At 41.8% G+C, this 270,258-nt stretch overlaps 2 protein-coding genes across 7 annotated transcripts; both read left to right on the top strand.

Moving 5' to 3' along the window:
- The first annotated feature begins 31,533 nt into the window (after positions 1–31,533).
- Positions 31,534–186,575, top strand: LOC128700542 (calcium-transporting ATPase sarcoplasmic/endoplasmic reticulum type). Of its 5 annotated transcripts, XM_053793804.2 has the most exons (12): positions 31,534–31,692; positions 77,361–77,539; positions 78,114–78,214; positions 116,029–116,133; positions 155,514–155,652; positions 157,657–157,799; positions 167,226–167,316; positions 169,462–171,508; positions 173,374–173,491; positions 177,642–177,759; positions 184,254–184,313; positions 185,592–185,750. In XM_053793804.2, the coding sequence occupies exons 2-11, from the start codon at positions 77,422–77,424 to the stop codon at positions 184,271–184,273; spliced, it is 3,000 nt and encodes a 999-aa protein (XP_053649779.1). In that variant the 5' UTR covers positions 31,534–31,692; positions 77,361–77,421; the 3' UTR covers positions 184,274–184,313; positions 185,592–185,750. The 5 variants fall into 5 exon arrangements, with proteins under 5 accessions (XP_053649779.1, XP_053649777.1, XP_053649778.1 ...); XM_053793802.2 differs by lacking the exons at positions 184,254–184,313; positions 185,592–185,750 and adding an exon at positions 185,837–186,575; XM_053793803.2 differs by lacking the exon at positions 184,254–184,313.
- A 17,864-nt stretch (positions 186,576–204,439) lies between these two features.
- LOC128700543 (calcium-transporting ATPase sarcoplasmic/endoplasmic reticulum type) lies at positions 204,440–238,733 on the top strand. 2 transcript variants are annotated; one of them, XM_053793806.2, is made up of 10 exons: positions 204,440–204,542; positions 209,184–209,313; positions 214,926–215,026; positions 218,028–218,132; positions 219,029–219,167; positions 220,854–220,996; positions 221,601–221,691; positions 222,265–224,311; positions 237,491–237,608; positions 238,114–238,733. In XM_053793806.2, exons 2-10 carry the CDS (start codon positions 209,196–209,198, stop codon positions 238,312–238,314), a joined length of 3,063 nt encoding a protein of 1,020 aa, XP_053649781.1. In that variant the 5' UTR covers positions 204,440–204,542; positions 209,184–209,195; the 3' UTR covers positions 238,315–238,733. The 2 variants fall into 2 exon arrangements, with proteins under 2 accessions (XP_053649781.1, XP_053649780.1); XM_053793805.2 differs by having other exon boundaries at positions 204,448–204,542; positions 209,148–209,313.
- The last annotated feature ends 31,525 nt before the right edge of the window (positions 238,734–270,258 follow it).

Genomic DNA, 270,258 nt, shown 5'->3' with positions numbered 1-270,258 from the left:
ATGTCCTCTCTTGAATGTCCTCTCTTGAATGTCCTCTCTTGAATGTCCTCTCTTGAATGTCCTCTCTTGAATGTCCTCTCTTGAATGTCCTCTCTTGAATGTCCTTTCTTGAGTGTCCTCTCTTGAATGTCCTCTCTTGAGTGTCCTTTCTTGAGTGTGGTCTCTCTTGAATGTCCTCTCTTGAGTGTCCTCTCTTGAATGTCCTCTCTTGAGTGTCCTCTCTTGAGTGTCCTCTCTTGAATGTCCTCTCTTGAGTGTCCTCTCTTGAGTGTCCTCTCTTGAATGTCCTCTCTTGAATGTCCTCTCTTGAATGTCCTCTCTTGAGTGTCCTCTCTTGAATGTCCTCTCTTGAGTGTCCTCTCTTGAGTGTCCTCTCTTGAATGTTCTCTCTTGAGTGTCCTCTCTTGAATGTCCTCTCTTGAGTGTCCTCTCTTGAATGTCCTCTCTTGAATGTCCTCTCTTGAGTGTCCTCTCTTGAATGTCCTCTCTTGAATGTCCTCTCTTGAATGTCCTCTCTTGAATGTCCTCTCTTGAGTGTCCTCTCTTGAATGTCCTCTCTTGAATGTCCTCTCTTGAGTGTCCTCTCTTGAGTGTCCTCTCTTGAATGTCCTCTCTTGAGTGTCCTCTCTTGAATGTCCTCTCTTGAATGTCCTCTCTTGAGTGTCCTCTTTTGAGTGTCCTCTCTTGAGTGTCCTCTTTTGAGTGTCCTCTCTTGAATGTCCTCTCTTGAGTGTCCTCTCTTGAATGTCCTCTCTTGAGTGTCCTCTTTTGAGTGTCCTCTCTTGAGTGTCCTCTTTTGAGTGTCCTCTCTTGAATGTCCTCTCTTGAATGTCCTCTCTTGAGTGTCCTCTCTTGAATGTCCTCTCTTGAATGTCCTCTCTTGAGTGTCCTCTTTTGAGTGTCCTCTCTTGAGTGTCCTCTTTTGAGTGTCCTCTCTTGAGTGTCCTCTTTTGAGTGTCCTCTCTTGAATGTCCTCTCTTGAGTGTCCTCTCTTGAATGTCCTCTCTTGAGTGTCCTCTTTTGAGTGTCCTCTCTTGAATGTCCTCTCTTGAGTGTCCTCTTTTGAGTGTCCTCTCTTGAATGTCCTCTCTTGAGTGTCCTCTTTTGAGTGTCCTCTCTTGAATGTCCTCTCTTGAGTGTCCTCTCTTGAGTGTCCTCTTTTGAGTGTCCTCTCTTGAATGTCCTCTCTTGAGTGTCCTCTTTTGAGTGTCCTCTCTTGAATGTCCTCTCTTGAGTGTCCTCTTTTGAGTGTCCTCTCTTGAGTGTCCTCTTTTGAGTGTCCTCTCTTGAGTGTCCTCTCTTGAGTGTTGCTTCTTGCCACCAGCTGCGGCCAGACAAGTGAGTCACGGAAATATCCATAAGATCAACACCGGAACACACTGTGTGTGTGTGTGTGTGTGTGTGTGTGTGTGTGTATATCTGTGTGTATGTGTGTGTGTGTGTGTGTGTGTGTGTGTGCGCGTGTGTGTGCGTGTGTGTGTGTGTGTGTGTGTACTCACTTAAGTGTGCTCACCTAATTGTGGTTGCAGGGGTCGAGACTCAGCTCCTGGCCCCGCCTCTTTACTGACCGCTGCTAGGTCCTCCCTCTCCCTGATCCACGAGCTTTATCATACCTCGTCTTAAAACTATGTATAGTTCCTGCCTCCACTACATCGCTTGCCAGACTATTCTACTTCCTAACTACTCTATAACTGAAGAAATACTTCCTAACATCCCTTTGACTCATCTGACTCTTCAGCTTCCAATTGTGACCCCTTGTTTCTGTGTCCCATCTCTGGAACATCCTGTCTCTGTCCACCTTGTCTATTCCACGCAGTATTTTGCATGTCGTTATCATGTCTTCCCTGACCCTCCTGTCCTCCAGTGTCGTCAGACCGATTTCCCTTAATTTTCTTCATAGGACATTCTCCTTAGCTCTGGAACTAGCCTTGTTGCAAACTTTCTCTAATTTCTTGACGTGTTTGACCAGGTGTGGGCTCCAAACTGGTGCTGCGTACTCCAGTATGGGCCTGACGTACACAGTGTATAAAGTCTTGAACGATTCCTTACTGAGGTACCGGAACGCTATTCTCAGGTTTGTCAAGCGCCCATATGCCGCAGCAGTTATCTGGCTAATGTGTGCTTCTGGCTGTGTACTCGGTATTATACTCACTCCTGGGTCTTTCTTCTTGAGTGAGGTTTGCAGCCTTTGGCCACCTAGCTTATACTCTGTCTGCGGTCTTCTTTGCCCTCCTCCGATCTTCATGACTTTACATTTGGCGGGGTTAAATTCTAGGAGCCAGTTGCTGGACCATACATCCAGCCTGTCCAGGTCTCTTTGTAGACCTGTCTGGTAAGCGTCTGATTTAATTCTTCTCATTAACTTCACATCATCTGCAAACAGGGATATTTCTGAGTCTATCCCTTCCGTCATGTCGTTCACATAAACCAAGAATAGCACTGGTCCCAGGACTGACCCCTGTGGGACCCTGCTCGTCACCGGCGCCCACTGTGATACCTCAGCACGGACCATGACTCGCTGTTGCCTCCCTGTTAGGTATTCTCTATTCCATTGCAGTGCCCTTCCTGTTATACGTGCCTATTCCTCTAGCTTCTGTACTAATCTCTTGTGAGGAACTGTGTCGAAGGCCTTCTTGCAGTCCAAGAAAATGCAATCAACCCACCCCTCCCTCTCATTTCTTACTTCAGTTATTATTTTATTATTATTATTATCACACTGGCCGATTCCCACCAAGGCAGGGTGGTCCGAAAAAGAAAAACTTTCACCATCATTCACTCCATCACTGTCTTGCCAGAAGGGTGCTTTACACTACAGTTTTTAAACTGCAACATTAACACCCCTCCTTCAGAGTGCAGGCACTGTACTTCCCATCTCCAGAACTCAAGTCCAGCCTGCCGGTTTCCCTGAACCCCTTCATAAATGTTACTTTGCTCACACTCCAACAGCACGTCAAGTATTAAAAACCATTCGTCTCCATTCACTCCTATCAAACACGCTCATGCATGCCTGCTGGAAGTCTAAGCCCCTCGCACGCAAAACCTCCTTCACCCCCTCCCTCCAACCTTTCCTAGGCCGACCCCTACCCCGCCTTCCTTCCACTACAGACTCTAGGTTTGTGACACAGGATTTGGCTTCCATGAATCCATGCTGGCTGTCGTTTATAATCTTGTTCCGCTCCAGGCGCTCCACCACTCTCCTCCTGATAATCTTTTCCAAGGCTTTGCATACTATACATGTCAGTGACTCTGGTCTATAATTTAGTGCTTCATTTGTGTCTCCCTTCTTAAAGATGGGGACTACATTTGCCTTCTTCCATACTTCAGGTAGTTGCCCAGTTTCAAGAGAAGTGTTGAAGATTTTGGTTAGTGGCACATGTAGTGTCCCTGCTCCCTCTCTAAGGACCCACGGAGAGATGTCCGGTCCCACCGCCTTTGAGGTATCAAGGTCAGTTAGGAGCTTCACCTCCTCCTCAGTTGTGTGTAATTCATCCAACACTTGTTGGTATATCCCTTGTTGATGTACCCCACTGTTTTGTCTTTCCAGTGTCCCTTCAGCCTCCACTGTAAATACTTCCTGAAATCTCATGCTGAGCTCCTCACATACCTCCTGGTCGTTTCTTGTGAGCTCCCCGCATTCTTTCCTCAGCCTGATTACCTGGTCCTTGACTATTGTCTTCCTCCTGATATGGCTGTAGAGTAGTTTCGGATCAGACTTGACTTTCGATGCTATGGCATTTTCATACTGCCTCTGCGCTTCCCTCCTTATCTGTGCATACTCGTTTCTTTTTCGTCAACTAATCTCTTTATTTTCCTGAGTCCTTTGCCTTCTGTACTTTTTCCATTCTCTAGATCACTTAGTTTTTGCCTCCCTGCACCTTTGGGTAAACCAAGGGCTCGTTCTGTCCTTCCTATTATTTATTTTACTCTTGGGAACAAACCTTTCCTCTGCCTCCTTGCATTTTGTTGTTACAAAGTCCACCATTTCGTTTATTGATTTTCCTACCAACTCCTGTTCCCACTGAACCTCCTGCAGGAAGGTCCTCATTCCTGTGTAATCCTAACTTTTATAGTCTAGCTTTTCCATTTCTACTCCTGTTACCCTCAACACTTTTAGCTCCACGATGTATTCAAAGTTCATAACTATGTGGTCACTAGCTCCATGGGGCCTTTCATAAGTGATGTGCTCAATGTCTGAGCTACTCAGGGTGAACACAAGGTCCAGTCTTGATGGCTCATCCTCCCCTCTCTCTCTGGTAGTGTCCCTAACATGTTGATGCATGAGATTTGCCAGCACCACATCCATCATCTTGGCTCTCCATGTTTCGGGATACCCATGTGGCTCCAGATTTTCCCAATCAATCTCCCTGTGATTGAAGTTGCCCATGACCAGTAACTTTGCTTTACTCGAGTGAGCCCTTCTTGCCACCTCAGCTAGACTGTGTGGTGTTGATCTGACGTGTTATTCTGTGAATGACTTGGTACACTTTCTCAAGGATTAGACAAAAGTAATATTCTACCAGACTTGTCTCACTCAACCAGCCTCGTGGTTGTCTCACTCAACCAGCCTCGTGGTTGTCTCACTCAGCCAGCCTCGTGGTTGTCTCACTCAACCAGCTTTGTGGTTGTCTCCTCAACCAGCTTCGTGGCTGTCTCACTCAAGCAGCTTCGTGGTTGTCTCACTCAACCAGTTTCGTGATTGTCTCCTCAACCAGCTTCGTGGCTGTCTCACTCAACCAGCTTCGTGGTTGTCTCACTCAACCAGCTTCGTGGTTGTCTCACTCAACTAGTTTCGTGGTTGTCCCACTCAACTAATTTCGTGGTTGTCTCACTCAACCAGCTTCCTGGTTGTCTCACTCAACTAGTTTCGTGGTTGTCTCACTCAACCAGCTTCGTGGTTCTCTCACTCAACCAGCTTCGTGGTTGTCTCACTCAACCAGTTTCGTGGTTGTCTCACTCAACCAGCTTCGTGGTTGTCTCACTCAACCAGTTTCGTGGTTGTCTCACTCAACCAGCTTCGTGGTTGTCTCACTCAACTAGTTTCGTGGTTGTCTCACTCAACCAGCTTCGTGGTTGTCTCACTCAACTAGTTTCGTGGTTGTCCCACTCAACCAGTTTCGTGGTTGTCTCACTCAACTAGTTTCGTGGTTGTCTCACTCAACCAACTTCGTGGTTGTCTCACTCAACTAGTTTCGTGGTTGTCCCACTCAACCAGCTTCGTGGTTGTCTCACTCAACCAGTTTCGTGGTTGTCCCACTCAACCAGTTTCGTGGTTGTCTCACTCAACCAGCTTCGTGGTTGTCTCACTCAACCAGCTTCGTGGTTGTCTCACTCAACCAGCTTCGTGGTTGTCCCACTCAACCAGCTTCGTAGTTGTCTTACTCAACCAGCTTCGAGACTGTCTCACTCAACCAGCTTCGTGGTTGTCTCACTCAACCAGCTTCGAGACTGTCTCACTCAACCAGCTTCGTGGTTGTCTCACTCAACCAGCTTCGTGGTTGTCTCACTCAACCAGCTTCGTGGTTGTCTCACTCAACTAGTTTCGTGGTTGTCTCACTCAACCAGTTTCGTGGTTGTCTCACTCAACTAGTTTCGTGGTTGTCTCACTCAACCAGCTTCGTGGTTGTCTCACTCAACCAGTTTCGTGGTTGTCTCACTCAACCAGCTTCGAGACTCTCTCACTCAACCAGCTTCGTGGTTGTCTCTGGTGAAGAGGTCATCTCACACACACTGCAAAAGTTACGTCAGAGAGCGTGCTGGGTTTAGCTTAGGTTTGTCAGGAAACAAGACAAGTGTTTCCTGACGCGGGTGTTACTGCTGGGTCTTGTCACAAACTCTGGTGGTCAGCACCCACTGTTATGTCTGCCTTGCACCCAACCTATCTCCACTGCTGCACAGTCTTGTTATAAAAGCATAATTCATTATTATTATTATTATTATTATTATTATTATTATTATTATTATTATTATTATTATTATACTCAAAAGGAAATGCTAAACCTACCAAGGTCACACAGTGCTGCTATATCAACATAAGAATGGAGGAGAACTGCAGAAAGCCTACTGGCCCATACGAAGCAGGTTATTGTTGTCCGTCCACAGGATGGCTATAGGTCGCACAATAAACTAGTCACTTCGGTGGCAAAATATAAATCTTATTGTTGTTGTTGTTTTGTGGTTGTATGGGCCTTACAACCGAAAATACAGGAAGCTTAAATGTTGTAATGGTTCACACAATCCCAGAGCAGTATAAGCTCCACGGTGGACAGCATCACAGGCAGTGAATGCTGCAAGGGGTTTATGCTGCCTCAGGCCCGTATGAACACTTCACGCGGCAACATAAGTAAGTAAGTAAGTATTGAGAAGCATGGCAAAGATTCAAAGAGCCTCAGGGCCAAATGAACCCTGCATCGGAGGCATTACAGGTTGTCAACAGTATAAGGGTTCACACAGTCTCAGGGCAACAAGAACCTTACAGCGGGGAAGGCATCGGACATCAGAGTGGCTCAGTACGACTAGTGGTTAATATTTCATGTTTTTTTCATATTCGTCAAGCAAGCCGGTGATTCTTTTGAAGATGTTTTTGTCAGAGGTATAAGATTACCCTGGGAGTCGTCACCTCTCCATCTCCTCACTCAAATCAAAGCCAGAAATTAAGAATCGCTGAAAACATAAATGAGAGATTTTGAGTGTTTGTTGAGGTGTCCCGGGTGGCGTATCGAGGGAGCTTAGTGTGGCTGACACTTAGGAGAGTTTAGTGATGCTCCTAGCCAAGGAAAACAAGGATGGGTAGATGAACTTTTGATGTGGGAGATTAGCTACCCTGAGACGGTGTGCTGTACAGTGTTTGATAACCTGGTGGTGTCTGGTCTTCAGTGTTTGTAGTTACAACAACATAACTATGTTAGTGGTGTCAGGTCTCCAATGTGTGCCTCCGGAGACGTGCTCGGTGTTATGGTCACCCCAAGATCTTTCCCCTTGAATCAGGTTTTCAGTCTTTGTCCGCCTATACTCTGTCTGCGGCCTTCTTCGCCCTTCCCCAATCTTCATGACTTTGCATTTGGCAGGGTTAAATTCGAGAAGCCAGTTGCTGGACCAGGTGTCCAGCCTGTCCAGGTCTCTTTGAAGTCCTGCCTGATCTTCATCTAATTTAATTCTTCTCATTAACTTCACATTATCTGCGAACAGGGACACTTCAGAGTCTATCCCTTCCAGCATGTCATTCACATATATCAAAAATAGCACTGGTCCTAGGACTTACCACTTTGGGACCCCGCTCGTCACAGGCGCCCACTGTGATACCTCATCACATTCCATGACTCGTTGTTGCCTTCCTGTCAGGTATTCTCTGATCCATTGCAGTGCCCTTCCTGTTGTTATACGCGCCTGGTCCTCCAGCTTCTGCACTAGTCTCCTGTGAGGAACCGTGTCGAAGGCCTTCCTGCAGTCCAGGAAAATGCAATCAACCCACCCTTCTCTCTCCTGTCTTACTTCTATTACCTTGTCATAAAACTTTAGAAGGTTTGTGACACAGGATTTTCCTTCCATGAATCCGTACTGGGTGTCGTTTATAATCTTGTTCCATTCCAGGTCTACAGTGTTTGTAGTTACAACAACTCAACTGTGCTGGTAGTGTCTGGTCTACAGTGTTTGTAGTTACAACAACTCAACTGTGCTGGTAGTGTCTGGTCTACAGTGTTTGTAGTTACAACAACTCAACTGTGCTGGTAGTGTCTGGTCTACAGTGTTTGTAGTTACAACAACTCAACTGTGCTGGTAGTGTCTGGTCTACAGTGTTTGTAGTTACAACAATTCAACTGTGCTGGTAGTGTCTGGTCTACAGTGTTTGTAGTTACAACAACTCAACTGTGCTGGTAGTGTCTGGTCTACAGTGTTTGTAGTTACAACAACTCAACTGTGCTGGTAGTGTCTGGTCTACAGTGTATTTAACTTGTCATATAATATTTGTAGTTTGGTAGTGTGTATTATACCAACATTTCACTCCAGAACTTTAACAGTGAAAAAATACTGGAATATCTTGGGAACACTTTCTCTGTTTTCATTCATTGTCAGTGTTCTTCCTGTTGCTGGTCAGTGTTCTTTCTGTTGATGACACGTGTTCTCTCTGTTGATGGCAGTAAATAAATCTTAATATTTTACTGTTAAAGATCTAATATGTAGTTATCATAGTTACTCTGTTTCTGCTATAACCCAAGGTTAGTGTGTGTGTGTGTGTGTGTGTGTGTGTGTGTGTGTGTGTGTGTGTGTGTGTGTGTGTGTGTGTGTGTGTGTGTGTGTGTGTGTGTGTGTGTGTGTGTGTGTGTGTGTGTGTGTAGTTACCAGTCAGTACATTAATATTAATAACTTAGCTCATTAATTATACAAGCTCTCATACCATACCAAAATGAATCATATTTTCGTCACCTTCAACTATTATATCAACTGGGTATAATATAGTCCCAAGTGTTACTCCTCAGAGAGGATACTCTGAGCCAGGTATACAACCCACACTACAGATTTACACCGCAGATTTAGCTCACGACAGGTAATAAGCTTCCCTGCCCCACTAAAAGCCTCTAACCACCCCTTGCTGTTGTCACAAACTCTCTTGTGTTTCCTTCTTTGCTGAAGTTTGTCTTGCTTCTATTAGCACTGTGTCCTCGGGTTTATTCTTAGTCGAATTAGGAAGGTCGTGGAGGGACGTGTATCCTCGAGTTTGTTCTTAGTCGAATTAGGAAGGTCGTGGAGGGACGTGTGTCCTCGGGTTTATTCTTAGTCGAATTAGGAAGGTCGTGGAGGGACGTGTGTCCTCGGGTTTATTCTTAGTCGAATTAGGAAGGTCGTGGAGGGACGTGTATCCTCGAGTTTATTCTTAGTCGAATTAGGAAGGTCGTAGAGGGACGTGTGTCCTCGGGTTTATTCTTAGTCGAATTAGGAAGGTCGTGGAGGGACGTGTGTCCTCGGGTTTATTCTTAGTCTAATTAGGAAGGTCGTGGAGGGACGTGTGTCCTCAGGTTTATTCTTAGTCGAATTAGGAAGGTCGTGGAGGGACGTGTGTCCTCGGGTTTATTCTTAGTCGAATTAGGAAAGTCCTGAAGAGACGTGTGTCCTCGGGTTTATTTTTAATCGAATTAGGAAGATCGTGGAGGGACAAAAAGAAGCATGAACATCGTTAAACGGTTTTAGTAGCGTCTGTGATCAGAGTGACGTTGGGATCAGTTCTCAGGTGGATAGAGTACCAGTCGTTGTAGAGGGATGCAGAGAGAGAGGAGATGGTGAGGGGGAAAACAGTGATTGCAGAAGTCTTTATTGATATAACGTTTCACCCACAAATTGGCTTTATCAATATTACAGAATTAATATAAATTCGTTATAAAGCATTCAGCGATGAATGACAAAATTAATACATAGCATTATAAATCTTCCTTATGAGGAAAGATTGAAGACTCTTAAATTACATTCAATTTTAGGACGAAGAATGAGGGGAGACATGATCGAAGTGTATAATTGGAAGATAGGTATTAATAAATGGGATATAAATAAGGTCTTGAGGATATCTCTCCAAGAGAGAACCCGCAATAATGGATTCAAATTAAATAAATTTAAATTTAGAAAGTATATAGGAAAGTATTGGTTTGGAAATAGGGTAGTTGATGCGTGAAACAGTTTGCCTAGTAGGGTTATTGAGGCTAAAACCTTGGGTGGCTTCAAATTTAGGTTGAATAAATACATGAGTGAGAGGGGTTGGATTTGAGTGAGACTTGCACAAGAGTAATAGAATTATCAAAGCTTGTTGCTTCGGTATCATTGAAAATTGGGTTGGACAAATATTCTGTTAGTGGGATGGATTGTGAAGGACTTGCCTAGTATGGACCAACAGGCCTGCTGCAGTGGAAATAAGTCACTCTGTCTGACTTTTTTGGGTTATCCTAGGTTCCCTACACATGTGCTGCTATGTATGATAATTCTATGTAACTGTATTTGTGTATACCTGAATAAACTTACTTACTTACTTACTATAAGCACTTGATAAAGTACTATATTGAAGAATTGAGACACTTGTGCAACACATGGGAATCTTTATTGAAGAAACGTTTCGCCACACAGTGGCTTCATCAGTCCAATACAAAGTAGAAATGGGTAAGGAGAGGAGGAGTTCGAGGTAATCAGTCCCTCAACCTGGAATCGATGTGTTCAGTCCATCACTCTTGTAGGAAGTGCAGCATAGGGCCAGAGAGGTGGCTTATATACGGCAGTGAGATGAGTTGATGCAGGAGAAGCCGGGATCACAGTGGGACCTGCGATTTTGTTGACTTGATTGAACTCTGTGTTAATTTCAACTGATTTTCTTTCAACAACAAGCTCTACAAACAAACCTACGGCATGGGAATGGGGTCCCCCATCAGTGCCGTCCTAGCCAACTTATACATGGAACACCTAGAGTCCGAACACTTCGCCAACATCATCCCTTCAAGCGTCACTTGGTTACGTTACGTGGACGATGTCCTCGTAATAACTCCCAAACGTTTTGATGTACGGGATCTTCAGGCAAGGCTCAACGCAGTTGAACCGGCGATCCAGTTTACACTGGAGTTTACCTGGACCTGGAGAGAGTTTTGGGGGTCAACGCCCCCGCGGCCCGATCTGTGACCAGGCCTCCTGGTGGATCAGCCCCTGATCAACCAGGCTGTTGCTGCTGGCTGCACGCAAACCAACGTACGAGCCACAGCCCGGCTGATCAGGAACTGACTTTAGGTGCTTGTCCAGTGGGCCAGCTTGAAGACTGCCAGGGGTCTGTTGGTAATCCCCCTTATGTGTGCTGGGAGGCAGTTGAACAGTCTCGGGCCCCTGACACTTATTGTATGGTCTCTTAACGTGCTAGTGACACCCCTGCTTTTCATTGGGGGGATGGTGCATCGTCTGCCAAGTCTTTTGCTTTCGTAGTGAGTGATTTTCGTGTGCAAGTTCGGTACTAGTCCCTCTAGGATTTTCCAGGTGTATATAATCATGTATCTCTCCCTCCTGCGTTCCAGGGAATACAGGTTTAGAAACCTCAAGCGATCCCAGTAATTGAGGTGTTTTATCTCCGTTATGCGCGCCGTGAAAGTTCTCTGTACATTTTCTAGGTCGGCAATTTCACCTGCCTTGAAAGGTGCTGTTAGTGTGCAGCAATATTCCAGCCTAGATAGAACAAGTGACTAGAGGAAGAGTCCAATGACAAGCTACCTTTCCCCGACGTCCTCATTCACAAAGTAGACAACAACCTAAGATTTCAAGTTTATCGGAAACCCACCAATAAAAATGATCTCACACACTTCTATTCCAGTCAAGATACCAAGACCAAAAGAGGCATCATCATCGGGTTTTTCCTCAGAGCATAATACCGAATTTGTAGTCCTGAGTTTCTTGACGAGGAATGTACATACATTCACCAAACCTTCACTGAGTTACATTTACCTTCCTTTTTCATCAAAGACTGCAAGAAAAGAACTTGTAGATGAATGGTTCAAAGAACCGACACGTTGTTAAATTAGACACATGTGCAACTCTTGGGTATCTTTATTGAGGAAACGTTTCGCCACACAGTGGCTTCATCAGTCCATACAAAGGACAAACTTGAAGAACAGGAGGAGAATGAGGTAATCAGTCCCTCAACCTTGAGTCGATGTGGTCAGTCCATCAATCTTGAATAGAATACGGCATATGAGCGGAGAAGGAGCTTATAAACCGTTGGTAGGAGAGGTGCAGCAGTCGTAGGTGGTGTCACATTTGTCCAATGTGGAAGTAGGTCGTTCCCAAGGGTTAGGCAAGCGAAGAATTCCCAAGTATTAAGATCCCAAGAAGTTGCAGTGTCTGACAGGATTGTAGATGAATGGTGTGGCGAAACGTTTCCTCAGTAAAGATACCCTGCACATGTGTCTATTTTAATAAGAAAAGAGCTCTTCAGATCATTAATTCTCCACGCACCAACACCACTCCCAACAAAGTGGAGTGGTGTTGCCAGGTTACACTGAACGTCTCAAAAGTACTTTCACAAGCTAACACCAGAGTCGCCATCGCTTCTAGCACTTCAATAAAGGATCTAACCAGGACAAAACCCAAGCACCACGAACCAGTCAATGCAGGGGTTTACACTATACCCTGTGGAGGCTGTGACAAGATTTATGTAGGTGAAACAGCGAGAAACCTCGACACCCGCCTCAATGAACACATTTATGCATGGTTTAGAAAGACACGTATGCAAACACTATGACATATTTATTAGAAAACGTTTCGGTCCTGGGACCTTGATCACTTCTAACATGTTAGAAGTGATCAAGGTCCCAGGACCGAAACGTTTTCTAATAAATATGTCATAGTGTTTGCTTACGTGTCTTTCTAAACGAACTTGTCGGTATTTATTACCAAGGTTTATACCACATTTACGCATGTAGGAACGATAACTTGAACAACGCCTGTGTACAACACCAAAATTCCACCAATCATCTCATGAAATTCAGGGACGCCCAATTAGTGATCAAAGAAACTAATTTCCGCAGACGCAAGTGCCTCGAATCAGCACTGATCGCTGTTTCGAATACAATTAAACAAAACAACGGCAGCTTCACCATCTCCGAAGTCTTAGCAAGAATCCTCCTGAAAACAGTAAACCCTGCCGTCACATAGTCTCTCCTGTTATACTACACAAAGCACATTACAGAGAGTGAACACTTAAAAAGGTCTTCTCTATCCAGTCTATATTTCTTCTACCTATTTTTATGTTACCCAAGTAATAGCTTTTATATCCTTTTACTCATGTAGGAATTAATTGCTCTACCATATTGTATTACTACTACTACTACTACTACTACTACTACTACTACTACTACCACTAGTGAACATCGAAATGGTACCCCACTAGTATTGCACCTCGCTCTGAGCCTTTATATACCCTCTGTGTCCATATACTGCTTGTATCGGCTTGATAAATCTCCTGGAGAGCGAAACGTTGCCACAATAAAATGTCACATTAGTTGCACTTGTGTCCTTTTACTTTACATACAGAAGCAGTAGAGATGTGAAGACGATGTAATCAGTCTTTGAAGACGTAGGTTTGAGGTTGTCAGTCCCTCAGTCTGGAGAAAAGTTCTGTTCATAGTCTGGAACAATGTGAAGAACAAGCGACGGTATACAAGTCTCCACACTGTCGCTTGATCTCCACATTGTTTCAGACTATGGAACAGAACTCTTCTCCAGGCTGAGGGACTGACTACCTCAAATCTACGTCTTCAAAGGTGATGGACTGATTACATCGCTTTCACATCTCTATTGGTTCTGCCTACTTTCTGTACTCGACTGAAGAAGCTTACGGTGTAGGCGAAACGTTTCGGAATAAAGATGCCTAAATGTTGTCTATGTGTCTTACTTACCGGTATCTTTACTGAGGAAACGTTTCGCCACGCAGTGGCTTCATCAGTCCTAAACAAAAAAGAATCCTGAAGATCAGAAGGAGTTTGAGGTAATCAGTCCCTCAGTCTGGAGTCGGAGTAATCAGTCCATCATTCTTATGTTCTTACAAGTTGTTCGCTTCTTGATCCAGCAAACGTTTCTTTTTCTTCTGGGGACTGTGGTTAGAACCCTTCCCCAGTAGCCAGGTGTGTCGTAAGACGTGATCAACACGACCAGAACCGCGGGTCAATTACTCTTGAGTATAATTACCAACAAGAAATTTAAGGAAACCTTGAAGGAGAGCTGAATGTGCATGACTGTTGTTCACATGTTAAAAAGAGAGTGAACCACTGGCCTGGAGTTTTACAACTCACCTACCGCGAGTTCAATCCCCACCCGTACCTTGGTTAGTGATGACTGTTAATGAGATTAAGACACATGTGCAACATCTGGGTATCTTTATTGTAGACGTTTCGCCATCCAGTGGCTTTATCAATACAAATTCTAGGACATAACTTGAAGACAGTAGAACTATGCACAGAAGATGAGGTAATCAGTCCCTCAACCTAGGAGTAGGTGCGAACAGCACCATAGTCGTGGAGATTCTGAAGCAGAAGAAAGGATCCTGGCGCTTATATAGTAACGTCAGGTGTAGCAGACGAGGGCATATTCACTGGTAGGCGGGATTCCCCAGTGGAAGTAGGTCCTTCCCAAAGAGATGGGTTAGTTGTAGTAGTAGTTGTCGTAGTCGTGAAGGTTATGTACATGTCCTCAGAATTAAGATTCCATGATGTAGCAGTGTCTGACAAGTTGTATACCATTCGTACACAACATGACTGTTAATGTTATCAAAGAAAAGAAGGTAGATGTCCTAGCAATGAGTGTAACAAAGGTGTTGGAGAGTCGAAATGGGAAGGAATAAGGTCAGTTATGTCTGAGGGGAAGAGTGTTACGATAATGTACAAAGTTGAGAATAGGGATGATGGGAATAAATTTAAACTACATATTATTTATTTACAATAAGATTGGGATGTAAGAAGTGGGTAATAATAAAAAGTTTTGATGTAATTGGCAATGAGAGGAGTACAGAGAGGATGCGGCTGTGAAGTGAATGCTCAGGGAAGTCTAAAACAAATATGAGTATAAGTGACAGTGTGATGCAGTTCAGATGGGCTTGTGAGGTCTCTAGGGAGACCTAATTATATGGTCACACCTGCCTTGGTTAATGTCGGGTAGTCACGCCCACGTCTGAGGTCTTTTGTTCTTGACGGCGTCAGACCTCGGCGCCAGGTCGTAACACGTGGTGCACACCCCATAGTGGAGGGGGTACTTTGACCACCATATAAGCCCAGGGAACAGCTGAGTAAGGAGGTTGTTGGTGACAGGTCCGCGGAGCGAGAGCTCTGGACAGCCGCGTGTGTAGTGGGCCACGCATTGGGAATCTCGGGTCAGCTGGTCGGTGAATTAAAAGTGAGTACTAGTCCGTGTTACTGATAACATCTACCTTTCCCCCTGGTAATAAGTCTCATAGATCAATTGTTATATTATGTAAATGTCCATCACGATATGTTGTATTCTAGCCCATTCATGATATTAAGTAAACTATAACCATAGTTCCCATTCTTATTTGTACTTCCATATGCTATTCCCTATTCTGTTAAGCACTGGGATAACACAGGAGACGTGTTCACTTGCTGGGATATCTCAGGCAGAGTGGGTAAAGGTCTCACAACAGCAAAGATTTTTAATTGAAAATTGGACACATGTGCAACATCTGGGTATCTTTAATGTAGACGTGTCGCCAACCAGTGGCTTTATTCAAATTCAAGGACATAATTTGAAGACAGTAGAACTATATACAAAAGATGAGGTAATCAGTCCCTCAGTCTTGGAGTTGGTGTGAAGATCGTCGTAGTCGGTGCTCTTCTTCGGTACTGTATACCATTCATGCACAAGATTTTAATTACCTCAATTTTCCCACTTCCTCATGAAAAATAGAAACATTTATCAGGACAAACTTCGGCTACTTTGAGGCGAAACCCCAAATGGGCGAAATGTCTCCAAATAAACGTCTCTGGTCTCGCATAAGTGCCTACGTTTTCACAGTTTAACATTGTTATTATTTCGTACTTGCATCATCCTAAAACTCTACTGTCCCTTTGTAAGCTACTGAGAGACGTTGTTTACGAAGGTGATACAGGAAAGGTGTAACTAACAACGAGGGAATAATTTACAGCTGCTTAGAAAAGCGGCTGGTAAGGAACGCGAGTTGATAGTGTTATATTCTCTACGAGAAACATAATTTCTGCCCATGTTGCCATGTGATGACACACTCAGTGGAGCTTTAACCTCGTATAATTGAGTTCTTACGTTGCTTTCTCTCTCCATTCTTTAAAAAGCTTTTTAGATTGCATTATGCTGTCATGAACAATGTGCGCTGGACAGATGGTGTTGGCTGGCAGGGTGTAGACAGGTGGTGATGGCTCACAGCAGTAGACAGGTGGTGCTTCGCAGTTGGTGGCTCGCATAGTAGACAGGTAGTGGTGGTGGTAGTGTGCCAGCTGCCTGCTCGTAGGCAAGGTGATTTTAAAGTCAAAACCTTACACCCAGGTAAGCATGTGTGGACACTAGACGTGTTGTGTCCCCCCTGTGGGCCACCTGTGGTCAGGGACCTTTCCCCCCTCCTCAGGTGCTAGTGTCTTCCTCGACACAACCACTATCACCACTAACACCGTTACTATGAGTTACAGAGTTTATATAACGGAGAGAAGAGTAGGTGATGTGTAGGTGACTAGTCCATTGCAGGTGACTGATACAGAGAAGATTAACTCAATGCAGACGATTGCTGCAAGAAAAAAGGGTGACTGGATCCAACAGGTCACTAGAGTAGAAGGCTGCACCTAGCATGTGCCAGTAGCTTTACCTCGGCGTTCCTCCACTCCTGTGTTCCTATGGTCTTATGTAGAGATGCTGATGTTTAATCTTGCGTCTCTCCTGGTGTTGTGGGAGTAACACATGTGTTAACAGTGTTGCTGTTTGGAAGCTTCTCTGGTCTTTTATTAGTTGTGATTATTAAAGCAGATTCTAAACACTCCTCTTCCTCCTCGATTCCCCGGCACGGGTCTTTTCCAGATGGGGACCCCGACCTTGGCTGCCTGTAATATTTTAACACCAGTGAATAACTAAAGTGTAGTGAACACTTGTCAATGTTCAATAATAACCCACATGGAGACAGAAACTCGGAGATTAATTGATCTGTATATTTTGACCCCCTTCTGGGATACTCGTTATCTTTGTTGGTTAGTTCCGCCATTACCCAATTCATAAGGTAGTTGTTGTCTTCTCCATGTATGAGTCAAGCGTTGTTGGTAATATATATGTTATAATCTGGTCAGTTGTTTTACAGTGGTAGAGGTTGCAACATGAATCTTGTTATCAGCTGTATTTAGAATTATGACGGATGGATAGGCACATTACAAATACAGTTTACGTTCATTACTGCTCTTTTTTGTAGTTCGTAAGTGTCAGTATATTTGCAGAGAACAAGACGAACCTCAGTATCTCTGAAGTTTGAAATAAGCTGATGTTAGGTGGTGACGACACAGACATCAGGTAGTGATGTTAGGTGGTGACGACATAGACATCAGGCAGTGATGTTAGGTGGTGACGACACAGACATCAGGTAGTGATGTTAGGTGGTGACGACACAGACATCAGGCAGTGATGTTAGGTGGTGACGACACAGACATCAGGTAGTGATGTTAGGTGGTGACGACACAGACATCAGGTAGTGATGTTAGGTGGTGACGACACAGACGTCAGGTAGTGATGTTAGGTGGTGACGACACAGACGTCAGGTAGTGATGTCACTCACCACTTGAGCACGTTGTATAAAGGGCTTATAAAACCGGCATGTTGATGATGCTACATTTCGGAATCTTTATTCTGGAACGTTTCGCCAAGAAGTGACTTTTTTTTAGTCCGGTGCAGAAAAAGGTGGAAGATGAGGAGTTTGAGGTAATCAGTCCCTCAGCCAGTATTTAGATAAAGGTAGGGAAGTTTTTATTGCATTTATGGATTTAGAAAAGGCATATGATAGAGTGGACAGAGGAGCAATGTGGCAGATGTTGCAAGTATATGGAATAGGTGGTAAGTTATTAAATGCTGTAAAGAGTTTTTATGGAATCGATGTTTTCAGTCCATCAATCTTGACAAAAATGCAGCGTAATCATTCATTAGGGTTTTACCGGTACTTCCGGCCCGGGTCTTCTCCAGATGGCGACCCGGCGTGCACCATATTCCCGGAGATGGAGCTTATATACTGCGTGGCGAAACGTTTCCAGGATCAAAATTCCGAAATGTTGCACAAGTGTCTCATTTATCAACACATAGTGTTGTGCAGATGAATGGTTCAGAGAACCGACAAGTTGATAAATTAGACACATGTGCAACTCTTAGGTATCTTTATTGAGGAAACGTTTCGCCACACAGTGGCTTCATCAGTCCATACAAAGGGGAATGGTGAAGAACAGGAGGGGTTTGAGATAATCAGTCCCTAAGCCTTGAGTCGATGTGGTCAGTCCATTAATCTGTCTGTCAGTCAGCTTTGTCTCGGTCCAGAAGAGAAGTTCTCCTTCAATACCATGTGTCGACATTTTAGCCTAGTTGATCAGACCCTGATCCATCGGGAGGCCTGGTCATGGACCGGGCCGCGGGGGCGTTGATCCCCGGAATAACCTCCAGGTAACCTCCAGGTAACCTCCAGGTGTCCTGTGTGCAACACTGTCGAAGACATTACTGAAGTTTATATCAACAAAACATTCACTTTATCAGGGTCCACTACTTTAAGAGGCACGTAAGTTGGGACAACTTACGTGCCCCTTAAGTACACTTTTTCGGGGGAAAGCGTTAAGCCCGTATGGGTCATACAGCACCTGGGTAATGAGAGGCAGTAAGATTTGATGCAAGGGAACAGAGGGCTGCCTTAACTCATTGGAACAAGAGCTCTTGATCGGTATCAGGAGTAAGAAATATAATACCCTCAACACTTCTGCCTTCCCTGCAGGACTCTTATCACTGACTCACCTCTTTCCCCTCGTTTCCCCTCCCTTCTTCTCACCACCTTCCCCTCCCCTCCCCCCACGGGCAGATAAAGCTGGGTGCAAGTCATCACTGGGGCAGAGTATTAAAGCCTTCAGCGCCTCCGTCAGTTTTTGCTGGCAGGTCTCCTATTTATGTCACTGTATAAGTAATTTTAATGTGTGGTTTATCATGTCTGTCTATAAACACACACACACATCATTCCTAACTCGCGTTTGATGCTTAATGAATGACTGTGTGTGTGTGTGTGTGTACTCACCTATTTGCTCACCTATTTGTGGTTGCAGGGGTCGAGTCATAGCTCCTGGCCCCGCCTCTTCACTGATTGCTACTAGGTCCTCTCTCTCCCTGCTACATGAGCTTTATCATACCTCGCCTTAAAACTATGTATGGTTCCCGCCTCCACTACTTCACTTTCTAGACTATTCCATGACTTGACTACTCTATGACTGAAGAAATACTTCCTAACATCCCTTCGATTCATCTGAGTCTTCAACTTCCAATTGTGACCTCTTGTGTCTGTGTCCCATCTCTGGAACATCCTGTCTTTGTCCACCTTGTCTATTCCGCGCAGTATTTTATATGTCGTTATCATGTCTCCCCTGACCCTCCTGGTCTCCAGTGTCGTCAGGCCGATTTCCCTCAACCTTTCTTCGTAGGACAATCCCCGTAGCTCTGGGACTAGTCTTGTTGCAAACCTTTGCACTTTCTCTAATTTCTTGACGTGCTTGACTAGGTGTGGATTCCAAACTGGTGCTGCATACTCCAGTATGGGCCTGACGTAAATGGTATACAGGGTCTTGAACGACTCCTTACTGAGGTATCGGAACGCTATCCGTAGGTTTGCCAGGCGCCCGTATGCTGCAGCAGTTATCTGATTTATGTGCGCCTCAGGAGATATGCTCGGTGTTATACTCACCCCCAGATCTTTTTCCTTGAGTGAGGTTTGCAGTCTTTGGCCATCTAAACTATATTGTGTCTGCGGTCTTCTTTGCCCTTCCCCAATCTTCATGACTTTGCATTTGGCAGGGTTAAACTCAAGGAGCCAGTTGCTGGACCAGGCTTGCAGCCTGTCCAGGTCTCTTTGTAGTCCTGCCTGATCCTCATCCGATTTGATTCTTCTCATTAACTTCACATCATCTGCAAACAAGGACACTTCTGAGTCTATCCCTTCCGTTATGTCGTTCACATATACCAAGAACAGCACAGGTCCTAGGACTGACCCCTGTGGAACCCCGCTTGTCACAAGCGCCCACTCTGACACCTCGTCACGTACCATGACTCGTTGTTGCCTCCCTGTCAGGTATTCTCTGATCCATTGCAGTGCCTTTCCTGTTATGTGTGCCTGATCTTCTATCTTTTTCAGTAACCTCTTGTGAGGAACTGTGTCGAAGGCCTTTTTGCAGTCCAAAAAAATGCAGTCGATCCACCCCTCTCTCTCTTGTCTTACTTCTGTCACCTTGTCATAAAACTCTAGTAGATTTGTGACACAGGATTTTCCTTCCCTGAAACCATGCTGGTTGTCAATTATACACTTGTTTCTTTCCAGGTGCTCCACCACTCTCCTCCTGATGATCTTCTCCATGACCTTGCATACTATACACGTTAGTGATACAGGTCTGTAGTTTAGTGCCTCATGTCTGTCTCCCTTTTTAAAAATTGGGACTACATTTGCCATCTTCCATACCTCAGGGAGTTGCCCAGTTTCAAATGATGTGTTGAAGATCTTTGTTAATGGCACACACAATATCTCTGCTCCCTCTTTAAGGACCCATGGAGAGATGTTGTCTGGTCCCACCGCCTTTGAGGTGTCAAGTTCGCATAGCAGCTTCTTCACTTCCTCCTTGGTTATATGTACCTCATCCAGCACTTGCTGGTGTACCCCCCTGTTCTGATTTCCTGGAGTCCTACTGGTTTCCACTGTAAATACTTCTTTAAATCTCGTGTTGAGCTCCTGACATACCTCTCGGTCGTTTCTTGTGAATTCCCCATCACCCTTCCTCAGTCTGATTACCTGGTCCTTGACTGTTGTTTTCCTCCTGATGTGGCTGTACAACAGCTTCGGGTCAGTCTTGACTTTCGATGCTATGTCATTTTCATATTGTCGCTGAGCCTCCCTTCTTATCTGTGCATATTCATTTCTGGCTCTTCGGCTAATCTCTTTATTTTCCTGAGTTCTCTGTCTTCTGTACCTTTTCCATTCTCTAGTACACCTAGTTTTTGCCTCCCTACACCTTTGGGTGAACCAAGGACTCGTTCTGTTCTTCCCATTATTTCTGTTTCCCTTGGGAACAAACCTCTCCTCTGCCTCCTTGCATTTTGTTGCCACATAGTCCATCATTTCTTGTACTGGTTTTCCTGTCAGTTCCCTCTCCCACTGAATGTTTTGAAGGAAGTTCCTCATGCCTGAGTAGTTCCCCCTTTTGTAGTTTGGTTTTTCCCATCCTATTCCTGCTACTCTCTCCACTTGGAGCTCAACTATGTAGTCGAAGCACAGAACCACATGATCACTAGCTCCCAGGGGCCTTTCATACAAGATATCCTCGATGTCTGAACTACTCAAGGTGAATACAAGGTCCAGTCTTGCTGGTTCATCTTCTCCTCTCTCTCTGGTAGTGTCTCTAACATGTTGATGCATGAGGTTTTCCAGTACTACATCCATCATCTTGGCTCTCCATGTTTCGGAACCCCCATGGGGCTCCAGGTTTTCCCAGTCAATCTCCTTGTGATTGAAATCACCCATAACTAGTAACTTTGCTCCCCCCACGTGTGCTCTCCTGGCCACCTCGGCTAGTGTGTCGACCATGGCTCTGTTGCTCTCATCGTATTCTTCTCTTGGTCTCCTGCAGTTCTGTGGTGGGTTGTACATTACTGCAATTATCACCTTATGTCCCTCAGACTGGATTGTTCCTACTAAGTAGTCCCTTTCACCCGTGCCATCCATTCCTTCCATTTTCTCAAAACCCCACTGGCTTTTAATGAGCAGTGCAACTCCTCCTCCCCCTCTCCTCCCTCTGTCTTTCCTGAAGATTTGATATCCGGGTGGAAAGATTGAATCTGTTATTATTCTGGTGAGTTTTGTTTCTGTCAGTGCTATTATGTCTGGGGATGTCTCCTTGATTCTTTCGTGCCACTCCTCATACTTATTTGTTATTCCATCTGCATTTGTATACCATACCTTCAACTTCTTTTCTAAGACTGTGGTCTGGGAGGTGTATTGGGGTTGGGGAAGTGGGAGACCTGATAAGGAACTATGGGTGGTTGCTGTGGGGGTGGAGTTTGTAATGTAGTGGGTGGGGGCATTGGATATGGCATGGGTGTTGTGGTTTAGAGTGTTTGGCTGCACTGGGGTTGACCTGGTTGGGAGGCTTCTATAGGAAGCTGTGAGGGAGGTTGTATTTGATCTTCCTGTGTCTGGGATCTCCTGTCTGTCTTCTCCATCCCCTCTCTTTCCTCCTTTCGCCTTTGTACCATCTCTCTCAGTTTCCGCCTTTCGTCTTGTGTTCTGTCGCGGTCGAGATACACCTTCCTGTATCCCGGCATGTCCCTTAATCGTGCTTTTTCCTGCAGTATCCTGATCCGAGTCGATTCTGCCTTGAAGGTCACTTTCACTGGCCGGTTTCTTTTTTTTACAAACCCCCCTATTCTCCGAAAATTTTCCAGCTGGGTCATGTCGTCTTCTCCGATTACTTTCATGATGCTTTCAATTGCTTTTTTTTCCCCTTGTTTTCTTGCTTCATATGTTTCCCCTTCAACTTCCTGTAGCCCATACACAAAGACTGACCTCACCCTTTCATTCTCCCACTGCATATCCCTGTGTATCCCCACATTCAATTTGATTTCCTCCATTGCAGCTTTCCTTTCTTCAGTTTCACTAGCTACTGTACATGGGCTCAGTGGCCTGTCATTTTCCCATCTCGGCTTTCCCTGGGCTCTGTTGTGGTCTTTTAGGGCCTCCACATATAGCTTAGCTCTTTCATTTACTACAGTCTCCACTGATAGAGCTTCTACATGCAGTTTTGCTCCTCCTTTCCCTACAGTCCCCTTATTTGTGGCTGAGGTAGCGGTCTCTGTTGTCAATCCCATAATGTTCTTTAGTTCTTTAGGCTGTTTCAGATTTTCCAGTTCCTCTTCTAAACTCTGTATCCTGGCCTCTGCTGCTTTGACTTTCACCTCCCACTTCCTGCTTTCCATGTCTATCCTCTCTTCCATTCTCATGCTAAGTTCTTCTAGTTTCTTTTCCCATTCTTGTTCCCTTTTTGTGAGCTCTGCTGCCCAATCTTCCTTTGCAGTTTCCTCCTCCTGTCCCTTGGGTTTTCTTGTTGCTCTCTGGCAACCCATTTTTGTTTTATCCTGATTGCCTCAGAGTGGGAAACCTATGTAATTCTGTATGTTAGGTTAGTATTGTATATGTCAGAGTGTGGGGGGGGGAGGTAGAGGAGAGTAGTGGGGAGGGGGAGTGGGAAGGAGAGTGAAGCAAGTGGGTAAGTGGGTGAGGGAAAGGTGGGGAGGGGGAGGGTGAAAGAGGGAGGGGAGGGATCAGGTGAAGGAGTGAGATGTCGGTGGGGGAGTGGGGGAGTATATGTGTGTCTGGCACTATGTGTGTGTGTGTGTGTGTTGTGTGTGTTGTGTGTGTGGGGAGGGGTGGGGGGGGTGGGGGGGTGTGTGGGTGGGTGTGTGGGTGGGTGTGTGTGGGTGTGTGGGTGTGTGTGGGTGTGTGTGGGTGTGTGTGTTTGTGTGTGTGGGTGTGTGTGGGTGTGTGTGGGGGTGTGTGTGTGGGTGTGGGTGGGTGTGTGGGTGTGTGTGGGTGTGTGGGTGTGTGGGTGTGGGTGTGTGTGGGGGTGTGTGGGTGGGTGTGTGGGTGTGTGGGTGTGTGGGTGTGTGGGTGGGTGTGTGGGTGGGTGTGTGGGTGGGTGGGTGTGGGTGGGTGGGTGTGTGGTTGGGTGTGTGGGTGGGTGTGTGGTTGGGTGTGTGGTTGGGTGTGTGGGTGGGTGTGTGTAGGTGTGTGTGGGTGTGTGGGTGTGTGTGGGTGTGTGTGGGTGTGTGTGGGTGTGTGTGGGTGTGTGTGGGTGTGTGTGGGTGTGTGTGGGTGTGTGGGTGTGTGTGGGTGTGTGTGGGTGTGTGTGGGTGTGTGTGGGTGTGTGTGGGTGTGTGTGGGTGTGTGTGGGTGTGTGTGTGTGTGTGTGGGTGTGTGGGTGTGTGGGTGTGCGTCGCACACTAGGCTACGCTACTCTTTTGAAGATTATAAAAAAAATTTTCACAATCAATTCCTTATTATATGCACTAATATATACTATATAATATTAATTGCGTACACTTGTGTTTGTGTGTGTGTGTGTTTACTAGCTTGTCGTTCTTTGAAAAAGAGGGGGGGGGGTTACGTTAACACTATTTGTTATTGTTGTTGGTTCACCGGTACTCTCCCGGCCCAGATCTCCGCACACTACGCTACTTTACTTTTTGAAGATTATAGGATTATTTTTTCTCACTCAATTCCTTATTATTATATACTAATGTTTATTATAACAATAATTACGGGTGCACACGTGTGTTTGTATGTGCGTACTTGTTTACTAGCTTGTCCCTCAGAAAAACGGGGGGGGGGGTTCACTAGGCTACACAACTTCTGGAGTTTACCTGGCGATATTTAGATAATTTACTAACCACTATCTATCTCCTGATACTGAAATAGGGAGAGAGAGATGGTACAGCATACAACCAGCAGGGCGAGACACTTGAGACTTTAGACACTAACCAAAATTAACCACAAATAGGCAAGTGACGTCGTCTGCACAACAATGGAGGTTCCTGCTGGTCGTCTATCAACTCCTTCAATTTTGTAACTCCTTCAGGAACTTTATCATGCATTCAAGTTTTTATTTTCTTTTTCTTTTAAGACTTGGTATTCCCTCTTTTTTCTTTAGTACAGTATTATGGTCATAACAAGTCTGATGATGTTAGCTACATTCACAACACCAACAGCTGGGAATTGACTAATTTTTCTTACTTTCAGTATTTACTTAATCACTCTTTTATGACCTTATCACTACACTGCTGCTATAATCAACCAACATATGTATTTGTTAATATTTCAGATCACACCGTTAACCCAATTAACTGTTTGGATATTTTGTGTCAACACTGCGGCCAGTAGCCTGATCACTGAGTGCTACCCTCCCTCACTCAAATTTCATTCAAATTTAAATTGTAAAATTCTTGATCCTATCACATTATTCGCACTCTTGAAAGCTATTACACTCTTGTAGGTATGTTCACTGATTCACTCACGTACGATGACCGCTAATAATATCTTAGGACAGCCACTAGAACGCTAAATCCTGGGAGCACTATTTAGCGATACTGCTTCACGTGTGTGTGTGTGTGTGTGTGTGTGTGTGTGTGTGTGTATGTGTGTGTGTGTGTGTGTGTGTATGTGTGTGTGTGTTTGCTCATCGAGCTGTGTTTGAAGGGGTCGAAACTCAGCTCCTGGCCCCCACCTCCTACACTACTCTGATCTGCATCTCTGATTACTGACATCTTGTGCCTTAAAACTGTGTATTAAGTTTGCCTCCTCCAAGTCAATCCACTTCTCAACCAGCCTGAGACCATACTTCCGTACATTTCTATGGTTCATCTGAGCCTTCAGCTTCCATGTCCCTTTGATCCTGGTCCTCTTAATTCACTCTGTCTCTATCCGCTCCATCAATTCTTCAGATTCTTATGGTATAATCATGTCTCTCTTTGTCCTCTTCATCAAGGTCGTCAGGTTTAATTCCTTCAACATCTCATTCGTCTCAGTTGTAGTACTAGTCAGGTTGCAAACCTTTGCACCTTCTGAATGACTAACCTAACATATGTCATATATAATGTTTTGAGAGTCTTTGTTCAACTTCGTTAATGCTATTCGGAGGTTTGTTACATCTGCACGAGCCGCTGACGTTATGAGGCTCATGTATGATTCTGGCCAAATGTTGAATGTTAATATTCACTCCCAGGTTCTCTTTCGTACCTGAGATTTGCAGGTTATGTCTGCACTCTGCACATACTGCTGCGCTGTGTTCGCTCTATACTCACGTTCTCTAAATTGCATGACCTTGTACTTGTTTAAGTTGAACTCTAGAACCCACCACACGACTCCACAACACTGTTCCAGACCAAGTCTCCTGGGTGATTCCCTGATTATCAAGGGTGTTAGCGCTAGCCACACGCAGTCTAGTGTATGCACCACACCACAAGTGATCAGGAACTGACTTCAGGAACTTATTAAGTATTATAGTTTAATTCTAGGCAGGTCTGGGACCGGGCCACGGGGGCGTTGACCCCCACGCAACAAACATCCTTCAGGTTATAACTTGAAGCCGCCTGTCATCCTCAGTGTGTGTCTGCCTTTTCCTTCCAAGCATTGTGTTACTGTTACGTTAGTAGAGTTCCATCGAAGTGTGTGATTCAAGATACAACTTTTTGAGGAGGCAGCCATCTTGTCTCCAGCGGTGTTGCCAATTCACCATCCTGCTACATTTTCCTCAAAGTGTCCAGATTCTGCAACGTTTCTGAAAACATCAGAAAACACACCCAGTGCTTGCTTCTAGTGCTGCACTGAGGCTGCAGTGCATGCAACCTCAGTGCAGATTGACATCAGTGACGTTTTCCCAGTGGAGTGGCACAGGAGGAGGCCAGGCCAAAGGTGCAAACAGCTGATCCACAGCTGACTGTTTACAGACAAACTTCTTGCTTGGATCCACATGTTTTATTGCTGACATGATCACATCATGACGTCTGCTTCTTGTGTGACATCACTTTGAGAGTTATGTGTTTGATTTGGTTAGTTAATGGGGGGTTAAAAGCCTATCGATTTAACGATGGTCGTTAAGTCTTCATGTACTACACGAGGCTCGTTACAGTTGCGGTTCACCTAAAATACTAATTGAAGTGAACTTTCAGTGTATATATACTGACAGATATGCACTTCTCAGTGTATGTATACTGATAGATACATACTTCTCACTGTATGTATACTGATAGACATATACTTCTCAGTGGATATACACTAAGATACATATACTTCTCAGTGTATATATACTGATAGACATACACTTCTCAGTGTATGTATACTGATAGACATACACTTCTCAGTGTATATATACTGATAGACATACACTTCTCAGTATATGTATACTGATAGACATACACTTCTCAGTGTATATATACTGATAGATATACACTTCTCAGTGTATATATACTGATAGATATACACTTCTCAGTGTATATGTACTGACAGACATACACTTCTCAGTGTATATATACTGATAGATATACACTTCTCAGTGTATATATACTGATAGATATACACTTCTCAGTGTATATATACTGATAGATATACACTTCTCAGTGTATATATACTGATAGATATACACTTCTCAGTGTATATATATACGCTGATAGGTATACATCTGAGAGAGACACATCTGTGTATATACACTGTCATCTATTTCCACTTTTCTTATTAATAAGAGAAAGAATATATTATAATTTATATTGCGTCCATTATATACAAACTTACGTTTAAATCAGCAATTAATTTAACAATAATAACATAATGTTTACAAAATAATTCAGATGAGAATTATCATATAGATTTACTAGAAGCTTCCAGTTACGGTAAAAAAATTATAACCAATTATTTTTAAGCCGGCGGAAGATCTCGGTCAGATGACCAAAAGCTCGGGTGGCGGGTCATCTGACTAATATCCTCCGCGTTAGGAAACACTTGTTCTCTTCCCTGACCAATTAAACAAGAATAGGCCTATATTCTTGTCGTAAGACGCCGGTCAGAAAGCATTTGTCCTGTTTTCTGACCAATTAAACAAGAATAGGCCTATAATCTTGTCGTAAGACGCCGGTCAGAAAGCATTTGTCCTGTTTTCTGACCAATGAAACATGAATAGGCCTATACTCGGGTCATCTGACTAATATCCTCCGCGTTAGGAAACACTTGTTCTCTTCCCTGACCAATTAAACAAGAATAGGCCTGTATTCTTGTCGTAAGACGCCGGTCAGAAAGCATTTGTCCTGTTTTCTGACCAATGAAACATGAATAGGCCTATACTCGGGTCAGGAAGAATTTCTCTTGTTTCTTGACAGATATAACAACATCAATACACTTATATATACACCTAGAAGTGTATTTCTCTCAGTGTATATATACTGAGAGTTTAAAAACATATTTTTTGTAGGTATTAATTAAAGTATTCTTGTCTAGTGGTGAGTAGGCTACGTGTGGCCTTGTTGACTATGGTGTAGTAGATAGATTTTAAACCCAGTTACCTAAACTTGTTCGTTGTTAATTATTTTTAAAATGATTTTCTAGCCCGGTTGATATTGCCAGCACTAAATTGTTTGGCTGGAAGATAGGTGGAGTCAGGTCAGGACCAGGAAGGTAGTGGTCAGGTCAGCACCAGGAAGGTAGTGGTCAGGTCAGCACCAGGAAGGTAGTGGTCAGGTCAGCACCAGGAAGGTAGTGGTCAGGTCAGCACCAGGAAGGTAGTGGTCAGGTCAGCACCAGGAAGGTAGTGGTCAGGTCAGCACCAGGAAGGTAGTGGTCAGGTCAGCACCAGGAAGGTAGTGGTCAGGTCAGCACCAGGAAGGTAGTGGTCAGGTCAGCACCAGGAAGGTAGTGGTCAGGTCAGCACCAGGAAGGTAGTGGTCAGGTCAGCACCAGGAAGGTAGTGGTCAGGTCAGGACCAGGAAGGTAGTGGTCAGGTCAGCACCAGGAAGGTAGTGGTCAGGTCAGCACCAGGAAGGTAGTGGTCAGGTCAGCACCAGGAAGGTAGTGGTCAGGTCAGCACCAGGAAGGTAGTGGTCAGGTCAGCACCAGGAAGGTAGTGGTCAGGTCAGGACCAGGAAGGTAGTGGTCAGGTCAGCACCAGGAAGGTAGTGGTCAGGTCAAGACCAGGAAGGTAGTGGTCAGGTCAAGACCAGGAAGGTAGTGGTCAGGTCATGATCAGGAAGGTAGTGGTCAGGTCAAGAGCAGGAAGGTAGTGGTCAGGTCATGATCAGGAAGGTAGTGGTCAGGTCAGCACCAGGAAGGTAGTGGTCAGGTCAGCACCAGGAAGGTAGTGGTCAGGTCAGGACCAGGAAGGTAGTGGCCATGTAAGGACCAAGAACGTAGTGGCCAGGTCAGGACCAGGAAGGTAGTGGTCAGGTTATGATCAGGAGAGCAGTGGTCAGATCAGGTCCAGGAAGGTAGTGGTCAGGTCATGATCAGGAAGGTAGTGGTCAGGTCAGGACCAGGAAGGTAGTGGTCAGGTCATGATCAGGAAAGTAGTGGTCAGGTCAGGACCAGGAAGGTAGTAGTCAGGTCATGGTCAGGAAGGTAGTGATCAGGTCAGGACCAGGAAGGTAGTGGTCAGATCAGAACCAAGAAGGTTGTGGTCAGGTCATGATCATTAAGGTAGTGGTCAGATCAGGACCAGGAAGGTAGTGGTCAGGTCAGGACCAGGAAGGTAATGGTCAGATCAGGACTAGAAGGTAGAGGTCAGGTCATGATCATGAAGGTAGTGGTCAGGTCATGATCATGAAGGTAGTGGTCAGGTCATGATCATGAAGGTAGTGGTCAGGTCATGATCAGGAAGGTAGTGGTCAGGTTAGGACCAGGAAGGTAGTGGTCAGGTCAGTACGAGGAAGGTGGTGGTCAGGTCATGATCAGGAAGGTAGTGGTTAGGTCAGGACCAGGAAGGTAGCGGTCAGGTCAGGACCAGGAGGTAGTGCTCAGGTCATGATCAGGAAGGTAGTGGTCAGGTCATGATCAGGAAGGTAGTGGTCAGGTCAGAACAAGAAAAATATTGGTCAGGTTAAGACTAGGAAGGTATTGGTCAGATCAAGACCAGAAAGGCAGTAGTCAGGTCGTTAGAAGTTACTGTTCCTTGTGCTGGAGTGGTCGTTAGAAGTTACTGTTCCTTGTGCTGGAGTGGTTGTTAGAAGTTGCTGTTCCTTGTGCTGGAGTGGTCGTTAGAAGCTACTGTTCCTTGTGCTGGAGTGGTCGTTAGAAGTTACTGTTCCTTGTGCTGGAGTGGTCGTTAGAAGTTACTGTTCCTTGTACTGGAGTGGTCGTTAAAAGTTACTGTTCCTTGTGCTGGAGTGGTCGTTAGAAGTTGCTGTTCCTTGTTCTGGAGTGGTCGTTAAAAGTTACTGTTCCTTGTGCTGGAGTGGTCGTTAGAAGTTACTGTTCCTTGTTCTGGAGTGGTCGTTAGAAGTTACTGTTCCTTGTACTGGAGTGGTCGTTAGAAGTTACTGTTCCTTGTACTGGAGTGGTCGTTAGAAGTTACTGTTCCTGTTTCTTGTGTGGGCGTTGGAAGTCACTGTTGTTGTGCTGTGTGGCCTCAGCTGCTACTGTTTCTGGTGATGGTGTGATAGTTACTAGTCACTGTTTCTGTTGCTGGTGTGGTCGTTAAAGCACACTTCCCGTTGCTGGTGTGGTCATTAAGGGACACTTCCTGCTGCTGGTGTGGTCGTTAAAGGACACTCCCTGTTGCTGGTGTGGTCATTAAAGGACACTTCCTATTGCTGGTGTGGTCGTTAAAGGACACTTCCTGTTGCTGGTGTGGTCGTTAAAGGACACTTCCTGTTGCTGGTGTGGTCGTTAAAGGACACTTCCTGTTGCTGGTGTGGTCGTTAAAGGACACTTCCCGTTGCTGGTGTGGTCGTTAAAGGACACTTACTGTTGCTGGTGTGGTCGTTAAATACCAGGCCCCTCAGTTTTGTTCTGTACCAGGATACCATTGTGTTGCAGTGTCTGACAGAGTGAACATCGAAATGGTATGAAACACCGACAAGTTGCTAGGTATTTTATACCATTTCGATGTTCACTCTGTCAGACACTGCAACACAATGGTATCTTGGTACAGACAAAACTACTTGGACAACTTCTAGTGAGAATGGATGGATTTGAGAGGGACCTGACCTCACAACGTCTACATTCTTACCTCTACTAGTGACCTACATCCCACCTGGTGGTATATAAGGCTCCATCCTGTCACTTCAACACCATATTGTTTCAGGCTATAGAACAATACTCTTCTCCAGACTGAGGGACTGACCACCTCAAAACTTCAGGGTGATGGACTGATTACATCGTCTTCACGTCTTCTGCTTCTATCAATTTTTCTCTACTCGACTAAAGAAGCCTACTGTGTAGGCGAAACGTTTCGAAATAAAGATACGGAACTGTTGCATATGTGTCTTACTTAACAACTTGTCGGTATTTTATACCATTTCGATGTTCACGATGAGTTAAAAGCATTGGCCTGTGTGTTTTAAAACTTACTTGCCATGGGTTCATATCTTTCCTGCTCATTCCCTGATTTGTTATGTTCTTCGTCCGCGAAATGCGATCAGTCAAACTGCAAAGATGGTTACATTTAATTAATGCATTCTCTTCGACAGTTGTTGAAAAGCTATCATGCAGTTCACGGTGGATTCTGGTACAGTTCTGAAAGTTGATAGTCATGGTGGATGCGGTGAAATAACTGTATCCACAGAGTAGCAGTTCCTGCCTGGTGATGCGACTTGTTAGTGCGCAGGCATGCAAGCAGCCTTAACCTTGAGTACGCTACACCAATGTGTGTCCGGAGGCACTGGTGCCAACTGGAAGGAATCACCTGCGAGGCCAGCGCGGGTTAGGTCATCAGTGCTATGCTGGGAGCAGCCAGGAGGGAAGGAAGGAAGAGAGTGAGACAGAGAGAGAGAGAGAGAGAGAGGGTAGTCTTGAGCAGGTGAATTTCTACTTCCCTCATTCTCCCCACTGACTGCTATGGGTGTGTTGCCCCGCTGAATGTGAAGTGTGTGTCGCCTGTGAGTAGGAGTGGAGTGAGGAGCAGGAGCCGAGAGCGCCGCGGTGATATGCTCATAGTTAGGGAAGCGTGGAAAGATTGCCATAGAGGGAGAGGGGCCGGGCATCGCCGGCTTTTGGCAGCTCCCCGAGCCGGCCCGCTGCCAGCATTTTCCGCCGCTAGAGGGCACAGCAGGCGCCCAAGGTTTTAAAAAGAACAGGGGTAGGCTTAGAGTTCTCACTTGTTCCTGGGCGGGACAGGGCAAGGCGGGCGTTCCTTTTCCTTTCTGTGTCTCTCTTTCCTGGGAGCCAGTCATTTTGGCCCAGGGTCGTGTCATTAGGTAAGTGAACAACAGCCACCTGGAATACATGAGTGCCTCTAATAATCCTGTAGCTACGTGTTTCTGAAAATCCGAATTTCGATACTCAAAATGTGCCTCTGACTCTTGGAAAAAAAACTAATCACGAAGCCTGCCTTATCGACGGAGTTCTGAGGTCGAACAAGTGTTGAAATGGTGAGAAGAGGGCGTGAGGAGGGCGCCCTGAGGTCACTAGATACCCATGGCCCTCCTGAGATATTCAGTGCCTCTTGATGCCACGGTAACACGCTCCTGTGCCTGTGAAGTGCCATAGTTCTGTGACGTGAGGAACATTCTCTCCGACAAATCCGTCAGTGTACCGCCACACAAGGATGTGACAATGGGATTATCTAATTTGTTCGTAAAGTAGCCAAGAGGGACTCGTTGAGCTGACTCCATGGCGCAGTGCTACCACTTTCTGACTCCTGAATACAGTGATTTTTTTTGTATTGTTCTGAGACTATTAATGAGGCTTTCAAAGATTATCGAGTGTGGGATGAGTGTTGGAGTAATCAAAAGGGGCGTTGGAGCTAGCTGGAGTGTGATAATGGTGGAGTGAAGGTGTTCTAGCACACACACACACACACACACACACACACACACACACACACACACACACACACACACACACACACACACACAAGTACGTATGCAAGTTATGACTGGTGTCAAAGTTTGTATGTTGTATTTTAATTTACACGACGATTGGAATCCAACTTGTGCAAATCAGTTCAAGAACAAACATAATTATCAGAGAACAGGTGTTAGGAAACAAGTGTGGGTATCACAGGTGTTAGGAGACAAGTGTGGGCATTACAGGTGTTAGCTGACAAGTGTGGGCATCACAGGTGTTAGGAGACAAGTGTGGGCATTACAGGTGTTAGCTGACAAGTGTGGGCATCACAGGTGTTAGGAGGCAAGTGTGGGCATTACAGGTGTTAGCTGACAAGTGTGGGCATCACAGGTGTTAGGAGACAAGTGTGGGCATTACAGGTGTTAGCTGACAAGTGTGGGCATCACAGGTGTTAGGAGGCAAGTGTGGGCATTACAGGTGTTAGCTGACAAGTGTGGGCATCACAGGTGTTAGGAGACAAGTGTGGGCATTACAGGTGTTAGGAGACAAGTGTGGGCATCACAGGTGTTAGGAGACAAGTGTGGGCATTACAGGTGTTAGCTGACAAGTGTAGGCATCACAGGTGTTAGGAGACAAATGTGGGCACCACAGGTGTTAGGTGACAAGTGGGAGCATCACAGGTGTTAGGTGACAGGTGTGAGCATCACAGGTGTTAGGAGACAAGTGTGGGCATCACAGGTGTTAGGTGACAAGTGTGGGCATCACAGGTGTTAACTGACAAGTGTGGGCATCACAGAAGTTAGGTGACAAGTGTGGGCATCACAGGTGTTAGGTGACAGGTGTGGGCATCACAGGTGTCAGGAGACAAGTGTGGGCATCACAGGTTAGGTGACAAGTGTGGGCATCACAGGTGTTACGTGACAAGTGTGGGCATCACAGGTGTTACGTGACAAGTGTGGGCATCACAGGAGTTAGGTGACAAATGTGGGCATCACAGGTGTTAGGAGACAAGTATGGGCATCACAGGTGTTAGGAGACAAGTGGGGGCATCACAGGTGTTAGGAGACAAGTGGGGGCATCACAGGTGTTAGCAGACAAGTGGGGCATCACAGGTGTTAGCAGACAAGTGTGGGCATCACAGGTGTTAGGAGACAAGTGTGGACATCACAGGTGTTAGCAAACAAGTGTGGGCATCTCAGATGTTAGCAGATAAGTGTGGGCATCACAGGTGTTAGGAGACAAGTGTGGGGCTTCACAGGTGTTAGGAGACAAGTGTGAACATCACAGGTGTTAACAGACTAGTGTGGGCATCACAGGTGTTAACAGACTAATGTGGGCATCACAGATGTTAGAAGATAAATGTGAACATCACAGGTGTTAGGACACAAATGTGGGTATCACAGATGTTAGGAGACATGTGTGTGAACATAACAGGTGTTTGCTGTCAAGTGTGGACGACATCACAGGTGTTAAGAGATAAGCGTGGGCATCACAGGTGTTAGCAGACAAATATGGACATCACAGGTGTTAGCAGACAAGTGTGGGCATCACAGGTGTTAGCAGAAAATTGTAGGCATCAAAGGTATTAGCAGACAAGTTTGGGCATCACAGGTGTTAGCAGAAAATTGTAGGCATCAAAGGTATTAGCAGACAAGTTTGGGCATCACAGGTGTTAGGTGACAAGAGTGGGCATCACAAGTGTTAGCTGGCAAGTGTTGGCATCACAGGTGTTAGCAGGCAAGTGTTAGCATCACAGGTGCTAGCTGACAAGTGTGGCCACCACAGGCGTTAGCAGACAAAGTGTGGGCATCATAGGTGTTAGGTGACAAGTGCGGGCATCATAGGTGTTAGGTGACAAGCGTGGGCATCACAGGTGCTAGCAGATAAGTGTGGGCGCCACAGGTGTTAGCAGACAAGTGTGAAAATCGCAGGTGTTAGGAGACAAGTGTGGGCATCACAGGTGTTAGCAGATGAGTGTAGGCATCACAGGTGATAGCAGACGAGTGTAGGCATCACAGATGTTAGGGGACAAGTGTGGGCATCACAGGTGTTAGCTGACAAGTGTGGGCATCACTGGTATTAGTTGACAAGTGTGGGCATCACAGGTGTTAGGAGACATTGTGGGTATCACAGGTGTTACCAGACAAATGTGGGCATCACAGGTGTTACCTGACATGTGTGGGCATCACAGGTGTTAGTAGACAGGTGTGGGCATCACAGGTGTTAGCTGACAGGTGTGGGCATCACAGGTGTTAACAGACAAGTGTGGCCATCAAAGGTGTTAGAAGACAACTACGGGCATCACAGGTGTTAGCTGACAAGTGTGGACATCACAGGTGTTAGGAGACAAGTGTGGGCATCACAGGTGTTAGCAGACAAGTGTGGGCATCACAGGTGTTAGCAGACAAGTGTGGGCATCACAGGTGTTAGCAGACAAGTGTGGGCATCACAGGTGTTAGCAGACAAGTGTGGGCATCACAGGTGTTAGCTGACAGGCGTTGGCATCACAGGTGTTAGCAGACAAGTGTGGGCATCAAAGGTGTTAGAAGACAACTACGGGCATCTCAGGTGTTAGCAGACAAGTGTGGGCATCACAGTTGTTAGCATACAATTATGGGCATCACAGTTGTTAGCTGACAAGTGTGGGCATCACAGGTGTTAGCTGACAAGTGTGGGCATCACAGGTGTTAGCAGACAAGTGTGGGCATCACAGGTGTTAGCAGACAAGTGTGGGCATCACAGGTGTTAGCTGACAATTATGGGCATCACAGGTGTTAGCCGACAAGTGTGGGCATCACAAGTGTTAGGTGGCAAGTGTGGGCATCACAGGTGTTAGCTGAATCACAAGTATTAGATGACAAGTGTAGGCATCACAGGTGTTAGCAGACAAGTGTGGGCATCACAGGTGTTAGCAGACAAGTGTGGGCATCACATGTGTTAGCAGACAAGTGTGAGCATCATAGGCGTTAAGTGACAAGTGTGGGCATCACAGGTGTTAGCAGACAAGTGTGGGCATCACAGGTTTTAGGTGACATGTGTGGGCATCACAGGTGTTAGAAGACAAGTGTGGGCATCACAGGTGTTAGATGACAAGTGTGGGCAGCACAGGTGTTAGCAGACAAGTGTGGGCATCACAGGTGTTAGGTGACAAGTATGGGCATCACAGGTGTTAGCAGACAAGTGTAGGCATCACAGGTGTTAGCAGACAAGTGTGGGCATCACAAGTGTTAGCTGACATGTGTAGGCATCACAGGTGTTAGCAGACAAGTGTAGTCATCACAGGTGTTAGCAGACAAGTGTGGGCATCACAAGTGTTAGCACAGAAGTGTAGTCATCAGAGGTGTTAGCAGACAAATGTGGGCATCACAGGTGTTAGGTGACAAGTGTGGGCGTCACAGGTGTTAGGTGACAAGTGTGGGCATCACAGGTGTTAGCAGACAAGTGTGGGCATCACAGGTGTTAGGTGACAAGTGTGGGCATCACAGGTGTTAGCAGACAAGTTTGGGCATCACAGGTGTTAGCAGACAAGTGTGGGCATCACAGGTGTTAGCAGACAAGTGTGGGCATCAAAGGTGTTAGCAGACAAGTGTGAGTATCACAGGTGTTAGCAGACAAGTGTGGGCATCACAGACGTTAGCAGACAAGTGTGGGCATCACAGTTGTTAGGAGACAAGTTTGGGCATCACAGGTGTTAGCAGACAAGTGTGTGCATCACAGGTGTTAGCAGACAAGTGTGGGCATCACAGTTGTTAGCAGACAAGTGTGGGTATCACAGGTGTTAAATGACAAGTGCCGGCATCACAGGTGTTAGAAGACAAGTGTGGGCATCACAGGTGTTAGGTGACAAATGTGGGCATCACAGGTGTTAGCAGACAAGTGTGGGCATCACAGGTGTTAGGAGACAAGAGTGGGTATCACAGGTGTTAGGTGACAAGTGTGGGCATAACAGGTGTTAGCAGACAAGTGTGGCTATCACAGGTGTTAGCAGACAAGTGTGGGCATCACAGGTGTTAGCAGACAAACGTGGGCATCACAGGTGTTAGCAGACAACTGTGGGCATCAGAGGTGTTAGGTGACAAGTGTGAACATCACAGGTGTTAACAGACAAGTGTGGGCATCACAGGTGTTAGGAGACAAGTGTGGAAATCACAGGTGTTAGCAGACAAGTGTGGGCATCACAGGTGTTAGCAGACAAGTGTGGGCATCACAGGTGTTAGCAGACAAGTGTGGGCATCACAAGTGTTAGGAGACATGTGTGAGCATCACAGGTGTTAGCAGACAAGTGTGGGCATCACAGGTGTTAGGAGACAAGTGTGGGTATCACAGGTGTTAACAGACAAGTGTGGGCATCACAGATGTTAGCAGACAAGTGTGAGCATCACAGGTGTTAGCAGACAAGTGTGAGCATCACAGGTGTTAGGAGACAAGTGTGGGCATCACAGGTGTTAGCAGACAAGTGTGAGCATCACAGGTGTTAGGGGACAAGCGTAAGCATCACTGGTGTTAGCAGACAAGTGTGAGCATCACAGGTGTTAGCAGACAAGTGTGAGCATCACAGGTGTTAGCAGACAAGTGTGGGCATCACAGGTGTTAGGAGACAAGTGTGGGCATCACAGGTGTTAGCAGACAAGTGTGGGCATCACAGGTGTTAGCAGACAAGTGTGAGCATCACAGGTGTTAGCAGACAAGTGTGAGCATCACAGGTGTTAGGAGACAAGCGTAAGCATCACTGGTGTTAGCAGACAAGTGTGAGCATCACAGGTGTTAGCAGACAAGTGTGGGCATCACAGGTGTTAGGAGACAAGTGTGGGCATCACAGGTGTTAGCAGACAAGTGTGGGCATCACAGGTGTTAGCAGACAAGTGTGAGCATCACAGGTGTTAGGGGACAAGCGTAAGCATCACTGGTGTTAGCAGACAAGTGTGAGCATCACAGGTGTTAGCAGACAAGTGTGAGCATCACAGGTGTTAGGAGACAAGCGTAAGCATCACTGGTGTTAGCAGACAAGTGTGAGCATCACAGGTGTTAGCAGACAAGTGTGGGCATCACAGGTGTTAGGAGACAAGTGTGGGCATCACAGGTGTTAGCAGACAAGTGTGGGGATCACAGGTGTTAGCAGACAAGTGTGAGCATCACAGGTGTTAGCAGACAAGTGTGAGCATCACAGGTGTTAGGAGACAAGTGTGGGCATCACAGGTGTTAGCAGACAAGTGTGAGCATCACAGATGTTAGGGGACAAGCGTAAGCATCACTGGTGTTAGCAGACAAGTGTGAGCATCACAGGTGTTAGCAGGCAATTGTGAGTATCGCAGGTGTTAGGAGACAAGTGTGGGTATCACAGGTTTTAGCAGACAAGTGTGGGTATCACAGGTGTTAGCAGACAAGTGTGGGTATCACAGGTGTTAGCAGACAAGTGTGGGTATCACAGGTGTTAGCAGACAAGTGTGGGTATCACAGGTGTTAGCAGACAAGTGTGGGTATCACAGGTGTTAGCAGACAAGTGTGGGTATCACAGGTACCTCAGAGAGGTTGAACCCTGGCAGTGTAGCAGCTCTTAGCTCGTACTTGTAATGAAGTAAAAAATACAATAGTTGAGGCCAGGAGCTAATACTCGACCCCAGCACGTCACCGGAGGCACATGTCAACCTGATAACTGCTGCACCATACGGGCTCCTGGCAAACCTGAGAATAGCGTTCCGATACCTAAGAAAGGAATCGTTCAAGACAGTGTACACTGTGTACGTCAGGCCCATACTGGAGTATGCAGCACCTGTTTGGAACCCACACCTGGTCAAGCACGTCAAGAAGTTAGAGAAAGTACAAAGGTTTGCAACAAGGCTAGTTCCAAAGCTCAGGGGAATGTCGTACGAGGAAAGGCTCAGGGAAATCGGACTGACGACACTGGAGGACAGGAGGGTCAGGGGGGACATGATAACGACGTACAAAATACTGTGTGGAATAGATAAGGTGGACAGAGACAGGATGTTCCAGAGAGGGGACCCAGAAACAAGAGGTCACAATTGGAAGCTGAAAACTCAGACGAGTCACAGGGACGTTAGGAAGTATTTCTTCACCCACAGAGTCGTCAGGAAGTGGACACACACACACACACACACACACACACACACACACACACACACACACACACACACACACACACACACACACACACACACACACACACGGCACCAGTTTGGAACCCACACCTAGCCAAGCACGTAAAGAAACTAGAGAAAGTGCAAAGGTTTGCAACAAGACTAGTCCCAGAGCTAAGAGGTATGTCCTACGAGGAGAGGTTAAGGGAAATCAACCTGACGACACTGGAGGACAGGAGAGATAGGGGGGACATGATAACGACATACAAAATACTGAGGGGAATTGACAAGGTGGACAAAGACAGGATGTTCCAGAGATTGGACACAGTAACAAGGGGACACAGTTGGAAGCTAAAGACACAGATGAATCACAGGGATGTTAGGAAGTATTTCTTCAGCCACAGAGTAGTCAGTAAGTGGAATAGTTTGGGAAGCGATGTAGTGGAGGCAGGATCCATACATAGCTTTAAGCAGAGGTATGATAAAGCTCACGGCTCGGGGAGAGTGACCTAGTAGCGATCAGTGAAGAGGCGGGGCCAGGAGCTCGGACTCGACCCCCGCAACCTCAACTAGGTGAGTACAACTAGGTGAGTACACACACACACACACACACACACACACACACACACACATACACATACACAGGGCAGTAACAAACTACAAAATGGCTTACTAAGAAACAAAGACAGAATAGAGGAAGCCAAAAAGAACAGAAAAGAAAAGAGAGAACTAAACACTTGTTAAAACATTGAATTAAACACACGTTAAAACAGAGAATTAGACACATGTTAAAACAAGGAATTAAACACACGCTAAAACAGAGAATTAGACACATGTTAAAACAAGGAATTAAACACACGCTAAAACAGAGAATTAGACACATGTTAAAACAAGGAATTAAACACACGCTAAAACAGAGAATTAGACACATGTTAAAACAAGGAATTAAACACACGCTAAAACAGAGAATTAGACACGTTAAAGCAAGGAATTAAACACACACTAAAACAGAGAATTAGACACTTTAAAACAAGGAATTAAACACACATTAAAACAGAGAATTAGACACATGTTAAAACAAGGAATTAAACACACGCTAAAACAGAGAATTAGACACGTTAAAGCAAGGAATTAAACACACACTAAAACAGAGAATTAGACACTTTAAAACAAGGAATTAAACACACATTAAAACAGAGAATTAGACACATGTTAAAACATGGAATTAAACACACGTTAAAACAGACTTAAACACACGTTAAAACAGACAATTAGAAACATGTTAAAACATGGAATTAAACACACGTTAAAACAGACTTAAGCACACGTTAAAACAGAGAATTAGACACATGTTAAAACATGGAATTAAACACACGTTAAAACAGAAAATTAGACACATGTTAAAACATGCAATTAAACACACGTTAAAACAGAGAATTAGACACATGGAATAAAACATACGTTAAAACAGAGAATTAGACACATGTTAAAACATGGAATTAAACACATGTTATAACAGAGAATTAGACACATGTTAAAACATGGAAATTAAACACTCGTTAAAACAGAGAATTAGACACATGTTAAAACAGGAAATTAAACACTCGTTAAAACAGAGAATTAGACATGTTAAAACATGGAAATTAAACACATGTTAAAACAGAAAATTAGACACATGTTAAAACAGAGAATTAGACACATGTTAAAACAGAGAATTAAACACAAGTTAAAACAGAGAATTAGACACATGTTATAATAGAGAATTAAACACACGTTAAAACAGAGAATTAAACACACGATGTTATAATATTGATACACTAACATAGATGAATTAATTACAAGAAGAAAAAACGTAACAGGGAATAAAAGTCACAATAACGAGACTGGAACAATATTGTAATAAGTCACAATAGCGAGACTGGAACAATATTGTAATAAGTCACAATAACGAGACTGGAACAATATTGTAATAAGTCACAATAACGAGACTGGAACAATATTGTAATAAGTCACAATAGCGAGACTGGAACAATATTGTAATAAGTCACAATAACGAGACTGGAACAATATTGTAATAAAAGTCACAATAACGAGACTGGAACAATATTGTAATAAAAGTCACAATAACGAGACTGGAACAATATTGTAATAAAAGTCACAATAACGAGACTGGAACAATATTGTAATAAAAGTCACAATAACGAGACTGGAACAATATTGTAATAAAAGTCACAATATCGAGACTGGAACAATATTGTAATAAAAGTCACAATAACGAGACTGGAACAATATTGTAATAAAAGTCACAATAACGAGACTGGAACAATATTGTAATAAAAGTCACAATAACGAGACTGGAACAATATTGTAATAAAAGTCACAATAACGAGACTGGAACAATATTGTAATAAAAGTCACAATAACGAGACTGGAACAATATTGTAATAAGTCACAATAGCGAGACTGGAACAATATTGTAATAAGTCACAATAACGAGACTGGAACAATATTGTAATAAAAGTCACAATAACGAGACTGGAACAATATTGTAATAAAAGTCACAATAACGAGACTGGAACAATATTGTAATAAGTCACAATAACGAGACTGGAACAATATTGTAATAAAAGTCACAATAACGAGACTGGAACAATATTGTAATAAAAGTCACAATATCGAGACTGGAACAATATTGTAATAAGTCACAATAACGAGACTGGAACAATATTGTAATAAGTCACAATATCGAGACTGGAACAATATTCTAAGTTTTTTAATATTTTTTAATTGAAAATAAACCATAAAACAACAAGTTTTCCAGGAGGTTTTTTGAATAAATGGTTTACTAAACCTCGTTTGGTTTATGAAAGTTTTGTACAAAATTTGGATATTTTTACTCTGGAAAAGTTTCGGCGGCCGTGACTTCTTCAGTCCCGTACAGAGAAAAGTGGAAGATGAAGATTTGTTTGAGGTAATCAGTCCCTCAACCTGGAGTCGATTTTAGTGGACTGAAGACATCGACTCCAGGTTGAGGGACTGATTACCTCAAACTCTTCCTCCTCAACTTCCATTTTTCGCTGCATTGGACTGAAGAAATCGCTGAATATATTTACCCAAATGTTGTAAATGTGTCTTAATTATAACAGGAGGTTTTACTGGACGGACACAAGTTAGTGTGAAGACACAGCTGATAAGAAGACGTTAGGTTAGGTTAGGTTAGGTAAGATTCCTCAGGAAGCAGAACAATTGTTTCCTGACTCGCTACTGGAACATCTGGTCATCTGAGCGAGGCCTTTCCCTGGCTTACCGCTCCACCCCTTGAAGAACTGATGTTACTATAGTCTACTGAAGGTACAAAGTCAATTTTTGGAGGAGCAAAATGGACAATATAACCTAAGGAGATTTAAACCCAAAGCGCGCGCGCACACACACACACACACACACACACACACACACACACACACACACACACACACACACACACACACACACACACACACACATACTCACACACAAGTACATATTTAATACATACAAGTCATGGTTTAGCAATACGTGGGGGAGATGAGACTTGACATGAGAGATATGAGACTGACATGAGAGACATAGACTGATGTGAGAGACATAAGACTGACATAAGAGACATAAGACTGACATGAGAGTCATAGACTGATATGAGAGACATAAGACTGACATGAGAGTCATAGACTGATATGAGAGACATAAGACTGACATGAGAATCATAGACTGACATAAGAGACATAAGACTGACATGAGAGACATAAGACTGACATAAGAGACATAAGACTGACATAAGAGACATAAGACAGACATGAGAGACATAAGACTGACATGAGAGAGATAAGACTGATATGAGAGACATAAGACTGATATGAGAGACATAAGACTGACATGAGAGACATAAGACTGACATGAGAGAGATAAGACTGATATGAGACACATAAGACTGACATGAGAGACATAAGACTGACATGAGAGACATAAGACTGACATGAGAGACATAAGACTGACATGAGAGACATAAGACTGACATGAGAGACATAAGACTGACATGAGAGACATAAGACTGACATGAGAGACATAAGACTGACATGAGAGACATAAGACTGACATGAGAGACATAAGACTGACATGAGAGACATAAGACTGACATGAGAGACATAAGACTGACATGAGAGAGATAAGACTGACATGAGAGACATAAGACTGACATGAGAGAGATAAGAATGACATGAGAGACATAAGACTGACATGAGAGAGATAAGACTGACATGAGAGACATAAGACTGACATGAGAGACATAAGACTGACATAAGAGACATAAGACTGACATGAGAGACATAAGACTGACATGAGAGAGATAAGACTGACATGAGAGATATAAGACTGACATGAGAGACATAAGACTGACATGAGAGACATAAGACTGACATGAGAGACATAAGACTGACATGAGAGACATAAGACTGACATGAGAGACATAAGACTGACATGAGAGAGATAAGACTGACATGAGAGACATAAGACTGACATGAGAGACATAAGACTGACATGAGAGACATAAGACTGACATGAGAGACATAAGACTGACATGAGAGACATAAGACTGACATGAGAGACATAAGACTGACATGAGAGACATAAGACTGACATGAGAGACATAAGACTGACATGAGAGACATAAGACTGACATGAGAGACATAAGACTGATATGAGAGACATAAGACTGACATGAGAGAGATAAGACTGACATGAGAGACATAAGACTGACATGAGAGAGATAAGAATGACATGAGAGACATAAGACTGACATGAGAGAGATAAGACTGACATGAGAGACATAAGACTGACATGAGAGACATAAGACTGACATAAGAGACATAAGACTGACATGAGAGACATAAGACTGACATGAGAGAGATAAGACTGACATGAGAGAGATAAGACTGACATGAGAGACATGAGACTGACATAAGAGACATAAGACTGACATAAGAGGCATAAGACTGACATGAGAGACATGAGACTGACATGATCAACATTATATTACATAAGATACTCACATAATTACATTACTGTAATTATATCTTTTAAGCAGAAGGTAACAAACAAGTCGAGTCATGAAGACGCAACTATAAACAAACGGTCAATAAATTCCCTAAATGTAATTACCTATTGTTAACACATGAACGTATATGTGTAAGTTGTAGACCTATGGAAGTAAACGCACCATTGTTATTATTAGACCTGGTATATACTAGAACAATACTAGACCTAGTATTTACACCTGGTGTTTACTACAAGAATATTAGAGATCTAGTACTTACTAGGAGACAGGAAGAATATATTAACTAATCTCAGTATATCTGGATAGAATGATTATTTTTCACTGGTCATAATGTATGATGGTCAATATTACTCAGAGGGGATCAACATGTACACAGTAACACTGGTCATAACGTATGATGGTCAATATTACTCAGGGGATCAACATGTACACAGTAACACTGGTCATAATGTATGATGGTCAATATTACTCAGGGGATCAACATGTACACAGTAACACTGGTCATAATGTATGATGGTCAATATTACTCAGGGGATCAACATGTACACAGTAACACTTGTCATAACGTATGGTGGTCAATATTACTCAGGGGATCAACATGTACACAGTAACACTTGTCATAACGTATGGTGGTCAATATTACTCAGGGGATCAACATGTACACAGTAACACTTGTCATAACGTATGGTGGTCAATATTACTCAGGGGATCAACATGTACACAGTAACACTGGTCATAACGTATGATGGTCAATATTACTCAGGGGATCAACATGTACACAGTAACACTGGTCATAATGTATGATGGTCAATATTACTCAGAGGGTCCAACATGTACACAGTAACACTGGTCATAACGTATGGTGGTCAATATTACTCAGGGGATCAACATGTACACAGTAACACTGGTCATAACGTATGGTGGTCAATATTACTCAGAGGGTCCAACATGTACACAGTAACACTGGTCATAACGTATGATGGTCAATATTACTCAGAGGGTCCAACATGTACACAGTAACACTGGTCATAACGTATGATGGTCAATATTACTCAGGGGATCAACATGTACACAGTAACACTGGTCATAACGTATGATGGTCAATATTACTCAGAGGGTCCAACATGTACACAGTAACACTGGTCATAACGTATGATGGTCAATATTACTCAGGGGGGATCAACATGTACACATTAACACTGGTCAACATTACTCAGGGGATCAACATGCACACAGTAACACTGGTCATAACGTATGGTGGTCAATATTACTCAGGGGATCAACATGTACACAGTAACACTGGTCATAACGTATGATGGTCAATATTACTCAGGGGGGATCAACATGTACACAGTAACACTGGTCATAACGTATGATGGTCAATATTATTCAGGGAGGATCAACATGTACACAGTAACACTGGTCATAACGTATGGTGGTCAATATTACTCAGGGGGGATCAACATGTACACAGTAACACTGGTCATAACGTATGGTGGTCAATATTACTCAGGGGATCAACATGTACACAGTAACACTGGTCAACATTACTCAGGGGATCAACATGTACACAGTAACACTGGTCAACATTACTCAGGGGATCAACATGTACACAGTAACACTGGTCATAACGTATGGTGGTCAATATTACTCAGGGGATCAACATGTACACAGTAACACTGGTCATAACGTATGGTGGTCAATATTACTCAGGGGATCAACATGTACACAGTAACACTGGTCATAACGTATGGTGGTCAATATTACTCAGGGGATCAACAGGTACACAGTAACACTGGTCATAACGTATGGTGGTCAATATTACTCAGGGGATCAACATGTACACAGTAACACTGGTCATAACGTATGGTGGTCAATATTACTCAGGGGATCAACATGTACACAGTAACACTGGTCATAACGTATGGTGGTCAATATTACTCAGGGGATCAACATGTACCCAGTAACACTAGTCATAACGTATGGTGGTCAATATTACTCAGGGGATCAACATGTACACAGTAACACTTGTCATAACGTATGGTGGTCAATATTACTCAGGGGATCAACATGTACACAGTAACACTAGTCATAATGTATGATGGTCAATATTACTCAGGGGATCAACATGTACCCAGTAACACTAGTCATAACGTATGGTGGTCAATATTACTCAGAGGGTCCAACATGTACACAGTAACACTAGTCATAACGTATGGTGGTCAATATTACTCAGGGGATCAACATGTACACAGTAACACTTGTCATAACGTATGGTGGTCAATATTACTCAGGGGATCAACATGTACACAGTAACACTTGTCATAACGTATGGTGGTCAATATTACTCAGGGGATCAACATGTACACAGTAACACTGGTCATAACGTATGGTGGTCAATATTACTCAGGGGATCAACATGTACACAGTAACACTGGTCATAACGTATGGTGGTCAATATTACTCAGGGGATCAACATGTACACAGTAACACTTGTCATAACGTATGGTGGTCAATATTACTCAGGGGATCAACATGTACACAGTAACACTTGTCATAACGTATGGTGGTCAATATTACTCAGGGGATCAACATGTACACAGTAACACTGGTCATAATGTATGGTGGTCAATATTACTCAGGGGATCAACATGTACACAGTAACACTTGTCATAACGTATGGTGGTCAATATTACTCAGGGGATCAACATGTACACAGTAACACTTGTCATAACGTATGGTGGTCAATATTACTCAGGGGATCAACATGTACACAGTAACACTTGTCATAACGTATGGTGGTCAATATTACTCAGGGGATCAACATGTACACAGTAACACTTGTCATAACGTATGGTGGTCAATATTACTCAGGGGATCAACATGTACACAGTAACACTGGTCATAATGTATGGTGGTCAATATTACTCAGGGGATCAACATGTACACAGTAACACTGGTCATAACGTATGGTGGTCAATATTACTCAGGGGATCAACATGTACACAGTAACACTGGTCATAATGTATGGTGGTCAATATTACTCAGGGGATCAACATGTACACAGTAACACTTGTCATAACGTATGGTGGTCAATATTACTCAGGGGATCAACATGTACACAGTAACACTGGTCATAACGTATGGTGGTCAATATTACTCAGAGGGTCCAACATGTACACAGTAACACTAGTCATAACGTATGGTGGTCAATATTACTCAGGGGATCAACATGTACACAGTAACACTTGTCATAACGTATGGTGGTCAATATTACTCAGGGGATCAACATGTACACAGTAACACTTGTCATAACGTATGGTGGTCAATATTACTCAGGGGATCAACATGTACACAGTAACACTGGTCATAATGTATGGTGGTCAATATTACTCAGAGGGGATCAACATGTACACAGTAACACTTGTCATAATGTATGGTGGTCAATATTACTCAGGGGATCAACATGTACACAGTAACACTGGTCATAACGTATGGTGGTCAATATTACTCAGGGGATCAACATGTACACAGTAACACTGGTCATAACGTATGGTGGTCAATATTACTCAGGGGATCAACATGTACACAGTAACACTGGTCATAACGTATGGTGGTCAATATTACTCAGGGGATCAACAGGTACACAGTAACACTGGACAAAATTACCACGATTATAAAACGGAAAAACACAATACATTAAGAGAGTATTTTAAGGGAACTAAATACGACATAACATCACAAGCAACAGATATGAACAATCTACATAGAGTGTTCTGCAACATATATAATAATGGAATCCAATGTTACATTCCAAAACAAAGTAATTGAGGTAAAAATAAAAGAAAATGGCTTAATGTGAGAAGCTCCAGAGCTTTGATCAAAAAAATTACTTTGAAGTTATATAGGAAGGTGAGAAGTGAGGAAATTATGCAAATTAACAAGGCAAGAATGGAAGAAGGAAGAGATTTTGAAAGAGAAAGTATTGCATGGTAGCAAGACTGAATCAGATTATTTATTCATGTTTGTTAAGAGTAAACTGTGTGTTAGACAATATGAAAAATGAAGAATAACGATTAACTGAAGTTGGGGAAATGTGTGAGGTATTAAATGTGTGAGGTATTAAATGTGTGAGGTATTAAATGTGTGAGGTATTAAATGTGTGAGGTATTAAATGTGTGAGGTATTAAATGTGTGAGGTATTAAATGTGTGAGGTATTAAATGTGTGAGGTATTAAATGTGTGAGGTATTAAATGTGTGAGGTATTAAATGTGTGAGGTATTAAATGTGTGAGGTATTAAATGTGTGAGGTATTAAATGTGTGAGGTATTAAATGTGTGGGGTATTAAATGTGTGAGGTAGTAAATGTGTGAGGTAGTAAATGTGTGAGGTATTAAATGTGTGAGGTATTAAATGTGTGAGGTATTAAATGTGTGAGGTATTAAATGTGTGAGGTATTAAATGTGTGAGGTATTAAATGTGTGAGGTATTAAATGTGTGAGGTATTAAATGTGTGAGGTATTAAATGTGTGAGGTATTAAATGTGTGAGGTATTAAATGTGTGGGGTATTAAATGTGTGAGGTATTAAATGTGTGAGGTATTAAATGTGTGAGGTATTAAATGTGTGAGGTATTAAATGTGTGAGGTATTAAATGTGTGAGGTATTAAATGTGTGAGGTATTAAATGTGTGAGGTATTAAATGTGTGAGGTATTAAATGTGTGAGGTATTAAATGTGTGAGGTATTAAATGTGTGAGGTATTAAATGTGTGATGTGTGGGGTATTAAATGTGTGAGGTATTAAATGTGTGAGGTATTAAATGTGTGAGGTATTAAATGTGTGAGGTATTAAATGTGTGAGGTATTAAATGTGTGAGGTATTAAATGTGTGAGGTATTAAATGTGTGAGGTATTAAATGTGTGAGGTATTAAATGTGTGAGGTATTAAATGTGTGAGGTATTAAATGTGTGAGGTATTAAATGTGTGAGGTATTAAATGTGTGAGGTATTAAATGTGTGAGGTATTAAATGTGTGAGGTATTAAATGTGTGAGGTATTAAATGTGTGAGGTATTAAATGTGTGAGGTATTAAATGTGTGAGGTATTAAATGTGTGAGGTATTAAATGTGTGAGGTATTAAATGTGTGAGGTATTAAATGTGTGGGGTATTAAATGTGTGGGGTATTAAATGTGTGAGGTATTAAATGTGTGAGGTATTAAATGTGTGAGGTATTAAATGTGTGGGGTATTAAATGTGTGAGGTATTAAATGTGTGGGGTATTAAATGTGTGAGGTATTAAATGTGTGAGGTATTAAATGTGTGAGGTATTAAATGTGTGGGGTATTAAATGTGTGGGGTATTAAATGTGTGGGGTATTAAATGTGTGAGGTATTAAATGTGTGGGGTATTAAATGTGTGAGGTATTAAATGTGTGGGGTATTAAATGTGTGAGGTATTAAATGTGTGGGGTATTAAATGTGTGGGGTATTAAATGTGTGGGGTATTAAATGTGTGAGGTATTAAATGTGTGAGGTATTAAATGTGTGGGGTATTAAATGTGTGGGGTATTAAATGTGTGGGGTATTAAATGTGTGGGGTATTAAATGTGTGGGGTATTAAATGTGTGAGGTATTAAATGTGTGAGGTATTAAATGTGTGGGGTATTAAATGTGTGGGGTATTAAATGTGTGAGGTATTAAATGTGTGGGGTATTAAATGTGTGGGGTATTAAATGTGTGAGGTATTAAATGTGTGGGGTATTAAATGTGTGGGGTATTAAATGTGTGGGGTATTAAATGTGTGGGGTATTAAATGTGTGGGGTATTAAATGTGTGGGGTATTAAATGTGTGGGGTATTAAATGTGTGGGGTATTAAATGTGTGAGGTATTAAATGTGTGGGGTATTAAATGTGTGAGGTATTAAATGTGTGAGGTATTAAATGTGTGGGGTATTAAATGTGTGGGGTATTAAATGTGTGGGGTATTAAATGTGTGGGGTATTAAATGTGTGATGTGTATGGTATTAAATGTGTGAGGTATTAAATGTGTGGGGTATTAAATGTGTGAGGTATTAAATGTGTGAGGTATTAAATGTGTGGGATATTAAATGTGTGAGGTATTAAATGTGTGAGGTATTAAATGTGTGAGGTATTAAATGTGTGGGGTATTAAATGTGTGAGGTATTAAATGTGTGGGGTATTAAATGTGTGGGGTATTAAATGTGTGGGGTAAATGTGTGAGGTATTAAATGTGTGGGGTATTAAATGTGTGAGGTATTAAATGTGTGAGGTATTAAATGTGTGAGGTATTAAATGTGTGGGGTATTAAATGTGTGAGGTATTAAATGTGTGGGGTATTAAATGTGTGAGGTATTAAATGTGTGAGGTATTAAATGTGTGGGGTATTAAATGTGTGAGGTATTAAATGTGTGGGGTATTAAATGTGTGGGGTATTAAATGTGTGAGGTATTAAATGTGTGGGGTATTAAATGTGTGGGGTATTAAATGTGTGGGGTATTAAATGTGTGAGGTATTAAATGTGTGAGGAATTAAATGTGTGGGGTATTAAATGTGTGGGGTATTAAATGTGTGAGGTATTAAATGTGTGGGGTATTAAATGTGTGGGGAATTAAATGTGTGGGGTATTAAATGTGTGAGGTATTAAATGTGTGGGGTATTAAATGTGTGGGGAATTAAATGTGTGGGGTATTAAATGTGTGAGGTATTAAATGTGTGGGGTATTAAATGTTTGGGGAATTAAATGTGTGGGGTATTAAATGTGTGAGGTATTAAATGTGTGGGGTATTAAATGTGTGAGGTATTAAATGTGTGGGGTATTAAATGTGTGGGGAATTAAATGTGTGGGGTATTAAATGTGTGGGGTATTAAATGTGTGGGGTATTAAATGTGTGAGGTATTAAATGTGTGGGGTATTAAATGTGTGGGGAATTAAATGTGTGGGGTATTCAATGTGTGTATTAAAGGTATTAAATGTATTAAATGTGGGGTATTAAATGTGTGTGTGTGGGGTATTAAATGTGTGAGGTATTAAATGTGTGGGGTATTAAATGTGTGAGGTATTAAATGTGTGGGGTATTAAATGTGTGAGGTATTAAATGTGTGGGGTATTAAATGTGTGAGGTATTAAATGTGTGGGGTATTAAATGTGTGAGGTATTAAATGTGTGGGGTATTAAATGTGTGAGGTATTAAATGTGTGGGGTATTAAATGTGTGGGGTATTAAATGTGTGGGTATTAAATGTGTGAGGTATTAAATGTGTGGGGTATTAAATGTGTGAGGTATTAAATGTGTGGGGTATTAAATGTGTGAGGTATTAAATGTGTGGGGTATTAAATGTGTGGGGTATTAAATGTGTGAGGTATTAAATGTGTGGGGTATTAAATGTGTGGGGTATTAAATGTGTGAGGTATTAAATGTGTGGGGTATTAAATGTGTGGGGTATTAAATGTGTGAGGTATTAAATGTGTGGGGTATTAAATGTGTGGGGTATTAAATGTGTGGGGTATTAAATGTGTGAGGTATTAAATGTGTGAGGTATTAAATGTGTGGGGTATTAAATGTGTGAGGTATTAAATGTGTGGGGTATTAAATGTGTGAGGTATTAAATGTGTGGGGTATTAAATGTGTGAGGTATTAAATGTGTGGGGTATTAAATGTGTGAGGTATTAAATGTGTGGGGTATTAAATGTGTGAGGTATTAAATGTGTGGGGTATTAAATGTGTGGGGTATTAAATGTGTGGGGTATTAAATGTGTGGGGTATTAAATGTGTGAGGTATTAAATGTGTGGGGTATTAAATGTGTGGGGTATTAAATGTGTGGGGTATTAAATGTGTGAGGTATTAAATGTGTGAGGTATTAAATGTGTGAGGTATTAAATGTGTGGGGTATTAAATGTGTGAGGTATTAAATGTGTGAGGTATTAAATGTGTGAGGTATTAAATGTGTGAGGTATTAAATGTGTGGGGTATTAAATGTGTGAGGTATTAAATGTGTGAGGTATTATATGTGTGGGGTATTAAATGAGTGAGGTATTAAATGTGTGAGGTATTAAATGTGTGAGGTATTATATGTGTGGGGTATTAAATGAGTGAGGTATTAAATGTGTGAGGTATTAAATGTGTGGGGTATTAAATGTGTGAGGTATTAAATGTGTGGGGTATTAAATGTGTGGGGTATTAAATATGTGAGGTATTATATGTGTGGGGTATTAAATGAGTGAGGTATTAAATGTGTGGGGTATTAAATGTGTGGGGTATTAAATGTGTGAGGTATTAAATGTGTGAGGTATTAAATGTGTGAGGTATTAAATGTGTGGGGTATTAAATGTGTGGGGTATTAAATGTGTGAGGTATTAAATGTGTGGGGTATTAAATGCGCGGGGTATTAAATGTGTGAGGTATTAAATGTGTGAGGTATTAAATGTGTGGGGTATTAAATGTGTGGGGTATTAAATGTGTGAGGTATTAAATGTGTGAGGTATTAAATGTGTGGGGTATTAAATGTGTGAGGTATTAAATGTGTGGGGTATTAAATGCGTGGGGTATTAAATGTGTGAGGTATTAAATGTGTGAGGTATTAAATGTGTGGGGTATTAAATGTGTGGGGTATTAAATGTGTGAGGTATTAAATGTGTGAGGTATTAAATGTGTGGGGTATTAAATGTGTGGGGTATTAAATGTGTGAGGTATTAAATGTGTGAGGTATTAATGTGTGAGGTATTAAATGTGTGAGGTATTAAATGTGTGAGGCATTAAATGTGTGGGGTATTAAATGTGTGAGGCATTAAATGTGTGAGGTATTAAATGTGTGGGGTATTAAATGTGTGGGGTATTAAATGTGTGAGGTATTATATGTGTGGGGTATTAAATGAGTGAGGTATTAAATGTGTGGGGTATTAAATGTGTGGGGTATTAAATGTGTGAGGTATTAAATGTGTGAGGTATTAAATGTGTGAGGTATTAAATGTGTGGGGTATTAAATGTGTGGGGTATTAAATGTGTGAGGTATTAAATGTGTGGGGTATTAAATGTGCGGGGTATTAAATGTGTGAGGTATTAAATGTGTGAGGTATTAAATGTGTGGGGTATTAAATGTGTGGGGTATTAAATGTGTGAGGTATTAAATGTGTGAGGTATTAAATGTGTGAGGTATTAAATGTGTGGGGTATTAAATGTGTGAGGTATTAAATGTGTGGGGTATTAAATGCGTGGGGTATTAAATGTGTGAGGTATTAAATGTGTGAGGTATTAAATGTGTGGGGTATTAAATGTGTGGGGTATTAAATGTGTGAGGTATTAAATGTGTGAGGTATTAATGTGTGAGGTATTAAATGTGTGAGGTATTAAATGTGTGAGGTATTAAATGTGTGAGGTATTAAATGTGTGAGGTATTAAATGTGTGAGGTATTAAATGTGTGAGGCATTAAATGTGTGAGGTATTAAATGTGTGGGGTATTAAATGTGTGGGGTATTAAATATGTGAGGTATTATATGTGTGGGGTATTAAATGAGTGAGGTATTAAATGTGTGGGGTATTAAATGTGTGGGGTATTAAATGTGTGAGGTATTAAATGTGTGAGGTATTAAATGTGTGAGGTATTAAATGTGTGGGGTATTAAATGTGTGGGGTATTAAATGTGTGAGGTATTAAATGTGTGGGGTATTAAATGCGCGGGGTATTAAATGTGTGAGGTATTAAATGTGTGAGGTATTAAATGTGTGAGGTATTAAATGTGTGGGGTATTAAATGTGTGAGGTATTAAATGTGTGGGGTATTAAATGCGTGGGGTATTAAATGTGTGAGGTATTAAATGTGTGAGGTATTAAATGTGTGGGGTATTAAATGTGTGGGGTATTAAATGTGTGAGGTATTAAATGTGTGAGGTATTAATGTGTGAGGTATTAAATGTGTGAGGTATTAAATGTGTGAGGTATTAAATGTGTGAGGTATTAAATGTGTGAGGTATTAAATGTGTGAGGTATTAAATGTGTGAGGCATTAAATGTGTGAGGTATTAAATGTGTGGGGTATTAAATGTGTGGGGTATTAAATATGTGAGGTATTATATGTGTGGGGTATTAAATGAGTGAGGTATTAAATGTGTGGGGTATTAAATGTGTGGGGTATTAAATGTGTGAGGTATTAAATGTGTGAGGTATTAAATGTGTGAGGTATTAAATGTGTGGGGTATTAAATGTGTGGGGTATTAAATGTGTGAGGTATTAAATGTGTGGGGTATTAAATGCGCGGGGTATTAAATGTGTGAGGTATTAAATGTGTGAGGTATTAAATGTGTGGGGTATTAAATGTGTGGGGTATTAAATGTGTGAGGTATTAAATGTGTGAGGTATTAAATGTGTGAGGTATTAAATGTGTGGGGTATTAAATGTGTGAGGTATTAAATGTGTGGGGTATTAAATGCGTGGGGTATTAAATGTGTGAGGTATTAAATGTGTGAGGTATTAAATGTGTGGGGTATTAAATGTGTGGGGTATTAAATGTGTGAGGTATTAAATGTGTGAGGTATTTAATATGTGAGGTATTAAATGTGTGAGGTATTAAATGTGTGAGGTATTTAATATGTGAGGTATTAAATGTGTGAGGTATTTAATATGTGAGGTATTAAATGTGTGAGGTATTAAATGTGTGAGGTATTAAATGTGTGAGGCATTAAATGTGTGAGGTATTAAATGTGTGGGGTATTAAATGTGTGGGGTATTAAATGTGTGAGGTATTAAATGTGTGGGGTATTAAATGTGTGAGGTATTAAATGTGTGGGGTATTAAATGTGTGAGGTATTAAATGTGTGGGGTATTAAATGTGTGAGGTATTAAATGTGTGAGGTATTAAATGTGTGGGGTATTAAATGTGTGAGGTATTAAATGTGTGAGGTATTAAATGTGTGGGGTATTAAATGTGTGAGGTATTAAATGTGTGAGGTATTAAATGTGTGAGGTATTAAATGTGTGAGGTATTAAATTTGTGAGATATTAAAGAGAAAGTGTCAGAATATATTGTCCAGTGTAAAATGTCAAGATAATGCAATAAATAAAGACGAAGTAAAGAAATTACTTCTGGAAACTGAAAATAAAAACAGAAGTTAGGATAGAAATCACAAGTTTTCAAAAATGTTCAGAAAAATAACACATTTAGTAAGAATTTATTTTTAAATTTCACTAGAGGGAAGAAGGCGGACTTTGTAGTAATATTTTAAGAAGAGAACAAGAAGAGGCCATTTAAACTAAAGGTCGAGTCCACTGACAAATTTTCTTGTAAACACAACTGGAAAAACCATTTAAGTAAAGTGGAAAGAAATACTTAGAGATGAGAGATGACTGACTAGTGAATAATTTGGTTAAGAGTCTGCAAATACCTGTATCAAGTAAATTAATCTCGTACATAACTGATCAGGAAAAGATATGTGAACTGGTTGAGATTAATTGATAAACGCGGAATAGAGGGGATACAAGGAAAATTATGATAATGGAGGAGACACCTCCTGTTTAGGACGAACATACGAACTCTTAGAAAAGGAATAAAATGTCCTGGTGGGAAGGTTCCACCAGTGGGGTGCCATGATGTTCTAGTGGGAAGGTTCCAGCAGTGGGGTGCCATGATGTTCTAGTGGGAAGGTTCCAGCAGTGGGGTGCCATGATGTTCTAGTGGGAAGGTTCCACCAGTGGGGTGCCATGATGTTCTAGTGGGAAGGTTCCAGCAGTGGGGTGCCATGATGTTCTAGTGGGAAGGTTCCAGCAGTGGGGTGCCATGATGTTCTAGTGGGAAGGTTCCACCAGTGGGGTGCCATGATGTTCTAGTGGGAAGGTTCCACCAGTGGGGTGCCATGATGTTCTAGTGGGAAGGTTCCACCAGTGGGGTGCCATGATGTTCTAGTGGGAAGGTTCCACCAGTGGGGTGCCATGATGTTCTAGTGGGAAGGTTCCACCAGTGGGGTGCCATGATGTTCTAGTGGGAAGGTTCCACCAGTGGGGTGCCATGATGTTCTAGTGGGAAGGTTCCACCAGTGGGGTGCCACAATGTCCTGGTGGGAAGGTGCCACCAGTGGGATGCCACAATGTCCTGGTGGGAAGGTGCCACCAGTGGGGTGCCACAAGGATCTGTACTTCCTCCAATATTTTTAACTGATATGAAAAACGCACCAGAAGAAATAGGAAACTATATAAATATATTTTTTGGACGATGCATAAATCTTAGGTAAAATACAAAATAAAAATGGAAGTAAATCTGTGCAGGATTACTTAAGTTAGCTTAGAACTTAAAGTGAAGATACAAGATAGAATTTTATGGGGGGAAAAATGCCACGTAATTGAATTAGAACAAAATCAAATCCGGCCACATGTCACTATGTGACAAAATATTGAACGTATTACATGGAAAGAAATGGGGGTCTATTAGTTATTATTAACAAAAAAAAATAATTGAACATATAAAAAATATGTTGAGACACTCATATATTTCACTTGCAAACTATAAAATACCTTTCAGATAGATAGATGGAAAGATATTAGAAGCTATTTACACCAAATGTTGAGCTAAAACTGGAATATGAGCAGCTGTGGTGGCCACAACTTTTAAAAGTATGTAAATAAGTCAGAAAGGGTCAAATGATATATAAAAAAACAACAATAAGAGAAAAAAGTATGACGAAAGATTGAAAACACAAGGAAAAGAAGAGACATGACAACTACATACAAAGTTTTGAAATAGTAGATAATGAAGACATGTTAGTAGCTACAACAGGGACAACATGAGACCACAGTTGCAAATTAGAGGAAAAGTATTGTGGAAAGGATAGTAGAAATTGTCACTTCTCGAAATAGATCAGTGGATCAGTGGAACACTTTAAAGGAGAAATTAGTAAGTGCTGCAACTAGTGGAAATTTACAAAAAAATATATGATTGAGTATTACAAATGTGACACCACGAGCACAACTCTTCTACTGTAGATAGAAATAGGTTATTGCAAATAAGTAATTGCACATACTTACACACACACACACACACACACATACATGGAGGCAGGAACCATACATAGTTTTAAGACGAGGTTTGATAAAGCTCATGGAGCAGGGAGAGAGAGGACCCAGTAGCAACCAGTGAAGAGGCGGGGCCAGGAGCTATGAATCGACCCCTGCAACCACAAATAGGTGAGTACAAATGGGTAAGTACACAAACTACACACACACACACACACACACACAGAACAAAGATAGGATGTTCCAGAGATGGGATACAGCAACAAGGGATCACAATTAGAAATTGAAGACTCAGATGAATCAGAGGGATTTCTTCAGCCAAAGAAAGATGTACATGAATAAGACACATGTGTCTTATTCATCAGTGTGTCTGTGTTGTGTATCAGTAATAAAAAGAAAGAAAAAACATTTAACGTGTTGTATGTGGAATTGTAACATAATCTTAATTGTAAAATAACTTTAATTGTAAAATAACTTTAATTGTAAAATAACTTTAATTGTAACATAACATTAATTGTAACATAACATTAATTGTAACATAACATTAATTGTAACATAACATTAATTGCGAGGCTGAGGAACTGTTGAATATATAAATGGTTGTAACTATAACTATAAGTTTTAAAGGGGTGGAGGGGTAAGCCAGTGGAAGGCCTCGGTCAGATGACCAAAAGCTCCAACGGCGGGTCATCATCTGACCAAGACCCGCGTCAGGAAACACTTGTCCTGTTTCCTGACGAACCTGTCAACTGGGATGAGTTTTTTTCATCTAAGAGCAATACAAAGGCATGAAACAGATCACGATTTTATTAAGACAAAGTTTCGCTCTGATGAGCGAAACGTTGTCGGAATAGCGTCTTGCTAGAGCTGTCAGTAGGAGCTCCTGTTTACATTTTTACTGGTGCTGAAAGCCATCTTGTAGGTTCGCCCTGTGACCGACTTCGGGGTTTTTCAAGCCTCGAAGCCTCACTGGAGCCAGGCTTCCTGTACTTGTAAAAATAAAAAATATTATTATTATTATTTTGGTTTTTAACCAGGCTGCTGCTGTTAGCGTCCCGACTGTCCTAGTCATCACCATCTGGTTGATCTGGCACTTGATGTGGACGGTGGTCCAGTTATTTCTTGAAGATTTTAACTCTACCATTGCTAATTGATGAAGGAGACACATGTCTCACTCATCAAATAGCAATGGATAGTTTTACTGACGACAGTAAAAATATCCAGGTGTTCCACATGTGTTTAACTCATCAGTAGTTGAACAGGCTTGGTCCACACATGTTCACACAGTGCCATCCCGTGTTCAATAACAAATTCTTTTGTTTTCTACATTAGAATTAAGATGTATTACTTATCACATAATGTCATAACTGATGGAGCGTTTGGTTAACAACCATAAAGACCCAGGTTGAATCCTGGGGGGGTTGGAAAATACGAATATTGTCAGAATAGTGAATATATCTCCTGACGCGTCTGTTGCATAGTGACCAGTTGAGTGACCAGCTGAGTGACCAGTTGAGTGACCAGTTGAGTGACCAGTTGAGTGACCAGTTGAGTGACCAGTTGAGTCACCAGTTGAGTCACCAGTTGAGTGACCAGTTGAGTGACCAGTTGAGTGACCAGCTGAGTGACCAGTTGAGTGACCAGTTGAGTGACCAGTTGAGTCACCAGTTGAGTCACCAGTTGAGTCACCAGTTGAGTCACCAGTTGAGTCACCAGCTGAGTGACCAGTTGAGTCACCAGTTGAGTCACCAGTTGAGTCACCAGTTGAGTCACCAGTTGAGTCACCAGTTGAGTCACCAGTTGAGTCACCAGTTGAGTGACCAGCTGAGTGACCAGTTGAGTGACCAGTTGAGTCACCAATTGAGTGACCAGTTGAGTCACCAGTTGAGTGACCAGCTGAGTGACCAGTTGAGTAACCAGTTGAGTGACCAGTTGAGTCACCAGTTGAGTCACCAGTTGAGTGACCAGTTGAGTTACCAGCTGAGTGACCAGTTGAGTGACCAGTTGAGTGACCAGCTGAGCGACCAGTTGAATGACCAGCTGAGTGACCAGTTGAGTGACCAGTTGAGTGACCAGTTGAGTGACCAGTTGCGTGACCAGTTGAGTGACCAGCTGATTGACCAGTTGAATGACCAGCTGAGTGGCCGGCTGAGTGACCAGATGAGTGACCAGTTGAGTGACCAGCTGAGTGACCAGCTGAGTGACCAGCTGAGTGACCTGCTGAGTAACCAGCTGAGTGGGACTTTTGGCCACTGTTGAACGAAGTCTTCCAGTAGCTTCACGGTCAACCTGAGAACATTAACAATGATTCACAAGATGTGATGAGGGTTCACCAATAAACCCACACTTTGGATGAGAACCTTATAACGATGTTTCGGTCCATCCTGAACCATTGTCAAGGTCAGAATGAACCAAAACGTCGCCAGGTGGTTTCTCTTCCTAAGTGCGAATTTTGCTGAGGTGTTCCATCCACGGTATTGTGATTTTTTTATTCTTGATGACAGTTCAGTCTAGAATAAAAGTTAGTGGGTCCCACACAACAGGTTTGTCAGGTCTCCTAGCACCTGCTGCCTAGGTTCACCTAGCAGCATATAAATACCTAGAAGTTAGTCGCCTAGTGGGTCGCATCCCGGGGTAGGACTTTAAGTAAAATACTAGATATAAGTCTCATTTTTATTTTATGGTCAAACTTTGATTTTTGTTTCTCCGGAGCACACATAAATAATACAGAGAAATGGATAAGGTTGATAATGTAATAATTGCATGCTCTACGGACGCCCTTATATGCAAAGCATTTCCTGAGTTATTAACTCTCAGGGGTTAAATTCCTTATACAATGGGTTAATATAAATGTTAATATTTTTCTGTATTACAGTGGTATATATGTGTTCGTTTGTTCCTGGAACCATTGGTAAGAAGTATCTTCTTATCTGATAAGCATTTGTTAAAATTAGGAAGGTTCAAGATATGAGTTTGTTCATTTAGTGACATCAGATCCGCTGACGTATCACATTACGCAGAGCTGACGACATAATGCAAGTAACCTTCAATCCATAGCAGAAATATTATGGGATCATGTATGTTTATATCTACTGCCAAGGACATTTCCGCGTGTACCTACTTGGCAGAAAGAACAAGCCTCGACGACGCTCTCTGGGTATTTCTAAACCCGCTGTGGATGGCGAGGGAGTTGGTAACCCCCTTAGTCCAAAAATGAACATCATTTGAACTTGGCGCACTCGAAAAGGCCTGTACTATTTTAGTTCAGTGGGCGCGGACCAATGGTAGGTGCATATAGTGTACGTCAGCACTGTGCCAGCCAACCACAGTCATCCACATTGAGTATCACGTTTAAGCTGCTCGGCAACTCTGCAAATCCTAATATATATATATGTGTATATGTGTGTACATTGACCCTAGTATTGTCTTACAGTAGTCAGCTTCTAACGAGGTATTTGTTGTTGGAGATTATAATTATGACCAGGGACAGATGCTTTTGTATTTTAAGCTCCGCGAGCAGGTAAATTTCCCGTCATGGTGAGGCAGGAATCAGCTGAGAGGCGTCGTCTGCTGCCACAGGTATTATTGCGCTATATCTAGCTTCTCATACGCGCTCACTCGAATTTATTTGTCTTAAAGCCATACCCACATAGTGTTTTATAAATCTGAAAGTAACATAGAGGGTAAAGTTTGGGTAATAAGTGTGTTTACAGTGAGAGACGCATGTGAGGCGTCACTTGTGGTGGTCGAGACGCCCGTACGTGGCCATACGCTACTCAGTGTTTTTCTGGTGGTGATGGTGGGCGTGTGACACAAACTTCAGTGGGGAAATCTCACTTGATAAGTTGTGCTTAACACTTAATTGTACGTCCGTCGCCAGTTTCATCACCGATATGATGGTGTGTCGCGTCACAAACATTGCGAGGTGGTAGTCGTGAGGTTAAAAGTGGAGTGGAGTGAGTTAATAATTGTATTGTCCGGGAGGGTGTGAACCTGTGGAGTTCCGTCATCATCAGCTGCTGGCCAGCCAGGAACTGCTCAAGCTGCTGCTGCTGCTGATGATGATGATGATCAAGTGATGCTGTTCTGCTCTCGCTGCTCCAGTGCTACTGTCTTGATGCACGAAGACTGATGCACAGTAGATGGAAATAGTTATTAATAATCTCACTCAATGACGGTGAGTCCTCACAAAGATGCTTACAAGCACGCACATGAAAAATATATTTCCAGGAAAAATATTAAATGAAAATATTTGAGAGTAACAGCCACATAAATGAATAAATCTAGAAATGCAGAGAGAGAGAGAGAGAGCTAGAGAGAGAGCTAGAGAGAGCTAGAGAGAGAGCTAGAGAGAGCTAGAGCTACTACCTACAGTAGTATCTTGGGTAACACGCTTGTATTAACTCATAAAGACTTATTCAACCTTAAGTCTATATATTTCTTTTATTACCCATGATTGTCGGTCCTCTGTCCACCAACCAGTGAGAAAACATTCAGTTTACTACTAAAAGTACCCGGGTCGAGCCCTGGTAGGGGCGACACGAATGGGCAAGCCTGGTAGCACCTACTGCCACTGTTACCTAGCATTACATATCTGGGAATTAGTAAACTTGTGAGAAACCTAAAAAAAAAAAATGAAAAGGACAGCAGTGGCAATAAGCCACTGCTGAGTTTTCTTGCGTTATCCTGGGTTATTAACCCTCAAGAGTGAACAACCCAGGATAATCAGTCAGTACCACTTTTTTTTTTGCACACTTCTGTGTTATCGTAGTCTCGGTTATTAATAACTTAAAATGTTGCCATTAACCAAAGACGTTACCGCTTTGCAGGAATATATTATTATATGTGGAAGTGTTAAAACATGAAGCACTTGACAAATGAGAGGCAATCAAGTTCGATCCAAGGGGAGAACAGATCCAATTCCTTGGATCAAGAACCCTTCACAAGCCTCAAAACACCTCCCTTGAGGGATTATTATTAATTCCACAAACCTAAAAGAAATGCCCTGTGGAGAAATTTTCTCCAGGAGGGGGGGTATCAGCCCCCTTTTTTTAGCCGATAATTTCCTTTATGCTTAGTTGCGAAAAAAAAGTGAAAAAAAAAAATTGTCGCCGACGCTGTATGACCCATACAGGCTTAACGCTTTTTTTTTAATATATCATTTTGTAATTATTTACAGGCGTTTTAGAATATTTCGCCTTCCAGTTTATTAATAATAATTTAGAAAAAATCGGTATGACCCTTTAAGTTTAACGCTTTTTCTTGACTATAAAGCTATTCAATATGTAAATGTATGTGTTCATACATAATTAAAATGAAGATCTGAAAAACACATTTATTTATAGGACGTGGTAGGGGAAGAACAGCTTCGGGGAGAAGTCTCCAGATTTGTCCCTGGGGAATACCTAGAGGGTGTTCCGGGGGTCAACGCCCCCGCGGCCCAGTTCATGACCAGGTCTTGTGGTGGATAAAGGCCTGTTTATCCAGGCTGTTACTGTTGACCGCATGCGAACTGATGTACGAACCACAGCCCGGCTGTGGTCTGTTGGTATTTCCCCTTATGTATGCTGGGAGGCAGTTGAACAGTCTTGGGCCCCTGACACTGTGTAGTCTCTTAGCATACTCGTGGCGCCCCTGCTTTTCACCGCCTGCCGAGTTTTGTTTGTTTTCATAGGGAGTGATTTCCGTGTGCAGATTTGGGATTAGTCCCTGTAAGATTTTCCAAGTGTATATTATCATGCACCTTTCTTCTCTGCGTTCTAAGGAGTACAGGTCAGGTCAAGGAACTTAACCGTTCGCAGTAATTTAGGTGCTTTATTGCATTTATACGTGCAGTGAAAGTTCTCTATATATTCTACAGGTCTGCAATTGAAAGGGGCCGTTAGTGTACAGCAGTATTCCAGCCTAGAGAGAAATTATGACTCAAGAAATCGTAATGACACGATTGCAAATAAACCATACCATATGGTTTATTTGCAATCGTGTCATTACGATTTCTTGAGTCATGTTGACGGCAGTGAAGGGACTTGAGCTAGAGTTCGTCACGGCCACGCTAGCTGGAGATTCGTCTGTAAAAACTTGCATTTGTGGTCACAGAGGTGCCTGTGCTAACTTTCCTATGGTGTAGAAATATACCTAGTTGGATGAATCTTATTGTGGCTAGCTGGTTTAGTGGCTAACGCGACGGGCTGGAGTTTTGAGACTCTATGACCGCGGGTTCAATCCCGGCCGGGGGTATGGTTTAGAGAGAAATTATTTGAAGAGTATCATCATTGGCTTGGCATCCCTAATTTTGAAGGTTCTCATTATCCATCCTATCATTTTCCTAGCAGATGCAGTAGAAACATTGTTGTGACCTTTGAAAGTACATTCATTCTCTTCTCCGAGGCTGAGGGTTCCTAGTTAGCGCTAGAGGTGATACCTTCCTATATATTTTTTGTAATTATAAATTAAGATAATAGTCTGCATTTTATAGAACTCTATGCTAAGATGAAAGCAAAATGCCAGCGTACATGGAGGAAGAGGAGAGGGAGGGGAAGAGAAGAGGAGACAGCGAGTTGACAGACCCAGATGAAAGAGATAGATGATTAATTGGAGATGGTCAAAATAGAAATTGGGACAAAAATAGATTGAGACGGGCAAGAGACTGAGACATATAAAGACAGACGAGCCACTGACAGATGAGAGGGCGGGGGGGGGGGGTGAGAGATGAGAGACAAAATGGATGGGAGACGATATGCATGAGAGACGTGAAGAAAAAAGGTGAGAAAGATACATGATAATATACGCTTGGAAAATCTTAAGAGGGACTAGTCCCAATTCTGCACACGAAAATCACGCCCTATGAAAGCAAAAGATTCGGCAGACAATTCAGTATCCTCCCATTAAAAAGCAGTGGTGCCATAAGTAAGCTAAGAGACAGCACAATAAGCGTCAGGGGCCCAAGACTGTTCAACCGCTCCTAGCATACATAAAGAGAGAGGGTTACCAATAGGCCCCTGGTTGTCTTCACGAGGGAGTCGGACAGGCACCCAAAGTCAGTACTTGACTACCCGGGCTGTGGTTCGTACGTCGGTTTATGTTCAGCCAGCAGTAACAGTCTCGTTAAATTAGACACATGTGCAACTCTTGGGTAGCTTCAATAAAGATACCCAAGAGTTGCACATGTGTCTAATTTAACAACATGTCGGTTCTTTGAACCATTCATCTACAGTAACAGTCTCGTTGATCAGGCCCTGATTCACTACGAGGCCTGATAATGGACCAGGCCGCGGGGGCGTTGACCCCCCGCAACACCCTCCAGGTAAAGAGCAATCTCATATTGTGAGTGTATCGCTCAATTTAGAGCTTTACCAGTTCATGATAACGTTCTACACGGCATTATCAAATCATGACTCATGAAGCTCAAGTGTACAAAAAGTACACCTGACGTCTATAATACTGTGGGCAGTGTGCTTTTGTATTCAGAAACAGCTTTACCCAGGAAAGAATGATGTTATGATACATGAACTTGTGAGAACACAAGTTATGGCGAGAGATTCGTCTGTAAAAAAACAATCATTTGTGATCAGTGGGGCCCATGCTAATCTTCCTGGTGTATACTGAAAAACAGAGTTTAATTGAATGGTACAGTGAATAGGGCACCGACATGCTAGTTTTAGATTGGCTTGACACGAGTTCGACGTGTCTCCCCCCCCCCCTCACCGTTCAGCGAGTTAGCATAAATGATGATCTTCAAGACTAAATGATGATGATGCTAGATTGCTTGCTAGTGTCTTTCCTCTGCAATGAAAGCAGTGATGTTTTATCCAGGAATCAGTGGCAGGAAAATAGTGTACTCACAGGGGTAGATTCAAAGCACCTGACCTATCACCATAATTCCTGACTTTGAGTCCCCAAGTACATTTGGGGGGAGGGGGGATAGAAAGTATTCAGGCTCAATTCAGGGAACCGGAGCACAGATCCAATTCTCTAGATCAAGAGCTCCTCACCAACGTCAAGGAACCTCCCTTGAGAGGCTTTCAGTAGATAGCTTCAGTGTGGACTTAGTACACTTAAAGTACTCTGCTGTTTTTCTCATGTATTCTCTTTTCTATGTACTCTCATGTACATGTCCCTCTGTATTAAGTTTGTTGCTCTTGCAGACGGCTGTGCTTAGTTCTGTTTATTCTAGTCTGCTTACGACCTGGATCTTCCTTTCCCAGCATAGAATTTCGTTAACAGTATCGAGCAGTGCATCACTTTCAACTGCTTCTCGTTTGGCGACTTTGTGTGTAGAGTGCGGTCCTGGTTAGCCTGTACATGGAACACTTGGAGAAGAGAGACACCGCGCACAGTGTAGTATCATGGCTGCGAGATGTGGAATATAACCTAGTTATTGTACCCAGGCTACCCGACACAACTGTACTCCTTGATAGATTCAGCACTCTAGAACCCTTAAATTCACCATGGAGGATGAGCTAGATAGACGTCTATCTTTTCTAGACGTAGTGCCATATAGGAAAAACACTAAAGTAGATTTTAGGGTCTTCAGAAAATCAAAGACGACCTGGGGGGTGAATAAAACACACGTGCAACCCTTGAGTACATTGTGGAGACGTTTTGTCAAACAGTAGCTTTGTCATATCAATACAGAGAGTAATTCTGGAGATTATGGAGGACTTGAAAGTAGTTTGAGGTGATCAATCCATCGGCATTTATGAATCTGTTGGAGATAGTGGAAGACGGGAAGTAGTAATTAAGAGACGATTAGTCCCTCAACTTTACAAGGAAGTGTTTAGTGTACCAGTCTTGATGGACTGAACGACTGACTAATGCACTATTCATTCCAAAATTTATGAATAAAACACCTTTTCAGAGCTAAGGAATTGATCCCCTCAAACTATTTTTTCATGTTTTCCACTGTCTCCAGCATTATCCCATGTAATGGGTACACAAATAACCGCACTTAGGAAAGGGACCTTATGATGACGTTTCGGCCCTTTTTGGACCCTCGTTAAGTCACAACTTGACAATACTTCAGAATGGACCGAAACTTAGTCAAAAGGTTCCTTTCCAAAATGCGGGTTATTTGCTTGGTATTACAGTCACTGTATTGGCTTTTTATTCTTATTGAACTGATAAAGCCCCTGGCGGGCGAAACATCCTAAATGTCCTAATACCGCATTTATGACTTATGAATGTAACTGTTTTACAACATGTATCTTAAACTGAAACTGGAAAGGGTATTAAAACAATGCCACAGACTTCAGGAAAAGCTTTCATTAAGCACCTTTCACTCTGTATCGAGGTTAATCAAGCCAAGATCAGGCTCCCTAGAGCAAAACGTTGTCCCGATAAAATCCTGTTCAAAAATGTGTCTGTCGACCTTATGCTATTTCATCCACGGAGTCAATAGAGCAAATCACAATAGGAGTTGTATAAAAGGTTTTGAAAAAGCTTTTTTGGCAAATGCAACCATTGTGATAGTATGAAAAAAGTCAGTCTAATATCAGTGTGATAGTATGAAAAAAGTCAGTCTAATATCAGATGTGGGGCAGTGGGTATTAAAATTTCCATCAGACTAAAGTAATAAGACAAAATTCAATCTTAAACAAACTGTTGTTGTAACCCTTAGGAATTGTGCAGCGTCTAGGGTACGGGTGGCAGTAAGATTCGATCCAAGGAAAATGAAGGTAGCTCCAATTCTCTGGGTCAAGAACCCTTCATCGTCATCAAGGCACCTTCCATGAAAGGAGTCCTAAGTATAAGTTCTTGTCCTCTGGTTGGTTAGGTTGCATCGACTACACAGGTGTAGTCGATGCTGTACAGGTGACTACACACGTCATTAACGTTGCGTGTCACCTGTACAGCAGTGTACAATACTGAAACCTCCAAAACAGGTATTAAAATCTGAGTGTTATACACCGAGAACTATATACCTCTCGGTGTATTTACCTTATCCTGATAGCAGACATAAAAGAACTGAAATCTTTGTGTTAACCTATACGGACGATACTTCCTGACCATTGGTTAATCACTACAGTGGTTCACCACTATCCACGATTCACTGATTCAGTCATACTTCCCTGTTCAGCATAATCTTATTACAATGAAGAAACAAAAAATAATAAACAGGAGAACCGGGATCACGATGACTGGGGGTTAAAAAAAGGCATTTCTACAACTTAATTACCACACTGACTAATTCACAAAATCCCTATACAGGAATGGAACTGTGTCAATGGGGGGAAGAGGGATGGGGTTACCGAGGGAAAAATGTCTAGACACTTTCGGTACTCACAATATACACTGTCTCTTGCCACTGTTGCAGCCCACAGAGGCCCTTCCTGGCTTTCCGAAGCTCTCGGGCCAGTTTCTCTTGCTATTCTCGGGTTTCTCAAATATACTGTTGCTCCGCCCCCTGCTAAAAATGACTAATAATGTGTGTCATGGTCCATGCATCAGGGCTGTAATCAATAAAATAATATTGCGTACAGTGCGGGTCTAAAGACCAAGTCAGCCTTTCTTCGTAGTGGAGGGGATGAGACTAACCCAAGACGGCACTTCTTACACAAGGAAATAATAAGCCCAACACTTAAAAGCCATTGTACTTAAATTAGCCCAGCAGTTAATGGGAGATACCCATACCGAGTTATGAACTATATAAAATTCTAGAGCTTACACACTTAGATACCATCTCAAGTGGATGATGGAGTTAAGCAATATTGTGTAAAGACCTGCTCATGATCCAAGGAGTTGGCTCTGCCCTTCCCTTTAATAGATCAAATTTGACTTTGTATTCCGTAGGCATTATATGAGCGACCCGTACGGGTTTTGCACTTCCGTGAATATAATATTTAGGCATTAGTTACTGCGCTGTATGACCCTTGTAGGTTTAGCGCTTCTTTTTTATAATAATAATAATAATAATAATAATAATAATAATAACAGACATTAGTTATGGGCAGCAGTAGCCTAAATTATCGAAGTGGCCACCCAGGTATCCTAGTCCCAATCTGGGAGGTGAGAGTATAGTTCCAAAAAAAAAAAAAAAAAAAAACCGTCAGGCTTGACAATATTTTTCATGTATAGATAGAGATCTCTCTCGCCTTAGTTCCAGCAACTGGCTGGTGCCTGAGAATAAAAAAAAAAAATCGGCATTGCATTTTTGATGGTATACAATACAGACAAGTTGATGAGGCACACGTGCAACACCGGTGTTTTCATAGCCGAGAATAACGATACATAGGTGTTGCAAATATCTTATTCATTAACGTCAGTATTTGTTATGACTGAAGTTGTATTCACGAATAACCCTCATTGAGTGAAAACGTACGACCACTTTTTAGTCCGTCCTGGATCATTGTCAAATTACAAGTAAGCGAGAAAATCAGATAAGACCAGAAGACAGGTCGGGAAGAAAAGAGGGGAATAGTAGTGGTGGAATAAGCAGCATGTTACACTAGTAACGAACTATTTACACGAGAAATGGTTACAGTAGCAAGGGGAGGGTCACAAAATTATTTGTCACAAATCTTTTGGTGAAGCATGTTACAGAAGGAGCCGGGTAAAACAGCTAAAATGTCTACTAGGTTAAGCAGCCATATGAAAGAGCTACTAGTTGAATAATAGAGTTTAACATCTATCTACTGTACTACACGAGGGTCATTAAGGCCGCATGTCAACTTCTCACCACCAGACAATACTTTTATTACCTGAAATTGGGATTAAAGTCAATTCTCAGCATAATATACTGAGAAACATACACCTCACAGTGTATATATCCTCCACTAGCTATTATATTAGCAGGAATATTATATGTCAACAGTGTAACCATGAGGAGTAACATACTCAGTTCACGTAGAAAATGTGTTGTATTTGGCATTGACTTACCTCCTAACCCCATCCATTTTCAGTAGTGAAAATTAAGTTTTTGTTTGCGATGCATGTTTGAGGCGACTTCTGAACCTGTAATAACATAAATAATTAATATTTTATTTGCATAATTTGTAGATAGTATATCGTCAAGTAATGCCTCCAGAGTTTTTTTGTTTAGGTAACATGAATCCGTTAGTGAGTTAAGTGATAAATCAAATCTTGGGACATTGACATTACACGCTGTTTGTGATAGTATATGCACTGAGGGTGTGTACTATCTTTATGTATACACATCGAGAGGGGTGTATTTGTGTATTTACAATGAGAGGTATGGAGCTCACATTGTACATATACTGAGAAATTCCTTTTAATGCGTATTTTAGGTATTAAAGTATTCTAGTTTGGTGGTTTACAGGTTACCCGCAGCCTCATGTTGTAAGATTGTAAATATAATAAACCAACCACATATAGACAGACAATGGTTATAAATGACCATAATTTTTAAAGGGGTGGACCGGTAAGCCAGCGGAAGGCCTCGGTCAGATGACCAAAAGCTCCAAAGGCGGGTCATCATCTGACTAAGACCCGCGTCAGGAAACACTTGTCCTGTTTCCTGACGAACCTTACCTAACCTAACCTAACCAACCACAATTGTACGGTATCAGAATTTAAAAACTGGATGGTTACCTCACTACCACAGGGAGTTGGGTAACCCCTGAGAGATAAGGCAGAGTGTACAACTGTACATCATTGAGATAAGTGAGTTCACAGGCGTCAGAGAGCATATTGATGGTGTAGGACAGGTGGCCAACAGGCCGCGCGAGTGAGACTCACGCTCGTCTCACTGACACTGTTCACTTGCAATGTTACATGCGAGTAAATATAAAGATTTAGGACTACGATATTTTTTCTCAATTTACAGTGAATTTTGTATCAAGGGAGAAAGAGGGTTCCTTGATTTAACTAACATACTCTTATTTCTGTTTATTCTGTGTGCGATAGTACTGTAGAAAGAGGTTGCAGTGCGTTTTTTTACTAAGTATATGCCAGAGATTACCTATTTGCGGTTACCTATTTATAGCTACAAGAGCAGAGCTATGCTCGTAATGTCCTGTTTTCTATATTTAGTTTGTCGTAATATTTAAAGCTTCCTACATATGTAAAACAAGCCCCCTTCTCTTGGATCCCATTGTAGCCATCTTCCAATCTGTTCGTGAGCTAATATTTTCTAAGAAAGTTCATCTCATGTTTCTTAATTTTATGTTGTTTGCTCATGTACACACAGAGGGAGTGGTTCGAGTCTCGGCTCCTGGTCCCACCCTCTAAGCTGCGTCATCTGGCATTAACGATTAAAGCTAAAGGGACCACATCGTAATAGTTTAATGGTGTTATTGAGTGCACATTTCAGCTCTTAATCATGCAGCTCGTTCAATTTTCTACCACCTTGACCTCTTCAAGGGGGGCTCCTTGGCGTGGTGAAGAGGCTCTTGGTCTGAGGAATTAGACCTATCGGTCTTCTTCCTCAGACCGAACCTAATTACCCCCCAATCTCCCCTCCCCTATCCCATCCTCCCCATCCTCCCCTTTTTCCTTTCCTCCTCCTCCTCCCCACTCCTCCCTTTTGCCCTTCCTCTTTTTGTCCTTTGGGATTTCTCCCACAGGCGCGCTAGTTCCTAGGTGGGGGAAAGGACACCGGGGTCCATCCCATTCCGTTGAGGTTTCTTGGCGGTGGCGTAGTTTGCCGTGGAATCTGGATTGCCTAGGGATGTCCCGATCCCTCTCCGGTATCCCGGAGTAGCTTTGGGTGTCTTTTGGGCGACGGGTGTATCTCTGGAAGCCACCTTTCGGATTCCGGGGGTGGTGGCTGAAGGAGGTATGCTTTGTGGCGGATATCCGGCCGCCCTCTCTTTTGTCCACCGAGGTAGCTCGGCAGATGTGAGGTTGCTATCCCAGATTGCTGGTTTACTGGCATGAAGGGTAGGGTATGGCACGGGTTCCATGCTGCATCTGCGCTACTAGCGGTGTCGAGTCCTCTTGGGCGCGGAGGGAGATTTCTGGCCCTTTCATTCCTCCTAGGAACTATCCCTCCCCGGTCCCCCCTTTTTTTTTTCTTTTTTTTATTTTTATTTTCTTTTCTTCTTTCTTTTTTTTTCTTAAAAACAAAAAGAAAGAAGTAACCTAACCATGGCAGCCCTAGTCCATGAACCTGGTACCCCCGGGCCCCTTCTTGATACCGCACCCCGTTCTGACCCCGCCTCGTCTTTGGACCACTCTTCAGACATTCCTCATGCCTCTGTACCTATTGCCGGTGCTGTTTCCTCACCCGCTTCAGGTACTGAGGCCTCGACTGACTCCTTCGATTTATCAGACCTTCGCTCTCCTCTGACTATGCTTCCGGCCTCTCCCTCTACGGTGCGGCAATTTTCAAATCGCCGACCCGTTCCACGTCGGACCAACTCTGGTCCCACGCCTAAACGTCAACGACAATTACCTGCTGATGATACTTCTCCACCTTCACCTTCTCGTTCTTCTCAGAAACGATCGACACGTCCTTCACTACCTTTCCACGCTCAGTTTCAGACTGAACAGTGGACTAAATTCTTCACTTTACGACCAACTTCCTCTACTGCCTATCTTTCTGACCATAGTATTGGCAAGGCACTCCTACGCCATGTTGGTAAAGATATTTCTTTTCATGCTCTTAAGAGCGGTACGCGCATCATTACCGTACAGAATGCTACCCAGGCTCGTGAGCTCTCTCGTCTTTCCCATATAGATACTGTTCCTGTCACCCTTGAAAAACATCATTCCCTCAATTCTTGTAGTGGTACCGTTATTCTGCCCCATACCATAGTTCAACAAAATTTCCAGACATGTGGCACCGACATTCTAGAACAGCTGGAACTCCAAGATCTCCCAATCCTCAAGGTAGACACTTACGTTCTTCCTGCCCGTGGGCGGAGACGATACCCTAGCAATGTGGCTCGTTTAACTTTTGACAGCCGAGAACTCCCATCCTCCGTTTATATAGCAGGACATCGGTTACAAGTTCGAAAGGTGATCCCTACACCACAACAGTGTAGAAATTGCTGGCGATTTGGCCATCCAGCGAAATATTGCAGATCTATCGCCGAATGCCCAGTCTGTGGTGCCGATGACCATTCTAATACATCTTGCAATCGATCTCCCTCTTGCCTTAACTGTCATGAGGCTCACCCTTCGTACTCTCGCCGTTGTCAGGTCTATTTAAACGAGCGGGAAATCCGTTACCTCAAAGAGACAGAAGGTCTCCCTTATGCCATGGCAGTTTCTCATCTCCGCCTCCAAGGGAGACTCCCACGTGTTTCTTATTCCCGTGTTTCAAAACGTCCCCCCACTTCTGGTATCCCATCTTCTACACCCACCTCTGTGGTTACCTCTCCCATAATCACTCCTGTATCTAATCCTTTTGCTGTCCTCGGCTCAGACGTCCCTACTTCAACGCCTCAGTCTAATCTCGCTTCTTCGAGTTCTCTCTTACAAGCCTCAGTATCGACGAGACCTCGTACGACACCTCTTCCCAATCGTCCCTCTACTTCTCAAAAGTCAAAAAAAGGTCCGGTAACACCTCCTACCCATCTTCCACCTCCTCATTTTACCCTCCCTGTCTCTGTCCCTAGTTCTTCCCCTCTCACTGGCTCAGTTACAAGTGCAGAGGTTCACCCTCCTCCTCGTAATGTACCTTCCTCCCCTGTTCCCTCCCAAGTTTCTTCCTCTTCTGCCACCTCCCAGGTTCCTGTCTCTTCTGTCCCCTGCCACGCTTCTCCAGTTCCCTCCACCCTTTCGCCCCCCCCTACCTTGGTACAGTCCAATACAGTTCCAATCTTTACTCATCCTCCCCCTACCATTCCCAATATTGTCTCCCATACGACATCTTTGAATTCCGAAACACTTGAAGCAATCTCTGAATATATTGCAGAGACCAAACCATCAATGGACACTGATCCACCTTCCGCTCTTTCTCTCTCCTCTGCTCCATCTGCGCAACTCCTTTCTTCACAGCGCACCGTTCCTTCGCTGCTTGAACATTTTCCACTGCCTCCGCATGTGGACTTTTCTAACCCTTCTAGTCCGTAGGAACCCTTACCTGCGGATTTCAAGTATCTTTATCATTGCCAATCATGGCCTTTTTACAGTGGAATATACGCGGCCTCAGGGGTAATCGGGGTGAGCTTCAGATGTTACTCTCCCAGTTTGCCCCTGTTGGTGTTTGCTTACAGGAACCAAAATTACACTCTGCTGTTATTTCTCACATCTCAGGCTATAATTTATTGTATTCTTCAGATCCTTTTCCTGATGGGACCTTTAATGAAAGTGCCCTTCTTCTCCGCACTGATATTCCGTACCATCAGCTATTTATTCATACTTCGCTGCATTACACAGCAGCCCGTATCCACTTACATAGGTGGTATACGCTCTGTTCTTTATATCTCTCTCCTTCTCGGGCATTATCTATTCCGGATTTTGCCTTCCTTGTTTCGTCATTACCGCCACCGATTCTGTTACTTGGTGATTTTAATGCCCACCATTTCCTCTGGGGAGGGTCTCACTGTGATTCCCGTGGAATTCAGTTAGAGGCTTTTCTTGCCACCCACCCCCTCCATGTTTTAAATACAGGTACTCACACCCATTTTGATCCTCGGACTCATACTCTCTCTTGCATAGATCTCTCAGTTTGCTCTTCCTCCGCCGCATTAGACTTTACTTGGTCTGTTCTCCCGGACTTACATGACAGTGATCATTTCCCAATCATTCTTACTTCCCCTTCATATTCGCCACCTCTTCGCACCCCACGCTGGCAATTTAATCGGGCAAATTGGAACCTTTACTCACACCTGACTGTTTTTAAAGAGGTTCCTTCTTCGTCCTCCATCGATGAGCTTTTACACCTCTTCTCGTCCTCCGTTTTCACCGCAGCTTCTCATTCTATACCCCAAACTTCGGGCAGGCATTCTCAGAAATGCGTGCCTTGGTGGTCTCCTGCTTGTGCTCGTGCAGTACGTTTGAAACGCGCTGCATGGGGCAGGTACCGGTACAATAGAACCACAGAGCGACTCCTTGATTTTAAACAGAAGCGTGCGATCGCTCGCCGTGTCATCCGTGACGCTAAACGCACTTGCTGGCGAGATTATGTCTCCACCATCACCTCTGCTTCCTCTATGAGTGCAGTCTGGAAAAAAGTACGAAAACTGAGTGGTAAATATTCTCCTGACCCGGCTCCTGTTCTGCGGGTTGCCGGTGTTGATATAGCAAACCCACTAGATGTTGCCAATGAAATTGGCAATCATCTGGTCCGTATTTCTCAGGGACTCCATCTATGCCCCTCATTTCTTTCCTCAAAGTCTGCCAGAGAGTTAGCACCTTTGGACTTTTCTTCTCTCAGAGAAGAACAGTATAATGTGCCTTTTACACTTCAAGAACTGGAGGCAACACTCTCAGCTTGTCGATCATCGGCAGCTGGGCCCGACGACATTCATATTCGTATGCTACAACATTTACATCAGTCAGCCCTTGCAGTCCTATTACGCCTTTACAATCTTATTTGGTCACAAGGAGTTCTTCCACAGCTGTGGAAATCCGCCATTGTTCTCCCTTTCCGCAAACCAGGCACTACGGGACATGAAACCTCCCACTATCGTCCCATTGCTCTTACCAGTGCAGTTTGCAAAGTAATGGAACGTCTAGTAAATAGACGTTTAGTGTGGTATTTAGAGACACACAACAGTCTCTCCACTCGTCAATATGGCTTTCGTAAGGGACGTTCTACCATAGACCCCTTACTGCGCTTGGATACGTATGTTCGTAATGCCTTTGCGAATAACCACTCAGTTATTGCCATATTTTTTGACCTTGAGAAGGCATATGACACAACTTGGAGGTATAATATTTTAGCCCAAGCCCACTCCTTAGGCCTTCGAGGCAATCTACCATCCTTCCTTAAGAACTTTTTAACTGACAGGCATTTCCGTGTTCGGGTTAATAATGTGCTCTCCCCGGACTTTGTCCAAGCTGAAGGTGTCCCCCAGGGATGTGTTCTGAGCACAACACTTTTTCTCCTTGCTATTAATGATTTGGCCTCTAGTCTTCCATCAAATATTTGGTCATCACTCTATGTTGATGACTTCGCTATTGCCTGTGCAGGCGCTGACTGTCACCTCCTTACAGATTCTCTCCAGCATGCAGTCGACCGTGTTTCCAATTGGGCCACCACACATGGGTTTAAATTTTCCAGCACTAAAACCCACCAAATCACTTTCACTAGACGCTCTGTCATCTCTGATCATCCTTTGTACCTCTATGGCTCACGTATCCCTGAACGTGATACAGTCAAGTTTCTGGGCCTCCTCTTTGATCGTAGGTTATCCTGGAAACCTCACATTACCTCTCTGAAGGCAACTTGTCACAGCCGGCTGAACCTTCTTAAAACCCTTGCTCATCTTTCGTGGGGAGCTGATCGTCGAACCCTCCTTCACCTACATTCCACCCTTATTTTATCGAAACTTGATTATGGTGACCAGATCTATTCAGCGGCATCTCCTGCTACTCTCTCTAGCCTTAACCCCATTCATCACCAAGGATTACGTTTATGCCTTGGTGCTTTTCGCTCTTCCCCTGTCGAAAGCCTCTATGCAGAAGCGAACGTTCCATCCTTATCCGATCGCCGTGATGCCCATTGCCTGCGCTACTATGTACGCTCTCATGATCTCCGCAATCCTTCCATTTATAGAATGGTCACTGATATTAGTAGACATTCTTTATTTGTTCGCCGCCCCTGCTTACTCCGTCCCTTCTCTCTTCGCCTTCATTCGCTCTTGTCTTCTCTTCAACTACCACCTTTCTATGTACATGTAGCATCTCACTTTTCCCTACCCCCCTGGGAAGTTCCAGCTGTTCGAGTCTGTTCTTTCTCCCTCCCTTGCTCGAAAGCCCAACTGTCTACGGTCGCTTCCCGCTCTCTTTTTCTTGACCACTTTCACTCTCATTCTCATGCCATTGCTGTGTACACAGATGGCTCTAAGTCTTCTGACGGCGTAGGATTCGCAGCAGTGTTTCCGGACAGCGTCGTACAAGGGCATTTACTATCTTCAGCTAGTATTTTTACTGCTGAATTATATGCCATCCTTACAGCACTTATCCGTATTGCATCTATGCCTGTGTCATCATTTGTGGTTGTCTCAGACTCCCTTAGTGCTTTACAGGCTATACAAAAATTTGATACACCTCACCCCTTAGTCCTCCGTATCCAACTTTGGCTACGCCGCATCTTTACTAAGCATAAAGATATTGTTTTTTGTTGGGTCCCTGGTCATGTTGACGTACAGGGCAATGAACAGGCAGACACTGCTGCGCGGTCAGCAGTACATGACCTACCAGTTTCTTATAGAGGTATTCCATGTACGGACTATTTTGCTGTAATATCTTCCCACCTTCACACCCGTTGGCAACAACGTTGGTCTACTATGCTCGGCAACAAACTTCAGTCTATTAAACCGAGTATAGGTTACTGGCCGTCTTCTTATCACCAGTGTCGAGGTTGGGAGACTACTCTCTCCCGTCTTCGCATTGGCCATACTCGTCTTACTCATGGATATCTCATGGAGAGGCGTCTTGCTCCTCTCTGTGAGAATTGCCAAGCTCCATTATCAGTCAGCCACATTCTGTTGGACTGCCCACTTTATCAACGAGCACGCAGAATTTACCTCTGTCGTCGTCTTCGCCCCGCTGCTCTCTCTTTACCTTCCCTTCTCGCTGATGGACCCACCTTTCATCCGGACTCTCTCATTGACTTTTTGACAACGACTGACTTACTTCACAAATTCTGATACTTTCAGCCCTTTCTACTTGTATCTCTTGCTACCCTCTACCCCCGTACTATCCCCTGCCCCGCTGTTTTCTGTAACCTGCTGATCATCCCCCCTCCCTTCTGCCATCCAATTCCCTTGCTTCCTTCCCTACCCTGCAGCGCTGTATAGCCCTTGTGGCTTAGCGCTTCTTTTTGATTATAATAATAATAATACCACCTTGAGACAAAACGAAGTGTAGTTCTAACATAAACCTTTGTTCCCTTGCCTCGTCAATTCCTCTCGGGATTGTGTTTCGGTGATGTACATCTCTTTCCCAGGCCTTCTTCCCAAGGCCTTACCAAGGTCTTCTTCCCAAGGCCTTACCAAGGTCTTCCGAGGCCTTACCTAGGACCTTCTCAACTAGGCATTCTTCCTTCTAAAGTCACCAATTCAGGCTCTTTAATCTCTTCATGTTGCATTACTTTGAACTCTCGGGCTGATCTGATTGCAGCCCTTTGTATCTTTTAGTGTGTGTGTGTGTGTGTGTGTGTGTGTGTGTGTGTGTGTGTGTGTGTGTGTGTGTGTGTGTGTGTGTGTGTGAGTGTGTGCGTGTGTGTGTGCGTGTGTGTGTGTGCGTGTGTGCGTGTGTGTGTGTGTGTGTGCGTGTGTGTGTGTGTGTGTGCGCTTGATCAGGTGGTCCCGTCTAAAGTTTTAATTTACAATTTTTGTATTCTTCCAGCACTACTACCTCCTGAATCCCATTCCAGCATCGCTTCACTATTGATGAGTATTTTGTGTATTCTTTCGGCACTATTTGTTATCACACTCCTGTCGCTTGATGCTAGTGTAAGAAGGCGCTTATGGTCAGATTTGTCACACTGACTCAGAATCGTAATAACACGACTGCAAACCACGTTTAGGGTGTGGTTTGAACCCAGTTGAATGAATCTTCTTATAGCCAGCTGGTCGTGTGGCTTACGCACTGGCCTGGAATTTTTGGACTCACTTGCCATGGGTTCGAACCCCACCATTCCGTATTTTTTCACTCATTCCCCAGGCGCTATATGACCCCAGTGGGCTTAGAGCTTCAACATAAATATACTTCACAATCGAGTGTATGGTAATGCGTGTATGTTTATTGGTTCCTGATAAATTGTGATAATTAAGGAGCGTGTTTTTTCTTCATTGTTTCAGAGTAGCAGAGTTGGACGGAGCAAGTGAGAGAGAATAGATCGCCCGCCGTCAGCCACCCATCATGGAAGACGCGCATTGCTATCCCGTCGAGGACATCCTCCAGAAATTCGGCGTCAATCAAGAGACCGGCCTCACCGACCACCAAGTCAAGGATTACCAGGCGAAATATGGCCCCAACGGTGAGTATTTTGGGAATGTAATAAGTAAACACCGACAAGATGGAGTAAATAATACCTTTGTTAATCACATCGTTTCGGCCACACAGTGGCTTTGTCATTTGTTTTTATAGAGCCCACTCTGTGGACGAAACGTGATTACTGTTAGTAAATGTATTCACTTTCTAGGTTAGCATTGACCCTTTAGAAAAGGTGGCGATGCTAGTGAAGGACTTTAATTTAAAAAAAAAAAACTAGTTACCCTTCCCTTTCTCGAATTAAATCAGTTTCCAATGAACTATATGACCCCTTGTGGTTTAGCGCTTTCCCGTAATTATACTAGTAATGTTGGTAAAAAGACCCCCTCAAGGAAGGTTCCTTGATGTTGGTGAGGGGCTCTTGATTTAGGGAATTGGATCTGTGCTCCAGTTCCCCGAATTAAGCCTGAATGCCTTCCACATCCCCCCCCCCAGGCGCTGTATAATCCTCCGGGTTTAGCGCTTCCCCCTTGATTATAATAATAATAATGGTAAAAAGACATATAGCCAAACAGTATTATTGACTTTATTAGTAACTATAACAAAGTTGTCTTGTGCAGAGTTACCGGCTGAGGAGGGCAAGAGTCTGCTACAGCTCATCCTGGAGCAGTTCGACGACTTGTTAGTTAAAATCCTCCTCCTCGCTGCCATTATTTCCTTCGTAAGTACAACATATTACTTGCATAATTACCTTTTATGGTTACTGTTATTATTGTGGTGATTGTTATCTGGTGTTGAGAGATTCTTGATTGTTCTCTAAGTGTTATAGAAAGTGCTGCAATTGAAAGAGGTAAACCTACTTAGCTCATCCTGAAGGTTAAGTTTATTAGCTTCTAAGTTGTTTAAAATTACCACCCAAGTGATGGGAGGTTAACATGGTGAAATTTCAAGGAACAGTTTCTGTGGTATTGCTCTTCTTACCTTCTATGATTGACTCACTGGTGATTTGTGCTACTTCACTCGTTGTTACTTGCTTTATGTAGACTTGCTCCTCTCAGTGCAGCTCTTGGTGACTGTGCGAGTCAGCATTCACTACGGGGTGAATGTCGTAAAATACATATTTTTTTTTTCTGCCTATTCATTTTTACTGTCTGCTAACAGCTTCAACTTTATCGATTGTTTCTTATCACCGAGGTGTCTACCTCTGAAATTTTAACTCCCTATTTAATATATCCCAGCTGACTATTTTTAACTGATTCTAGGATTTATTTTTGAGTGGTTTTAGCTTGAGGTAGGAGTCACTGTATCGTTTGAGTGCCTAGTAATGTGCACAAGAGTGTGAATCTTTATTTTATGGAGCGCTGGATGACTTGGTTTCAAATGTTTTGTTAGTGGGATGAATTGTAAAGGACCTGCCTAGTATGGGCCAACAGGCCTGCTGCAGTGTTCCTCCTTTCTTATGTTCTTATGTAATGAATGTGTTATGTTAATATTTATAGTTTGTGTTTGTTGGCAGCGATGCTGTGTAGCAAAAGTAGACAACAATGTGGATGTTGCTGAATGAGCAATACAGTTTTCTGGACTAGGAAGATCTCCACACTTTCATGCTGGTCACTCAGGTTATTGCAAAGACACATAGAGTAAGATTTTATTAGACAACATTTCGCACAGTGAAGTGTTTCTTAATTCGACAAATCTCACCACTAAGCGAAACGTGGTATAATTATCAGTAGGTTTTCTTGCGGTGAGACTGGCCCCACACGACGTGTTCACCTCAGACTTCATCTGAGTGATTCTTGACATACCCATCTTTCAAACTAAATCTCGATCGTTACATATTGACATGTTATTCAGACACTAATACGGCGGGTTAGGTTTCAGACCACAGCCGTAAAGCTAATCACAGCCTTTTTTTCACTTTTCAATGCATATAAAAGCCTAAAACATATTTACAGTATGATAGCGCTAGGCCTATAAAACACGATGCAACAGTGAAAATGATATTGTATTATAGCCTTTAGAAGAAGTAATTGTCAAACGAAAGCTGAAGGGGATGGTGGAGTTTGTGTGATTTATCACACCTATCTCAGCGTTCCACATACCCTTCTCACTAAGCTTGACCTAGCTTACAACCTATCTCGTGTTTCACGTGCCTTTCTCACTAAGCTTGACCTAGCTTACAACCTATCTCGTGTTTCACGTGCCTTTCTCACTAAGCTTGACCTAGCTTACAACCTATCTCGTGTTTCACGTGCCTTTCTCACTAAGCTTAGCCTAGCTTACGGCCTATCTGGGTGTTCCACATGCCTTTCTCACTTAGCTTGATAATTTCTAGCTGTTGATTTAAAGAGGCTTGCGACTCATCTTTTCACTAGCATTACCCTCAGGGACCATTGTACTGTAATTAATAATTACAATAATAACAATAGCAATTAAAAAGTTTGAAAACTGCCAGAATAAGACACTAAGCACAAATGTAAACAAACTGAGGGAGAGTCAGCTGATGTGCTCCTCACCTCCCCTAACACTACTCAAAATAATAAAGTTGAATATAATCGAAAAGCGCCGTATTTACGAGGTGTGTTGGGTAAATAGACACATGCAACTAATGGGACATTTTATTGTGGCAACGTTTCGCTCTCCAGGAGCTTGACAAAACTCCTGGAGAACGAAACGTTGCCACAATACATCTGTGGCCACTTACCTAACGTTTTGTCGGTAATTCTATCATTATTTCTTTACGAGGTTCCCTATACTTTTTTTTTCCTGGCCAACTACTTCAGTCATGGCCGCTTTCCCGCTGGGTGATCTCTGTATTTCTGACGTATTTAACACTGCTAGCTCGTCAGTTTCTCCTGGTCATTATTAGCAGTGAGGAGAGGTGGGTAATTGTAAGACATTGGTTTTATCACAGGTGTTATAATACTTTATGATGGTCTCTCGTTAGTATTCAAAAGAATTGAGATAAGAGGATTAGATAACACACTTGATAGATCGCTTCTGGTAAAGAAATTGTTGGGAAGAAAGTCACTATGAAGGCAGAAGTGATCAGCGCAGCCTACTGTCACTTGTTGGTGTGTATTGATAATCACACTAGCCAACAGGTATTGTTTAACGATCTGAAAAAAACGAGAACTGTGTGTTGTGATGCGCTGACAGAGCTGATAGTTTGTGTTGATATACACTACAACTGGTAGTATGTTGAAATTTACGCCACAACTTGCTGTGTGTATTGGGATATATGCCAGAGCTACCCCTCAAGGGGGGTAGGTGCTTTGATTCCGGGGAGAGGCTGTTGATCATGAATTGGACCAATCAAACTACGGTACGGGTGGAAGTTGAATTCACGGCAAGTGTGTCGTAAAACTCCACACCGAAGCGTTAGCCATTGGGCCAGCTGGCTACAATAAGATTCATCCAACTAGGTATATTTATAGGGAGGTTAGGTTGTGACCACAAATGCAGGTTTTTAAAGATGAATCCCACCAGTGTGGCCCTCATGAACTCTAGTTCAATTCCCCTCGTCATGACTCACGAAATCGTAATGACACGATGGCAAATAAATAACAAAAAGGCACAATACCGTGACTGGAACGATACACAAATAACCCGCACATAAAAGACAGAAGCTTACGACGACGTTTCGGTCCGACTTGGACCATTGACAAAGTCACACTGTGTGACTTTGTCAATGGTCCAAGTCGGACCGAAACGTCGTCGTAAGCTTCTGTCTTTTATGTGCGGGTTATTTGTGTACGATGGCAAACAAACCACGGTACGGGGAGTTCAATCCCCACCTATACCGTGGTTTGTTTGCAGTCGCGCCATTACGATTTCATGAGTCAGTTGGACCAATACTCATTTCCTTGTAGATGAACACAAGAGACGACAATGTATGCACGGGTTAGTCGGTCGTTAAAGCTTAGGTTGTGGGTGGCTTTGTGAATGGGTCTGACTAATATTTGAGTGAAGGGGCTTGGATTTGAGAAGGATCCGCTAAGTATGAGCCACTAGGCCTAATGTAGTGTTCCTCCATTCTCATGTTCCTATGTGTATATGGATCTATGAGAGAATTTCAGTGTGTGAAGATTTGCTTTCTACACAGTTGATTTTACAGACTAAGAGCTGTTATCCTACCTCAGTTTATTCCAAAGTCCTGGCTTAGGTATACTACCATCCTCCCTGGAACCTGTCATTCACAACAGTACACAACCAGGTGCCTATTTACTGCTAGATGAACAGGGGCAGCCAGGTGTAAGAAGACATGCTCACATCTCCACCCACTCCATAATTGAACCATGTCCTTCGATTGTTAGCCGAAGGCACTTCCACTGAGGTACATATGAACCATGTTATTGTGGCCTCACCCTTCTATAATATAGTGGCCTCACCATCCTGTTATGGTGGCATCACCCTCCTATGTAATGACCATGCAGACGTTAACTTGAATATGATGTAACATTGATGAGCTATTTCGGACACCTATTCTTGTGGTTGTGTGAAGCCATTGTGACGTTATGGGGAAGTTGAGACTTCCCTTAGACGTCATAAATGACGTCAGGACGCAGGTATGCAAGATGGAACATAAGAATGGAGGAACACTTCAGCAGGCCTACTGGCCCATACAAAGCAGGATGCTTAGGCAGGGTTTGGTTTGATTTAAACTTAGAAACATTCGCAAGTGTGCCGTTACCTTATACACTGTGAGAGTCACAAAGCGTAAACAAAGACTAAATATCATTATTATATTCCGCCACACGGGATGAGTTTCATACACGAGGTAATGAAGTGTCATCCTAAGCTGGGAGGCTTCAGTAAGGCGATGAGGATATCGTCAAACATTTCGTTGTTTCAGTAGCTACGGCAGTTTCAGGTTTCCTTCCAGCTGAGCTTGAGTTACTGTTACTTAGGAGTTACCATCTCTCGGGATGGTTTATCCGCTACGCGTTCAAGTGCGTCCAGGGGAAACTCCGATGGAAATAGTTGCACTATTGGCCTTGCTAGGAGGGCTTTTTTGATGCCGGTAAAGGGCTCATGATCCAAGGAGCTAGATCAACCATACCCTTTCGTGTATTAAATCTGATTACCTCTCATTCTACAGGCACTGTTTGACTCGCGTATACTAGCTTCACTCCTTCCCATAAATATAATATTAATATATACACTGACAGTTTATTTTAATCATTATTTTAGGTATTAAAGTATTCTTGACTGGTGGTAAAGAGGTGACTTGCAGCCTTAATAACCCTCGTGTAGTAGACAGACTTCAAACTCCATTAACCAACCATTCTGTAAGAACGTGTGTAAATTTGACTTCATAATGCCTTCATTGTTAAACTAGTGAGGAGGAGGCTGGAGGCAGCCTCGTGTATCTCTAAATGTCCACACGACAAGCAACGGATTTTGCTGCCTGAAAACTGGTTTGTAAAATTGCTGCTCTGATCACTTAGGTTAGGGAAGGTTCGTCAGGAAACAGGACAAGTGTTTCCTGACGCGGGCCTTAGTCACATGATGACCCGCCGTTGGAGCTTTTGGTCATCTGACCGAGGCCTTCCGCTGGCTTACCGGTCCACCCCCCCCTTAAAAATTATGGTCATAGTTATAACCATTTAGTTACCTCTGATCACTCCGTCGTTTTATTATTATTAATAAGGAAAATTTAAAATGTCTTGAAAATTGTTTATTATTAAAAAATTTAAATTTTCAGAAAAGGGAAATGCTACGAAATATCAAGCTATTTTTTTTCATTTGATATTCATCCTTCCTGCTAGTTGAAAGTTTTGACTGATGTTTAGTGAGACGGAGGCAAAAGTTGCGTACATGTGTACTGCAGATGTACTAGTGACAGTCCCAGGTGACGCTTGACGAAACTCTGCACACAGCGGAATGTTGTCATGGTGAAAGGGTGTTCTACAACTCATAACGTAGAAGGGATGAGCGCTGTCATTGCTTGCTGGAGATTTAAGTTGCACCTGTGATTCGCTAGGCTTTCCAGATGGTGGTAGTAGTGGTGGGTGTGATTGTGGGTTGGTAGGGCGGTGGAGGACCTGTTTTACACGTAGTTGTACATTGGGTGTACCAGTTCATCTGTTGCTACATAATAGCTTATAACTTCCTTACCGCTAGCCGTGATGCCACGGACCTCAAATACTGTCAGGTCAGCAGAGTTTGAAAGTCCGTGGCATCACGGCTAGCGGTTTGAAACATGTACTGACAGAAGTGCCCGGGGAATGGAAGAGGTACTGAGGTTTGATACGAGGAAGACGAGTATGAATTATTATTATATGAATAAATTACCTGCAGGAGGTTTACAGGGTATTAACTGAATTATTACCTGCATGTAATTTGGGTGAGATAAGCGGGACTTAGTCACAGCAGGTCGCCGAACTGTTACTCTCTCGATGCCCACTTTACCACACTCACAAAAAGCTAGACCTGACATTAAATTAATAATTACAATATTAAAACCAGCTAGCTACTCTGGTAAATTAAAGTGTGGATTGTATATGATTATGGTTGCTGGGTACACATAATATAATTATTGGACATAATTATAATAGTCTTATTAGAAAGGAAATTCGTATTACCACTTACCATTTAATTACTGGATCACAATTATTATTTTTTAAAACACTCCAAACTACTGTGCATTATGGGTAAGCGTCACTTAACTAAGGTGTGCTCCTAGGAAGAATCGATGTCCCCTATTTTTCCATTCTTGTTTTCCACACTAACGTGTCAGAAATTTCTAAATTACGGATTGGGGCCGATATACACCAACTGACCTTCGAGAACGCATGATTGCATTGCAAAGTTCAGTCCAGTGTTCACTCATTAAATTCAATATGGCGTCTCTCCATCCCAGTCAGTCAGCAGCTGTTTGTCCCCTTCACTTAAAATTTCTCGAAGGGTCCAAATAGCATCATATTTTAATACGTAATCATTATATTATTCATATTTACAAAAGGTCTTCAGCATATTGGCAACTGCAACGGGAGGTGGAGCAAGCCTCGCAAGTCTGACTACATTTAAGGTGCCGCGTTTTTATTAGGCAATGTAGGAGTGAGAACGGTGTTTTATACTCAGAGGGTAGTGGTAAAAGATTACCAGTATCTTAAGCTCCTAGCTGTATATAATACTATATATATATATATATATATATATAGATATATATATATATATATATATATATATATATATATATATATATATATATATATATATAACCCCAAGTGCAGAGGTCTGACGGAAGTCAAAAGCGTCCTGATGGAGCCACTATGCTACCTTGGAAGGATGGAAAGCAGATTGCCAGGGACTACACATGTGCTGCCACATTGGCAGACACCTACTTGCCATACTCCGTAGTGGAAGGGGGTGGAGCTGCCAGCCACAGGGAGACCCAGAAGATCCGCAAATATGAAGACCTTCCCCCTTGCTATAACTTCATCCCAATAGGGTCGGAGACCCTTGGAGCATGGGGCAAGTGTGCTCTAAAGTTCCTAATAGAGCTGGGTGAAAAGCTCATCATAGAAACCAAGGACCACAGGGCGACCAGCTTCCTCTTTCAGAGACTCAGTGTTGCGATCCAGAGAGGAAATGCCTGCAGCATTCTGGGCACGCGGCCCACCGCCGGGGAGCTGGACGAAGTATTCGAGATGTAGCTCCGAGTTACATATGTTGTTTTACTTTTTATCGTATTTTTGTGAATGTTTTGTCAATGTATTTTGTCTTTAAATAAAATATATATAAAATATAGGGGGGCGGTAGGAGAAAATTCTCAAACAGCTTCAGGGAGAACCTTGAGTTTTCCCTGAAGCAAGTTTATTCTTTTCTCTGAGGATGAGGGTCCCTATAACAGTTCTAGAGGTGGTACCTCCCTATATTAAATATATATATATATATATATATATATATATATATATATATATATATATATATATATATATATATATATATATCGTGAGGTGTATGTCTCCCCCGTGTATGTGTGCTGAGTTTAATCCCTACTTTATGTATTAAAGTATTCTTGACTGGTGGTGAAAAGGTAACATGCAGCTTTAATGAGCCTCGTGTAGTAGATAGACTTTAAAATTCAGCAACCAACTAATCCTAAAAGAACATTCTTGTGTAGCGCTGTTTTCTGTGTTGAGTGGAAAAAAACCTACCATCACATCTCGTGTTGTGATCATTAATATTTTATGGGGGGGGGGGGGTGGACTCGAGAGGCCTTGATCAAATGACCAAAAGTTTGATGAGAAATTAAATACGTGTGCAACACCTGAGTATCTAAATGTATTTGAAGACGTTGCACCAACTAGTGTTTTTAGCAGTCCAGTCCAGGGGTATTTGAAGGTGTTAAAACTGGAGGAACTGGAGGCATTAGAAGACGAGGTAATCAGTCCCTCAGCCTGGCAGAACTATACACAGAAGACACTGGAAGATGAAGTAATCAGTTCCTCATAATCCTGGAATCTAATGTTCAGCACCTTACTCTAGAACCTCTAGATCAGTGGTTCCCAAACTGGGGGTAAATTACCCCCTGGGGGTAATTTAACCATTTCTGGGGGGTAATGGAGGGGTGACAGAAAAAAAGTTATGAATTCTGAAAATCAAGAAAACAATGCGGTACCCGGTATGAGGATTATTGTTAACTTTGTCTTAGTATATAAAGTTGTAAAGTAAACCTATTATAAGTAAGTAATAAAGTTAAACCAAATAACAATAAACATCAAAAACTAATATACAGTATTAGAAAAGAAGAAATATATAGCTAAGTGTGTGGAAACCCAAAAGTATTTTGACAAGTATGCTTCAGGACAAAAGTCACTCAGTAGCTCAGATCGACCTGTCCAGTACGCGTCACTCACTTCCTGAGGCTGCCTCTATTTCACACTGTCAGTTTATCTGTGAGCATCAGCCGAGGTAGACATAAGCTGGTATGTATGTGTACTGCCCTGTGCAGTATATAGTTAGTATTTACCCACTGTTACTGTGAATTTGTAGCTATTATTAATTTTATATATAATGTATGTGTGGTTCTTACGTTTTCAATGGTTTTGCTAGGATTAGCAGAGTATGCGAGGCTGTATAAGTTCACGTTTAGCCATATATATCAATAATAACAACATTTTGTGAAAGGGGTAACATGCTTTATGTGGCATGTTAAATTGGGTAACAAGCTGAAAAAGTTTGGGAACCACTGCTCTAGATGAATGTTGTTGGCATTGAATACGGTTATTTTAATGAGTCCAAAAGCTGCATTGGATCTTTCGTCATATGACCCGTCTCAGGAAATGTGAAAAATTTTGTCGTGACCAAAAAAAAAAAAAAAGTGACGTGTCCACTTGTCTGGTGTATCCAGATGGATTTTTATAAAGTTTTATATTAAGCTTGGGGTAGCTTAGCTCTTAAAATAGGTGATAATAAGCTTGAGCAGTAGGGTGTGGCGAGGCCTCATAAGCCAGAAGCCTCATCGTGGATTCCCAAAGTAGTTGTGACCGTGAAACCTTACTGATGACATCGCAGCGGCGAGCAAAGACCAGTTTGGTGACACCAGATGAAGTGCTAGTTTGCCTGATGACGTGCTAGTTTGTTTGATGAGATGCTAGTTTGACGAGGTGCTAGTTTGATGATGTTTTATACAACGATGATCATTTGACCAAACAAGGAAGAGTGTAAATTCGTTTACGTACCTGGAGGGTATTCCGGGGATCAACGCCCCCGCGGCCCGGTCCACGACCAGGCCTTCCGGTGGATCAGGGCCTGATCAACGAGGCTTTCACTGCTGGCCGCACGTAGTCCAACGTACGAACCACAACCCAGCTGATCCCACACTGACATTAGGTATCTCTCCAGCTCCCTCTTGAAGACAACCAGGGGTCTATTGGTAATTCCCCTTATGGCTGGTGGGAGGCTGTTGAACAATCTTGGGTCCCGGACACTTATTGTGTTTTCTCTTAGTGTACCAGTGACGCCCCTACTTTTCTCTGGGGGTATGTTGCATCGCCTGCCAAGTCTCTTGCTTTCGTAGGAAGTGATTCTGTGTGCAGATTAGGAACCAGTCCTTCCAGAATCTTCCAGGAGTAGATTATGATACATCTCGTCTGCGCTCCACTGAGTACAAGTCAAGTGCTTCCAGGCGCTCCCAGTAGTTAAGGTGTTTGAGGGAACATATACGTGCAGTAAAGGTTCTCTATACATTCTCTGGAACAGCAATTTCACCTGCCTTGAATGGGGATGTTAATGTACAGCCGTATTCCAGCCTAGAGAGAACAAGTGATTTAAAAAGGATCATCAATGGCTTAGCATCTTTTGTTTTGAATGTTCTCATTATCCATCCTATCAGTTTCCTAGTAGATGTGATAGTGGCATTGTTGTGGTCCTTGAAGGTGAGATCTTCAGACATTACCACTCCCAGGTCCTTCACATTACTTTTCCGCTCTGTTTTGTGATTAGAGTTTGTAATATACTCAGTCCTAGTTATTATTTCCTCCAGTTTTCCATAGCGGAGTAGTTGGAATTTGTCTTCCTCGAACATCATATTGTTCTCCGTTGTCCATTGGAAAACTTGGTTTATATCTTGGAGATGTGTCGTGTCCTTAAAGGATGACACTCCTGCAGATCCTAGTATCGTCTGCAGAAGATGATACAGTGCTATGGTTTACATCTCTGTCTGTGTCTCATATGAGAGAGGCTGCAAAAATACCCCGGAAATCAGTCGAAATATTACTTTTTTTTTGCAGTTTTTATATACGTACTAAATTAGGAACAAGGTTATGGGGAGGTCTGGGGGGGAAGGAAATTGTGTATCAAGCTTTTTCCTAGAAATGTACCAAGAAATTCATAAAAACTAGATTTATTCTTAGAGGAGTTTGTTTTGCTGGACCGATTAAGCCATAGAAATATTTGTGTGGCATTTACCCTGGTAAATGGTCCATCCTCGGAAATGATTTATCCACTTCTCCTTGCCCCAGGAATGTATTTTGAGGTGGGTATTGTTCTGCCCCGCTGCCCATGGGCCCCTCTACGGGTACCTCGTAGAGGCCGGAACTTGGGGAGTGGGCAGGCTAGTGTTGTATTACTCATTCCTCCTCCTCCATCTCTTCCCCCTCCTTGTCTTCCTCCTTATCACTATCCACCCTCCTCCACGCCTTGTCAAACACCTCATTATCATGTAAGTAACATGGGTAGGCAGGAACCATCATTTATACTGTAGATTGTACTGCTGTTCAGCAGTGAGATACTGGTGTTAAACAGTGAGATACTGGTGTTAAACAGTGAGATACTGGTGTTCAGCAGTGAAATACTTGTGTTAAACAGTGAGATACTGGTGTTAAACAATGAGAAACTGGTGTTCAGCAGTGAGATACTGGTGTTAAACAGTGAGGTACTGGTGTTAAACAGTGAGGTATTGCTGTTCAGCAGTGAGATACTGCTGTTCAGCAGTGAGATACTGGTGTTAAACAGTGAGATACTGCTGTTCAGCAGTGAGATACTGGTGTTAAACAGTGAGATACTGGTGTTAAACAGTGAGATACTGGTGTTAAATAGTGAGATACTGGTGTTAAACAGTGAGGTACTGGTGTTAAACATTGGGGTACTGGTGTTAAACAGTGAGGTACTGGTGTTAAACAGTGAGGTACTGGTGTTAAACAGTGAGGTACTGGTGTTAAACAGTGAGGTACTGGTGTTAAACAGTGAGATACTGGTGTTAAACAGTGAGGTACTGGTGTTAAACAGTGAGGTATTGGTGTTAAACAGTGAGGTACTGGTGTTAAACAGTGAGGTACTGGTGTTAAACAGTGAGGTACTGGTGTTAAACAGTGGGGTACTGGTGTTAAGCAGTGAGGTACTGGTATTAAACAGTGAGGTACTGGTGTTAAACTGAGGTACTGGTGTTAAACAGTGAGGTACTGGTGTTAAACAGTGGGGTACTGGTGTTAAACAGTGGGGTACTGGTGTTAAACAGTGGGGTACTGGTGTTAAGCAGTGAGGTACTGGTATTAAACAGTGAGGTGCTGGTGTTAAACTGAGGTACTGGTGTTAAACAGTGAGGTACTGGTGTTAAACAGTGGGGTACTGGTGTTAAACAGTGGGGTACTGGTGTTAAACAGTGAGATACTGGTGTTAAGCAGTGAGGTACTGGTGTTAAACAGTGGGGTACTGGTGTTAAACAGTGAGGTACTGGTGTTAAACAGTGGGGTACTGGTGTTAAACAGTGTTAAACAGTGGGGTACTGGTGTTAAGCAGGGTACTGGGGTTAAACAGTGTGGTACGGGTGTTAAACAGTGTGGTACTGGTGTTAAACAGTGAGGTACTGGTGTTAAACAGTGAGGTACTGGTGTTAAACAGTGAGGTACTGGTATTAAACAGTGAGGTACTGGTGTTAAACAGTGAGATACTGGTGTTAAATAGTGAGATACTGGTGTTAAATAGTGAGGTACTGGTGTTAAACAGTGAGGTACTGGTATTAAACAGTGAGGTACTGGTATTAAACAGTGAGGTACTGGTATTAAACAGTGGGGTACTGGTGTTAAACAGTGAGGTACTGGTGTTAAACAGTGAGGTACTGGTGTTAAACAGTGAGGTACCTGGACGAGGAATTTCCTCTCTACATTCCTGGTTCATTCTATTAAGCATTGCAGTCAGTGTCATTATATTTCTCTGGTATTTAATTCGCCTTTGTATTCGACTGAATTAAAAAGCCTGCTGAGAAGGCGAAATGCTCAGGCATGCTAGTGGCTTTCTTTGTGCTTAACTATATTTTATAACGTGTATGCCTCACATTTTATACTGTACAAAGAAATAAAGTTTGTATTTGTAAAGGTATCGACAGTTAAAGATACCCACCTGTTGCACACACGTCTCACTCGTGTATCAGAGTGAGGGTCACTCGAATCTCCTATGTCAGATATTCTCAACGTTTCGTCTGTCATTAACTCCCTCGGTTTGATATATTTCTCCATTTACTCCCTTACTTCCATACAAAAAATTACCGCCAATGTAATTATTATTCAATTATCAGGTACATTTATCGCCAATATAATTATTATTCAATTATCAGGTACATTTATCGCCATCATAATTATTATTTAGTTATCAGGTACGTCAGATATTTGCCCCTTGCCATGTAATTCGCCCCTGGTTGAGAATCACTGTCCTGTATGTATATCCGCACCAGACCATCTTATTAGGAAAACGTTTCGCCCGGTGGGTACCTTGCCATTAAACTGAAAGATCTCCAAAGTGGAGAAATGTTGGCTAATAAACAATTAAATGTCTGTATATTATGGTACAGAGGCAGGAAGTGTATGGTGTGGGTTGAAATCTTAATATATTGGCGAGTGTTTTGAAAGATACAGTGTCAGGTACAGGACCATGATAATGATACAGTGTCAGGTACAGGACCATGATAATGATACAGTGTCAGGTACAGGACCATGATAGTGATACAGTGTCAGGTACAGGACCATGATAATGATACAGTGTCAGGTACAGGACCATGATAATGATAGTGTCAATTACAGGACCATGATAGTGATACAGTGTCAGGTACAGGACCATGATAATGATACAGTGTCAGATACAGGACCATGATAATGATAGTGTCTGGTACAGGACCATGATAGTGATACAGTGTCAGGTACAGGACCATGATAATGATACAGTGTCAGGTACAGGACCATGATGATAGTGTCAGGTACAGGACCATGATAATGATAGTGTCAGGTACAGGACTATGATAATGATACAGTGTCAGGTACAGGACCATGATAATGATACAGTGTCAGGTACAGGACTATGATAATGATACAGTGTCAGGTACAGGACCATGATAATGATACAGTGTCAGGTACAGGATTATGATAATGATACAGTGTCAGGTACAGGACCATGATAATGATAGTGTCAGGTGCAGGACCATGATAATGATACAGTGTCAGGTACAGGGCCATGATAATGATACAGTGTCAGGTATAGGACCATGATAATGATACAGTGTCAGGTACAGGACTATGATAATGATACAGTGTCAGGTACAGGACCATGATAATGATAGTGTCAGGTACAGGACCATGATAATGATACAGTGTCAGGTACAGGACTATGATAATGATAGTGTCATGTGCACGACTATGATAATGATAGTGTCATGTGCACGACTATGATAATGATAGTGTCATGTGCACGACTATCATAATGATAGTGTCATGTGCACGACTATGATAATGATACAGTGTCAGGTACAGGACCATGATAATGAGAGTGTCAGGTACAGGACCATGATAATGATAGTGTCATGTGCACGACTATGATAATGATACATTTCTTCATTATGAATAACTGTAAGATACAACTGAATTCCTCTCACGACTTTCCAAGTAGTGATGGTGTTGTGCAACGACTGCCATTGTTGTGTGACCCCCATTGTTGTGTGTGGCCCCCCATTGTTGTGTGTGGCCCCCATTGTTGTGTGTGGCCCCCATTGTTGTGTGTGGCCCCCCATTGTTGTGTGTGGCCCTCATTGTTGTGTGTGGCCCTCCATTGTTGTGTGTGGCCCTCCATTGTTGTGTGTGGCCCCCCATTGTTGTGTGTGGCCCCCCATTGTTGTGTGTGGCCCCCATTGTTGTGTGTGGCCCTCCATTGTTGTGTGTGCCCTCCATTGTTGTGTGTGACCCCCATTGTTGTGTGTGGCTCCCCATTGTTGTGTGTGGCCCCCCATTGTTGTGTGTGGCCCCCATTGTTGTGTGTGGCCCCCCATTGTTGTGTGTGGCCCCCCATTGTTGTGTGTGGCCCCCATTGTTGTGTGTGGCCCCCATTGTTGTGTGGCCCCCATTGTTGTGTGTGGCCCCCATTGTTGTGTGTGGCCCCCCATTGTTGTGTGTGGCCCTCCATTGTTGTGTGTGGCCCTCCATTGTTGTGTGTGGCCCCCATTGTTGTGTGTGCCCCCATTGTTGTGTGTGGCCCCCATTGTTGTGTGTGGCCCCCCATTGTTGTGTGTGCCCCCATTGTTGTGTGTGGCCTCCATTGTTGTGTGTGCCCCCATTGTTGTGTGTGGCCCCCATTGTTGTGTGTGGCCCCCCAATGTTGTGTGTGCCCCCCATTGTTGTGTGTGGCCCTCCATTGTTGTGTGTGGCCCCCCATTGTTGTGTGTGCCCCCCATTGTTGTGCGTGGCCCCCCATTGTTGTGTGTGCTCCCCATTGTTGTGTGTGGCTCCCATTGTTGTGTGTGCCCCCCATTGTTGTGTGTGGCCCTCCATTGTTGTGTGTGCCCCCATTGTTGTGTGTGCCCCCCATTGTTGTGTGTGGCCCCCCATTGTTGTGTGTGGCCCTCCATTCTTGTGTGGCCCTCCATTGTTGTGTGTGGCCCCCACTGTTGTGTGTGGCCCTCCATTGTTGTGTGTGCCCCCATTGTTGTGTGTGGCCCTCCATTGTTGTGTGTGCCCCCATTGTTGTGTGTGGCCCTCCATTGTTGTGTGTGGCCCTCCATTGTTGTGTGGCCCCCATTGTTGTGTGGCCCTCCATTGTTATGTGTGGCCCTCCTTTGTTGTGTGTGGCCCTCCATTGTTGTGTGGCCCCCATTGTTGTGTGGCCCTCCATTGTTGTGTGTGGCCCTCCATTGTTGTGTGTGGCCCTCCATTGTTGTGTGGCCCCCATTGTTGTGTGTGGCCCTCCATTGTTGTGTGCCCCCCATTGTTGTGTGTGGCCCTCCATTGTTGTGTGTGGCCCTCCATTGTTGTGTGTGGCCCTCCATTGTTGTGTGTGGCCCTCCATTGTTGTGTGTGGCCCTCCATTGTTGTGTGTGGCCCTCCATTGTTGTGTGTGGCCCCCATTGTTGTGTGTCGCCCTCCATTGTTGTGTGTGGCCCTCCATTGTTGTGTGTGGCCCTCCATTGCTGCGTGTGGCCCTCCATTGTTGTGTGTGGCCCTCCATTGTTGTGTGTGGCCCTCCATTGTTGTGTGTGGCCCTCCATTGTTGTGTGTGGCCATCCATTGTTGTGTGTGGCCATCCATTGTTGTGTGTGGCCCTCCATTGCTGCGTGTGGCCCTCCATTGTTGTGTGTGGCCATCCATTGTTGTGTGTGGCCATCCATTGTTGTGTGTGGCCCTCCATTGTTGTGTGTGGCTCTCCGGTGTTGTGTGGCCCTCCGGTGTTGTGTGTGGCCCTCCATTGTTGTGTGTGGCCCTCCATTGTTGTGTGTGGCCCTCCGGTGTTGTGTGTGGCCCTCCATTGTTGTGTGTGGCCCTCCATTGTTGTGTGTGGCCCTCCATTGTTGTGTGTGGCCCTCCGGTCTTGTGTGTGGCCCTCCATTGTTGTGTGTGGCCCTCCGGTCTTGTGTGTGGCCCTTCGGTCTTGTGTGTGGCCCTTCGGTCTTGTGTGTGGCCCTCCGGTCTTGTGTGTGGCCCTCCGGTCTTGTGTGTGTCCCTCCGGTGTTGTGTGTGGCCCTCCGGTGTTGTGTGTGGCCCTCCGGTCTTGTGTGTGTCTTCCTCCGGTGTTGTGTGTGGCCCTCCGGTGTTGTGTGTGGCCCTCCGGTGTTGTGTGTGGCCCTCCGGTGTTGTGTGTGGCCCTCCGGTGTTGTGTGTGGCCCTCCGGTGTTGTGTGTGGCCCTCCGGTGTTGTGTGTGGCCCTCCGGTGTTGTGTGTGGCCCTCCGGTGTTGTGTGTGGCCCTCCGGTGTTGTATGTGGCCCTCCGGTCTTCTAGGGTTGACAAAGTTCTTTAACCTCGTCAAGAAGACAACTTTCTTACTTTCTTAAGATTATTGGTCCTGGACGGTTATACATCCTGGATAATCCGATTTGTTTTATCCTAATTATAAAGTGGAGGGTAATTGAAGAAAGCCAAGCCATGTGGCTTGTTACCACGGGGGTCCTTGGCTCTTATTCCCCAGGATGCCACCCACAGCAGTTAACTAGCACTCGGGTACCTACTCCTGCTAGGTGATCTAAGACAACGGGAGTAATGAAACATGATTAAACGTTTCCACTCGCCCTAGGATCGAACCCAGGCACTTCTGGTGTGAACTTAAAGCCCAAACATTGTGGCTTATTTCATTTGGGTGACTTCTGACTCTCACCGAGAAAGCCACCCACAACAGTCAGTTAACACCCTGATCACCTGGCAGCAGGTGATCAGGGGCAGCAGGTGATCAGGGGCAGCAGGTGATCAGGGGCAGCAGGTGATCAGGGGCAGCAGGTGATCACGGGCAGCAGGTGATCAGGGGCAGCAGGTGATCACGTGCAGCAGGTGATCAGGGGCAGCAGGTGATCAGGGGCAGCAGGTGATCACGGGCAGCAGGTGATCAGGGGCAGCAGGTGATCACGGGCAGCAGGTGATCACGGGCAGCAGGTGATCAGGGGCAGCAGGTGATCACGTGCAGCAGGTGATTACGGGCAGCAGGTGATCACGTGCAGCAGGTGATCAGGGGCAGCAGGTGATCACGTGCAGCAGGTGATCACGTGCAGCAGGTGATCACGGGCAGCAGGTGATCACGGGCAGTAGGTGTAAGGAGACTTGGCCATCCGTCGCGCCTCGCCTGGGGATATGGAACTGGAGATTTCGGTTGTGAGTCGTTCCGATGATTATTCACCGTCATAAAGGACTAAAATATTACACAGACGTACACGGTATGTAAAATATTACACGGACGTACACGGTATGTAAAATATTACACGGACGTACACGGTATGTAAAATATTACACGGACGTACACGGTATGTAAAATATTACACGGACGTACACGGTATGTAAAATATTACACGGACGTACACGGTATCGAGGGATAATTTACTACAAGTTAAAGTAATCAATGTTAGTGAAATCTCAAAGTTTTTTTTTCTTCATATCAGAATATTAATATTTTGTTAAGTTTTTGTCCCTAAACTGCAGCTTTGAGAGTCACACAGCTGCGTCACACAGCTGCATGACACAGGTGTGTGACACAGGCACATGACACAGGCACGTGACACAGGCGCATGACAGACGCATGACACAGGATCATGACAGGTGTTCAGAAAACACTGAAAAGTGAGTACCAATTTGGTAGTCACTTTCTGTCTTGTGGTTGTTGTTATGGGCCTTTTTTATTTAGACTTTTATTGTCTCTGCCAGCGTAATAGGACCGAGAACTTGCGGTCCCGCGTACTAGTATCTGGCGGGTGTAAGGCGACGTTTATTGATGAGGCTGTACCAGTTAGGTTCATCTTTTTGATACACCCTGTATATTGTGTTGTAAACATTAACCTGCAAGGTGAGTCTTTATGGTAGAGAATGTTTCCCGAGAACCATTACCCAGTGCTGGTGAGCAGGAGGAGAGGGGGACTTACTAGCAGGAGAGGGGAACTTACTAGCAGGAGGAGAGGGAGACTTACTAGCAGGAGGAGAGGGGGACTTACTAGCAGGAGGAGAGGGAGACTTACTAGCAGGAGGAGAGGGGGACTTACTAGCAGGAGGAGAGGGAGACTTACTAGCAGGAGGAGAGGGGAACTTATTTACTAGCAGGAGGAGAAGGAGACTTACTAGCAGGAGGAGAGGGGAACTTATTTACTAGCAGGAGAGGGGAACTTATTTACTAGCAGGAGAGGGGAACTTATTTACTAGCAGGAGAGGGGAACTTATTTACTAGAAGAAGGAGAGGGGAGCTTATTTACTAGCAGAAGGAGAGGGGAACTTATTTACTAGCAGAAGGAGAGGGGAACTTATTTACTAGCAGGAGAGGGGAACTTATTTACTAGCAGAAGGAGAGGGGAACTTATTTACTAGCAGGAGAGGGGAACTTATTTACTAGCAGAAGGAGAGGGGAACTTATTTACTAGCAGAAGGAGAGGGGAACTTATTTACTAGCAGGAGAGGGGAACTTATTTACTAGCAGAAGGAGAGGGGAACTTATTTACTAGCAGAAGGAGAGGGGAACTTATTTACTAGCAGGAGAGGGGAACTTATTTACTAGCAGGAGAGGGGAACTTATTTACTAGCAGAAGGAGAGGGGAACTTATTTACTAGCAGAAGGAGAGGGGAACTTATTTACTAGCAGGAGAGGGGAACTTATTTACTAGCAGAAGGAGAGGGGAACTTATTTACTAGCAGAAGGAGAGGGGAACTTATTTACTAGAAGAAGGAGAGGGGAACTTATTTACTAGCAGGAGAGGGGAACTTATTTACTAGAAGAAGGAGAGGGGAACTTATTTACTAGAAGAAGGAGAGGGGAACTTATTTACTAGCAGGAGAGGGGAACTTATTTACTAGCAGGAGAGGGGAACTTATTTACTAGAAGGAGAGGGGAACTTATTTACTAGAAGAAGGAGAGGGGAACTTATTTACTAGCAGGAGAGGGGAACTTATTTACTAGAAGAAGGAGAGGGGAACTTATTTACTAGAAGAAGGAGAGGGGAACTTATTTACTAGCAGGAGAGGGGAACTTATTTACTAGAAGAAGGAGAGGGGAACTTATTTACTAGAAGAAGGAGAGGGGAACTTATTTACTAGCAGGAGAGGGGAACTTATTTACTAGCAGGAGAGGGGAACTTATTTACTAGAAGAAGGAGAGGGGAACTTATTTACTAGCAGGAGAGGGGAACTTATTTACTAGAAGAAGGAGAGGGGAACTTATTTACTAGCAGGAGAGGGGAACTTATTTACTAGAAGAATGAGAGGGGAACTTAGTAGCATTTTAAGGAATTTTTCCCAAGTTTAAAATTGAGATGTTTTTGTTTACGCAGCATTAATGTAGAGTGAGAGGTCCTAATGTTGTAGATATTATTGTACCTTTGTAGCAGGAGGGGGAGAGGTGGTGTACCTTTGTAGCAGGAGGGGGAGAGTTGGTGTACCTTTGTAGCAGGAGGGGGAGAGGTGGTGTACCTTTGTAGCAGGAGGGGGAGAGGTGGTGTACCTTTGTAACAGGAGGGGGAGAGGTGGTGTACCTTTGTAACAGGAGGGGGAGAGGTGGTGTACCTTTGTAACAGGAGGGGGGAAGCGTCTTCCTATGTAGCAGTAAAGGGAGAGAGAGAGAGACGGGGGGGGGGGGAAGCCTTTGTAAGTAGGCTTCTTGTATGCTTAATATTTGATATCTTCATTGATTGTGTGTGTGTTTACTTATGTCATCGTGAGTAATGTTGTTGTCCAGGTGATAGTTCAACTCTGCTGCCTGCAAATATTCACCATCTTCCAAACATTGACCGGCATCGAGAGCTCTAGTGCTCTGTGTGTGTGTGTGTGTGTGTGTGTGTGTGTGTGTGTGTGTGTGTGTGTGTGTGTGTGTGTGTGTGTGTGTGTGTGTGTGTGTGCTTGTGTGTGTGTGTGTGTGTGTGTGTGTGTGTGTGTGTGTGTGTGTGTGTGTGTGTGTGTGTGTGTGTGTGTGTGTGTGTGTGATTGTGTTGGTTCAACATGATATTTTATTTCAACTCTGGTATACAAGTGTTTGTTGTTTTCAGTTTTTCCTTAACTCTCGCACTATCTTTGTCTCTCTCTCAAGTTCCTTTTACTCTTCCCCTTTTATCCCCGACTCTTCTCTACGTCATTTTCTTACTTTTTCATTTCTTCCACCTCTTTCATATCCCATTTTCTTTACTTTCTCAACCGTTTCTATTCCTCACTCTCTGCTCTCCACTATTTTCCCCTCTCTGGATCGCTGTCTGGGAAGGGTAAGAATGCAATCTAGTGGGATTTAGAGGAGACTTGGAGAGATTGTATTTTGGGATGGGCGTGCAGGCAGGGCGTGAGTGTCTTAGTGGTTGTTGTGGCACACTTAGTAAGCAGTGTGGCGTGCAGGTGATGGTGGCTGGCACCCTGGACCTTAGTGAATGTGATGATGGGCGGCATCCAGGCCCTTAGTGAATGTGATGATGGGTGGCATCCAGGACCTTAAAGAAAGGCACCGCACTTCCCAATCACCATTTGACCTGATAGACTGGTCATTATCAACGAAGACACGACACATCCTTGTACTCAACATTTGTATCACTAAGGTTTCGCTGTTGATTGCTTGCTCAATTAAAGTGTTTTAGCGGCGCCTGCAGCTCTCCGGAGCGGCTCCGTTTCTTGACCTGTTCCTATACTCTTGTTGTATTGAATATTATAAGTTCTAATGCATTGTTTCACCTGTTCTGTGTGTGTGTAAAAGAAAGAGGGAAGGGAGAAGGATATCCGAGATGTAATATGAGGGAAGGTGAGTGTTGCGTAAAGGTACCCGAGAAACTGATCCAGGTACCGGAAAGTGGCATCCTTATACCCAGGCCTGGAGGAGAGAGGCTTAAAGGCTGAGTTGCATTAAACAGGACAACAACATTATAATGGTGGTAGCCACAGTTAAGTTCTTTCAGCTTGTTCTCCACGCGTTTAACTAGCCAAATGCAAACACTCAGGCAGTTTGGGCTGAGCTCTGAGGAGGTGGGCAGCATCTGAGATTTGTGAGAAATCTAGAGTGGAAACTGATCTCTCTCCGTGTGTATGCCGTGACGTCACATGTCTGACGTATAGCCCTGCGTCATTCAAGGCTGTGGTATGGCTGTTGCTGCTGCGCAATAATGTCTACCTAATATGTCGGTGGTTTACTTTCTCAAGGATACCGTATAATTTGTAAAATCACAGGCGCATTTTGCGGAGTGTTGAGATTCCCTCTCATGTTATAGATTTCGGGTAAACGCTAGGTGTTCAGAGCGAAATTTGGCTGGAGTTCGTAACCGGAGAGGCGGTCATTTGAGCTGCTTCATTGTAAACATTGATGGAGTGGCTGTCTGAGGAGCTTCGTGTAGCCTTTGCTTGCGGTGCATTCGTCTCCCTGCTGCACTCCACCTGGCGAGGTAGACACCACCTGGAGCGGTAGATAACACCTGAAGCTGTAGATACTAGCAACCGGAGAGAGAGATAACACGCTCTAGCGGCGGAAGGTTGGGCGACAAAGATAATGGTGCGACTGGGCACGATTTCGGGCACTTTGCCTATGGTATACAGATGGGTATGTGGGGTATTAGTACCTGTGCGAGGTTATACTAGACCGGCTTGTTTTGTGCGCATGTTATTGTGCAAGCATGTTCGTGAATGTGTGTTTGTGCGTGCTTGTTCATGAGTTCGCGCGTTTTTTATGCGTTCGCGCGTTTTTTATAACGTATTCGCGCGTTTTTTGTGTGGGATCGTGTGAAAGCGCACTGTTGCAGGTGTGTGAGAGTGTGTGGGGAGCAAGTGAGCCGGACTCAGGTGTTGAAGGCAGTTGTTGATAAGAGTGCCCAGGCAGTCATTATGGAGGGTGCCACACACCGCTCACCAACACACATCTCTTCATGCCAAACACCTTGCCTTGAACCAGGCACTCCTCTTTCACCTGCTTCCTCTCATCTTCCATCTAAATGCTAAGAAGCTACGGTATTTAGAGCAAGCCTAAAGTGATGCACTAGGTGGCGTTACAGACCTTTTTCTGTTGACTTGATAGAGCTCTATACAGAACGAAATGTGATGTGTGACTTGCAGCTCTACACGGAACGAAGCATGGCTCTACATAGGGCGAAACATAGCTTGACAAACCTCTACACAGAGCAAAATGTTGTCCCAATGCAAGTTTGTCCTACAAACTGTGTTAACCTCTCAACTTCCCTTGGAGGTGAAAGCTGGAAGATTCTACAACTTACCCACAATACTGTGGTTGGAACAGTTTACAATTAACCCATAATACCGTGGCTGGAACAGTTCACAACTAACCTACAATACCGTGGCTGGAACAGTTTACAATTAACCCATAATACCGTGGCTGGAACAGTTTACAATTAACCCATAATACCGTGGCTGGAACAGTTCACAAATAACCTACAATACCGTGGCTGGAACAGTTTACAAATAACCCACAATACCGTGGCCGGAACAATTTACAATTAACCCACAATACCGTGGCTGGAACAATTTACAATTAACCTACAATACCGTGGCTGGAACAATTTACAATTAACCTACAATACCGTGGCTGGAACAATTTACAATTAACCCATATTACCGTGGCTGGAACAATTTACAATTAACCCATAATACCGTGGCTGGAACAATTTACAATTAACCCATAATACCGTGGCTGGAACAATTTACAATTAACCCATAATACCGTGGCTGGAACAATTTACAATTAACCCATAATACCGTGGCTGGAACAATGTACAATTAACCCATAATACCGTGGCTGGAACAATGTACAATTAACCCATAATACCGTGGCTGGAACAATGTACAATTAACCCATAATACCGTGGCTGGAACAATTTACAATTAACACCGTGGCTGGAACAATTTACAATTAACCCATAACACCGTGGCTGGAACAATTTACAATTAACCCACAATACCGTGGCTGGAACAATTTACAATTAACCCACAATACCGTGGCTGGAACAATTTACAATTAACCCACAATACCGTGGCTGGAACAATTTACAATTAACCCATAATACCGTGGCTGGAACAATTTACAATTAACCCATAATACCGTGGCTGGAACAATTTACAATTAACCCATAATACCGTGGCTGGAACAATTTACAATTAACCCATAATACCGTGGCTGGAACAATTTACAATTAACCCATAATACCGTGGCTGGAACAATTTACAATTAACCCATAATACCGTGGCTGGAACAATTTACAATTAACCCATAATACCGTGGCTGGAACAATTTACAATTAACCCATAATACCGTGGCTGGAACAATTTACAATTAACCCATAATACCGTGGCTGGAACAATTTACAATTAACCCATAATACCGTGGCTGGAACAATTTACAATTAACCCATAAACCGTGGCTGGAACAATTTACAATTAACCCATACCCTGGCTGGAACAATTTACAATTAACCCATAATACCGTGGCTGGAACAATTTACAATTAACCCATAATACCGTGGCTGGAACAATTTACAATTAACCCATAATACCGTGGCTGGAACAATTTACAATTAACCCATAATACCGTGGCTGGAACAATTTACAATTAACCCATAATACCGTGGCTGGAACAATTTACAATTAACCCATAATACCGTGGCTGGAACAATTTACAATTAACCCATAATACCGTGGCTGGAACAATTTACAATTAACCCATAATACCGTGGCTGGAACAATTTACAATTAACCCATAATACCGTGGCTGGAACAATTTACAATTAACCCATAATACCGTGGCTGGAACAATTTACAATTAACCCATAATACCGTGGCTGGAACAATTTACAATTAACCCATAATACCGTGGCTGGAACAATTTACAATTAACCCATAACACCGTGGCTGGAACAATTTACAATTAACCCATAATACCGTGGCTGGAACAATTAACCCATAATACCGTGGCTGGAACAATTAACCCATAATACCGTGGCTGGAACAATTAACCCATAATACCGTGGCTGGAACAATTAACCCATAATACCGTGGCTGGAACAATTAACCCATAATACCGTGGCTGGAACAATTAACCCATAATACCGTGGCTGGAACAATTAACCCATAATACCGTGGCTGGAACAATTAACCCATAATACCGTGGCTGGAACAATTAACCCATAATACCGTGGCTGGAACAATTAACCCATAATACCGTGGCTGGAACAATTAACCCATAGTACCGTGGCTGGAACAATTTACAATTAACCCATAATACCGTGGCTGGAACAATTTACAATTAACCCATAGTACCGTGGCTGGAACAATGTACAATTAACCCATAATACCGTGGCTGGAACAATTAACCCTCGCCTCGTAAGTTTCATCTTCTCTGAACGATTTATTAGTGAATTCGTGTCATTTTTGCATTTAATGTGGGTTATCGTACTCACTGTATGCTTCACGCAGTAGATGTATGATGGGTCACCAACTGGACAGTAATAATAATAATATCTTAATTTCTCCAAGTACATGTACAAGATATACAGTCCTAGCTGACATCAATGACATATACTCTATTGAAAGCCCCTTATCATGCAGAACATTTCCCACAAATTAAGTCAGTTTTGTCCCAGGATGCGACCCACAACAGTCCACTAACACCTAGGTACTCATTATTACTGATGGGTGAACATGGGTAACTGGTGTAAGGAAACGTGCCCAGTGTTTCCACCCCTTTGCTGGGAATCAAACCCGAACCCTCACCATGTGAAGCGAGAACTTTTGCCACCAGGCCACAGACACAAGACCCGAGCCGGGACAGTACCGGCGAACCACATCGAATTGAATCGTATGGACGATGTATTTTAAAACTTTTTAAATACAAATTGTAGAGAGTTCTTCCTTAGAGTCGGAATATATTTGAGCCTCACTTGGAGACGAGATATTTTGCAACATGCGCGAGACATATATAATCCCCTCAAGAGACAGTTGTACTCTTTTTTTTTTTTAGGTTACAGTGTAGCTGGTTGTTTTTAAAAAACGAACCACCACGCAAGAAATTCTAGGTGTAAACATATGTGCTTGTAGTGTATAATTCTGGATGTAAACACATGTGCTTGTAGTGTATAATTCTGGATGTAAACACAGGTGCTTGTAGTGCATAATTCTGGATGTAAACACAGGTGCTTGTAGTGCATAATTCTGGATGTAAACACAGGTGCTTGTAGTGCATAATTCTGGATGTAAACACAGGTGCTTGTAGTGTATAATTCTGGATGTAAACACAGGTGCTTGTAGTGTATAATTCTGGATGTAAACACAGGTGCTTGTAGTGCATAATTCTGGATGTAAACACAGGTGCTTGTAGTGCATAATTCTGGATGTAAACACAGGTGCTTGTAGTGTATAATTCTGGATGTAAACACAGGTGCTTGTAGTGCATAATTCTGGATGTAAACACAGGTGCTTGTAGTGCATAATTCTGGATGTAAACACAGGTGCTTGTAGTGTATAATTCTGGATGTAAACACAGGTGCTTGTAGTGCATAATTCTGGATGTAAACACAGGTGCTTGTAGTGCATAATTCTGGATGTAAACACAGGTGCTTGTAGTGCATAATTCTGGATGTAAACACAGGTGCTTGTAGTGCATAATTCTGGATGTAAACATATGTGCTTGTAGTGCATAATTCTGGATGTAAACACAGGTGCTTGTAGTGTATAATTCTGGATGTAAACACAGGTGCTTGTAGTGCATAATTCTGGATGTAAACACAGGTGCTTGTAGTGCATAATTCTGGATGTAAACACAGGTGCTTGTAGTGTATAATTCTGGATGTAAACACAGGTGCTTGTAGTGTATAATTCTGGATGTAAACACAGGTGCTTGTAGTGTATAATTCTGGATGTAAACACAGGTGCTTGTAGTGCATAATTCTGGATGTAAACACAGGTGCTTGTAGTGTATAATTCTGGATGTAAACACAGGTGCTTGTAGTGCATAATTCTGGATGTAAACACAGGTGCTTGTAGTGTATAATTCTGGATGTAAACACAGGTGCTTGTAGTGTATAATTCTGGATGTAAACACAGGTGCTTGTAGTGTATAATTCTGGATGTAAACACAGGTGCTTGTAGTGCATAATTCTGGATGTAAACACAGGTGCTTGTAGTGCATAATTCTGGATGTAAACACAGGTGCTTGTAGTGTATAATTCTGGATGTAAACACAGGTGCTTGTAGTGTATAATTCTGGATGTAAACACAGGTGCTTGTAGTGCATAATTCTGGATGTAAACACAGGTGCTTGTAGTGCATAATTCTGGATGTAAACACAGGTGCTTGTAGTGTATAATTCTGGATGTAAACACAGGTGCTTGTAGTGCATAATTCTGGATGTAAACACAGGTGCTTGTAGTGTATAATTCTGGATGTAAACACAGGTGCTTGTAGTGCATAATTCTGGATGTAAACACAGGTGCTTGTAGTGCATAATTCTGGATGTAAACACAGGTGCTTGTAGTGCATAATTCTGGATGTAAACACAGGTGCTTGTAGTGCATAATTCTGGATGTAAACACAGGTGCTTGTAGTGTGTAATTCTGGATGTAAACACAGGTGCTTGTAGTGCATAATTCTGGATGTAAACACAGGTGCTTAGTGTATAATTCTGGATGTAAACACAGGTGCTTGTAGTGCATAATTCTGGATGTAAACACAGGTGCTTGTAGTGCATAATTCTGGATGTAAACACAGGTGCTTGTAGTGCATAATTCTGGATGTAAACACAGGTGCTTGTAGTGCATAATTCTGGATGTAAACACAGGTGCTTGTAGTGCATAATTCTGGATGTAAACACAGGTGCTTGTAGTGCATAATTCTGGATGTAAACACACGTGCTTGTAGTGTATAATTCTGGATGTAAACACAGGTGCTTGTAGTGCATAATTCTGGATGTAAACACAGGTGCTTGTAGTGCATAATTCTGGATGTAAACACACGTGCTTGTAGTGTATAATTCTGGATGTAAACACAGGTGCTTGTAGTGCATAATTCTGGATGTAAACACAGGTGCTTGTAGTGCATAATTCTGGATGTAAACACAGGTGCTTGTAGTGCATAATTCTGGATGTAAACACAGGTGCTTGTAGTGCATAATTCTGGATGTAAACACACGTGCTTGTAGTGTATAATTCTGGATGTAAACACAGGTGCTTGTAGTGTATAATTCTGGATGTAAACATATGTGCTTGTAGTGTATAATTCTGGACATAAACACACGTGCTTGTAGTGTATAATTCTGGACATAAACACACGTGCTTGTAGTGTATAATTCTGGACATAAACACAGGTGCTTGTAGTGTATAATTCTGGACATAAACACACGTGCTTGTAGTGTATAATTCTGGACATAAACACACGTGCTTGTAGTGTATAATTCTGGACATAAACACACGTGCTTGTAGTGTATAATTCTGGACATAAACACACGTGCTTGTAGTGTATAATTCTGGACATAAACACACGTGCTTATTGTACACAATTTAGGAAGATGTAAGAGAATGTGTTTGATGGTTGCTTAAGATTCACCACTGTCTCCCATTACATAGTATGGGGTCCCTGTGTGACTGGGGTCGCTGCCTGACTGGGGTCCCTGTGTGACTGGGGTCCCTGTGTGACTGGGGTCGCTGCCTGACTGGGGTCCCTGTGTGACTGGGGTCCCTGTGTGACTGGGGTCCCTGTGTGACTGGGGTCCCTGTATGACTGGGGTCCCTGTGTGACTGGGGTCCCTGTGTGACTGGGGTCCCTGTGTGACTGGGGTCCCTGTGTGACTGGGGTCGCTGCCTGACTGGGGTCCCTGTGTGACTGGGGTCCCTGTGTGACTGGGGTCCCTGTGTGACTGGGGTCGCTGCCTGACTGGGGTACCTGTGTGACTGGGGTCCCTGTGTGACTGGGGTCCCTGTGTGACTGGGGTCCCTGTATGACTGGGGTCCCTGTGTGACTGGGGTCCCTGTGTGACTGGGGTCCCTGTGTGACTGGGGTCCCTGTGTGACTGGGGTCCCTGTGTGACTGGGGTCCCTGTGTGACTGGGGTCCCTGTATGACTGGGGTCCCTGTGTGACTGGGGTCCCTGTATGACTGGGGTCCCTGTGTGACTGGGGTCCCTGTGTGACTGGGGTTCCTGTTTGACTGGGGTTCCTGTGTGACTGGGGTCCCTGTGTGACTGGGGTCCCTGTATGACTGGGGTCCCTGTGTGACTGGGGTCCCTGTATGACTGGGGTCCCTGTGTGACTGGGGTCCCTGTGTGACTGGGGTCCCTGTGTGACTGGGATCCCTGTGTGACTGGGGTCCCTGTGTGACTGGGGTCCCTGTGTGACTGTGGTTCCTGTTTGACTGGGGTTCCTGTGTGACTGGGGTTCCTGTGTGACTGGGGTCCCTGTGTGACTGGGGTTTCTGTGTGACTGGGGTCCCTGTGTGACTGGGGTCCCTGTGTGACTGGGGTCCCTGTGTTACTGGGGTCCCTGTGTGACTGGGGTTTCTGTGTGACTGGGGTCCCTGTGTGACTGGGGTCCCTGTGTGACTGGGGTCCCTGTGTTACTGGGGTCCCTGTGTGACTGGGGTTCCTGTGTGACTGGGGCCCTTGTGTGACTGGGGTCCCTGTGTGACTGGGGTCCCTGTGTGACTGGGGTCGCTGCCTGACTGGGGCCCCTGTGTGACTGGGGTCCCTGTGTGACTGGGGTCCCTGTGTGACTGGGGTCGCTGTCTGACTGGGGTCCCTGTGTGACTGGGCCCCATGTGTGACGGGGGTCCCTGTGTGACTGGAATCCCTGTGTGACTGGGGTCCATGTGTGACTGGGGTCCCTGTGTGACTTGGGTTCCTGTGTGACTGGGGTTCCTGTGTGACTGGGGTTCCTTTGTAACTTGGGTTCCTGTGTGACTGGGGTTCCTGTGTGACTTGGGTTCCTGTGTGACTGGGGTCCCTGTGTGACTGGGGTTCCTGTGTGACTGGGGTCCCTGTGTGACTGGGGTTCCTTTGTGACTGGGGTTCTTGTGTGACTGGGGTTCCTGTGTGACTGGGGTTCCTTTGTGACTGGTGTTCTTGTGTTACTGGGGTTCCTGTGTGACTGGGGTTCCTGTGTGCCTGGAGTCCATGTGTGACTGGGGCCCCTGTGTGACTTGGGTTTCTGTGTGACTGGGGTTCCTGTGTGGCTGGGGTTCCTGTGTGACTGTGGTTCCTTTGTGACTTGTGTTCCTGTGTGACTGGGGTTCCTTTGTAACTTGGGTTCCTGTGTGACTGGGGGTTCCTGTGTGACTTGGGTTCCTGTGTGACTGGGGTCCCTGTGTGACTGGGGTTCTTGTGTGACTGGGGTTCTTGTGTGACTGGGGTTCCTGTGTGACTTGGGTTCTTGTGTGACTGGGGTTCCTGTGTGACTGGGGTTCCTGTGTGACTGGGGTTCCTGTGTGACTGGGGTTCTTGTGTGACTGGGATTCCTGTGTGACTGGGGTTCTTGTGTGACTGGGGTTCCTTTGTGACTGGGGTTCTTGTGTGACTTGGGTTCTTGTGTGACTGTGACTGGGGTTCCTGTGGCCAGAGTTTGTGTGTGTCGAGTCCTGGAATTTTAGCACGGGACAGCGGGCCTCCAGCATCTACAGACTTGTTGACCAGGCTAGCACTAGACGAGCCTGGCCCATGGCTTGGCTCCGAGAGTAGTAAGACTCGGATCTCGTCAAAGGTACATCAAAGGTATAAAGGTACGTGTGCGATGTCGGGTAAGAGGAAGTTCTCTGGCGCTGATCAGTGCCACTACTGGAAACTGCTTGCCCAAGTAGGGCAATATACGCCGGGAGGTGTTTATCTCAGTATATATACATTGAGTGGGGTGTGTATCTCCGTGTTTGTACACCGAGAGGTGTTTAGCTGTGTGTATAAACTGAGAGGGGTGTATATCTTTGTGGAGATACACTGATAGGTGTGTGTATCTCATTGTTTATTCAGCGAGAGATGCGTACGTATCTGTGTATACACCGAGAGGTATAATACATTCTCTCTCTCTCTCTCTCTCTCTCTCTCTCTCTATATATATATATATATATATATATATATATATATATATATATATATATAACATGATTCACGAAATCGTAATGACACGATTGCAAACAAACCATACCACGGGCGGGGATAGAACCCGGGATCAGACGGTCTGAAAACTCCAGACCGTCGCGTTAGCCACTGGACCAGCTAGCCACAATAAGATTCGTCCAACTAGGTATATTTCTACACTATAGGAAGGTTAGCATAGACACCACTGTGACCACAACTGCAAGTCATGTTGACGGCTTTGAGGGGACTTGAGCTAGAGTTCGTCACGGCCATGCTAGCTGGAGATTCGTCTGTAAAAACTTGCATTTGTGGTCACAGTGGTGCCTATGCTAACCTTCCTATGGTGTAGAAATATACCTAGTTGGACGAATCTTACTGTGGCTAGCTGGTCCAGTGGCTAACGCGATGGTCTGGAGTTTTGAGACTCTCTGACCGCGGGTTCTATCCCTGGCCGTTGTATGGTTTGCTGTATATATGTGTATATATATGTGTGTATATATATATACATTATATATATATATATATATATATATTATATATATATATATATATATATATATATTATATATATATATATACACACACACGCGCGCGCGCGCGGGAGGGAAGAGGAGCGATTGGTGGCATGATGATGTAAAGAGAGTAGTAAGGGAGAAAAAGTTAGCATATGAGAAGTTTTTACAAAGTAGAAGTGATGCAAGGAGGGAAGAGTATATGGAGAAAAAGAGAGAAGTTAAGATAGTGGTGAAGCAATGTAAAAAGAGAGCAAATGAGAGAGTGGGTGAGATGTTATCAACAAATTTTGTTGAAAATAAGAAAAAGTTTTGGAGTGAGATTAACAAGTTAAGAAAGCCTAGAGAACAAATGGATTTGTCAGTTAAAAATAGGAGAGGAGAGTTATTAAATGGAGAGTTAGAGGTATTGGGAAGATGGAGGGAATATTTTGAGGAATTGTTAAATGTTGATGAAGATAGGGAAGCTGTGATTTCGTGTATAGGACAAGGAGGAATAACATCTTGTAGGAGTGAGGAAGAGCCAGTTGTGAGTGTGGGGGAAGTTCGTGAGGCAGTAGGTAAAATGAAAGGGGGTAAGGCAGCCGGGATTGATGGGATAAAGATAGAAATGTTAAAAGCAGGTGGGGATATAGTTTTGGAGTGGTTGGTGCAATTATTTAATAAATGTATGGAAGAGGGTAAGGTACCTAGGGATTGGCAGAGAGCATGCATAGTTCCTTTGTATAAAGGCAAAGGGGATAAAAGAGAGTGCAAAAATTATAGGGGGATAAGTCTGTTGAGTATACCTGGTAAAGTGTACGGTAGAGTTATTATTGAAAGAATTGAGAGTAAGACGGAGAATAGTATAGCAGATGAACAAGGAGGCTTTAGGAAAGGTAGGGGGTGTGTGGACCAGGTGTTTACAGTGAAACATACAAGTGAACAGTATTTAGATAAGGCTAAAGAGGTTTTTGTGGCATTTATGGATTTGGAAAAGGCGTATGACAGGGTGGATAGGGGGGCAATGTGGCAGATGTTGCAGGTGTATGGTATAGGAGGTAGGTTACTGAAAGCAGTGAAGAGTTTTTACGAGGATAGTGAGGCTCAAGTTAGAGTATGTAGGAAAGAGGGAAATTATTTCCCAGTAAAAGTAGGCCTTAGACAAGGATGTGTGATGTCACCGTGGTTGTTTAATATATTTATAGATGGGGTTGTAAGAGAAGTAAATGCGAGGGTCTTGGCAAGAGGCGTGGAGTTAAAAGATAAAGAATCCCACATAAAGTGGGAGTTGTCACAGTTGCTCTTTGCTGATGACACTGTGCTCTTGGGAGATTCTGAAGAGAAGTTGCAGAGATTGGTGGATGAATTTGGTAGGGTGTGCAAAAGAAGAAAATTAAAAGTGAATACAGGAAAGAGTAAGGTTATGAGGATAAAAAGATTAGGTGATGAAAGATTGGATATCAGATTGGAGGGAGAGAGTATGGAGGAGGTGAATGTATTCAGATATTTGGGAATGGACGTGTCAGCGGATGGGTCTATGAAAGATGAGGTGAATCATAGAAGTGATGAGGGGAAAAGGGTGAGTGGTGCACTTAGGAGTCTGTGGAGACAAAGAACTTTGTCCTTGGAGGCAAAGAGGGGAATGTATGATAGTATAGCTTTGCCAACGCTCTTATATGGGTGTGAAGCATGGGTGATGAATGTTGCAGCGAGGAGAAGGCTGGAGGCAGTGGAGATGTCATGTCTGAGGGCAATGTGTGGTGTGAATATAATGCAGAGAATTCGTAGTTTGGAAGTTAGGAGGAGGTGCGGGATTACCAAAACTGTTGTCCAGAGGGCTGAGGAAGGGTTGTTGAGGTGGTTCGGACATGTAGAGAGAATGGAGCGAAACAGAATGACTTCAAGAGTGCATCATTCTGTAGTGGGAGGAAGGCGGGGTAGGGGTTGGAGGGAGGGGGTAAAGGAGGTTTTGTGTGCGAGGGGCTTGGACTTCCAGCAGGCATGCGTGAGCGTGTTTGATAGGAGTGAATGGAGACAAATGGTTTTTAATACTTGACGTGCTGTTGGAGTGTGAGCAAAGTAACATTTATGAAGGGGTTCAGGGAAACCGGCAGGCCGGACTTGAGTCCTGGAGATGGGAAGTACAGTGCCTGCACTCTGAAGGAGGGGTGTTAATGTTGCAGTTTAAAAACTGTAGTGTAAAGCACCCTTCTGGCAAGACAGTGATGGAGTGAATGATGGTGAAAGTTTTTCTTTTTCGGGCCACCCTGCCTTGGTGGGAATCGGCCAGTGTGATAATAAAAAAAAATAATATACACGCTTTAGAGTTTATTTTAATTTTCTCTTTTAGGGATTAAAATGTTCCTAACGGGCGATGTACAGGTGAAATGATCCTCGTGTAGCCGATAGATTTTAAACCTGATAACCAGTCTATCGTGTAATTTATAGGCTTTGAATCAAATAAATCAGTCTGATTTACAGAGTTTTACTCTCAGCACACACGTATGTAATTGCCTGTTCCTAGGTACAGAACTTTGCTTGTGGTCTTCTATTTACTTTTGCTTTCTCGTGTATCTCGTGTCATTTTTCCAGTGTGGTTTCAGGTCCAATTTTAGCCCAGTGTGCAGCTGTGGCGTTGTGTGTTGAAGGGGAGGGTGGTATATCACTGTGTCACAGTGACGGCCTTAATGTAAAGGTTTCTGTATCAGAGCGACAGTCATTCAGATTGATGTTATTCTGTTGAGACAGTGTCTCAACAGAATAACATTTTGTCTTCACGTGGTTTTTGGGTTTCTTCTGAGCTCGAGTTAAGCACATTGAGCACTTTGATGAGTTGGTAGAAGCGCTCAGCTTCCCTGTCAACCTCTGGTGAGATGGGATTAAGCTTCGATCTTTCTCGCTAAAAACTAGGGAATGAGGAGACTAGTGGTGGCTACAGGAAATGAAGTCAGCGTTATTATCAAGATATATCACAAAATATCTTGCTGACATCCTCACTACTGACGCTATGTCTGCTGCTCCAGTTGTCGTCGTTGCTGCTGCTGGGTTTTCTGCTGCTGTTGTGGGTGTTACTGCTGCTCCTGCTGCAACCCAACCCCACGGTGGGGTTGGGTTGCTTGAAGTGGTCAGCACTTAACCAGGTGTCCATACCGAGCCTTCCACCCCCTGGTACAACCTCTCACGTATTAATACCAAGTGACACTGTGGCACGTATTAATACCAACAAACATTTAACTTTGCTATTCCTGGGTCACTGAACAGGCCTAGGAGTTGACTGGAAGGTATGTGTTATAAATATGGATCAATGAATGTTGCAAGACGTGGTGCAGCAAGGGTCTGCAAGACGTGGTGCAGCAAGGGTCTGCAAGACGTGGTGCAGCAAGGGCCTGCAAGACGTGGTGCAGCAAGGGCCTGCAAGACGTGGTGCAGCAAGGGCCTGCAAGACGTGGTGCAGCAAGGGCCTGCAAGACGTGGTGCAGCAAGGGCCTGCAAGACGTGGTGCAGCAAGGGTCTGCAAGACGTGGTGCAGCAAGGGCCTGCAAGACGTGGTCCAGCAAGGGCCTGCAAGACGTGGTGCAGCAAGGGCCTGCAAGACGTGGTGCAGCAAGGGCCTGCAAGACGTGGTGCAGCAAGGGCCTGCAAGACGTGGTGCAGCAAGGGCCTGCAACATCAGGTTGATAGGAGGGCAAATGTGTGGGTGCTGATGTCCACTTGAAAATTATTCTTATTAGAGTGAAAGTAGAGGCAGGGAGAGTAAAACAGCGCCTTCGGCAAGCCAGAGTGAAACTTACCACTGGTGGGGGAGGCCATCAGCACCACTGATAGTGGAGGCAGAAATATCAGCACCACTTATAGTGGAGGCAGAACTATCAGCATCACTGGTAGTGGAGGCAGAGCTATCAGCATCACTGGTAGTGGAGGCAGAACTATCAGCACCACTGGTAGTGGAGGCAGAACTATCAGCACCACTGGTAGTGGAGGCAGAACTATCAGCACCACTGGTAGTGGAGGCAGAACTATCAGCACCACTGATAGTGGAGGCAGAACTATCAGCACCACTGATAGTGGAGGCAGAACTATCAGCACCACTGATAGTGGAGGCAGAACTATCAGCACCACTGATAGTGGAGGCAGAACTATCGGCATCACTGGTAGTGGAGGCAGAACTATCGGCATCACTGGTAGTGGAGGCAGAACTATCGGCATCACTGGTAGTGGAGGCAGAACTATCGGCATCACTGGTAGTGGAGGCAGAACTATCACCATCACTGGTAGTGGAGGCAGAACTATCAGCATCACTGGTAGTGGAGGCAGAACTATCGGCATCACTTGTAGTGGAGGCAGAACTATCAGCATCACTGGTAGTGGAGGCAGAACTATCAGCATCACTGGTAGTGGAGGCAGAACTATCGGCATCACTGGTAGTGGAGGCAGAACTATCGGCATCACTGGTAGTGGAGGCAGAACTATCGGCATCACTGGTAGTGGAGGCAGAACTATCGGCATCACTGGTAGTGGAGGCAGAACTATCGGCATCACTGGTAGTGGAGGCAGAACTATCGGCATCACTGGTAGTGGAGGCAGAACTATCGGCGTCACTGGTAGTGGAGGCAGAACTATCGGCATCACTGGTAGTGGAGGCAGAACTATCGGCATCACTGGTAGTGGAGGCAGAACTATCGGCATCACTGGTAGTGGAGGCAGAACTATCAGCACCACTAGTAGTGGAGGCAGAACTATCAGCATCACTGGTAGTGGAGGCAGAACTATCGGCATCACTGGTAGTGGAGGCAGAACTATCGGCATCACTGGTAGTGGAGGCAGAACTATCGGCATCACTGGTAGTGGAGGCAGAACTATCAGCATCACTGGTAGTGGAGGCAGAACTATCAGCATCACTGGTAGTGGAGGCAGAACTATCAGCATCACTGGTAGTGGAGGCAGAACTATCGGCATCACTGGTAGTGGAGGCAGAACTATCGGCATCACTGGTAGTGGAGGCAGAACTATTAGCATCACTGGTAGTGGAGGCAGAACTATCGGCATCACTGGTAGTGGAGGCAGAACTATCGGCATCACTGGTAGTGGAGGCAGAACTATCGGCGTCACTGGTAGTGGAGGCAGAACTATTAGCATCACTGGTAGTGGAGGCAGAACTATCAACATCACTGGTAGTGGAGGAAGGGAGATCTGTCTGGACCACTGGTGGTGTAGGCAGGGACACCACCAACTCGACTCAGGAAATCGTAATGACACGATTGCAAACAAACCATACCACGGGAGGGGATTGAACTCGTAGCGAGTGAGTCGTAAGCCTCCAGGCCACCAACACCACTGGTTGAGCAAAAAAAGAAATCAAAGCAACAACATCAATAGTATGAACGAGTTTCCTTGCTCCCCAACTGCTCCAGACCACCTAGCAGCCAAGATAGGTACCTGCAGCCGACTGTAGCCGATCAAATTCAGTGGAAAAACACCAGATGGAATGTCTTATCCTGTGGAAGAGAACACGCATTCCTGTGTAAGGAATATTGAAGTATTGGGTAACAGGTGTCCATGTACTTAGTGATGGCAATTTTTATAAATGATTGCCTCAGTTACCAGCATCAGCGCAACAAAAGAATTATCAAGAAATTCAAATGAGATTGATCTTACCGTAGGGTAATAGAGAAGGCAGAGTTTTATAGGGTGTCAAGGAGTAGTAGGAATGATAAGGTTGAATGTGTAGTCGTAACAGTAACAGAGGCACCACGAGCCGAGTCAAAATTCTTTTCCTGTCTGTTACAGGTATGTAACAGACAGGATTTTTTTTTTATGCTCGTAGCCTAAGGTAAGGCTGGGCTTCTTCCCTTCTGACTACTTTAACACCTTTTCCGCGGCCCACAAGCCTACAGAGCTATGATAAAAAATAATCATGCAACACCCTGAGTACTTTTATTGTGGAGAAGTTCCGCCAACCACTGGATTTTTAAATTTAGCATAAATATATACTGGAGACTGTAAGACGAGGTAATCAGTCCCTCAGCCTTGATAAATGTTCAGTCTCATCTATCACTGTCTCCAATGTAACCTCTGTTCACTGAATTGAAAAAGTCACTTCCTAACAACTGCCATCACAGCATAATGACACTTTTTACACAAAGTGGTGCAGTTTCCTCTTGAAAACTTGCTTGTTCTTCCATCAATATTTTTATATCTGCTGTTAGAAGGTTGAAGTCTCGTGGACAACTGATGTTGAAAGTGTTTCATGATTGTAATTTTTTTTTAATTTCTGCTTGCCAGTTAGTGGCTATAAAGTGTACGGTGAGAGAGTCTTTGTAATCTCAATAGTTGGTACTTCTACACTGGTAAACTCGAAAGGTGTCTTATGAACTCAATCAAACTGTGTATTTGCCGACATTTAGTGAGACGGGTGCCAAGGTGTGTGAGATCACATTAAGAGGCACGTAAGTTTCCCCGTCTTCTGATAACATGTTCATTTCTCCACTATAATCTACCTTGTTCATAATTACTGTCGCATTTGCCTTGTCTGTTTCATAATATGAAGTCCAGGATCTTTCCTTAATTCATGGTATAACTTAACAAATCTTTGACGACGTTCTTCAAGTGCTGGTAATAGACTGAGCCTAAATACAACTTAAGCTACACATTTATTACTTTAGTCTACCTGAAATACTTAGGTATGTTCGGGTCTTTCTTTGTACTTAATAACATTTGATAAAATGTAAATAACACATTGTAATCTGTGCAAAGAAACCAAAAAAAATGTTGCATTATACCCCATCTCTCCAGGTATCCTGATACCAGACCAACTCTTATTCTTAATTTGTCACCAGTATCAGATTCTGTTGGCAGTCTCCTCTTTTCTCACCAACATTCCTACTCTCATTACGCGTGTACCCAATTTTGTTTGAAATCCTCAGGATGAAGCCAGGGAGTGTGTGTCCTTCAGTGGAAGGCAGATGAGGTGTCTCTCACCACCTGTTGGTGCTATTAGTCAGCAGCTTTCACTCCAGTACCCATGCAACACCTCACCCACTCTCCTTATTTTAATGGTATACAGTGTTGATAAGCAGATGAGTAAGACACTTGTCTTAATTGTGGAAACGTTTCGCCTTCTCAGCAGGCTGTTTTGTAGTACAATACAGGTGACTTACATAGTGGAGACAACAGACGCCGTATCTTGAAAAATTGGGGTGTGTTAAAGGTAGCTGAGTCTCAGCTTCTGGCCACGTTTCCTAGACTGCTTTGATATTATTGATTTGTGTCCTCTTAGAGCCGCATCATATCTATTCCTCAAACTGTTGTGTTTGTCTCCACTCCATATGTTTAATTACATATTTTTAATCACCCATTTATAGCTACAGAAGCAGAGCTGTGCTCTTGGTGCCTCCTCTTTAATAATGATCTCATTATATACATAATTATTTAAAATTTTCAGTAGTTGTAGCACGGCGCCCACTTGTGTGTGTGTGTGTGTGTGTGTGTGTGTGTGTGTGTGTGGGTGTTATAAAGCAACAGGATGTTTGTCTCAGTACATAGTATTAAATGTGACTGACATGTTCCGTGCCCACAGGTCCTGGCGTGTTTCGAGGAAGGTGAAGAAACGGTCACCGCCTTCGTGGAGCCCTTCGTCATCTTGCTTATCCTGATCGCTAACGCCATCGTGGGCGTGTGGCAGGTACGTTCTTCCTCTCTTCTAGTTCAACTCAGTCACCCCTCATATGGACTCTGAAGATATCATGTCATCACAAAACCTATATACGTATTTCAAACACTTCATCCAACTGCCCAGATGTGGACGCCATGCCGACGATGTTGCGTCTCCTCTCTGCATCACCAAGTCTCTGGACTCCAGAAAGACAAGTTCTGGAGTCCTTGATTTCCTCTGACAAGTTCGTCACTTAACTCCTTCGGAAACTTGAGTGAGCACTTGCCCCATTACCTAAGTGTCTCTGACTATTCGAACGAAGTTGTAGTGAGCACTTGTAAATGCTAGAAGGAAACCTACATGCAGAATAGTTGATGTATATATTTCGATCTGGGTATGAGAACCTCATCAGCCCGGAGGATGGAAGCGGAGTGTTCTTGTGATGCAGTGTGTGTGTGTGTGTGTGTGTGTGTGTGTGTGTGTGTGTGTGTGTGAGCCAGGGAGAGGCTGAAGTCAGTGTTAACTCGGCGAGAAAGTTAAGCGTTACACTGACACTCTAGTAATTTGTTAGATGGTCTTGTGTGTCCTCGCAGCACCTGGGGAATGTTACCTTCCCCTCTTTCATTCCTTCACACTCCATACCTCTCCCTTTATTTCTTCTCAAATTCTTACCCCTCTCTTCCTTACCTCCTCTTCCTTTTCTTTCAGCCTCTTTTTTCCTTCAGCCTCTCTTCCTTGCGTCCTCCTGTTCCTTCAGCCTCTATTCCTTACCTCCTCTTCCTGTTCCTTCAGCTTCTCTTCCTTATCTCCTCCTCCTGTTCCTTCAGCCTCTCCACATAGTTCATTCCTCTCAATTCTGGTACTTGCCAGGTTGCAAACCTTTCCATCTTTTCGTGTTTCTTGACGTGTTAAACCAGGTGTGGGCTCTGCTGGGGCCGCGTACTCAACGATTGCCTAACATATGTCTTATATGAGGTTCTAAACGATTCTTTAACTTCCTAAATACTATTGTGAGGTGTGTGTGTGTATGTGTGTATGTGTGTATGTATGTGTGTATGTGTGTGTGTGTGTGTGTGTGTGTGTGTGTGTGTGTGTGTGTGTGTGTGTGTGTGTGTATGTGTGTGTGCGCGTGTGTGTTTGTGTTTGGGGGAAGTCAGGCTATTTTCACTCCCTGTGCCAGCCGTACCCTCCCCACCCTTTTCTCCCCTATCTCCCTTTAGTTGGGGAGATAGGGGAAAAAATGCACCAAGGAGGAATGGAGGGTACGAACCCCATTCACTCGTATTGACGCAGGAATTGAGGTCACAGTAATGTAGGCTGTTGTAGTGTTTATGTAGATTGTAGTGTTTATGTTGTAGTGTTTATGTTGTAGTGTTTATGTTGTAGTGTTTATGTTGTAGTGTTTATGTTGTAGTGTTTATGTAGATTGTAGTGTTTATGTTGTAGTGTTTATGTTGTAGTGTTTATGTTGTAGTGTTTATGTTGTAGTGTTTATGTTGTAGTGTTTATGTTGTAGTGTTTATGTTGTAGTGTTTATGTTGTAGTGTTTATGTTGTAGTGTTTATGTTGTAGTGTTTATGTTGTAGTGTTTATGTTGTAGTGTTTATGTTGTAGTGTTTATGTTGTAGTGTTTATGTTGTAGTGTTTATGTTGTAGTGTTTATGTTGTAGTGTTTATGTTGTAGTGTTTATGTTGTAGTGTTTATGTTGTAGTGTTTATGTTGTAGTGTTTATGTTGTAGTGTTTATGTTGTAGTGTTTATGTTGTAGTGTTTATGTTGTAGTGTTTATGTTGTAGTGTTTATGTTGTAGTGTTTATGTTGTAGTGTTTATGTAGATTGTAGTGTTTATGTTGTAGTGTTTATGTTGTAGTGTTTATGTAGATTGTAGTGTTTATGTTGTAGTGTTTATGTTGTAGTGTTTATGTTGTAGTGTTTATGTTGTAGTGTTTATGTAGATTGTAGTGTTTATGTTGTAGTGTTTATGTTGTAGTGTTTATGTTGTAGTGTTTATGTTGTAGTGTTTATGTTGTAGTGTTTATGTAGATGTAGTGTTTATGTTGTAGTGTTTATGTTGTAGTGTTTATGTTGTAGTGTTTATGTTGTAGTGTTTATGTTGTAGTGTTTATGTTGTAGTGTTTATGTTGTAGTGTTTATGTAGATTGTAGTGTTTATGTTGTAGTGTTTATGTTGTAGTGTTTATGTTGTAGTGTTTATGTAGATTGTAGTGTTTATGTTGTAGTGTTTATGTTGTAGTGTTTATGTAGATTGTAGTGTTTATGTTGTAGTGTTTATGTTGTAGTGTTTATGTAGATTGTAGTGTTTATGTTGTAGTGTTTATGTTGTAGTGTTTATGTAGATGTAGTGTTTATGTTGTAGTGTTTATGTTGTAGTGTTTATGTTGTAGTGTTTATGTTGTAGTGTTTATGTTGTAGTGTTTATGTTGTAGTGTTTATGTTGTAGTGTTTATGTTGTAGTGTTTATGTTGTAGTGTTTATGTTGTAGTGTTTATGTTGTAGTGTTTATGTTGTAGTGTTTATGTAGATTGTAGTGTTTATGTTGTAGTGTTTATGTTGTAGTGTTTATGTTGTAGTGTTTATGTTGTAGTGTTTATGTAGATGGTTGTAGTGTTTATGTTGTAGTGTTTATGTTGTAGTGTTTATGTAGATGTAGTGTTTATGTTGTAGTGTTTATGTTGTAGTGTTTATGTTGTAGTGTTTATGTTGTAGTGTTTATGTAGATGTAGTGTTTATGTTGTAGTGTTTATGTTGATGTAGTGTTTATGTTGTAGTGTTTATGTTGTAGTGTTTATGTTGTAGTGTTTATGTAGATGTAGTGTTTATGTTGTAGTGTTTATGTTGATGTAGTGTTTATGTTGTAGTGTTTATGTTGTAGTGTTTATGTTGTAGTGTTTATGTTGATGTAGTGTTTATGTTGTAGTGTTTATGTTGATGTAGTGTTTATGTTGTAGTGTTTATGTTGTAGTGTTTATGTTGATGTAGTGTTTATGTTGTAGTGTTTATGTTGTAGTGTTTATGTTGATGTAGTGTTTATGTTGTAGTGTTTATGTTGATGTAGTGTTTATGTTGTAGTGTTTATGTTGTAGTGTTTATGTTGATGTAGTGTTTATGTTGATGTAGTGTTTATGTTGTAGTGTTTATATTGATGTAGTGTTTATGTTGTAGTGTTTATGTTGTAGTGTTTATGTTGTAGTGTTTATGTTGATGTAGTGTTGTAGTGTTTATGTTGTAGTGTTTATGTTGATGTAGTGTTTATGTTGTAGTGTTTATGTTGTAGTGTTTATGTTGATGTAGTGTTTATGTTGATGTAGTGTTTATGTTGTAGTGTTTATGTTGATGTAGTGTTTATGTTGTAGTGTTTATGTTGTAGTGTTTATGTTGTAGTGTTTATGTTGATGTAGTGTTTGTTGTAGTGTTTATGTTGTAGTGTTTATGTTGTAGTGTTTATGTTGATGTAGTGTTTGTTGTAGTGTTTATGTTGTAGTGTTTATGTTGATGTAGTGTTTATGTTGTAGTGTTTATGTTGTAGTGTTTATGTTGTAGTGTTTATGTTGTAGTGTTTATGTTGATGTAGTGTTTATGTTGTAGTGTTTATGTTGATGTAGTGTTTATGTTGTAGTGTTTATGTTGTAGTGTTTATGTTGTAGTGTTTATGTTGATGTAGTGTTTATGTTGTAGTGTTTATGTTGATGACTGTAGTGTTATGTTGATGACTGTAGTGTTATGTTGATGACTGTAGTGTTATGTTGATGACTGTAGTGTTATGTTGATGACTGTAGTGTTATGTTGATGACTGTAGTGTTATGTTGATGACTGTAGTGTTATGTAGATGGCATGCGTCAACACACGGAGGATCGAGCCTCCACTGCTCCTTGTCCTAAATGTCTTCCATGTTTAATAATCGTCCATAAATGTTTACACTGAATAAATATTGATGTTAGGTAAGTAGGCAGGGGCTTAGGAGGGGTAGAGGTTGAGGGGGAGGGGTGAAGGATGGAAGGGGTAGGTGGGAGAGGGAAGGTAGGTTAGGTTAGGTAGGTACGTGGGTAGGTGGTGCACGCAAGGGCGTAAATCTCGGGTATTTATAATCGTGGTGTGGCCTCTAGTGGGGGGTTGATGTAGGTCAGTGGATGAGGGGCCCGTCATCTATCGATCGAGAATGTGGGTCGCTGATAGATCGGTGGGAGGGGGGTGTTTGTACGCCCCTCCCCTCTCCCTCCCTCATTTTCCCCAATCCTTCAAACCAGGAAGTGACGTCGTTTCTTCCCACCGGAAGTGACGCAGTTGTAGTTTTTAAGGAGATTTTGAAATCATTCGACTTAAGCGAGTAATCTTCATTTTGATCTACCTAGAGTCTACTTTCAATCTATCTCGAGTGTACTTGAAACTTACTTTGGATTTAACATGAATCTACCTTGAATAAACCACGAATCTACCTTAAATAAAACATGATTCTACCCAATATCCACTGGGTATGTGGTGCACAATAAACTAACCACTACCATCCGTGTTCTTCAAGAACTGCAAGAAGCCCCTGTCATGTGCCTTGAGCATTCTGTGGAAAGGTATCATGGACACAGGGGTCATCCCACACTCACTAAAAATAACAGACATAGCCCCCGTCTACAAAGGTGGCAGTAAAGCAATTGCAAAGAACTACAGACCTATAGCGCTAACATCCCATATAACAATCTTTGAAAGGGTTCTAAGAAGCCACCCACCTAGATACCCATCAGTTACACAACCCATGGTAACATGGGTTTAGAGCTCCTGACTTTCCCAACTACTGGACCACTACAACAGAGTCTTAAATGCTCTGGAGGACAAACAAAATGCAGATGTAATATACACTTTACGAAAGCCTTCGACAAGTGCGACTTGTAATAGCGCACAAAATGCAAGATAAAGGAATAACAGGAAAAGTTGGTAGGTGGATCTATAACTTCTTAACAAATAGAACACAAAGGGTATTAGTCAACAGAGTAAAGTCTGAGGCAGCTACGGTGGAAAGCTCGATTCCACAAGGCACAGTACTGCCTCCCATCCTGTTCCTTATCCTTATATCTGACATTGACAGAGATGTAAGCCACAACACCGTGTCTTCCTTTGCGGATGACACCCGAATTTGCATAACAGTGTCATCCATCAATGATACTGGAAGTCTCCAAACGGACATGAACCAAATCTTTACACAGGCCGCAGAAAACAATATGAAATTCAGTGAAGAGAAATTTCATTTATTCTGATATGGAAAACTCGAGGAAATCAAAAGTGTTTTGGATTATAAAACAAATTCCAGTCACATAATGGAGCGAAAAACTAATGGGAAAGACCTGTGAGTGATAATGTCAGAGGATCTCACTTTCAAAGATCACAATGTATCTACCACATCTGTTAGGAAAACGATAGGATGGATAATGAGAACCTTCAAAACCAGGGATGTTAAGCCCATGATTCATTTCAAATTTCTTGTTCTGTCTAGGCTGGAATATTGCTGTACACTAACTGCTCCCTTCAAGGCAGGCGAAATTGCAGACCTGGAGAATGTACAGAGAACTTTCATGGCATGTATAAGTACGATAAAACACCTAAATTACTGGCAACGGTTGAAGTTCCTTGATTTGTACTCCCTGGAACGTAGGCGAGGAAGGTACATGATAATATACATTTGGAAAATCCTAGAGAGACTAGTCCCAAATCTGCACACGCAAATTACTCCCTACGAAAGCAAAAGACTCGGCAGGAGATGCAGCATTCCCGCATTGAAAAGCAGGGGCACCACGAGTACACTAAGAGACAACACAGTAAGTGTCAGGGGCCCAAGATTGTTCAACTGCCTCCCAGCATACTTCAGGGGGATTACCAATAGACCCCTGACTGTCTTCAAGAAGGCACTGGACAGGCACCTAAAGTCAGTACCTGACCAACCGGGCTGTGGTTCGTACGTCGGTTTGCGTGCGGCCAACAGTAACAGCCTAGTTGATCAGACCCTGATCCACCACGAGGCCTGGTCACAGACCGGGCCGCGGGGGCGTTGAATCCCGAAACCCTCTCCAGGTAAACTCCAGGTTTCCACAGGATGGATGTGTGGTGCACAGTAAACTAGCCGCCTCGCACACATAATCTAAATGTCACTTCGTTGTTCAGTACTGTACTCACCTAGTTACTCGCCTAGTTGAGGTTGCAGGGGTCGAGTCCAAGCTCCTGGCTCCGCCTCTTCACTGGTCGCCACTAGGTCACTCTCCCTGAACCATGAGCTTTATCGTACCTCTGCTTAAAGCTATGTATGGATCCTGCCTCCACTACATCTCTTCCCAAACTATTCCACTTACTGACTACTCTGTGGCTGAAGAAATACTTCCTAACATCCCTGTGATTCATCTGTTTCTTCAACTTCCAACTGTGTCCCCTTGTTGCCGTGTCCCATCTCTGGAACATCCTGTCTTTGTCCACCTTGTCAATTCCTCTCAGTATTTTGTATGTCGTTATCATGTCCCCCCTATCTCTCCTATCCTCCAGTGTCGTCAGGTTGATTTCCCTTAACCTCTCCTCGTAGGACATACCTTTTAGCTCTGGGACTAGTCTTGTTGCAAACCTTTGCACTTTCTCTAGTTTCTTTACGTGTTTGGCTAGGTGTGGGTTCCAAACTGGTGCGCCACACTCCAATATGGGCCTAACGTACATGGTGTACAGGGTCCTGAACGATTCCTTATTAAGATGTCGGAATGCTGTTCTGAGGTTTGCTAGGCGCCCATATGCTGCAGCCGTTATTTGGTTGATGTGCGCTTCAGATGTGCCTGGCGTTATACTCACCCCCAAGATCTTTTTCCTTGTGTGAGGTTTGTAGTCTCTGCCCCCCTAGACTGTACTCCGTCTGCGGTCTTCTTTGCCCTTCCCCAATCTTCATGACTTTGCACTTGGTGGGATTGAACTCCAGGAGCCAATTGCTGGACCAGGTCCGCAGCCTGTCCAGATCCCTTTGTAGTTCTGCCTGGTCTTCAATCGAGTGAATTCTTCTCATCAACTTCACGTCATCTGCAAACAGGGACACCTCAGAGTCTATTCCTTCCGTCATGTCGTTCACAAATACCAGAAACAGCACTGGTCCTAGGACTGACCCCTGTGGGACCCCGCTGGTCACAGGTGCCCACTCTGACACCTCGCCACGTACCATGACTAGCTGCTGTCTTCCTGACAAGTATTCCCTGATCCATTGTAGTGCCTTCCCTGTTATCCCTGCTTGGTCCTCCAGTTTTTGCACTAATCTCTTGTGTGGAACTGTGTCCAACGTCTTCTTGCAGTCCAAGAATATGCAATCCACCCATCCCTCTCTCTCTCTTGTCTTACTGCTGTCACCATGTCATAGAACTCCAGTAGGTTTGTGAGACAGGATTTCCCGTCCTTGAAACCATGTTGGCTGTTGTTGGTGAGATCATTCCTTTCTAGGTGTTCCACCACTCTTCTCCTGATAATCTTATCCATGATTTTGCATACATGTTAGTGACGCTGGTCTGTAGTTTAGTGATTCATGTCTGTCTCCTTTTTTAAAGATTGGGACTACATTTGCTGTCTTCCATGCCTCAGGCAATCTCCCTGTTTCGATAGATGTATTGAATATTGTTGTTAGGGGTACACATAGCACCTCTGCTCCCTCTCTCAGGACCCATGGGTAGATGTTATCTGGCCCCATTGCCTTTGAGGTATCTAGCTCACTCAGAAGCCTCTTCACTTCTTCCTCGGTTGTGTGCACTGTGTCCAGCACTTAGTGGTGCGTCCCACCTCCGTCTTTCTGGAGCCCCTTCTGTCTCTGTGAACACTTCTCTGAATCTCTTGTTGAGTTCCTCACATACTTCACGGTCATTTCTTGTTTCTCCTCCTTCCTTCCTTCCTTAGCCTGATTACCTGGTCCTTGACTGTTGTTTTCCTCCTGATGTGGCTGTATAACAGTTTTGGGTCAGATTTGGCTTTCGCTGCTATGTCATTTTCATATTGTCTTTGGGCCTCCCTTCTTATCTGTGCATATTCGTTTCTGGCTCTACGACTGCTCTCCTTATTCCCTGGGTCCTTTGCCTTCTATATTTCTTCCATTCCCTAGCACACTTGGTTTTTGCCTCCCTGCGCCTTTGGGTGAACCATGGGCTCATCCTGGCTTTTTCATTATTCCTGTTACCCTTGGGTACAAACCTCTCCTCAGCCTCCTTGCATATTGTTGCTACGTATTCCATCATCTCATTAACTGGCTTCCCTGCCAGTTCTCTGTCCCACTGAACCCCGTTCAGGAAGTTCCTCATTCCTGTGTAGTCCCCTTTCTTGTAGTTTGGCTTCATTCGTCCTGGCCTTCCTGCTTCTCCCTCCACTTGTGTATTCGAAGCTTAAAACCACATGATCGCTGGCCCCAAGGGGTCTTTCATAAGTGATGTCCTCGATATCTGCACTACTCAAGGTGAATACTAAGTCCAGTCTTGCTGGTTCATCCTCTCCTCTCTCTCTCTTGTAGTGTCCCTTACGTGTTGGTACATGAAGTTTTCCAGTACCACCTCCATCATCTTAGCCCTCCATGTATCTTGGCCCCCATGTGGCTCCAAGTTCTCCCAATCGATCCCCTTGTGGTTAAAGTCATCCATGATCAGGAGCTTTGCCCTGCATGCATGAGCTTTTCTGGCCACTGCAGCCAGTATGTCAACCATCGCTCTATTGCTCTCGTCATACTCTTGCCTTGGCCTACTGCTGTTCTGTGGTGGGTTATATACATCACTGCTATTACCACCTTGGGACCTCCAGAGTGAAGCGTTCCCACTATGTAATCACTTTCTTTTCCGCTGTCTCCTCTCACCAGCTCATCAAAATTCCATGGGTTTTTAATCAGCAATGCCACTCCTCCACCCCCCCTGTTCCCTCTGTCTTTCCTCAGGATCTGGTATCTCGTTGGAAAGATGGCATCTGTTATCATACCTGTAAGCTTGGTTTCTGTGAGAGCTATGATGTTCGGTGATGCCTCTTTGACTCTTTTGTGTCACTCCTCCCAGTTATTTGTTATTCCATCAGCGTTTGTGTACCATACGTTCAGTTTCCTTTCCAACACTATGGTTTGGGGGGCCTGTGAGGGTGGGAGACCTGGTAGCATACTGTGGGATTCTATAGCTCGGTGTTGGGTGGAAGCTGTGGGTATGGATTGTAGTGTGTGTTGGGATGGTGTGATAGGTTGTGAGGTTCTGAGGATAGTTGTGTGTGTGCTTGCCCTTACTGCTCTGTTCTGCTCTGACTGACCTCTGCTGGTTCCATCCTTGTCTCCTTTCCTAGCTCCTTTCGTTTTTTTGTCCTCTCCCTCAGCTGCTGTCGTTCTGTTTGTGTTCTGTCTCTGTCTAGGAACACCCTCTTGTACTCTTCCGAGTATTTCAACCGTGGTTTCTCTTGGAGGATCCTGTTCTGCACTGTTTCCGTCCTGAGAATCAGCTTGATCGGTAGGTTTCTTCCCTTCGAGTACCCCCCTATTCTGTGAAAATTTACAATCTCGTCCATCTCTTCTTCACCTATTTCCGTGATGATTTTCTGAATCTCCTTTCTTTCTTCCTGCCGCCTTTCAGTGTGTGTCCTTTCCTCTCTCTCCTGAAGCCCATGGATAAACACTGATTTTGCCCTTTCCTCCTCCCATTGCCTCACCCTCTGTGATTCTGGATCCTGCCTGTATGTGGTCATTTTCTCCCTTGATTTTTCCAGTGGCTCTTGATAGCATGGTTGTGCCTCAGCATTCGACCTATCACCGTCTCCATCTGCACCCAGGTGTTCTCCCCTTTCACTCCTTGGCCCTTCTTGGCAGGCTGATATAACCTTTGCATAATTCATATCTCCTTCCTTCCTGTTCGGCCTCTCAGCTTCATATGCTGTGTCTTCTCTGGTCACTGCCCCTGTAACTAGCTTCAGCCTATTTATCTCAACTTCTAGGACCCTTATCCTGGCTACTGCAGTTTCGACTTCTGCCTCCCAATTCTTTGTCTCCTCCAACCTATGTGTGTGTGTGTCGATTACACCGTAGTCACCTAGTTGTACTCACCTAGTTGTGGTTGCAGGGGTCGTGTCACAGCTCCTGTCCCCGCCTCTTCACTGACTACTACTGGGTCACTCTTCCTGCTCCATGAGCTTTATCATACCTCTTCTTTAGGCTATGTATGGATCCTGCCTCCCCTACATCGCTTCCCAAACTATTCCACTTCCTGACAACTCTGTGACTGAAGAAATGCTTCCTAACATCCATGTGATTCATCTGAGTCTTTAACTTCCAGCTGTGACCCCATCTCTGGAACATTCTGTCTCCGTCTACCTTGTCGATTCCTCTCAGTATTTTATATGCCGTTATCATGTCCCCCTATCTCTCCCGTCCTCCAGTATCGTCTGGTCGATTTCCCTTAACCTCTCCTCGTAGGACATACATCTTAGTTCCGGGACTAGTCATGTTGCAAACCTTTGCACTTTCTTTAGTTTCCTTACGTGTTTGGCTAGGTGTGCCTAACGTACACAGTGTGCAGGGTCCTAAACGATTCCTTATTAAGATGTTGGAGTACTGGTGTGTGTGTGTGTGTGTGTGTGTGTGTGTGTGTGTGTGTGTGTAAGTAAATGTGTCCTGTTGCGGACACATACGTGTCTGGCAAATCTAAGGACTAATTTCATTCACCTCTCGTTTGGAATACCAGTTACACAAGCAGTTTGCAGTCACGTATGTGTCCGCAACACGAGTGACGTCTAGTGCTACTAGACGCCTGTTGTATGTGACACTGATGGTTCAGTGGTTTAGGGCGTCTCGAATTTTGACATGCTGCTAGGGTGGCTCGTTAAAGCTCGAGGGTTTGAGTCTCTGCCAGTGCAATATATATATATATATATATATATATATATATATATATATATATATATATATATATATATATATATATATATATATATATATCGTGCCAAATAGGCAAAACTTGCGATTTTGGCTTAAATAGCAATGCTCTTCTTGCCGAATAAGATAAGCGAAAATTTGTGTATGCAGTAATGTCGAAAAATCATTCTGAACCTAACGAAAAAATATATTTAATTGTGTTTAATATTAAATTATTGTAAACTTGTCTAAAATATATTTAGTTGGGTTAGGCTAAAATAAATTGCTCTTGTTATAATAAGGTTAGGTAAGTTTTCTAAGATTCTTTGGGTACAAAATTATTAATTTTTACATGAACATATATGAAAAAAATATATCTTTAAACGTATAAGAGAATTTTTTTAGAAAGGACTTAATTTTAAATGAGTTCTTGCTAATTTATACATATGTCGTGCCGAATATGTAAAACTGGTCAATTAGCAAGAACTCATTTAAAATTAAGTCCTTTCTGAAATTTTCTCTTATACGTTTAAAGATATATTTTTTCATTAATGTTGATGTAAAAATTTATAATTTTGCACCAAAAGAATCTTAGAAAACTTACCTAACCTTATTTTAACAAGCGCAATTTATTTTAGCCTAAACCAACTAAATATATTTTAGATTTGTTTACAGTAATTTAATACTAAACAAACAGTGAAATATATTTTTTTCGTTAGGTTCAGAATGATTTTGGCGAAATTATTGCATACACAAATTTTCACTTGTCCTATATGGCAAGATGAGCGTTGCTATTTAAGCCAAGATCGCAAGTTCTCCCTATTCGGCACGACATGTATATATATATATATATATATATATATATATATATATATATATATATATATATATATATATATATATATATATATATATAAATAATGTATATCATATTATAACCATGAACGAGTGGTATTTAATCAATAACAACACACACTGCGACTATCCGAAGCCTAGAACCCATGTTGTTTTGGCCTGCCTCATGGTGAGCGAAAATCTCATGACAGAGGCACCCACACCACCGTATGTCCACCTAACTCTGCGGGTTGCTTGATTTTTGTAGGATTGTGTGGTCCTATGGGTTAGAGCGTTGTGCGATTTTTCGCTCACCATAAGGCGGGCCAAAAAATGACATGGGTTCGAATCCTCGGCTAGTCGCAGTGTTGTTATTGATTCAGTATCACTCGTTCATGGTTACAATAATATAAAATACTGCTCGCGAAGGCTTATATATAACTATACAATATATATATGTCTTAGGGATGTCTAATGTCACCATGGTTGTTTAATATATTTATAGATGGGGTTGTAAAAGAAGTAAATGCTAGGGTGTTCAGGAGAGGGGTGGGATTAAATTATGGGGAATCAAATACAAAATGGAATTGACACAGTTGCTTTTTGCTGATGATACTGTGCTTATGGGAGATTCTAAAGAAAAACTGCAAAGGTTAGTGGACGAGTTTGGGAGTGTGTGTAAAGGTAGAAAGTTGAAAGTGAACATAGAAAAGAGTAAGGTGATGAGGGTGTCAAATGATTTAGATAAAGAAAAATAGGATATCAAATTGGAGAGGAGGAGTATGGAAGAAGTGAATGTTTTCAGATATTTGGGAGTTGACGTGCCGGCGGATGGATTTATGAAGGATGAGGTTAATCATAGAATTGATGAAGGAAAAAAGGCGAGTGGTGCATTGAGGTATATGTGGAGACAAAAAACGTTATGGAGGCAAAGAAGGGAATGTTTGAAAGTATAGTAGTACCAACACTCATATATGGGTGTGAAGCTTGGGTTGTAAATGCAGCAGCGAGGAGACTGTTGGAGGCAGTGAAGATGTCCTGTCTTACGGCAATGTGTGGTGTAAATATTATGCAGAAAATTCAGAGTGTGGAAATTAGGAGGTGTGGAGTTAATAAAAGTAATAATCAAGAGGGCTGAAGAGGGTTTGTTGAGGTGGTTTGGTCATTAGAGAGAATGGATCAAAGTAGAATGACATGGCGAGCGTATAAATCTGTAGGGGAAGGAAGGCGGGGTAGGGGTCGTCCTCGAAAAGGTTGGAGGGAGGGGGTAAAGGAGGTCTTGTGGCGAGGGACTTAGACTTCCAGCAAGCATGAATGAGCGTGTTAGATAGGAGTGAATACAGACGAATGGTATTTGGGACCTGACGAGCTGTTGGAGTGTGAGCAGGGTAATATTTAGTGAAGGGATTCAGGGAAACCGGTTATTTTTATATAGCCGGACTTGAGTTCTGGAAATGGGAAGTACAATGCCTGCACTTTAAAGGAGGGGTTCGGGATATTGGCAGTTTGGAGAGATATATTGTGTATCTTTATACGTATATGCTTCTAAACTGTTGTATTCTGAGCACCTCTGCAAAAACAGTGATTATGTGTGAGTGAGGTGAAAGTGTTGAATGATGAAAGTATTTTCTTTTTGGGGATTGTCTTTCTTTTTGGGTCACCCTGCCTCGGTGGGAGACGGCCGACTTGATAATATATATATATATATATATATATATATATATATATATATATATATATATATATATATATATATCTATATATATATACCTGGAGGTTATTCCGGGGATCAACGCCCCCGCGGCCCGGTCCATGACCAGGCCTCCCGATGGATCAGGGCCTGATCAACTAGGCTGTTACTGCTGGCCGCACGCAGTCCAACGTACGAGCCACAGCCCGGCTGATCCGGCACTGACTTTAGGTATCTGTCCAGCTCTCTCTTGAAGGCAGCCAGGGGCTTATTGGCAATTCCCCTAATGCTTGATGGGAGGCTGTTGAACAGTTTTGGGCCCCGGACACTTATGGTGTTTTCCCTTAGTGTACCAATGGCGCCCCTACTTTTTATTGGGGGCATTTTGCATCGCCTGCCCAGTCTTTTACTTTCGTAGGGAGTGATTTCTGTGTGCAGATTTGCGACCATTCCTCCCAAGATTTTCCAAGTGTAGATTATGATATATCTCTCCCTCCTGCGTTCCAACGAGTACAAGTCAAGTGCTTCCAAGCGTTCCCAGTAGTTAAGGTGCTTGACAGAACTTATACGTGCAGTAAAGGATCTCTGTACACTCTCTAGATCTGCGATTTCACCTGCTTGAATGGAGATGTTAATGTACAGCAGTATTTCAGCCTTGAGAGAACAAGTGATTTAAAAAGGATCATCATTGGCTTGGCATCTCTCGTTTTGAAAGTTCTCATTATCCATCCTATCATTTTCTTTGCACGTGCGATCGTGGCACTGTTGTGATCCTTGAAAGTGAGATCCTCAGACATTACTACTCCCAGGTCCCTTACATTATTTTTCCGCTCTATTGTATGGCCGGAGTCAGTAGTATACTCTGTTTTAGTATTATTTTTCCGCTCTATTGTATGGCCGGAGTCAGTAGTATACTCTGTTTTAGTTATTATATATATATATATATATATATATATATATATATATATATATATATATATTATATATATATATATATATATATATATATATAATGTGTGTGTTATGGGTGTCAGGTTGGTGTGGTAATCGAGGAAGTGTAACACGTTGGAAAAGTGACTCGCTGTTTGCAGGATGAGTTGTGGGTATGGGCTGAGGATGGAGGGGGGGTGGTTTGTGCCCTCTCTGGGGAGGGGGAGAACCTCGATAAACCCTTAACATAGTGGCAAATGGTGCTACCCTTATCTCTTTCTCTTTCACCCCCTCCCTCCTACCACTCCCGCCCTCCTACCACCCCATCCCTCCAACCACCTCATCCCTCCTACCACCCCATCCTTCTTACCACCCCTCCCTCCAGCCACCCCCTCCCTAAAACCATCCTTACCCTCCTACCCCCCCCTCCTACCACCCCTCCCTCCTACCACTCCCTCCTTCCTACCACTCCTTCCTTCCTACAACCCCTTCCTCCTACCACCCCTTCCCTCCTACCACCCCTTCCCTCCTACCACCGCCTCCCTCCTACCACCCCTTCCCTCCTACCACCCGCTCCTTCCTACCACCCTCTCCTTCCTACCACACCCTCTCTTTCCTACCACACCCTCTCTCTCCTACCACCCCTCCCTCCTACCACCCCTCCCTCCTACCCCCTCCCTCTTACCCCCCTCCTACCACCCCCTCTCTCCTACCGCCCCTCCCTCCTACCCCCTCCTACTACCCCTTCCCCTCCCAGTTCCCCTTTTCTCTCTACAAAAATTCCTCGCAGTTTTTCCTGTGTTCCTTCCCTTCCTTCACTCTTTATTTTTTCTCCCTCGTCATTCTCTTCCCCTCTTTCTCATTTCCTTCTTCCCATTCCGTCACTGCCCACTTCGTCCTTCACCCCCTCTCCCTCTTATCCCCTCTCCCCACCCCCTCCTCTCACCAGTGCCAAAGAAAGTTGACAGATTGGTGTTGGTACTGTCAGTGTTGTGGGGTGCCAGCTGCCCCCTTCCCCGCTGCCCCCTCACCCGCTGCCCCTTCCCCGCTGCCCCCCTCCCCCGCTGCCCCCTCCCCCGCTGCCCCTTCCCCCGCTGCCCCCTCCCCTGCTGCCCCCTCACCCGCTGCCCCCTCACCCGCTGCCCCCTCCCCTGCTGCCCCCTCACCCGCTGCCCCCTCACCCGCTGCCCCTCCCCTGCTGCCCCCTCACCCGCTGCCCCCTCACAAGCTGCCCCCTTACAAGCTGCCCCCTCACCCGCTGCCAATTACACAGGCACCACGACCCCCTCCACACAGGCACCACGACCCCCTTCCACCACACAGGCACCACGACCCCTCTCCACACAAGCACCACGACCCCTCTCCACACAGGCACCACGACCCCCTTCCACCACACAGGCACCACGACCCCTCCACACAGGCACCACGACCCCTCCACACCGGCACCACGACCCCCTCCACACAGGCACCACGACCCCCCCTCCAAACACACAGGCACCACGACCCCCCTCCACACAGGCACCACGACCCCATTCCACCACACAGGCACCACGACCTCCCTCCACACAGGCACCACGACCCCCTTCCACCACACAGGCACCACGACCCCCCTCCACACAGGCACCACGACCCCTTCCACACAGGCACCACGACCCCCCCTTTACACAGGCACCACGACCCCCTCCACAGGCACCACAACTCCCGTCCCCAAACAGGCACCACGACCCCCTTTACACAGGCACCACGACCCCCTCCACAGGCACCACAACTCCCGTCCCCAAACAGGCACCACGACCCCCTCCACCACTCAGGCACCACGACAGCATGTCGGAGGCACCTCTTATGGAATGTCACCCCAGGGTTATTTGTGGAGACTGGTCCTGCCTAGAGCATACCTTCTTACCCCAGAGCATACCCTCCTGCCCCAGAGCATACCCTCCTGCCCCCAAAGCATACCCTCCTGCCCCCAGAGCATACCCTCCTCTCCCAGGATAAACTGTGCTGCAGTATATACCCCGAGAGTATGCACTACAATGGTTGTCTCACCAGGAGAGCATCAAACATGTGCGTCACTCGCTACAACCTTAACATACTACAGTGGTTGTCTCCCCAGGAGAGCATCAAACATGTGCGTCACTCGTTACAACCTTAACACTACAATAGTTGTCTCCCCAGGAGAGCATCAAACATGTGCGTCACTCGCTACACCCTTAACACACTACAATGGTTGTCTCCCCAGGAAAATATCAAATATGTGCGTCACTTGCTACAACCTTAACACACTACAATGGTTGTCTCCCCAGGAGAACATCAAACTTGTGCGTCACTTGCTACAACCTTGTCTCCCCAGGAGAACATCAAACTTGTGCATCACTTGCTACAACCTTAACACACTACAATGGTTGTTTCCCCAGGAGAACATCAAACTTGTGCGTCACTCGCTACAACCTTAACACACTACAATTGTTGTCTCCCCAGGAGAACATCAAACTTGTGCGTCACTCGCTACAACCTTAACACACTACAATTGTTGTCTCCCCAGGAGAGCATCAAACTTGTGCGTCACTCGCTACAACCTTAACACACTACAATGGTTGTCTCCCCAGGAGAACATCAAACTTGTGCGTCACTCGCTACAACCTTAACACACTACAATGGTTGTCTCCCCAGGAGAGCATCAAACTTGTGCGTCACTCGCTACAACCTTAACACACTACAATGGTTGTCTCCCCAGGAGAGCATCAAACTTGTGCGTCACTCGCTACAACCTTAACACACTACAATGGTTGTCTCCCCAGGAGAGCATCAAACTTGTGCGTCACTCGCTACAACCTTAACACACTACAATGGTTGTCTCCCCAGGAGAGCATCAAACTTGTGCGTCACTCGCTACAACCTTAACACACTACAATGGTTGTCTCCCCAGGAGAGCATCAAACTTGTGCGTCACTCGCTACAACCTTAACACACTACAATGGTTGTCTCCCCAGGAGAGCAAACTTGTGCGTCACTCGCTACAACCTTAACACACTAACAAGTGAGTAGAGAAAAAGAGGTAATCTTTGTAGATCCGTTTTGTTTGAGACCCAGGAAGTTCAAGGATATGGGGTATACTCGAGGAACACTTTGTATGTTAATGTTAGGCAACAACCGTAGTAGTAGTACTAGTAGTAACAGTAGCAGCAGCAGCAGCAGCAGCAGTTGTGATAGATTCGGGGCACTTTTGACCTAAATATTCATAGTCATAAAAAGTTGTGTACTCACCTAGTTGTGGTTGCAGAGGCCGAGTCACAGCTCCTGGCCCCGCCTCTTCACTGGTCGCTACTAGGTCACTCTGCTTCATGAGCTTTTTCATACCTCTTCTTAAAGCTATGTATGGATCCTGCCTCCACTACATCACTTCCAAGAGTATTCCACTTCCTGACAACTCTGTGACTGAAGAAATACTCCCTAACATCCCTGTGGTCATCTGAGTATTCAACTTCCAACTGTGATCCCTTGTTTCTGTGTCCCATCTCTGGAATATCCTGTCTGTGTGTGTGTGTGTGTGTGTGTGTGTGTGTGCGCGCGCACACACACACACACACACACACCAGGGGCCAGGAGCTGTGAATCGACCCCTGCAACCACAACTAGGTGAGTACACTCACGTATACGTACGTACGTACGTACGTCACACTACTGACCTCTGACTCTTCCTAGTTGGTTAATTGGGTTTAAAACCTATCTACTACACTACACTCGTCATTAAAGCTGCATGTCGCCACCAGTCAAGACTACTTTAATACCTAAAATAGGGATTAAAGTGAATTCTCAGTGTATATACACTGAGAGATATACCTCACTGTGTATATACACTGAGAGATATACCTCACTGTGTATATACACTGAGAGATATACCTCACTTTGTATATACACTGAGAGATATACCTCACTTTGTATATACACTGAGAGATATACCTCACTGTGTATATACACTGAGAGATATACCTCACTTTGTATATACACTGAGAGATATACCTCACTGTGTATATACACTGAGAGATATACCTCACTTTGTATATACACTGAGAGATATACCTCACTGTGTATATACACTGAGAGATATACCTCACTGTGTATATACACTGAGAGATATACCTCACTGTGTATATACATTGAGAGATACACCTCACTGTGTATATACACTGATATACCTCACTGTGTATATACACTGAGAGATATACCTCACTGTGTATGTATCCAGGCAACATTTAGTCTGGGAATCAGTGTATATATCGAGGATGGATCCACCTTGCTGGTGTTCTGGGGGGTCAACGCCCCCGCCGCCCAGTCCATGACCAGGCCTCGCGGTGGATCAGGGTCAGATCAACCAGGCTGTTACTGCTGGCCGTACTTAGTCCAAAGTATAAACCACAGCCCATAAGGGGAATTACATATAGACCCTTGGTTGTCGCTCAAGAGGGAGCTGGACAGATACCAAAAGTCGATGCCGGATCAGCCGGGTTGTGCTTCGTACGTTGGACTACGTGCGGCCAACAGTAACAGCCTCGTTGATCAGGCCCTGATCCACCAGGAGGCCTGGTCATGGACCGGGCCGCGGGGACGTTGATCCCCGGAGTGTCCTCCAGGTAGACTCCAACCCGGCTGATCGGGTACTGACTTGAGGTATCTGTCCAGCTCCCTCGTGAGGGCAGTCAGGGATCTATTGGTAATTTCCCTTTTTCATGGTGGGAGGCTGTTGAACAGTCTTGGGCGCCGGACACTTACTGTGTTTTCTCTTAGTGTAGTCGCAGCGCCTCGGCTTTTCACTGGGGATATGTTGCACCGCTCCAGTTATACACTCGAACAGTTATACCCAGCATGTACTCTACCCAGCATGTACTCTCTTGTACCATGTACATAAATGGTATACAATACCCACACATGTTCAACATCTGGATTTCTGCATTTGTAGACGTTTCGTCAACTGACCAAACGTCTACAAATGTAGAAATCCAGATGGGAAGGGGTGGTAATGATGGGGTGGTGGTGGAGGAAGGGGGAGGGGTGGTAATAGTGGGGTGGTGGTGGAGGGGAGAGGGGGTGGTAATAATGGTGGGGTGGTGGTGGGGATGGGGGGAGGAGGAGGGTGGTAATTATGGGGTGGTGGTGGAGGGGGGAGGAGAGTGGTAATAATGGTGGGTGGTGGTGTGGGAGAGGGATGACACAAGGACGGGTCGCGGGGGGGAGGGGGAGGGGGGAGGGGGGAGTAGTGCAGCATACAAGAGCCAAGTTGCTTGAATCCGTATATGGTGGGGAACCCCACTCAACCCCCCCCACCCCCTATTGTAACCCCACTGTACTCCCACCTACTCCAGCCTCCCTTCCCTTTATCTTCCCCTACCTCCCTCTGGCCAACCTAACCCACTATAATCCTCTCTCTCTCTCTCTCTCTCTCTCTCTCTCTCTCTCTCTCTCTCTCTCTCTCTCTCTCACCCATCTTTCTCTAAAGATTGAGGGTACAATCCCCCCATTCCCATCCCTTCCCACAAATACACGAGGGACTCAGTGAGCTAAACTTGATGACACTAAAGAACAGAAGAACAAGGGGGTGACATGATTACGACATACAAAATACTGAGAGGGATTGAGTACAATGGACAGAGCAAGTCTGTTACTTGTCACCATACATTTTCTTTGTTGTGGTTTTAGTTGTTATTTCTAAGATTATCGACTGATCTCTGCAGGTGGTGGGGAGAGAGTCTTCTGCTTCTCTATCGTTGACTCGTACATCTAGATAATACACGATAGCCTTAATTTAGATAGTGTGAGGGACTGATTACATCGTCTTTATATCTGTACTGCTCCTGCTGCCTCTGTACTCGACTGAGGAAGCCTACTGTATAGGCGAAACGTTTGGAATTAAAGTAAATTAACTGTTCCACATGTGTCTTATCAGGTTGTTGGTATTGTATGCCATTATCAGATTCATTTAGGTAGAGTAGATGGCCTCGGTGGGGGAAGTGGAACAGAATTGTTCCTCAGTAAGCTGTGTGTGTCGTAAGAAGCGACTAAATTCCCGTGAGCAAGGTGCTAGTAACTCCTTCACCAGCCTGGGTAGGATACCACCGGTACCATCAAAGATGATACCTTCGGTCTGGATATCCAACACTTCCGCTATCTGTCTTATGTACACCTTACCTCACCTTTATTTCCCTCACCCTCGCTCCCCTCACCCTCACTCCTCATACCCTTACTCCCCTTACCCTCACTCTCCTTACCCTAACTCCCCTTACTCTCCCTCACATATAATCCGGGGTCGTGCATGAACGTCCTATCAACACATTTCACACCTGTTATTACAATCTTGCAGCGGCCTCTACGTCCTCATATAAGCTAACATGAAGTGTGTGTGTGTGTGTGTGTGTGTGTGTGTGTGTGTGTGTGTGTGTACTCACCTAATTTAGGTTGCAGAGGTCGAGACTCAGCTCCTGGCCCCGCCTCCTCACTGAGTGCTACTAGGTCCTCTCTCTCCTTGCTACATGAGCTTTATCATACCTCATCTTAAAGCTATGTATGGATCCTGCCTCCACTACCTCACTTGCTAAGATATTCCACTTCTTGACTGCTCTATGACTGAAGAAATACTTCCTAACATCCCTTTGACTCATCTGGGTCTTCAACTTCCAATTGTGACCCCTTGTTTCTGTGTCCCATCTCTGGAACATCCTGCCTCTTTCCACCTCGTCTATTCCAAGCAGTATTTTGTATGTCGTTATCATGTCTTCCCTAATCCTCCTGTCCTCCAGTGTCGCCAGGCCGATTCCCCTTAACCTTTCTTCGTAGGACATTTCCCATAGCTCTGGAACTAATCTTGTCGCAAACCTTTGCACTTTCTCTAATTTCTTGGCGTAAATGATCATGTGTGGGTTCCAAACAGGTGCTGCATAATTCCAGTAATGGCCTGACGTACACGGTGTACAGTGTCTTGAACGATTCCTTACTAAGGTATCGGAACGCTATTCTCAGGTTTGCCAGGCGCCCATATGCTGCAGCAGTTATCTGGTTGATGTGTGCTTCCGGAGACGTGCTCGGTGTTATACTCACCCCAAGATCTTTCTCCTTGAGCGAGGTTTGCAGTCTTTGGCTACCTAGCCTATCGTCTGTTATCTTCTTTGCCCTTCCCCGATCTTCATGACTTTGCATTTGGCGGAGTTAAATTCAAGAAGCCAGTTGCTGGTCCAGGTGTCCAGCCTGTCCAGGTCTCTTTGAAGTCCTACCTGATCCTCATCTGATTTAATTCTCCTCATTAACTTCACATCATCTGCGAACAAGGACACTTCTGAGTCTAACCCTTCCATCATGTCATTCACATATACCAAAAATAGCACTGGTCCTAGGACCGACCCTTGTGGGACCCCGCTTTTCACAGGTGCCCACTGTGATACCTCATCACGTACCATGATTCGTTGTTGTCTCCCTGTGTGTGTGTGTGTGTGTGTGTGTGTGTGTGTGTGGTGAGGAGGGTAGGGAGGTGAAGTGAGTGATATGAGGTGAGGGAAATAGGTGAAGAAGACAGGTAATCAGGAACACGCATACCAGGTGTTCGTTGAGTGGGAGTTTAATTGAAACACCCACCTACACCTTTCCACGTGTGTGTGTGTGTGTGTGTGTGTGTGTGTGTGTGTGTGTGTGTGTGTGTGTGTGTGTGTGTGTGTGTGTGTACTCGCCAAATTCTCACCTAATAGTAGTAGCAGGGGTCGAGGCATAGCTCCTGGATCCCCTCTTCACTTGTGGCTACTAGATCCACTCTCCCTGCGTGTGTGTGGTTGTTTGGAAATTCCGCGTACTACTTCTGTCTTACTATGACGCAGAATTAACAAAAAAAAAGAATAAAAACTCCGAATAGCGTGAGTGGAACAGTATATAGACCCACACACAACACTATAGACCCACACACAACACTATAGACCCACACACAACACTATAGACCCACACACAACACTATAGACCCACACACAACACTATAGACCCACACACAACACTCAAACTTGTGCGAATTATAAATTTTATTCTCCCGTGTGCCCGTTATTTGTCCATTCTTCATGAAGACCTTCCACACACACACTAGCCCAAGAGCTGCACTAGCCCAGGAGGTGCACTAGCCCAGGAGCTGCACTAGCCCAGGAGGTGCATTAGCCCAAGAGCTGCACTAGCCCAGGAGGTGCACTAGCCCAGGAGGTACACTAGCCCAAGAGCTGCACTAGCCCAGGAGGTGCACTAGCCCAGGAGGTACACTAGCCCAGGAGGTACACTAGCCCACGAGGTGCACTAGCCCAGGAGGTACACTAGCCCAAGAGCTGCACTAGCCCAGGAGGTACACTAGCCCAAGAGCTGCACTAGCCCAGGAGGTGCACTAGCCCAGGAGGTACACTAGCCCAGGAGGTACACTAGCCCAGGAGGTACACTAGCCCAAGAGCTGCACTAGCCCAGGAGGTGCACTAGCCCAGGAGGTACACTAGCCCAGGAGGTGCACTAGCCCAGGAGGTACACTAGCCCAGCAGGTGCACTAGCCCAGGAGGTGCACTAGCCCAGGAGGTACACTAGCCCAGGAGGTGCACTAGCCCAAGAGCTGCACTAGCCCAGCAGGTGCACTAGCCCAGGAGGTACACTAGCCCAGGAGGTACACTAGCCCAGGAGGTACACTAACCCAGGAGGTACACTAACCCAGGAGGTACACTAGCCCAGGAGGTACACTAGCCCAAGAGGTACACTAGCCCAAGAGGTACACTAGCCCAGGAGGTATACTAGCCCAGGAGGTGCACTAGCCCAGGAGGTACACTAGCCCAGGAGGAACACTAGCCCAGGAGGTACACTAGCCCAGGAGGTACACTAGCCCAGGAGGTACACTAGCCCAAGAGGTGCACTATCCCAGGAGGTACACTAGCCCAAGAGGTACACTAGCCCAAGAGGTACACTAGCCCAAGAGGTACACTAGCCCAGGAGGTACACTAGCCCAGGAGGTACACTAGCCCAGGAGGTACACTAGCTCAAGAGGTACACTAGCCCAGAAGGTACACTAGCCCAAGAGGTGCACTAGCCCAAGAGGTACACTAGCCCAGGAGGTACACTAGCCCAAGAGGTGCACTAGCCCAAGAGGTACACTAGCCCAAGAGGTACACTAGCCCAAGAGGTACACTAGCCCAGGAGGTACACTAGCCCAAGAGGTACACTAGCCCAAGAGGTGCACTAGCCCAAGAGGTGCACTAGCCCAAGAGGTACACTAGCCCAAGAGGTACACTAGCCCAAGAGGTGAACTAGCCCAAGAGGTGCACTAGCCCAAGAGGTACACTAGCCCAAGAGGCACACTAGCCCAAGAGGTACACTAGCCCAGGAGGTACACTAGCCCAAGAGGTACACTAGCCCAGGAGGTACACTAGCCCAAGAGGTGCACTAACCCAAGAGGTACACTAGCCTAAGAGGTACACTAGCCCAAGAGGTGCACTAGCCCAAGAGGTGCACTAGCCCAAGAGGTACACTAGCCCAAGAGGTACACTAGCCCAAGAGGTGCACTAGCCCAAGAGGTACACTAGCCCAAGAGGTACACTAGCCCAAGAAGTACACTAGCCCAAGAGGCACACTAGCCCAAGAGGTACACTAGCCCAAGAGGCACACTAGCCCAAGAGGTACACTAGCCCAAGAGGTACACTAGCCCAAGAGGCACACTAGCCCAAGAGGTACACTAGCCCAAGAGGTGCACTAGCCCAGGAGGTACACTAGCCCAAGAGGCACACTAGCCCAGGAGGTACACTAGCCCAAGAGGCACACTAGCCCAAGAGGTACAGTAGCCCAAGAGGCACACTAACCCAAGAGGTACACTAGCCCAAGAGGCACACTAGCCCAAGAGGTACACTGGCCCAAGAGGTACACTAGCCCAAGAGGTACACTAGCCCAGGAGGTACACTATCCCAGAAGGTACACTGTCCCAGAAGGCACACTGTCCCAGAAGGTACACTATCCCAGAAAGTACACTATCCCAGAAGGTACACTGTCCCAGAAGGTACACTATCCCAGAAGGTACACTATCCCAGAAGGTACACTATCCCAGAAGGTACACTATCCCAGAAGGTACACTATCCCAGAAGGCACACTGTCCCAGAAGGTACACTGTCCCAGAAGGTACACTGTCCCAGAAGGTACACTATCCCAGAAGGTACACTGTCCCAGTAGGTACACTATCCCAGAAGGTACACTGTCCCAGAAGGTACACTGCCCCAGAAGGTACACTGTCCCAGAAGGTACACTGTCCCAGAAGGTACACTGTCCCAGAAGGTACACTATCCCAGAAGGTACACTATCCCAGAAGGTACACTATCCCAGAAGGTACACTGTCCCAGAAGGTACACTATCCCAGAAGGTACACTGTCCCAGAAGGTACACTGTCCCAGAAGGTACACTATCCCAGAAGGTACACTATCCCAGAAAGTACACTGTCCCAGAAGGCACACTGTCCCAGAAGGTACACTATCCCAGAAGGTACACTATCCCAGAAGGTACAGTATCCCAGAAGGTACACTGTCTCAGAAGGTACACTGTCCCAGAAGGTACTGTCCCAGAAGGTACACTATCCCAGAAGGTACACTATCCTAGAAGGTACACTATCCCAGAAGGTACACTATCCCAGAAGGTACACTATCCTATAAGGTACACTATCCCAGATGGTACACTATCCCAGAGGGTACAATATCCCAGAAGGTACACTGTCCCAGAAGGTACACTATCCCAGAAGGTACACTATCCCAGAAGGTACACTGCCCCAGAAGGTACACTATCCCAGAAGGTACACTGCCCCAGAAGGTACACTACCCCAGAAGGTACACTACCCTAGAAGGTACACTATCCCAGAAGGTACACTACCCCAGAAGGTACACTACCCCAGAAGGTACACTACCCCAGAAGGTACACTACCCCAGAAGGTACACTATCCCAGAAGGTACACTATCCCAGAAGGTACACTGCCCCAGAAGGTGCACTACCCCAGAAGGTACACTACCCCAGAAGGTACACTACCCCAGAAGGTACACTATCCCAGAAGGTACACTACCCCAGAAGGTACACTGCCCCAGAAGGTACACTACCCCAGAAGGTACACTACCCCAGAAGGTACACTATCCCAGAAGGTACACTACCCCAGAAGGTACACTACCCCAGAAGGTACACTACCCCAGAAGGTACACTACCCCAGAAGGTACACTATCCCAGAAGGTACACTATCCCAGAAGGTACACTGCCCCAGAAGGTACACTATCCCAGAAGGTACACTATCCCAGAAGGTACACTATTTCAGAAGGTACACTATCCCAGAAGGTACACTATCCCAGAAGGTACACTGCCCCAGAAGATACACTATCCCAGAAGGTACACTATCCCAGAAGGTACACTATCCCAGAAGGTACACTATCCCAGAAGGTACACTATCCCAGAAGGTACACTGCCCCAGAAGGTACACTGTCCCAGAAGGTACACTATCCCAGAAGGTACACTATACCAGAAGGTACACTACCCCAGAAGGTACACTATCCCAGAAGGTACACTATCCCAGAAGGTACACTATCCCAGAAGGTACACTATCCCAGAAGGTACACTGCCCCAGAAGGTACACTGTCCCAGAAGGTACACTGTCCCAGAAGGTACACTGTCCCAGAAGGTACACTGTCCCAGAAGGTACACTATCCCAGAAGGTACACTATCCCAGAAGGTACACTATCCCAGAAGGTACACTATCCCAGAAGGTACACTGTCCCAGAAGGTACACTATCCCAGAAGGTACACTGTCCCAGAAGGTACACTGTCCCAGAAGGTACACTATCCCAGAAGGTACACTATCCCAGAAAGTACACTGTCCCAGAAGGCACACTGTCCCAGAAGGTACACTATCCCAGAAGGTACACTATCCCAGAAGGTACAGTATCCCAGAAGGTACACTGTCTCAGAAGGTACACTGTCCCAGAAGGTACTGTCCCAGAAGGTACACTATCCCAGAAGGTACACTATCCCAGAAGGTACACTATCCTAGAAGGTACACTATCCCAGATGGTACACTATCCCAGAGGGTACAATATCCCAGAAGGTACACTGTCCCAGAAGGTACACTATCCCAGAAGGTACACTATCCCAGAAGGTACACTGCCCCAGAAGGTACACTGCCCCAGAAGGTACACTATCCCAGAAGGTACACTGCCCCAGAAGGTGCACTACCCCAGAAGGTACACTATCCCAGAAGGTACACTACCCCAGAAGGTACACTACCCCAGAAGGTACACTACCCCAGAAGGTACACTACCCCAGAAGGTACACTATCCCAGAAGGTACACTATCCCAGAAGGTACACTGCCCCAGAAGGTGCACTACCCCAGAAGGTACACTACCCCAGAAGGTACACTACCCCAGAAGGTACACTATCCCAGAAGGTACACTACCCCAGAAGGTACACTGCCCCAGAAGGTACACTACCCCAGAAGGTACACTACCCCAGAAGGTACACTCTCCCAGAAGGTACACTACCCCAGAAGGTACACTACCCCAGAAGGTACACTACCCCAGAAGGTACACTACCCCAGAAGGTACACTACCCCAGAAGGTACACTATCCCAGAAGGTACACTATCCCAGAAGGTACACTGCCCCAGAAGGTACACTATCCCAGAAGGTACACTATCCCAGAAGGTACACTATCCCAGAAGGTACACTATCCCAGAAGGTACACTATCCCAGAAGGTACACTGCCCCAGAAGGTACACTATCCCAGAAGGTACACTATCCCAGAAGGTACACTATCCCAGAAGGTACACTATCCCAGAAGGTACACTATCCCAGAAGGTACACTGCCCCAGAAGGTACACTGTCCCAGAAGGTACACTATCCCAGAAGGTACACTATCCCAGAAGGTACACTACCCCAGAAGGTACACTATCCCAGAAGGTACACTATCCCAGAAGGTACACTATCCCAGAAGGTACACTATCCCAGAAGGTACACTGCCCCAGAAGGTACACTATACCAGAAGGTACACTATCCCAGAAGGTACACTGCCCCAGAAGGTACACTACCCCAGAAGGTACACTACCCCAGAAGGTACACTATCCCAGAAGGTACACTATCCCAGAAGGTACACTGCCCCAGAAGGTACACTATCCCAGAAGGTACACTATCCCAGAAGGTACACTATCCCAGAAGGTACACTATCCCAGAAGGTACACTACCCCAGAAGGTACACTATCCCAGAAGGTACACTATCCCAGAAGGTACACTGCCCCAGAAGGTACACTATCCCAGAAGGTACACTATCCCAGAAGGTACACTGCCCCAGAAGGTACACTATCCCAGAAGGTACACTACCCCAGAAGGTACACTATCCCAGAAGGTACACTGCCCCAGAAGGTACACTATCCCAGAAGGTACACTATCCCAGAAGGTACACTGCCCCAGAAGGTACACTATCCCAGAAGGTACACTGCCCCAGAAGGTACACTATCCCAGAAGGTACACTGCCCCAGAAGGTACACTATCCCAGAAGGTACACTATCCCAGAAGGTACACTGCCCCAGAAGGTACACTGCCCCAGAAGGTACACTATCCCAGAAGGTACACTATCCCAGAAGGTACACTATCCCAGAAGGTACACTGCCCCAGAAGGTACACTATCCCAGAAGGTACACTATCCCAGAAGGTACACTGCCCCAGAAGGTACACTATCCCAGAAGGTACACTATCCCAGAAGGTACACTATCCCAGAAGGTACACTATCCCAGAAGGTACACTGCCCCAGAAGGTACACTATACCAGAAGGTACACTATCCCAGAAGGTACACTGCCCCAGAAGGTACACTACCCCAGAAGGTACACTACCCCAGAAGGTACACTATCCCAGAAGGTACACTATCCCAGAAGGTACACTGCCCCAGAAGGTACACTATCCCAGAAGGTACACTATCCCAGAAGGTACACTACCCCAGAAGGTACACTATCCCAGAAGGTACACTATCCCAGAAGGTACACTGCCCCAGAAGGTACACTATCCCAGAAGGTACACTATCCCAGAAGGTACACTGCCCCAGAAGGTACACTATCCCAGAAGGTACACTACCCCAGAAGGTACACTATCCCAGAAGGTACACTGCCCCAGAAGGTACACTATCCCAGAAGGTACACTATCCCAGAAGGTACACTGCCCCAGAAGGTACACTATCCCAGAAGGTACACTGCCCCAGAAGGTACACTATCCCAGAAGGTACACTGCCCCAGAAGGTACACTATCCCAGAAGGTACACTATCCCAGAAGGTACACTGCCCCAGAAGGTACACTGCCCCAGAAGGTACACTATCCCAGAAGGTACACTATCCCAGAAGGTACACTATCCCAGAAGGTACACTGCCCCAGAAGGTACACTATCCCAGAAGGTACACTATCCCAGAAGGTACACTGCCCCAGAAGGTACACTATCCCAGAAGGTACACTATCCCAGAAGGTACACTGCCCCAGAAGGTACACTATCCCAGAAGGTACACTATCCCAGAAGGTACACTGCCCCAGAAGGTACACTATCCCAGAAGGTACACTATCCCAGAAGGTACACTGCCCCAGAAGGTACACTATCCCAGAAGGTACACTACCCCAGAAGGTGCACTATCCCAGAAGGTACACTATCCCAGAAGGTACACTATCCCAGAAGGTACACTATCCCAGATGGTACACTATCCCAGAAGGTACACTATCCCAGAAGGTACACTACCCCAGAAGGTACACTATCCCAGAAGGTACACTATCCCAGAAGGTACACTATCCCAGAAGGTACACTGCCCCAGAAGGTACACTGTCCCAGAAGGTACACTATCCCAGAAGGTGCACTATCCCAGAAGGTACACTATCCCAGAAGGTACACTATCCCAGAAGGTACACTATCCCAGAAGGTACACTATCCCAGAAGGTACACTATCCCAGAAGGTACACTATCCCAGAAGGTACACTATCCCAGAAGGTACACTATCCCAGAAGGTACACTATCCCAGAAGGTACACTATCCCAGAAGGTACACTATCCCAGAAGGTACACTATCCCAGAAGGTACACTATCCCAGAAGGTACACTACCCCAGAAGGTACACTATCCCAGAAGGTACACTGCCCCAGAAGGTACACTATCCCAGAAGGTACACTATCCCAGAAGGTACACTATCCCAGAAGGTACACTATCCCAGAAGGTACACTGCCCCAGAAGGTACACTATCCCAGAAGGTACACTATCCCAGAAGGTACACTATCCCAGAAGGTACACTGCCCCAGAAGGTACACTATCCCAGAAGGTACACTATCCCAGAAGGTACACTATCCCAGAAGGTACACTGCCCCAGAAGGTACACTATCCCAGAAGGTACACTATCCCAGAAGGTACACTATCCCAGAAGGTACACTATCCCAGAAGGTACACTATCCCAGAAGGTACACTATCCCAGAAGGTACACTATCCCAGAAGGTACACTATCCCAGAAGGTACACTATCCCAGAAGGTACACTATCCCAGAAGGTACACTATCCCAGAAGGTACACTATCCCAGAAGGTACACTATCCCAGAAGGTACACTATCCCAGAAGGTACACTACCCCAGAAGGTACACTACCCCAGAAGGTACACTATCCCAGAAGGTACACTATCCCAGAAGGTACACTACCCCAGAAGGTACACTATCCCAGAAGGTACACTATCCCAGAAGGTACACTATCCCAGAAGGTACACTGCCCCAGAAGGTACACTACCCCAGAAGGTACACTACCCCAGAAGGTACACTATCCCAGAAGGTACACTATCCCAGAAGGTACACTGCCCCAGAAGGTACACTGTCCCAGAAGGTACACTATCCCAGAAGGTACACTATCCCAGAAGGTACACTGCCCCAGAAGGTACACTACCCCAGAAGGTACACTGCCCCAGAAGGTACACTATCCCAGAAGGTACACTATCCCAGAAGGTACACTACCCCAGAAGGTACACTATCCCAGAAGGTACACTGCCCCAGAAGGTACACTATCCCAGAAGGTACACTATCCCAGAAGGTACACTACCCCAGAAGGTACACTATCCCAGAAGGTACACTATCCCAGAAGGTACACTATCCCAGGAAGCAGTGTTACTGACCTCAGTAACAATATATCTTCAGTTGATAAACAAGACATAGATATAAAGGAGTCATTTATTTGTACAACATTTCACCCAACACTTGGGAAGAAGCTCAGTCACGGGCATAACGTTGTGCGCGTCAAGAACGTCTCTACATTTATCTTTTTCACCGAAATATCAGTACCTGAGGATAAGATGTGTGTGTACTCACCTATTTGTACTCACCTATTTGTGGTTGCAGGGGTCGAGTCCTAGCTCCTGGCCCCGCCTCTTCACCGGTTGCTACTAGGCCCTCTCTCTCCCCGCTCCATGAGCTTTATCAAACCTCGTCTTAAAACTGTGTATGGTTCCTGCCTCCACTACGTCATTTTCTAGGCTATTCCACTGCCTTACAACTCTATGACTGAAGAAATACTTCCTACTATCTGTGTGTGTGTGTGTGTGTGTGTGTGTGTGTGTGTGTGTGTGTGTGTGTGTGTGTGTGTGTGTGTGATGTAGGGAGGGTCCAAAAGTTGTATACATGAGTTGAGGGGTGGTATTCTGCTTATAATAATAATAATATCTTTATTTACTACAAGTACATGTACATGGTATACAGTCCTAGATGACAACAATGACATACTACTGTATAGAAAACTGCTATTATGCTCCGCATGTCGGGCAAATTAGGTCAGTGTCCCAGGATGCGACCCACACCAGTCCACTAACAACCAGGTACCCATTTTACTGATGAGGAACATAGACAACAGGTGGAAAGAAATGCGCGTAATGTTTCTACTCTGGCTGGGAATCGAACCCAGGCCCTCGCCGTGTGAAGCGAGAGCGTTAGCCACCAGTAGAAAATACTAGGGGGGACTTGTCTAAAACAGCTTTATTATTATTATTATTATTATTATTATTATTATTATTATTATTATTATTATTATTATTATTATTATTATTATTGAGAAAAATTTTAAGGATTGGGGATTTAATTTATTTGCATAGTTTGCAATGTGTAATTAAAATTTTAATTTGCTGAGTACAAAGGAAGTCACTACCATGCCGGGCCACTCATCGACACCATGCCTAACCCTTCTAGGGTAGGGTAGGTGCCTGAGCCCGAGCCTTTAGCTCATAAGACTGTCATTCCCATTAGCCCACTTGGGGCGGGGATGGCAGACCAGAGAGGCCTAGCTTGTGGCTAGGCCTGGGGACAGTTGATCCCAAAGATGAGGAGGTACTTGTGCCTCCTCCCATGGGAGACTTAGGTCTCAGACACTCCCTAAAGAGGGAGCCAAAGCCGGGCCACCACTTGGACAAGGCCCGGGCCGGGAGACTACCGGCTAATCTTTAACTAACTAACCGGGCCACTTCCGGCAGATAAAACTTAATGCTTAACAGACTGCTTAATACTAGGCATATCAAATATACATAGGCAACAGTTAGGCAACTTTATTTCGAAACGTTTCGCCTACACAGTAGGCTTCTTCAGTCGAATACAGAAACTTCTCCAGGCTGAGAGACTGATAACCTCAAATTCTACGACTTCAAGGGTGATGGACTGATTACATCGTCTTCGCATCTCTACTGTTCCTGCCTTCTTTCTGTATTCGACTGAAGAAGCCTACTGTGTAGGCGAAACGTTTCGGAATAAAGTTGCCTAACTGTTGCCTATGTGTCTTACCTACCAACCTGTCGGTATTGTATACCATTTTGATGTTCATATTAAATATAGTTGATTTAAGATGTACGGGTCGTACAGCACCTGAGGATTCAGATTTGATCCATAGAGGGTGGATCTATTTCTGTGGATCAAGAGTCCTTCAGTAACATAAAGGAAGCCCTTGGAAGGGGTTGTTGTGGGGGTGAGAGGGGTGTAAGTGTTGCTGGTGGTGTAGTGTTGCTGGTGTAGTGTTGTTGGTGGTATAGTGTTGCTGGTGGTGTAGTGTTGCTGGTGTAGTGTTGTTGGTGTAGTGTTGTTGGTGGTGTAGTGTTGCTGGTGTAGTGTTGTTGGTGGTGTAGTGTTGGCTGCCTGAGTCTTCCCCTTTACCTGAAAGCCTTTAACACTTGTTGGTTTTGGTCAGGTCTCTGCTCGCCACCTGTGCCTGCGGTAGGGTTGAGTTCTAACTTATGGACCCCGTCTTTCTACCTATTATAGATCATAGGAATGGAAGAACACTGCAGCAGGCCTACTGGCCCGTCCTTGGCAAGTCTTACACAAACAAACACTTGTAAGGTCCTCGTGTATTTAACCCCTAATCTTTCATGACCTTTATCATAACGACATAAAAATGGAGGAAAACTACATCAGAATAACCGTCTCATTATAATATTGGTATACAGTACCATCAAGCAGACGAGTAAGACACATGTACAACACTTGGGTATCTCGTCTGCTGGCCCATACCTGGCAACTCCTTCTTAAAAAAAATAACCACGGCACGGGTAGGAATTGAACTCGTTGCTAGTTAGTCTGGAGTTTTACGATTCATTAGCCGCGAGTTCAGTTCCCGCCCGTACCGTGGTTTATTTGCTATCGTGTCATTACGATTTCGTGAGTCATGATGACAGCTCCTTAAATCGAACAGTTAAAAACATAAGAAAGAAGGAACACTGCAACAGGCCTACTGACCCATGCGGAGCAGGTCCATGTCCCCCCCCCGGATTAGACCAATGACTCCCCTCCGGGATTAGTCCAATGACCCACCCAGTCTGGTCATCTCCACTCAAGGATGGAGCACTGCACCAGACCCAGCAGCACAAGCTAGTCAGGTCCAACTCACACCCACCCACACCCACTCATGTATTTATCTAACCTATTTTTAAAACTACACAACGTTTTAGCCTGAATAACTGTACTCGGGAGTTTGTTCCACTCATCCACAACTCTATTAACAAACCAGTGCTTTCCTATATCCTTCCTGAATCTGAATTTTTCCAACTTGAAACCATTGCTGCGAATCCTGTCTTGGCTGGACACACTTCGAATTTTCAAGCCATATGTGTACTAGTCTGCCTCGACTAAATTGTTCCCACCCACATCATTCCCATTACAGAAATATTTATGTAAAGTAAAAGGACACAAGTGCAACTAATGTGACATTTATTGTGGCAACGTTTCGCTCTCCAGGAGCTTTATCAAGCCATTACAAACAATACATGGACACAGAGGGTATATAAAGGCTCAGAGTGAGGTGTAATACTAGTGAGGTACCATTTCGATGTTCACTAGTGGTAGTAGTAGTAGTAGTAGTAGTGACAAAAGTAATACAATAAGGTAGAGCAATTAATTCGTACATGAGTACGAGTACCATATTGTATTACTTTTGTCACTACTACTACTACTACTACTACTACTACTACTACTACTACTACTACTATTACCACTAGTGAACATCGAAATGGTACCTCACTAGTATTACACCTCACTCTGAGCCTTTATATACCCTCTGTGTCCATGTATTATTTGTAATGGCTTGATAAAGCTCCTGGAGAGCGAAACGTTGCCACAATAAATGTCACATTAGTTGCACTTGTGTCCTTTTACTTTACATATTGTCGGTAATTCTACCAACTTTATTACAGAAATATTTATGTAGTACCTCTGACTTACTTTGATATTTAGTATCCATTTGTTCCCACTTTCAGGTGACTAACCAGTTTGAGGCAGCACACTGGGTCCAAGTTGGGTGCTTGGGTAATGAGATTTAAAACCTGGTGAATACATCAAACTCATTGAGGCTTTATATAACTTGATAAATTAGACACATGTGCAACACTTGGGTATCTTTACTGAGGAAACGTTTCGCCATACAGTGGCTCCATCAGTCCTTAAGAAAGAAGAATGGTGAAGATCAGGAGTTTGAGGTAATCAGTCCCTGAGCCTGGAGTCGACTCCAGGCTCAGGGACTGATTGTAAACTTAGAGTGTATATAAGTAAGTGAAGGAGACGCACCTCTCAGTGTGTATAACGTTCCTGCGTCCACAGAGTGTATATATGTGTACGAATGGTATATAATACCGACAAGATGAGAGTAAGACACATGTGCACATTGTTGCACATGTGTCTTACTCTCACAGAGTGTATATAAGAACATAAGAAAGGAGGAACACTGCAGCAGGCCTTTCGGCCCATACTAGGCAGGTCCTTTACAATTCATCCCACTAACAAACATTTGACCAACCCAATTTTCAATGCTACCCAAGAAATAAGCTCTGATATGCAAGTCCCACTCAAATCCAACCCCTCCCACTCATGTACTTATCCAACTTAAATTTGAAACTACCCAAAGTCCTAGCCTCAATAACCCAACTAGGTAGACTGTTCCACTCATCAACTACCCTATTTCCAAACCAATACTTTCCTATGTCCTTTCTAAATCTAAACTTATCTAATTTAAATCCATTACTGCGGGTTCTCTCTTGGAGAGATATCCTCAAGACCTTGTTAATATCCCCTTTATTAATACCTATCTTCCACTTATACACTTCGATCAGGTCTCCCCTCATTCTTCGTCTAACAAGTGAATGTAACTTAAGAGTCTTCAATCTTTCTTCATAAGGAAGATTTCTAATGCTCTGTATTAAGTAAGTGAAGGAGACGCACCTCTCAGTGTGTATAACGTTCCTGCGTCCACAGAGTGTATATAAGTAAGTGAAGGAGACGCACCTCTCTGTGTGTATAATGTTCCTGCGTCCACACACTCTAGAACTCTCTAACGGCTTACGTTAATATTTACTATAATAATTGCATCTGTGTGAAGCGTGGAGCAAGCATTGAGTTTCCGTATACATTTAGGGAGTTGATAGATTTGGTTTTGCAAGTGGGAGGCATGGCGGGCCAATATACCCAAGTGATCTGTCCGAAATAGCGAGTTAAATTTGGAAGTGTTGGCTGGTGTTGACTATGTGACGCTCAGAGTGGTCCATCACAGTGTGAGAGTCAGCAGTGGCAGCAGTAGTAGTAGCAGCAGCTGCAGCAGCAGCAGCAGCAGCAGCAGCAGCAGCTGCCTTCATGCTGCCTCTACCTATAAAGGAACAAGGACATAAGCTCCCTAGGACAAAACACCCCACTTAACGTGCACAATAATAATAATAATAATAATAATAATAATAATAATAATAATATCTATTTCTACAAGTACATGTACAAGGTATCCAGTCCTAGCTGACATCAATGACATACTGCTATATAGAAAGCCGCTTGTTACGCACACCATTTCACAAGAACACACAATTTCAGGCAAATTAGGTCAGTTTTGTCCCCAGGATGCGACCCACACCAGTCTACTAACAACCAGGTATCCATTTTACTGATGGGGAACATAGACATCCGGTGTAAAGAAACACGCCTAATGTTTCTACCCTCGCCGGGAATCGAACCTTGGCTCTCACCGTGTGAAGCAAGAGCTTTAGCCACCAGGCCATGGGGCACCGCAACACACAGTAGGACAAAATCCCCCAGTTAACGTGCACAGTAGAAAAAAAAGTCCCCAGTTAACGTGTATAGCGGAACAAAAGTCCCCAGTTAACGTGCATAGTAGGACAAAGGTCCCTAATTTAGGTTTGATTGTTAGGTTTTATTAGGTTATGCAAGGTCAGGTTAGGTTAGGTTATGTAAGGTCAGGTTAGGTTAGGTTATGTAAGGTCAGGTTAGGTTAAGTTATGTAAGGTCAGGTTAGGTTAGGTTATGTAAGGTCAGGTTAGGTTAGGTTATGTAAGGTCAGGTTAGGTTAGGTTATGTAAGGTCAGGTTAGGTTAGGTTATGTAAGGTCAGGTTAGGTTAAGTTATGTAAGGTCAGGTTAGGTTAAGTTATGTAAGGTCAGGTTAGATTAGGTTATGTAAGGTCAAGTTAGGTTAGGCATGGCGCTTTTGTCCTATACTCAGTTCCAGAAAGGCTGCGGTGCAGAGACATTGTATAACCTGTGCAAACCTAAGAACAGCATTCCGACATCTCAATAAGGAATCGTTCAGGACTCTGTACAGTGTGTACGTCAGGCCTATATTGGAGTATGCAGCACCAGTTTGGAAACCACACCTAGCCAAGCACGTACGGGAATTAGAGAAAGTGCAAAGATTTGCAACAAGACTAGTCTCGGAGCTAAGGGGCATGTCCTAAGAGGAGAGGTTAAGGGAAATCGACCTGGCGACACCGGAGGACAGGAGAGATAGGGGGATATGATAACGACATATAAAATACTGGTAGGAATCGACAAAGGGGACAGAGACAGGATATTGCAGAGATGGGACACAGCAACATGGGGTTATAATTGGAAGTTAAAGACTCATATGAATCACAGGGATGTTAGGAAGTATTTCTTCAGTTGTCAGGAATAGTCTGGGAAGTGATGTAGTGGAGGCAGGATCCATACATAGCTTTAAGAAGAGGTATGATAAAGCTCATGGAGCAGGAAGAGTGACTCAGTAGCGACCAGTGAAGGGGCGAGGCCAGGAGCTGTGACTCGACTCCTGCATCCACAGCTAGGTGAGTACAGTTCAGGACATTTATTGAAGGAAACGTTTCTCCACGAGTGGTTCTCGTGGCGAAACGTTACCTTTAATAGATGTCCTGAACTGTATCTTTTAAATAGCGTGCTAAAAATATCTAGCCTAGACAGGACTCGCAGCAATGGCTTTAAGATGGAAAAATTCAGATTCAGGAAGGAGATAGGAAAGCACTGGTTTGGTAACAGTTGTGTATGAGTGGAACAAATTCCCGAGTACCTCCCCAGGAAACCCTCGTAAATAATTTAGAAATTACAGAAGAACTCGGCACAAGCGATCACAAATCAATTACCTTTAGCATTGAATGGAAGTATGATAGTAGGGATAACTCAGTAACAGTCCCAGATTTTCGCTTAGCAGATTACAATGGGCTTAGAGAACACTTATCATCTGTTGACTGGGGTAACGAAGAGAGCTATCAGTATGACAGCTTTCTTAACACAATACATGCTGCCCAAAGGACATTTATCCCATATAAGGAAATTAGATCGAATAGAAATGACCCCAAATGGATTAATAATAGGCTCAAATATCTTTTAGGTCAGAAGAAAGGAATTTATAGGCGTATCAAAAGAGGTGAGGGTCATTTTATGAACCAGTATATTGACATTAAGAGGGACGTTAAAAAGGGGATAACAAAAGCTAAACGGGACTATGAAATTAAAGTTGCTAGGGATTCAAAAACTAACCCAAAAAGTTTTCTCCAGGTTTATAGAGCAAAAGTTAGAGATAAGATAGGTCCCCTTAAAAACAACTCTGGGCATCTCACTGACAAGGAGAATGAAATGTGCTCTATTCTTAGTAATTATTTTCTCTCGGTTTTCACTCAGGAAGACACTGACAATATCCCAGTAATTAATTTTTATAGTGGGCTTGAAGATGATAAATTATGCAGTATCACAGTCACCAGCGAAATGGTTATCAAACAGATAGACCGATTAAAGCAAAATAAATCCCTGGGCCCTGATGAACTTTTTTCAAGGGTTCTTAAAGAGTGTAAAATGGAACTCTGTGAACCTTTAACTAATATCTTTAATTTATCTCTTCAAACGGGTGTAGAACCTAATATGTGGAAGATGGCTAATGTAATTCCTATTTTTAAAGCAGGGGACAAGTCGTTACCGTCAAATTACCGCCCAATAAGCCTAACCTCAATTGTAGGTAAATTACTAGTCAATTATAGCCGACAATATAAGAAACCATCTCGATAGGCATAATTTGATTAATGATACTCAACATGGTTTCACCAGGGGCCGTTCCTGCCTAACTAATTTATTAACCTTCTTCAGCAAAGTTTTTGAGGCCGTTGATCAGGATAAAGAATTCGATATTGTTTATTTAGATTTTAGTAAGACTTTTGATAGAGTACCACATCAGAGACTGTTGAAGAAAGTGGCTGCCCATGGCATTGGGGGAAAAATGCTGTCATGGATCGAGTCATGGCTCACTAGTAGGAAGCAGAGAGTGTGCATAAATGGGGTTAAATCTGAGTGGGGATCTGTAACAAGTGGCGTTCCGCAGGGATCAGATTTAGGCCCATTGTTGTTTATAGTTGCGGGAAGCAGCACGAACAGTTTCATTGATCTTACTGTCAGTGGGTTTTCTGGTTTACTCGCTTATTTGTGGCTTCCTTGAAAATTTCAGGACTCTTCTACCATGGGCTCGAGTCTCACCCGGTCTGCAATATGTCTGCAATCATGTTATTGGGGTTTCATGAATCGTTCAGTTCCTTGAATGAAGGACCTCGCAGCAGGAATGAAGTCACTTTCTTGTAGGAAGGTGGGGGAAAGTGGCGGTGCAGGTGGTGTAAAGTGGTCCAGACACTGCATGCCTGACCTTTGTTTGACCTCGCGTGATTTCCCTGTGGGCAGGGAACATGGGGTGGGTATGGGCACACCTTGTTCGCTCACACCTGTGCATGGGGGTATCACAGCTGACATGAGACCACAGAGACAGGGTAGCTCGAAGCCTACTTTGCACTCTCTCATTATTATTATTATTATTTATTAATACATTAGCCGTTTCCCACCAAGGCAGGGTGACCCGAGAAAGAAGAAACGCTTTCATCATCATTCACTTCATCACTGTCTTGCCAGAGGCGCGCTTACACTGCAGTTATAAAACTGCAATATCTGTGCTGTAATGTCAGAACACCTTTGACAAAATAATGTAAGTTTATTTAGGCACAGGTACATATAAGCACAATTATCATACATAGTGTAAATTTCCGAGGATAACCCAAAGTGACTTATTTCCATTGGAGTGATTGAGTGATGGTGAAAGTGTTTCTTCTTTTTCGGGTCACCCTACCTCTGCGGGAGATAGTCTATGTTTAAAAAAAATATTAATGTCATTTGTTATATAATATGTCTGTAAACATCATAAAACGAATGTGAAATCAGTAGGCAAATAACTGAAGAGTTTGTTTTTTGACTTTCAGGAACGCAATGCCGAATCGGCCATCGAGGCGCTGAAGGAGTACGAACCCGAGATGGGTAAAGTGGTGCGTGCCAATAAGGCCGGCGTGCAGAAGGTCCGTGCCCGAGAGATCGTCCCTGGAGACGTAGTAGAGGTCTCCGGTACGTACGCCCTTGATATCCTCAACCGCTGCCACCCCGCCCTCCGCCGCCCACCACATATATAGCTGTTGTTCCCCCCCCCCTCAATATTTTTTTTTTAACAATGGTTATAAATGACCATAATTTTTAAAGGGGTGGACCGGTAAGCCAGCGGAAGGCCTCGGTCAGATGACCAAAAGCTCCAAAGGCGGGTCATCATCTGACTAAGACCCGCGCCAGGAAACATTTGTCCTGTTTCCTGACGAACCTTACCTAACCTAACCTAACCCCCCCTCAATACTTAAAACCCAAGGCCTCGGTCAGATGACCAAAAGCTCCAACGGCGGGTCATCTGACTAGGACCCGCGTCAGGAAACATTTGTCCTGTTTCCTGACGAACCTTACTTAACCTAACCCCCTCCCCCCACTGTGTATATCATATACTACTACTTTAATGGTTATAATCATAACCACGATTTTTAAAGAGGTGAACCGGTAAGCTAGTGGAAGGCCTCAGCCAAATGGCCAAAAGCTTCAGTTGTCGGTCATATGACTAAGATCCGCATCAGGAAAAAACTTTTGTTTCCTGACAAACCTTACCTAACCTAATCCCATTGTGTAGTTTTTATTCCCCCACTGTATAACTTGTTCCCCACCGTATAACTGGTTCACCACTGTGTAATTGTTATAGAGTAGGGTAGTAGCACAGTGCTGTTGTATTCCGTTCTGCTAAAAAATGTCGGGTATTTTGTAAGTAAGCTTATTGAAGCACAATATAAATATCATACATGGGGTAAATTACCTAAGATAACCCACAAAGTTAGACTTATTTTTATTGGAATCCATTTGTTGCTTACCTTCTCGTTCCTCCCCCCATCATTCTCACACTTACACTGTTCCTTTGTCCCACACTATCTACATTGCATACCACCCACATTGTACATCACACACCACCCACACTGTACATCATATACTACCACCCCACTGTATATCACATTACACACTGAGGGACCAGGGACTGATCCCCGACATGGGTAAAACGTTGGACATATTAACTTACACCTGCTCCCTCTGTTCACCTAGCAGTAAGTAGGTACCTGGATGTTAGTGAACTGGTGTGGGTGGCATCCCGAGGGAGGGGATGGGAAAGCATTAACGTACCCCTAATGGTAATCAGACACAGTCCCTGATGACGCTCTGACTGTATTGGGTTATCCTGGGTTACTACCCCCCCCTCCTTCCTTCCCCGGTTAATAATCCTAACAGTATCATAATTTATTTTATTATATACCACCCATAATGCACTTTATATACTGTTCACCTCATACCACTGCTATTCTTTATAAGATAAGATAAGATTTTGTTCGGATTTTTAACCCTGGAGGGTTAGCCACCCAGGATAACCCAAGAAAGTCATGCGTCATTGAGAACTAACTTATTTCCATTGGGGTCCTTAATCTTGTCCCCCAGGATGCGACCCACACCAGTCGACTAACACCCAGGTACCTATTTGCTGCTAGGTGAACAGGACCACAGGTGTAAGGAAACGTGTCGAAATGTTTCCACCCCCCGGGAATCGAACCCGGGCCCTCCGTGTGTGAAGCGGGAGCTTTAGCCACCAGGCCACACATCCACCAGCCACACATCATACTACTCATGTCAGATAATATGCCATGTACATCACTACTCATGTCAGCCACATAACATACTATGTACATTATTCATGTCAGTAACATGTACATTGCTGCTCATGTCAGTCACATAACGTACCTGTACATAGCTACTCATGTCAGTCACATAACACCATGTACATCATTACTCATGTCAGTCACTCTCCCTTTGACATGTTAAACTTTAGTGTGAAGCTATGCTAAATTTAACATGTCAGAGGGAGAGTTACTAGTACTGTTTTTCTTTTGTTATTGCAATTTTTGTGATGGATTATTTCTCTCACACACCATCAATATTTGAGTTCTTTGAATATGCTGATATATCATGAATTACAGGTGTATCCTAATATTACAGTTGGAGACAAGATTCCTGCTGACATTCGTCTTAGCAAGATCTATTCCACGACCCTACGTATTGACCAGTCTATCCTGACTGGAGAATCAGTTTCTGTCATCAAGCACACCGAACCCATTCCTGACCCCAAAGCTGTCAACCAGGTTAGTTCCCATCCCTGCCTCCTCCTCCTCCCCACCCTCAGTCAGTGAAACATCCCTAATATTGATATGCCTTTATTCTGAGTTGCAATGTTTTTTCTTACAAGGTTACAAATTTTGAGGTTATACAAGTGCATTCTCCTCTGTGGAGCCTGATTTGCTAACATTTTCTTGGTGTGAACCCTCTCCAAGCTCTTTTAATACTACCATTCAGTGTATTCCCATAACAACAGGGAAGATTACCCCTTAGGTGTTCTTTTGTATCACTGTTAGATGTTTACTAATGATGAAGTGCACTTTCTCATTAACTATAGTATTTTTATCAGACCTATAGTGAGCAGACTGTCAAGTGATCATACATAACATTTAAATAAGTCTACCAAAGAAATATTTAACATGTCTTCGTGTCATACGAGATTTGAAGGTAGCTTTTAATTTTAGTTGTAAAAATTAGCACATAAGCTAAAGTTGCTACAGTACCTGCAGTTGAGTGTATATCGCAAACCTTGTTCATTTACAAGCACGCAGACATGGATGGGGCGAGTATTGCTCGTGCCATTATTCAGGTAAAGAATCCAAAATATACCTTTAATTTCCACATCCTCTACTTTTAAACGAGTTGTTTGCTAGTATGCCTATTGTCTGGTCACTACCATCTACTGTCAGTCCGTGTGTTTGTGCTGCTGTCTGCAGTTACTCTAAGGTAGATGTAATAAGCATTATGTGTAAGGGAGGAATCTCTGAAAATGTTATGGGGAGAAATTATAGTTATCATACGTTCAGATTGTCATATGAAGAATGTCTAGTTTTATTTCTTTATGCAAGTCATAATTTTTTTATACTCAAATTGTGTCTTAGATCTTGAGCAGTCATTAGACTCATGTGCATTAATGGGATATTTCTCTCCTATACATTTTGTGGAGTGTTTCCTATGGCTAGAACAGTAGAGTTTCAAAACTGTATTGTAGGTGGTGTCCCCTGGCTGCATGCACATAGATGTTGTGTAGTTTCTCATGTTTTAATATCTGCTGCATTTAAAGTTCTTGGCATATTTGAACAGGTACAACCTTCTTTTTTGGAAATTATATATTTTTAGACTTGTACAGTGCTTGTCATTAATGTATGCCAGGCCCCTTAAAATCATGACCACAAAATAGGTCGTCCTTTGCACTTTAGAACATCCTTCAACCATTTAGGAAGTGATTAACACACATTCTTCAGGGTTTCATGGGGGTAAATTCACTCAAACTCATGGATGGCATCCTAAAACTTGGAGAGTGGGCTGATATCTTTCCCCTAGTAAATCTCTCTTTCAGTCACAACCCAGAGGTTTTCAGTTGGGTTTTAAGTTTGAGGAATTTTGTGGCCAGTCATCAGATAAGGGTACTCACAGGCACAATGACATTGAATGACATTTCATGGTATGGTAAGGAGCACTGTCATACATGAAAGCCTTCCACCACACTGCATGAAGGATTCAGGCAAATGATAACAGAGTAATTCTAAGCTTCTAACATTTCCTTCGTTTGATGGCCTTATTTATGTAATCCAATGATATATGCAGTTGTCTCTTGCGTCAGTGACTTACTCCTCCCCATACTATTCTTCAGTAGCCAAAAATGTCTGACAGACTCAGCACTCAAAACCACATGGTGAAGGGGGACCAGGGACACAAACCATCCACCACACAAGCCTAAAAGAACTTAGGGAGTCCTGAGACATCCTGCTTTAAGCTGCCAGGCCAGCATGATTTTCTTTCTTTAATGATGATGACTGTGTATAGTACTTTTCACTGCTTAGACCACGCTGAAATTGGTATTGATAAAAGTAGAAGGCGAGGCAGTAAGGTCAACTCATTGTTATTGTATAAGTTACAGTGGCAATGATAAAAATGTTGCAAGATTTTTCATTTATGAAATTTATTGTCCTGCTTTTATTTCAGTATATTTAGCTATTATTGTTCAAATGCTTCAATAGTATCCTTAGAGACTATTTTACTTCATCTTTTAGTGATTATTGAGTCAAAAACATCTGCAGCAGAAACTACCAGAGCTCAAGTTTGGCAAAGGCTTTTATACTCCTGATTGTCCCCAGAGCTTCCATGTGATATAAGATGCAATCTGTGTTGTGTATGCCCTTCCAAGGGGATAAAGAATGCCTTGATGATGGCAAAGAGCTCTTGATCCAAAGAAATTAAGTTACTCCTCTCATTCTTTATATCAAACTTGATTACTTCTCATTTATTGAGCTCTGTATACAGTAGATGACCATTATGGGTTCGGCACTTACCCAGGGCCCATATTATAATGAATGGAGTATACATGAGTCCACACTAAATTTAAAAGCACAGTTTGTAAGTTTATCCTTGTCTCTATGGATATCAGACACTGTTCCTTGACACAATATTTCTCACACACATGAAATGCCAAACTCAACCTTCCTTATTAGTTCAAGTTTTTGCTTAATACCCAAATTTGCATGCTTCCTCTTGGCACCACTGCTTGCTTTTAGAGGTCACTGTTAGTAACACTGCATTTAATACATTAATAGACACACTAAACACTGCATATCCATTGGAAAATTGAGAAGTCGATGAGTGCAGACAATACAAATACAAATAATTTACGTATTTCTTTTCTGCAGTGTACAGGTAATGTAGTTTACATTTTTTTTGTTATCAAGTCGGCCATCTCCCACTGAGGCAGGGTGACCCAAACTGAAAGAAAATCCCCCAAAAAGAAAATACTTTCATCATTCAATACTTTCACCTCACTCACACATAATCACTGTTTTTGCAGAGGTGCTCAGATTACAACAGTTTAGAAGCATATATGTATAAAGATACACAACATATCCCTCCAAACTGCCAATATCCCAAACCCTTCCTTTAAAATAAAATATTGTTAAGCACAAAAGAAAGCCACTAACGTGTGCTTTTCGGGCAGACTAATCCTAGTACTTAAAGACTACTTAAAAACTAGATACATGTATATAATAATAATTATTATATCTTTATTTCTACAAGTACATGTACAAGGTATACAGTCCTAGCTGACATAAATGACATACCACTATGTAGAAAGCCGCTTGTTATGCAGAGCATTTCGGGTAAATTAGGTCAGTAAATTAGGATGCGACCCATGCCAATCAACTAACACCCAAGTACCCATTTTACTGATGAGTGAACATGGAGAAAAGGTGTAAGGAAACATGCCCCAGTGTTTCTACCCTTGCCAGGAATCAAACCTGAATGACTCAAGAAATCGTAATGACACGATTGCAAACAAACCATGGAGATTCGTCTCTAAAAACTTGCATTTGTGGTCACAGTGGTGCCTATGCTAACCTTCCTATGGTGTAGAAATATACCTAGTTGGACGAATCTTATTGTGGCTAGCTTGTCCAGTGGCTAACGTGACTGTCTGGAGTTTTGAGACTCTCTGATCGCAGGTTCTATCCCCGCCCATGGTATGGTTTATCAAACCTGAACCCTCAGTGTGTAAAGCGAGAGCTTTGCCTACCAGGCCACTGGCCACTATGGGTTATCAAGTAGGTTTTAAATGTGATGCTAGCAGCCCATTCTTTGGGGGAAAAGTGAAAATGGACAGGTCTGGGATGGGAATGTTCTGGCTCATACCGGACAGTAGTGGATTTGTTCTGTTACTTCCAGAGGTTACCAGCCATTCTAATGCTAAAGGACAAAACCCAGATTCGATGGATCTTCATATTGTCCATTGAATCCAGTGCTTGTCCAGCTCAATTTTTTGTTTCTTGCTTCCATTAAATCAAGGTCTGTTAAATCAGCATTTTACTGTTATATACATACACATACATACATGTATATTCTTTATACTGCTTATGCTTGTGTATTTGTATACTGCTTTTGTGTATCATAAAGTAGTAATAAAAGTGACAATTTTTTTTTTTCAACAAACTGGCCATATCCCACCAAGGCAGGGTGGCCCAAAAAGAAAAACAAAAGTTTCTCTTTTTAAATTTAGTAATTTATACAGGAGAAGGGGTTACTAGCCCTTTGCTCCCAGCATTTTAATTGCCTCTTACAACACGCATGGCTTACAGAGGAAGAATTCTGTTCCACTTCCCCATGGAGATAAGAGGAAATAAACAAGAACAAGAACTAGAAAGAAAATGGAAGAAAACCCAGAGGAGTATGTATATATATGCTTGTACATGTATGTGTAGTGTGACCTAAGTGTAAGTAGAAGTAGCAAGACATACCTGTAATCTTGCATATTTATTAGACAGACAAAAGACACCAGCAATCCTACCATCATGTAAAACAATTACAGGCTTTCGTTTCACACAAAAGTGACAATAAGGGAAATTATAGGGGGTCTTATTGATTATTATAGTGTGTGTGTGTGTGTGTGTGTGTGTGTGTGTGTGTGTGTGTATTCATCTACTTGTGGTTGGAGGGGTCAAGTCACAGCACCTGGCCATGCCTCTTTACTGGTCACTACTAGGTATGTGTGTGTGTATATGTGATATAATATATATACATGTACAGTGGAACCTCGAGTTTCGAACTTAATTTGTTCCAGGTCCTAGGTCTAAAGTCAAAATGTTCGAAAGTCGAAGCAATATTTCTCATAAGAAATAATGGAAATACAATTAATCCACTCCAAAAACCTAAAAATATTCACAAAAAAATACATTTTATAGAGATTACATTATAGTTTTACATATAACAAACATACATAGTACAATTAGTAACTGATAAATAAAAATTTAAATAAACATGTAACATTTTTACTTATCTTTATTGAAGATTATTGATGGCATCTGGAAGATAGCGAGGAGGGAGGGAGGGAGGGAGGGAGGGCTTACTGTTTGGAAGGGGAATCAAACCTGATTACCTCCCATTACTCAGGTGCTGCATGGCTCCTACGTCCTCTCAACTTACCTATGAGTATAATAAAGCAATGCTCATCTATTTTTTTAATTGTAACTGAGTTTAGTCATTGGAAATTGAACACAAAATTTGTAGGTGTATTTGAAAATAAAGTTAGGTATATGTTGTGTATGTGTCATGTATATGTTGTGTATGTGTCATGTATATGTTGTGTATGTGTCATGTATATGTTGTGTATGTGTCATGTATATGTTGTGTATGTGTCATGTATATGTTGTGTATGTGTCATGTATATGTTGTGTATGTATCATGTATATGTTGTGTATGTGTCATGTATATGTTGTGTATGTGTCATGTATATGTTGTGTATGTGTCATGTATATGTTGTGTATGTCATGTATATGTTGTGTATGTATCATGTATATGTCGTATGTGTCATGTATATGTTGTGTATGTGTCATGTATATGTCATATGTGTACTCACCTAATTGTACTCACCTAATTGTGGTTGCAGGGGTCGAGACTCAGCTCCTGGCCCCGCCTCTTCACTGATCGCTACTGGATCCTCTCTCTCTCTGCTTCCTGAGCTTTGTCATACCTCTTCTTAAAACTATGTATGGTTCCTGCCTCCACTACTTCACTTGCTAGGCTATTCCACTTGCTGACAACTCTATGACTGAAGAAATACTTCCTAACGTCCCTGTGACTCGTCTGAGTCTTCAGCTTCCAGTTGTGACCCCTTGTCCCTGTGTCCCCTCTCTGGAACATCCTATCTCTGTGTCATGTATATGTTGTGTTTGTGTCATGTATATGTTGTGTATGTGTCATGTATATGTTGTGTATGTGTCATGTATATGTTGTGTATGTGTCATGTATATGTTGTATGTGTCATGTATATGTTGTGTATGTGTCATGTATATGTCGTATGTGTCATGTATATGTTGTGTATGTATCATGTATGTCATATGTGTCATGTATATGTTGTGTATGTGTCATGTATATGTCGTATGTGTCATGTATATGTTGTGTATGTGTCATGTATATGTCGTATGTGTCATGTATATGTTGTGTATGTGTCATGTATATGTTGTATGTGTCATGTATATGTCGTATGTGTCATGTATATGTTGTGTCATGTATATGTCGTATGTGTCATGTATATGTTGTGTATGTGTCATGTATATGTTGTGTATGTGTCATGTATATGTCGTATGTGTCATGTATATGTTGTGTATGTGTCATGTATATGTTGTGTATGTGTCATGTATATGTCGTATGTGTCATGTATATGTTGTGTATGTGTCATGTATATGTCGTATGTGTCATGTATATGTTGTGTATGTATCATGTATATGTCATATGTGTCATGTATATGTTGTCTCTGATAGACTTGTAAGTTTGGACCTACTTGATGGTCAGTTCTGTAATAACTTGTTGTCAGTGTATATGATCAAGTGAAGTGAGAATTGGTAGAATGGAATGTAACATGACACAGTGAAAAAATAAATGTAAAAATGGAAATCAAAACCCAAGTTTTTTATGGTAGAAGGATAGTGAGGACTGAAGATAGGGGAGGTATTTCTAAACATCACTTAGCATTTGATACCTCCTTTATATTCAGACTCTAACCTGGTTAATAATAATAATGTCGTTATTTACTACAAGTACATGTACAAGGTATACAGACCTAGCTGACATCAATGACATACTACTATATAGAAAGTTGCTTGTTATGCAGAGGATTTCTGGCAAATTAGGTCAGTTTTGTCTCGGGATGTGACCCACACCAGTCTACTAACTTCCAGGTACCCATTTTACTGATGGGTGAACATAGACAACTGGTGTAAAGAAACATGCCCAGTGTTTCTACCCTCACTGGGAATCGAACCCAGACCCTCGCTGTGTGAAGCGAAAGCTTTAGCTGCAAGGCCACGTGGCACCATATACACATCTATAAGTGTGTTTTTCTTAGTGTATGTATGCTTAGAGTTGACTTTACCCCCTATTGTAGGAATTAAAGTATTCTTGTCTGGTGGTGATAAGGTTATGCACAGTGTTCATGACCCTAGTGTAGGGTCATGAACCCCCATTAACCAGCCATTAACCCCCATTAACCAGCCATCTAATCCTGTGATGAGATTTAACAAATCATATGTAAAGATGAGTGACTGATCAACATTAGGGCAAAAATATCAGTTGCCCAGGGCCCTGGGTATGAAGGACACCTTGGTTTCAGTTTGGAAACAAATAAATTATTTTAAAGGGTCAGAAGAAAGTTGTTTTTTTAAATTACTTGGTGGTTTATTATACACATTTTAACCCTAGAGAGGTATACTCCTAGTAATAGTCTTCATTCATTATACCCAGGTACACTGTACCCGTTGACGACAAATATTAAAATAAAATTGTTTCTAGTCAAATTTTATTGTTGATAATTGAGGACAATATATAGTAACATTCACTGGCGTAAATGTGAGGCACATCACAATTCTATTTCACAACCCAGACCCATGAATACCTCACTAGTGTTACAGTATAAATATATTGCATGTGTATGTGTTGCACCAGGGCTCTCCCTATTGAATCTGCCGCTGGTGATAATGCTTCAGGATAACTGAATTTGCATCTAGAATGATACCTGTTTTCAGGATGTATTTTATCATGCATGTGCACATGATTATGAATTGTGTTGGATCCAAATGTCATACTGCCAACAGTAGTGAACAAAAGACACAGGATGCAGAACACATTTTTATTGTGATTTTTGCTCTATGTAGAGCTTTGTAAAGTAATTTTTCACTGTAGAGATTTGTGCAGTCATGTTTCACCATTTAGAACTTTATCTTGTCACTGCTCACTATGTAGAGCTTTATGAAGTCATGTCTTGATAATGCTCTACACAGAGAGAAACATTGTCCCAATATAGCGTGTCTTTTCTTCAATATGAAATATATTGTTTAAGTTGCTGCTGGGCATGATTGGTTCACCACCTGTGAATATTCTCACTGCCTTCCAAGCTTTAGCTTGCTGTTTCAGATAGCAGCAACCGAAAATTTTGAAAACCATAGCAGAGATGTACAACCTTTGGCCTTTGAGTGGCACAGTTGCACCTCTTGAGTGGCACAGTTAGCTTTCATGTCTTTCATAAAAAATTCAAACTACCAATGGCCTGTGACAATGAATACTTTTCATTGCCTTTACTCAGTTTATAAACTGGATTGTATACTTTAGTAAAAAAAGAAAGTTTGTAATGAAAGTCCCTTGTTCCGATTGCCTCAAAGTGTGCAGATATCACAATTTGAATGACCTTCCGAACTGCAACATCCCCTTCCCTGTCTTCACAGTACTTATTCTCAGAGTACTGCAGGTGGGGGTGGCAGTGTTGCAGTTCAGAGGGTCATCCAAATTATGATGTCTTTTCACTTCTGGCAAGACAGCTGTTAAACTTTATGAAGCTCAACACTGAGCTAAATGTCAGGTAAAAAAGACATATCTGCAGCTAGTCAGTATCATTGGTTTATTATGTCAATAGTTTACATAGACAACAAGTAGATGAATAAAACACACGTGCAATACTTGGCTATCTTTATTGTGGAGATATTTTACCAACCAGCGGCTTTATCTGTCCAACACAGAGAGTTAACAAGAGAGACAAGATGAGTTAATTTGAGGTGATCAGTCCCTCAGCCTTAACACTTCATCTCATCCTTACACTACCACATATTGTCTCTCCTGGAGAAATAAAGTCACTGGTTCATGATGTCTCTATCATGAAGATGCTCAAGTGTTGCACAACTGACTTACTCATCCACTGAATAGGTCATTGATCACTCACTAATATTTGTTCAGTGTGAGAGTTGTTCATCACTGGTGTAAAGCAGTAGTCTAATTAAGCCTTTTCTTGTGAGGTTAATTTGTCTCCATTGTTTTGTTATTGATTTATTTTAATCAAGGGGAAAGCATTAAACCCAAAAGGGTCATATAGTGCCTTGGGAATGGGAAGCATTCAGATTTGATCAAAGGAAGGGGGGAATAAGTCCAATTCCTTGGATCAAGAGCCTCTGGCATCGTGACACCTGTAAGATTTTGTTACTGGAAATATCCTAGGGTGCAGGTATACTGTATTGTAAAATATGTACAATAGCTATTATGTTCATTTTTTATTTTGATATACCCAGTATTTGTCTCAACAATTGGGTTTGTGACTTGTTTAATACAAGAATTAAACTTGTATTAGCAAAAGTTAAAGATTTTGACTGCCCAGCAAAAATGTTGAAATCAAAATTAAAATTTTTATTTGCATATAGTACATTATACAGTTGATATAGGAATAATTAACATGTTTAATAGACTAACATAAAGACCTTGGTTATGCGGAGCATTTGGGGCAGCCTTAAAACTAACTTATAACTAGTGGACAATGATTTAGTTAGATTAGTTTACTAAAATGTTGTGGTTTACAGATATGGAAGTAATACATTACGAACCATTGGGCAATGTAATTTAGGTATGCTTATGTTTTATGTTGGCACTAATTTTATTGTATTTCACCATAGGACAAGAAGAACATCCTATTCTCGGGCACAAATGTATCTGCTGGCAAAGCTCGGGGTATTGTCATTGGTACTGGTCTCGCAACTGCTATTGGTAGGTGACACTTTCTACACACTTTCATGTTTAAATGTTATTATAATGTTTTCCCCAAGTTTTTAAATTACTCCATATTATCTCTGTTACTGAAGCATGTGTATTGAATGACTCTTCTTTCTTTCACTGAGGCAGGGTCATTGATCACTCACTAATATTTATTCAGTGTGAGAGTTGTTCATCACTGGTGTAAAGCAGTAGTCTAATTAAGCCTTTTCTTGTGAGGTTAATTTGTCTCCATTGTTTTGTTATTGATTTATTTTAATCAAGGGGAAAGCATTAAACCCAAAAGGGTCATATAGTGCCTTGGGAATGGGAAGCATTCAGATTTGATCAAAGGAAGGGGAGAATAAGTCCAATTCCTTGGATCAACAAAAGTTTCTCCTTTTATATTTAGTAATATATACAGGAGAAGGGGATTGAATAACTCATCTATATTATGTTAAATGTAGATGAATTTATGCTAACATTTAGGGAAATGGTCTGAACATTCATTATATCAGAGTGTGGTTTGAAGCATTTTTTTTTCCAACAAACCAGCCTTATCCCACCAAGGCAGGGTGACCTAAAAAGAAAAACAAAAGTTTTTCTTTTTCAATTTAGTAATTTATACAGGAGAAGGGGGTTACTATCCCCTTGCTCCTGTTTGAGGCATTTATAAGGAATAAATTAATTTTATTGTTAAGGATAATCAAGAATTTTGTGTATTAAGTTGGAGTACCAGTAAGCTATAGTTAACTTATTATAGTTCTTGACTATCATAAAACTTTCCTCTCGCTGTTTGCTTACAGGATATGACACCATTCCTGAAAGTTTTCAATAAATTGCTTAAATTCTCTGGCATTTAGTGGCTGAATGTACATCAATAGATCATTTCTCAACACAAAATGAAATGAAGTTTAAAAAATTTAGGGACAGTTTCAGAATCTTTAAAATTTTTGAAATTTCAAAGTTTGGATATTTGTAGTTACACTGTACTGAGTAGAAGGTGAAATATGATCACCCAACCTATTCTTTATGTGACTCACGAAATCGTAATGAGACGATTGCAAACAAACAATTAGTGGGTTCAAACCTCACCCGTGGTATGGTTTATTCTTTATGTACTGTAAATTATATATCCAGTACTTTTCCCAGTAACTCTTCTCTTTGTCAAAGTCATTTTCTTTGCAGTACAGTTCAATATGTTCTGCCTCTTACAGGTATTGTGTTAGGAATTTTATAGATGAATTACCTGAACTTGCATGTAAGGATATAATAACTGCGCACAAGTAAGCTTTTGTCAAATAACCTTCCATCAATCTGAGAGCAGTAGGAAAGATTTTTATAAAATGGACTTTATTATCATTGCATCAGTGAATAATCACCATCATCAGAATCTGTGAAAAAAAAAAATGGATCTTGTACAAATATAGCAGCACAGAAAAAATTGTGATAAATTAAAAATGAACAAAAGTTGAAATATAAACAACTAAAAAATTAGAGATGTACTACATGCATGTAGAAGGATAATGCCAACAGGTATGAGTATAAATATGCAATACATCCTCTCCTCACTTAACGATGGAGTTTCTTTCCTAAGACCACGTTGGTAAACAATGATAGTGGATAATGATAGTGGGTTTGTGTCAACCATCTTTGATATTGTTTTAATGCCATCTTTGTACCATTTATAACATTTTTAGTATATTTTTAAATGTTTATATAGTAGTGTAGTGTATATTGTAATAACAGAATACAGGAAATCATCTCTAATATACATTACATGTATTTAGGTATGCATGTTGCCAGAGAGCCCATCATAAGTCTGAGTTGTCGGTAAACGAATACGCCGCTAAGTGAGGAGAGGCTGTATTGGGGTTGAACTGTTGTTTGTTCTGCACCTTGTGTGTCTGTTCCCACATCTATCTACTTGTCACTAAATGCACTTGTTCAAACAAACTCTTGCTCTGAGTCAGTACTGGTAAAAAATGAAGAACCTATGCTTAGGTGGTGAGAATTAAGAATTGTATTCAGCATTGTAATTTGCCAAAAAAGTTTACATTACGGTAATAATTTTGTAATTATTATAATTTATTGCTGATGCATATATTTTTTTGCTACTGTAAATTCAAGCATTTACCTAATTTTGGTGTACAATTTTAGGTAAGATCCGAACCCAGATGGCTGAGACTGAGGAAATCAAAACTCCCCTACAACAGAAGCTTGATGAGTTTGGTGAACAGTTATCCAAGGTTATCTCTATCATCTGTGTTGCTGTCTGGGCTATCAACATTGGACACTTCAATGATCCTGCTCATGGTGGATCATGGATCAAGGGTGCTATTTATTACTTCAAGATTGCTGTTGCCCTGGCTGTTGCTGCCATTCCTGAAGGTCTCCCCGCTGTCATTACTACTTGTTTGGCTCTTGGTACTCGCCGTATGGCCAAGAAGAATGCCATTGTCAGATCTCTTCCCTCTGTTGAAACTCTAGGATGTACTTCTGTCATCTGCTCTGATAAGACTGGTACACTCACCACCAACCAGATGTCTGTGGCCCGTATGTTCATTTTGGACAAGGTAGAGGGAAATGACTGCTCTCTGCTAGAGTTTGAGGTTACTGGCTCCACTTATGAACCTATTGGTGATGTTTATTTAAAAGGTTCTAAGGTGAAGGGCTCTGACTTTGAGGGACTGCAGGAATTGGCCACTATTTCTTTAATGTGTAATGATTCTTCTATTGACTATAATGAATTCAAGAATGTCTTTGAGAAAGTTGGTGAAGCAACTGAGACTGCTCTTATTGTCCTTGGTGAGAAGATCAATCCATACAATATGTCTAAATCTGGTTTGGATCGCCGCTCTGCTGCTATCATTGCTAAGCACGACATGGAGACAAAATGGAAAAAAGAATTCACTCTGGAGTTCTCACGTGACAGAAAATCCATGTCTTCATATTGTGTTCCCCTCAAACCTACACGTTTGGGAACCGGACCTAAGATGTTCTGCAAGGGAGCCCCTGAGGGTGTCCTTGATCGCTGCACCCATGTCCGGGTTGGCACTCAGAAGGTCCCTCTTACTGCTGGAGTGAAAGAGAAGATCCTCTCTGTTACACGTGACTATGGCTGTGGTCGCGATACTCTTCGCTGTCTGGGCCTTGCTACAATTGATAGTCCAATGAAGCCTGAAGATATGGATTTGGGAGAAGCTAGTAAATTCTATACCTATGAAGTTAATATGACCTTCGTTGGTGTGGTTGGTATGCTTGATCCACCACGTAAGGAAGTTCTCGATTCCATTAAAAGATGTCGTGATGCTGGTATCCGTGTTATAGTCATTACTGGAGATAACAAAGCAACAGCTGAGGCCATCTGCCGTCGTATTGGTGTTTTTGGAGAAGATGAAGACACAGTTGGCATGTCTTACTCTGGTCGTGAGTTTGATGAGCTTTCTCCTCAAGACCAGAGCAGAGCTGTTATGCGTTCCCGCCTCTTCTCTCGAGTGGAGCCCTTCCACAAGTCAAAGATTGTTGAATATCTTCAAGGAGAGAATGAGATCTCAGCTATGACTGGTGATGGTGTGAATGATGCTCCAGCTCTGAAGAAGGCTGAAATTGGCATTGCTATGGGTTCTGGAACAGCTGTGGCCAAGTCTGCCTCTGAAATGGTACTTGCTGATGACAACTTCTCCTCCATTGTGGCTGCTGTAGAAGAGGGTCGTGCTATTTACAACAACATGAAGCAGTTCATCCGCTACCTCATTTCCTCCAACATTGGTGAGGTTGTGTCCATCTTCCTCACTGCTGCACTTGGTCTTCCAGAGGCTCTCATCCCTGTCCAGCTTCTGTGGGTCAACCTGGTAACTGATGGCTTGCCTGCTACTGCCCTGGGCTTTAATCCCCCAGATCTCGATATCATGGACAAGCCTCCCCGCAAAGCTGACGAGTCCCTCATTTCTGGCTGGCTCTTCTTCCGCTACATGGCCATTGGTGGTTATGTGGGAGCAGCCACCGTCTTTGCTGCATCATGGTGGTTCATGTATGATCCTACTGGCCCTCACTTGAGCTACTACCAAATTTCTCACCATCTGTCTTGCCTCGGTGATCCTGAGAACTTTGAGGGACTGGACTGCGGCATTTTCAGTCACCCTGCTCCCATGACAATGGCTCTCTCTGTGCTGGTCACCATTGAAATGCTCAACGCTCTTAACAGGTAAAGTGTTTTATTTGCTTGTATTTTTATAAATAAGAGCACCAGAGGTTGACTATCACTTGTCAAATACTGTAATTTGTTGTATCATTTAGTTTTTCATTACCCATAAGTCATTGGTACTCAGGAATTTCAAACAGTAGTCAAGGTACTGTATGTACTATGAATTAGTCTATACGTATATTTTAGTTGGATGAAGACAGAAGATGCAAACATTAAGAAACATTTTGGTTCTGGGAGTGACAAATATTTCCAGGACTGAAAATTTTCCAATAAAATGTCTGTCTGCATTTTGTCTTTTTCCAACAACGTTTTGGTACCACAAACCTAAATATTTATAAATTTTGTCTATAGTGAGGCAGTGAGTGTGCATGTAACAAAACAAACATGTGAAAGAACTTTATAGTAGGTTATTGATATATCTGATTAACTGGCGATCATTTATTCAGCATTTAACATTATCCAGTGATCTTTTTGCAAAGAGCATTTGAACAGATATTGCAGATAAGGAATTTTCAAGCAGTGGGGACTGTAAAAAAATATGCAATTATCCTGTGATTTTGAAAATTTATTGGAGTTTTTTCTGACTGTCAAATAATTAATGATCTACACAAGTTGAGTTCAGCTCATGGTGCCCTGACTTCTTTGACTCATCATACATACCCTAAACAAATGTTGATTTTTATCATACTACTTTCTTGAATTCTTTTCCAGCCATCTGCCACTATTTTAAAAAGTACATTTAACCTCTGGATTGAAAAGGCACACATTGCACACAAGGTCTCTACATATAATTTAATTAAATCATGACTTGATAAAGTTCTACTCAGAGTGAAATGTTGTCCCAAAAGAATCTTGTGTGTCTTTTCTTCACAATAGTTATAAAAGACACTATGTGCAGGGGAAATCATTATTTATATAGAAGAATTCACAAATAACCTAGTAGAGACGAACCTTTAAATGATGTCTCGGCATCTCCTGGACCATTATCAAGTCACAGTTAAGTGAGGAAAAATGAAAAAGACCAAAAGACAAGTCACGACGAGAGAAGGAAAGAAGGAAGTAGTAGTGGTAGTAGTATTAGTAGTAATAGTGGAGGTGGTAGTAGAAGTAGTAATAGTAGTGGAGGTGGTGATAGTAGTAGTAGTAATACTTTAGATTTGAACCCATGAACTCTGACAAGGAAGCAGAGAGTGTAGTAGTTGTAGTAGCAATAGTAACAATAGTTTTATCAAGTTAAGGAATAAGAAAAAATTCTTATGTTTATATATTTATTATCATGCACTGGCAACCCTGGCTAGCACTCGTGGGGTCGAGGGACCTTAGAGAATCCTTCGAATAAAAAAAATGTAATAAGTGTGTGTTAAGTAATAATGTTATTTTATAGCATTCTGTAAATTGTAACTGTAAAAATTGTAAATTTTAACTGTAAATTATAAATGTAAAATGTTTTCTTGTGTCATGTTTACGTGAGTTGCTGATGTCCTTACACTGGAATGGATTATTTTGTCCTGTATAGTCCTAGAGCTAATGAACAAGTGGGGAAAGAACAAGTGAGAGTAATTACCTATTTGTTCTGTCTTCAATACTTAATCTACCATGAAGGTTTAAAGTTTCTGTTAGTTGCAGTACTTATCATACTACCTTCTTCTGCAAACCATTTAGTTGGTGTACCACTCTGTGAAGAAAAGCTTTCATATATAATTGCTTATACAGTATTATAATAGGTATGACAAAGCACATGGGGGGGGGAACTTAGAGCATGCAGTACATGTAGGTCCATTAACGGAAACTGAGGAGAAAATACAAATTGTAATGTATGTGTATTATATTTATCTCAATTTTATTTAATTTATACTTTGTTTTAGCTTGTCTGAGAACCAGTCGCTGCTGGTGATGCCTCCCTGGGTCAACTTTTGGCTGCTGGCGGCTATGGCCCTCTCCATGACCCTCCATTTCATCATCCTCTACATTGATATCCTCAGTGTAAGTGCTCTGATGTGTTGAAGTCAGGAAGGCTCATCAGAGGTAGCATTTTAAAACATTTTAATCAGCTGGTGAACATTTGGCCCCTTCTCTCAAAATGGGCAAGATTTGAACCTACAGTGGACCCTTGGTTTTCGTGTTTAATCCGTTCCAGAGCCATCGACCAAAATCGGCCAAAACCAAAACCATTTTCCCCATAAGAAATAATGTAAATGGAATTAATCAGTTCCAGACACCCAGAAGTATCAACAAAAAAATTTTTTTTTACCTTAACCCCTAAACGGTCCAAACGCATACTATATACGTTCTCTCGCGTAGCGCCCCAAACGTATATATATGTTTTCTTTGTCATTCATTCAACATTGCCACGATAAGCCTGAGTCGCCTAGACATGAGAGAATGGGTGTGCACACTCACTGTGCACCATATTAAAATAATTGAGGACACCTGGGTACCATATGCTCTTTTTTTCCTATTAAAACAAAACAATTTTTTTTCTCTCAAAAAATTTGGGCCCCACGCGAGTGAACGTATATATGTTTGGACCGTTTAAGGGTTAAATATACATTTACATACACAAAAGAATGAACATTAAACATGACACTTACCTTTTTTGAAGGCTGTTGTTGCTGGAAGGAAGGCAGGGAGGAGGGGAGAGGGAAGATAGGTTATTGTTTTATAAGGGAAATCCCCCTCCATAAGGACTGTAGGTACCAAGTCCTTATCTGGGGTCACTTCCCTCCTTTGTTTTTTACTGTCACTAGGACCAGCTTGAGAGTCACTGGAGCCCTGTCACACAAAATATCTGTCCAGATAGGTCTGTTTCAGGCATCTCTTTAAGATTTGCCAATGATCTGCTGGTCCATGGGCTGGAGGAGAGGAGTGGTGCTAGGAGGCAAACACTTCACTGTTACAAAACGGAATTCCATTAACATGAGGCACTGGAGTGGCAATTTCTTATCCAGGAGGTATTTTTTCCACACTGCGGTCAAACACTTCATTAAACCATTCCAAGAAAATTTCCTTGGTGACCCATGCCCTACTGTTGGCCTTCCACATCACACACAATTTACTCTTCACAACACTGTTTTTCTTGAACACTCTGGGATTTTCAGTGATACACCAGTAAAGGCTTCACTTTGAAATCCCCACTAGCATTACCACACAACAACAGAGCTAGCCTGTCTTTCATAGGCTTGTGTCCTGGGAGTGCCTTTTTCTCCTGCATAATGTAGGTCCTCTTTGGCATTTTCTTCCAAAAGAGGCCTGTTTCATCACAATTGAAGACTTGTTGGGATTGGAATTTTTCAGACTCTACATAACATTTGAATTCTCCAATGAATTTTTCAGCTGCTTGTTTGTCTGAACTGGCACTCTCATCGTGCTTTACAACACTCTGTATGCCACTTCACTTCTTGAAATTTTCGAACCAGCCTTTGCTGGCCTTGAATTCACTTTCATCACCACTAGTTTCAGGCATTTTTTTATGAGATCCTCATGCAACTGCCTTGCCTTTTCAAAAATAATGGACTGCACAACACCATCTCCTGCTTTGTCTGCATGCTGGGGACCGGACAGGTTCCGTACGATCGACAAAAACTAAGGTAACTGGCAAAACTAAAGCCAAAAATCAATGAAAAAAGTCGGCCAAAACCAAAATCGGCGATAACTAAGATCGACGAAAACCAAGGGTCCATTGTATAGTAAGCCAGACTTACGACTACCAGACCTGCTTACCATGAGTTTGAATCCTGCCTGTCTGTGTGTTATGTACAGTCATATTATTATGATTCTGTCAGTGATTTGGCTTCTTGTTCTCCCTGGTAAAGGACTTATGAATCTTTTTTGTCCATTCTTTCATATCCTGTTACGATCATGTATGTATATGGTTGTTTCCTTTTTTTTTTGTCAGCCAAGAAAGGCATTATCAGTGGACTTTCTCATATTTTAGGTGTAAACACTGCACCATTACTTCATTTTCCAATTTTGATCCAACATATTTTGTGAACTTTCTTTTACCATTTCCCTCTCCATATTAATGAAGGTTGGTAAAAAAATATAGAGAGAGAGCAAAAAGAGGCCTTTATTAGTTTGATGTTTCACCTACACAAATTATCATCATAAATGATACAACCTCGTATAACTGAAACTTCATATTAACCCTTAAACTGTCCAAACATGAATCTACGTTCACATGCGTAGTGCCCCAAAAGTAGATCTACGTTTTTTACATATTTTCAAATGTAAAAAAAAAAAAGGTCTACTTTTTTTTACATACTTTCAAATGTTGAAAAAACGTAGATAAGATAAGATAAGATTTCGTTCGGATTTTTAACCCCGGAGGGTTAGCCACCCAGGATAACCCAAGAAAGTCAGTGCGTCATCGAGGACTGTCTAACTTAATTCCATTGGGGTCCTTAATCTTGTCCCCCAGGATGCGACCCACACCAGTCGACTAACACCCAGGTACCTATTTGCTGCTAGGTGAACAGGACAACAGGTGTAAGGAAACGTGTCGAAATGTTTCCACCCGCTGGGAATCGAACCCGGGCCCTCCGCGTGTGAAGCGGGAGCTTTAGCCACCAGGCCACCGGGCCTGGACAGTTTAAGGGTTAATAAAGGTCTCCTTTTGCTATAAGTCTTTTTCATCACTTGTTGGCTATGCCATACTTCAACTACATATCTGAAAGTTGCTTTAAAGTTTACAAGAGTAACATACCAGTTATCACAATTTCATTTGTATATATCTTCTTCTTTCAACAAACTGGCCATATCCCACCGAGGTAGGGTGACCCAAAAAGAAAAACAAAAGCTTCTCTTTTTAACTTTATTATTGTTACTAGAAGGGGTTACTAGCCCTTTGCTCCCAGCATTTTAGCCGCCTCTTATGACACACACAGCTTATGGAGGAAGAATTCTGTTCCACTTCCCCATGGAGATGTGGAGAAGTTGTTGTTGGTGTGGATCATCAAGAAACAGTGGGAGATAGTGTTGTGGAGGGGATAATTTGCGAAAAGGCAAGGCAGTTGTATGTGGATCTCGTAAAGAAAATCCTGGAACGAGTGCTGCTGTTAGTGAATTTAAGGCCAGCAAAGGCTGGTTCAACAAGCTCAAGAAGCGATAGGGCTTTGGTACCTGAAGTCCTTATAGAGGGGATTCCTCTTCCAAACAATAACCTCTCTTCTCTCTCCCCTCCTTGCCTTTTTTCATATGCCAACAAGAGTCTTCAACAGACGTATATAATAGTGATTTAAATGTTCATTTATCCATTAAAATTAGTGCTTTATATTTAATTCTCACTGTTTTCTGTATGTAAAATTATAGTTATTCTCTATAAAATGTATTTTTTTTTAATATTTTTGGGTGTCTGGAACGGATTAATTGGATTTGCATTATTTCTTATGGAAAATATTACTTAGGTTTTCATCCATTTTGGATTTCGACCGGCCTTCTGGAACAGATTAAGGACGAAAACCGGGGTGCCACTGTATATAGGGAAGTAGAGAAGAATCTGTCCTCTGTGAGTTTTGCATGTCGTAAGAGGTGATTAAAATGCCAGGAGCAAGAGGCTAGTAACCTATTCTGTATAAAATGCTAAATGTATAAAGAAGAAAAACTCTACATATCTTCCTTTTTGGGTCATCCTGCCTTGGTGGGCGAAGGCCATTGTATTAAAAAAAAATTGTGACACTTTTATCAGTGATGATTTGATGGTCCCTTTGGTTGACACTTTCCATGTTTTGTCTAACAATTTGTATTCATGTGGCTTGTTATTACTTTCTGCTATTTCTATTGCATTGTATTTGTGTCTGTTAAGTTACGTCACCTTCTGGTTGCCTCTTTGTCAAAGTTTATGAAAGTTTTCCTGTAGAGATTTTCAGCCATTTGTGTTTTTTTTTATTTTTCATAAGATTGTTGCATCATGCAGAAACATGTTCCTAAAGTATTTTATTCCTTCTGGTAAGTAGTTAATGTAAATTAGAGACTTTTTTCATTTTTTAAGTTTTCTAATTTTTGTATATTTGGTTTAGTTTTGTTGTGATTTTTTTCATCTTTAGAGATAGTGTTCTTTTTTTTTAATCATTCAACATTTTTAACACATTCAAGCATAATTATTGCAGTATGCATTAATTTATTCCTTTGTGTTCAGACTGTGTTCCAGGTGATGCCACTGTCAGTGCCCCAGTGGATTGCTGTCTTGAAGATTTCCTTCCCTGTATTGCTGCTGGATGAGACTCTAAAGTTCGTCGCTCGTAATTACACCGACGGTGAGAACCCACTGTTTTCGTGCCACTGGATTGTGCTAGCCTGGGCTACCTATCTTGTCTATATCAAGATTTATTTCTTTTAACCTCAGTCACCACCTTAACATAATGTGCTGTCGGGAATCAGACCCGTGATATTTTGAAAACTTTAAAAAGACTTAGTAGAGAGCAAGACAAACATTGTGATTAGACTTGGACAGAATTTTCTCACTTTGAGGAGGTTTGTTCAAATGAGCCTCTTCATTCAGAGATATTCAACTTTTTACAATGTTTTATGTGCTACTTGAGCACTGTTGTGCTCCCGCTCACTGAAAGGTACAAGTGGGACTGGAAGACTCAGGGTGTGTGACATGAGTCTTGAAAGTCGGACAAGTGTTGTTGCCCCTAATTACACCATGTGAATCAGCTATTGTTGCTGCTGTGGCTGCCAGCTGCCACTGCTGTTTGCTGCTGTTACCACTGCTGTTTGCTTAAGTTGGGGGCAGTGTGAGTGTCGAGTATATTGTACATAAAATAGTGCTGAGAGTTGACACAAATATAAGACATTTGACCACCTGTCCCAAGATGGTGGCTGAGACTGCCAGACCAAAGCTCCTGCAGAACTGAAGGCAGACAGTTTGTTTAACTAGATACCTGCCCATACTCCATTCATGTTAAAGTTTATGATGGCAGATTCATGGAACTGGGATCAGATATAAAGATTCATCATACATTTTTTTTGACAGGATTGTTGGTTAAATTTACAAACTAATGATCAGCATTAATGGGAGTGAATGCATGCTTGTGGGATACATGATTTATCAACAACCATAACTAAATTAAAAAACAGTACATTTTTATAAATAATTTTTTGATGAAATTATGAAATGGTATTTTTTAGGGTAAATCTAGTGAGACATTTGAAGTAGAAAGTTTTTTAAATTTGTGCCTTCATTTGATTTGGTGGCATCTGGGCCCTGCCTCTCCACCACCTCCCTTCTCCCAGCATGCCATCGTATCCTACCAAGAGCATTTGGATGGTTCACATCTTGTAGATGTACATTAAAAGTATTCCCTAGTAGTGTGTAGTGTAAGGTCATTGCAGTTTGTAATAACATGTGGATATGTGCAATGGATAATGTTTTTTTATACATATCTTTTTTGGTGCATTTTGACATTTTCTTTCCTGATTGGTATCATTCGTTCATTCTTAGAAGTTGACCTTCTGAAATCATGCGTGTTCAGAGTTATCTAAGAATCTTTGGTATGTGCACATGATCGTTTTTTATCCTGAATGATGTGGCCAGGAAGTCACAGTTATTGCAAATGTTATTTTTTATTCTGCATATGTATAGTCACAAGATAACTATGAGTAATTGCAAAAAAACATTAAAATAAACTATGCCTTCATTACCCATTGCATCTTTGGAACTTTATTCACAAGAAATCTTTTGAAGACTTTTATTTATGGACTGCGAGGTTGAGGTGTTTGCATGGCATATTTGTTTCTTTGAGAGATTTTGAGAGATTTTGGAATAAATTCATCCTAGTTCCTACTTTATTTATTATACCACACATGAAACCATCCCCTCTTTCTGTAGACACTTATGGAGCTATATCCTAGTGTTCACTGGGTTGTTTCTTCTTAACTCTACACATGTGCTACTTACTAATTTTTGGAATCCAAGGAGGTACACAAGACCTCGTAAATAAGTAAGAAATAGAGGAGTGCTTTGGTGCTTTCATACAGTACAATCAAGCTAGTCTCCTCTTCGACCAGATATCCATCAGTATTATCATGTTAATTTTATCTTGTTCATGACCAAATGATAGTATTGTATTAGTGTCAGTGCCAATCATGCTTTATATTTACAAAGTTTAAAGTTAAATAGAAAAGTTATATATAAATTCAGTACCCTTTAGTCTGAAGTGTGTGGTTGTGCTTGCCTAAACTCGACTTGGAAACTTCATTCCTAAGCATTGCTACTGTATTACCTTAACAACCATTCCCATCATCATTATCCCTGCCCACCATCACTATTTCCTCTACCTCTGTTGTAAAACTTTCTGGCCATGAATGGAACAAAGGCTACCATTGATACCTGTGAGCTTTACTACCAACAATCTTTATTATTATCATCATCACCTACAACTAAGGACATGTCACCACCAAGGACAACCAACATTGGCCCAACCAAGTGAAGAGGAAGTGCGACTCTTTGTAATCTTAAGCTGTACTTTCCCTCCCTCGACTGGTATTTTCCTGCTTGTCACCTCCCTCTACCTTTCCATGACCTTTCTGCTATTCTCCCACGACTCACACCAACAAAACTGATGTGAGTATTATTTTATGTTTACCTCATTGTACTCATTATCTTTAATTCACTTTTATTCATAAACTTTTTTTAAGGAAAGAAATCATATTTTTCCCCATTTTTATGGCATTTATAATATTATAGAACAACTAGCAAGATATTAAAGTATAACTTACTATGTTTACTCACTGAACCTCATAAGTTATACAGTATTATCTTGTCATGTGAGAATCAATTTTTTTCATCCAGTGTAGCTAGATGTTTTTACTTGAATTAGTTATAAGAAATAGAATTCTTGATTGTTATAACCTTGTAGTGATCATGAGAGATGTTATCATCTTTGTGTAATCACATACATCAGAGTCATTGTCTGTACCATTCATAAAAACAGTAATTAAGATTAGTCTGCCATTTATTATAATGTTCATGGGGATGTGGCGAACTTGTATAGGTCATACATTAACTGGGGAATGGGAGGTAACTAGCTTTGATACAGAGAAGTGGAGAAGAATCCTTCCTCTGAAAGCCATGCGTGTCATAAGAGGCGACTAAAATGCTGGAAGCAAGGTGCTAGTAACCCTTTCTCCTTTATATATTACTAAATGTAAAAAAAGAAGAAAAACTTTATGAAAGTGTTTCTTCTTTTTTGGGTCACCCTGCTTCAGTGGGAAGACAGCCAGGGTGTTAAAGAAAAAAAAAACAGAAGGGGAATATAGCTCCAATACCTTGGACCCTTCAAAAGTGGGTATATTAATGCTAGTGTAAGCATTTTTTCCAAAGCATTTGAGCTTCCCTTCCCATTCTCAAATTAAACTTGATTGCTTTTCATTCTCCAGTCACTGTATGAGCCATATGGGTGTATTGTTTACCCATGAACATGGTAATATTAATCTAATTCCTTGGAGCTACCTTGCAAGGTGCACTTGAAAACTAATGTTGTTCATTACACTGATATAATTATGGCAGCTGTTATGGAGGTTTCCATCACTAGTAAAAAACATGTGTTGTCACTCAAACTAACTGTCATGCAATTCCTGTTTCATGTATTTAACATTTTACTACCAGTTTTTAGAACTCGATCAATGGAAAGATGCATGTGAACAAAAGGAATTTTCTTAGTAAAAGTACCATTTAATTGAAACTTTTGCCATCAGAATATTACTTTTTTTAAATAATGCAGAAAAAGTTGTCTTTAAAATTATCTTGATGATGATAACTATATTTATGGGTAAAGACATAAGTACACAGAACAAGCCTATTAAGATGCATATGAAGTAAACTCTCTAACAAACAAATTGAGGGGCAGTTGAGGGCCTGTAATGGTGATTGTTGTGGATACACACAAGGTTGTTTTTGCCTTGATCATAACAATACCAGACAGTTCTGCAACCAATGGAGATTGTGTATTGTTTCTGAATCATTTGACCCAGCGGATTTTGTCCTGTATTTCTGAAATCCGTTAAACAGAGGTCCATTAAATTAAGGATTATCTGTATTAGTGTAATTATTGAGGAGACGTTTTGTTCACAGGAGCTTAATGATAAAGCTCATATGAAGGAAGCTTCTTCTTTCAAAAAAGAAAAACAAAAAGTTTCTCTTTTTAACTTTAGTAATGTATACAGGAGAAGGGGTTACTAGCCCCTTGCTCCAATATGAAGGAAACATCTCAAAAAATATCCTAATACAGTACTACATGTGTCTTACATACTTGTCAGTATTTAACACAATCTTTCACCTAGAACAAGCCTTTATTTGGGAAGGTTTTGCTCTAGGTAAAGCTTTTGCAAGACATGATTAAGTTCTATTTAGAGAGGAAACTTATGATGACATTTCAGTTCACTTGGACCATTGTCAAGCCACAACTTGATAGTGGTCCAAGTCTGAAACATCATCATAAGTTTGCTCTCCCAGGTGTGGGTTATTTGTGATAGGTTCCGGTCGTGGTATTATGATTTTATTGTTCTCTAATTAGAGCCAAAAAAGTTTCTCAAAAAGAAAGGCTTGGTCTGCTTGCTTGTGTTATTGTCCATATACATGTCAAAGCTACATCCTCCAGCCAATGACTACTCAGTTCAATTTGTGTAGAACTGCAATATACAAGTGACATCAAAATATTTTTAACTGAATATTGCTACTATGTATCTTGATCTGAACATTTGTTCACTGTGTCCATACCATTTGTGCTGTTTCCTTTTTCAACTGTGATGTAAGTTTTGTTAAGAAAAATAATAAACCATTGTTAAGAAGTGATTGTGAAGAGTTTCTTGTGTGTCTTGTCTTGCCTTGTGATGTGGTGTGTTAAACCCTGTTTATATTATTAATAGCACAAATATTAATGGCCCATCTACAGCAGCCATGTCCAGAGTTCTGGCCATTTGTGTAGTGTGGAGTGTAACTAATAATCCTTAGGCCTTACATAGGATGTTCCAGGTAAGAACCAGAGTTTCTATTTGTCGTGTTAGCCTATGCATAGTACAAATGACCTAGTTACAGGGCTAGATATAAGTGAATTAACCTAGTTGAGTTATGTTAGGCATACACGTACTGACTATGCTAAATAGTGTGTATGTTTTAATCTTAAGATTTCATGTTTAATACATTATTTTTTCATTACTTTTTTTACAGGGTGATTTACTTTTGTCATCCCAGTGTTGGTAGGTGGAGATTATCACAGGAAACTCTTTAACATTTTATAAATATGCTTTGTTACAAAACAGTGAAGAAATATTATTAAATTTAAATTAAACCATAAAGTCTGTTCATCGAAACAGTAGTGAGGATTAATAAATGCCAGTGAAAATGTTGAAGTTTGATAAATATCATTAATAATATTTTCTAAAATTGTAACTCAACAATATATTGTACTAATAATTTTTGATGGCAGAATTTAAAGGTAGTGGAAAATATAATAAGTGGTGCTTAACAATTAAAAGGTATGGTAAATGAATTTGTGGCCATTTACATATAGCATAACACTACCGTAATTATATCCCAGATTTTAAACACGTTATGTAATGGGAATCAGTTACATATTGAATGTCCAACTATATAACAGAAGCAGTTAAATATTTTTGTAACTAAAAGTGAACTGTTTTATGTATTTGCAATATGTAATGGGTGTACTGTACTTTATTACAGTATGGTATACATATAAACAGAAGAAGCTATAAAAGAGTAACAAATAGTCAGACAGAAAGGGCTTAAATGTTTTTTTTCACTTCTCTTGCTCTGGACGGGGGACACATAAATGATCGATGATAACTGCACATTTTTTTTAATCATAAGACATTAATAAAAATTCTGAGCTCTCAAAATTTACAAATGTAGAAGTTGTGAATATTGGTAAATGTTGTGTAAAAAATACAGAAAGTGATTAAACTAAACATCATTAAACTGCACGTTTTTATCTTAACTCTGTTCATAATTAGTAACTCTTAAAGTTCTGTAGTATTGTAATCCTCAAGAAAAAATAGTCTTTGTTTATGGTTTGTGCATTTCTCAATTTTTTTTTTTTTGCTTTGTTTTTTGAGAAGTGAAATTTGGAGAATTTGCTAAATACTGTAACAGAATTTCATCTATACTGGTGGGAAATGTTTAGATTTATATAAATAGTAAAATTATATGGAATCCTATTGGAAAAAGATGGTTTGATAGTTTCCCAATCCCTATATTATTTGTCCGCCCACTTTGTTGTGATACTAGAGAAACTTTGGATATCAATTCCTTTTTAACGGAAAATTTTACAGTACCCTACACAAGTTTTATTTCCATGGTTTTATTTCTTACAGTGCTTCCTAAATTTATTGTACCCTTTTGTAAATAATCTGCTTAACTGTTCCCACCACACATTCTCTGCATGTCTGTTCACTTATCCCATTCCTCCAATAAACCATAAATTTATCATTAATTGCCTGTATAGTTCTTTTGTATTGTGCTCTAAATTTTTCACAAATTTTAAGTGATACATTTTTTAAAAAATTGCATTTAGTTCCATTTAGTTAATATTTTTGATGAATAATTTTTAAAACCAAACAGATTTTTTACACCTGCCCTCCCATTCTGCCCTTTTTGCCTGCTCGGCTGTGAAGAAACCAACAAGTGCACAAGGGGCTGCTGCAGCTCCCTCTGATCTACTCGCCCTCCATATGCACTTTTCCCTTATTCCACTGACCGTGTACTCATCCTATCCCTTTGTTCCCTCAGCCTTGGAAGGCAGGAAATGAACTGCTCACTCGCAATTGTAGATCTCTCTGGTTGCCGACAGTAAGTTTTCGTCGGTGCTCAGATTCCAGGTGTTGATGTTAGACTACTCATGTGCACTGCTAATAAAAGTGTAACATAGATGGACCACTGATTCTAGTTGACAATACTCGCACTGCCAGTGTTTGCTCGCTTTATAGATGCTTTTTAGCTTAATGATGCAATTGCCTACTTGTTAAATTTCTTGTGATAAGATTTAAGACATAGGTCATAAAATTTCTATTAATTTTCTTCTGATAATTGGTTGTATTTTAGTTTTAACAAAATATCTCTACTCATCATTAGTACTTTAGAAAACTAAAGGCTGTAGTTTGCCTAGTTTAAAGATTAGACCGTGTAAGGCTAAATTAATGCAGTTGTTATATTCGTAGGGAAGCACTAACCCACAAGGGACATAGAGAGCCTGGGGAATTGGGAAGTAATTAGGTTTTATTTGAAGGAGGGAAAGATAGTTTTAATTTCTTAGCTCAAGAACCCTTCACCAGTATCAAGTCACCCCCATTGAAGGGTGCATAAGGCTGAAACACAGTGGATTTGAAAAACAGTAGAGGTGAAAAAATATGCAATGCAAGATAACATTAGATTGGAGTGGCATACTGCCAATGATGTTGATCAAAACACACATTGCTGAACAAGTATTTAATAGGACAATATTTCACTCTGCTAGAGCTTTATCAGATTAGATAAATTAGAGGTTTTTCATAACTTGACAAAGCTCTTAACACATCAGAGTGATGTTCCATTAAAAGCTTGTTCTGCTACTTGTGTCTTTCCTTCACAAGAGCTTTGAAGACCAAGAGTCAGAAGGTTCATAAAACGATGTTGCTGTAGTATTATTAATTATGTTAGATTACCATATTTAATAAAATACTCCCACATTTGTTAAGTAGTAAATGTGAGCATTACACTGCACCGAGTCCCCCAAAGAGCCTTTTATTTAACTAAGAATGAAAAAGATAAAATGGAAAAAAGTCATCAATTGCAGAGATCAAGGCTTTACATTGATAATTGTTTAAATTAATCATTAAAATGATACTAACCAGTCTTAACTTGTATACCTTTTTTGTTATTGTCCCACTCCAGAACACTGTTCTCTTAATACAATTTAAAATAATGCATAATCATTATCATTTTAAATTAGATATTTGTTCAGCAATTTTAAGAAAATTTAACAAAACAACTTTAAATAGGGTGTTGGTTGAAAATGTAATTTTTTTTTTCCACACCGCTGAACTGCTACAATGTTTGCCTTTGTATAATGCGTATGGTTCTCCCTTGCAGTGCCCGAGCAGGTCAAGTAAGAGCAGTCGTCACCTAGAAAAATATTCGCAGCCATCACAGAATCCTCAGGCACCTGACTAATGGTGTAGATGTAGATATTTCTTTTATAATATCTTCTGACTCACAATTTCTTTTTATTTTTCGTAGTGTACTTGGAAATGGCTAGTAGAAGTAGCAGCAACTATTAACCTAGCAATTTTTTTTTTGTGCTTAAATTCTAATATAGATATTGCTGTTTTTTACAGTACCCGAAGAAGTTAAGCGAAAGTGGTAAAGGTTGCAAGTTAACATCTGTTCCAGCTTTTATAATTTCCTCACAGTCAGTAGCACTAGCTGTACTAACCTGCTAACTGTCAGTGCCATGTCTGTGATGAGCTCAACACTACCCCCACCATGGCCACCACACCAAGAGAACTTTTGTCAACACACCGGCGAATTTCCCATCCCTAGAGCTCATGCCCAGGGCTTTCAAGAAGCAGTGGCCATGGACTAATGGTGGGACAGCAGCATATGGTGGTGGTGTGTGAGGTCCTTCACCTCCACCAGAGATCTCGACCTCCCTTTGCAGTGCCTTGGCCCTCTTTGTGCCCGATGCACCTTATAAGTATTATTGTTTCTCACATGCAAGGGGAGAATTCTTAAATTGGCCCATCACCTTGCCAACATTCTCCATCCAATGGATGCAATAGAGGATGAAAATGTACATTTATTTGTGTTGTAATTTGATTTAGAGTAACTAGATTATTTTAATTCCCTTGTTAAAATAAACTGTTAGCCAAACTGCTCTTGGGCAAATGTTACCAAAAGTCACACCAAGTGTGTTATGTCCTATGTCTGTGCTCATGTCAAATTGCCCATCAGAGAGCCATGTATGATCATACAAACATCCACTTGTTCAAGTACAAAGATGTGGTGCAATTTTGTACCTCATTTTGTACGTACCACTCATTTATTGTTGATGATAGAATAAACGATTAAAAGTTATTCCTCTGGATTTTGTCTAACCTTCAAACTTACCACTGGTGCAGTTGTACCACCCTTTGTATTTGGTCGTACTTTGATGAGGAAGAACTAATGTTTATATAGCAGGTCTAGGCATCTGTACATTAACGATTTTTCTATAAAAATATAGATACAGTACAAGTAATTTTGATGTTTATAGTATACTGTATTGTATATCACTAGCACATCTGTCAAGAATAGTTTAACATTTTTAAATACAGGTGGGCCACACTTATACAGCAGGTTAGGTTACAGGCTACTGCTGTAAAGTGAAAATTGCTGTACAGTGAATTATAGCCTTTTTTCTCTTTCAAGTGCATATCAAAGCCTGATGATAGATTTATACTATCCTATATTAAGTGAGCAATAGAACTAGGCTTAAAAAATGCATATACAGTACACTCGTTACTTACCTTAAAATATTTTCGTCCTTAGCTAATAGTGAGTGGTGAATATATTTATTGTAGGAAGTTTGAATAAGTGAAGAATGAGTATAATTGAAAACCAATGTACAGTGGACCCTCGACCAACAATATTAATCCGTTCCTGAGAGCTCAACGTTAGGCAAAATTATCGTTAGCCGAATTAATTTTCCCCATAAGAAATAATGGAAATCAAATTAATCCGTTCCTGACACCCCAAAGTATGAAAAAAAAAAATTTACCACATGAAATATTAATTTTAATACACACAAACTGAAGAAGACATGCACAGTTACATGACACTTACCTTTATTGAAGATCTGGTGATGACTGATGGGATGGGAGGAGGGGAGAGTGTGGATGGTGTTAATGTTCAGAAGGGGAATCCCCTTCCATTAGGACTTGAGGTGGCAAGTCCTTTTCCGGGGTTACTTCCCTTCTTCTTTTAATGCCACTAGGACCAGCTTGAGAGTCACTGGACCTCAGTCACACAACATATCTGTCCATAGAGGCCTGTACCTCCCGTTCCTTTATGACATTCCTAAAGTGTTTCACAACATTGTCAGTGTAATAGTCACCAGCACGGCTTGCAATAGCTGTGTGAGGGTGATTTTCATCAAAAAAGGTTTGCACTTTAAGCCACATTGCACACATTTCCTTAATCTTTGAAATAGACAACTTCTTCAATTTCTCTATCCCCTCCTCCGGAGCAGTTTCCTCAGGTCTGGCCTCTTGCTGTTGAAGATGATCTAGCAGCTCATCAGTGGTTAGTTCGTCATTGTCCTCCTCCACCAACTCTTCCACATCTTCCCCACTAACCTCCAACCCCAAGGACTTCCCCAATGCCACAATGGATTCCTCAACTGGCATAGGATTCCCAGGGTTAGCCTCAAACCCTTCAAAATCCCTTTTGTCTACACATTCTGGCCACAGTTTCTTCCAAGCAGAGTTCAAGGTCCTCTTAGTCACTTCCTCCCAAGCCTTACCTCTAATGTTTACACAATTGAGGATTCTAAAGTGATCTCTCCAAAACTCTCTTAGTCAATTGAGTTTCTGAGGTCACTACAAAGCACCTTTCAAACATAGCATTTGTGTAGAGTGTTTTGAAGTTTGCAATAACATGCTGGTCCATGGGCTGCAGGAGAGGAGTGGTATTAGGAGGCAAAAACTTGACCTTAATGAAGCTCATTTCCGCAGCATTGTCTAATACCAGGAGGCACTTAAGGTCTAATTTCTTTTTAATTAGGTAATTTTTCACAGTGGGGGCAAATGCATGGTGTAACCAGTCATAGAAAAAGTCGCTAGTGACCCATGCCTTACTGTTTGCCCTCCACAGCACACCCAAATTAGCCATGAGGACATTGTTTTTCCTGAACACTCTGGGAGTTTCAGAGTGATACACCAATAAAGGCTTCACTTTGCAGTCACCACTAGTATTAGCACACATCAGCAGAGTAAGCCTGTCTTTCATAGGCTTATGTCCTGGGAGTGCCTTTTCCTCCTGAGTAATGTAGGTCCTACTTGGCATTTTCTTCCAAAACAGGCCTGTTTCGTCACAATTAAACACTTGTTCAGGTTTCAGTCCTTCACTGTCTATGTACTCCTTGAATTCCTGCACATATTTTTCAGCCGCTTTGTGGTCCGAACTGGCACCCTCACCATGCCTTGTCACACTATGTATGCCACTACGATTCTTAAATCTCTCAAACTAACCTTTGCTGGCCTTAAATTCACTCACATCACCACTAGTTGCAGGCATTTTTCTAATTAAATCCTCATGCAACTTCCTAGCCTTTTCACATATGATCGCTTGAGAGATGCTATCTCCTGCTATCTGTTTTTCGTTTATCCACACCAATAACAGTCTCTCAACATCTTCTATCACTTGCGATCTCTGTTTCGAAAACAAAGTTGCACCTTTGGCAAGAACAGCTTCCTTGATTGCTGTTTTCTTGGCCACAATAGTAGCGATGGTTCATTGGGGTTTTGTGTACAACCTGGCCAGCTCGGAGACACGCACTCCACTTTCATACTTAGCAATGATCTCTCTCTTCATATCCATAGTAATTCTCACCCTTTTTGCTGTAGGGTTGGCACTAGAAGCTTTCTTGGGGCCCATGGTGACTTATTTTGCAGGTACAATCACTAAAAAGGCTGTGATAATATGAAATGTTCCTACTGTATGCTTGGAAGCGACCGCGGTGGCTGGCTTGAAAACACTGGCACCCATGGAACAAGTGAGGCGGGCTCAGGCCGCATGTGGACGCATCTCGAACGAATCGCGTTGAGCGAGTTTTTTAGCGCTAGCCGAGGCAAAATTTTTGCGTTAAAATGTATCGCTAGGTGGATTTAATATTATGCGATGCGTTCGTTAGGCGAGGGTCCACTGTACATGACACCTTTATTTCCCACTGCATCCCACTGACACAGCTAACAAGATAAACGACTTCTTCTCAGCCATAGGATCTAATCTCGCCAATAAAATCCCATGTACCAATGCCCATGCCGGGGACTACCTAGATGAGAATTTCCCAAATTCCTTCTATCTTGAACCAACTGAGCCCACGGAAGTCACTGAGATTATAAAGTCACTTAAAAATAACTCGGGGAATCTGTCTCATGTCCCACCATTACTGTACAAGCGAGCGGCCCATATCCTTTCGCATGCTATTTCATTACTTTTTAACAAGTCACTAGAAACTAGCACCTTCCCGAAACTACTCAAGACGGCAAGGGTTACACCAATACATAAAGGTGGTGACCCTACAGATTTAAACAACTATAGCCCAATATCAAACTTACCATTGCTATCCAAAATCTTTGAGAAACTCGTGCACAGGAGACTATATTCATTTATAACGGCACAACATACTCAACCCCTGCCAATTTGGATTCAGGAAAAATAAAAGCACTAATGATGCAATCATAAAAATGCTAGATCTGCTTCACACAGCATTGGAAAATAAGGAATATCCACTAGGAATTTTTATTGACCTAAGAAAAGCTTTTGACACAGACCATGGCATCCTACTCCACAAACTTGACCATTATGGCATAAGAGGCCATGCGCTTGCATATTTCAAATTTTACCTTACTAATAGGTATCAGTGTGTCACCATTCCAATATTAACCTTGACCTAAAATGCTTTCTTGATAGTTGTGACAGAACCCACAGGCATAACACCAGACACAAACATCTCTGTGACATTCCCCGTGTCCGACTAAACCTTTACAAAAATTCAATGTATGTCAAAGGCCCTAAAATCTGGAACACCCTACCTGAAAACTTTAGAACTGCAGACACATTCATCACCTTCAAAACTACCATTAGAAAACATCTTATCTCCCTGATACACCCCATCAACTAATTACACGAATACCACCTGGTGGTTCACACTTACACTCACTCACCCATTTGACCATAAACAGAAATATCAATCTCAATCTTAAAATAATGAATCCTAACTAATCATAAGTTGGCCTGTGATACTCCAATACTGAAACTATGTATTGTGCCAAAACAAAAGCATTATTCACATTGCTAAACTCACAAACTAGTATTTAGTCACTTAGCCATAATACCAACTTACCTCATAATTTGTAATATTTTAAATTTAAGAATTAATCTAAGTCCGCCCAAAATGCCTTGCCATGCTAGGTGTTCTAGTGGTACCCTCTGTAATTATTATTTTACTACATGTAAACCACACAATAACCAAATTCTGTAAACTCAGCATTGTAATCCTTATAGAGAATAAACTTTGAATTGAATTGAATTGAAGATCTGGTGATGATTGATGGGATGGGAGGAGAGGAGTGTGGATGGTGTTAGTGTTTAGAAGGGGAATTCCCTTCCATTAGGACTTGAGGTGTCGAGTCCTTTTCCGGGGTTACTTCCCTTCTTCTTTTAATGCCACTAGGACCAGCTTGAGAGTCACTGGATCTCTGTCGCACAACATATCTGTCCATAGAGCTCTGTACCTCCCGTTCCTTTAAGATTTGTCTAAAATGGGCCATAACATTGTCATTGTAATAGTCACCAGCACGGTTTGCAATAGCTGTGTTAGGGTGATTTTCATCCATAAAAGTTTGCAGTTCAACCCACTTTGCACACATTTCCTTAATCTTTGAAGTAGGCACAATGGATTCCACAACTGGCATAGGCATCTCAGGGTTAGCCCCAAACCCTTCAAAATCTTTCTTAATTACCATACTAATTTTCGCCCTTTTTATCACAGGGTTGGCACTAGAAGCTTTCTTGTGGCCCATGGTGACTTATTTTGCAGGTGCAATCACTAAAAACGCTGTGATAATATGAAATGTTCCGATTATACGTTTGGATGCGACCACTGTGGCTGGCTTGTAAACACTGGCACCCACGGGACAAGTGAGGCACGCTCAGACCACACGTGGATGCGTCTCGAAGGGAACGAATCGCGTTGGTCAGGTTTTTTAGCGCTAGTCGAGGCAACATTTTTGCGTTAAAGTGTATCGCTAACCGGATTCAACATTATACGATGCCATCGTTGGTCGAGGGTCCACTGTATTAGTGAAATGCTGTAAAGAACATAATAACATAAAGAAGGAACACTGCAACAGGCCCACTGACCCACAAGGAGCAGGTCCATGTCCCCCCCCCCGGATTAGACCAATGACCCACCCCCCCCGATTATCCCAATGACTCGCCCAGTCTGGTCATCCCCACTCAAGGATGGAGCACTGTACCAGACCCAGCAGCAAAGCTAGTCAGGTCCAACTCACACCCACCCACACCCACTCATGTATTTATCTAACCTACTTTTAAAACTACACAACGTTTTAGCCTCAATAACTGTACTCGGGAGCTTGTTCCACTCATCCACAACTCTATTACCAAACCAGTGCTTTCCTATATCCTTCCTGAATCTGAATTTTTCCAACTTGAAACCATTGCTGCGAGTCCTGTCTTGGCTGGAAATTTTCAGCACGCTATTTACATCCCCTTTATTTATTCCAGTTTTCCATTTATACACCTCGATCATATCCCCCCTAATTCTACGCCTTTCTAGAGAGTGCAGATTCAGGGCCCTCAGTCTATCCTTATAGAAAAGTTTTCTGATACATGGGATCATCTTTGTCATCCTCCTTTGTATGTTTTCCAGAGCATTTATATCCATTCTGTAATACGGTGACCAGAACTGAGCAGCATAGTCTAAATGAGGCCTAACCAAGGATATATAGAGTTGAAGAACAACCTGAGGACTTCTATTATTTATACTTCTAGATATGAAACCAAGAATTCTGTTAGCTTTATTGCGAACACTAATGCACTGTTGTGTTGGTTTTAGATTACTGCTAACCAGAACTCCTAAATCCTTTTCACAATCGGTAGTATTAAGATCTGTATTATTTAGTTTATATGTGGCATGGTTATTTAACTGTCCAACATTTAGAACTTTGCATTTGTCAATATTAAACTGCATCTTCCACTTCTCCGACCATTGCGTCAGTCTATTCAAATCATCCTGGAGTGCTCTAATGTCCTCATTAGAATGAATTGGACGGCCTATTTTGGTGTCATCAGCAAATTTGCTTATGTCGCTGTTTATTCCCTCATCTATGTCGTTTATGTAAACTGTGGACAACAACGGGCCCAACACTGACCCCTGAGGAACACCGCTTGTGACGTGCCCCCATTCTGATTTCTCCCCATTTATGCAAACTCTCTGCTGTCTATTTGTCAGCCATGCCTCTACCCAGAAAAAAATTTCTCCTATTCCGTGTGCCCTAAGTTTCCTCAATAGCCTCTGGTGTGGAACTCTATCGAAAGCCTTACTGAAGTTCATATACACAATATCATATTCATTACCATGATCTACCTCCTCAAACACCTTAGTGAAAAAAGTTAGTAAATTCGTAAGACAGGAACCAACAGATAGATACTAATGCCGGAAAAAAAAGTCCCCTCCAGTACTGCCAATACCACCAGTCCGATGACATTCTTCTTTGCAAATATACAGGGTCTAAAGCCAGCAACGAACAACAAAATACCTTTCATCCGTGGACTGCTTGCAGAGGCAAATGCAATGTTCGCGGCTTTCACTGAAACCCACATAAAGGATCACTTGGACAACGAAATATGGATCCCAGGTTGCAACCTATACAGATGCGACAGTAAACAGGCAAAGGGGAGGGTTTCCTGTATATCGCAGAGTCACTTGTTTGCACAGAACTGCTTAATGCCTCAATTGATGTAGTGGAAGTTTTAGCAGTAAAGATTGAGAACCAAAACCTAGTCATTGTGGTAGTCTACAAGCCACCGGATGCAACATCCCAGCAATTCCAGGAACAGCTGTTAAAAATTGACTACTGTCTGGAAAATCTTCCAGCTCCTGCACCCAACATCTTGCTCCTGGGGGATTTCAACTTAAGGCACCTAAAATGGAGGAATATAGCAAATAATGTTGCAGTGATAACACCAGGAGGCAGCTCTGACGAAAACTCACACATGACCTTTTAAATCTCTGCACAAAATTCAACTTAAACCAACAAATAATAGATTTTAGATTAGATTTTGCCACCGAAGTGGCTAGTTTATTGTGCACCCCATATCCATCCTGTGGACGGTAGCGCGAGAGCATATGGATACACAAAAGGCCTAGGAACTAGGCCCCAAAGGGTTAACAGGAATACATATGGATTTATATCTACATATCTATAGTTCACTTATCTGTTACAAGCAAATTTAGGAAATTTGCTTAGTATATCTGGTATCTTATTTTCATTAATAAGATATCTTGACATGTCACATAGGTTATTATACTGTCTGTCTCTGTATTCCTCAATAAGTGGACAATTAAGCACATAGTGTTCAAGACAGTGACCATATGCCTGATCACATAATTTACATTTAGTTTGATCATCATCTGTGTGTCTCCCAAACTGCCAGAAGTACTTGTAACCAAGACTAAGCCTGGCCACTACAACATCAGTCAGTCTGTTCACATTGCTCCATAAACATACTTATCTACGTTCATGTTATCATAGTGGGTTATAGATCTACTCAGGCTTCTAACTGCATTCCTATAACAATCATTTTCATTATTTACTTCTCTCCTAATATTATTCCTAATGCTAGACACAGTTATACCAAAGTTATATTCTACGTTCTCCTTCTGGGTACTCTTCTTGGCTAACATATCAACTTTATCATGAAGGAGTAATCCAATGAGTGATGGGATCCATAGCAATTGTACATTAATTCCTTTGTCCCTAATTTTTGAGTATCTATACCTGGCTTCTCCAAAGAGCATGTTGTTGGAGTCATTATATGAGTCAAGAGCCTTCAATGATGACACAGAATCAGTAATGATGATAGAGTCAAGCTCAGTGTCATAGGCTAGCTTTAGCGCCATTAGGATTGCAAACAATTCAGTTTGCAGTGTAGACGCCCAGTTGTTAATTCTTATGCCTAACTCAACAAATTTATTATCGAGGTGTTCCATTTCTGGACTATTTTGCTGCAATAGCTACCCACCTTCGCACCCGTTGGCAACAACGTTGGTCAACTCTGCTCGGTAACAAACTTCATTCTATTAAACCGAGCATAGGTTACTGGCCGTCTTCTTGTCATCAGTGCCGAGGTTGGGAGACCACTCTCTCCCGCCTTCGCATTGGCCACACTCGTCTTACTCATGGGTATCTCATGGAGAGGCACCCTGTTCCTCTCTGTGAGCAGTGTCAAGTTCCAGTATCGATTAGCCACATTCTGTTAGACTGCCCTCTCTATCAGCGAGCACGCAGAATTTACCTCCAACGTCGTCTTCGTTCTCCTACTCTCTCTTTACCTTCCCTTCTTGCTGATGGACCCTCCTTTAATCCTGACTCTCTCATTGACTTCTTGACAACGACTGATTTACTCCACAAACTCTGATGATACTTTTTGCACTCCCCTCAGCCCTTTCTGGTTCAGTCTCTTGCTGCCCTTTACCCTTTCACCATCCACTGCCCCGCTGTTATCCGTAACCTGTTGCTCATCCATCTCCCTTTTGCCACCTGATGCCCTCGCTTCCTTCCTGCCCTGCAGCGCTGTATAGTCCTTGTGGCTTAGCGCTTCTTTTTGATTATAATAATAATAATAATTATCGTTTTTAACAAGGGAGGTGGCAACAAGAGCAGATGCAGCCCTGCCAGAAGACTCTTGTTTAGATCCATCAGTGTATATAACTTGTGATAACTTATTACTACCAGCTAGGTGAGAAATTTCTTCTTGAGCAGTTGCTCTAACAAGAGATTTAAGGAAGGGATTACTAGCAATGAGCTTCTTGGGAGGGACTTGTAGGTATGTGATATTAAATGAACACATCTTCCATGGAGGGGTGAAATGCTCTTGTTGCCTACAGTGATACAGTTCATGCAGATTATAAAACTTAATGCAATTGCACGTTTTCACAATCCATTTAGATCTGTGTGCATTTACCTCTAGACACTTGGTAAGATTCATTGCGACAGTGTCTGGTTCGTTTCTCAACATTCTAATACCGAGTACAGTGTTAATCTCAACAATCCTATCACTGATACTAGAAATACCAAGCTCCTTCCTCATGTTAAGAACTTTTGTAGATCTGGGACAGCCAAGAATAATCCTGAGAGCTTCATTTTGCATTAACTCCAAGGGTCGGAGAGAACTTTCTCTAGCTAATATCAACATGGGAGAAGCATAATCAATTAAGGACCTAACATAGGCTATGTACATCATTCTCACGATTCTCACATTAGCACCATAGTTGGTGTTGTAGCCAGCAACAACCTTGAGAGCATTTAGCCTAGCTTTGCATTTCTTGTTTAGTTGTGGTATAGTGGATTTGTTAAAGGGTACATCTACACCAAGATATCTGTAAGTTTTAACGTAGCTAATGATTTCACACTGCAAATAAATGGGTGGGGGATGTTGTTTGCTTGTTAATATCTTTGTTTTAGAGGAAGATATTATGAGGCCTAGTCGATTACAAATTGCTTGAACTTCATTAAGAATGGTATTCATCTTCTTATGCCCTGTTGTATGGATCATGATATCATCAGCATAGCTTATAGCTATATGTTTAGGTGAGGCAGGTAGAGCATTTAGGAGAGGATTAATCAGAATATTAAATAGCATGGGACTAAGAACTCCTCCCTGCGGTGTACCTAAAGACATTTCTTTAGAATCACTTCTGAAGCCTTGGTAAAGGACAGAGGATACTCTATTTGACAGGTATCCTATTATCCAGCAGAGTAAGCTACCACCAATATTCATTTTGGCTAGTTCATGTAGTATAACGGTTCTGTTCGCAATATCAAATGCAGATTTTAGATCAAAAAAAGTGGTAAAAGAGGTGTGTGCAGTGAGAAAGGTGGAAATACAGTTCTGCACACTTTTACCTTTCATGAACCCATAGAGGTAGGGGGAAAGTTAGTGTCTGATTCTGTAGTACAGTCTGTTAAATATCATTCTTTCAAAAGTTTTACAAAGACAACTAGTTAAGTAGATCGGCCTCAATGTATCAGGCTGTTAGGGCTTAGGGATAGGCACAATGAGACTATTGGTCCAGGAAGTAGGAAGAACTCCCTCAATGTAACTGAGAATATACAGTGCCAACAAAGGGCTATCAGGCACGTGCCTTAGAGTTCTGAGAATATCATAGGTTATATATCCTGACCAGCCGGGCTGTGGCTCGTACGTTGGTTTGCGTGCAGCCAACAGTAACAGCCTGGTTGATCAGGCTCTGATCCACCAGGAGGCCTGGTCACAGACCGGGCCACGGGGGCGTTGACCCCTGGAACTCTCTCCAGGTAAACTCCAGGTATACCACCTCTCCAGGAGCAGTTGATCGACCTTTAGTTAATGCATTATCTAATTCATACTCGGTGAAGAGGCAATCACTCTCATCAATATTTTGGCTCATAAAATTAATCAGTTTCAGCATTTCTTCAGAAGTACTCTCTAAATTTTTTCTAATATGAGATGGAAGGTTTTCATGCCTGGATGTTTTGGACCAGTCATTTATGAGGTCATTTGTTTTTTCAAGAGGAAAGGGATGAGCAACATTGCCAGTCTTTTTCCTGGTTATTTTATTTATACCTTTCCAAGCCAAACTTAAAGGGGTAGACCTATTTAATCCACTAACAAACTGTTCCCATTCCTGTTGCCTAAGTTCTTCCTTTCTATTCCTTGCATTTGTTAGTGCAGCTTGGAACGTTCTGAGCAAGTCTGGGGTTGAACATTAAAATGGTATAAAATACCGACAGATTGTTAGGTAAGACACATATGCAACAGTTAGGTATCTTTATTTCGAAACGTTTCGCCTACACAGTAGGCTTCTTCAGTCGAGTACAGAAAAGTTGATAGAAGCAGAAGAGACTTGAAGACGATGTAATCAGTCCATCACCCTTAAAGTTTTGAGGTGGTCAGTCCCTCAGTCTGGAGAAGAGCATTGTTCAGGTCTAATGCCGGAAAAAAAATCTCCCCCCAGTACCAACAATACCACCAGTCCGATAACATTCTTCTTGGCAAATATACAGGGTCTAAAGCCAGCAACAAACAACAAAATACCTTTCATTCGTGGACTGCTTGCAGAGGCAAAGGCAATGTTCGCGGCTTTCACTGAGACCCACATAAAGGATCACTTGGACAACGAAATATGGATCCCAGGTTACAACCTATACAGATGTGACAGAGTGAACAGGCAAAAGGGGGGGGGGTTGGCCTGTACATTGCAGAGTCACTTGTTTGCACAGAACTGCTAAATGCCTCAAATGATGTAGTGGAAGTTTTAGCAGTAAAGGTCGAGAACCAAAACCTAGTCATTGTGGTAGTCTACAAGCCTCCGGATGCAACATCCCAGCAATTCCAGGAACAGCTGTTAAAAATTGACCACTGTCTGGAAAATCTTCCAGCTCCTGCACCCAACATCTTGCTCCTGGGGGATTTCAACTTAAGGCACCTAAAATGGAGGAATATAGCAAATAATATTGTTGCAGTAATAACACCAGGAGACAGCTCTGATGAAAACTCACACTCACGCGAGCTTTTAAATCTCTGCACAAAATTCAATTTAAACCAGCAAATAATAGAGCCTACTAGACTGGAGAATACACTAGACCTCATCTTCACTAACAATGATGATCTGATAAGAAATGTCACCATATCAAAAATAATATACTCAGATCACAACATAATTGAGGTTCAGACATGTATGCGCGGTGCCCCAGACCGACATAATGAGATTAGTCACGAGGGAGCATTCACCAAATTCAACTTCAATAACAAAAACATAAAGTGGGACCAAGTAAACCAAGTCCTAACCGATATAGTTTAGTTAGTTTAATATGTTTATTATGCACCCCATACCCATCCTGTGGGCGGTAGTCAAAAGATTACAGAGGTACATAATTGGTCCAGGGACTGGACTCCAAAGTTTTGATAGCTGAGCAAGTTACAGAGGTAATGAACTCACAATTTACAAAGGTAATGAACTCACAATTTACAAAGGTAATGAACTCACAATTTACAAAGGTAATGAACTCCAGGTAAGTCTGGTCACAATCATGACAAGTTACAAAGGTATTTACAGATTACAGAGGTACGTAATGGGTCCAGGGACTGGGCCCCCAAAGTTTTGATAGCTGAACTAGGTACAAAGGTAATGAGCTCACAAGTTACAAAGGTAAGCTGGGAAGATATACTAAGCAACACAGACCCCAACTTATGCCTAGAACAGATTAACTCGGTGGCACTCGATGTATGCACAAGGCTTATTCCTCTAAGAAAAAGGAGGAGTAGATGTAAAATAGAAAGAGACAAGCGCTCTCTTTACAGGCGACGGAAAAGAATAACAGAGCGGCTAAAAGAGGTCAATATATCTGAAATGCGTAGGGAGACACTGGTCAGAGAAATAGCAAGCATCGAACTTAAGCTAAAAGAATCCTTTAGGAGTCAGGAATCGCGGGAAGAACTAAAAGCCATAAATGAAATCGAAAGAAACCCAAAGTATTTCTTCTCCTATGCCAAATCAAAATCGAGAACAACGTCCAGTATTGGGCCCCTACTTAAACAAGATGGGTCCTACACAGATGACAGCAAGGAAATGAGTGAGCTACTCAAGTCCCAATATGACTCAGTTTTTAGCAAGCCGTTAACCAGACTGAGAGTCGAAGATCAAAATGATTTTTTTATGAGAGAGCCACAAAATTTGATTAACACAAGCCTATCCGATGTTATCCTGACGCCAAATGACTTCGAACAGGCGATAAATGACATGCCCATGCACTCTGCCCCAGGGCCAGACTCATGGAACTCTGTGTTCATCAAGAACTGCAAGAAGCCCCTATCAAGAGCCCTTTCCATCCTATGGAGAGGGAGCATGGACACGGGGGTCGTCCCACAGTTACTAAAAACAACAGACATAGCCCCACTCCACAAAGGGGGCAGTAAAGCAACAGCAAAGAACTACAGACCAATAGCACTAACATCCCATATCATAACAATCTTTGAAAGGGTCCTAAGAAGCAAGATCACCACCCATCTAGAAACCCATCAGTTACATAACCCAGGGCAACATGGGTTTAGAACAGGTCGCTCCTGTCTGTCTCAACTATTGGATCACTATGACAAGGTCCTAAATGCACTAGAAGACAAAAAGAATGCAGATGTAATATAATTTCCTCACTAACAGAACACAGAGAGTAGTCGTCAACAGAGTAAAGTCCGAGGCAGCTACGGTGAAAAGCTCTGTTCCACAAGGCACAGTACTCGCTCCCATCTTGTTCCTCATCCTCATATCCGACATAGACAAGGATGTCAGCCACAGCACCGTGTCTTCCTTTGCAGATGACACCCGAATCTGCATGACAGTGTCTTCCATTGCAGACACTGCAAAGCTCCAGGCGGACATCAACCAAATCTTTCAGTGGGCTGCAGAAAACAATATGAAGTTCAACGATGAGAAATTTCAATTACTCAGATATGGTAAACATGAGGAAATTAAATCTTCATCAGAGTACAAAACAAATTCTGGCCACAAAATAGAGCGAAACACCAACGTCAAAGACCTGGGAGTGATCATGTCGGAGGAACTCACCTTCAAGGACCATAACATTGTATCAATCGCATCTGCTAGAAAAATGACAGGATGGATAATGAGAACCTTCAAAACTAGGGAGGCCAAGCCCATGATGACACGCTTCAGGTCACTTGTTCTATCTAGGCTGGAATATTGCTGCACACTAACAGCACCTTTCAAGGCAGGTGAAATTGCTGACCTAGAAAATGTACCGAGAACTTTCACGGCGCGCATAATGGAGATAAAACACCTCAATTATTGGGAGCGCTTGAGGTTCCTAAACCTGTATTCCCTGGAATGCAGGAGGGAGAGATACATGATTATATACACCTGGAAAATCCTAGAGGGACTAGTACCGAACTTGCACACGAAAATCACTCACTACGAAAGCAAAAGACTTGGCAGACGATGCACCATCCCCCCAATGAAAAGCAGGGGTGTCACTAGCACGTTAAGAGACCATACAATAAGTGTCAGGGGCCCGAGACTGTTCAACTGCCTCCCAGCACACATAAGGGGGATTACCAACAGACCCCTGGCAGTCTTCAAGCTGGCACTGGACAAACACCTAAAGTCAGTTCCGGATCAGCCGGGCTGTGGCTCGTACGTTGGTTTGCGTGCAGCCAGCAGCAACAGCCTGGTTGATCAGGCTCTGATCCACCAGGAGGCCTGGTCACAGACCGGGCCGCGGGGGCGTTGACCCCCGGAACTCTCTCCAGGTAAACTCCAGTGTCTTCCTGTGTAAAAACCGAGAGAAAATAATTATTTAAAATCGAGCACATTTCATTCTCTTTGTCAGTAAGATGCCCATAGTTATTTCTAAGGGGACCTATCTTATCTCTAACTTTTGTTCTATATACCTGGAAAAAACTTTTTGGGTTAGTTTTAGAAACCCTAGCAACTTTAATTTCATACTCCCTTTTAACTTTTCTTATCCCCTTTTTAATGTCCCTCTTAATGTCAATATACTGATTCATAAGATGGCCCTCACCTCTTTTGATACGCCTATAAATTCCTTTCTTATGCCCTAGTAGATATTTCAGCCTATTATTCATCCATTTTGGGTCATTTCTATTTGATCTAATTTCTTTATACGGGATAAACGTTCTTTGAGCAGCATGTATAGTGTTCAGAAAACTGTCATATTGATAGCTCTCTTCGTTACCCCAGTCAACAGATGATAAGTGTTCTCTAAGCCCATCGTAATCTGCTAAGCGAAAATCTGGGACTGTTACTGAGTTATCCCTACTATCATACTTCCATTCAATGCTAAATGTGGTCGCTAGCACCCAGTTCCTCTGAAATTTCTAAATTATTAGCAAGGGATTCATTGTTTGACAGAACTAAGTCAAGCAAGATAAGATAAGATAAGATTTCGTTCGGATTTTTAACCCCGGAGGGTTAGCCACCCAGGATAACCCAAGAAAGTCAGTGCGTCATCGAGGACTGTCTAACTTATTTCCATTGGGGTCCTTAATCTTGTCCCCCAGGATGCGACCCACACCAGTCGACTAACACCCAGGTACCTATTTGCTGCTAGGTGAACAGGACAATAGGTGTAAGGAAACGTGTCGGAATTTCCACCCGCCGGGAATCGAACCCGGGCCCTCCGTGTGTGAAGCGAGAGCTTTAGCCACCAGACCACTTGTAGGTTCTGTCACAAACTGCTTCAAAAAACAATCCTGAACTACTTCTAAGAAGCCGTATGATTCTAAATTCCCAGTCAAGAAATTCCAATCAATATGACTAAAGTTAAAGTCTCCTAGAATTACTACATTATAGTGCCTTTTGGCCCTAACAATTTCCTCCCATAGTAGTCTCCCCTGGTCCCTATCTAATTTTGGGGGATGGTATATCACACCTAAAATCAATTTTTCATGGCCCTCTGAAAATTCTATCCAGACTCTGTATGTGTTACTTCAGACTTAATACCCGTTTTTATGCAACAGTTCAAGCGATCTCGGACATACAATGCCACCCCACCCCCCTTCCCGATATTTCTATCTACTTGGAACAATTTAAAACCCTGAATGTGACATTCTGCAGGCATGCCCCGACTTTTTTGAATTAAACCACGTCTCAGTTATGGCAAATACATCAATGTTACCTGCACTAGCAACTAGTCTCAACTCGTCCATCTTATTCCTAGCACTACGACTATTTGTGTAATATATATTTAAGGACCCTCCTTTCTCTTTACCCTTCCTGCTCCTTTCTGTTATTCCACTAAACCTATCACTGTCCTTGTCAATTAGTGCCACTGGCTTTCTAATATCCACCTCATTTTGCATATTACTAGTTTTCCTAGTACTCATATTACTACACTGCGACTTCACTGTTTTCCCGCCAAAACCCATACCACTAACTATTCCTAGTTTAAAGACCAAACAGCTCCTTCCACTGCGTTGGCCAGTGCTCCCACCCCACACCTAGATAAGTGAACCCCATCCCTGGCATACATGTCATTTCTGCCATAGAAGAGGTCCCAGTTGTCAATGAATGTTACCGCATTTTCCTTACAGTATTTGTCCAGCCAGCAATTGACACCAATTGCCCTGGACAACCATTCGTTTCCAACTCCTCTCCATGGCAAAATACCACATATGACAGGGTTCCCACCCTTCTTCCTAATTATCTCTATTGCTGACCTATACCTGCTAATCAGGTCCTCACTCCTACATCTGCCAACATTGTTGCCTCCCGCACTGAGGCAGATAATAGGATTGCTCCCATTACCTTTCACGATGTCGTCCAGACAGCTAACAATATCCCCCATCCCAGCCCCAGGAAAACATACCCTGTGCCTCCTCTTCCTGTCCCTAAGACAAAAGGCCCTATCCATAAACTTAACCTGACTGTCTCCAACTACAACAATGTTCTTACCTTCATTTGTGGAATTTGTTGTGACGTTCTTTATGGTCTTCATTGGGGTATCAAGGGATGTCTCACTCATGTCTGCCAATGTTCCCTTGGTGCTTGTTGTGACGTTTCCGGTAGACAACCCACATTCGTCTGGTAACACCGAAAATGGGTTGGAAGATCTGGATCTTCGTTGTTTCTGCCACTCCAACAGACTTCCTGATTTTCAGTTTTGTTCCATGTTCGCCGGCCACTGACCAGGTTCCTCTCTTGACCTGAGGACTCACAACAGGAGGATTACTTCGAATCCTCTTGTTTTCCTCTGTCAGTCGCCGTATCTCAAGCTTAGCAACCCTAAGCTCCTCTTTCAGCTGCTGGTACAGTTGCTCAAGAGAGGACATCTTGTGCAGATTCACGGAGAACACACTGGACAGAACTTAACAGAGCTAAGTACACGTCACCAATGACCTTATTTTTTTGGAGGGGGATGGGGTTATTCTGAGTAATTTAGACTTGTGTTACTATGTAAGACAAGTCTAAATTACCTAAAACTTATGTAAGTGTACCCAAATGTACATAAGTTCACCCATAGTGGTATATTGATTCGTGGTGGTAGGAGGTACTCTTTCTTTCTTTTGATCAAATATAGTTGCTGCCTGTCCCACCTCAGGTGCTGTATGATATCTCCAGGTTTAGCGCACTTCCGTGACTGCAATAATTGAAATATCAGGAAATAAATGTCATAGTGAAGGGATAGTGAGTCGTTCTTGTAGCATGACGTCAGAAACGGATTTCGCGAACAGATACTTCCTAGATTTTCCCATTATGTAGCTGTTTTGACTCGTGTGGGTTTAGCGCTTAGTTTTGACTGTAATAATAATTCTTATGTTATTTACATAATACTAAAGTGAAAGAAAGTCTAAAATCCAAGGGGTAGTGAGTCGTTCGTGTAGCGTTAAGGATAGTGATGGATGGTGAGTGACGTCACAAAGATGGATTATGGTCCAGTAGAGTCGGGTAGGACTAAGTAAGTAAGTAAGTAAAATAGGTACCTGGGTGTTAGTGGACTGGTGTGGGTCGCATCCTGGGACAAAACTGACCTAATCTGCGGGAAATGTTCAGCAAAACAATCAGCTTGATATATAGTAGTATGTTATTGATGTCAGCTAGGACTGTATACCTTGTGCATGTACTTGTAGAAATAAATATATTATTATTATTATTATTATTATTATTAGTAGTAGTAGTAGTAGTAGTAGTAGTATTAGTATACATACGAATAACCTAAAAAAAATATAAAATCTGAAGTGCAAATTCATTGATGGCTATTATAGCTACATCAAAACTACAACCTAATGAACTGTAAACCTAATTATTATACCTCCTGAATACAGTGATAATAATAAACATTGTAATAATAGACTTACTTACTTAATATAAGAGTATTAATGTGTTCGTGTAAGAGTGGTGACGTCACAGGTTGGATCCGGATTCCAGGTTGTTGGTTGACTGGTTCACACGTTACCTCGGCTTAACTAGACGTGTCATGTCCTGCTGACTGATAAAATCACTAATTTCACTCTCTGTCAGTAAGTCTCGGCTTCTTAGCTTTGTTTTAGTGGCGTGTGATACTTGATGGTGGTGGAGAGTAAGCCTGGAGGTGTATATAAGTGCAGTTTGTGGCTGTTAGAGGCTAGTGTTGTGTAATAATGGTGGTGCCGGTAGTGAGGCCCAGCTGGCCACTACCATTACTATCATTGATTCTCCTTTTATTGCAGTTATTAAGTGTTTGAATGGGGGCCGCTTTGCCTCGGGTGAGGGCTCTTCATCTGAGGAACTGAAGCTAATCTCTAGATGTTAACTTGAGTACGTGTTATTCTTTCCCCATACCATGTGTGGTCCTACAGGTTTAGCGCTTCCCCTGCAGAGCAGTGCATTTTTTACACTTTGAATGGGTTATCTTCAGGTTGGTGGAGGGCTCTTGATACAAGAAAAGTGAGCTGGGCATCCCCCTTAGAGCTAAACTTGTTATTTCTATCCTTTTTTTTTTTTTTGACTCGCATGGGTTTAGTGCTTCTCAGTTTTATTAGATCCATCTAAAGGGAGGGTAGTGAAGAGCTCTTGATGCAAGGGAATGGAGCTATCCTTTCCTCCAAGACTACCCTGATCATCTCATTCCACAGTCACTTATTTATTTATTTATTTATTTATTTCCAATTTGTGCACACATACAGAGGTACAAAAAAAATACAGATAACTTACAGATGACTTACATATGTAATGCTTTCCTATATAATAATAAAAATAATAATAATACAAATGATGATACTCTTCTCTTAATATCAGACAGTTTAGCAACATCTTCAATATTTTCCTACATGTGAATAATACTTTGTACATGTTGTTGCAACAATAGTCAACTGTTAACCTATTATAACACTATCCTCACCTCAATTATATTCTTGCTTACCATATTATATTTACTGATTATTACCAACTTGTTGAACCCACCTACATAATAATAATAGTAATAATAATAATAATAATAATAAAAAATACTACTACTACTGCTGTTATACTACTACTACTGTACTACTACTACTACTGTACTACTACTACTGTACTATTACTACTACTACTGTACTACTACTACTGTACTACTACTACTGTACTATTACTACTACTACTGTACTACTACTATACTATTATTACTACTACTACTGTACTATTACTACTATACTATTACTGCTACTACTATACTATTACTACTACTACTGTACTACTACTACTGTACTACTACTACTGTACTACTACTACTATACTACTACTACTATACTACTACTGCACTACTACTTATATACTACTACTTCTATACTACTACTACTATACTACTACTACTGTACTACTACTACTATACTACTACTACTGTACTACTACTACTATACTACTACTACTGTACTACTATACTACTACTGTACTACTATACTACTACTACTGTACTACTATACTACTACTACTGTACTACTATACTACTACTACTGTACTACTATACTACTACTACTGTACTACTACTACTATACTACTACTGTACTACTACTACTGTACTACTACTACTGTACTACTACTACTATACTACTACTACTATACTACTACTACTACTAACCACTACTACTACTAACCACTACTACTACTTAGTAGTAGTACTAGTACTACTACTACTACTAACTACTACTACTAAACTACTACTATACTACTACTAACTACTACTAACTACTACTAAACTACTACTACTAACTACTAAACTACTACTACTAACTACTACTAAACTACTACTACTAACTACTAAACTACTACTACTAACCACTACTACTACTACTTGTACTTCTACTACTACTACTTGTACTTTTACTACTACCACTACTTGTACTACTACTACTTGTACTTCTACTACTACTACTTGTACATACTACTACTACTAGTACTTCTACTTCTACTAGTACTTCTACTACTACTTCTACTACTACTTCTACTACTACTTCTACTACTACTTCTACTACTACTTCTACTACTACTTCTACTACTACCACCACCACTTGTGCTTCTACTACTGCTACTTGTACTTCTACTACTGCTACTACTTATACTTCTGAAAAATTAGACACGTGTGCAACATCTGGGTATCTTTATTGTAGACGTTTTGCCAACCAGTGGTTTTATCAATACAAATTCTGGGACATGATTAGAAGACAGTAGAACTTGTTTGTGTTGTATACCGTTCATGTACAACTCGTCAGACTCTGCAACATCGTGGAATCTTGGTTCAGAGGACATCCACAGCTGCTACTACACTACGACTACTACTACTGGGACGATTACTACAACATACCACTACCACCACTAACCCATGCCTTGGGTATGACCTACTTCCACTTGGGATTCCTGCCCACCAGTGACTATGCCTTCCATCTTCCGCCAGTATAAAAGCAACAGCTTTCTTGCCTGTGGTCCAGAATCTTCATGACCATGGTGCTCTCAACACCAACTTCAAGGCCGAGGGACTGATTACCTCATCTTTTGTATATAGTTCTACTGTCGTCTAATCATGTCCTAGAATTTGTAATGATAAAAACCACTGCTTGGCGAAACGTCTACAATAAAGATACCCAGATGTTGCACATGTCTAATTTTTCAACTTGTCGGTATTGTATACCGTTCATGTACTACTTACACTTCTACTTATACTTCTACATACACTGTACTTCTACATATACTTCTACTTATACTTCTACTTATACTTCTACTTATACTTCTACTTATACTTCTACATATACTTCTACTTATACTACTGCTACTGCTTTTACTAATACTACCATACTGCTGCTATTACTGTTACTACTACTACTGCTACTATTACTACTACTATTACTGTTATTACTACTGTTACTATTATTACTGCTACTGCTATTATTACTGCTGCTACTGTTATTACTACTACTACTACAACTACTACTGTTACTACTATTACTACCACTATTGTTATTACTACCACTACTACTGTTACTATTACTGCTACTGCTACTATTACTACTACTACTACTACTACTACTGTTTTCGAGTTCTTATAAAAGGTACAAACTATTTAGAAAGTCTCTAATTTTACAGATCATGTCAAACACACTAAAACTATTTTTTGTCAATAGTACTGTATTTAAAATAAAAAAAAAAGGATAAATAAGGTATGGATTGCCTGGAAGTTAATGTTGGTACATGTAAATATGTAGAAATAGTAGATGAACTGGAAGTCCGATTTGTCACAAGAGGTTACAATAAATAATATAGACATTAATTATTTACACTCATTCAAGTCATAAATCACATGAGGTTTAGTAGGTATTTTCTAACAAATATTTTAAAGCGGTTGACAGATGCAAAACCTATTTTCCTTCCTCAGGTAAACTCCAGCGAGTTCCATATTTTGGGGCTTTTTATTTGCATGAAGCTGTAAAATTAGGTTGAACATGTGGTATGTCATACTTGTTCCTTGTGTTGTGTCTATGTGTCCTGTTGCAGCTCTCCAGGAAATCTGAACACAGCTCTAAAATCTAGTGTTGTGTAAGCATGGTATACACAGTAGTAAGTGTAAAAATTTTGGACATTGAGCAGATTTAAATTGTTGAATAGGGAAATAGGAGTAAGTGTTGTCTAGAGCCTGATTGAGTGATCATTCTCAGGCATTGGGAACGTCATTGTTGTTAATAGCAGAGAGCCTGTGACATTGCATTGTGGCATCCCTATTTTGATAGGTACCATACATATCTGAAATGTTGTTAATTGTCACATGTTTCCTCCTTCCCTGCAGGTAAGAATTAATGTATGTGAGTACAGGGCCCCTGACTCAATAATGTTCTAGTTTGAGCAGCAAGATGTGGTCTACTGTATCAAAAGTTTTTTTTTTTTTATGTCAGTAATGAGGTGCATTTGATATTTATTTTCTAGGGAGGAATAAATTGATCTAAGCATGTTAATTATAGCATCTTCGGCACTCTGCAAACATTGCAGTAGTACTGTGTATTTTTTTTTTTTTTTTTTTTGAGGAACATGTCCTTGAGGAAGCTAACCCATAAAATTTTTATTATAACATGTACACTGTTATGATATTAAACTTTTGTACATGGGTTTGCAAGATTTAATGACTAATATTCTTATGTTTTTGTAAATTTTTTACTAGATAAAGGTAGCATGTTACCATAATTTACTGTTTGAGCATTGTGTTATACTGTACTGTGATGCAATCAGTTTCCCACAGGGGGAATTGAATGGTAGCTCTAGGCCTTTCATGTTGAAATCAACATTTCACGAGCTTGCATTGTTGCAGAAATGAGTAGGAAGTCCTGGTAGATGCGTTCAAGGAATGACTCTAGCTAGAACAATTCTAGCTAGGGTTGTTCCCTTGAACATTTCTACCTGGACTTCCTACTCATTTCTGCAACATTGCAAGCTCCTGATGACGTGTTGATTTCAACATGAAAGCCCTAGAGTTATCATATAATTCCTCCACGTGGTTGTTTTGCATCTTGTATCGCTTGTTCACAATTTTTGCATACTGTACTATATAATGTTATGCATCTCTGTGTTTAATATGGCTTTGAAATTTGAAGCGACAAAAATATTATTCCTTATCACTTCTGTTTCAGAGTGTGAATTTAAATGTTGTTTGTCTTTGTGTGCAGCAAGAAGTAGCCATGGAAGATGCACACACTTATTCTTATGAGGATGTCCTCACTCAGTTTGCTGTAGAGCCAGAGGTTGGTCTTACTGATGCCCAAGTGAGAAACAGCCAGGAGAAATATGGCCCAAATGGTAACTTGTTCTTCTGTACATTTTCTCAGTTGTGATATAAATAGTTTAGAAAACCAACAAGTTGAAGGATGAGACACATGTGCAACACATAGGAATCTTTATTGAGGAATATTTTGTCAGCCAATAGCTTCTTCAGTCCAAAACATTGAATTGAAGAAGCCACTGGCTGGCAAAATGTTTCCTCAATAAAGATTCAAAAATGTTGCACAAGTTTCTTATTCTTCATTTTCTGAGTTAACTATATTGAAAATACATTGTTAATTTATATAAAATTTGTTTATAAATACTGTAAGTTCTAATTGGTGTGACAAAGTGTAGTTAACACTGATCATTGAGAGAGGAAATCCCACATTTTTGTCTCCTGCACCATTTCCTCCCTCACTATAAGTTCTTATTTAGTCCTTCACTTTCTCCCTGTAGATCTTTGTTATTAATGCTAGTCTTAGGCACATCGCCCCAGATATGTTGTGAGTGGTAAATTTTGCCCTAGACAAAAGAAAATGGGTTTGTTCAGTGGTTGTGCACAGTATAAAAAAAATCCTGCCCAGTGCAGTGCATGATGGGAAAAACACATCTCTGACCATGTGTTTGGCTTTTATGGCTTTATTAGCTGTTTCTTGGTATCTGTGGATAGATTGGAAAACATAATACATATTGAAATAGAGATGATTTTGATCAGTTTCCGATGAAATACAAGTACTATGTAACTTGAAATAGGCCTCAAATTGGTGAAAATGTGGATTTTTGGTAATTTTCCTTAAGAAGGGTAGAGGCCGCTCGTACATTCCGGTCTGTTTTATACTTTTTTACTAAATGTTGATGCACAAGCTGTAATATTACAGTAAATTTTTATGGCTTCTTCTGGTAATATACTTCATGTAGAATCATCCCCAGTCATTTAAAGAATTTTTATGAAGTGCCTAAACATTTGCCAAATAGTTCTAATTACAGTGGGCCCCCGAGTTTCGTAATTAATCTGTTCCAGAGAGCCTGCCGAAAGTTGAAATTGCCGAATGGCGAAACCATTTTCCCCATAAGAAATTTTTTTTTTTTTTTTTTCAACAAGTCGGCCGTCTCCCACCGAGGCAGGGTGACCCAAAAAAAAGAAAGAAAATCCCCAAAAAGAAAATACTTTCATCATCATTCAACACTTTCACCACACTCACACATTATCACTGTTTTTGCAGAGGTGCTCAGAATACAACAGTCTAGAAGCATACACATATAAAGATACACAACATAAGAAATAATGGAAATAAAATTAATCCGTTCCAGACACCCAAAAATATTAATATAAAATATATTTTTTTCAAATTAAATAAAGATTTACATACTGAAAACAATGAGAAATCAAGTACATGCATATAAAAAATAATAGTAACATTACACTTACCTTTACTGAAGACTTCTGGGTGGATGGAAGATGGGAGGAGGGGATAGGAGGAAGGTGTACACTATTGTTTGGAAGGAGAATCTCCTTCCATTAGGACTTCAGGTATGAAGTCCTTATCTGGGGTTACTTCCCTTCTTTGTTTTTTAAAGACACTGGCACTGGGAACAACTTGAGAGTCACTGGAACCCTGTCACACAAAATATCTGCCCAGAGAGCTCTGTTTCTGGCGTTTCTTTAAGATTTGTCTGAAGTGGGACACAACACTGTCATTGTACATGTTGCCAATATGGCCTGCAACAGCTTTGTTAGGGTGAAGTTCATCCATAAATGTTTGCATTTCAGTCCACTTTGCACAAATGTCTTTAATCTTTGAAGAATGCACCTTCCTCCATCTCTCTTCCTCCTCCTCCTCTGCAGCAGTGTCCTGAGCTGTGATCTCTTGCTGATGCAGATGAAGCTCTTGCAGCTCTTCAGTGGTTAGCTCTTCCCCGTGGTCCTCTACCAACTCTTCCACATCCTCACCACTCCCCTCCAACCCCAGGGACATCCCCAATGCCACAATAGATTCCACAACTGGCATAGGCTTCTTAGGGTCAGCCCCAAACCCTTCAAAATCCCTCTCTTCTACACATTCTGGCCACAATTTTCTCCAAGCAGATTTCAAAGTCCTGCAAGTCACTCCCAAACCTTACCTATAAGGTTTATGCAGCCGAGGATACTGAAGTGATCTTTCCAGAACTCTCTTAGGGTCAATTCTGTGTCTGAGGTCACTTCTAAGCACCTTTGAAACACTGCTTTTGTGTAGAGTTTTTTGAAGTTTGAAATGACCTGCTGGTCCATGGGCTGGAGGAGAGAAGTTGTATTAGGGGGCAAGAACTTCACCGTGATGAAACTAAACTCCTCCACTATTTGCTCTTCCAAGTCTGGAGGATGAACAAGAGCATTGTCCATTACCAGGAGGCACTTGAGTGAGTTTATTTTCCAGGAGGTATTTCTTCACACTGGGGCCAAACACTTCATTCAACCAGTCTAGGAAAATATCCCTTGTGACCCATACCTTACTGTTAGCCTTCCACATCACACACAAATTACTCTTGGCAACACTTGTTCTTGAACACACTGGGATTTTCAGAGTGATACACCAGTAAAGGCTTCACTTCAAAATCCCCACTAGCATTACTACAAAACATGAGAGTAAGCCTATCCTTCATAGGCTTGTGTCCTGGGAGTGCTGTTTCCTCCTGTGTGATGTAGGTCCTCTTTGGCATTTTCTTCTAAAAGAGGCCTGTTTTGTCACTAAACACTTGTTGGGGTTTGAATTCTCCAGCGTCTACGCACTCCTTAAACTCCTGTACAAACTTCTCAGCTGCAGTTTTGTCAGAACTAGCAGCCTCACCATGCCTTATCACACTGTGAATGCCACTATGCTTCTTAAATCTCTCAAACCAACCTTTGCCGGCCTTAAAATCACAAGCATCACCACTTGTTGCAGGCATTTTGTTTACGAGATCGTCATGCAACTGCCTTGCCTTTTCACATATTATCGACTGCGTAACACTATCTCCTGCTAACTATTTTTCGGTAATCCACACCAACAATGGCCTCTCCACTTCTTCGAGGATTTGTAATCTCCTTTTTGTCAGCATATCTACCCCTTTTGCAACAACAGCACACTTTATTTTCTTTCCTTTCGCCACGATCGAAGTGGTGGTAGAATGGGGTTTGCCATACATCCTGGCAAGCTCTATAACACACACTCCACTCTCATATTTTTCAATGATTTCCTTCTTGAATTCGATCATGTTCCTCACTTTCTTTACCAAAGGGCTTGCACTAGCTTTCCTTGGGCCCATGGTGACTTATTTAGCAGTCGCAATCACAAAAAACAATGGATTATTACGTATGAACCCGCGGGGTGATGGTCACGTGTTGGTAAACAATGGCACACTGAGCATGAATGGCGTGGGAGCCTGGCTTTATGTGCGCGGTGATGGGTGGACGGGCACCGGACGGTCGCTGAATCCTGAGTCTAATCACGAAACGCGAGGCCAAATTTTGCCGAAAAAACTTGCCGAAAGTCGGATTTCACGAATGTCGATGCCGCCGAAACTCGAGGGTCCACTGTATTTATTTTCATATCACTTAAGGATTTTACTATAGTTGTAATTTACATACAGGGAAAATGGACATATAAATACGTTATGTATTGTATAATCTGTTTAGTCAAAAAACTAATGGCACGTATATTATTATTATTATTTTTGGGACAAATAATTATTATAAATATTTATTATTTTTGAAGTATGGTATAATATGTGTACAGTACTATACTATTTCACTTTAGTTGATATATAAATTTTAATTTTACTGTACTGCATTTGTTTTTACATGTATGTATGCACAGTATAAGCATACCTCACTAATACGGTACTTTTCAGTTGTTTTCATATTTATTATTTTGGCAGTGACACTCAGCTTACTTGCACAATTTTTTATTTTTATATTATTTTTACTTTTAGTACATTGTTTTTTAGACCTATCACATTTGCACATTTAATAAATGATAGTGTAAACATGTTTTTAGGCTTTTATATGCACTGGCAAGTAAACAAAAGGCTGTGATTCACTGCGTGGCAGTGGTCTGGAACCTAATCTGACGTATTAGCGAGGTATATATGAATGTAATTATGCCTGCACTTTACCCTTTGACTGTTTTGGTCGCATATATACGTCTTACGAGCCACCGTTTTTGACATATATATGTACTCGTAAATTCTAGCAGCCTCAAATCAAGCAGGAAAAAGCTGGTAGGCCCACATGTGAGAGAATGGGTCTGTGTGGTCAGTGTGCACCATATAAAAAAAAATCCTGCAGCATGCAGTGCATAATGAGAAAAAAACTCCGTCCGTTTTCTTTTTAATTAAAATGCTGACTTCGTGGTCTATTTTCGTATAATATTTATGGTTATATTCTTGTTTTCTTGGTCTCACTTGATAGAATGGAAAACATGTTATAGAAATAGAGGTGATTTTGATTGGTTTTTACTATGAAAAGAACCTTGAAATGGAGCTCAAATTAGGGGAAATGTTTGATTTTTGCCAATGTTCAAAAGTAAACAAATGATGTCATTTTCCAATAAATGTCCAAGTAGCCATTCTAATATGCAGTCATGAATGGGTTGACATTATTTATACAATTATTGCAATATTGCAGTAGTCTGCATAACAGTGAATCTTCTATTTTTTGTTTGAATAAAAATTCAAAATAGACAGCAAGAGTAATATCAGAGGGGCCTGGAGACATGACTGATGAACAAAGAAAATGTTATTTTAGAGCCAGGAATGTCTGCATTGTTCATTCTGGACCCTATTTTGAAATTGTCATATTTAATTTTCGTGAAATTGGCCAAATTGCAAATTTCTGACCACGTTATTGGGTAGTTGAAATCGGTGAATGGGCAGCTTCTTGTACTCAGTCAATATAAAAAAATGGAGTTCTAAAGAAATAGCTATGAGTTTGGTCGACTGGAACAATGGAATTAGCCAAAAATAGAGCTCAAAGTGGGCGAAATCGCCGATTCGTAAATATCACCGAGGTCGTTAACTTCACGAGAACGTAATTCCATCAGTTGTCCATCAAATTTCATTCTTTTGGTGTCATTACAATCAGGAAAAGATTCTCTATTATTTCATAAGAAAATTTTTTTTATTTTTTTGGAAATTTTGTGACGCCAGGAGACACCTCAGGATTTGGGGTTGCGACAGTCAAGGGGTTAAAGGAGGGGTTTGGGATATTGGCAGTTTGGAGGGCTTTGTTGTGTATCTTTATACATATATGCTTCTAAACTGTTGCGTTCTGAGCACCTCTGCAAAAACAGTGATTATGTGTGAGTGAGGTGAAAGTGTTGAATGATGATGAAAGTATTTTCTTTTTGGGGATTTTCTTTCTTTTTGGGTCACCTTGCCTCGGTGGGGGACTTGTTAAAAAAAAAAAAAAAAAATTACACCAAATTCATTGATAGCTAAGGTTATTCAAACTTTTTGTTACTGTACTATATTTTTTGGTGGCGTTTTTGTGTGGCAACCAAATGGTTGACTGTTCATGTACATGAACTGGAAAAGCATAAACATGATTCATGATGAGAGAAAAATTAGTTAAGAGTGTAATCATTACAGTATTTATATTAATTTTGTTAAATTTTTGTTTCTTCTTTGTGTAGAACTACCAGCAGAAGAGGGCAAGTCCCTCCTTGAGTTGATCCTGGAGCAGTTTGATGATCTACTTGTTAAAATTTTGTTAATGGCTGCAATCATATCATTTGTAAGTATTGTATTCATTTAGTACTTAGTGTATTTTCTTAGTGTTATCAAGGCGGTGAATTTTATCATATACATACATACATTAGAAACCCAATTAATGCGTGGGTACTGTCCTGGAAATCATTGCTGTAACAGAAGTAGTGTTAACTGAAGAAAATAGGGCTACATTTCTGAGACCTCCAAAAATACCAACTTAGTTTTCTTAAATTTCGTAAATCATCAGACATAATAGTTTGTCTTGCTGTACATTAAATAACAAAAAAAGGCACAATACCGTGACTGGAATGATACACAAATAACCCACACATAGAAGAGAGGAGCTTACGGCGACGTTTCGGTCTGACTTGGACCATTTACAAAGTCACACTAACCAGAAGTGGAGGAGGATGGCTATATATAGGCAGGAAGAGGTGGTGGTGGTGGTAGTAGTGGTGGTAGTAGTAGTGGTGGTAGTGGGGAATTAAAGAGGAGGAGCCAGTCAAATACAAAGAAAGGGGAGCACTGCAAGGGAGCTAGGTGCCCACAGAGGGAGAGCAAGTGCACAGAGGTGGGGGGAAGGGGAAGTGAAGAAATAAATAATGAAGGAACAGAAACACGCAACAGAAGAAAGACAAAAAAAGAAAGAGGAAAGGGGAAAAGAGAGAAGAAGAAAAATAAGGAATCAGGTTAAGTCATGGATGTTCTGAAGTTTGGAGCATTTTACAATGTAGTGGGAGAGGAAGGCATCTACAGAGATGAAGCCAGGACTAAGATTCATACAAGGAAAGCTGTGTATTAGAGAGGATTCAACTAGACGGCGACTGTTAGAGTTGGAAGTAGGGAAGACAGTTTTAGCGGAAGACCAGTCAATAGGATGGCTGTGATCTCTGACGTGACAGAACAGAGCATTGTTAGTGTCGGCAAGCCTAACACTATTTTTGTACTCCCTAAGTCTGTCAGAAAGAGATTGGCCAGTTTCTCCAAAGTATTGAAGAGAACAGGAGGAGCAAGAAATAGAGTAGACACCAGGAGCATCTGTAGAGGGAGGAGAGGTATGAACGAGATTAGTGCGAAGAGTGTTAGTCTTTGTACTACTACTACTACTACTACTACTACTACTACTACTACTACTACTACTACTACTACTACTACTACTACTACTACTACTACTACTACTACTACTACTACTACTACTACTACTACTACTACTACTACTACTACTACTACTACTACTACTACTACTACTACTACTACTACTACTACTACTACTACTACTACTACTACTACTACTACTACTACTACTACTACTACTACTACTACTACTACTACTACTACTACTACTACTACTACTACTACTACTACTACTACTACTACTACTACTACTACTACTACTACTACTACTACTACTACTACTACTACTACTACTACTACTACTACTACTACTACTACTACTACTACTACTACTACTACTACTACTACTACTACTACTACTACCACTACTACTACTACTACTACTACTACTACTACTACTACTACTACTACTACTACTACTACTACTACTACTACTACTACTACTACTACTACTACTACTACTACTACTACTACTACTACTACTACTACTACTACTACTACAGCCAGCAGTAACATCCTGGTTGATCAGGCTCTGATCCACCAGGAGGTCTGGTCACAGAACGGGCCGTGGGGGCGTTGACCCCCAGAACTCTCTCCAAGTAAACTACTACTACCACTACCTCATCCTGCTCCACTTCTGGTTAGTGTGACTTTGTAAGTGGTCCAAGTCGGACCGAAACGTCGTTGTAAGCTCCTCTCTTCTATGTGCGGGTTATTTGTGTATTGCTGCACATTGTAATTGTCATTGCTGGGTTATCTGGAAATGTGTGGAGAGGTTATATACTGAAGCTAGAAGATGAGTTAAGAAGGCAGAGATGCAGTATAATGTGATCCTTTACTGTACATCCAACTAGGCCTAGTTGGATGTACAGTAGTTAGGTTTATAATAAAATACTGGCCTACTAGCAAGTTTTAGGTCAGTCCTCTTCCCTCCTGAACCATGCTTGAACTGGCATGTTTTCATGTCCCTTCCTTGGTATGCTCTAGGTTGTGTGGGAGTGTGTAGTTCTCAGGGGAGGGGGGGTGTTATGGGCAATGGAAACAACAGTAGCAGCCTGGTTGGACAGACCCTGATTCATGGCAAGGCCTGGTCACAGACCGGGCTGCAGGAGTGTTGACCCCTGAAACAGGTATACCATTCCTACTAATATACAACTGTTTTACTATACCTTTGTTTTCCTAAAAAAACAGGGAGCACTACAACAGGTCTATTGGCCCATGTTGGGCAGGTCCTTCTCAAACCTGACTGTATTTTTGTCCAACCTCACACTTTCTAAATAAAGGACTGCACTAAGCCTACTAGCCCATGCTAATACAGGTCCTACTCTATTACTAAACCATTGCTTTGCTTCCGGGAAGAGGGCCCTGCAGCAAACCTACTGACTCGTGCTATGCAGATCCTTCTCTTACCCATTCAAACATCTCTATTGCTAAACCAATGATTTTTGTAAATAAGAACAAGGGAGTAGTACAATACAGAACATAAGTATTTTTAACGTTTTCATCCTTTCATTATAACATTTTTTTTTACGTGAGCCATTTTGTTGCTGATCATCAGACTTATTCACATTTTTAGGCATAGACACTGTACCACCATTACATATTACAATTTTGCCTTGATGTATATTATAATCCCTATTTTCAGCATTTTCTTATGTATATAACAGTATCTGAAGATTGAAGTTTGAGTGCCAGTAAAGTATGCAAATTTTCTCATTGATACTGCATAAGAGTTTTCAGTGTTACTTTTGTCAGTAATGATAAAAGGTGAGAAGATATTCCTAAAACCAAGTTTAAAAGAAAGTTCTGCCAGGTAGTATACACATGTACACTATTAAATTCCACATGCAGTAAATAGATATTCTGATTTAGCTTTTTTTCTTCTCTTGCAGGTGTTAGCTTGCTTTGAAGAAGGCGAAGAAACCGTTACTGCATTTGTTGAACCCTTTGTTATTCTTCTCATCCTTATTGCTAATGCTATAGTTGGTGTATGGCAGGTGGGTATCTTTGTATTTCTCGTATCTCTAAAAGTATGTCTTGCTGTGGCAAGCATTACTGGCAATAGAAAATATGTTACAGTTGACATATAAATGAATGTTTTAAAATGTAATTTCTCTACCATCTTTGTTTGCAAAGAAAATTTGGTTGCATTCATATATACTATCTGTAAGTAAACTGTGTATTGTATAGAGATATTGAAATGTAGTGTTGCATAAGTTTTAACTTATGGAATGAACAAAGTTGCCAGAGGATCCAAAATGGGGACTGTATTAGAGTATAAGAAGGCTGATGCATTTGTGTGTGTCAAGAAGGGTATTTGATAACGGTGATGAAGAGTTTAGTGGCATTTGACATGTCATGTCTGAAATCTCTGTGATGTGGCATACAGAGAATAAGGAATGAAAAAGTTAGGCGTGGTGGTTTGGAAGGTACAGTATAATGTAGTATACACAGTGAGCAGAAGATGAGCTCTTTAGGTGATTTGGTTATTACAGTAAATAGAGCAAGATGGGTTAAGAGGGGTGTATAAATATGCTATAGGAGTTAACAAAGAAGGAGAGTATGAAAGGTATTGAGAGATAGGGATCAAAGCATCCAGTAATCATGTGCTATCTGAAATTTGATATTCTGTTGAAGTCAAAACTTGGTAACATCTGTGAATAGAGGCAACCAGTTAGCTAGACTGGAGTTTTGAAGGTGAAAATTACAGTGCCTGTGCTTTTCATGTCATGTTGGGAAGTTGAGTTTTGTGTCAAGCCTGGCCTTAAATATCTGCTCCTTTAGAAAGCTCTGAGGTACAGTAGTAAGGGATGGAGAATTAGTTTTCTTCTTTGGTTGGAAATGTTTGATGCATTAAAAACTTAAAAAAAAAAAAAATATTTTTTCACTTCAGGAACGCAATGCAGAGTCTGCCATCGAGGCCTTAAAGGAGTACGAACCAGAGATGGGAAAGGTGATACGTGCCGGCAAACTTGGTGTACAGAAGATACGTGCAAGGGAGATAGTGCCAGGAGATATTATTGAAGTATCTGGTGGGTTATTTTTTGCTTATCTTTGTAAACACTTTAAAAATTGTAAAAATGTTCTGGAATTTTGATGTTAAATATTTGACTAGCAGCACTGATATAAACAGTTATGTGAATATGAATTTGGGTTTTAACCCTTTGACTGTCGCAAGCCCCTTTCTGAAACTGTCATTCTATGTCAAAAAATTTTTTGAAAGAAAAAAAAAATTTCCTTTGAAATGATAGAGAATCTTTTCCCGATGGTAATGACACCAAAAGTACGAAATTTGATTGAAAACTTACGGAATTGCGCTCCCGCGAAGTTAGCAATCTTGGCGATACATACACATTGGCGATTTTGCCGACTTTGAGCCCTATTTTCGACCAATTCCATTGTTCTAGTCGACCAAACTCGTAGCTATTTCTTTAGAACTCCATTTTTTCTATCAAGTGAGTACAAGAAACTACCCATTTACTGATTTCAATTACCCAATAAAGTGGTCAGAAATTGGCAATTTGGCCAATTTCACACAAATTAAAATAGATGCCAATTTCATAATAGGGTCCAGAATAAACAATGCAGACATTCTTGGCACTAAAATAACATATCCTCTGTTCATTAGTCACGTCTCTAGGCCCCTCTTATATTACTCTTGCTTTCTATTTTGACTTTTTATTCAAACAAAAAAATAGAAGATTTACTGTTATGCAGACTACTGCATTATTGTAAAAATGGTATAATATCAGTGCACTAGTGAAAGAATATTAGACGCCCCAGTTGATGTGTATTGGATATGTGGTGTGATTTGCTTACTCTTGAACATTGGTAAAAATCAGACATTTCCGCTACATTGAGCTCAATTTCAAGGTTGTTTTCATCGTGAAACTAATCAAAATCATCTCTAGTTCTGTATTATGTTTTCCATTCTATTAAATGAGACCAAGAAAATGAGAATACAACCATAAATACTATTTGAAAATACACTTCAAAGTCGGCGTTGTAATCCAAAAACACGGTCAGTTTTTTTTCTCATTATGCACTGTGTGCTGGAGGATTTTTTTTATGCAGTTCACACTGACCACACAGACCCATTCTCTCACATGTGGGCCTACCAGCTTTCTCCTGCTTGATTTGATGCCACTAGAATTATTGAGTATATATATGTCTGAAACACTGGCTCGTAAGTCGTATATATGCAGCTGAAACAGTCATAGGGTTAAACATTGAAGGAAGGAAGAGGCTGGAGGCAGGGGCAGTGTGAATATTATATAGAGAGCTCAAAACTTGGAGGTTAGGTGTGGAGTTGGAGTTACCAAAAACTATAGTTCAGGAGACTGAAGAAGGTTTATCAAGGTGGTTTGGGCACTTAGAAATGATGAAGCAAAAATAGGTTGACTAGGGGGCTATATAAATCTGGGGTGGTAGAAAAGAGGGGTGTAGGGATCATCCCAAGAAGGAATGGATGGAGGAGTAAAGGAGACTTTGAGTGCTAGGGATTTGAACATCTAGCAGGCTTGTGTGAACATGTTAGATTGGAGTATTGTTGGGTTATGAGAAAGCTAACATGAAGGGATTTGTGGAAACTGAGTCCTGGAGGTGGGAATATAGTGCCTGCACTCTTTGGAGGGCCATTTAAACTGTGATGTCATCATGCTTAGGGCAAGGCAGTGAATCAGTGACAGTATACAAACATTGCCATTTTTATATTACAGTTGGTGACAAGATTCCTGCTGATATGCGATTGATTAAGATATATTCCACTACCTTACGTATTGATCAGTCCATCTTGACTGGAGAGTCCGTGTCTGTCCTTAAACATACTGATATTGTTCCTGATACTAAGGCAGTCAACCAGGTGAGTTTTTGTAATTTCTTGCCTTATAGTAGTGAAAAATGTAATGATATTTTTATATTACAAAAAATTATTGTTAATTCACTGCATATACAGATGAAAGGAATCACTGTCTGATGATTCTGGAAGATGGTTATTGAGTGGATCACTAATTATTATCTATGATCTAGTAGGGATGTTGAGTGCAATATATATATTTTTAATGAAATTTCCAAATAAGAATGAATTAGAAATGATAAGCTTTTAAAAGTGTTGGAGTAAGCCAGAATTATGTAGGAGCTCTACACAATTCTAACTTACTGAGACAAGTTTGGGCATATTGTTGATGAAGTCAAACTGGCTAAGGAGACATTGTCCTTGATGGCAGGTTTTCCTGTTAATATAATTTTGACAGAAACCAAAAAAATAGGAAATGAGCTACAATATCTTACAGTAGATAAAAGTTTGGTGATATACCTAAAATTCTTTTACTCGTACAATAGTTACAGTAAACCATTGTATCTTATATTTTTCAGTCATGTCTTTCTGAGCAGTTAATATTCATGACAATAGTGATCTCAAATGACTTGTTTATTTAGTGTGAATGCCTAAAAGTTATTTCTTTCAGGACAAGAAGAATATTCTTTTTTCTGGTACCAATGTTGCAGCGGGCAAGGCTCTAGGGATTGTTATTGGTACAGGACTTGGAACTGCCATAGGTAAGAATGGATACTGTGTCATCTAAAAATTTTCCACAAAACTTAGATAAATGTGGCTATAAATGAAGCATGAGGTTTTTCCTTCCACAGTAAAGGAAATGTTAGAATGTGATAGGTCATAATAATTTTTATTATTGCTTTTATTGTTGTTATTTTAAAAAACATTGGCCTGCTCCCACCTATGTAAGGCGATCCCGAAAAGGGGAAACACGTTCACTGTTGTTCATTCATTACTGTCTTGTCAGAAGCATGCTGACATGACAATTTAGAAGACTTTCCGACTGCAACATCTCCACCCCACCTTTAGAGGGCAGGTGGCACTATACTTCCCCACTCCAGGACTCACTATTTTTTATAGTCATCCTACCTTGGTGAGAAATAGCTGATGAGGATGTTGCAGTTTGGAAGGTCATTTGAATTGTGATGTCTGGTCTCTTCTGGCAAGACATCTACTGAATGAATGATGGTAAATGCTTCCTTATTTTTATGGTTGCCATACCTTGGTGGAAGATGATAGGTATGTTAATTGTACTATCAATATCTATAAAATTTCATAGTTTGTGTTTGTTACAGGTAAAATTCGTACTCAGATGGCAGAGACTGAGGATATCAAGACTCCTTTACAACAAAAGCTTGATGAGTTTGGTGAGCAGTTATCCAAAGTTATATCTGTCATCTGTGTTGCTGTCTGGGCTATCAACATTGGACATTTCAATGATCCTGTTCATGGTGGATCATGGATCAAGGGTGCTATTTATTACTTCAAGATTGCTGTGGCCCTGGCTGTTGCTGCCATTCCTGAAGGTCTCCCTGCTGTCATTACTACTTGTTTGGCTCTGGGTACTCGCCGTATGGCCAAGAAGAATGCCATTGTCAGATCTCTTCCCTCTGTTGAAACTCTAGGATGTACTTCTATCATCTGCTCAGATAAGACTGGTACACTCACCACCAACCAGATGTCTGTCTCTCGTATGTTCATTGTGGATAAAGTTGTTGGAAATGACTGTTCACTACTTGAATTTGAAATTAGTGGCTCTACTTATGAGCCTAATGGAGACTTATACCTGAATGGTGCTCGGGTAAGAGGCTCTGATTTTGTAGGGTTGGAGGAACTAGCTACTATATCCTGTATGTGCAATGACTCTTCTGTTGATTTCAATGAATTCAAGAATGTGTTTGAAAAAGTTGGTGAAGCAACTGAGACTGCCCTAATAGTTTTGTCAGAAAAGATCAATCCCTACTCCTTGTCTAAATTTGGTGTTGATCGCCGCTCAGCTGCTCTCATATGTAAGCATGATATGGAATCAAAATGGAAAAAAGAATTTACTCTAGAATTTTCAAGAGATCGCAAATCTATGTCATCCTACTGTGTTCCTACCAAGCCTACTCGCCTTGGAACAGGACCCAAAATGTTCTGCAAAGGAGCTCCTGAGGGAATACTTGATCGCTGTACCCATGTACGAGTTGGTAGTCAGAAATTCCCTCTTTCTGCTGGAGTAAAAGAGAAGATTTTAGCAGTCACCCGTGGTTATGGAGGAGGACGTGATACACTCCGCTGTTTAGCTCTAGCCACAATTGATAGTCCATTACCCTTTCATCAATTGGATCTTTCTGATTCCAGCAAGTTCCATGCTTACGAAGTTGATATGACCTTTGTTGGTGTGGTAGGCATGCTTGATCCACCTCGTAAAGAAGTTAGAGATGCTATTCGACGATGCCGTGCTGCTGGTATTCGTGTCATTGTTATTACAGGAGATAACAAAGCTACTGCTGAAGCTATTTGCCGCAGAATAGGAGTTTTTGGTGATAATGAGAATTTGACTGGTCTTTCATACTCTGGCCGGGAATTTGATGATCTCAGTATTGCACAGCAGAGAGCAGCCTGCATGAGAGCTAGACTTTTCTCTCGTGTGGAGCCCTTCCACAAGTCAAAGATTGTTGAATATCTTCAAGGAGAGAATGAGATCTCAGCTATGACTGGTGATGGTGTGAATGATGCTCCAGCTCTGAAGAAAGCTGAAATTGGCATTGCTATGGGTTCTGGAACAGCTGTGGCCAAGTCTGCCTCTGATATGGTACTTGCTGATGACAACTTTTCTACCATTGTGGCTGCAGTTGAAGAGGGCCGTGCAATTTACAACAACATGAAACAGTTCATCCGCTACCTGATCTCTTCTAACATAGGTGAAGTGGTATCTATCTTTTTAACTGCTGCTCTTGGCCTTCCAGAGGCTCTTATTCCTGTCCAACTCCTATGGGTCAACCTGGTGACTGATGGTCCTCCTGCTACTGCCCTAGGCTTCAACCCTCCAGATTTAGACATTATGGATAGACCTCCACGTAAGGGCGATGAGTCCCTTATATCTGGTTGGCTTTTCTTCAGGTATATGGCTATAGGTTTCTATGTAGGTTTTGCCACTGTTTTTGCTGCATCGTGGTGGTTTATGTATGACCCTACCGGACCTCAAATCACGTATTATCAGATGTCCCACCACCTTTCATGCTTAAGTGATCCAGAAAACTTTGAAGGATTGGACTGCAGCATATTTGGTCATCCAGCTCCTATGACGATGGCCCTGTCTGTACTGGTCACCATTGAGATGTTGAATGCTCTTAACAGGTAAACTGTTTTTATTTTTTAAATTGTTGCACATAATTGTTACTTGTACATTATTGTTATATAATTGTTACTTGTTATGAAAAAGAGGATAAATAAGTATACAACATATGATATAGCATGTAATGAAAGTAGTTTGTTAGATTATGTATTGGTGGATAAAAGGTTGATTGGTAGGCTTCAGAATGTACATGTTTATAGAGGGGCAACTGATATATTGGATCATTATTTAGCTGTAGCTACAGTTAGAGTAAGTGGTAGATGGGACAAAAGAAAAATGGCAACAAGAAGTAAGAGAGAGGTTAAAGTGTATAAACTAAGGGAGGAGGAAGCTAGGGTGAGATATAAGCAACCATTGGCAGGAAGGTGGGCTAGTGCAAGTATGAGTAGTGAGGAAGGGGGGGTTGAAGAGGGTTGGAATAGTTTTAAAAATGAAGTATTAGAATGTGGGGCAGAAGTTTGTGGCTATTTGAGGGTGGGTGCAGGGGGAAAGAGGAGTGATTGGTGGAATGATGAAGTAAAGGGTATGATAAAAGAGAGAAAGGTAGCTTATGAGAAGTTTTTACAAAACAGAAGTGTTATAAGAAGAGCAGAGTATATGAGAGTAAAAGAAAGGTGAAGATAGTGGTGAAAGTGCAAAAGGAGAACAGTTGATGAAGTGGAAGTGGCACTGTCAAGAAATTTTGATGAAAATAAGAAAAGGAACAAATGGATTTGTCAGTTAAAAACAGAGCAGGGGAGTTAGTAGATGGGGAGATGGAGGTATTGGGTAGATGGTGGGAATATTTTGAGGAACTTTTAAATGTCAATAAAGAATGGGAGGCAGTAATTTCATGCACTGGTCAGGGAGGTATAACATCTTTTAGGAATGAAGAAAAGCAGGATGTGAGTGTGGGGGAGGTGAAAGGGGGTAAAGCAGCTGGAGCTGAGGGGATCATGACAGAAATGTTAAAATCTGGGGGAGATATAGTGTTGGAGTGGTTAGTATTTTTCTTTAATAAATGTATGAAAGAGGGGAAGGTACCTAGGGATTGGCAGAGAGCATGTATAGTTCCTTTATATAAAGGGAAGGGGGACAAAAGAGATTGCAAAAATTATAGGGGAATATTTTTACTGAGTATACCAGGAAAAGTGTAGGGTTATTATTGAAAGAATTGGAGGTAAGACGGAGAGTAGGATTTTGGATGAGCAAGGAGGCTTTAGAGTGGGTAGGGCATATGTAGATCAAGTGTTTACATTGTAGCATATATGTGAACAGTATTTAGATAAAAGTAGGTCTTAGACAGGGATGTGTAATGTCACCATGGTTGTTTAACCCTTAAACGGTCCAAACAGATCGACGTTCAAATTTGTAGTACTACAAAAGTAGATCTACTTTTTCTTACATATTTTCAAATATATAAAAAAAAAATGTAGATAAAAGTTTTTTACACGTTTTCAAATGTAAAACAAAAAAGAAGATTACATTTTTTTTACATTCAGATGTTGAAAAAACGTATATATACGTTTGGGCCATTTAACCCTTACATGGTCCAAACGTATATATACGTTTTTTCAACATCTGAAAGTATGTAAAAATATGTAGATCTTTTTTTTTTTGTTTTACATTTGAAAATGTGTAAAAAAAAATTTATCTACATTTTTTTTGTTATATTTGAAAATATGCAAAAAAAAAGTAGATCTACTTTTGTAGCACTACAAATTTGAACGTCGATCTGTTTGGACCGTTTAAGGGTTAAGGGTTAATATATTTATAGATGGAGTTGTAAAAGAAGTAAATGCTAAGGTGTTGGGGAGAGTGGTGAGATTAAATTATTGGGAATAAAATACAAAATGGGAGTTGACACAGTTACTTTCTGCTATGATACTGTGCTTATGGGAGATTCTAAAGAAAAGTTGCAAAGGTTAGTTGACGAGTTTGGGAGAGTGTGTAAAGGTAGAAAGTTGAAAATGAGCATAGATAAGAGTAAGGTGATGAGGGTATCAGATATTTAGATAAAGAAAAATTGGATATCACATTGGAGAGGAGGAGTATGGAAGAAGTGAATGTTTTCAGATATTTGGGAGTTGACGTGTCAGCGGAAGAGTTTATGAAGGATGAGGTTAACCATAGACTTGATGAGTGAAAAAAGGTGAATGGTGCATTGAGGTATGTGTGGAGACAAAAAAACATTATCTATGGAGGCAAAGAAGGGAATGTATAAAAGTATAGTGGTACCAACTCTCTTATATGGGTGTGAAGCTTGGGTTGTAAATACTGCAGTGAGGAAGCAGTTGGAGGCAGTGAAGATGTACTGCCTAAGGGCAAAGTGTGGTGTAAATATTATGCAGAAAATTTGGAGTGTGGAAATTAGGAGGTGTGGAGTTAATAAAAGTATTAGTCAAGAGGGCTGAAGAGGGTTTGTTGAGGTGGTTTGGTCATTTAGAGAGAATGAATCAAAGTAGAATGACATGGAGAGCATATAAATTTGTAGAGGAAGGAAGGCGGGTTAGGGGTCATCCTCAAAAAGGTTGGAGGGAGGGGGTAAAGGAGGTTTTGTGGGTGAGGGGCTTGGACTTCCAGCAAGCATGTGTGAGCGTGTTAGATAGGAGTGAATGGAGACAAATGGTTTTTGGGACCTGACAAGCTGTTGGAGTGTGAGCAGGGTAATATTTAGTGAAGGGATTCAGGGAAAGCGGATATTTTTATATAGCCAGACTTGAGTACTGGAAATGGGAAGTACAATGCCTGCACTTTAAAGGAGGGGTTTGGGATAGTGGCAGTTTGGAGGGATATGTTATATATCTTTATACACCTACCATCCGAATTACGACCTGCTCGACATACAACGACTCGACTTATGACCGTGTTTTTTATGCCAAATTTCTGGGAAATAAACAAGTGTTTGTGTTGTACACAGTGTTTATCCTAAACCTTACAGCATAAAATACAGTACTAACAACATAAAAAGTAAAGTAAAACATGAAATACTAAAATAAAACAATAAAATAAAGTCATTACAAAAATGTGATGTTGATATTCAGTAGTAAAGTTCGACTTACGTCCATTTCAACTTACGACCGGTTTCTTGGAACCGAACTCGGTCGTAAGTCGGATGGTAGGTGTATATGCTTCTAAATTGTTGTATCTGGGCACCTCTGCAAAAACAGTGATGATGTATGAGTGAGGTGAAAGTGTTGAATGATGATGAAAATATTTTCTTTTTGGGTCACCCTGCCTTGGTGGGAGATGGCCGACTTGTTGAAAAAAAAAATTGTTACTTAAAAATTAAGTAATGATTACAGAAGTAGTATTGAATTTTTACCCCTTAACTGTCCATACGTAGATCTATGTTCTCTTGCCTAACGCTCCAAATATTTTGAAAAAAAAAAAAATTGAAATGAAGAGGACTTTTTTTTACATTAAGTAATGTTAAAAAAACATTTTAGAGTCAGTAATTACAGAGATATAAGGCTGCAAAGTCAGCACCTGTCGCTCATCTGATGCCAACATGAAGCACTGCCACTGGCAGATGTGTTGCCAATATACCTTTTTTCTCATTTTTTCTTTAATTCGTATAATTTTTGTTCTGATAATGACAATTTGTAGTAGTATTTGTGATTTCATAGTTAATCTTTGTTCTGACACTAATATTAGGTACTGAAATAGTACTCAAGTAGTCATAAACACCTGGTGGATGAATTTGGTAGGGTATGCAAAAGAAGAAAATTGAAAGTGAATACAGGAAAGAGTAAAGTCATGAGGATAACAAAAAGATTAGGTGATGAAAGATTGGATATCAGATTGGAGGGAGAGAGTATGGAGGAGGTGAATTTTTTTTTTTTTTTTTATTATCACACCGGCCGATTCCCACCAAGGCAGGGTGGCCCGAAAAAGAAAAACTTTCACCATCATTCACTCCATCACTGTCTTGCCAGAAGGGTGCTTTACACTACAGTTTTTAAACTGCAACATTAACACCCATCCTTCAGAGTGCAGGCACTGTACTTCCCATCTCCAGGACTCAAGTCCGGCCTGCCGGTTTCCCTGAATCCCTTCATAAATGTTACTTTGCTCACACTCCAACAGCACGTCAAGTATTAAAAACCATTTGTCTCCATTCACTCCTATCAAACACGCTCACGCATGCCTGCTGGAAGTCCAAGCCCCTCGCACACAAAACCTCCTTTACCCCCTCCCTCCAACCCTTCCTAGGCCGACCCCTACCCCGCCTTCCTTCCACTACAGACTGATACACTCTTGAAGTCATTCTGTTTCGCTCCATTCTCTCTACATGTCCGAACCACCTCAACAACCCTTCCTCAGCCCTCTGGACAACAGTTTTGGTAATCCCGCACCTCCTCCTAACTTCCAAACTACGAATTCTCTGCATTATATTCACACCACACATTGCCCTCAGACATGACATCTCCACTGCCTCCAGCCTTCTCCTCGCTGCAACATTCATCACCCACGCTTCACACCCATATAAGAGCGTTGGTAAAACTATACTCTCATACATTCCCCTCTTTGCCTCCAAGGACAAAGTTCTTTGTCTCCACAGACTCCTAAGTGCACCACTCACTCTTTTTCCCTCATCAATTCTATGATTCACCTCATCTTTCATAGACCCATCCGCTGACACGTCCACTCCCAAATATCTGAATACGTTCACCTCCTCCATACTCTCTCCCTCCAATCTGATATTCAATCTTTCATCACCTAATCTTTTTGTTATCCTCATAACCTTACTCTTTCCTGTATTCACCTTTAATTTTCTTCTTTTGCACACCCTACCAAATTCATCCACCAATCTCTGCAACTTCTCTTCAGAATCTCCCAAGAGCACAGTGTCATCAGCAAAGAGCAGCTGTGACAACTCCCACTTTGTGTGTGATTCTTTATCTTTTAACTCCACGCCTCTTGCCAAGACCCTCGCATTTACTTCTCTTACAACCCCATCTATAAATATATTAAACAACCACGGTGACATCACACATCCTTGTCTAAGGCCTACTTTTACTGGGAAAAAATTTCCCTCTTTCCTACATACTCTAACTTGAGCCTCACTATCCTCGTAAAAACTCTTCACTGCTTTCAGTAACCTACCTCCTACACCATACACTTGCAACATCTGCCACATTGCCCCCCTATCCACCCTGTCATACGCCTTTTCCAAATCCATAAATGCCACAAAGACCTCTTTAGCCTTATCTAAATACTGTTCACTTATATGTTTCACTGTAAACACCTGGTCCACACACCCCCTACCTTTCCTAAAGCCTCCTTGTTCATCTGCTATCCTATTCTCCGTCTTACTCTTAATTCTTTCAATTATAACTCTACCATACACTTTACCAGGTACACTCAACAGACTTATCCCCCTATAATTTTTGCACTCTCTTTTATCCCCTTTGCCTTTATACAAAGGAACTATGCATGCTCTCTGCCAATCCCTAGGTACCTTACCCTCTTCCATACATTTATTAAATAATTGCACCAACCACTCCAAAACTATATCCCCACCTGCTTTTAACATTTCTATCTTTATCCCATCAATCCCGGCTGCCTTACCCCCTTTCATTTTACCTACTGCCTCACGAACTTCCCCCACACTCACAACTGGCTCTTCCTCACTCCTACAAGATGTTATTCCTCCTTGCCCTATACACGAAATCACAGCTTCCCTATCTTCATCAACATTTAACAATTCCTCAAAATATTCCTTCCATCTTCCCAATACCTCTAACTCTCCATTTAATAACTCTCCTCTCCTATTTTTAACTGACAAATCCATTTGTTCTCTAGGCTTTCTTAACTTGTTAATCTCACTCCAAAACTTTTTCTTATTTTCAACAAAATTTGTTGATAACATCTCACCCACTCTCTCATTTGCTCTCTTTTTACATTGCTTCACCACTCTCTTAACTTCTCTCTTTTTCTCCATATACTCTTCCCTCCTTGCATCACTTCTACTTTGTAAAAACTTCTCATATGCTAACTTTTTCTCCCTTACTACTCTCTTTACATCATCATTCCACCAATCGCTCCTCTTCCCTCCTGCACCCACTTTCCTGTAACCACAAACTTCTGCTGAACACTCTAACACTACATTTTTAAACCTACCCCATACCTCTTCGACCCCATTGCCTATGCTCTCATTAGCCCATCTATCCTCCAATAGCTGTTTATATCTTACCCTAACTGCCTCCTCTTTTAGTTTATAAACCTTTACCTCTCTCTTCCCTGATGCTTCTATTCTCCTTGTATCCCATCTACCTTTTACTCTCAGTGTAGCTACAACTAGAAAGTGATCTGATATATCTGTGGCCCCTCTATAAACATGTACATCCTGAAGTCTACTCAACAGTCTTTTATCTACCAATACATAATCCAACAAACTACTGTCATTTCGCCCTACATCATATCGTGTATACTTATTTATCCTCTTTTTCTTAAAATATGTATTACCTATAACTAAACCCCTTTCTATACAAAGTTCAATCAAAGAGCTCCCATTATCATTTACACCTGGCACCCCAAACTTACCTACCACACCCTCTCTAAAAGTTTCTCCTACTTTAGCATTCAAGTCCCCTACCACAATTACTCTCTCACTTGGTTCAAAGGCTCCTATACATTCACTTAACATCTCCCAAAATCTCTCTCTCTCCTCTGCATTCCTCTCTTCTCCAGGTGCATACACGCTTATTATGACCCACTTCTCGCATCCAACCTTTACTTTAATCCACATAATTCTTGAATTTACACATTCATATTCTCTTTTCTCCTTCCATAACTGATCATTTAACATTACTGCTACCCCTTCCTTTGCTCTAACTCTCTCAGATACTCCAGATTTAATCCCATTTATTTCCCCCCACTGAAACTCTCCTACCCCCTTCAGCTTTGTTTCGCTTAGGGCCAGGACATCCAACTTCTTTTCATTCATAACATCAGCAATCATCTGTTTCTTGTCATCCGCACTACATCCACGCACATTTAAGCAACCCAGTTTTATAAAGTTTTTCTTCTTCTCTTTTTTAGTAATTGTATACAGGAGAAGGGGTTACTAGCCCATTGCTCCCGGCATTTTAGTCGCCTCATACGACACGCATGGCTTACGGAGGAAAGATTCTTTTCCACTTCCCCATGGACAATAGAAGAAATAAAAAGAACAAGAGCTATTTAGAAAAAGGAGAAAAACCTAGATGTATGTATATATATATATGCATGTGCGTGTCTATGAAGTGTGACCAAAGTGTAAGTAGGAGTAGCAAGATATCCCTGTTATCTTAGCGTGTTTATGAGACAGAAAAAGAAACCAGCAATCCTACCATCATGCAAAACAGTTACAGGTTTTTGTTTCACAGTCATCTGGCAGGACGGTAGTACTTCCCTGGGTGGTTGCTGTCTACCAACCTACTACCTATAGGAGGTGAATGTATTCAGATATTTGGGAGTGGACGTGTCAGCAGATGGGTCTATGAAAGATGAGGTGAATCATAGAATTGATGAGGGGAAAAGGGTGAGTGGTGCACTTAGGAGTCTGTGGAGACAAAGAACTTTGTCCTTGGAGGCAAAGAGGGGAATGTATGAGAGTATAGTTTTACCAATGCTCTTATATGGGTGTGAAGCATGGGTGATGAATGTTGCAGCGAGGAGAAGGCTGGAGGCAGTGGAGATGTCATGTCTGAGGGCAATGTGTGGTGTGAATATAATGCAGAGAATTCGTAGTTTGGAAATTAGGAGGAGGTGCGGGATTACCAAAACTGTTGTCCAGAGGGCTGAGGAAGGGTTGTTGAAGTGGTTCGGACATGTAGAGAGAATGGAGCGAAACAGAATGACTTCAAGAGCGTATCAGTCTGTAGTTGAAGGAAGGCGGGGTAGGGGACGGCCTAGGAAAGGTTGGAGGGAGGGGGTAAAGGAGGTTTTGTGTGCAAGGGGCTTGGACTTCCAGCAGGCATGCATGAGCGTGTTTGATAGTGAATGGAGACAAATGGTTTTTAATACTTGACGTGCTGTTGGAGTGTGAGCAAAGTAACATTTATGAAGGGGTTCAGGGAAACCGGCAGGCCAGACTTGAGTCCTGGAGATGGGAAGTACAGTGCCTGCACTCTGAAGGAGGGGTGTTAATGTTGCAGTTTAAAAACTGTAGTGTAAAGCACCCTTCTGGCAAGACAGTGATGGAGTGAATGATGGTGAAAGTTTTTCTTTTTCGGGCCTCCCTGCCTTGGTGGGAATCGGCCAGTGTGATAATAATAAAAAAAAAAATGTCTGTCTGTTTATCTATCTATCTGTCTCAGAGTTGCTCATGAACCAGCTGATATTTCACACAATCACTATCTACAAGCACAGTATAGCACTTTGTCTGGATTTTTTGGGTTATCCTAGGGAATTTACACTATGTATAATTGTAATTATGTATGTGTTCCTGTGAGATAGAGACAGATATAGAGACAGAGATGGACAGAGATAGATACAGACAGACAAACGGAGATAGAGATAGCCAATCAGCCGGCCAGCCAGTCGCCGGCTAGTCAGCTGGCCAGCCAGCATGCCGAAATTACAGTTCCAGAATTGTTTCTTTTTGCTTAGGGCATAGGTTATAGGACTTTCTGGCAAGATGACACTTTTCTTTTAAAAGGGGAGAGTTAATACAGCATGACATCAGTGAATCCTTGGTGTTTGCAGCGCTGTTTGCTCTAGCTGGTGCTTAATTGAACTGGTGCTCCCACAAGGTACTAAGTGGTCCCAGATTTTTTTAATACAGCTCACACCGAGGGGTAAGACCCATTCTAGGCTGACCAGGCATCTTAGGCCAATCGTGCCAAATTTGGAGGAAGGAAAAATATAACGTAGATCTACGTTTGGAGCACTAGTGGTTAGAATGTAGATCTAGATCTACGTTTGGACAGTTAAGGGGTTAAGTACTGTAAACTGTAATATTACACTTATAATCAATTGCTTGTATGTTATAAATCTGAGACTAATACTAAATTTATATCTCATATGGTGAAAGAAACACACTCATACTTCTGATTTGCATACCTCTTATTGACAGGGTTGTAGAATGGGTACAGGTGTGCATGTGTATAAGCTTGCACATGTAAACATTTGCATATGTGAATGTATATATTTGTACTTTTATTTTTTATGGGCCTCTGATAGCCATCATGTACTCAAGTGTGAAAATATTTGATGACATGTTCTATCCAGATTGTCAGTATCCCAAACCTCTTCTTTAAAGTGCAGGGATTGTACTTCCCACCTCCAGGACTGAAGTCTGGCTAACTGGTTTCCCTGAATCCCTTCACAAAATATTACCCTGCTCATACTCCAACAGCAGTTGTCAGGTCCCAAAAACCATTCATTTCCATTCACTCCTCTCTGGCACACACACACGCTTGCTGGAAGTCCAAGCCCCTCACCCACAAAGCCTCCTTTACCCCGTCCCTCCAACCTTTTCAGGGATGATCCCTACCCAGCCTTCCTTTCCTTACAGATTTGTACATTGTCCAAGTCATTCTACTTTGTTCCATTCTCTCTATATGGCCAAACCACCTCAACAGCCCCTCTTCAGCCCTCTGACTAATACTTTTAGTAACTCCACACCTCCTAATTTCCACACTATGAATTCTCTTCATAATATTTACATCACACATTGCCCTTAGACACTACATCTCCACTGTCTACAGCTGTCTCCTTGCTGCAGCATTTACCACTCATGCTTCACACCCATATAAGAGTGTTGGTATCACTAAACTCTCATACATTCCCTTCTTTGCCTCCATGGATAACGTTCTTTGTCTCAACAGATACCTCAATGCACCACTCACTGTTTTTCCTTCAGTTCTCTGGTTAATCTCAACCTTCATAAACCCATCCGATGAAAAGTCAACTCCCAAATATTTGAAAAAATTTGCTTATTCCATACTCCCTCCCTCCAATGTGATATCCAATTTTTCTTTATCTAAATCCTTTAATACCCTCATCACCTTACTGTGATCTGTTTTCACTTTCAACTTTCTACCTTTACACACACTCCCAAACTTGTCCACTAATCTTTTGCAACTTTTCTTTAGAATCTCCCAAAAGCACATTATCATCAGCAAAAAGTAACTGTCAACTCCCATTTTGTATTTGATTCCCCATAATTTAATCCCGCCTTTCTCCCCAACACCCTACCATTTACTTCTTTTACAACCCCATCTATAACTATGTTAAACAACCATGGTGACATTACACATTCCTGTCTAATACCCACTTTTACTATCATAAAAACGCTTTAGAGCATTTAGTAATTTACTACCCATTCCATACACTTGCAACATCTGCCACATTGCTCTCCTATTCACTATCATATACCTTTTCTAAATCCATAAATGCAATGAAGGCTTCCTTACCTATATCTAAATACTGTTCACATATATGCTTCAATGTAAACACCTGATCTACACATCCCCTACCCATTCTAAAGCCTCCTTGCTCATCTGCAATCCTGCTCTCTGTCTTACCTCAAATTCTTTCAATAATAACTATACACTTTACCAGGTATACTCAGTAAACTTATTCCGCTATAATTTTTACAATCTCCTTTGTCCCCCTTCCCTTTATATAATGGAATTATACATGCTCTTTGCCCATCTCTAGGTACCTTCCCCTCTTTCATACATTTATTAAAAAAATACAAATCTCTCCATCACTACAACTCCCCCTGCTTTTAACGTTTTGTATTGATCCTGTCAGTTCCAGTTGCTTTACCCCCCTTTCATTCTGTGATGCCTCACACACCTTCCCCACACTCACATCCTGCTCTTCTTCACTCCTAAAAGATGTTATACTTCTCTGGCCAGTGCATGAAATTACTGCCTCCTTTTGTTCATCGGCATTTAAAAGTTCCTCATAATGTTCCCGCCTTCTACCCAATACCTCCAGCTCCCCATCTACCAACTCCCCTACTCTGTTTTTAACTGACAAATCCAATCGTTCCCTAGGCTTTCTGAACTTGTTTATCTCACTCCAATTTTTTTTCTTATTCTCAGCAAAATTTCTTGACAGTTCATCTCCCACTCTATCATTTACCTTTGAAGAGTTTTGAGAGTTTATCTACTCTCTGAGCCCGGTCATGGGCCAGGCTCTCCTTTTGTGCACTCTCACCACTCTTCACCTTTCTTTTACTCTCCATATACTCCAACTTTCTTATATCACTTCTGCTTTGTAAAAACCTCTCATAAGCTACCTTTTTCTCTTTTATTGCACCTTTTACCTCATCATTCCACCAATCACTCCACTTTCCTCCTGCACCCACCCTCCTATAGCCACAAACTTCTGCCCCACATTCTAATACTGCATTTTTAAAACTATTCCAACCCTCTTCAACCCTCCCACTACCCATCTTGCACTAGCCCACCTTTCTGCCAATAGTTGCTTATATCTCACCCTAACTTCCTCCTCCCTTAGTTTATACACGTTCACCTCTCTCTCTTACTGTTGCCATTTTCCTTTTGTCCCATCTATCTCTTTTTATCCACCAATACATAATCTAACAAACTACTTTCATTACGTGCTATATCATATCTTGTATACATATTTATCCTCTTTTTTTATAAAATATGTATTACTTATTACCAAGGCTCCCAATTTTTCATTACCCCTGGCACCCCAAATTTACCTACTACTCCCTCTACAACATTTTTACCCACTGTAGCATTGAGATTCCCAACCACAACCATACACTCACTTGGTTCACCATACACTCACTTGGTTCAAAACTCCCCACACACTCAACATTTCCCAAACTCTCTATCCTCTAAACTTCTCTCTTCTTTAGGTGCATAAACACTTACTATAACCCACTTTTTACATCCAACCCTTTTTTTACTCCACATAATCCTTGAATTTATACATTTATATTCTTTTTTTTTCCTGCCATAATTTATCCTTAAACATTATTGCTACTCCTTCCTTAGCTCTAATTCTGTTAGATACCTCTGACCAAATCTCATTTATTTCTCCCAACCGAAACTCTCCTATCCCCTTCAGCTTTGTTTCACTTACAATCATCTCTTTCTTATCATCACACTACAACTATGCATGTTCAAACATCCCATTTTGATGGTTTTATTTTCTTTTTAGTAGGCTATACGGGAAAGGGGCTACTAGCCCATTTCTCCCGGCATTTTAGTTGACTTTTACATCATGACATACGGAGGAAAGATTCTTATTCCACTTCCCCATGGATATGAAAGGAAAAGTAATAAGAACAAGAACTACAAAGTTAAAATCAAAGAAAACTCAGATGAATGTGTATACTTAAATGTGTATGTATATGCATGTGTAACATGACCTAAGTGTAAGTAGAAGTAGCAAGACGTACCTAAAATCTTACATGTTTATGAGACAGAAAAAAGACACCAGCAATCCTGTCATCATGTAAAACAAATACAGGGTTCCATTTTACACTCGCATGGCAGTACGGTAATACCTCCCTGGGCGGTTGCTTATTACCAACCTACTACTACTAAGCTATTGTATCTGAGCACCTCTACACAGACAATGATTATATATGAGTGATGGTGAAAGTATTGAATGATGATGAAAGTTTTTTCTTTCTTTTTGGGTCACCCTGCCTCGGTGGGAAACGGCCGACACGTTAAAAAAACAGAAAAGGTTCTATCCAGTTGCTTCTCTTTCTGTCCCAGGAAAAAAAAAATAATCCCTTTGGATCCCATGAGGCAAGTAACCAGGCCTGGCAAGACATTTGAGCTAGCCTCCATATGCCTCTGTTAACCTTGCTGGAAATAAGTACCTGAGTATTGGTCAATCATTGAGTTGTTGCCAGGAAAATGGTCAGATACTGCTTCAAATATGTGAGGAATTCACACTCCCTCATAGTGACCTAAGCACTCAATGTTTGGGAGAATTAATAAAGCTGTTCACTTAGAAAATGAATGCTGCAGCAAGACAACACTGACATAAGGAATGGCTGCAAGACATGATAAGTGGTTGAGGCTCTACTCCATATGGAATATATTATTGAGGTTTATTACCAAACTACCTTGCTGTTAGTATTATGCCATTTGGCTATGAGCACTATAGAGCTTTTTTTTTTTTCTCTTCACCTGTTTCCAAAAAAAAAGTTTTTGTTACTATGAACATAGTGTGAGTAATTGTATAAATCTTATTGTGTATTTTTACAGCTTGTCTGAGAACCAGTCGTTACTTGTGATGCCTCCCTGGTATAACCTGTGGTTGCTGGCAGCAATGGCCCTCTCCATGATACTACACTTCTTCATCTTGTACTTTGACATTCTTGCAGTAAGTTTGGATATAATAAAAGGGGTGATATAAGCTATTTATATGTACTGTAGCTTAAAGAACAAAAAGGCACAATACCGTGACCAGAACAATACACAAATTATCCGTGCATAGGAGACTGAAATGTCGTTATAAGTTTGTCTCCTATGTGTGGGTTATTTGTATACCATAGCTAACTAAAAATTAGCCCTTTGATTAATATTTGAATTAATTGTAAAGTATTTATTATTTTGTTACTTTTAAGATATTATTTAATAGGATGCAGATAAGTTAGATATGTAAAAGTAATTTTGTTTACAAAAACTATCCACTTTAAAGGACTGCAATATTTAGCATTCTAAATTAAAGAAATGGAAAAGTTTTACAGAGTTTGAAAATGGAAATAGTAAAGGTGAAGTGCATGAAATGAGTTGCAATTAAAGCATTCTCCTCTTATTTATAATTTGTTGGAGAAGTAGAATAGATGAAATGATAACTAACATGTTAATCTTTGTCTTTTGTACAGGTAGTATTCCAAGTACAGCCGCTTTCTGTAGCACAGTGGATCGCAGTGTTAAAAATATCTTTCCCTGTCATTATAGTTGACGAAACATTCAAGTTCTTTTCTCGTAAGTATGCTGATGGAGAGAATCCACTGTTCTCCTGCCACTGGATTGTACTAGCCTGGGCTCTGTACATCACATACATTAAAATTTATTTCTTTTAACACCAGTCACCTTTAAGTAATTAAATTGCTAAGAAGTATACTCTACAGTTATTGTATGGTATATGAACATCAGATGAACATTATTTTAGCCCTTGATACAAATCTTGCCTGAAGGTAATTAAGGTTATTACTGATGGGCTATAATGAGGTTTTTCTCATTTTAATTGGCAAAATTGTTTCCAGTTGCCAATGCAAGGTACAAGTTTGAAAGGTTTAGTGCGTGTGAAAGGATTGTTGCTGTAGGTCCATAAGTACTCCAGTCGTAAGCATTATCTCCTATAACAAACCTGGTTTTCAAGATGTGTGTTGGACTGAAAACACTTGAGTGCAAGTTAGTCGTGTCTCAAATGATGACTTATAAAATCAGACTTTCAAATGTTGTGGCTTTTTTTTTTTTTTCTATCAGGACAGTAATATAACACCTGAATCTTGGATACTGGCTTATGAAGATGTGAGAAGTATTTGTTGCAGTGTTTGTATATTTTTAAGTGACAATTTTTTTTTTATGATACTGAGGTTATGAATTGTCTTTGATTCCTAACTATCATTACTTCCAGTGAAAAAAACATTTATTATGGTGAGCAGATTTAGAATATAGAAAATGCAATGTATTGGGTTTCCAGTATGTGTATGCAGTAGATTTCATTGATGTATAGATACTTTTATGGATTTAGTATGAACTCTAGCTAGCTCTCCTACTGATGGGACATTCCAAGCAGGCATAATGTGTTATGCAGTGTTGATGTGATGGAGATTTATTATGGTAGTAAACACAAGTCATTAATTATTACAGTAGGCAGTTTCTTCATGAACTTAGTTACCTGACATTTTTTTTGGGGTCTTTAATCAGGCCATCTCATTTTAAATCCAGTGTCTGTCCTTGAATCTGCTTCATTTTATACATTCTAATACATATTGTGCAGATATACTTTAATGATCTGACATTAAATAATTCATGTTTGAGCTCTGAAATATCTAGCATAAATTGTTTGTTTATTTTGAAAGTAACTTAAAACTAGAATAAGCATTTCCCGGGGCTGGAGTTGTCAGCCATACCAGCCATATAAATACTAGGTCTCATAACTATATATTTGATAAACTTAATGGTGTAAATTGATGATATTCATATTTTTGCATGTAGTACTTATAACTTGCTTATTTTTCATTTTAAGATCTCCAGCGCTTACATATTTATTAAATATACTAAGAGGTATATTTTAATATAGGTATAGAAGAGTGATACTTAAATTTAGAAATGAGATTGTCATAAATTTTACATGTTCATTTAACAAGTGTGTATACTAGAACAACTGGATGCTTCAAGAGACTTGAGAGTTTTCTAGTCATGACATAAAAAGAAGATTTGACTTTAGATTTTGATGCTATACTGACTAATGCACATTTAAAGCACAAAATCCTTCCCCAAATAAGAAGTAGGTTGTAATTCTGTTTATTTTTTAGGATTTTACAGATAAATAAGTTTGATTGTCCAGATTTACATCTTATGCTTCTGAGACCATTAATGTATTTGATAGTCTCTCTGTTTAGCAGTTCCTGTGTAATAATGAGGCGAGTTAAAAAATATAGAGATCGTCGATTATCTGGTAATTGGTAGTTTTTGTTCTATCTGGCACCTAGGCAGATGCTGCGAAAAAGAAGTGTGCATAGCAAAGGGACCATTAAAAAATATGATCATCTGGTTTGGGTATAAAGGCAGAATATGTAGAACAAACTTTCAATTGGTCTCTCTTTACCTCAGGGTAAAGAGAGACTCAGCATGCTGCTTATTTTTTTATTGAAAGTGATTTATTACACCAACTTTAACTTTCCTTGTTAGTTCAATTGTTGCATTGTGCCCCTTGGCCTAGACCTCCACACAGCCTTTTGGCACTTCGTGACCTGTACATGTTGAGTGTATTACATGATTAATAATAATAATAATAATAATAATAATAATAATAATAATAATAATAATAATAATAATAATAATAATGGGAGCAAGGGGTTAGTAACCCCTTCTCTTGTATAAATTACTAAATTTTTAGGTCACCCTGCCTTGGTGAGATACATCTGGTTTGTCGACAAAATAATAATAATAATAATAATAATAATAATAATAATAATAATAATAATAATAATAATAAACCCTGAGCAAAAATATAATCCTAATAAAAGCTCATTCTATTATTATTTTTTTTTATTATCACACCGGCCGATTCCCACCAAGGCAGGGTGGCCCGAAAAAGAAAAACTTTCACCATCATTCACTCCATCACTGTCTTGCCAGAAGGGTGCTTTACACTACAGTTTTTAAACTGCAACATTAACACCCCTCCTTCAGAGTGCAGGCACTGTACTTCCCATCTCCAGGACTCAAGTCCGGCCTGCCGGTTTCCCTGAATCCCTTCATAAATGTTACTTTGCTCACACTCCAACAGCACGTCAAGTATTAAAAACCATTTGTCTCCATTCACTCCTATCAAACACGCTCACGCATGCCTGCTGGAAGTCCAAGCCCCTCGCACACAAAACCTCCTTTACCCCCTCCCTCCAACCCTTCCTAGGCCGACCCCTACCCCGCCTTCCTTCCACTACAGACTGATACACTCTTGAAGTCATTCTGTTTCGCTCCATTCTCTCTACATGTCCGAACCACCTCAACAACCCTTCCTCAGCCCTCTGGACAACAGTTTTGGTAATCCCGCACCTCCTCCTAACTTCCAAACTACGAATTCTCTGCATTATATTCACACCACACATTGCCCTCAGACATGACATCTCCACTGCCTCCAGCCTTCTCCTCGCTGCAACATTCATCACCCACGCTTCACACCCATATAAGAGCGTTGGTAAAACTATACTCTCATACATTCCCCTCTTTGCCTCCAAGGACAAAGTTCTTTGTCTCCACAGACTCCTAAGTGCACCACTCACTCTTTTTCCCTCATCAATTCTATGATTCACCTCATCTTTCATAGACCCATCCGCTGACACGTCCACTCCCAAATATCTGAATACGTTCACCTCCTCCATACTCTCTCCCTCCAATCTGATATTCAATCTTTCATCACCTAATCTTTTTGTTATCCTCATAACCTTACTCTTTCCTGTATTCACCTTTAATTTTCTTCTTTTGCACACCCTACCAAATTCATCCACCAATCTCTGCAACTTCTCTTCAGAATCTCCCAAGAGCACAGTGTCATCAGCAAAGAGCAGCTGTGACAACTCCCACTTTGTGTGTGATTCTTTATCTTTTAACTCCACGCCTCTTGCCAAGACCCTCGCATTTACTTCTCTTACAACCCCATCTATAAATATATTAAACAACCACGGTGACATCACACATCCTTGTCTAAGGCCTACTTTTACTGGGAAAAAATTCCCCTCTTTCCTACATACTCTAACTTGAGCCTCACTATCCTCGTAAAAACTCTTCACTGCTTTCAGTAACCTACCTCCTACACCATACACTTGCAACATCTGCCACATTGCCCCCCTATCCACCCTGTCATACGCCTTTTCCAAATCCATAAATGCCACAAAGACCTCTTTAGCCTTATCTAAATACTGTTCACTTATATGTTTCACTGTAAACACCTGGTCCACACACCCCCTACCTTTCCTAAAGCCTCCTTGTTCATCTGCTATCCTATTCTCCGTCTTACTCTTAATTCTTTCAATTATAACTCTACCATACACTTTACCAGGTACACTCAACAGACTTATCCCCCTATAATTTTTGCACTCTCTTTTATCCCCTTTGCCTTTATACAAAGGAACTATGCATGCTCTCTGCCAATCCCTAGGTACCTTACCCTCTTCCATACATTTATTAAATAATTGCACCAACCACTCCAAAACTATATCCCCACCTGCTTTTAACATTTCTATCTTTATCCCATCAATCCCGGCTGCCTTACCCCCTTTCATTTTACCTACTGCCTCACGAACTTCCCCCACACTCACAACTGACTCTTCCTCACTCCTACAAGATGTTATTCCTCCTTGTCCTATACACGAAATCACAGCTTCCCTATCTTCATCAACATTTAACAATTCCTCAAAATATTCCTTCCATCTTCCCAATACCTCTAACTGTCCATTTAATAACTCTCCTCTCCTATTTTTAACTGACAAATCCATTTGTTCTCTAGGCTTTCTTAACTTGTTAATCTCACTCCAAAACTTTTTCTTATTTTCAACAAAATTTGTTGATAACATCTCACCCACTCTCTCATTTGCTCTCTTTTTACATTGCTTCACCACTCTCTTAACTTCTCTCTTCTTCTCATTCTATATACTATTATGTCTTTATACCCATATCCATTGGTATTATACCTCTGCATCCTGATCATCTGGAGTTGTTGAGAATTCAGTGCACCTTTCTTCCAAAGGAACCAGATAATTGTTGGTAATACCTATACAGCATTTGTGTTTCTAGATAAAACAACCTTGAGAATATCTGAATATTTCTGAATTTTGAGGATAAACTAGTAAGATAAGTATAATATTTTTAAGCATTGCCATGAAATGTAACATGTATCTTAAATCCCATGAACAGTAACATGTATTTTAAATCCCATGAAAAGTAATATGTATCTTAAAGCCCATGAAAAGTAATATATCTTAGTCTTGTATAAAACAAATCTACCTTTTCCCTCTTTCTGTTGATCTGACCATCTCTTGTTTTGTATGCAAATATTTGTTTCATAAAGGTTTATTCAGAAAGTGTGGGATATTTGCAGTAGTTAGTCTTGTATAATATTAAGTGAACTATGAAGAAAACTTAAAATTCCAAGTAATAAAATGTTCCACATATACATATTTTCATGCATGTAAGTCATGGTTTTATTTTGCTTTGGGCTCTAGTTTATTTTAAGAGAATTCTGGGGACCAATATAATTTTGACCTTAATCACATTTCTAAGTTGAAAATCTGGTTCACCAAACTGTCTACTTTAAAGATAGGTCCCACAGTCTAGCTGAACTTGTCAAGACTCCACTAAATAAATAGCTCCATTTACTGCTCTTGTAGTTTCTAGTAGTGTTTTAAAAGGCCTCACAAAGTTCATGATGATGTATTATACACATTGCACCTCTACTCTTGATCTGTTTTCACATTTTCCATTACTTATCATTCAATTATTTTGATGCACCCAGAACCAGCCATTACAGAAATTTGCTAGCGAGTATTTATAATATTGTAAACTTGCAAATTTTAGAATTTACTGTTACATAAAAGTACATGTTGGAAAATTTGAAGTTCAGAAGATATTTTTAAATTATACTTATTTAGAAAATATAGTTTTGAAAGTTTAGAACTGGTAATAAGCTTCACTCTGGCTATTTACAAATTTTCTGTTACAGGACAAAACAGTAAAGCCATTTATGTGCTGCTCGTTATTCACTCAATTACAGCCAGACCTGATTAGACCTTTTTTCTTTTGCTGTCATTATGTACTCTATGTGCTGTTTTATTTTTATTATTATCTGCCTGGGTGGGAAACAGCTGACGTATTAAAAAAAAAAATCTGCTTCAGTTGTCTCAAGTCTGGCAAAAAGTTATCATTTAGATATAAACTTTGTACAGTATATACCATTGTCTTGAGAACAACAAAATGGAAATAAGCTTCATAAGGAAATGTTTTTCTAACGAATTTACCCTTTGCTCTCATAGGAAGATTAATGCTAAGATTTGAATGATAATAGTCATCAATTACAATTAAAATCACATACATCTGATGCTCAGTACTTGAGTGTGTTTAGTCTCTCTTGGCCATGCAGGTAGAAGATCAGATACATAGAAATAAACTTATGTCAGGTCAAGTAATTCATTTACAAGTTACAAGTGCTGATAAGATCATTGCTAAATTATTTCTCCCTAAGGCATATTGTGGTTACAATTAAAATCAGGGGTTTGATAGTGACAGGACTGTTTTTAATGGAAGTGTTTTAAATATGAATACGGTATTCATAAAGATAAGGATCATAATTGAAAGCTGCTTTAACTTGAGATGAAATCTATGCTGGTCTGCCATTATTACTTGTAGAGATCTGATAAAAATCTTTTATGGTCCTGGAAACGTGATTTTTTTTTTTTTAGCACTTCGGTTGTCTCCCACCGAGGCAGCATGATCCAAAAAGGAAAGTAACACTTTCACCATCATTCACACATAATCACTCCACTGCCTCCAGCCTCTTCCTTGCAGCAGTATTTACAGTCCATGCTTCACTCATGTATTCCCTCACCCATACATTCCCCCACACTCATACATTCCCACACTCATACATTCCTACGCTCATACATTCCATTCTTTGCCTTTTTGAATAATGTTCTTTGTCTTCACAGATACCTCAAGCGATTGTGTGAATGATGGTGAAAGTGTTTCTTTTTTGGGTCACCCTGCCTTGGTGGGAGATGACTGAAATGTTAAAAAAATATATAGTGCAGAATTGTTACAGGTGCAAGAACATCTAAATAAGCTATTTCAGCATAACAATCAACGTTACCCTGATTACTGTATGAACCTCGTAGGTTCTATCCTAGGAATTTTGGTATTTGACTGCCCATCACATTCCTTCATATTTGAACCAGGCAGACATCTCTCTTATCCAAAAAAAAAGTTTGAAAAATATCAGTAATAGCATTTTGACAAAATCCTTAAGTTACTAAAAAAAATGACGTTAAGAGAAAGTTATGACCTTTAAATTTTTTCAGTCGATAACCAATCCTCTGAGGATGTAAGTGTTGATATTTACTTATCCTTATTTGTTTATCTCTTAGATTATGGTAATTATTATTATTATTATATGTAGGGGAAGAGGTAAACCTGCAGAAGCCATACAGTATTTGGGGTATAGGAGGTAATCAGGTTCCATCCAAGAAAGGGATGGAGAGATCCAGTTTTTTTGGATCAAGAGCCTCTCGACAGAATCAGTGAACCTGTCTTGATTGAATTAAGCCTATCTAGAATTTTAGCTTAATTTTAAATATATTTTATATAAAATTTTGTTACTGACAAGTGGGAAATGGCCAGTGTTAAAAAAAAAAAAATCTTAATACCTATTAAGGAGACAAATTGGGCATGGAAATATTTCTGTAAATTTTATACCAGGTCTCTCATTTTTCAAAAATATATTTGCTCCAACTTAATGCACTACGTGTGCTTTATTATTATTATTGTTATTATTAATATTATTATATTGATGTGGAAACTCTAAACCTTTAGGAATTACAGTGACTGAGAGCTGGAAAGTATATTTGATGTAAGGAAGAGTAGCTCCAGTGCCTTGAATAAAGGGTCTTTGAACCCCCCTCCCCCTTAAGTGTGTTTTGTTCAAATAATAATAGTAATATAATTAAATAAAGTGCTAAACTTGAGAGGGTCATACAGTGGTGCAGGGAAGAATGTGGGAGAGGAAGGTGCAAGGGTGATTAGGGAGTGCAGGGCAGGTGTGAGGGTGGGTTTTAGTGAGTGGTAGGCGAGTGAATTTCTCAAAAGATGCATCATATTGGCCAGTAACATCGTCTCTACCCTAAGATACAAGTTACACACATCACGATAACTGACTACATTCTTTTATAGCTACTTGTATTGAAATAACTGTGATGTTTATTTACCCCTAACCCTTTGAGGGTCCAGACCCCCAATCTGAAAATTCTCCACAGGGTACAATAATTAAAAAAATATATTATTTTTTCTTATGTAATGGTAGAGAATTCTTTTCTGAAGGTAATAAAGCAAAAAGTACGAAATTTGATAAAAAAATTGACAAAATTACATTCACAAATTTTATCGTGTCAGCGATATTTATGCATTGGCGATTTTGCCCACTTTGAGTTATATTTTTGGCTAATTACATAGTTTCATTAGACTAAATTCTTAGCTATTTTGCTAGTATGTGATTGATTTTATCTATTGGGCACAAGAAATCGCCCAATCAACTTATTCAGCTACCCAGTGAAGCTATCGGAAATTGGTAATTTGGCCAATTTCACACAAAGTTCAAAATACTCCAATTTCAAAATAGGGTCTGGAATAAATAATGCAGGCATTCCTGGCATTAAAATAACATTTACTCTGTTTATTAGTTACATTTCCAGGCTTTACACATGAATTCCATTTTGATTTTTTATTCACACCAAAAACTAAAAGATTTACTGTTATGCAATATTGTAACAATTGCATAAATAATATCAGGGCATCATTAGACCCACCAGCTGATGTGTATTGGACATGTGATGTGATTTGTTTACTCTTGAGCATTGGCAAAAATCGAACATTTCCACTACTATGAGTTCAATTTCAAGCTATTTTGAGTATTAAAACCAATCAAAATCATCTCTGTTTCTGTAATATATCTTCCTTTCTATCAATTGAGACCAAGAAACCTCAAATACAACTGTAAAAAACATAAAATACACTGGAAAATCGCTGTTTTAATCCAAAAACATGGTCACAGTTTTTTCTCATTATGCACTGTGTGCTGCAGGATTTGTTTTATATGGTGCACACTTACCAAATTCTCTCATATCTAGGCCCAGTTTTACCACTTACAGCTTATCTGAATGAAATTAGCTCATGACAGTACAGCCGCTCCTCACTTAACGATGGAGTTCCGTTCCTAAGACCAGGTCGGTAAACAAACTTGTTAAGTGAGGAGCATATTATAATGGTAGTGGATTTGTGTCAGCCATCTCTGATATTGTTTTAATGTCACTTCTGTGCCATTTATAACATTTTTAGTTTATTTTTAAATGTTTATTCAGAAGTGTACTGTATATTGTAATAAACAGAATAGAGGAAATCAGCTCTAATATACATTATTTAGGTATGCATACTTGTCAGAGAGCCCGTCGTAAGTCTGAGTCGTCAGTAAACGCATACATCGCTAAGTGAGGAGAGGCTGTACTACAGCTTGGACCCTAGCCTCTTCAAAGGGGGCTCCTTGGCGTGGTGAAGAGGCTCTTGGTCTGAGGAATTAGACCTGTCGGTCTCCTTCCTCAGACCGAACCTAATTACCCCCCAATCCCCCCTTCCCTATCCCATCCTCCCCATCCTCCCCTTTTCTCTTTCCTCCTCCCCCTCCCCACCCCTCCCTTTTGCCCTTTCTCTTTTTGGCCTTTGGGATTTTTACCACAGGCGAGCTAGTTCCCAGGTAGGGGAAAGGGTACCAGGGTCCATCCCATTCCATTGAGGTTCTTGGTGGTGGCGTAGTTTGCTGTGGAATCTGGATCGCCTGGGGATGTCCCGATCCCTCTCCGGTATCCTGGAGAGTGGCTTTGGGTGTCTTTCGGGCGACGGGTGTATCTCTGGAAGCCACCTTTCGAATTCCGGGGGTGGTGGCTGAAGGAGCTATGCTTTGTGGTGGATATCCGGCCGCCCTCTCTTTTGTCCACCGAGGTAGCTCTGCAGATGTAAGGTTGCTATCCCGGATTGCTAGTTTACTGGCATGATGGATAGGGTATGGCACGGGTTCCATGCTGCATCTACACTACTTGCGGTGCTGAGGTCCTCTTGGGCGCGGAGGGAGATTTCTGGCCCTTTCATTCCTCCTAGGAACTATCCCTCCCCAGTCCCCCCTTTTTTTATTCTTTTTTTTTATTTTTATTTTCTTTTCTTCTTTCTTTTTTTTTTCTTAAAAACAAAAAGAAAGAAGTAACCTAACCATGGCAGTCTTAGTCCATGAACCTGCTACCCACGGGCCCCTTCTTGATACCACACCCCCTCTTGATACCGCACCCCGTTCTGACCCCGCCTCGTCTTTGGACCACTCTTCGGACACTCCTCATGCCTCTGTACCTCTTGCCGGTGCTGTTTCCTCACCCGCTTCAGGTACTGAGGTCTCGACTGACTCCTTTGATTTATCTGACCTCTGCTCTCCTTTGACTATGCTTCCAGCCTCTCCCTCTACGGTGCAGCAATTTTCGAATCACTGGCCCGTTCCGCGTCGGACCAATTCTGGTCCCACGCCTAAACGCCAACGACAGTTACCTGCTGATGATACTTCTCCACCTTCTTGTTCTTCTCAGAAAAGATCAACACGTCCTGTACTCCCTTTCCACGCTCAGTTTCAGACTGCACAATGGACTAAATTCTTCACTTTACGACCGACTTCCTCTACCGCCTATCTTTCCGACCACAGTATTGGCAAGGCACTCCTACACCATGTTGGTAAAGATATTTCTTTTCATGCTCTTAAGAGTTGTACGTGCATCATCACTGTACAGAATGCTACCCAAGCTCATGATCTTTCTCTTCTTTCCCATATAGATACTGTTCCTGTCACTATTGAAAAACATCATTCCCTCAATTCTTGTAGTGGTACCGTCATTCTGCCCCATACCATAGTTCAACAAAATTTCCAGACATGTGACAATGACATTCTTGAACAGCTGGAATCCCAAGATCTCCCAATCCTCAAGGTAGACACTTATGTTCTTCCTGCCCGCGGGCGGAGACGATACCCTAGCAATGTGGCTCGTTTAACTTTTGACAGCCGTGAACTCCCATCCTCAGTTTATGTGGCAGGACATCGGTTACAAATTGGAAAGGTGATCCCTACATCGCAGCAGTGTAGAAATTGCTGGCGATTTGGCCGTCCAGCTAAATATTGCAGATCCATAGCCGAATGCCCAGTCTGTGGTGCCGATGACCATTCTAATACATCTTGCAATCGACCTCCCTCTTGCCTTAATTGTCATGAGGCTCACCCTTCGTACTCTCGCCGTTGCCAAGTCTACTTAAATGAGCGGGAAATCCGTTACCTCAAAGAGGCAGAAGGTCTCCCTTGTGCCATGGCAGTTTCTCATCTCTGCCTCCGAGGGAGACTACCTCGTGTTTCTTATTCCCGTGTTTCAAAACGTCCCCCCACTTCTGGGGTCCCATCTTCTGCAGCCTCTTCCGTGGTTACCTCTCCCATAGTCACTCCTGTATCTAATTCTTTTGCTGTCCTAGGCTCAGACGTCCCTACTTCAACGCCTCAGTCTGTTCACGCTTCTTCGTGTTCTCCCTCACAAGCCTCAGTATCGACGAGACCTCGTACGACACCTCCTCCCAATTGTCCCTCTACTTCTCAGAAGTCAAAAAAAGGTCCTTTAACCCCTCCTTCCCTACTTCCACCTCCTCATTTTACCTTCCCTGTCTCTGTACCGGGTTCTTTCCCTCTCACTGGCTCTGTTACAAGTGTAGAGGTTCACCCTCCTCCTCGTACTATACCTACCTCCTCTGTTCCCTCCCAGGTTTCTTCCTCTTCTGCCACCTCCCAGGTTTCTGCCTCTTCTGCCCCCTTCCACGCTTCTTCAGTTCCCTCCACCCTTTCGCCCCCCGCCCTACCTTGGTACAGTCCATTACCGTTCCAATCTTTACTCATCCTCCCCCTACCATCTCCAATATTGTCTCCCATACAACGTCTCTGAATTCCGAAACACTTGAAGCAATCTCTGAATATATTGCAGAGACCAAACCATCAATGGACACTGATCCACCCTCTGTTCCTTCTCTCTCCTCTCCTCCATCTGCGCAACTCCTTTCTTCACAGCGCACCGTTCCTTCGCTGCTTGAACGTTTTCCGCTGCCTCCGCATGTGGACTTTTCTAACCCCTCTAGTCCATAGGAACCCTTACCTACGGATTTCAAGTATCTTTATCATTGCCAATCATGGCCTATTTACAGTGGAATATACACGGCCTCAGGGGTAATCGGGGTGAGCTTCAGATGTTACTCTCCCAGTTTTTCCCTGTTGGTGTTTGCTTACAGGAACCAAAATTACACTCTGCTGTTATCTCTCCCATCTCAGGCTATACAGGTCTCCCTCAACGTTCACGTTTTCAACTTTCACGGGCTTCACACATTCGCGAATTTCCAACTGCCAAATTCCCAGCCGCCAAATCATGTTTAAGTTTCCCGCCACCTGCGAGTCCCTACTACCCTCCCTCCGACCCCCACAACTGGCAGCCAGCCCTCCCACCACTCAGTGTGGTGAGTGTTTTGTTTGTTCATTATTTGTTATTAAACTACAGTATAAATAATGTAAACCCATTCATGACTGCATATTGGAATGGCTATTCGGACAGGTATTAGACGGTGACATCATGTGTTTACTCTTGAACACAGCAAAGAATTAAACATTTCTGCTACAGCTAATAATAACAATAATAATAATAATATTAATAATAATAAGTATGATATAATTGAAGAAGGAAATTGTACAAAAATACAAGGGAGTGGTTGACACATCGTCAGTGTGACTTTGTTTATGCTGGAGTGAACATTAGTCTCCGTGCTCTTCCAAACATTTCACAATAATTCATTATGTTTGGTGCTTGTAGATTGAGTGTGACTGGAGTGGTAGAGGCAGTGATTGAGGCAATGGTATTTAATAACATACATGGCAGAAAGGTGGGATAGTGCAAAGATGAGTAATGGGGGGGTTGAAGAGGGTTGGAATAGTTTTAAAAATGCAGTATTAGAATGTGGGGCAGAAGTTTGTGGTTATAGGAGGGTGGGTGCAGGAGGAAAGAGGAGTGATTGGTGGAATGATGAAGTAAAGGGTGTGATAAAAGAGAAAAAGGTAGCTTATGAGAGGTTTTTACAAAGCAGAAGTGTTATAAGAAGAGCAGAATATATGGAGAGTAAAAGAAAGGTAAAGAGAGTGGTGAGAGAGTGCAAAAGGAGAGCAGATGATAGAGTGGGAGAGGCACTGTCAAGAAATTTTAATGAAAATAAGAAAAAATTTTGGAGTGAGTTAAACAAGTTAAGAAAGCCAAGGGAAAATATGGATTTGTCAGTTAAAAACAGAGTAGGGGAGTTAGTAGATGGGGAGATGGAGGTATTAGGTAGATGGCGAGAATATTTTGAGGAACTTTTAAATGTTAAGGAAGAAACAGAGGCAGTAATTTCATGCACTGGTCAGGGAGGTATACCATCTTTTAGGAGTGAAGAAGAGCAGAATGTAAGTGTGGGGGAGGTACGTGAGGCATTACGTAAAATGAAAGGGGGTAAAGCAGCTGGTACTGATGGGATCATGACAGAAATGTTAAAAGCAGGGGGGGATATAGTGTTGGAGTGGTTGGTACTTTTGTTCAATAAATGTATGAAAGAGGGGAAGGTACCTAGGGATTGGCGGAGAGCATGTATAGTCCCTTTATATAAAGGGAAAGGGGACAAAAGAGACTGTAAAAATTATAGAGGAATAAGCTTACTGAGTATACCAGGAAAAGTGTACGGTAGGGTTATAATTGAAAGAATTAGAGGTAAGACAGAATGTAGGATTGCGGATGAGCAAGGAGGTTTCAGAGTGGGTAGGGGATGTGTAGATCAAGTGTTTACATTGAAGCATATATGTGAACAGTATTTAGATAAAGGTAGGGAAGTTTTTATTGCATTTATGGATTTAGAAAAGGCATATGATAGAGTGGATAGAGGAGCAATGTGGCAGATGTTGCAAGTATATGGAATAGGTGGTAAGTTATTAAATGCTGTAAAGAGTTTTTATGAAGATAGTGAGGCTCAGGTTAGGGTGTGTAGAAGAGAGGGAGACTATTTCCCGGTAAAAGTAGGTCTTAGACAGGGATGTGTAATGTCACCATGGTTGTTTAATATATTTATAGATGGGGTTGTTAAGGAAGTAAATGCTAGGGTGTTTGGGAGAGGGGTGGGATTAAATTATGGGGAATCAAATTCAAAATGGGAATTGACACAGTTACTTTTTGCTGATGATACTGTGCTTATGGGAGATTCTAAAGAAAAATTGCAAAGGTTAGTGGATGAGTTTGGGAATGTGTGTAAAGGTAGAAAGTTGAAAGTGAACATAGAAAAGAGTAAGGTGATGAGGGTGTCAAATGATTTAGATAAAGAAAAATTGGATATCAAATTGGGGAGGAGGAGTATGGAAGAAGTGAATGTTTTCAGATACTTGGGAGTTGACGTGTCGGCGGATGGATTTATGAAGGATGAGGTTAATCATAGAATTGATGAGGGAAAAAAGGTGAGTGGTGCGTTGAGGTATATGTGGAGTCAAAAAACGTTATCTATGGAGGCAAAGAAGGGAATGTATGAAAGTATAGTAGTACCAACACTCTTATATGGGTGTGAAGCTTGGGTGGTAAATGCAGCAGCGAGGAGACGGTTGGAGGCAGTGGAGATGTCCTGTTTAAGGGCAATGTGTGGTGTAAATATTATGCAGAAAATTCGGAGTGTGGAAATTAGGAGAAGGTGTGGAGTTAATAAAAGTATTAGTCAGAGGGCAGAAGAGGGGTTGTTGAGGTGGTTTGGTCATTTAGAGAGAATGGATCAAAGTAGAATGACATGGAAAGCATATAAATCTATAGGGGAAGGAAGGCGGGGTAGGGGTCGTCCTCGAAAGGGTTGGAGAGAGGGGGTAAAGGAGGTTTTGTGGGTAAGGGGCTTGGACTTCCAGCAAGCGTGCGTGAGCGTGTTAGATAGGAGTGAATGGAGACGAATGGTACTTGGGACCTGACGATCTGTTGGAGTGTGAGCAGGGTAATATTTAGTGAAGGGATTCAGGGAAACCGGTTATTTTCATATAGTCGGACTTGAGTCCTGGAAATGGGAAGTACAATGCCTGCACTTTAAAGGAGGGGTTTGGGATATTGGCAGTTTGGAGGGATATGTTGTGTATCTTTATATGTGTATGCTTCTAGACTGTTGTATTCTGAGCACCTCTGCAAAAACAGTGATAATGTGCGAGTGTGGTGAAAGTGTTGAATGATGATGAAAGTATTTTCTTTTTGGGGATTTTCTTTCTTTTTTGGGTCACCCTGCCTCGGTGGGAGACGGCCGACTTGTTGAAAAAAAAAAAAAAAAAAAATGTTAATAATAATACATTTTTTTTTTTTTCCTATAAGTGTTGGTGCTACTATAGCCATACATTCCCTTCTTTGCTCCATAGATAACGTTTTTGACTCACATATACCTCAAGCCTTTTCCTCACTGCCCTCATCAATTATGATTAACCTCATCCTTTCATGCAGGCTCCATCTTGCCCTGCATCCTTCCCAAGTATCTGAAAACGTTCACTCAATACTCCACCTACAATTGATATCGAATTTTTCTTTATCTAAATCATTTGACACCCACTTACTCTTTCTATGCTTACTTCGGCTTTCTTACCTTTACACACATTCCCAAACTCATCCGCAACAACCTGCAATTTTCTTTAGAATCTCCCATGGCGCAGTATCATCAGCAATGACTGTGTCAGTTCCCCATTTTGAACTGATTCCCCATGTTAATCCCACCCTCTCCCAAACGCCCTGTTTAACTTATAACCCCCATCTATAAATATATTAAACAACCATGGTGATACATCGTGTCTGACCTACTTTTACGGGAGATATCTCTGCTCTACACACCTAACCTGAGCCTCACTATCCTCATAAAAACTCTTTACAGCATTTAATAACTTACCACCTATTCCATATACTTGCAACATCTGCCACATTGCTCCTCTATCCACTCTATCATATGCCTTTTCTAAATCCATAAATGCAATAAAAACTTCCCTATCTTTATCTAAATACTGTTCACATATATGCTTCAATGTAAACACCTGATCTACACATCCCCTACCCACTCTAAAACCTCCTTGCTCATCCGCAATCCTACATTCTGTCTTACCTCTAATTCTTTCAATTATAACCCTACCGTACACTTTTCCTGGTATACTCAGTAAGCTTATTCCTCTATAATTTTTACAGTCTCTTTTGTCCCCTTTCCCTTTATATAAAGGGACTATACATGCTCTCTGCCAATCCCTAGGTACCTTCCCCTCTTTCATACATTTATTAAACAAAAGTACCAACCACTCCAACACTATATCCCCCCCTGCTTTTAACATTTCTGTCATGATCCCATCAGTTCCAGCTGCTTTACCCCCTTTCATTTTACGTAATGCCTCACGTACCTCCCCCACACTTACATTCTGCTCTTCTTCACTCCTAAAAGATGGTATACCTCCCTGACCAGTGCATGAAATTACTGCCTCTGTTTCTTCCTTAACATTTAAAAGTTCCTCAAAATATTCTCGCCATCTACCCAATACCTCCATCTCCCCATCTACTAACTCCCCTACTCTGTTTTTAACTGACAAATCCATATTTTCCCTAGGCTTTCTTAACTTGTTTAACTCACTCCAAAATTTTTTCTTATTTTCATTAAAATAATAATAATAAATAATAATAATAATAATAAAAATAATAATAATACATGTTATTAATAATATGTACTATTATTATTTATAGCATATATGTTATTAAATACATACATGTTAATAATAATACATTTTATTTTATTTTATTATCACACTGGCCGATTCCCACCGAAAGTAAAAGACTGGGCAGGCGATGCAAAATGCCGCCAATAAAAAGTAGGGGTGCCATTGGTACACTAAGAGAAAACACCATAAGTGTCCGGGGCCCAAGACTGTTCAACAGCCTCCCATCAAGCATTAGGGGAATTGCCAATAAACCCCTGGCTGCCTTCAAGAGAGAGCTGGACAGATACCTAAAGTCAGTGCCGGATCAGCCGGGCTGTGGCTTGTACGTCGGACTGCGTGCGGCCAGCAGTAACAGCCTAGTTGATCAGGCCCTGATCCATCGGGAGGCCTGGTCATGGACCGGGCCGCGGGGGCGTTGATCCCCGGAATAACCTCCAGGTAACCTCCAGGTAACCATCATTCACTCCATCACTGTCTTGCCAGAAGGGTGGTTTAAAATAATGTTTCAGTTTAAAAAAAGTAGTGTAAAGCACCCTTCTGGCAAGACAGTGATGGAGTGAATGATGGTGAAAGTTTTTCTTTTTCAGGCCACCCTGCCTTGGTGGGAATCGGCCAGTGTGATAATAAAATAAAATAAAATGTATTATTATTAACATGTATGTATTTAATAACATATATGCTATAAATAATAATAGTACATATTATTATTAACATGTATTATTATTAACATGTATGTTATTAAATACCATTGCCTCAATCACTGCCTCTACCACTCCAGTCACACTCAATCTACAAGCACCAAACATAATGAATTATTGTGAAATGTTTGGAAGAGCACGGAGACTAATGTTCTCTCCAGCATAAACAAAGTCACACTGACGATGTGTCAACCACTCCCTTGTATTTTTGTACAATTTCCTTCTTCAATTATATCATATTTATTATTATTATTATTATTGTTAGGTAAGACACATATGCAACAGTTAGGTATCTTTATTTCGAAATAAAGATACCTAACTGTTGCATATGTGTCTTACCTAACAACCTGTCGGTATTTTATACCATTTTAATTATTATTATTATTATTATTATTATTATTATTATTGTTATTAGCTGTAGCAGAAATAATAATACATGTTAATAATAACATGTACTTCTTTCTTTCAACACACCGGCCGTATCCCACCGAGGCGGGGTGGCCCAAAAGGAAAAACGAAAGTTTCTCCTTTTACATTTAGTAATATATACAGGAGAAGAGGTTACTAGCCCCTTGCTCCCGGCATTTTAGTTGCCTCTTACAACACGCATGGCTTACGGAGGAAGAATTCTGTTCCACTTCCCCATGGAGATAAGAGGAAATAAACAAAATAACTAGAAAGAAAATACCCATGTATATATGTGCTTGTACAAATAACATGTACTATTATTATTTATAACATATATGTTATTAAATACCACTGCCTCAACCGCTGAATTATTGTGTAATGTTTGGAAGAGCACGGAGACTAATGTTCACTCCAGCATAAACAAAGTCACACTGACGATGTGTCAACCACTCCCTCGTATTTTTGTACAATTTCCTTCTTCAATTATATCGTATTTATTATTATTATTATAATTATTATTATTATTATTATTATTATTACTACTATTGTTATTATTAGCAATAGCAGAAATGTTCGATTCTTTGCAGTGTTCAAGAGTAAACACATGATGTCACCGTCTAATACCTGTCCGAATAGCCATTCCAATATGCAGTCATGAATGAGTTTACATTATTTATACTGTAGTTTAATAACAAATAATGAACAAACAAAACACTCACCACACAGTGGTGGGAGGGCTGGCTGCCAGATGTGGGGGTCGGAGGGAGGGTAGTAGGGACTCGCAGTGGTGGAGGCATTGGTGGAGGCAGTGGTGGAGGCAGTGGTGGAGGCAGTGGTGGAGGCAGTGGTGGAGTCTGTGGTATTTAATAACATACATGTTATTAACATACATGTTATTAAATAACATACGTTATTAAAGCATAACATGTATATATTTAGTACAATTTACGACATTTTCATGTATTTTATGATTATTCACGGTTCAACAAGTTAAGGAAGCAGTATTGTAATATATTTCCCTACAATATATTGGGGCACCAAACATTCACGGTTTTTCAACATTCGCGAGGCTCTTGATCCCCTAACCCTCGCGAATGTTGAGGGAGACCTGTAATTTATTGTATTCGTCAGATCCTTTTCCTGATGGGACCTTTAATGAAAGTGCCCTTCTTCTACGCAATGATATTCTGTACCATCAGCTATTTGTTCGTACTTCGCTGCATTACACAGCAGCCCGTATCCACTTGCATAGGTGGTATACGCTCTGTTCTTTATATCTCTCTCCTTCTCGGGCATTATCTATTCCTGATATTGCCTTTCTTGTTTCGTCATTACCGCCACCGATTCTGTTACTTGGCGATTTTAATGCCCATCATTTCCTCTGGGGGGGGGGGGGGCGTATCACTGTGATTCCCATGGCATTCAGTTAGAGGCTTTTCTTGCCACCCACCCCCTCCATGTTTTAAATACGGGTACTCACACCCATTTTGATCCTCGGACTCTCTCTCTTGCATCGATCTTTCAGTCTGCTCTTCCTCCGCCGCATTAGACTTCACTTGGTCTGTTCTCCCGGACTTACATGACAGCAATCATTTCCCAATCATTCTTACTTCCCCTTCATATTCACCACCTCTTCGCATCCCACGCTGGCAATTTGATCAGGCAAATTGGAACCTTTACTCACACCTAACTGGTTTTAGAGAGGTTCCTTCTTCGTCCTCCATTGATGAGCTTTTACACCTCTTCACGTCCTCCGTTTTAACCGCCGCTTCTAATTGTATACCCCAAAATTCGGGCAGGCATTCTCAGAAATGCTTGCCTTGGTGGTCTCCTGCTTGTGCTCATGCAGTACGTTTGAAACGCACTGCATGGGGCAGGTACCGGTACAATAGAACCACGGAGAGACTTCTTGATTTTAAGCAGAAGCGTGCGATCGCTCGCCGTGTCATCCGTGACGCTAAACGCACTTGCTGGCAAGATTATGTCTCCACCATCACCTCTGCTTCCTCTATGAGTGCAGTCTGGAAAAAAGTACGAAAACTGAGTGGTAAATATTCTCCTGACCCGGCTCCTGTTGTGCGGGTTGCCGGTGTTGATATAGCAAACCCACTAGATGTTGCCAATGAAATTGGCAATCATCTGGTCCGTATTTCTCAGGGACTCCATCTATGCCCCTCGTTTCTTTCCTCAAAGTCTGCCAGAGAGTTAGCACCCTTGGACTTTTCTTCTCTCAGAGAAGAACAGTATAATGTGCCTTTTACACTTCAAGAACTGGAGGCAACACTCTCAGCTTGCCAATCATCGGCAGCTGGGCCTGACGACATTCACATTCGTATGCTACATTTACATCAGTCAGCCCTTGCAGTCCTATTACTCCTTTACAATCTTATTTGGTCACAAGGAGTTCTTCCACAGCTGTGGAAATCTGCCATTGTTCTCCCTTTCCGCAAACCAGGCACTACGGGACATGAAGCCTCCCACTATCGTCCCATTGCTCTTACCAGTGCAGTTTGCAAAGTGATGGAACGCCTGGTAAATAAACGTTTAGTGTGGTATTTAGAGACACACAACAGTCTCTCCACTCGTCAATATGGCTTTCGTAAGGGACGTTCTACCATAGACCCCTTACTACGCTTGGATACGTATGTTCGTAATGCCTTTGCGAATAACCACTCAGTTATTGCCATATTTTTTGACCTTGAGAAGGCATATGACATAACTTGGAGGCATAATATTTTAGCCCAAGCCCACTCCTTAGGCCTTCGAGGCAATCTACCATCCTTCCTTAAGAACTTTTTAACTGACAGGCATTTCCGTGTTCGGGTTAATAATGTGCTCTCCCCGGACTTTATCCAAGCTGAAGGTGTCCCCCAGGGATGTGTTCTGAGCACAACACTTTTTCTCCTTGCTATTAATGATTTGGCCTCTAGTCTTCCATCACATATTTGGTCATCACTCTATGTTGATGACTTCGCTATTGCCTGTGCAGGCGCTGACTGTCATCTCATTACAGTTTCTCTCCAGCATGCGGTCGACCGTGTTTCCAATTGGGCCACCGCACATGGGTTTAAATTTTCCAGCACTAAAACCCACCAAATTACTTTCACTAGACGCTCTGTCATCTCCGATCATCCTTTGTACCTCTATGGCTCCCGTATCCCTGAACGTGATACAGTCAAGTTTCTGGGCCTCCTCTTTGACCGTAGGTTATCCTGGAAACCTCACATTACCTCTCTGAAGGCAACTTGTCACAGCCGGCTGAACCTTCTTAAAACCCTTGCTCATCTTTCATGGGGAGCTGATCGTCGAACCCTCCTTCGCCTACATTCCACCCTCATTTTATCGAAACTTGATTATGGTGACCAGATCTATTCAGCGGCATCTCCTGCTACTCTCTCTAGCCTTAACCCCATTCATCACCAAGGATTACGTTTATGCTTTGGTGCTTTTCGCTCTTCCCCTGTTGAGAGCCTCTATGCAGAAGCGAACATTCCATCCTTATCCGATCGCCGTGATGCCCATTGCCTTCGCTACTATGTACGCTCTCATGATCTCCGCAATCCTTCCATTTATAGAATGGTCACTGATATTAGTAGACATTCTTTATTTGTTCGCCGCCCCTGTTTACTCTGTCCCTTCTCTCTTCGCCTTCATTCGCTCTTGTCTTCTCTTCAATTACCACCTTTCTATGTTCATGTAGCATCTCACTTTTCCCTACCCCCCTGGGAAGTTCCAGCTGTTCGAGTCTGTTCTTTCTTTCTCCCTTGCTCGAAAGCCCAACTGTCTACGGTCACTTCCCGCTCTCTTTTTTCTTGACCACTTTCACTCTCATTCTCATGCCATTGCTGTGTACACAGATGGCTCTAAGTCTTCTGACGGCGTAGGATTCACAGCAGTGTTTCCGGACAGCGTCGTACGAGGGCATTTACTATCTTCGGCTAGTATTTTTACTGCTGAATTGTATGCCATCCTTGCAGCACTTATCCGTATTGCATCTATGCCTGTGTCATCATTTGTGGTTGTCTCAGACTCCCTTTGCTTTACAGGCTATACAGAAATTTGATACACCTCACCCCTTAGTCCTCCGTATCCAACTTTGGCTACGCCGCATCTTTACCAAGCATAAAGATATTGTTTTTTGTTGGGTCCCTGGTCGTGTTGACGTACAGGGCAATGAACAGGCAGACACTGCTGCGCGGTCAGCAGTACAAGACCTACCAGTTTCATATAGAGGTATTCCATTTACGGACTATTTTGCTGCAATATCTTCCCACCTTCACACCCGTTGGCAACAACGTTGGTCTACTATGTTCGGCAACAAACTTCAATCTATTAAACCGAGTATAGGTTACTGGCCGTCTTGTTATCACCAGTGTCGAGGTTGGGAGACTACTCTCTCCCGTCTTCACATTGGCCATACTCGTCTTACTCATGGATATCTCATGGAGAGGCGCCCTGCTCCTCTCTGTGAGAATTGCCAAGCTCCATTATCAGTCAGCCACATTCTGTTGGACTGCCCACTTTATCAACGAGCACGCAGAATTTACCTCCGTCGTCGTCTTCGCTCCGCCGCTCTCTCTTTACCTTCCCTTCTAGCTGATGGACCCACCTTTCATCCGGACTCTCTCATTGACTTTTTGACAACAACTGACTGACTTCACAAATTCTGATACTTTCAGCCCTTTCTACTTCAATCTCTTGCTACCCTCTACCCCCGTACTATCCCCTGCCCCGCTGTTTTCTGTAACCTACTGATCATCCCTCCTCCCTTCTGCCACCCAATGCCCTCGCTTCCTTCCCTACCCTGCAGCGCTGTATAGCCCTTGTGGCTTAGTGCTTCTTTTTGATTATAATAATAATAATTGGACTCTAGCTTCAAAATCGTAGCACGACGGGACGGACCCTAAAAGGGTTAAGGGAGGCGCCTTGATGTCAGTGAGGGGCTCTTGATCCTTGGAACTGAACTTGTCCTCCCTTTCCTTGGATTGATCCTGAATATCTCCCATTCCCCCGACACTACACAACCCATTCAGGTTTAGTGTTTCCCCTTGATAAAAATAAATAGTTTTAATAATTTTTAACATATGAGGAATTGTCCAAGGAAGCTAGAAATAACAAGAAGCTTAGTGGATCAACAATTACTCCATAGTACACAGCAACAAGTATGTACAGTATTTCATATACTAGCAGCAAAGAAAGCAATTAACATATGCCATAATTAATTTCCCGAGAAATAAATCCTCACACATTAGCTAGCAAAATGTAAGTTCTATATTTCTGAGTTTCTTTAACAGTTATATAAAAAAAATCTCTGGAAGTTCATAGGTAAGTTGGACAGGTTTAGTGCTTTCTATGAGTATAATTATTAAATCATATGAAATATTTTCAAAAGTTCACAAAAGGGCCATACTAAAAAGAGGAAGTATGTTGCTCTCTTAAGGAACATGTTGAAAAACAATAGCAATAGGTAACTCATTACAGGTATACACATCAGGAGGACACAATTAGAAACATATAGAACATTGCCTATCAACACAGACTATGCAAAAGCTTAAGCTCATAGTAAACAGATTGTCACTTGTTTGACCCAACTAGCCAGGTTTACCAGGATAGTTTTGCAAAACTAACCAGGAAAAGAATCTTAGCCACAAGGTAGAATTCAAAGGTATTGAATTTTCTGACTACACATTTGTAAATCATTATCATCTATAAGGATCATACAGCACACATTTGTAAAGATATAATTATGGCACCTGTACAGTATATGTATAGTTTTGAAAGAGAATCTTGGCTAGAAAAATATGTAATCTGGAAGAACGGATCTCTGAAGTACAGTGGACCCCCGGTTAACGAACTTTTTTCATTCCAGTAGTATGTTCAGGTGCCAGTACTGACCGAATTTTTTCCCATAAGGAATATTGTGAAGTAGATTAGTCCATTTCAGACCCCCAAACATACACGTACAAACGCACTTACATAAATACACTTACATAATTGGTCGCATTTGGAGGTGATCGTTAAGCGGGGGTCTACTGTATTATGTACATACTGCATAACTGATCCCTGGGCGTTTTAATAAAGCTTTATAAATATTTGGCATGGACTTGTACGTATTAGCTTTAAATGAATGGTATGACAGTAATATGTTTTGGAAATTGTGCAAAATGTTTTTCAACAGCCAGCCATAATACCATGGCTGGAACAAATCACAACTAACCCACAAGTTGAAAATAATAACTGGACACCATTTCATTCTTCTGAACCATTGTCATTGGACAGACTGAAATGTCCTGTTTTCTTTTTTTTCCCATTCGTGGGTTAGTTGAAAACTTTTCAGATGCTTTTCCAGTTTGTGGTCCAAATCCCAAGCATTTAACTATATCCAGTCCAAGAATATGTGTGTGCACACTGTAGGCACTTGAAAGCAAGTTTGCTCTCAGTGTTCTGTAGTACAGTACACAAAATCATTATATTTTTGTATATAGGTAATACATAAGATTACAGGTATTTTGTAGGTTAAAACTTCTTCCTGTTGAATTCACATCATTAGGACATCATGTTCAGGTGTGTTTAGAATTGTCAATTTACAACATTTGCCATCAATTTTAAATAAGTGTGCTGTCGGAGAAAGTACTCTTGAAAATCAGTGCAGATGTAGGCAGGAGTATGTACATTTTTAAGTACAGTATAGTAGCTTTTTTTTTTCATTCTTGTCTGAATGTAATAGTGATGCTTTGATATCTTACATTTGATTTTAGAAAAAATATGTCAGGTTAAAGATGCCATCTATCCAGAAGAGTTGTAGAAACCTTAAACAACTGCTTGATAAACTTGAGTGCTGGTCTACTATAACACAAAATTGCATGACAAAATTCATATCTGTTACTTGGGTGCATCTGCTAACCTTTTCTTATAGCAGGAAGATGTAAGATTTTTTTTGTTATATTACTTACAACACTCCCAGCAACAGCATTAGTGAAGACAGTAAATACTGATAAAATTGCACAAGCTGTAGCCGAGGAGTCTAACAAAATGTACCAAATCTACCAATATTAAGTGAAGAAAGAGGACATCAGATTTTTTTGCAAGAGCTGCATAATAAAACAATGGATCCTCATTTAAGGAAAGTGCAGTTTTTGTCATCTTTTTATGCTGAAACATATGTGAAGATTCTATAAAAAAAAAAAAACTTGACAAATTAAATGCCCTAGAAATGCAACAAATGTTGTAAGCAGCTTTGACTCCAACATTGGCCTGCCAGAAGACTTTTATTACCTCTGTTAATTTTCAATCTAAGGCTATAAATTCATTAAATGTAAAGTTTAAAAGTTAAAGTGCCTAGTAAATAGGTAACAGTTGCTTTTGTATGATATGCAAAATACAAAAACTTTAATATTTAATGTACTTAATGGAGTGGTACCATACAAATTGCATGTAAATGTCAAACTAATTCAGTTCAACTAGCACACACAGGCAACCCAGTGCTACAGGCAAGGGTGTCCTTCAACTCGTCAGTCTTTAAAGACTACAATAAATGTGTATACTAAATGTGTTTTAATATTTGTAATGCAGATATTTTATTTGCAAATAAAACACTGTAGCACAATAAAATTACTTTGATATTTCAGTGAAGTGAATTAAAACTAAGGTCACAGAAACCAGTAATTTTTTTCCGTTAGAAATTAATGAGAGATTATTTTGCAGCTTGACAAGGTGTGGAATTTTTTGTAAACATGAAGGTTTTAGGGATGGTGTACTGTATTTGTAATTTGGGACTGTAAGAGTGTCACAGGGTTGACTTTCAATGTAGCCAACTTATCAGTTTAAACACCTTTTCCAGCATTATTGTAGTAGGCACTGGCAGTATCTTGAAGCCCTGTTTGTGTAGTAGCTATCATTGTATGACACTTGAATGAATGTACTCTACTCCAGCTTTAATAGTACCATAACATAAATATTGTCAGACAATTCCTGTGATGTAACAGTTTGACATTCCATATTAAATTAGTAGTGTATTCATGGGAATGTGCATAACCCATTGGGATCATACAGCGCCTTGGGGATGAAAGTTAATCTGGTTTGATCCAAGGGGAAGGTAGCTTTAGTTCCTTGGATGAACATCCCTTCAACATCAAGGCACACCACATTAGAGATTGAGGTTCAGAGTTAACAAGTATAGGAGAATATACAGACTATCCTAGCAACTGCAGTTCATGTAATACCTACTTTGAAATGCTTGTGCAAGTTGTGGGAATGCTGGCAGAAATGTTTGCACTTGCAAGTTGGATACTTTAGTGAGTCATGTACTGAAACTTTACAATCATACTGAAGATCTTGCTCCTTTATTCAGGCAAGTACAATTTTGATTCATTTTAGTATGGTACTGCTAGTTGATGTACAGGGTGTTTCACTCATAGAAGGCTCTGAGTTGGTACTCCTGTAGTTGAAACCATCTTGTTTATATGTTGTGGCTGTAGTAATTGATAACTCGGGGGTTTCTACAAGTAGGAGGCCCCAAGTTCTTGTTTACTACAGACATAATGTACAAACAAAATGGTTGCATCTACAGGGGTACCAACCTGGGGCCTCCTACAAGTGAAACACCCTGTACAAGTATGGTAATGCTGAATGTTGTTTAAAATGGATAAGTAGAGTATGGTGGTAGTAGATACTGTTCATGTAGTGTGTGGAAAGTTTTGTGAAAAGTCAAGTGTAACTGAAATTTTAAACCCACTTTTCAATTTTGATTTTATTTTATGGTGTCCACACCTGTGAGAAATAAGGGTTTAGAAATTCAAATATTCTTATATTCGTTAGATATGTTTTTTTTTTTTTTTTTTAAATAGTTTTTGTGAAAGTTTAAATGCTTTGCTTAACACTGTGTGCCATTAGCAAGTTTGGTAGACTTCTTTTTTGTAGTGTCCTGAACATGCAATTTTCAGGCTGATTCTAGTTTTTTGTTTGTCAGACATTAAGGGGAGAAAGAACAGGGGCGTGGATACCCAGCCCTACTATGGAGTATTTATTATACATTGAGCTTGCTAGGATGTTGGTTCAATCCAATGAAGGGGAGAATAAGTACAGCTCCTTGGATCAAGAGCCCCTCATTACCATCAAGTCACTTTGTCTTGAAGGGTACTATTGTGTTGAGTAACTTCCTCACTTAAAAGTGTCTCCTTTTGCATACATTACTGTGACACTACATCATCACAATCAAATTGTTATAAATTCTGTATTATGTACTTCAGACTCAGTCATGCAGGGTTTACAAAATCTTCCTCTAAATGTTTAATATAAAGCTTCAAGAATGATGTGTGACTCTGACTCATGAGTATTATATTTCTAAAGCTTTCATTGATTCTTGCAGTTACAGAGGGAGAAAAATTTGTCATGTATCCTCCAGATTTTTTTACAGTTAACTCAGTTTTATAAAAAGTGCAACACATTAGTTAATGCTCTGGCATTATAAAATATCCAATTAGTAATTATTCTGTATAATGGATTAGATGCAAATGCATTTTGTTTTGTGTTTTATTGCTATGACTTTTTACCAAATGTAATATTTAGAAATTCAGGTTCATTGATTACAGGATGAGTTAATCCAGGAGAAATTTGGAAAAACTGGCTTAGAAATGTGAATTTCCTATATAAATTCATAATTTGTCTTTGTTGAGGGTTATGAATCATAGATTTATTTTGTTAAATTTGGTTGAGTGGAAAGCAGGAATCTTGAGAAAATCTTTCTCTGTGTACAATCTTGTTGTGCAAAGAGGAAGAGTGACTTGATTTAAGAGTATTTGTGTAGGTTCAGAAGTTTATAGCTTCTCAGAATAACAATGAACACTGATGCCTAACATGTTAACAATGCAAGGTGATAGGCAGTATTCTCTCAAGTTTACTCACACTGCAGCTATTTTTTTTATACTGTTGTTTACCAAATCCTTAAATTACCAAAGCCTTTAATTTTAATCTAATGTGCAAGTGCAAAAGCACTATGAGTTGATTTTAAAATGGACAGTGGTAATTTTTTGATCATATGTCAAATACTGTAACACTATAAATTCTGCCAGTTTATGTAGGTCTCTTTCATGGTTATTTATAACCTACACATTCCTCATTCATATTCATCCATCATTTGGCTGTTCCTGTGTTATGTTGGCCTTCTAATTATCCTTGGGTGTGGCCATGGTGACCCTTGTATGGTTGATGACCTTTAATCCTGGCAAACAGTGTTGGAAGAAGCTGGTTATAGAATTCTAAGATTTCGGGATTTTCAAATTTTAAATCGAGGAAGAATCATAGTACGTACTGTCAGTCCATGTATTATTAAAGCAATGGGGGAGTGCTAAACCTATGGGGGTCATACATTATTTGGGGATATTGGAGGCATTCAGGTTTGATCTAGGGAAGTTGTAAGGCCCAGTTCCTTGGATCTATAGCCTCTTACTGGGAACAAGGAACCTTCCTAGAGGGGATATGTCCAAACAAAATTGTGTAACATAACCATCATACTCTGTTTATAGCTCAGGTTGTTTTTTTGGGTAGTATATTAGTTTCACTCAAGCATTAAAGCTCGTCATTTCCAACAAAGACACCAAGTCATTATTGGTAGATTTATTAAATCAGGACACTGTATTTGTAGCTTGAAAATTTGCTTATTGGCAAAAACACAAAATCAGTAGTTGAAAACTGTTTTCTGTGCACAGTAGACTTTTTTAAGTCTGATAGATTATGGTAGCACAATATCTAGATAGAAGAGAGGAACATTCAGGTGTGTGTATATAAGAAATAAGAAAATATTGAGGAGCACTGAATACCCTTCTGGTCCATGCAAGGTAAACCATAAAAGACATTGCCATGCTGGAGTAATGCTGTGACGAGTAGTAATGAATGCCAGGAGTGCTGAATGGTATGTGGTTCACTACAGTATATCTTGTTAACCAACTATAATGCCAGTGGTTTAAAAACATCTTCCTTGGTTTTGATTACATATTGGTTTTCACGATGAAGATAGTTTCCTAACATTTTTTAAATTTTTGACCTCTTTTATGGCTAGTTTTATATCAGACAGTCTTGTTAGGTGTGCAAGTTCGTGTTTACAGTTTAGGCCGTTTGTTAATGCTAGTACAGATTCTGGCACTTTCACCTATGTATGCCTTGCTTCAGCCTTCACATGGGAGATGAAATGTGTTTTGCTGTCAGTTTTAGAAGCACACTAGATATTTCTGGCTTTTTTATCTACAATTTAGAAAAAAAATTGAAGCGTATTTTAGTTTTCCAAAAAACATCTTTGATAGCTTTAAATTTGTCTTCCAGAAAATTGGGACTGCAAATTCTGTATTTACACATTTCTAATCTTCTGGAAGACAAAGTGTAAAATTATCAAAGATACTTCCATAAAATTTACAATTCTTTACATATATTCTAAGTTGTAGACAGAGTCCACAAAAACCCTTAGTACTCCTAGAATCAACAGAGAGTAGATATTTAATCTTCCTCATTAGCAAAGTTGCTTTCATTCCAAAAATGTTGAGCCAAACCAAATAAAGTAGCTGTCACATCCTCCTCCACCTTCCACTTAATTGAGGTACAAATGCAGCAGTCACGGCCAGACAATGAATGCTGAGTTTATAAAATCTCACCTGGGAGTTGTAGCACATTATACGTAGGTAAATCTGCCATTACTCTAACCTCTTATATTAAGGAGCACAAGTATGTAGCCTGAATTGATAAATTGAATGCATGTATCCTACACAAGAACTCTCCCAACCATTTCCTGATATTTTCTGATGCAAAACTAGTCATAAAAGAATATGATAAATGTAAAAGAAAATGTTATGAAACTGCCCACATCATGGTAACCAAAACATTCAGAACCAAAGAAGTTTCAGTTAGCTAAAAAACTTAGTCAGTAGAGTTGTTCAATAAAACATACTGTCACTAACCACACATCACTCGGCATGCTAAAAAAAAATGCCACTACTTGTGTTATGCATGTTTTTGCATTGTTGTATATAATGTAAGGTATTAGTATTATGGACAAGTGTGCCATAATTTTACAAATAATATCAATTTGTAGGTGCTTTTAGGGAGTTAAGTCACAGCATGACAAGTTTTCCCTAGACCTGTGTGACTATGGGAGATAGTCTTGGTAAGCATGACTAACATAGGGTATTGTGACCCATCCTCACCGGGACACTATCCCCCATAGAAACACACACTATAGGAAAAGCAGTCACGCTGTGACTCAACTCCCTAAAAATGCCCATAAAGTGATGATATTTATAAAATTATAGTGCACTTGACCACAATACCTTACATTATATACAACAATGCAGAAACCTGTATAACAACTTGCCACAACACCATTCAATTATGACAATATGTCTCGGATTTGGCCAGCGTAGAGCAGCAGGTCATCATTGCAGTACTTGTGCGTATTTATTGGAGAGGCACCCTGTTCCTCTCTCTGAGCAGTGTAAAGGTCCAGTATCGATTAGCCACGTTCTGTTAGACTGCCCTCTCTATCAACGAGTACGTAGAATTTACCTCCAACGTCGTCTCCGCTCTACTACTCTCTCTTTACCTTCCCTTCTTGCTGATGGACCCTCCTGTAATGCTGACTCTCTCATTGACTTCTTGACAACGACTGATTTACTCCACAAACTCTGATGATGATACCTTTCACAATCCCTTCAGCCCTTTCTACCTTAATCTCTTGCTGCCCTCTACCCTTTCACCATCCACTGCCCCGCTGTTCTCCGTAACCTATTACTCGTCCATCTCCCTTTTGCCCCTGATGCCCTCGCTTCCTTCCTACCCTGCGGCGCTGTATAGCCCTTGTGGCTTAGCACTTCATTTTTATTATAATAATAATGTGCGCATTTATTTGTTTCTTGTATTCACACCTGACTGTGTTCCTGCCTTCTGCCTATATATTGTGCTACCACAAGGTATAACCTATCAAGACTTGAAAAAAAAGCCTTCTGTGCAAATAAAACATTGTCTTTAATAAAGTTTCCAATTGCTGTTTGTTGTCTTGTTACCTACAACTTGAGGGTATTTCCCTACCATCTACTATTACCATTTGCTCATTGGATTTAGTTATGCCCTCAAGTGTATCACTTTAGGCCATTGTGTCAATAAAGTGAATGGTATTTGCTTCACCTTTCAATAACTTTAATGATAGAGTTGCTTTGATAAATTTACTAAAATATTCTTACACTTATAGTTACCTGTTTTGGAACACCCATATCATCATGTCATTCTGTCTATCTCACTTTACATTTTATCACTGTTTATTATATTTTAAAAGGAATAATTGCTGGTCACAAGAGTGTAGGAGTTTGTATGTTTAATTTTTAATTTATCTGAGAGTAACCTATACAAAGAGTGTAATGTAGTTCAGTGTAAGCAGTTTTTTTTATTTCATATTTATTCACATGAAAAAATTATTATTTTGTGTGTATTGTGTAGCATTAATAAAGTGGAACCAGATTGTGTTAATCACAGGAAAATCAAAACTGTGTTCCTTGTGTCAGTTGCATTCTTTCCTTTGTATACTGTGATGACGTGTGTTTTATTACATAATAAAGCATTGTTAAGAACGGTTTTTTTTTTATCTGTAATAATTTTTAATGATTTTCCATTTCTGTACCATTATATACTGGGTGTTGATAAACTTTTAATAATTTTTTACCAGTTTTCTACTTGATATTGATTGTGTGTGTGTGTGTGTGCATATGTGTACATACAATTGTATTCGTGTGTATGTATGTACTCACCTACTCACCTAATTGTGGTTGCAGGGGTCGAGACTCAGCTCCTGGCCCCGCCTCTTCACTGATCGCTACTGGATCCTCTCTCTCTCTGCTTCCTGAGCTTTGTGTGTGTGCATATGTGTACATACAATTGTATTCGTGTGAATGTGTGTACATACAGTATTCGCACATATACACATGATATTTTAGACACTCGAGTGCCCCCCAAAATTTACGAAAGTATTTAGGGTTTTGTTCTCCTGTATATATCATGGAAACTATAGACTGAACTTAATATTAGTAATAATAAAATTAATATTTAAGCACTAAACCTAAAAGGGCATACAGCTACTGGTTTGAACAAAGCTCGCAAGATATACGTGATATGAAAGAAAACATGAACCATGTCATTAAATGGTAATATTTTTTAACCTATTTGATATTAATATCTTTGTGGGTTTAGCGCTAGTTTATTACAATAATTAATATTAATACATTTAGAGGCTACACAGACCACTAAGTTGTTAAACCTAAAAAAAAAAAATGTTGAGAGTTTGATGCCAGTCACAGGCAGCATGATTAATATAATGGCAAACCGCAGAATAAGCGAGGATTGAATCCATGGTATCAGTTTAGCGCTTTCTTTGATTATAACTGAACCCATAGTATCAGTTTAGCACTTTCTTTGATTATAACTGAACCCATGGTATCAGTTTAGCGCTTTCTTTGATTATAACTGAACCCATAGTATCAGTTTAGCACTTTCTTTGATTATAACTGAACCCATGGTATCAGTTTAGCGCTTTCTTTGATTATAACTGAACCCATGGTATCAGT

Source organism: Cherax quadricarinatus, chromosome 65, assembly GCF_038502225.1.
Source record: "Cherax quadricarinatus isolate ZL_2023a chromosome 65, ASM3850222v1, whole genome shotgun sequence".
Lineage (NCBI taxonomy): Eukaryota > Metazoa > Arthropoda > Malacostraca > Decapoda > Parastacidae > Cherax > Cherax quadricarinatus.
The sequence above is the reverse complement of the archived record's forward strand: the minus strand, read 5'-3'. Positions and strand labels throughout refer to the sequence as shown.

Bases quoted from the DNA above. Each gene is read 5' to 3' on its own strand.
- LOC128700542 (XM_053793799.2), top strand. From the start codon at position 77,422: ATGGAAGACGCGCATTGCTATCCCGTCGAGGACATCCTCCAGAAATTC. The intron at 155,653-157,656 runs GTACGTACGCCC...CTAATATTACAG, and splicing joins AGACGTAGTAGAGGTCTCCG to TTGGAGACAAGATTCCTGCT. The intron at 157,800-167,225 runs GTTAGTTCCCAT...ATTTCACCATAG, and splicing joins ACCCCAAAGCTGTCAACCAG to GACAAGAAGAACATCCTATT.
- LOC128700543 (XM_053793806.2), top strand. From the start codon at position 209,196: ATGGAAGATGCACACACTTATTCTTATGAGGATGTCCTCACTCAGTTT. The intron at 219,168-220,853 runs GTGGGTTATTTT...TTTATATTACAG, and splicing joins AGATATTATTGAAGTATCTG to TTGGTGACAAGATTCCTGCT. The intron at 221,692-222,264 runs GTAAGAATGGAT...TGTTTGTTACAG, and splicing joins AGGACTTGGAACTGCCATAG to GTAAAATTCGTACTCAGATG.